Below are 240,424 nucleotides of genomic sequence, written 5' to 3'. Positions count from 1 at the left end.
GGTTGGATCTTTGGTTCCGTGGTTATAATCATATTTCTCATATTTGCCATCAGTGGTACCCTTCTTTTGGGGTATTGCAAAATTTGCTGACATCAGACATAATGACGGGAAAGCAAGTTACAGTGAAGAAAATAAGTATTTGAACACCCTGCTATTTTGCTATTTCTCCCACTTAGAAATCATGGAGGGGTCTGAAATTTTCATCGTAGGTGCATGTCCACTGTGAGAGAGATAAACTAAAAAGAAAAATCCAGAAATCACAATGCATGATTTTTTAACAATTTATTTGTGTGATACAGCTGCAAATAAGTATTTGAACACCTGAGTATCACCTAGAATTCTGACCCTGAAAGACCTGTTAGTCTGCCCATTAGAAGTCCACCTGCACTCCATGTATCATCCTGAATCAGATGCACCTGTTTGAGGTCGTTAGCTGCATAAAGACACCTGTCCACCCCATACAATCAGTAAGACTTTAACTTGTAACATGGCGAAGACCAAAGAGCTGTCCAAAGACACCAGAGACAAAATTGTACACCTCCACAAGGCTGGAAAGGGCTACGGAGCAATTACCAAGCAGCTTGGTGAAAAAAGGTCCACTGTTGGAGCTATCATTAGAAAATGGAAGAAGCTAAACATGACGGTCAATCTCAATCGGAGTGGAGCCCCATGCAAGATATCACCTCGTGGGGTCTCAATGATTCTAAGAAAGGTGAGGAATCAGCCCAGAACTACACGACAGGACTTGGTCAATGACCTGAAAAGAGCTGGGACCACCGTTTCCAAGGTTACTGTAGGTAATACACTAAGACGTCATGATGTGAAATCATGCATGGCACGAAAGGTTCCCCTGCTTAAACCAGCACATGTCAAGGCCCGTCTTAAGTTTGCATATGACCATTTGGATGATACAGAGGAGTCATGGGAGAAAGTTTTATGGTCAGATGAGACCAAAATAGAACTTTTTGGTCATAATTCCAATAAGCGTGTTTGGAGGAAGAAGAATGAAGAGTACAATCCGAAGAACACCATCCCTACTGTGAAGCATGGGGGTGGTAGCATCATGCTTTGGGGGTGTTTTTCTGCACATGGGACAGGACGAGTGCACTGCATTAAAGAGAGGATGACTGGGGCCGTGTATTGTGAGATTTTGGGGAACAACCTCCTTCCCTCTGTCAGAGCATTGAAGATGGGTCGTGGCTGGGTCTTCCAACACGACAACGACCCGAAGCACACAGCCAGGAAAACCAAGGAGTGGCTCCGTAAGAAGCATATCAAGGTTCTAGCATGGCCCAGCCAGTCTCCAGACCTGAACCCAATCGAAAATCTTTGGAGGGAGCTCAAACTCCGTGTTTCTCAGCGACAGCCCAGAAACCTGACTGATCTAGAGAAGATCTGTGTGGAGGAGTGGGCCAAGATCCCTCCTGCAGTGTGTGCAAACCTGGTGAAAAACTACAGGAAACGTTTGACCTCTGTAATAGCAAACAAAGGCTACTGTACCAAATATTAACATTCATTTTCTCAGGTGTTCAAATACTTATTAGCAGCTGTATCACACAAATAAATTGTTAAAAAAATCATGCATTGTGATTTCTGGATTTTTCTTTTTAGTTTATCTCTCTCACAGTGGACATGCACCTACGATGAAAATTTCAGACCCCTCCATGATTTCTAAGTGGGAGAAATAGCAAAATAGCAGGGTGTTCAAATACTTATTTTCTTCACTGTATCTTTTTCCAAAAATCCTGACTGAAGTGCAAAAAGTCCAACTTTAAAACGGTTTGACTTGAGAGGTTCAGTATTTCAGGCTATGTTGTGTTTGCGGCGCTATGCTAACACTGTACACAGAAACAGTCTGACGCCAGCTTGCTAATAAACAACCAAGATGTTCCCAAGTAAAAGGAACTGCATAGTTATGGAATGACTTAGTACGGCCAGAGTTGACTACATATTGGTTTCAAGCATATAATAAAATATTTCGGGGGTTTTTTGCTGGTTTGAATGAGCTTATTGTCAGCCAAGCCAACTGCATAGGATTTTTAAAACTTGAAATCATCATCATTTAATTGTACTTGGAGATATCTGCAACCTGACCTCACCAAAGACACCGACAGGAACATTAAGTGCGTATGTTGATGCTTTGCTTTTCTTAGCCGTAACTAGAGTGGTATTCTAAATCTGTCACAACCGTAAAACAGGAGAGACGGCGAAAGTGATGCCAAATCATTCGAGGAGATTCGTATTTAAACTTAAGGATGTCCACATACGATGTACAGATACGATTGGAACTTGAATTTCATTGGTTGTCTGCTTTAGCCACTGAAGCCACAGACCACATCAGAACAAAATGGATTCTGTTTATTTATGAAGGGAACGACAGGATTATGGCAAGGACTTCTGATCTGATTAGTCGAGGGTCTATCCAAATATCAATAATACCAAGTGGTGTTAGTATCGGATCAATACTAGCATGATGGGGTTGATGTTTTTCAGTGTACTTTTATGTTTACGTTTATACCAAAGGACTGAATAAGAGCCAACAATAGTTTTTGATACATTTCAGTAGAGCCCTCCTTTTTGTGGGGGTGACTTTCCGGGACCCGGACCCCCCCAAAATTATCACTTGATGGGTACAATGAGGGAAACAGGCTTTTTTTAAACTTATGTTTCAGATTGCGGTTCTCCATGCTCCATATCAGTATGGCTTCTTCTGCACAAAAAAACAAAACACCCCAATATTAAAACTTAGTTTTTCTTACTGGCACTCAATAATTAAATATCATAATTAAAATATTTCCCTACCTCCAATGAATGTTTTCTAGCTACGGGAGAGAAAAAAGTGAATGTTTTAGTATCATCCTTTTGAAATCCTCTTCTCTGAACAGTGTGTAACTAAAGTCTGGACATACAGTACAATGTACACATATAATACACATGCATTATACAGAAAGTTACATTTAATTTATAATAATAATTGAATTAACTTTTCACAAATATAATAAAATAAAAGTGTGATTTGCAATAAAAATATATTTAAATATAAACTTAGAATAAAAAAATCACCTTGGTAGAGGGAGCTCAGCATAAAATAGAGGATGACCAGCAGTGCGACCACAAAGATGCAAACAGTGAGAATAAACAACCAGCTGCTTGCTTCTGCGGGACAAAACAGACAACAGATGATGCGTCTCTGCTGCCACCGTGTGGTAGCCGAGTGAAGTGCACTGCAATCTGGGTCCTCACCTTCAACTATCAGAATGAAGCTCTTCTTAATGGGCATTCGGAGGGACCGATGGGAGACTGTGCATGTAAACTGTCTCCCCGAGTGTTGGAGCGAAGCCTGGAGGTAGAAGAAGCCCGACAGCGAGAAGGTCTTGTCCGTGTTGTGTTTATGGCTGGAGAGCAGAAGATTCTTGAGCACCTTGGGGAGAGGAGCGCCGACCCTCTGGTTGGACACTTCCGGATCCCGCTCGGACCACACAATGTGCACATCGAGAGGGTAGTAGTTCTCTGCCTCACAAATCACCTTCTTCTGCTCACCTTCTTGCAAAGTAAGAGTAGGACCAACATTGAGGGACACCAGGGGGGACGCTGGGAAGGCAGAGGAGACGTTTTAAAAGTTGAATCCTTCTCACGTGAGCAGTTGGATTCACATTTGTCAACCCGTTCGAACAGTCCCATTGAAAATGATGACAACCAAACCATTCAGTACATGGAGACATTTGACATGGAGACAACAAAAATACACATTCCTAAAATTCCCACTTTTCTCAATAGTCCACATTTTCCAAACACAAATTTCCTTGAGCTTAAGAATTCTTACTACTTCCTTATTTGTCAACCAATTCAAACCATTTCAACATGAAAGCTTTCAGCTCCTTCAGGACATCCGAACCGACAATATTCCACGTCTCCAAAATTCTCAGATTTCCAGAAATTCCCATTTTTCTGTCACACTAAATTCCTTTTGATCGTCAGAATTCCTATGACATCCCCGTTTCTCAAGAAATTCAATTTCCAATTCCCCTTTTGACCTGCAGAATTCCGAGTTACTCCGTCAACATTTTTCTACCAATCAAACCATTTCAGCATCTAAAGCTTCAGCTCATTCAGGCTATTCCAAACATTCCCCCCAAATCCCCATTTACCTTGAGAATTCTTACCAATTCAACATTTTCCAACTGATTCAGTCTGACAGTCAAAGCTTCATCTCGTTTAATGTATAGATTTTCATATCCCAAAATTAGCACTTTTCTTCCATAAATAATTCCCACTTTTCAATCACGCTAATTCCCTTTAAGTTTCTGAATTCTTACCCATCTTTCCGACTACTATAATCCAAACCTTCAGCTCATTCAGTGTATCTATTTTCCACATCCCCCAAATTCAATTTTCCCGAAATTCCCAGTCTTCACGCTTTTCTGTCACACTAATTTCCATTGAATTTGAGAATTATTTAACAATTCTCAACCGATTCCGACCATTCCAACTTCAAAAAGTTCAGCTCATTCAGGGTATCTAGTTTATGCATCGTCAAAATTCCCAGAATTACCAAAATTCCCACTTTTCGGTCACACTAATTCCCTTTGAGTTTCAGAATTCTTACCCATCTTTCCTACTACTATAATCCAAACATTCAGCTCATTCAGTGTATCTATTTTCCACATCTCCCGAATTCAGTTTTCCCAAAATTCCCAGTTTTCTGTCACAGTAATTCCTGTTGAGACTACTTCCACATTTATCAACTGATTTGAACCTTTCCAACATTAAAATGTTCTATTTCCAATATTCCCCAAATATCATGTTTTCTTGGAATTCTCACTGAAATGAATTTCATTTTTCCACATTTCCAATTCAAACCATCCCAACATTAAAGCGACTTGTGTGTGTTGAATAAAACACAAATGGACTGTGAATTAAAAGACAATTCAGGCCATCTGAACCAGGAAGCAGATGGTCTTTGACTCTCACCTTGCATTTCTAGAACGATGCCTAGGCTGCTAAACAGCGGAAACACGGACACCGAGCACGTGTACGTCCCTCCGTGGAGCACTTTGGTGTAGGGCAGCGTGTACGAAAGGTCACCGCTGGCCAGATTTCTCAAGTCAACGCCCGTGCCCTTGGTCTTCCCAGAGTGGCTGGCGTAGACGAAGAGATCGTCGTGGTGCTGCTGGTGCCACCGCACCGTCACGTTTGGTCTCTTGTGATCCACAGCAAACTGGCAGTGGAGCTTTTTTTGAAACCCCAGACCGGATGTCACAGATGGAGTTCGGGTTTTCATGATCATTGCCGCTGTAACGACAAACGTGATAAGACTGAGAATTAACTGTGAAAGTACGTCCAACGTCTATCGAAGTACTCAGCTACCTCTTGCAAATAGCATCTCTCGGTCCTCGATAACAGGCCAGTTGCGAGTGGCCTCCTCCCCCGAAGGGGGGTGCTCAGTGGGGTATCTGAGGAATCCAGAGACAGTGAACAGGCCCTCTCTGTGTGTCAGTGTGAAGCTGAACCAACAGTTGTACTCATGGGACTTCTGGCCGGGCCATTTCACATCTGGGTCTGCGCTGGACCGATGAATCTCACAATCCATGTGATCCGCATCCACGTCCTCCAAGTAGCTCTGCAGGTCCAGTTTGGACTCTTGAACACAGAAGAAAACAACACATCGGTCTGTATTCCCTACTGAAAAATACCAATTTCATCCCCCTAGTTGCAACCTGACTCTTTGTGTCGATTAGTGAGTCACAACCCGACTCTTTGTGTCGATTAGTGAGTTGCAACCCGACTCTTTGTGTCGATTCGTGCACTTTTATTCACTCAAGTTCTTACGAGGGCTGCACGGCGGTGGAGTGGTTACGTAGGCCTCACAGCTACGAGACCAGGGTTCGATTCCACCCTCGGCCATCTCTGTGTGGAGTTTGCATGTTCTCCACGTGCCTGTGTGGGTTTTCTCCGGGTACTACGGTTTCCTCCCACATTCCAAAAACATGCTAGGTTAATTGGCGACTATAATACCATAGGTATGAATTTGAGTGTGAATGGTTGTGTGAATGGTTGCCACCAGTCCAGGGTGTACCCCGCCTCTCGCTCGAAGACAGCTGGGATTGGCTTCCAGTAATCCCCGCGACCCTCGTGAGGATAAGCGGTAGAAAATGAATGAATGAAGTTCTTACGAGTCGCTCACTGAAGTGACTCGGGTACTCAATTCAGTCTCCCACATGTAAATCTATCTCGATTCTCAGTTGTGACACGAACACCCTTGAATCAGTGACACTCCAGTCACAGTCTTTGTCGAACACCTGCGAGTCAGTGACTCTCGATTCTTTGTTGCGCAACCCACAGCTTGTACAGAAAGGTGTCCTTTTTATTTCGGAAGCAAAGCCAGGGGTGAGTAAATGAACGACTTAATAGAGACAATTACTCGTGTGTCCTGATTCAGTACAAAACGACTCATTCACGGCTCACACATCTCTCGTGTACATTCCAATGGGCTTACCAGTGATCAGAAAAGTTATAGCATCAGGATTAATGGGGGTGTCATCTTTGCGACCGAATTGCAGCATGGCAGCTCTGTCCCGGTGCTGAACGTCACGTGCACCTTCGTTATTGATGAGCACACGATGGTCACTGAACTTACACGGCAGCCATGACAGGTGAGGACCACTACGCACGCCTGCAAAGATCAACAAAATGAAACTCAAGTCAAAATGCATCAAAAACATAATGTGGTTTAGAATAGAACACAAAAGAAATGTAAATAAGCAGATGTGGTCTATAGGTCTGAGATTTAGGAGTTTGGTGTAATTGTACCGTGTAGTCTCAATCGTGCATGATAATTTAGTTTACATGTTGCAGAATGAAAATCTTTTTTAGTCTGGAATTGTACTTACCCTCAGAAAGAAATATAAATAAAGTTAATACATTTAACATACACATGATTCTATACTGCTTAACTCCTCTCCGGCTTGCTTTTCGAGCACCGACGAGCTATTTGGTTTCACTTTCATTTTCAAATAAAAAAAACCGACGCACAGCAATATTGACAGTGCGACGTTTTGTGGTAGGTTTAAGTTATTTTGCAGTCTTGCTGCTTAGAATGAACAAGAGCACATTCTCCCACTTAACTTTTAACCACTAAAAACATTGTGAAAAAAGGAGGTTGTAAATTGAAGCGGTACTTCCTGCTTATGTAGTACTTAAACCAGCCTGAGGTGTCGCTGTGGACACATCACGGAAGTTGTGTGCCTCTCTTGTCTTGACTCTTTGACTCCGGAAAGCGTCTCTCTGGTGCACGTTGGAAATGTTGACGTTTCTGACCGCTCTTTCGGGTGGTTGAATATATATTTTTTGTTTGTTTAAGTAAAATATTAACTACAGTGCTCATGGATAAAGGTATGGTTACAATTTAATATTAAAAAAACACCGACCATCTAATTTAATGCAGTCCTGCTAACTGGATCAAAAATCTCACCTTTACAACTTTTATAATGTCTACTTTTGCTGTTATCATTTAACAAAGTATTAATTATATTTTAATGATTCACATTATATCGCTAATTTACTGTATGGCAAAGTGAGCACGGTCAACTTTCTACCAATATTTCCGGGAAGTTTTATTACTAGGTACTGCGTTTGTTTCCACGGCACCTACATAGTTCCAGAAAATGTTTTGTTTTGTGTACAACAGCAATCTAATATAGTAATCTAATGATATTGTCATTTACTGACTCCTAAACCAAAGAAAATCACGTAACATTAGAACCACACATGTGGGATTATTTGTTTGGGCACTTTGTTTGTGTATCTTTGGGTATCATGTCCCTACCAGCAGAACACATTTACAGCAACACACACAAGCGCGCATTTCAGCTGTCTTACATGAATGATGTACCCGTACTATGTCTGTTATTTTGGGTAATACAAGTGTCAACATGATTATAAGGGCGTTATTTAATGTCTACTGATTCACGAATTCCTGATTTTTCCTCCTTCCAGACGTGGCCATTCTTCAGGGAGCTTTCCTCCTGTCTGATAAGTTATGTCTGCCCTCCTCCTTGAGCTCTATTCAAAAGTCTGATTGGAATAAGGTGGGCAATCCCATCCCAGCTGCACTGAGAGAAATCTGCGGCAAGGAAGATGTTGCCTCCTGGAGGAAGAAAATCATTTGTGTTGTGTGGTTGAAGTTGTTGAGCCGGGAGAATGGAGAAGATGTAGAGGAGGCCTGGACAGAAAGCGCCTTCTTCGCTTTACAGAACGCCCTCCCTGAGATCAACCATGTCGTCCTCATGGAACTGGTTAAGTCCTTGTCAGCTGCAGACATATTTGTTGATTTTTTACTTCATCTCCCTCAACAACAGATCTGCTCAGAGCTGGAACGTTTGACAGAACATGTGAAGAGCAGCCCTAAGAGTGAGGATGATGTCCACTTCCTCCTTGATGTTTGGCGGGAACTTTGGAAAGGCGGAGCTAAGCAGTTGAGGGATAGTCAGGATAGTATGGAGTTGGTGTTTGCGAACCACGTGGCACATCTCACCTCCAAGTCTGCTAGTTGGGATCATCAGGCTGCCAAGAGGTTGAAATTGGACCCAGCGACATTGGAACCAAACACTGATGTCCTTGACATTCTCCTTCACACCCTCAAAGATATGAAAGAACTCGTATCTCAACCAGAGCTCTGCTTCCATGCACTTTCCAGTTGCCTCAATGCCCTTTACACATCTTTCTTCATTGAACATTCAGTGTTGCTTCCAACTGAAGATAAGATCATGTATCTCTCCAAAGCCGTGAGCATCAAAGAAAATAGGGACAAGCTGAGTTCAGAACTTATTCAGGAGGCTCAGCAAGAACTCAGAGCTTCTCATACCCCATCCCACCATCTGAGCAGGATGAGCTTTCACGAAGCCCTGAAGAACGTGACGGAACTCGCCCAGTTCTGGCAAAACCGCGGGTTGCTGAAAGTGTGCAGCAGCTCTACTCCCGCTTACGCAGAATTCAAATTACAGCAAAGTGTCCTCAGGATCCTGGCCGCTCTAGAAAAATCACACATGAGGGATGCCACAGCTGAACAAGAGGATGAGAAGAATCAACTCACAACTTTACTGGAGTCGTTGTCCTTCCCCGTTTTCGAAAGTACCTCTGAAATGAGCATGAGGGTTGCTGTTACCATCATCAGCCACCGCCTGGAGGACTATCAAAATGTTGCTTTGTTCTTCGCCGGTGAAAAAAGCTGGGTTGCCTGCGATGAGCCGTGGTTGGACTGCCTCGTAAAGAACCAAGAAGCCTTCCAGCAGTGCGACACACTGATCCAACTGTCCTCCACGCTCAGAAGTCAACTCCACACAGAGAACGTGAGCCACTGCAGAAGGCTGCTGAAAGTGGTCACAGCAGTGTTCACCACACTCTCCTTGGAGGACAAGAATGAAGCTTTGACTGCTATTCTGAGATTGTCCCCTCGGGGGTTCTTTGGATGCCCGGGTTCCTCCGCTTTGGCTGCCAGCTTTGAGCAGGAGCTCAATATGGCCTTCAACTGCATCATACAAGGAGGGGCCGGGGCACACACGGAAGGCAACTTGGGCACAGCGGTTTCTTTAGTAGCAAGGGTGGCCTTCCAGAACCCAGAGGCTACTTTAAGATCCTGCTGTCATTCTGCCATTTTCAATAAGGGCGCATTCTGTCTTATGAGTAAGATCCTGCAGCAGTTGCCTGGACTCAGAGGTGTCACGGAGAGCAAAGGAGAAGATGAACAAAGTGAAGAAAGGAGAAATCCTACCAAAGGCAGCAGTCTCCTCTGCAGATGTCTGCAGGAAACGATAATCAGCAGATCACTGGCAGACAGCGAAAAGGAACAGTTCCTCAAGTTTGTGACTCTGTTGATGATGCCAACAGAGACGGGTGGAGGTGAAAGAGGGAGTCTTCTGTCACCTCAGGAGCTGGTCAACACTTTCGTCCTGCCTAACCTGTCTCTCAACAGTGAGTGTTAAAATGTCTATTCTTCAAAAATCCAACAAATTATTTAAATCTGCAAAGAGTTTGACTACGGTTTTATCCACAAATGCCATTTTTGACCTCCAACTCCTTATCTTCAAAACACATTTTTCCTTTACATCTACTCTGCTCTCACAAACTCTTCATGATGGCAGCCGCTACCACGTACAAAATTCTCATTTTAATAAGCCGCTATACTGAGACACAACAAGAATGCATGCGTCCTAACTCCAAGTGTTAGCCATGTGTCCTTACGTTTCCCTCCAGGTGGCAACTCCATCGATGTTGAGCTGAGCCTGCAGCTCCTACACGCCGCTTTGTGTGTGGACGGCCAGGAAGTAGACTCCTCCTCAGCTCGCGGTGTGCTGGACTGTTCCCCATTTCCTCTGCTCTTCACCCTGGCCCAGCTCCATGACCAGGCCCTCAGGTTGATCACTCAAATCCGAGCATCATCGGTTCACTGAAATGCACCATCACAATGTAACAGAAAGGTTGTTTATCGGTTACTGGAGTAACTTAGTGGTCAGCTGCGACGCACTCCAGCTCACCTGTGACCCGAAGTGTTATAGAAATCTAAATAATTTAAAAAATACTACTATCACGTTAGTCATATCACTCCGGATTCACAATCAAATATCCTTGGACAGATGTTGGGAGCAACCACCCAAGGGCACTGTCCACCGTTGGTCCATGGACACCAAAGAGCTGCTTGTATCAGTGCTGGTCCGACTGGCACAGTTGGTGGGTACGGAGGTGGCAGCCGCCCCCAGTCGCTGGTCCAGGGCTCTGTTCTGGCTCCATGACAAGATGAAGGAACTTGACTGGACGGTTTACTTCCACCTGAAGCCTGTGTGGGGCGAACACTTCAAAAACGAAGTGCCCTCATCTCTGTTGACGGTGTGTGAGCTACCTGAGCAGGTGGGACAAACTGTAGTACTTAGTTAATAGTTAAAAATAGGCCAGATCATTGACAGTGCTTCAAGTATTGTTTTCTTTCCATCTTTAGGAATGGTTGGGTTTGGACCTGCCCCAGTATGGGTACGGTACAGGTCTTTTGGCGTGGATGGAGTGCTGCACTTTATCTGATGAGCTTCAGTCCATGATGTTGTCTTGTCTTTCTCTGGACCGAAGCCAGCCTGACCATGTTGGCATGTTCAGTAAGGGCCTCCTGGTGGCATTGAGCCAGACCTTTCCCTGGTGCTCCATACCCCAATGGAGCAGATTACTCCGAGCCATAAAGGAGCTGATGACCTTGGGGTACCTCTATGTCCCCTTTTCCCTGGAGTACGTGGACTTCTTGCCCCTCTTGGACCTGAGGAGGTTTTCCTATGAGCTCTGTCTGTCTGTTCTCCTGCTGCGGGTCCTGCAGCTGCTCTGTGGATCCAGTTGTTCTCATTGGCTGTTAGGAGACGGTTGGGCCCACGTTGCCAGATTGTATGCTCACGCTGTGAGGGAAATGGTGGACTCACTAAGAGCCAAGGTGCCCCTGCCTCCATCTAGGCCTTTGGGGTCCGTCTTACAGAAAGCATGTGGAGCAACACAGGGAGGCTCTGATTCGAGACAAGACTCTTTGAAAGCCACACAAACAGAGGAAACTGTTCCGTGTCAGGAGGTCCTCTTTGTGCTCACTCAGCTCTTCTGCCATGTTCAACACATTCAGGTAATCAACCTCTTCTATTCCAAGCCACAGGTATGCTAAAGTGTCTTTCTCTGACTTTAGATTGACTTATAGCGTTCATTCTGTCGTAAGGTGATGATGCCAAGTGGCCAGAGCGAGCCTCTCTTCCTGGCCAGCCTGGAGATCCTGAGTCACTACGAGGCCATCGTCTGCGCTTTCCCACAGAGTAGCAGCGCGCTGGAGAACGACAATACCAAGCACTTATTCCGCACCATCACAGATAACCTGGAGAACCAGGAGATGAAGTCTCTTCTGCAGCAGAAGATCGCTCAGCTCGCGGCATCCACCGCCTGATAACGTCCCTCGCCATTTTTCTCCTTGTGTATTTCACGAATGGAAAGTTCACTTTAGCACTTCTGCATATGCGGTTTGCAGTTCTAGCTCATACAGTCCATTGTGCTGTAGGATCGGGGGGTGAATTAAAGGCAAGTCTTTCACACCAGATGTGTTTTTGGATGTGTGAAGCTGAGCTGGCTGGTAAAAACAAAGACCGATGAGTGCTGCTTGTGAAATGTAGCAATAGAGAATTCCTAAATTTATCACAAAAATGGCGAGTCAAATTGTCTTTTCACAATAAAATCACTGAATGATTTCACTGAATGCATTCTTTCCAAAAGTAATGATTTCAGCTTGATACAACAGTGTATTGAAATAAATGACCGATAAATATTACAATAATTTGAATATATAGATTTATTAACTTTAAAATTACTAAATTTGTAACACATGAAATATATATACTGTATATTTTTGGTGATGCATTAATGAAGTGTTTCCCCCTGGAGTATATGTATATTAATTATGTTATTAAGTTAAGCTAAAACACACATTCCCCAACACTCTATAGCAGGGGTTCCCAAACTTTACCAACTCAGGGCCCACTTAAAAATCTAAAAAATGTCCGCGACCCACCTTTGTCCTCAGTACATAGACGAAATGTGTTCTCATAGCACTTAACTTATTATTATAAAGATTCAGGATTGAAATGAAAGTAGGGGGATGAAGGAAGCCCAAACTTTAAATCTGTGGTGTACACACAAGACAAAATTAATTCTCATACTTTTCATAACTGCATTCAACACTGGCATGATGACCAGAGAGCTACGTTCCAATCATAAACTGTATAAGGTTCCTAAAATATTGTGACAGGTCAATAACACTCAATTGGTTATTACTTAGGCCTATAAATATTTTACAATACAAATAATTTTAAAAATATTAGCAAAAATTAATCATATTTGTTTTCTCTGGGTACTCCGGTTTCCTCCCACATTCCAAAAACATGCTAGGTTAATTGGCCACTCCAAATTGTCCATAGGTATGAATGTGAGTGTGAATGGTTGGTTGTCTATATGTGCCCTGTGATTGGCTGGCCACCAGTCCAGGGTGTACCCCGCCGCTCGCCCATAGACAGCTGGGATAGGCTCCAGCATCCCTCGTGAGGAAAAAGCGGTAGAAAATGAATGAATGAATGAATCATATTTGTAATGACCTCTCATGGCCCACCACTTTGGGAATAACTGCTCCATAGTGTTTCCAATAGCTATGCATTTGCCAAAATGACTCCCAAATGTTTAAAAGCTTCAACAACATGTACACACATCATGCATGCTTCCATTTTTATTTACACTATTGATGATGCAAACAATTCTTACAAATATATCATGTTAGAAATAGCTGTCTAAAAACAGCGCTTTTATTGGAGGGATTTTTAGATGAGTTATTACATAGAGAGGCTGGACTAAACCCATTCATAACGCTTTTTAATGATTTGTTTTCAACCAGTGTCCTCCTCTGTTGACTCCCATTAAGTCCGCTTTGGTCAAAGGACGACGGATGGTGCGATCTGACACATCAAGCTACTTGGAGAAAGTCTTCCAACCTTTACCTTTAACATGATTGTCTATCATTTTCTTTCTAATCTCCTGAGTGTGCTACACACCGTGTCACCAAACAGCACAGTGATTACCTTGTAGGCCATGAAACACTTATATGCTAGGACTACGTTAAAAAGCCATAGCAATTCAGTATGTGGAATCAAACTACGGATTGGACTGAGTAAGGACCTCAAACAATGCACAACGATGAGCCAATTCAAGAAACAATACAAGCAGTTGATGTTTGCTAAATACAAGGATGAAGAGTCTTGAACCAGTCATGATGTGCTATATATATCACTATATTGACACTTACTATGGTACACATTAGGTCATTGTATGGGCATATCACCTTGTACTTCGGTACGGGACAATTTTTTTATTTTTTTTTTTAGATAAAAAAAAAAAACAACTATATTAGGAAAGCAGGAAGTGAACAAATATAACAGTTACTGATTGTAAAAGTACCAGATGGAGGGGTAGGATTTAATAAGCTTTGCTTCTTCCTACTCCTTTTGGACATGTAGAACTGGGAACTGATTATGTGATGCATTCAATTGTAATCTGATGCATGTTCAACTGAAATAAAACCATTACCATAATTCTCTTCAAGCAATGTCTGACTTTCTTTGGTTACATTTCATATAATTTGTATTTATTATTACTTTTGCCAGAGTCAAGTTATGTCTCTGACCATTGGAGGGTACCAACAATTCTGTCCAAGTGTGTAAGGCTCAAATGTGTGCTGTGTGGGGATAAATGTGTAATGTCGGTGGGTATTAAAAAGACAAGAAATGGCCCTGGTATTAAAGGTACGTAATAAAGCTAAAATGACGAGCAATGGTGCATTGATTCACAGTGAGTGCTGTGTTGTTATTTTTCTCATCCACTGTGTAATGATGAATTACATGGCAGGGTGAGAGCCTTTTGCATACTAACTGTCATCTTGACCATAAGTTCCTGTGTGTGTTTAGGCCTGGTGCGTTGACTGTTAACTGCTACCTCGAAGCAATCAAGAAAACGCTAAGCTTCAGGAAATCATGCACCAAAGTCTCTTTTGAGACTGCGTTGTGTGTCCAATAAGGCTATGTTAAAAAAAACTGTTGAGTTACTGCACTTTCCCATGTCTTCCGTACAATCGCACGGCTTTCTTTAACAGTAGGAAGAACCAGTAGATCTGCGGCGCCAGGAAGAGCAGGTTCCCAGCATTGCAGTGCCAAGGTAGATGAAAAGGTACCTTGTGCAGCGGAATGCCGAACTTTCGCCCGTACATCCAATACATGAAGGGGAAGACCAGGATCCGACACATGAGGAACGTGAGGAGGACGAAGATGCCGTTGACCCGGTGCAGCCTGGTGTTGTCGAGGCCCAGCTGGAGATGAGACACCATTTTAACAACGACAAATTCTATTCTCAGTCGCACACAAAGAAACAGGAGAAATATCAAGTTACACGGCTGTCACATTTTTGGAATACTTAAATAAAAATCGTTTATCCTACTTCCTACTTCCTGTGGTGCCGGTTAATACCTGGCAAAGATGCATGCCGAGCTCTTATGAAATGCACATCTGCCACCTTGTTGTCGTTTTTATGGCTTAAAACTGCACTAAACATGATCTTTTCTATAGAAAAAACCCTTAAAAGACAAATAAGTCAAAGACAATAAGTTAATATGTATATATAGAGACTAACAGTTCTGGACTCCTGTTTCTATATACTATATACTTTTCCTAGCTAAGTAAAACAGTTGCATAAATGTACAGTAGGCCTTTTTCGGTTTCAGCCTACAAACCAGTTGGTCCTGAACTGTTGAAGCCAGGTAGTAAGTCATTAGGACCAGCATGACAAGTTTTAGTTCGGTTGTAGCAGTTTTTTGTTCTGTACCTGGATGAGGATCTTTGCAAGAGACACAAATGGTGTGCTGAATTCTGCGGTGAAAAAGCAGCCAAGGAAGAAATCACCCAGTCCTCTCCTGAAGAACTGAAGAACATACCGCATATATGACTACAACTTGTAGTAATAATATATAAAAAAAAAAAAAAGATGGACACCCTCAATTCTTACCATAGCAATGGGGAAGCACACAAGAATCAGCACCAGGTGATGGAGGACGATCAACCAATCCTTGGAGAGGAAAGCCTTCGCTGTCAGCAGTGAGTGGCTGCTGTACAGGCTGCTGTAACCTTTGACCCTCTGAATGTGGAAGTGGCTCAGGTACATGGCGTAGATGTCCGTGGCCATGTAGGGAACAGCAAACAACATGAACTCATCCACCAGCCAGTGCCTGTATGTAATGAAAAGAATTGCTTCAATAAGTTAGTTATAGTTTTCAAATATTGTATACATGAACACAATAATATTGCTTCATGTGTGGGTATGTCAGACTCATGCGTGCTCGACAAAGACTCAGATTCACCAACTCACTACTTCTATTCAACAGAGACTCAGGTTTCACTGACTCACGTATAATGGACAAAGATCAGAGTTTTACTGACTCACGGGTGCCTGACAAAGACTCGAGTTTTACTTTTTATTCAAAGACTCAGCTTCTGCACGTTGACTGAATTGAGTACCCGATTCACTCCAGTGAGTCATTCTGGACTTTGGAAGTTCCATTGTGTCAAAAAGATATATTCATTCATTCATTCATTCATTCATTTTCTACCGCTTATCCTCACGAGGGTCGTATGTGAATATTATATATTTATAAGCATGAGAGTGTATATAGAGAAAGATGACCTGTCAGTCATGATATTGTTGCATGATGACACTGTTATGATTCCAGTTACAGTCGACAGTGAACCGTGGATGGCAGAAACAAGCCTGAAAACAGCAAAAAACAGAAAAAAACAAAAACACAGCAGTATTATTTAAAAAAAACGTAATATACAACTTTATTTGTTGGTGCATTTTCTTCATATTAGCATATGAACATGGCTAGCTTAAAAACATTTACATGGAGACATTTTTGAGTAGAAATACTATATATTGTATAATAATTGTGCCGAACGAACCCGCACATGTCAGAAGTGACCTTACAAAAAGCATTTGAATGACTTACGTGATTAAAATGTCACCATGCCGGAGAAAACTTAAATTGACATCTGTTTCAATGAAGTTCGTCTGACCGACCTTTCACCGACGGTCACGACATCGGCGTCGCTCCAGTGCGTGAAAGTTGACTTGAGTATTTTCCTGAGGCCGTAGAAGAGTCCAGGAAACACCACAGCGCCACAAGCAAATGAAGTAAACATGTCGGTAGTTTGTTTGAAAAACGACAAAAATAAACTACTTCCTAGCGTCCGAGGGTTTCCTTCTTCTTCTTTTGCGGTTGGTTTGAAATGCGCATTGCTGCCACCTAGTGAAAAATCTGAGTATTGATTACAAAAGCAGGGCACTACTGTTCTTAATGTACGGCTTGATTAATACAAATAAAGTTAATTACAAATAAAGAGATGTATTTCCAAAACATACATTTGGTAATGTTGTTTATCAATATCATTAGATGCTTTATAGCAGGGGTGTTCAAATTGCAGCCTGGGCGCCATTCTTGGCACATAACAAATTTTTAGTGTCTCTTTGGCATATCATAAAAATAAAAATGTTGTATTATATTGTATTTCATTTCTATGATTTGAGCTGCTTAACAGATAAAACGCACACCCAATAAATCCAAGCAACACATTTTTTGTGGCCTTTTATTCACATATATTCATAGATACCGAATCATGTTCGACTGCCTCTGTTAAAAAGTGACTCGTTACAACATCCTTTAAGCATAAATATCTCTTTTCTTCCTTGAAACTCGGTACAGAAGTCAAACGAAAACAGTTACGGGTCAGCTTCAGCACCATTGTATAGTACATTCTCTATATTGCATCAGGATATAAAAATATACAGATCATGGGTTTTTTTTATGTGTGTGTCTTCTTTAAAACATTCTTTCCTTGTTGTTCCATGGCATGAAAGGAGAGGAAGACCTCATAATGGGTGATGCGGACTGTTATGGATATTAAGAAATATGAATAGATGAAAACTGTCAATCATTCACAGCACTTTTTAAACATCAGTAGCAGCCACATGTGAGAAGGAGTAGCTCCTTGTTTACAGACACGGGCTGTGTCTCAATTGACGTCAGTACCCAGATGGTGAGCGTGCAGTCCTCAATCCTGCTGAAGGGGAGGGGGCTAACTCGAGTGGTCGCAATTCACAATCAAAAGGAGAGAAGACGCATCATCATTTCCAACAGCAGTGGATTTGAGACAGTGAAAATGAGAGCGTACGCAGTGTGCGTATTGTACTGACGGAAATATTCCATTTGAGACACAGCTGGAGTGTTACGGTGCAGTGGATGCAGGTCTTGTAACCACAACCAAGTTAAAAACATCACACACAAGCGCATTTATCTGATCATGACGATGCGCTAACCACAAATTTAAAAAAAAAAAAAAAACACTGGAAAGCAGAAATGACACAAAAAAATGTTTTGAGGCAACCAAGAAAAAGTGAAGGCGCAGTCAGGAGTTGGGCTTGTGGTGCATAGACTTAGGGGATGCGGGTGGGACTTGTGGGTTCCTCAGGTGAATGGGATTATTGCCCTGTGTCCAGCTAACACACACACACACAAACACACGCGCACACGCACACCTCTACCCTGGATGAGAAAGACAGACAACACAGAAGAAAGCAGGGCTGGTGATCAAAGTTCTTGTGTGCCCTTCTCTCATGTCCACCGCTGACATCCTCCATCCTGGCGCAGGAGCCTTGGTGCGTGCATTGTAACGCTCCTTCCACCATCCATCAAGGGTGGCGCTGCAGTACCTGTTGTCCCCCTCCCGCCCCCCAGGCTTCACATGCGGGAGGAAGGGTTCAGCTCGTAGAACAAGACGTAGCCGTCGCTGCTGCGTACTTGGCTGGAGGACATTGGCGTTACTCTAGAAAGAGCGTTAGAGCATTTATTTTGGTGGGCAGACCATGTGAGACAAACTATAGTGAAGCGTACAGGCTAATCAAAAAATCTGTACATTTTCAGGGACATCAATGCTGAATCATGATAAAAATCAATCAAATCTCTTTTTTATTTTTCTCTTTTGCCATTAAAATTATAATATATTATAATATATATATATAGACACACATTTTATGGTTTTCATTTTAATGGCAAAAGAGAAAAAAAATACAATGAGATTTTTTTTAAACAAAAAAAAATATATTTTTTATATATAAAAAATATATAAAATATATATAATATATATAAAAGAAAAAAATATATATATATACATTTTGTTTTTGTTTACAGAAAATAAGTCATTTTGGTAAAAAGCCCCTTCTTAAATGCAATTCAATAATTAAAACATAAAAATAATAAAAACAATTATTTTGCCTGGAAATACACCTGTTGCTTATATCAAAATGGCCTATTTTTGGAGAAAAATCCATTTAAAAATATGTTTTTAATTGTTTTTATGAGCTATAGTAGTAGTACAATAGTTTTGGGAAAACAATTTTGTGAAAAAAATGTACCAAAATGGTCAATTTAATAGAAAATTTAAAGATTTCATAGAAGTTTTTAGGAAAAATTATAAAATTTTCATGAAAAAAGTCATACATTTTGCATAATAGATGTAAAATGTACAGCATACTTGTACCACACGTCTCCAAGATGTCATGAAATAGGAACACAATGTCCACACCCAAAGCTAAAGTACGCCAAACGGGAAAATATCTGAGTGTCAAGTTTCCACAAAAGATGTGTGGGATTATTGTACATCTTGAATATCAAAGACCCCTTTATCATTTCATTTAATTGCCAACCTTGATTGAATGATGGGCATTGGACACAAAGACAAGCGTTAGGGTACCTGGAGTCATTGAAGGTGTACCACTCCCCGGATGTGGGGTTGCGGCAGTAGGCTGTGTAATGACCCCCCATGGTGGTGCCTGAGTGGTTGGACACTGCATACAGGTTGTAAACTGCATTGCCTGAAACACGACAGACATTAAGACATCAGACATTAAGGCAGGAATGGTCAACATGGCGGTATAGGACGGCGTATTTACAGCAAACTTACTGCTGTTTTCGGAGGCAAACTCCTGCAAGTCTAGATCCTTCATAGGGAAATTCACAAAGGTGGACAATTTGCTGGTTCTTCTCGCTTCTGAAAAGCGTTTGAGGTCTATACAGGAGGGAGGAGTCAAGGAGCAGCTTTATTATATAGTATGTTCTTGATTATTAATATGTTATTGACATTTCTTTCAATCAAATGGGAACAACAATGCAAAATATTGGATAATTGTACAATATGAAGATGACATCAATGCAAAATATCGCATAAATGTGCAATTAGAAGACGACGGCAATGCCAAACGATGAATGGGAGAACTTTGACTATGTTTAAGTAGGTGCTTGTACTATCCTAACAGCTGTATGTATGCCTTGCTCAGCCATACCGGCTAATTTCAATGTGCTAAGTGCTACGCTAGGTGGTAAAAGTCAGCATTTGACGGTCGACACCCCCTCAAGCAAAAAGGATACGCAGGACTAAGATCTTGGGGAACTTCTGTATTGTGAACTTCTTGGTGCATCTTCTCCTTGCTTTGCACTTGTAGCACGTCTGTAGAGAAAAGAAAACAACACCGCTTGGTACTGGAGTACACGCCACGTATGCTCGTACTTCAAAATGTACTGAGACGTACTGGCTTCTCATCTCCGTCAAGAACATCTTCTTTGGTGAAGAGCCGCATGCAGTCCATAAGGCTCACCTCACCATAGCCCTTCTGAGCACAAACAACGATGCATCCACATTAGCACGAAGCGGGAGTCGACATAACCAAAAAGCGATAACAATAGGAGACATTAAACGGGTGCTTTTTGTGAGTTGCTGTGGTAGAATCCACAGTGGCTTATCACCGTATGTGTGGTGTCCATGTACCTTGGCAATAGGCAAAGACAGATCCCAGAAAGGGTCGAAGACAGTCGAGCAGAAACCACAGTGGCTGCAGGTCAGCGAGCTCTTCAGCTGCCCAACAAACAAGTCTGAAAGGCAAGGTTTTTTTTTTTTTAGCAACTCAGCTCCAACGGCAGGCCGGATCAAACCAAACATTAAAATTCTACTCACCAACGATTTTGCTGTCTTCCCTCTCCAGATATTTATTCCACATCCTCTTCCCTTTCTCCTCGTCCCTGATCACAGACAATATAGTACGCTATGAACACGTCTGCCAAGTGCAACAGTTCAAATCACTTGAACGCAACACAGTGTAAATCACTTGAGTTCCCGTTTTAATGTCATGTAGAAGTGACGACTCTGTAGACCGCTCAATGGACTGCAGTGTGTTTAGCCTCACATGCATAAAAAGCATTCGTCAAACTTTTTCCTGATCTAAAGACACACAACTTTTCGCAGTGAAGGCTTTCCCTCATTGCTGTGCCGTTCGCAATTGGACAGCGTAGATGTGTTTGGACGACAGCAGAGGGATTTCGGAAGTTGTAGAGATTAACATGGCCCTCCAACAAGCAGTTAGATAACGTAGTCATACCCAAAAAAGAACTGGGACAACTGGGAGTTGACACGGGAGGAGAATCGGACACACGTAGCTTGAAGTTTGGTACAAACATAAACAAAAACCGAGTTTGTTGTCAGTTCTTCGTCAAGTATAGAAGTGTTGCTTTTGTCCAGCGTTCCTTGAAAGCATCATCGCTGCTGTGAGATGCCATAACGTTCTTTTATATAACTTCTAAAACATAACTCTTCCATCTGTTCAGGGATTATCTTACATTACCAACATCAAGCTAGCAGAAGTGTTTGGGTTGGGAGGACGATTGAGCACCCCCCCCCCCACACACACACACAGAGTCAACATAAATACGTACGATAGGTGATCAAAGTCTTCCACAGTGCCTCTTGGCCTGACTGTGACTCTGTTGACCTCGTTGTGCAGGCCATCCAGGAGAAAGCGCAGAAACTCTTGAGCATCCTGCTGGCTGGAGGATACAGACAACACTACGTCAGACATCGTTTCACTCGGGTATGTGCGGGTACAGTGGACCTAACATACTTAACAGTAGCCATTGCTTATGGAGAATAGGTGAACCTGCAGGAGTTTGGTGAAATCCTTTTCCTCCATTTGCACAAATTAATTCATTCATTTTCTACCGTTTATCCTCACAAGAGTCGCAGGGGTGCTGGAGCCTATCCCAGCTGTCTTCGGGCGAGAGGCGGGGTACACCCTGGACTGGTCGCCAGCCAATCACAGGGCCATTTGCAGAAATATTTATTTTTATGTTTCCATCAATACATCTATCTTCTGTACCGCTTATCGTCTTTAGGGTCGTGGGGGTATGCTGGAGCCTATCCCAGCTGACTTTGGGCGAGAGGCGGGGTACGGTACACCCTGGACTGGTTGCCAGCCAATCGCAAGACATTGACACCCATGGAAAATTTAGTCGCCATTTAACCAGGGGGTACCGTACTTTCAGTATTAGAGCAGTATCGAGGTTCCACCCATTAATTTATTCATTCATTCATTAATTTTCCACTGTATCAGGCAAAACATCATAAAAGGTTAAAGACTGCTTACTTGTATCCTACGAATCTCGGAGCGTATCTCTGGATCTGAGTTTTGAATTCGGACGGACTGACTGCTTCGCTGCTGGTCGACGACCACATGGTTTGTATCAGCTTGGCAAATTCTAGCAACAAAGATAGAGACATAACAATTACTCTGCTGTCAAACAGGCATTATATTTTGCAGAAAGAGCACCGTATTTTCCCAACTAGTCGTCACTTTGATCAGTCGAAAGATGTGAAACAAAATTCCACTAAAAATTAAAACCATTAAAGCCACAAAAGAAGAAGACGAAGGCAGCATAAGTGATAGATATATTTTGATACATAAGTTGCAGGACCAGACAAAGTAAGTGTGACTTATACTTTGGAAAATACGGTACAAATCTTGAGATGCAAATCCCAAGGTTAAGAGGAAAAAGAGTGGGACATGCTCGCCACTCTTCCTGCTCTGACGTCTCTCACCTTCCATGAGGGCTGTGTTGGTGCGGCTGTTGTTGTTAAGGTCTCTTCGGTGCGAGTTGTGCAGGCAGTAGTCTCGTAGGCTGTGTGTGTTGCTGAGACATTGCAGGATGCTGTTCATGAAACACTGCAAAAACACAACAAACTGTTAAACATGGCATGTCATTCCTTTTTGATGAAGACTTCTCATGCACTGGAACCATTAACCTCCACAAGAGGTTGTTTTCACTACTGCTGAATATAATTTAAAGGGCAACAACGCTATATTTGGATGTTAATAATATTAATAGTAATAATCAATAGGGGCTGCACGACGGTCAAGTGGTTAGCGTGCAGACCTCACAGCTAGGAGACCCAAGTACAATCCCACCCTCGGCCATCTCTGTTTGCATGTTCTCCCGTGCATGCGTATTTTCTCTCCGGGTACTCCGGTTTCTGCCCACATTCCAAAAACATGCTAGGTTAATTGGCGACTGCAAATTGTCCATAGGTATGAATGTGAGTATGAATGGTTGTTTGTCTATATGTGCCCTGTGATTGGCTGGCGACCAGTCCAGGGTGTACCCCGCCTCTCACCCGAAGACAGCTGGGATAGGCTCCAGCATCCCCTACGACCCTCTTGAGGATAAGTGGTAGAAAATGAAGGTCCGGGGATCCATGCAATGCAGTATGCTGCTGAGCTAACTAGTTAGCCTCCAATTTATTTACTCTAAACTTAAGAAAAGGTGTCTGTGGGGAATAAAGAAGCCAAAAAAAGTACCACTTCCACACAGAGCTGTGTCATGTGAGACATGACTGGGTTCCATGCAGTGTACAAAATGTCCGTACTGTTACATCCATATTTATATATATACTGCATGGTTGCTTTCATTCATTATTAATGTTATTTACCATCTGTTGCTCGTTTTCATACTGCATTTTTATTTTTACAAAGATAAGTGTGAAGATTGAAGACAATGTGTGAAGACAATTTGATTGTTCCTACTCCAAACATATGTTCCCTTTATGTTCAGCATCTTCAAAATAAAAGTAATGCGATCCAAATATAACTGTGACCTCAGTTCTACATGCAAAAAACCGCCCATGACTGTGGCTCCATTGTATCCAACTAGTGAATCCCCCTTCGTCAACACTACAAGTTCACAACATACACACTGACAGCAACACACATGCAGCATTTATTTTAGGAATTCTCCCAATGCCAGGTGCTTGGTACTAGAGTCTCCACTTCAACAGATGTCAGATGTCTCGCAATAAGTTGCTATGCCAAACGCTAACTGCAATTCTTCTCCAAATTTACATTAAATTTACATTTTTCATGGGACAATTACCAAACGTGCCTGCAGGCCACACAGCTAGGAGGCCCAAGTTCGATTCCACCCTCTGTGTGGAGTTTGCATGTTCTCCCTGTGAATGCATGGGTTTTCTCCGGGTACTCCGGTTTCCTCCCACATTCCAAAAACATGCTAGGTTAATTGGCGACTCCAAATTGTCCATAGGTATGAATGTGAGTGTGAATGGTTGTTTGTGTATATGTGCCCTGTGATTGGCTGGCGACCAGTCCGGGGTCTACCCCGCCTCTCGGCCAAAGACAGCTGGGATAGGCTCCAGCACCCCCGCGACCCTCGTGAGGATAAGTAGTAGAAAATGAATTTTTTTTTTAAATATACCAAAAGTTGTGTGAGAGCCGTACTCACCGTGTTTCCGAGGTTTTTCAGTCCCACCAGACCCTGTGCACTCTTTGAGTTCTGAAAGGAAAATACACAGCATTAGATCAAGCACAATAACTTAACATGATGTTACAATTACATTATACAGTATCACATGATACATCATCATAAAATCATAACGTCATGGCCAGAAGTGATCAATATTGTCCAGCATTTTATTACTGATATCGATATCAACCGATACCCATTTGCTCTTCACTCGTCAGGCCACATGTGGGTAATGAATGAACGCTTCATTTGTTACACTTGTTTTACTTTTATGCCACTGGATGTATTTCACAAATGTAAACCACATCAAATACTCACTAGTAGTTTAATACTAAGCTGCATGCATCTTGTTTTTGCCAAAACTTGAGTCAGCCAAGTACTTCACCGGTCAAAAGGCTGACGCCAAGACTACATCAAACGGATGTTGTGTTGTTATGAGCACAACACTGACATTCATTCTTTCTTTCTTGTGATTTCCAGATGAAATGAACGATAAAGACTCGCCTGACCCTCATGAGCTCATCTTTTTGGCTGTCCTGCTCACTGGACATGCTTGAGTAGAAGTCGTAGGAGAGTAGAACCAAGCGGAACATTGAGGTATTGTACAAACCATACATCAATAATCTTTTGGCCAGGGGTAAATGAGTTTTTGGTAAATGGTAGAAAAGGAACTATTGCCAAGAGCAAAGAGGAAGAAGACAGTGCGGAATTTTAAACGGTTTTTAAATGCATGCTACTCATGTCTTAATACTGCATCCAAGCATCCCAACAAAGATGTTGTTCTCATTGTTCATGGTAAAATTGTTTTCACTAATAAGATTTAAACCGCCTGTCAATTCACGCGTCACGATGCGACGGCAAACAAAATGTAATTACACTTCAACATCCTTTTCCTAAGTACCCTGTCAAAAAGGATTTAAAGATGAATGCCAAAGCTGAACATGACTATTACGACAGCTAATTCCGTTATGCAAATACCGCAGTGATTGTCATACATGAGCAGTTTAATTCGAAGCAGTAATGGGAATTATATGTTATGTGTGTGTGTGTGTGTGTGTGTGTGGGGGGGGGGGTCATATAAAGTCATATAAAGGCATGTTATCGGGGGTGGTGAGCAGTGTTTTTAGGAACAGGAGCACAGTTGAGCTCGACAACACAATTCATAATCCAGGGTTTTTCATATAAATCCATTGAAAATTATGTCAACAAAAGCGGTGGAGCATGTATGTCCATTTGAATGAATTGACCGACACTTCTGTCCACATAAACGGGTTAGCGGTTTCCACTGGAAGAATAACTTAAATAATCTGTAATAATGAATGGCTTGGTGATATATTGACAATACAACTGACAGTTTTCCTGATCTCTGCCCTGTTGCAAGCCTTAGAGTATACTTCTTGTCAACAGCAGTGGAATGCTTTTGGTCCATCTGGTAGCCCTGACCACCAACTACTGATTGGCTGGTGAACCAGCATGAGGCAGAGCAACAGAACAGTCTGTTCTGACCTGCCTCTCAGCTTGGCAGAACATCATAAACAATATCTCCCTCTCACTCCCTCTGAGGCTGCTTATGCCGCTACTGTTAACGTACCCACTCCCGTGTGAGTGGAGTACTTGCTGTCACTGAATGTGTTTGTGTGCAAGAGAGAGAGCATGCTGGCAAGAACACGTCACACAGAAAGTGTCATTTTATTTTTGCCCTCCACACACACACACACACACACACACAAGGAAGAAATCAGTCATCGGAGTTTGTTGTGCCAGCGTGCAGTGATGGGGACTTGGAGCTCTACTTACTCGCCAACACACAAACAAGTACTGTCGTGGAAATAAATCCTCGATCCCTACTCAAGTCCAGAATTTTTAATGGGAGGTCCCGAAGAAAACATTAAATAGTGGTGACCTAAGTGAAATAAGTAACTGAGCAGCAACTACCAATAATTCAGACCCCACAGGCCAATCATGAGGTACACAAATGATTCCTGTCCTCTTAAGAAAGAATTCCTCAGGCTTGTGTTATCACAAAAACAAACAGTCTCTTCCATTCAAACATCCCAATCCCGAGTGGCAAGACCAAAGAGGGGTCAGAGTGTAGACTAGCACAATGCTTTGTTAGTATTAGGGGTGCACAATCGTTTTCGGATCAATAATTATCAGGCGGATGGGGGGGGAATCATAACCGATAAATCAGATTACATTCAAAAAGAGCTCCAATGCTGTCAACGCTTAAACGTCTGCAAACATTCCGCAACGAAGGGGATAAAAACATTGAGGTTCAACACCTCAAACCATATCAGCCACCGGAAAGGCCAGCATTACTACGGCGCCCAGGGCTTGTTTCTATCGCGCATAGACTACTCGATATCTAAGCTGAAATTGTATCATAGGAATAATGATGATCCCTTGGAGCCACTGTTTGGATTTATGAACCGACACCATTTTTTCACGTTTCGTTAATAGTGGAGATACGTATAATATTCGGTTAATACATTCATTCATTCATTTTCTACCGCTTTTCCTCACGAGGGTCGCGGGGGGTGCTGGAGCCTATGCCAGCTGTCTTCGGGTGAGAGGCGAGGTACACCCTGGACTGGTCGCCAGCCAATCACAGGGCACATATAGACAAACAACCATTCACACTCACATTCATACCTATGGACAATTTGGAGTGGTCAATTAACCTAGCATGTTTTTGGAATGTGGGAGGAAACCGGAGTACCCGGAGAAAACCCATGCATGCACGGGAGAACATGCAAACTCCACACAGAGATGGCAGAGGGTGGGAATTGAACCCTGGTCTCCTAGCTGTGAGGTCTATGCGCTAACCACTCATCGGTTAATACATTTTTAACCAAATATTATGCATCCCTAGTTGATATACTCTCACTGTGTTTAAAATCTTCCATGAAATTTCTAGAGGGTCTTGACAAAGTCAGCACAGCATCAAATAATAATCTCCCCCCATTGCACTGCGAGATCCTCTTACTGAGAAGAATGGCTGCCTTTCTGAGAAACAAATACCAGCCTCTTGATCCTCAGAGCTGGCCCCTGGGTTGCATTCAAAGACTGAGAAAGCGTTCTTTCCTTACTTGCTCAAGAATTCAATACTGTTTGGTGTACTCGACTTAGTGTGAGCATGAAGAAATGCACTGGCTTCTTATGTAACACCACTGCTCCTATTCTCCTCATGTGTATTTTACTTTTACAAGGTAAAAAGGTAACAGTCTGTGTTCACATTGCTCTGCAGCCTGAATGCATTTGTGACATACACTGTGTGCAATGCAGGGTACACATAGTAATGTAAAAAAAAAAACTGCAGTGTTCTAGTTGGCTGACTCATGTTGTATTCTCACTGATTGGACAAGTTTTGTCAGATATGCAGACCATTGCGCCTGGTATGCCGCAAGCTTGTTGCACATGGTCAGAGATAAACATACACGCCCTTATGTGGGTGCATGCACATGTCCCAGATTGACAAGCTCAAACACACACACACACACACACACATCAGAGGGAGAACAGAGCACGTTCCCTTGCCACGCTGGTTGTGGACAAGGGGAGGGAGGAGTGGAGGACGTGGAGGCATATGACAGGTCGAGGGAGGTGGGGGTAGCAGGTGGACAACAAAACATCAAGCGTGTCAACCAAGCTGAATGCGCTGGCCAGCACCAGAGTCCACTCTAATATGATTTTCACGTTACATAACAAGCTGACGCATGGCATTCTCCACGCCGTCACTCTGTAACAAGATTTGTCCCGTTTGATGACAAACACAGCTTAAAATTAGACATTTAACCGACACTTTGCTAACATTCACACTTTTAAGATGAAGCAGTCTTTTTTGTCCTTCAGGGTACAACTGCTAATTATGGGACATAACCAATTAAGTTTTATTTATATTCAATACTTGAAAAGTGGCACGGTTACATGGTCTGTTAATAGTACGCCGTGCCTAATACTGCTGCAGAACAAACCACTTAAGTCAGCCGAGCTTTTGTCTATGTGACCCACGCATCAAGTTCCGATCTGCCGCGCTCATTGCTGACATTGTCATACACGATTGATGGCTTTTCTTGACATAACAGTTGAGACTTTGAAACAAACAGGTTGCGTTTATGTCAACATGTGTTGTAGTATTATCAGCTTCATCATTATCGCTAAGCAGCATGACACGCGTGACAGCAATATAACTACTGTCCAGTCACACACCGTTAGAACGTGCACTCAGTGACTTTCCTGTTCAGTGCAAAGTACACTTCAAAAAAATAAAAATATGGCAGTACAGTATTAACCTGGAGGCTACCCCTGCAACTAACAAAATGCACCCCTTCCATGTTTTTTTGGATTGTTAGCCATCGGAAAAAACTTGAATGTCATAGCCGCTGTACTGATGGGTCCTTCTCAAACAAAACGACTCTTTGAGGTGGAGGATGGGACCCGGTTCTCTAACGTAAACGAGCAGCCACTTTTTCTTCAAGTATCAACACTGACCAAGCTGTGAAGGTAAGGAAAATGAGCAGCAGGAAACAAAAGCTGATGTACTTTCTGTTTCTGAATGCCAATCCTGGACATTTACAAATAGAATCAAATTGGACCTTCATGTGTAATTGAGATGGGTCTATGTTGTGTTTGTTTTTCTTGGAATCTGGAAGCATATGTACATCTGATAGAATTTTATTTTCACATTAGAAATGTATTTTAGGCTGCACAGTGGACAAGTGGTTAGCGCGCAGATCTCACAGCTAGGAAAGCTGATTTCAATCCCACCCTCGGCCATCTCTGTGTGGAGTTTGCATGTTCTCCCCGGGTACTCCGGGTTCCTCCCACATTCCAAAAACATGCTAGGTTAATTGGCGATTCCAAATTGTCCATAGGTATGAATGTGAGTGTGAATGGTTGTTTGTCTATATGTGCCCTGTGATTGGCTGGCCACCAGTCCAGGGTGTACCCCGCCTCTCGTCCGAAGACAGCTGGGATAGGCTCCAGCACCCACCGCGACCCTCGTAAGGATAAGCGGTAGAAAATGAACACATGAATGAAAGGTATTTTACATGTATCATAGAGTCAACTGTTTTTAGGGAGCCAAGCCAAAAGAAACGGCTCCGTTAAAGGAGCCAAAATTCCCATCACTATGTCGTTGACATCCATCATTACAACACTGGAGGAGCAGCTCTGTTAGATAAGAGTATAAAGTACAAATATGCACAAATGAGGAAAATAAAGTCTGTATTATCGCCCATTCTCCTTATGTCTCCGGCAAAAGTCACAAGTAAATGTGCGAGCAATGGCTTAAGTGAGACAGTCCGAGGGGTATTAATTCATAATTTCATGTCATTTTTTGTGTAAAATGTGTACTAGACGTACACATTTGACAGTGGTAAAAAACGTGTATATTTGCAGTACACATGAAGGAATCCTTGTCTGTATTTTTGCTCCTGTGCTGAGCAGGATAGTAGAGCAATTGTAGTGTTGCCTATGCTGAGGATTAAGCGTGGTTACATAAGCAGTGACCTGCTTGTATGGGCCTACTGGCAAAGTGGTGTACATCAGCTTAAGAGAGAGGCTTAATAATGACTCACTTTGAAATCAACCATACACCATTTTTCAGCAAATACAGAACATCGCCCGTAATGTAGTACATTTGGAATTTTTTAAATCAAAGCCGATGCCTTTTTGTGGAAATCCCCCACAAAACAAAAAAACGATAAGTTTTTGACATCGCATATAAGCCGGATTTCACCTTGAATATCAGTTCTTTACAAAACGCATAGCCGTACGTTAACCGAAGGACGTCTATAACGACGACGTCTTACCTTGGCTTGGTTGATGAGGAGCCCCACGAATGTTGACACCAGCACCGAGCCGGACATGCTGCCTTTTCTCCGCATCTCTTGCTTAAGAAAAGGGAACGTGGCCGCTGCCGGCGGTGGTTCCTCCGGCACAGTGACCGTGTATGACTGTCGCATGCTCGGCATGTCGAGGGAAGGATGAAGCCGACTAACACAAGCCAGTGTTGCGGGTCTACGACGTGCTCCTGTTGGCTACCGTGCCGTCTTCTGGTCGCTGTGTCGCCACACGGCTCTTCATTCATTAAAACATGGACCCCCGGCTTAAATAGCACTTACAGTGTGATTTCAACCAAGAGAGTATTTAACGAAGCTCTAGAATACACAAAATAATCCGCTACGACGCCCATTAATACTTCTCCCATTCAGTTTGACAGCTCGCTCGGTCCACCCCTTTAACATCCAGTGGAAGCGTTTAATAGTGTGTGGGCGGGCCGATACAGAAGTCCATACCAAGGATTGAATCGGCATCGGACCGATACACACGTGATACACTCGATATTTTTCAATTCGTGTCTATTTTCACAAAATCTGTTTTTGTTGTGTTGTGTCAGATATTTTATTGTTAGATTGTTAGTGAATAACTGACAAATATAAATATAAATATAAATATAAATATAAATATAAATATAAATATAAATATAAATATAAATATAAATATAAATATAAATATAAATATAAATATAAATATAAATATAAATATAAATATAAATATAAATATAAATATAAATAATGAATATATCAGTGAATAACTGGTAGTGTCAAAAAGCCCAAGGATATGAATAAGAGCCACTAGCCACTATTGTGTACTGTTGACTTGAAGCTATCTTACGTAATAAAAACCAATTGTTTGATTTGCTGATATTGTTACATTGGCTTAGATTGTTGTAGTTATTTACAGTATTGTTCGCAAATGTATTTTTTAATAAGTTCTCATCCATGTTTATTTTCACAAATATCAGTGCTTTTGTTTTGTTGTTCATATTGTTACTTTGTTGAAATTGTTGTATAAACAATACCGCATTTGGGAATAATTCCTAAGACATAATAATTCCTCGGTCTCTGGTGGCAAAAAGCCCAATTAAAAAAAACAAACTTGTATTTACTGGGTATCAGATCAATATAGACGAGCTGTGGGAGAAACAATTAACTTATAAATATATTTATCACAAAATATACGTGAACTTAACTCAAAGACCTAAAACTGTTTCTGTGTACTCAAAAGGCCTAGTTCTCTCAAATATTGTTCACAAATCTGTTACTTTCTCCTTTGCCGAGATAATACTAATTGAACAAAACAGAAGTGTGGGGTGGCCTTCTGTTGTGGCCAGCCAAAGACACACCTATGAAATAATCATGCTGTCTAAATAGCATCTTGATATGCCACACCGTCAAGGTGGAAGAAGAACTGTATATAACAGCTGAACGTTTATACATAAAATCACAATATCAAATACTCCATGATATTAGGGGGAAAAAAATAATCGGTATCAATATCAAATAATACTGTCCCAGTATTTACTTGGTGTCAAATAGATATCAATATTTGCAGTATCACCCACACCTAGTAAGTAAGGCCTGCCCGTCAACAGACGTCAGAGCCCGCCCCCTGAGCAAACTGTTTACGTCAGAGACCAGCCCCCTCCTACCAGAAGGACCCTTCAGGCTGCAAGGTACCATGATTCACCATGATTTTGTCATCGTGTGGTCATGTTATGTCTCATTGGTACAAGAGTACAACGTGAAAGTAAACAGGCAATGAAACATGACACCATGTTGGGAATAGAGCTGTCCATCAATCAAAGGGGGAGAAGGAAACATGAGTCAACCCTGCCCTAAAGTGGCCAACTGATGTGAGGATGCACATTGTGGCTTTGATTGGCCAACACAGGCCTGACTTCCCCCACTGGATGATCACAGATGTTGTATTCAGCTTTAATATTCACTTAATATATATAGACTCCCTTAAGGGAACTTAGATCTCATTTCTAAATCACAAAAACAAAAAATATAAGATTATTTTTGAGAAAACACCACTTATAATCAACATTCCTACACTGAGTTTAATTGCTGACACCAGCTCATTTAGGAGAGTCGAAGGGAATGTGTGGGAGACTCCCAAGACAGAATGAAGTGCTCCATGTAATGTTCAATAACTGAATGATGTCTTCAGAACAAACTGTGCAAGTTAACTTATCATGCACAGCAATGTTTATCCGACTCAATTTAACAGCATGAATGCTCCATGCATCTATTTTCTCTTTTGTGTTCAAGGGTTGGTGTTGGAGCTGATGTCAGGCGAAAGGCAGACCCTGGACTGGAATAAGTAACATAATTATACCCGCCAGCCCCTAATACCTAATCTTATATAACTAAACTAAGACATGGCACAAGACTGTGGGTTTTCAACCAGGTATAAGCCGTCGGATGAAGATGGTTTATGAAGTAGTGCAGTCTAAAAATATTCATTCACGTCTAGACCATTCATTCATTCATTTTCTACCGCTTTTCCTTATAAGGATCGCGGGGGTGCTGGAGCCTATCCCAGCTGTCTTCTAGTGAGAAGTGGACTGGTCGCCAGCCAATCACAGGGCACATATAGACAAACAACCATTCACACTTACATTCATACCTATGGACAATTTGGAATGTGGGAGGAACCGGAGTACCCGGAGAAAACCCATGCATGCACGGGGAGAACATGCAAACTCCACACAGAGATGGCCGAGGGTGGAATTGAACCCTAGTCTCCTAGCTGTGAGGTCTGCGCACTAACCACTCGACCGCAATGCAGGGTACAGCTTGACCAGGTATGTCCAAACATTTTCCAATAGGGGGCACATACAGAAAAAATTAATAATGCAGGAGCGCATGGGATAAATCTCATGGGATTGGAACTCTGCATAGTCACAGGAAAATCCTCTGTAATTCGCAAGCAATAGCCAACAACTAGCTTGACAACACAGTACAAATTAACTAGCACTGAAGTAGCACTAACCTAAGAACTGACAATAGTCCTCATAGATGATCACGGTAAAAGTTCTACCCAAAGTTCTCAACACAATCTCCCCAAAATAGTGTAAATATGCCACAAAACAACCTTTGATGTCAAACACTCGTCCTGCACACATCTGGCAATCTTCAACAAATCTTCAGCATATCTCATACAACTTCAGTTCCGTAAACATCTCAAACAGGAGTGCCTTTTTTTTTACCAAGAGGCCGCAGTGGTCACTTTAATAGTCTGTCATTTTGTTGACTAAAAAATATGCTAAAACCAATTCAATGCATATCAAGAAATGCAGTGCCAGGACTATTCAACTCAATTGTTAGAGAGAACAAGCTAACTTTACTATCTACCGTCATGCAATATATTCCCACCAGTCAAAGATCTTCTATAGGACAGGAGTGGTGTGCTGTTTTTAAGACGTTCCTGCAAAAACGCTTGTCAAAGATCCTCTACAAGTATGGACTATTCTGTTGTTTTTACCGGACAACTGCAAAAACGCTAGTCCAAGATCCTCTATGGAATCGCTGTTTTTAAAACGACATTATTATGACAACAAGAGCGGTCTCCTGTTTTTTAGGAACTTCTGCAAAAACACCATAGATACTCTATGTGACAGAAGCGTTCATTTTTTAAGTACCTTTTGTAAATAATGCAAAAGGTTAAAGATCCTCAAGAGAGCACTGTTTTGAAGGACCTAATACAAACACGGTAGTCCACCAGAATTGGGTCACCTGTGGTTTCCACTTTAGAGGAAGCTCAGGTATCACTAACATGACCTTATTTGCCCTACTCTACTCTTGTAGAGTAAGACCTGCATGTTACTTGAGGTTTGCATGATGTTATTATTCACATGGAAAAACTTTGCTCAGGTGCCTTCACATTTATCTAAACAACAGCGCCCTCACTTGTTCAAAATGGGAAGCTGCAAAGCTTTGTGGAACATATGGCAGCATCTTCTCTTAATACATCCTCAAATCAGTGCACCATTCCAAGACCAATGTGCTCTTACCGTGGAGTCCCTAGTGGGGGACATGGGCATGCCACTAGTGCTTGGCTCCCACGTTGAAGAACTGTATGACCTGCTGCTGCTGCTCAAGGCCTCCTTGGTGGAGCTCCATGACAGGGCCTCCTGAGTTGTGCTCCGTGACAGGCCTGAGGAATTGGCGCCATGGGAGGTAGGCGCGTCACTGGCCCGACTGCGGTAGCTCCTCGAGGCGCCGGAGGAGGAAGAAGGGCTGGATGAGGATGAGGCGTCATTGAGGCCCAGAGAAGCCAAGTCCCTGCTTAAGTCACTCTGGGATGCTGATTTTCGTCGATTGAGCGACATTCTGGAGGCCACCGGTGAGGAGGAGAGGTAGCTGGACTGGGCTGAGGGGGACGAATAGGAGCTGTATGCAGTGTAGGTTGACCCCCCGCTAAGTCCAGAACCCGCATAGCTCTTGACAGGGGTTCGACTGAGGCTTTCACTGCGGCGGTTGCTGCTGCTGCTGCTGTTGCTACTCCCGAGGATGTCAGTCCGTGGGATGACCCGGCCGCGGTCTGGGGTGCTGTAGTTTCGACTCAGGTAGCTGGAAGAGGCGTAACCTGAGGAGGAGGTAGGGGACTTGTAAGAGGACAACCTGTTCCGCTCGCCGTAGGAGCTAAGGCTGGGGGTTATGGGGCTGTAGGAGCTGTAGTGGCTGGTGTAGGACGGGCCAGCGTAGCGCTTGGCGGCGGAGGACACGTGGGACATGCTGGCAGTGCTGCTGGGTTCTCAGCCGCAGGGGAAGACGGCCTGTGGAAGACTGCATTGACTGCAGCCCAGACACAAAGTAGTGTTAGAGTTCAAATCTACACAAAAAGTGTACACACAAGTCATACATATCTCCATAGCAACGCTAAAAAACATGCACTTACACACATGGCTGTCAGTGTTCAACAAAAAAAAGTCATTTCCAAAGTGGTGCCAAACCAACACGTCACACGTTATATGGACAAGGAGCCTTTGGCGTCACTGCTGCGTCAGTTTGCAAGGTGTACAGTGACCCGCCCCCACCCCGACCCCCCCTTAAACTCCCGCAGAAGCACCCTGCGTCTCTATGAAACCACATAAAAACCGCAGTCGCTTTGTGGCTTTTTCTTTAAGAGCTGCAGTGTCTACAGTGTCGCCTTTTAACTTTCCATTTATTTCATTGAATTGAACTAATCTGCATCGAGCTCAAACCTCGTCATTCCAGAATGCGATGGGGTGGTGGATGCATTTGCCAATGCGGCCGTGACGTCAGCGATGCACGTGATTTCCTAGTCCGTGCAGATTAAAACTGTGCCGACTTTAGCAGCCAGCGTCGCGTCGGCTGACGAACTAAGGGCAAACACATGATAAAGACGACGTTAAAAGCATCATGTACGTTTTTGGACTTGATACCAAAATCAATAAGGTCACATTTGTTCTACATTGACCGCTGTGGGTTATCGTTTAACGTCTACATCGGTGTACTGTATCTTCTATTTCCCATACTCAACGACTTCCGGTTGGGCGGATCGATTAGGATATCAACAGAATTGATACCACGGGTAGTAGAACTATCGGAATGTTTTCAGTTCTCTTATTTATTTTCACAAATATCTGTTTTTAGTTGTGTTGATCATGTTGTTACAATGTTAATATTGTTATTTATTTTTGCTGAAATACACAATTATTGCACATTATAGTATTATTTAGGTTCATATTACCAATCATAACACAGATAGTTTTTTACTTTTTAACGTTTTCACAATCATTGATTTAATTTTGCATTTTTTCTTTGAATGTATTGTTAATATTATTACAAATTGTATTATAATAAAAATTGTGATATCATACTATCCCTTTTATTTCAATTGGTTGAGCAAAATAAAGTCAACATTGCTAAATATGTTCCAAGTGCTCCCCCGGTAATTTAGCATTTTACCTTTGAATGTATTGTTTATATAATTACAAATTGTATTATAATAAAAAAATATTGTGATATCATACTGTCCCTTTTATTTCAATTGGTTGACCAAAATAAAGTCAACATTGCAAAATATATTCCAAGTGCTCCCCCGGTAATTTATAATTTTATCTTTGAATGTATTGTTTATATAATTAGAAATTGTATTATAATAAATTATTATTGTGATATCATACTACCCCTTTTATTTCAATTGGTAGAGTGAAATAAAGTCAACATTGCAAAATATGTTCCAAGTGCTCCCCTGGTGGCCATTTATGGCAACGGCTTCGAACATCAGCAGTTAGCCGGTTAGGTTGGCTTGCTAGCAGGTGTCAGCGCTTGTGACTGGTTTATTTCAAGGGATCTGTACCCCTCGCCTGTCCGACTTCAAGTTGAAGGTGTCAGCAAGCTGTTCTGATGTTGTGTTCAGGTGTAGTCAGGAAAAAAACGATCAAAACTCGTAGCCACAGCAGATCTCTTGCAGTGTATCTCCTGTCCGGTCAACAACAACAAAATATGCATAGCAAATCTGAAAACTATTGATCCCATCAATGTATCTGTTTACCAGGAGAGTTCATACAGTTGCGTTTAGATGATGTCAGCACTGTGTCACTGACCAACAACTGAATAAATAAAAGTGTCAGGTGTTGCAGATCTGTGTGGAAATTCGGTGCGGGAGGTTCCTTGTCTGTATCAGCGTGTCTTATGTTTTTTACCAGACAGTATACTTTCTTGCTCTCTTGTCAGTCGGCCTTCTCTGAGCGAACCTTATCGTAGTTCCCTTCCTGCTCCACTCTATCTCTGCCCTCATTCTCTCTGATCAAATCAATAATTTAAAAACTGACTAGGCAGGCAGGCGGCATTCAAAACACACAAATGCAGGTCAAGCCGCAGGTAAACCCTTAGCGTTCCGAGGGCCTGCTGCAACTTATTCTGCTGAGATTGAACTGATATACAGCACATTAATTAAAATTACAGCTGGAGGCTACTTAAAAACAAACTTTAGACTAGTTGTACTGTAAACTTTAATGACATGTCACCTTCAAAGCCACAGAGTATTCCAACTGCAGGTAAAAGTCAGGTTGAAAAATCAAGTCTAGTATTATTACTATTATGATATCAGTGTATTCCAACTGCAGGTAAAAGCCAGACAAGAAGGTAGAAGTTGGGGTTAAGAATTCAGCTTGTTATCTTTGATAAGAGTATTTTAGGTATGACTTTTGGCCGTTTAAAAAAAAAAATCCCATAGTGCTAAGGGGTTAATTACATGCAGTAAATTCATGATGAAAATCCACACAGTAGCCAATATGGAAGTCGGTGAGCTGTGCTCGGTTTGTGGCTTACAAGTGACTATATATACTTTGAAATGTGAGCAGATAGGATATTGCTGATGTCTGTGAAGGCCACCCTGACGCCCGCTTTCAGCACATCAGCTGCAAAACTGCTTCATATCAAACTCGGCTCGACGACTTGACAACTTGATCTCAGCCCACCCTACACTTGAATAAAACACTGCACAGTGGCTGTTCTGGCTTGAATGACTCCTGGGCGGATCGACGCTGTGGCGCCACCCGCCCCACCCCCAATTTGGAGTAACTTTTCATTACAAATAAGCTCGGACAGCACATCGTAAACCAGACAAATTTACCGTATTTTCTGGACTATAAGTCGCTCTGGAGTCTCACAAGGCCAAAAATGCATAATTAGGTAGAAAAAAACATACATAACTCGCACTGGAGTAAAAGTTGCATTTTTTGCAGTTAATTTATTTTACAAACTACTTGACCAAAACAGACATTACGTCATCTTGGAAGGCAAGTTCTAACATTAATAAAAGAATAGAGAACAGGCTGAATAGGTGTAAGATATGCTAACACAATGCTTATTCAGCTACACAAAAAATAAACATGAACAGAAAAGGTGTCCAGTGTTTATGTAACATAAACATTTTTTTCATTTATAAGTCGCTCTGGAGTATAAGTCGCAGGAACAGCCAACCTATGAAAAAAAGTGTGACTTATCGTCCGGAAAATACGGTATATGCTGGCCAACATTTGCAAGCACAGTTGCACAGTTCGCCACATAGCTGAGGAAATATCTGGCAATCGGTGTCAGTCCCACAACTTAAAACAATCCACAGAACCCACAGTACAACCCACAGAAGCCAGCGTGGGTTTAGGGTACACACTGTATATGGACGGCTGTATTGGACAGGTGAGTGTGATTGACGGTTTCAAAACTGAGCTGCAACAAATGTGTGATGCCATTACCTGCCGTAGCAGTTCCCATAGACTGTGAAGCTTTTGCTGTCCCACAGAGTCCCTGTGCTTTGCGACACTGATCCCACCTGAGGAAACATAAGGATACATTACATGTTGTACCAGGCAACGCATGCCAAAGCAGTGAGTGGGCAACAGAGCCGGCATTTAGAAGACTGCAAAGAACCGATGCTCTTAACAGTTTCACTTTAAAGCAGGAAATTTGGATGACTGCTTTGGTTTCATTTTACGACCCAATTACAAATCATATACTTTCATAATCCACTGCAAATTTATGTATTAGATATTAGGGGTGGGTGCTACTGCAGATTATCCAATACCAAGTAAACCAATATTGGTACTTTAAACTGATTTTTTTGTTGATTTTTTTTAAATTTGAGTTAAAAATGTTTTTATCATAAACTTGTTGAACAATTCAATGCTATAAATACAAAATTACAATATTCCCTTGCATTACATCAAGCATTGAAGCAAAATACTGTATAGTCAATAGTCCAAAATAACAAACAAATGGGCTCTCATTCAAATATTTTGGCTTTTTGTCCCCATAGAGCCCTTCTGTGTCTCGATAAAAATATAGAATATTTAAACTACACCAAAAAAAGTGAAAATAAATAAAGAAGAGAACAAAAATATTCATCTTGTCACATTGATCTCCATTCGATACTGATACCACCCTGGGTATCGATACAGTATTGTTATTATATGTTAGTTGCGATGAGCTAACCATTAATAAAAATAGAATACGATTATCTATTATAACTTCCCATGGTAAGCACACACAAAAAAACACAAGAAGAATAGTTTAGTTGCTTTATCAGGCGCTCACCGTCGTTGTTTTGAACGGTCCGGCCAATGGACAGACAGACTGCTTGGGAGGCTGTGGCGTGTGAGAGGATAGTCTGAGCACAGCCGTTCAGAATGCCATAGATCAAGTTACAGAGCTGGTAAATATAGCAGAAACCTATGACCTCCGTGGGTCACTCAAGACCCACAGGCGCTCCACCTTGCTTTTAAAGGACCGCCGTTCCAGCTTTTTGTAAGTCCAAAGTGGGCTACCAGACAAAGGAAGTTGACTTTGGATGGGATCTTTGTTGGCTCCGGGAAATAATGCCAGTGGCATAGCTGCTCTATTTGTATTTGAATTCACATTGCTAAGTAACATGCAGCGACATACACTATTTCACCTCATAAAATATAAATTTGTGTGCATTTTATTCAGCACATGCCGGGTGCACAGATTTTAATTATGATGTGCAACATCCATGTACTTACAACAGTGTTTCCCCGACCATTACATGAGGGCCCTCCCCACCAACAGCAACTGTGCAGGAGCGATTGCAATACAGTTGGCTTCACTGTGTGCATGTTAGTGTTGCTTTTGGCCCCATGCCTGCACCCCCCCCCAAACACAGAGGAGTTGCATTAAAATTAGTGCACGTGCATGTTTCTATTGGTTAGGAGTTATCTTTATTATTAGAGGTGGCTGATGCTGCATATTCTGGTATTGATTAGCTACCCAATAAATACAAGGACAGTGTTGCTATTAAAAATATTGCCACTCATACTGTTTTTTTTTGTCTATAATTTCGTTGATCATAATTATAATCAGGACTCCAAATTGTCCATAGATATGAATGTGAGTGTGAATGGTTGTTTGTCTATATGTGCCCTGTGATTGGCTGGCGACCAGTCCAGGGTGTACCCCGCCTCTCGCCCAAAGACAGCTGGGATAGGCTCCAGCACCCCCTGCGACCCTCGTGAGGAAAAGCGGTAGAAAATATATAACAATAACCATATAACAATATTGATATTGAACAATATCAACATTGTACAAAATATGAACTCGACAACAAAAAAAATACAATAAACTTATAAATATTGATCTCATCACACTATAAATACCATTGATATTTGGATCGATCCACCCACTCCAAACCATTGTGTGGAGAGAATTTCAGTAGCAATACACTACAGTTTGAGTCAATTTTTTTGTAATATGAATAGGGCTGCAATTGTTTGTACACCTAGGAGTTTGATTCAAATATTCAACATAAGCAAAATGTACAAAATGAGTCAATCCATTCATATTTCTTCAGTAGCACACATACTACTGTATATAAAAAGCCGTTGGAAGCCGAAAGAGCCGAGTCCTCTCTTGGAGTCGAGCCAAAAGAGCTGACTCTCACAAACGAGCCGAACATCCCATCACTAGCTGCTCACTCAGAACCAGTCCGACCCAGCTAATAACACAAGGAACATCTGACTGTAGGGGGCGGGGATGGTAGTCCAAAGAGTGCTTCACCACTAAAGGCAACATACACGTTGAATAATGGAACGTTTACAAAATCATTATAGTGTAATTATATGTATTAAATTTAAACGGTCTTACGGGAAGCTACACTTGCTATTATGATTAGCTAGCGTATAGTAAAAGTAAGCGATATCTAATAGTGTACGCTAATACCAATACCAATAGTTCCGCCATTGTACTACTTTTACACTCTTTCTACCATTGAAACAGTTTCCCTGTTTTGTTTCAAGCAAACCCCCCAAAGAGAACACAAATGCCAATGTTTCCATGGTTTTGAGGACTGGCTCGAACGCCTCCTTTTCGTGTGACGGTGACCGTATTCACTCACCCAGCAGCGGATCCGAGCACACAACGAAACGCCTCCAAAAGTAGTTTACTTCTACTGTTGTCTTCGTCCTTACATAAGTTGAGGTGTCCGCCGGTGTTTGACATAAACCCACCGTCAACCAACACTGGAATCCCGTCGTTTCTTCAATGCAGTAGTAGTTTCAGCAACCAAGTAACGGTGCGTTCTCTTTAACCGTGACGTCAATCCGTCAGCAGTACTCCACGTTGATTGGTCAACACTTTGCTATGACGTCACGACGTCCCACCTCCTGGTTCGTCGCCATGACAATGAACGTAAACTTCACATCTTTTTCACGTAACCAAAATGCTGCATTCCAAGAAAGATGGCGACTGCTCATCTGAAATCATTTATTGCCCCAGTCCAACTATTATAGCTTTATTTCTTAGAGAAAAGGGACCGTTTACACACAGACAGTGAGCCCATGACCTTTTTAGTTAGCCGTTGTTTAACTTTCACTGGAAAAAAAAAAACAGTCCGGGTCTGTCCGATCAACACAGGTTCCGGCCGGCTCGGAAACACTCGGGCAACATCGGCAACACAGTCGTCAGTCAATATAAAAGCATTACACGAAAAATTACACGACAGCACTACAGTAAGAGTTGGATATTTATGGTTTTGTGGAAATCACAATTTACTTCATGTTCCCCAGATAAGTAAATTAAGCACATGGATGAGTTACAACACTCATTTTGGTCACATAATTAAAACTAAAATAGTTTTTAATTGGCGACTCTAAATAGTCCGTAGGTATGAATGTGAGCGTAAATGATTGTCTATATGTGCCCTGCTAATGTGCCTGGCGACCAGTCCGGGGTGTACCCAGTCAGCTGGCGTAGGCTCCAGCACACTCCCACAAGCATACTGAGGATCAGGGGTATAGAAATTGGATGGATGGTAATAAAGATTTATTTTACACCTAAGTCACTTGAAATTTCTCATTCCTCCAACAACTGATTGTAGGAGAAATCCAATAATAAACATTAAAAAACCATGTTTTTTTTTTTTAAAAACCCATAAACAATACCGTTTAGTCAGTAATGCTCAGCAGATACAATGACAACCTTCCACACAAACAAAGGCTAAATAAGCAATAGTTGCCGCATGTTTCAACATTCAAAATACCCAAACGTCGACTCACTCAGCAAACAGTGCTATGTCGTCACACTTTGGATTCACATCTGCTGATATTCAAGTATAGTGGTGACGTTAAACGCAAGATAAATATATTTTTAAATAGAGTAAACTGTCGCAGTAAAGATGGGGTAACACTGCTAAAATGTTTTTGGTTGTGTCCACAATGATTCATACTGTATATGAACAAACTCAAACGCTACAGCCTTACCAAGTAGGAGGCCTCAATGCAGCATGGCAGCATGTACTGGTACAGTAGAATCCGTTTACTGCCTTGCTTTTATTTGAAAGCTTCCGTTGCACTAAACAGGAAGTCAGTATGTGCACGTTTCCATGCTGTGTAACTGGACGATATGTTCCTGTTGTGGTTTCACGCTGCTACATATACACAATACTACAGCGCATGTCGACCTACATGGACCTGTTTTTCATAGACACAACCCCTTTAGCTGTCGTATTTTATGTCGACACAAGCAGTCGACCATGTATGTCAACTTAAGCGGGCACTTACATGAATGGTGTTGATGAAAGCGTGTTCTACTGTATAGCCATTCCACTGCACAGCAACATAATCTCTTCCTGTTAGTTGCTTGCTACAGGAAAATACGTTCAACCTGTGGTGTCCTAAGTACGGACCGGGGGCCACTTTCGGCACACATTCTTAGTTTTCTTCTTATAGACCAAAATGAGCATGACTGCTGGTGATTGTGTTTTTAAAAGTCCACCCAGGAGTGGATAGATTTTTTTTTAAAACACCCTAGTAGAAAAACTATCTGTATCCTTGTTCCAGTTGACATATTCTATAAGAGCCCAATTAAAGGCTCAGTAAGTCTTTAAGTCTTTGAGACAAAGTTGGAAACGTGGTCACAGTCACAGTCCAGCCACCTATGTAGATTTTAAAGTATAATACTAAGCTAAACATTGAAATATTTGGTTGATAAATGCTTGAGTGTGTTTACATATTTGCATATTCACTGATTTTTCACTGAGTAATAAGATCTGAAGACTTTTCCACACCAAAAAAATCCAAATGCAACACTTTTGTTTGTGCCCATCTTTCATGAGCTGAACTCAAATATCGAAAGCTTTTATGTAACCAAAAAGGCCTCTCTCTCTCACAGATGCTGTTCACAAATGTGTCTGTCAGTACTGGTATTAGTATTAATATTAGTATTATAGTCCATCGTCTTCACAGGTGTGGCATATCAGGATGCTGATTAGACACCATGTAGACTGGCTGCAATAAAAGGTCACTCCAAAATGTGCAGTTTTAATATATTGTGGGGGTCATGAAACCAGTCAGTATGCTCACTAACACAGATTTTGACAGATTTGTGATCAATATTTGAGAGAAATAGACCTTTTGTGTACATAGACATTTTTTAAAGATCTTTTAGAGTTGAGTTAATGAAAAATGTGAGCAAAAACAAAAGTGCTGAGTTCATATTCTTGTCGAGTATAGCTTATCAACCTACACTGTGGACAATTCCTAGACGTCAGTATACAGAGCATATGTCATATCTCCAATATCCACGTACGTCTCACTCACTGATCATTATGGCTCTAAAAAGGCTTTTTTGCTTTAAAGGAAAACACTAAACAGCAAAATGGATTCAGAAGATGTTTATCTAAGTCCACCTTTTCCTTGCAGAAATGCTGTTGTTCTTAACATGTGCTCCACTCAGCAGCACGGCGTCTCGATGGATCAAGGTCGCTTTTGTCACAACTGGCTGAGCGAAAGTGGTTACGGCCGGTCACGGTGCATTCATGCAGAGATAAAGGTGCAGTGACTGTGCGGCATCTGAAGATGCGAGGTTCCTGCAAGTTGTCTAGCTCCATCCGTCAGAGGATAAAAGCGTAAATAAATACAGGCTTAATTCTATCCAGAGTGGCTGAATTTGTAGTCGGAGCCTCCCTGCAGCCCACTGTGCGGTCAGTACGTCATCTTTCTCTTGTATCGCTCTTCATTTTAACATGTACGCTCTGGAGCTATGAGATATACACTTTGTAGTATTTGTCCAGTCAGTTAACCAATCAACAAGTCATTGCATCATTACAGAATATGGTCATCTGGAACGCCACGGTTCATTTAGTCTTGGGAACAACAAGTATCTCATCACCGTCTTGGATGCTGTACGAGTGAAGAGCTCGTGTGTTGTACTTCAGCTCTTCTGGACCAAAAGCGCTGTTCTTGTCGATGTAATACAACCTCATGCTGTTCGTCGACAGCTGGACCACTGATGTCAGCTGCTTCTTCAGCTCAGCCACTGTCTGGTCCAAACGGATGCATAGCTGGAGATGAAAATACACAAAAATTCAGCATTTTCAACATTTCAACATTAAACTGGATTTGTGATGAAAAAAAACACACTTTTTTCAGTGTGTTTGATCGTGTGACTGATAGTCGGTCCAACTCATTCATAAACATATTAAATGCTTGTTTGGTTATTTGGTGACACCTGCTGGCTGCAATAATTAATTCAGTTAAACTTATGTCACACTGAATGATACAGAGCATATTGGACTGTGTGAGTCACCAAAAACTTTCTCATACATTCCTGTCATGGAGACTGTGTCTGTAAGTAATGTGCAACTATAATGATATGATGCCTGTGTGGATTGAGACATGTTTTAGACAGCAGTGTTGTTTAATTAGGACGCTAATTATGTCTGGCTTGGAGAGAGTAGCTGCTGTGTCAGACACTGACTCAGGGTTTCCCTTCGGATCTTTGAAGTTTGTGGCGGCGGGCTGCATGGGAGGGTGGACTGCCGCAGTTCTGTTGTGCCCCGTTTACGTCTGCAATTTTTATTTATCTTGTACTTTGTACATATTTGTCTTTTTACTTCACTAATGTTTTCCGTCCATCGTTTAGATTTCACACTTGTTCGCCGGTCCTTGAACGCACCATAGTTGAATGGAAAAGTTCCACTACAGAAGAACCAGTTAACATAAGTGAATGTACATTTGTACAATGTACATAATGGTAAAATCGTTCTTCTTCGTCCTTCCTACCAGAAGAAGACCATCTTCATATGTCATTCATTTGTCGGGTGGGTGCAGAGTTGGGTGGTGAAGCCAACCTGAGCCTTGAAGGTTTGTGTGCAATAGCGGCAAAAATGTGCAGCATCAGCTTGCGGTGGTAGATTTTGATGGCACGAGATTTGCGTGATGTGCGCTTTAACTTCACAATTTTGATACGCTGTGCTTCTTGGCTACGGCTCCTTTTCTGATTGCTCCTTGCCATGCTTGTCAATCCTGGGAAGGAGTCTCCCAGGAGTTGTGGTCAATACCGATTTTGGGGTGTCCTTGAAACTTTTCTGGCCACCTTGGGAGTGTGCTTCGGTCTGCAATTCTCCATATGCAATACTATTTGGAAGGCGCTCATCTGGCATCCATGCCCTGCCCATCGTAATGGAGACTGACAATCATGGTAAAAACACTGGACAAGCCAGTCTCTTCAAGGATCACTGACTTTAAGCTTTCTCACGTCCCTTTGATATACGGTCCAGTTCTTGCATGAATACAGTAACGTTGTGAGGACCATGGCTCTGTCGACACTCAACTAGTTGTTGAGAGGCTGATCCTTTTACGTTCCAACACTGATGATCAAATGCAGATCTGGCTTTGGCAATCCTGGTATCGACGTCATCATAGTTTAGATTTGATGTTCATGTCAAATGTATCGTTGTCACTGACTGTATGGAGCTGTTCGGTAAACATTAATGGAGAGGGAAATAAGATTCAAGGTGAAAGTGACGGACCTGTTCCACCTTTTCCTCGCAATGAACCTCCACTTCAGCATGGCAGCGTGGCCGGAGATCGATTTCGGCCAGTGGTTCCAGCTTTCCATACTTGTTTACCAAACAATGGTATCTTGAAAACAACAAAAAAGAGATTTCCGAGCTTAGTAAACACCCCAAACCGATTAAAAAAATAATAAAAATCAACGTTTCTTGGTGTTGTTGTTGTTAATGGGACATAATACTGTTTGATAAGGCGCAGTTCTATACCACTGTCAGTGTGGTTATTACAGTAATAGCACAGTTATTCATTTCTACCACATGGTGCCTATACATTACTGCCAATGTGATGTAGCTAAAATAGGTAACTGAAATATTGGTTCCCTGTATGATATTACTCAGTTCTACACAGGTGACTGGGTATTGTTGTGAGTAGTATAGTCACATGTGGTCAGTCAGCATCATGAAAAACTAATAACGATGACAAAACGATGCATGAAAAGCGCATGCAAATACAGTTTAGCCACAGTAAAAGTAGGGGAAATGTGCGTTGTGTTAGAATGAAGCTTTGGGGTCAGCAGGGGAGGACACATACCTGTGAGGCAGCTCCTCTTCAGGACAGTGCAAGTAGTAACGGATAAAAAATCTCTCTGAGTCCTCTCTCTCACTTTCGGTTATAACGCTGCCGTTCAACAGCGATATAGAGGGAAGCCTGGGAGCAAACATGATGGAACTATCAGACGGCTTATGTGACATGATGTGAATAGCAAGTGCATCCGCGTATTGACTGGTTCCAGGCGCCGCTCAGTGTAAGGAGACACCAAAAGTACCTCTGCATTCTGTTTCCAACAAGACTCACTGCGCTATCATCAGGCTGCGACGCTCCACGTTGCTGTACTTCTGGAGTAAAGGGATGCCTTGTAATCGCACCTCCTCCAGCTTAGGGAAGAAGTTCAGCTTCTCGATGTCTTCCCATCGGTTCAGACCTGGTGAGACATGTGAGGAAAATAAATGACGAGGGTGCAGCTCTTTGTACTGTGCTTACTAATGTAAATTCACACTCAAGTCAAGTACTAAATGCAGAGTTTATTGCTGGTGATTTCATGCATCGGGGAACACACAGAGTTGATATTAGATCTCTGTTACTTCGACCAGCTTCTGTTGGATATCACTCAAGTCCTGTCCCCACTCAAGAGAGGAAAACATTCACACAATTTATCATCTTAAATAAACCCAACATACATTTTTCACACCGAGAGGAAACTACGATGGTCATACAAAAATCCCATCATGTCACCAGCAGTGGGTTCATCCTACAATGACTCGGATTTAAGCACACAGAGCAACTGACCTGAGTTGTGGAGATTGATGCTGCGAAGGTTGGGGAAGAGTCGTTGCAGGATGTCCTTGCCGTCTTGTATGGAATGTAAATTGTTGTTGGCCATGACCAGAGTGTCCAGTCCGGGGAACATGGATCCAAACTTACGGACTTCGACCCAGTCCTGTAGGCTGTTGTCTGTGATGTGAAGCAGGCGGAGACTGGGGCAAGCCACACTGGAGGCACTTACACCACTGTACTCATTAAGGCACAGGAACAATTCTTCTAGCCTGCAAGACAACACTGATGACTGCATTTGGAGGTATGCAGCTGTGACCATTTCTTCCTGGAACCCAACAGACATCCTTGATATTCATATTTCATAAGGTGAGTGTTTCTCTTACTCAGGTATCTCACGGGTTAGCAGCATCACTGTGTCCCAGGACACTTGGGTGTTGTTTAGGACGAGGCGTCGCACCCGAGAAAAGGCTTCCGCACACTGTTGCTCAAGGGTCATCCCTGCTAGCGGGTTGGAGCTCAGATTTAGGAAATCCAGATTGGGGATGTTTGACACGATTTTACTGATCTGAAAAGACATTATGTTGATTGAGTCTTCACTGGATTGTGTACGATTGTTACCAGGAACCCAGACGATAACCTGACGTGATGGGTAAGTCAGGGGGCGTGTGCTATGATTTACAAACACAATAAGACGACAACATGCAACATAATTTCTTACTCATATTTCTAGTAATATTGAAAGTGAATAAATCAACAAACCCAGAGACAGCACCTCATGCCAGTCCTGCAGCTTGTTATGGGACAGGTCCAGCTCCATGACATGGGAACAGAAGGCAGCGATTTCACTCTGGTCTCCTGCCCTGCTAATTCCACAACCATTCAACACCAGCACACTGGGCAAGTTCAGACGGTCTGTTAAGGGAAATATTATTTTAGGCTCAACATAAACAGTACACAAATGTACATCCAGTATTAATACAGTGGAACCGGTTCATGTTGACGTCTTGGTGGACAGGGTGACTGACGTCAACATCTTGTGGTGTTTTATGATGTTGGAGGCTCATCTCACCAATTTCTGCCTAACTGTTTCAAGATTTCTGGAGCAAATCCCCGCTCTCTGCGGGGGTTACGCTCTAGGGCAGGGGTCTCAAACGCGCGGCCCGTGAGGCCCCTGCCTTGATATGAAAGTTTAATGTTAGTGCGGCCCGCGTAAGTTTGATATGGATGCTGTATGGCATCATGTACCCCGAAAAAATTATTACGTTTGATTAATGTTCATGTTAAAGGTTAAATAACTGTTAATAGTTATCCTCCCTATCCATGTGGAAGTGGTAGGTTTTTGGCTATTTAAGTTTAAAGGAAATAACTTGAAGGCTACCGTTTAGGTCGCTAGCTCTCTAGTTTGAGAGTTAGCATGTGTTTCAAGACCCTGCAGTTGTGCAATATGTTGTAAATAAAAAGAGTATAAATGTGACTATAGTCGTGTTTTGTCATGTCTACCGGGCTCTAATAATGCTTTGTTAATTTTAATCTGAAAAAAATAATTTGTTTACCCAACAAACTATATGTGGTTTCTTAAGTTTTTATTATTTGCCGTTTTATTATTATTATTGTATTTATTTATTGATTACTGATTGATTGATTTTCTTTATTCTTGATTTGTTTATTTATTTTTCATTTTATTTTGATGCGGCCCAGTCTTGCCCAGACCATAGCTCCAGTGGCCCCCAAGTAAATTGAGTTTGAGACCCCTGTTCTAGGGCCACCAGCGTGTGGCGAAAATCCGTAAGTGACTGAGACTAACTCAAATGTCTATTTGCGACACATGGCTGACTCCTCCCATTCTAAATCCTCCTGGTCGCATTACATAAATCTACCGATTGGATATTTAGCTCACCTTTCATAGGAGAACCTTGGGGACAGGCAGTTGGGACCACCACCACTCCCATGCCAGGCCCTCGCCGGTACGGGAAGTTCTCAGGGCTGTATTTTTCACTGATCACCTCCACAAAGGTGCGACCATGCGTGCACTCTGGTGACTCCATTGCTCTGTCCTTCGGGACCGGAGAGTCTCCCCCTGTTTTGGACAAGAAAAAAAAGGCTACACATAATGTACATTACACGCATTAAAATGGACTCCCTGAACCAAACTGAAACTAATGCACTACAAATACTTGAATCTAAGCAAGAAGGTAAAATATTTATATTTATTCTACCTATTTAATCTACATTAGCAGATTATTTTGCTGAAGTTTGCTGAAGTTTACAGTGCATGAAGTATTCACTAAATTTTTAGCTTCATGGCAAAAGTTGTGAATACTATACATTTTTATTTTTAATGTATTTGCAAGCATAAAAAACATTTTTATGATAGTAAGCGGCGTGGCTTTTGAATTGTGAGGAGAAAAATCGATTGGAATTAGGTTATTAGTCATAACAAGGGGGTGGGTTTTCACCAATACGCCACCGTTCAAAACCACTTTGGGTTAACTGAAGACTAAATTGCCTATATGTGATCATGAATAGTAGCATGTTTCACTTTTATAGTATTTATTCATTCATTCATTCATTTTCTACCGCTTATTATTTATTATTTTATAGTATTCACAATTATAGTGCCCTTGCAGTGCATTTCTTTATGCAAAGCTTGGCAGCATTCATTTTTTTCAGCATTTTCAGCATTAATGGCAGCACAATGATTGACTGGTAATCATTCCAGGTTGTGGTCAGATCCTTCTTCCTCTGTGACCCTGTACTGGGTAAGTGGTTTTGAAAATGAATGATGGCTTTTTATACTCATAGGCAAGGACGAGCTTGAAGCAGGAATGGCTCATTAGTAAATAACTGCTGTCACCTCTGACCTGTTCAAACCCGCCTTAGTTACCAAACACTAAAGTTACTGATGTACTTGCAATCAGTCATTAGACGGAAATACGGCATATGTATTCCAAGTTACGAATTACATTTTCATTCATTCATTCATTTTCTACCGCTATTTTTCTCACGAGGGTCGCGGGGGTGATGGAGCTTCAGGCGAGATTCGGTGTACACCCTGGACTGGTGGCCAGCCAATCACAGGGCACATATAGACAAACAACCATTCACACTCACATTCATACCTATAGACAATTTGGAGTCGCCAATTAACCTAGCATGTTTTTTGGAATGTGGGAGGAAACCGGAGTACCTGGAGAAAACCCACGCATGCACAGGGAGAACATGCAAACTCCACACAGAGATGGCCGAGGGTGGAATTGAACCCTAGTCTCCTAACTGTGAGGTCTGCGTGCTAACCACTAATCCGCCGTGCAGCCCTAATTACATTTTAAGATGCTAAAATAACATCAAGGAGAGACAAAAAAGAGGCTTGATCTAATTTGTATCAACAAACCATAATGCCATTCCAATTAAATATGATTAAACTGTCAAAACAAAATGTAGATAATTATTTACAAAACAACTCACTGTGAGGATGGCACACTGGAACAGTGGCAAACCGTCAAGAAATTGACAAGTGTGAGTGGTGTGGCTCTTATTCTGCTGAGTGCGAACAAGCCTGCCATTGAATCTGCTGCAGAAAGCCATACATTATGTAGCGGTGCATCAGATATAAAAAAAATGAAAGGATCTTGTTACAAAATCTTATTTGATGAAATGGGCTGCTGGTAAACTGCGCTGATGTCTGAAAGCAATTTGCTTCTTCTCAGCCAATATGAAGCTGCAATGTTATTGTTGTAATTTTCCACAACAAAAGCTATTTTTACACACAGCAGGCATTGCCACTTTGTGCAGTAAGAGAGCATGCGTCTAAATTATTACTGACTCCTTCTGGAATCTTTGACAGAATAATGTCACAGCTCAATGCCATAGAGGATCTTACCTGAAGGAAATGTTTCCTTGCTTTGACGTCTTCCACTGCTCTCCGTCTGGTACTGCTATCCGTCTGGTACTGCTATTGCCAAAGAATGAGAATATCTTATTTATTCTACTTTTTATTGAAATGTGCTCAGTTTATGTCCAAGTATCAGTTCTATAATGAAATGAAATATGCAGGGGTTCGGTGTACGATTCAGTCTGAATTAACATTAGGGAAAGAAGATATAATAATAATAATAGTAAAGATTCGCTTTGCTTGCAGGCCCATAATTACAGTGGAATCATTTACATCGGCTTATTTAGGTTGACATAACATAGGCAGTGAAATACTGAAATGATACCTAAATACTATCTATAGCCAAACACACAAACTCCAAAGGAAGAACGTCCAAAAATGATTAAAAAAAACAGGACCTGACCTATAAATGTAGTTAGATTTTTGCATTCTCGTGTTAAACCATACCAAAGTTTCAGATCATGAGGTCTGCACATTTGAAGGTGAGCCCTAAAAGAAGTTTGGGTTGGCTCAAAACACTCGATTTCAGAGGGCGTGGCAAAACTGTTCCTTTGTGATGTCACAGAGGAGCGGGCATCCTTATGAGCATGTGGCTGTAGGCGCGATACACTCTCTGTGTGTCTCTCTCAAGCTCCACTTCTGTGTTTACGTAGCTAGAAATGACTTGTAAAAAAGTTTCTTTGGATGTAAGGCAAAGCCACATTTGTTTAGAGTCCCTTACGATGCCGAGTGGTTGAAGTTCCTGATTCCCTACCAGCAAAGGTTATTGTGTGTAACTGCTCTTTAGAAGTCCACAACTCAATACAAAGGGTAAAAAAATGAGCATAATAGGTCCCCTTTATGTTTTGGAATGTAACCCATATTTTCCGGACAAATGTGTCCTCTAATCGCAAAAACTTTATTTTATGCGTGATGTCCCAAATTTTACCAGATTTGAACTCTGCAGATGTCAGGCCGATAATTATTGGTACCGATAATGATCAGACATCCCTACTTATTATTGCTTACCATATTGGATTCAAGGAGTGGAACAGTGACTAGACGGGTGTCATCATGTCTTGAGGGTTCGATTGTAAAAGTATTAACAAGGTTAACAAAATTACTATTATTATTGACTTAATAAATGGGTCACCATTTCATGGTTGAATGTGGTCTATTATTAGTAAAATATAAATGCATATTCAAGCCAATTAAACATTCATGGCTTAAATGAAGCATTTGCGAGGATAAAAATGGATAAATGAACAAAAAGACAAATACAAAACATTAAAAAGATGTGATATAAAGTGTAAATACAGTGTATGTGACTAATGAATCGAATTGACGGTAGCTGAATGCTAGCAGCAGGTTAGCAGTGTAGAGTGGGGCTGACAGCAGCTCCTGTGTGAATGTTTAATTAACTCTTAACAGTGGCTTGAAAGGAGTGTTCTAAATTGGTCTCTAGGTGTCAGTAATGTTACATTGATCAAAAAATCAATTTATTGATGGCAAAGAAGACTTAACATGCCATATCGTATGCTAACCGGGAAATGTAAACCAAATGTGTCCATACATTTTCGACATAAACTATAGTTGTATTAATTTAACATTTATAAAGATGAGGTATCTTTTAAATAAACTACAAGTGATAGATATTTGAACAAGCTGAAGAAATGTAAGAATATAAAACATCATAGTGTAATGTCATGTGACGTCATAAAGGGAATTTTCACGAGGCTTTGTTATGATGCCAAACACCCATTAAAAAACGTCGGATTTCACACATCTTCGCTTCTCTGTCAAAAGTAATATACCTTCCCCGGTCAACCACAGTGACTCGCAATTCCAAACCAGCAACCATTACATCGGCACAGATTTTATGGCTATTTATGGATTTACGGCATTCCCCTTTTAATAAGTAATGCGACTGGCTGCTGCCCTATTTGACGAGAAGCAATGGCGGCAACAATGTAGAAAGCAAGAGGAAAAGTTGTTATTTCAGGGATGGTAAGCCAAACCGTCGCATTTAAACAAAGCCGAAATTATATTTAACTCTCTTCACATCTTAATTTCTATCAACGGCGAATTTTACCAGTACAAGCAATCAATACGTCGTGTATGTCGCTGAATTGACTCATATTCGAATGAAGTCCGCTTTTTAACAGACACTCTTCTGTAGCATAGCAGCACCTTGTACAATCACAGTTACCCACATCGATGGAGCTATATAAGTTATACATGTAAATAACATTGCGTACATATTGGTAAAAGGGGAGTAGGAAAGGATGACAAGAATTTGTATTGACCCCCAGCAGCTTCTCGTTGGAGAGCAGAGACAGAAGACGTATGGCAACGATAGAAGCTAATGTTGCAGCTAATAATATCATTCTTGTCTCAAATGGTGAGGTAAATCCGGCTCATCCTGACATACCTTTAACGGCCACTTTCAATGTCTCTTGATGAAAGCAGAGCAGCTGTCATTTTCAGCCGTAGCATCCCGGAAGTGACGCATTTGTTTTCGCGTGCTCGAAGACAAGGAGTCTGAATTGAAATTTTATTTTTTTTTTAAACTATGAATTTGAATGGAGATTAGTAATCATGTCATGTATTGCAGGTAACAAAAAATGATGCCAACCGCCCATCTGACTCATGCTCATATTTTAATTAGACATAACAATTGTAAATGTTATGTATTCGTATTAGTTATTTTTCAACTTATTTTCACAGCTGATGCATCATAATGCTATCCAAATGCTAAGGGACAGGAATACAAATGAAAGCAGTTGGAAGAAGCAGAACTTATCCTTGTATATTACGGATTTTTACATGTTGACACAATATTTTGTTTTCATGGTTAAAAAAAAAAAAAAAAGGGTGACTGACATAAGCCACTCAAGTATACTGCTACGCTTAGGATAATCAAAAACCATGAAAAAAAAGTGACTTGGTCCAGAAAACATGACATACATTTAAGTGTGATTATGAGTAACAAATTAAAGCAAAATAAGAGTCAAGCAAACATGAAAATAATACATAGAGGGACTTTATAACTGCTTTATTTCATTTTCAGAGTATTTCACAGTAGTCATTTTAAAAGACTTTTGCACAAAATGTCAACTGCGTCACACAAAACAGACATGGAGTTATACCAAGTGTATCAAAACAAAAAGTTATTTTAATACAGAATCCGCAATGAAGTCAAGACTGGCCATTCTTCAAGCTTCTGCAGAAAAGAAAAAGCATGTTAAACACCGTATTGTTTTATATAAAAAAAAATGCAGAAACAAATCATACCTGCCAAACAAGAGTAATTGTAGGTTGCCTCAGCCTGGTCACCTAAGGAACAAAAAGGGATAAAAGTGGTTGGGAAAAGTAAACCAGCCAACAACATTTTTTTTTAGCAGTGTGAACAGTATTCTGTAAAAAGATTGGACGAGATTTACTTGGCTCGTAGTAGTCGTAGATCTTGACAACGGCTGGTTTCAGGCCCAGCACAGGGATTTCTTGTACCAGATCCAAGCTATGGTTAATAGCTATGTCCTTTGGTAGCTATTTCACAGAGGAAAAAAAATAAAATCTCAAAAGCGGCAAGAACTATCTGGAGCTCATGTACCATGACTCGTTCCTTACCTCCTCCAAGTACATGACTACTTGATCTTTCTTCTCGTCAACTCGATCAACCAGCAGGGCCCCTTTCAGCTACAAGGAGATGATGGCGGTGTCATTGAGGTAACGACTCATCTCTATTCTCCCATGCCAACGACTCACCTTCCTCAAAGACTCCGGCTCGGGTTTAAAACCAGACAGCAGATTGATTTCCAGGATGACCATGTTTGTACTACCCTCCTTGCCGCTGTATCTATACGAAAACCACAGAAAAAACTATTCCTATTCGTTTTCTTTTGACTTGTCTCAGCACACGTCAATGCGTACTGTACACCAGGGTGTCCAAACTTAAAGATAATTTGGAAAAAAAATCTACAGATTTTTGCTTTAAATTGTTCAGCCGTGACGGTAAGGATTTCTTACAAAGATTTTAGCTTCAGAGTGAGTTTAGGTCTGCTCGTCTGCATTGTGCAGTTTGCTTCTGTCCGCACACCAACGCTGAGAGTTGTGACATCGGTGGGTGTCGGGATGTTGTACAGCAGAGAAAGCTGGAAGACAAGTTTGCCATGAGGATTAATACAATTGTATAAACTAGTCCATTATAGTGACCTGATTAAGTAGCAAGCACTTGTATAATTATTAAATTAGTATGAAGTGATCTGATCCAGAAGTTATTATATTCTCTATATGAGTGTTTCCACAATCATACCACAAACATCCAAGTGTAGCAATAAGAATTCTAGTGTTGACCGACCTGCACAGCAGCGCACGCCGATCCCTTCACCTCCACATTGTACTTCCCTTCGACATCCTTCAGCACCACCTCTTGGTAGTGCAGTTTGTTATTCTGGTTGACATTAAACGTCAACGGACCGCTGGGAGACGTGACCATCACTGTGCTTGCACCGCCTTTACTGAACACCAGAGTGGAGTAAAGGGAGAGCGCCTGAAGGGCCACTACTGTGTCCTGCAAGAGAAACATGCAGTTCCGATGCTTTAATACACAGAGTGTATCATACTTTCCTCAAAAATCGCAATTCAGCATTCATTCTAGGGGTATTCCATCATAACTGGGCCATTCAGGTTGTCTTAGACGTTTCGTTTCATTGTGAGTTCATGCGCAAAGACTATGTGGGACACACCAGCTCTTGTACAAAATGAGGCAAAATCCTGATAACAGGTAAACTGTACGTGTAGCACACTGTTGGGCGGTCCTTGAACACACTACAGTTGTGCCGAGACACAAAATTATGTTTTGCTGTGGAAGTGCTAGCCTCGAAATGTACTAGTTGATATACTGTAGGATGGTAAGTTGTTACTGGAATTACAACAGGCAGGAGGGGCTGACGACCAGGCTCAAGGTTAACTCAAGGTGACTATTCCATATTCCATGGATGCTTTTACACTATCATTCATTTGTGGGAGTACTATAATAAGCGAGAAGCACATTTAGGGTTGATTGTCCTGCAAGTGAACAATGGCAAATAAGGGGACGGTTTTGGAGCAGAGCTGTGGTGGGGGGCAAGCCATGTGTGAACACTAGCGTCATAGATGCCTGCACCATATTAGTACATGTACCTGAGTAGAAGCAAAGCCTCCATTGTAGTTCTGCTGCCTTGTCAGCCATCTGACAATACCAGCGGCGTAACCGAGGTCTTCAGCGGAAGGAGTGCCACCAAGTTTGGCCAGCAGCACGTAGGAGCTGATCTCCACAGACAGAGAGGCTGAGGTCTCTGATGATTTTTGAGACCAGTGAGTCAAACCACCTAAAAAAAAAAAAAAAAAAAAAAAAAAAAAAAAATTCACAGCACATATTCAATCCATGATTAAATCGAATGTGCACACAGTATGCTAGCCTTTCATATGCTGCGTTATCCAATGTCCGGGAACATAGTCCCCACAAAATGTCTTGTATGCAGTTTAACAAATTTAATCCGTGCTGAAAAAAGTAATGTTTCTTCTTAATAGGCAAGTATGCAGAGATAACTCACCTTGTTGTATTTTAACATTGTCCAAGTGCTGCAGAAGCATAGCACGTGTCTCCTGGTCGTTAGCCAAGGTAAAGACATAGGCCATCAGGGCTGTCGTGTAAATGTTGTTGAGCTCATCGGTGGTCTCCCTGAGGCAGGCCAGGCTCTTGCTCACCACGGGATCCTACAAAAATAAGATATAATAACGTCCATGTGTAAAAATGCATTATGACCATTTTGGACAAGATACGGTGGAACCCATTCATGTTGCTCTCGGACGGACCGAGTGTTGGGTAAATTGCTTGTTAAAAAAAAAAGGAATTTGTTCCTCACCAAAAGCACCGTATTTTCCCGGACACTTTTTTCATAGGTTGCTGTTCCTGCGACTTATGAATGAAAAAATGCTTACATAAACAATGGACACCTTTTCTGTTTATTTTTTGTATAGCTGAATAAGCATTGTGTTGGCATACCTTACACCAATTCAGCTTGTTCTCTATTCTTTTATTGTTAGAACTTGCCTTCCAAGAGTACGTAAAGTAGTTCGTAAAATAAATTACCCGCAAAAAGTGCGACTTATGTATGTTTTCTACCTAATTATGCATTTTTGGCCTTGTGCGACTTATACTCCAGAAAATATGGTAATTAGTTAGCAGCGGGGCTGCACAGCAATCGGTGGTTAGCGCGCAGACCTCACAGCTAGGACACCCGAGTTCAATCCCACCCTCGACCATCTCTGTGTGGAGTTTGCATGTGTGGGTTTTCTCCGGGGATTCCTGTTTCCTCCCACATTCCAAGTTAATTGGCGACTCCAAATTGTCCATAGGTATGAATGTGAATGGTTGTTTGTCTATATGTACCCTGTGATTGGCTGGCCACCAGTCCAGGGTGTACCCCGCCTCTTGTCCGAAGACAGCTGGGATAGACTCCAGCACCCCCGCGAGGATAAGCAGTAGAAAATGAATAGTCAGCAGCGAAAATGTTACCTTTTGAAAAACCAATGGCTGCAATTGTGAGGTGCAATTCCCTACCAAAACGCTAGAGGGAAGTGTTTTCCTGAGCAAAAAACATTTATGGAAAATGTAACATGCAACAATTAGTAGCATTTTCTAGTCCACTTGATCTGTGGCGTACCCCCATTTTCCTTGAAACATACTGCTCGCGGTTCTTATGTGGTTATTTGCCGTGAAATATAAAGTGATGTGACTGGTGAAAGAATGATGTGTTCTTCTCACATTTGCAGAGTTATTCATCTCCAAAAAGGCAGCAGTGATGTAAGCGGTGAGAGTTACTTCATCCGAAACGCCGCCCTGTCGAGGGGAAGCATCAGCGTTACTCCTTGCATTCATCACAGCCGACCCCCCAGACTGACACCAGATTACCTTCATTCTGTTCTGAAAAAGTCTTCCCGACTGTTGGAAACAACCGTTGTCTTTTTGTTGTTCTTTCAGCCAGTTCTTGGAATGCTCCACAGTTGCAGGGTCGATGTAAACAAAAGACATTGCTTTGGCAAAGACTCTTGCCACAAAAGCAGTCAACCTAAGAAAAATATAGCAATTGTATTGTCAATGGCATGAAACGGCAACAGACATACTAGCTACTGTGCAATCTTAGAGCATTCAAAAACTCAGTCACTTCCCGTTCAGTGCAAAGTAAGCCTCAAAGAGAGCATAGTAGCATTTCAACTTCTCCATTTCTTTCCCCATTTTTGCGGTATTGTATCAATTTAATCAATTACACCCCGTGTAAAGTGAACATAATTCCTAGTTGGTGCAAGTATGCATTACCATGCAAGTCCATCATTCCTTTTCTTACCAAGTGTTCTCTTTTCCAGTTCCAAAGGTGCTGTATCCACCACTGCCATGTTTGTAGTTCAGCTGTCTCTGGTAGCCTGTTCAATATTATAATATGCAGTTAAGCAAGTTAGATACTTCTCTTGAAGTATTAAGAATTCTTAAAAACAAGCATGCATTAGATTTGTCAAAGTAATATTTTAGAACTACCAATGGTTTAAATAAATACTGTGCTGCTTGAGGAAACTGTAGCTCTTTTTTGCAGGAGCCAATCACGGGCCATCAGTGGACTCACAAGCATTACAAACATTGGCAATCACACCATCATAATTCAGTCACCTACAAACAATAAAAAGGTATTCTGAGAAATAAACCTGTACCAATATTTCAAAATGAAAAAAAACCATAACGCACTGCATCGGAGCAATACATTCATTGGGGTGCTGCAATGTCAGCCTCCCTCTGGCTGACAGATGGCATTGCAGCACCGTCCATTTTCTTTGCCGCTTGTCCTAATGAAAAGTTCATTCATTTTCTACCACTTATCCTCACGAGGGTCGAGGGGGTGCTATCCCAGCTGTCTTCGGGCGAGAGGCAGTGTACACCCTGGACTGGTGGCCAGCCAATCACAGGGCACATATAGACAAACAACCATTCCCACACACATTCATACCTATGGACAATTTGGAGTCGCCAATTAACCTAGCATGTGGCATTTTTGGAATGTGGGAGGAAACCGGAGAAAACATGCAAACTCCACACAGATGGGATTGACAGCTGCGAGGTCTGCACGCTAACCACTTGACCGCTGTGCAGCTATAGGAAAAGTTTTCCATTTTTAACTTGTATTGGTACATGTTTGTATATTAGGTATACCTTTTCCAATTTGTTATCAAGTTCGTCCCGAGTTTTTACACCCCACGATTGGCTCCTGTCAAATACAGAGCTGCCTGGTCCTCACCGACTTGTGAGTATCACAATTGCATTTTAGGATTTGGACACGTGCATCTTTTTACTTTGACTACTGCACAGTTTGTGGACAAAGGAGGTTTTATCGACTCACCACCGGTCAGGAACTTTAGAGTCTTTTCCTCGATGGCTGGCGTCAGCTGCTGTGTCTGTTTAAGATACTGGAGGATGTAAACATTTGGAGCCAAGAGCGCCATGTTTTGTTCTCCGCATCCATACGGCATCCTCAGCAGCCCATCGAGGTTGTTCAAGGCCCGGCCCAAGATGTCACCTGCAGAATGTCAAGACTCAAGTTACTTTAGCATACCTTTGAAATATTTTAACATTGATGTTTGCGCTACACAAATGTGAGAATAAATTTATGACATGGCACTTCAGTCTTTCCCCATAGGTTTACTGATCTGTGGCAGCCCACCACAGATCCATTTGGACCGCCACAAAGATTTGCCGCTTTAGTTTGCTCATCATGACTGTAGGTTGTGGCTTCAATGTAAATACCGCCATTTTTTTAAAGTGGCTTTTTGTGGTCTTAAATGGACAACTTCAGACCAACTATGTATTGCTTAACATGTTGCAAAATGCGACTAGGCCAATTCCATTGTCATTCCATTCCCTGATTGAAATACTTTTGATAAACCAAAATAAATGGAAGTTTTGTTTACCCAGAACAGATAATAAACCACGCTCCGATCCTTTAATCACATCCTTGGGGAGTTCAATCTCTGCTTCCTCGCTCAAACTCTGTCCTGTTGATCATTCAGTGAGAGAGACAAACTTTAGATGATGGAATAATTTTCTTTAACCCAATATTTTGAATCAATCCTGACCTTTGGGGCACAGCAGCCAGTTGTAGGTCTTGGTCATCTCAGATCCCTCTGCCTAATAACACATAGCAACCAATTGATGTTAAATATTTTATCATCCTGCACTTAATAAAAACGGGTACTGACCTTCACAATGAGCGATCGTGTGACAACATCAATACGACCTCTTTCTGGCACGTTAACCACCTCGTTGTCACAAGAGGCATGGGATGGCACAGCCTCAGCAGTCACGGTCACGTTGACAGTCCCTGACAAGAATTGTCAGTTGTGTTCGAGGAATACACTCTCCAAAACCCTTCATCATGTTTTCTGGTGTCCATAGTGATGCTCACCTAAGGTTGACGGGGCCATCTTCCATTTGACAGTCTTGCGCTCGTTTCCGCATAAGCAGGAATTGTACATATCACCAGAAAGGGCGGTGAGGGTGTAATCCTTGGAGGGAGCTGGAGTCACACTGACCTATTCAGGTCGACAGATGAATCAAAAGTCAAACACTAGTTGACGTTGAAATTGGTCTAATGTGGTTGTATGGCAATACAGTGAAAATGATAAAAGGTGTTTTAATATATGGAGATTGTATATGAATATGTGAGGGCAATAATTGATGTGACCTGCGGTGAAAACTAGTTTGATGCCCTTTTAAATTGTTAATAGGTTGGACCTTAAAAGTACCGGTATCATCATAATCATCGATATCGGTACTGGCCCTGTATAGTACGAATACCAAAAGCTGAGCTTGGTCATTACCATAATGCATTTGGAGAGGAAGTTGAAGACTGTCGCCTTCAGCTCAAAATGTTCCCCACGTTTGATGGAGTAGGGAAGCGTGAGTTCGAGGAAGAAAGGCTGGAAGACAGTTAACTTTTGACGGGGAGCCAAGCCAAAACCCTCAGAGGACAGGCAGAACGCTTCGGTCTCCCATGTGGTGATGGTGTCTGGGGCCGTTACGGCCACATCCTGCACGCCAGAGTTCCTGAGACAGCAAAGAGACACATTATGTAGTGTGGAGATGAAACACTTTTTGGTGATAATTTTGGACTTTTTCCCATTTTAGATAGGAGTGATGCAAGTAAAACAACTTTGTAAAAAACGATCCAGGTATGTCCAAATATTGTACCCGTCATATTTAAATAGGGGTACAACTGTCAGCAATCCCTCATAGCAATTGGCACAGCATGCAAAACTGCATTTTCCATCTTTATGAGCCAAATTCTGTATAAAGTCAGCAATAAGATGCATAAATATACATGTGAATGCATCCTAAAGATCAATAATCAGAAACAAAATGACTTCATCACTTGTGGAAAAGACTCACCCAACTTCCACAAGGCTCCACAACATCGTCTCTGGGAAGAAACTGCGGATCGTCTGAATTGGGGGTTCATTAGAGGGTCCTCGTCCCATAGGACTAGCCGCTGCAACCATGTCTGGAGCGCTCTCATACCTCAGAGCAATACCTGGATAATAGCCTCCTTTTCAGTAAATAAAAAAAAAACACATTGGATGCTGGAAAAATATCCATCTACCCTCTCTAAAAACAATGAGAGTTCACCATAGGGGCTGTGATGGTATTCTCTTCCGAGGTACTTCAGGCAGGAGGGCACTCGAATGAACAAATTGGTTGCCATCTTCAGGCCGTTATTCTAAAAAGGAACAAAATACAGAAAATAAAGTAAAATGCTCAACAGTAGGTGGAAGGAAACCTGTATTAGAATTACCTGGAAAACTGTATAAGGATCATCTAGGTTCCTCCTGGGGAATGGTGAAATGGATCTTCTAGGCCGGACATATAAGCATTCCACTGCATCTTCAACGTTGTATGGAATATAGGATGATTTTGTGACGGGCAGCAAGGTAAATATCTGGGGAGGAAAGGATCCAACATATGTAAATAAAATCTGACTTTGCATGCAAAATAATTCTTTATAAATGCATATTTACCCAATGTTTGTTAGAAAAGTATCCTTACCCAAGTATCATATCCTCTACAATAGAGTAGAAATAAGATCTCTGGGAAGAACTACATTTGAAACACTTATATGCTAGGACTACGTTAAAAAGCCATAGCATTTCAGTATGTGGAATCAAACTACTATGGAATGGATTGAGTAAGGAACTCAAACAATGCACAACGATGAGCCAATTCAAGAAACAATACAAGCAGTTGATGTTTGCTAAATACAAGGATGAAGAGTCTTGAACCAGTCATGATGTGCTATATACATACACACATATCTCACTATGGTACCCATTATGTCATTGTATGGTCATATCACCTTGTACTTCGGTACGTGACAAAAATAAAAAAAAAATATTAGGAAAGCAGGAAGTGAACAAATGTAACAGTTACTAATTGTAAAAGTACTAGATGGAGGGGTAGGATTTAATAAGCTTTGCTTCTTCCTACTCCTTTTGGACATGTGGAACTGTGAACTGATTTATGTGATGCATTCAATTGTAATTCGATGAGTGTTCAAATGAAATAAAACCATTACCTTATCTGCATTTAAGGTCTTTCCAGGCTCTTTGATGAGGACGCTCTGGTCGACAGCACTGACCCCACAGAGCGAGTGTGGCTTAGCAGTCACTTGCAATTTGGTTTCTTCTCCCGGGACAGCGGACGATGGACAAAAGTCCACCGAGACCTGGCTCACGGAAAAGACCATGTATGTACTTCAGAAGTATACTGAGAGCCGAGGACGTGGATATGAATGAACAAACTAACTTTATTCGTGAAGCATTTCTCAGTGGTGAAGTCCTCACTGTGGGCAATCACAGTTGCACTGGGTAGCACAGCATACGCAACAATCTGGAGAGCCGGTGCCATCGCCGGGGAAACGTGCAACTGGAAAGTCATCTCACCCTCGGTTACTAAAAGAGCAAAATGGATGAACAATTATAGGAGTCCCTGAAATCACTTAATGCCGGGTATTGCCCACCTGAACCATCTTCGACTTTAATCTGCTTGGCTCCTTGGAAGACGATGGCACCTCTGGATAAGACCTACACGGAAAGGATGTCAGTCATTTCTAACAAATAGCGCCAGATCACAGCAGGAGTATCCGAGGTCCAGGTATGGACGCACCAATCTCAAGTATCAGATTGTTCACTCACCAGATAAATAATTTCTGCGATACCCAGAGACTCTCCAGCTATGGTATATTGGATGGTGAGAGTCGTATCGGCGTCACAAGGAATTGAGTCGACCATCTTCTTTACCGTCAGGGAGCTGACAGTCTTCGTATGAGGAGTAGGTTCTTGATACAGGGACACTGTGTGGTCTCCATTTTCATAGTGAGGGGCTCTATAAGCATAATCCAGGTTTGTTGAGGCGCTAACCTAAAATTAGGATAAAAGCAGAAAGCGCACGCAATCAATGGCAATGCAACACTCCTGTACCGGGGCTCGAACACAGGACCTTATGGTTTGAAAGCCTGCTAAAGTGCTTTTACTTACATAGAGCCGAATATCACCCTTGATGTCGCTGGTGTCAAACGAGAACGTCGCAATACCGTCACTGTCTGTCGTGAGATTCTTGAGAAGACGTGCCATCCAGTTTTGGCCCTCGAGCAGGTGGACGTCCATGTTAGCAATGGGAGTATTGTTGTAGTGGACCGCTTTCACCTGTTGGAGGCGTAAAGGTCTCCGTTTATTTCATGGTTAGATCTGCTGCATCATCATTTTGCTTTACACTCACTTTTCCTTGCACGGTTGTTCCTTCCTCATAAATCTTATCGGTTTCCACGAATGACAGCTTTCCGATTACATAGGAAATTGGCGTTCTTGACAAACTGATCCGTGTAATATCTGTAGATGTTATAGAACTCTTCAGTCACCTCGCAATAATGGTTTAATTTCATTTGAACATGCATCACATAATCAGTTCCCAGTTCCACATGTCCAAAAGGAGAAGGAAGATGCAAAGCTTATTAAATCCTACCCCTCCATCTGCTACTTTTACAATCAGTAACTGTTACATTTGTTCACTTCCTGCTTTCCTAATAGTTTGTTTTTATTTTTTGTCACGTACCGAAGTACAAGGTGATATGACCATACAATGACATAATGGGTACCATAGTAAGTGTCAATATAGTGATATATGTAGCACATCATGACTGGTTCAAGACTCTTCATCCTTGTATTTAGCAAACATCAACTGCTTGTATCGTTTCTTGAATTGGCTGATCGTTATGCATTGTTCCTTACTCAATCCATTCCATAGTTTGATTCCACATACTGAAATGCTATGGCTTTTTAACGTAGTTCTAGCATGTGTCAAGTGTTTCAAATGTAGTTCTTCCCTGAGATCATATTTCTCCTCTCGTGTAGAGAAGTATTGGATGACATTTTTAGGTAATTGGTTATTTTTAGCCTTATGCATTATTTTAGCTGTTTGAAGATTAACTATATCAGCAAGTTGACGTATTTGAGATTTTAGAAATAAGGAGTTAGTATGTTCTCTGTAGGCGGCGTTATGAATTATCCTTACCGACCTTTTTTGCAGTACATTGAGAGTGAAGATTGCTTTTATAGTTATTACCCCATATTTCCAAACAATAAGATATGGTAGAACCAGAGAGCAATGAAGAGTGTGGAGTGATTTGATTGAGAACAAATTTTGCTTTGTTCAATATTGAAATATTTCTGGCCACCTTATGTTGTATATATTTGTAATATGAGGTTTCCAGCTCATATTTTTATCTATTGTGATCTCCAGAAATTTATTTTCCTTCAATAATAATGAAGAGTTCAAGGGCCGGACGGACTAGATAAATACTCGCCTGTCCCAGTTTCTTTCACCTCAGCTTGGACTTCCAGGGCATCTTGGACTGCCTTTTGGTCAATTTTTGTGAAAGTTGACAACTTCACAGTAAATCTGGCACAGCCGGTCTTGTCAGTCTAGGGAGTATAACCACCATTTCAGATGAAAAACCCTTACAAATCTTATCTCCTTCCATAATTTAAACTATATATCAATCATTTAAGGATAGGACATTGAAAATGAAAAGTAAAAAAAAAAGTTACTGCAAGTATATTTACATTGAAACGTGCCAACTCCGTACCTGCTTTTTGTCCTCATAGCATGGCGGCTCAAGTTCAGGGGGTGCATCCCGTCCATCGACACTCGAATAAATGTAGGAATGGAATGGTCGACACACCTTAAATGCGACCCTGCCTGGCACAGGTTGACCATATGTGTACCTATTGATTTTAAACAAAGCAGAGGCAGTCATACACCAAAAGCAATATACGTAAATAAGACTTGTATTGCAGTACATAAGGTCAGCGCTACTGCTGTTATTGGGATCTGCATTGGAAAAGCTAATGTCGAGCATCTCTAGTTTAGAGAGTAAAAATGGGTATTTAGGGGCGTGTCCATTTCAATTTTTGCAATTCGTGTGGGGGATCTACTGTACACGCAAACACTTCAAAAGTTTGTTGTACTTACTGTGCACACACGTCAAAGATAAGGTCCTCCTCCACAATGGTCGCTTTAGCCGGGCCTTCTATCGTGACATCAAATTTTGGCAGAACTGGAACCAAATCATAGTTAGAATGTATTCATTCCAAAGATATCCAAACGTGAGACGGGAAAAGATGCATTACCATATTTCTCCACTTTAAAGTTATGGTATATTTTCATTTCGTCCGCTGACACGATGACTTGGTAGGATCCTTCCTGTGCCTCAGAGTTCAAGGAGTGAGACAGCTGCAAGATTTTACCTTGCGACGTTTGGTTCAACCACTGTCCAATGCGGTTTCCGTGAGAATCCTTGTTAAAAAGATAGATTTACCACATGTCAGCAGAAAGACGATGAAAAGGCACCGGAAGTCCAATCCACTTCAAGGTTTGTGATTCCAATAATCAGATGTTGTGCAATATCATTTGTACTATTTAAACATAAAATCTTACCTCAATTAGAATGGTTTGGTACTGCAACAAAAGACAAACATTAGTTTAGGTTTGTTTCTCATAAATAAAAACAAAGCACAAACATGGCTTCTTTGAGTGTTAATGGAGGATCGTCTAATTCTTTGTAGCTTTTTATTTCAAACAGATGAAAAACAAATAATGCGTCAAGTGCATAGTCAAAATCTGGAATGGTATTAATCTGGCAATAAATTTGCCAGTAATTGATCTTAACAGGGGTTAGCCTCACAGCTAGGAGACCCGAGTTCAATTCCGCCCTCGGCCATCTCTGTGTGGAGTTTGCATGTTCTCCCCGTGCATGCGTGGGTTTTCTCCGGGTACTCCGGTTTCCTCCCACATTCCAAAAACATGCTAGGTTAATTGGTGACTCCAAATTGTCCATAGGTATGAATGGTTGTTTGTCTATATGTGCCCTGTGATTGGCTGCCCACCAGTCCAGGGTGTACCCCGCCTCTCGCCCGAAGGCAGCTGGGATAGGCTCCAGCAAGTGGGAGAAAATGGATTGATCTTAGCAGAAGAACGCATTCCATTTGTGTATTACGTCAAGTTTCAGTTTTATATACACACACACACATCGCTTCTCAGTGGGGTATGCGCCAGAACCACCAGCTAATTTGGGAAACTGATGTCTAGCTCTACTTTTGAAACGTTCTGATTTTGGGTCAACATTTGCAATAAAAGTGACTGTTACCATTATTCAACATTCTATTCAATTGCCATTGTTCCCAGGGTACCTTCAAGAACCGCAGTCAAAATTGAGGGCACATTATGACCAACTTGGGGGTGAATAAGGTTCTCAGGACAAAATTTTATTTTCTATTTTCGGAAAAAAAAACAATAAATTTTGATCAATACCATTGCATCGCAAGCCACCCTTTGGACTATTGACACCGTCTGGGGGGGGGGCACCGAATCACAAGGTCAGTTCAACCAGCGCATCATTACATAACCCCTTTTTATGTATCCCTCCCACCCCCAGTTAATATGTAGCTGGACTACATGGACATTAAAATGGTTTGGAAGACTCTGAAATGTAATGCCAATGTTTGTAACCTTTTTTTGTTAAAAAAAAAAACAACCCAAAAACTGGTGCCTCACTCACCTCCTGAGAGGCAGGTCTGAACTTGGAGTCCATCGATACAACTCTGAATTGCACTGAGGAGAAAAGATGACATGTTCAGTTATTTGTGATGACCTCATTAACAGGACCTTAATGCTATACAATTTTACTATAATATGCAAAATTATATATCAGTGAGATACATCGTGACCATGCAGTTCCACATCTTTAACATACTAGCGTTTTGAGCTATCCAAGTCCCATGCATTTATTAAGGCAGGTAAGTCGACATGGTTACTGCTGCATAAATCTAAAATGATTATTAGGGACAAAATGGATGATCGTTACCCGTTTGTCCGGGGAGGTAGATGGGTTTATCAGTTTGGACGAAAGTCATCGGTTTGTAGACTTTGATCAAGACTTTCCTGACCTCTCTCGAGTAGAACTTTACACCCTGTACCTCCACGGCCAGTTCCTGTACCTCCTCATCGCCGTTTGGAAGCGGAACCTGGGTAGATAATGGCATATATTTATGGTATGTCACAGCACTGCAGGTTTTTTCTCCAGCAGGAGATTTAATTGATGACCTTCACTCAGGAGGTGTTGATTAAAATCACCTGGAAAGAAAACCTGCTGTGTCTCAGCCCTCCATGGCACAAGTTCGATACCGCTTGGGTCTATAAATACGATATAGTAAAGTATACAAAGTGGAACTGACCTTAAAGCTGACACACTTGTGGAAGTGTTCGCTGGATGCCTCACGGAAAAGAGTTTGGTTGACCTTTCCAGAGTTCAAAGACACCGTCATGGTCAGGATCTCGGTGGGTTGCAGCAGACTCACACAGAAGCTGGTATCAGCTCCAGCTTCCAGAGTGGCGGGGATTCCAACCAGGTAGTGTCTACATCACAGAAACACAATCAAGACAAAAGGAAGATAATTGCAATATTTGGAAACTTTGGGTTCAACTTACGGTCCGGCTTGTGTCCGACCGACACACATCCAGGTGAAGAGGACAAACAATGTCCATGTCTGCGTCCACCATTGACTCCTGACGGCAGCCATGATTGACCTGGAAGATGTTTCATCCCAGCTGGGGTTAAATAGCCAGCGATAATAAGCCCCTCCCCTACCTGTCATAAATTACATCCTCCCTCCACACCCACACAGACCCACAGTGGACCACCCTCTTTGACAAAAGGTCCTAGGAATGACAGTAAGATTACATCGACCTGTTTGCTTGCATAATTAGGACCAGTTTAGTAAAAAAAACAACAACACTACATGCAGCTTTATCTCGCAGCTGATTACTCATTTTTGAGCATGTGAGTGTGTCCATGACCTCAAAAAAACATATCATGTGTTAAGGGAGCTGATATTCTAAAAGATAAAACGACAAGAACAGAACGACAAGTGCAAACAAAGAAACAGTCAAGCTCTAATGCATGCGTCACACTAGCAGTAGTGATACAAATATTGGTTGTATCCTTTCCAAGTGTAGTGTCAGCATCCGATCGATACTAGCGTTTCTCGTCTATGTTTATTTCACAACACCTGTTGTATTTATAGTGTTGCTCATCAGTGGTTGTCATCGTTTTCTGTCATGCCCACCTGAAGTGATACCTGGAATATTTATTTACTCATCTGTACAAATGATTATACTGCTGGCAAGCAGGAATAAAGACACTGACAGACCTTGAATACATTTTATAAGAAAGCGCCTTTTTCAAAAAGTGTGTTGTTTCATGGTGGAATAGGGACTATTATTAACAAATCAAACAAATATGCATATTTAAGCATGTTTAAAGTATTTCAGTTTTTGGTTGTCCCTTTTTAATTGATTCCAGACCTCACCAATATCTGTGAAGTAGGATTCAGTATTAATACATTTAATATTTTTGTACTTAAAAACCTGTTTACGATTTTCTGAATATGTATTTTTTTAATAAAATAACACCCCGTAGTCACCTTTATCTTCAAATTATTCTTTGTTTTCTCCACATTGCCACAGCTACATAGCATGCTAGCGAGCTAACTCGTTAATTTATTTAGGCTAAACTTAAGAAAGGGCTTCAAACGGGGATGAGAAGGAAAGGGAAGAAGGCAAAAACTTACCACTTCCACACGGAATAGGAGGACTTATTTTCACGCTATCATATTGGCTATGCCATGGCTGACTATAATAATAATAATAATAAAAAAAATTTGTATAGCCCTTTTCAGAGTACTCAAAGACACTTTACAGTAGAGAAAAATAAATAAAAATAGAGTTGAGTAAAAACAGAGTAAAAAATGCATTAAAATACAATATCCAAACACTATGTGAAGTGTTACGGTAATGTGATGGAATGTCATGTCTCATGTCGTGTCACACCTAGTGGCGAGCGTACTCCATATAACTGTATATTCATCGATCCATCAGTTTTCAATGCCGCTTATCGTCACTCGAGTCGCGGGTATGCTGAAGCCCAGCCCAGCCGACTGCGGTTGTAAACAGGTTTTCTGACAACAAAAATATTTTATTTATAAATGATGAATCCTACGTCGGTCAAGTCTGGAACCAATTAATCGCGATAAACTATTCGGGACCCAGATCTAGATATGCTATGCTTTGGTGGTTCCAAAAATATTGACTCACCACCCACTTGGAGTCCAAATCTTCCAGAATCTGCACCTATTCCGGCTGTATTTCCTTGGAGTTCCAAAACGCTCTGTTTTAATCGATTCCACCTGTGGCCTCCGGGCATGCCCACTCCATTGTGATTGGTCTCAGTCAGTTTGTACAGCAAACAGCTTGTACAGCTTATATCCGGGCACGCCCATATAAGGAAGTCGCTGTGACGGCACACTTCCAAATGAGCAAACCTCATTATCTGAGGAGAGAATACAACATTCTAACTACCTTTATCGGTCAGAAAAGTGGAAAAAAGCATCATAGATCCTCGTTAAGAATACAGAACTTTGAGCTTGCATCAGACAGATTTCCCATTGGTGCAAATGGGCTCTCCCTCTGGAATCAAATGAGCCTCAGGGGTCGTGCTAAGCTTATACAAAGCCCCTTAAAGCCTTGAAAAGCTGGATTTTCCAGTTTTAAGTGAACAAAATGTCACACCAAGAAACCACCAACGTGAGGACTATACTATACCCTAACATATTCATTCATTTTCTACTGCTTTTTCCTCACAAGGGTTGCGAGGGGTGCTGGAGCCTATCCCAGCTGGGGTACACCCTGGACTGGTCGCCAGCCAATCACAGGGCACATATAGACAAACAACCATTCACACTCACATTCATACCTATGGACAATTTGGAGTCGCCAATTAACCTAGCATGTTTTTGGAATGTGGGAGGAAACCGGAGTACCCGGAGAAAACCCACGCATTCACGGGGAGAACATGCAAACTCCACACAGAGATGGCCGAGGGTGGAATTGGACCCTGGTCTCCTAGCTGTGAGGTCTGCGCGCTAACCACTAGACCGCCGTGCAGCCCTACATAACATATATTTTATTCTATTTACATTTTTATGAATATAAAATAAAAAAATGCTGAATTCCTTCTATGTAGACAAAAGGCATACAGTATATCTTTCAAATATTGTTCCCAAATCTGACTAAGTCTGTGTTAGTGAGCTCCCATCATTCATCCACCCTCCAGTGCAATGCAATAGTGCAATGTTGCCCTTTACTCTGTGTGGGATGTTGGAGTTTGCTGTGCAAATAGCTTGACCAATGTCTGGAAAAGCAAAGCAACAAATAAACTTTGTGAACTGATAAAGTTGTCAAACACAGATGATACAGTTCAACGCCGGGTTAAAGGTTTAAATAAATATGGAATATCATTACATATACATTTGCCGAGATATTTTGGAATATTTATGGATTCACGTCAAGATCATTCATGCCATTGACTCGCTGTGGCGACCCCTGACAGTACCAAAGTGAAATATAAAATACTATAGGAAAAAACAAAGCAACAGGCCTCAAGGGGGTCTCTTTTCTATTATGTAATAACTGATTACATCCAAGGCCCATATAAACCTTGCTGTAGTCCACGATCTCGGCTCGAGGTTCAAAAACTAGATCTGCGGTCATAATTGTGTTATTCATTCGATGTTACTGCAGACCTGCCAACATACAATGTACATGCAATTTGACTTTTGGATACCCTTGGTTGCTACACAGCTCTCCATTTTGTTGCATTTACCAGATTCCAGTTTCGAGTTCAGTCTATATAGTACAGATAAATAAATAGATATGAGTTTCTTAATAGTATTACAAACCAGTGTATACCATGTATATATATATGATATAACCTGGAGAAGGTGAAGTGCTTGGTATTGACCGTCCAAATGTTTTTGCTTGACCTTTCAAGAACTTGTGCTTCTTGCAAACAGTCAGATAAAATGGAATCAGGGATCACGCTGACCCATGGAGCCTTTCCTTCTTTATTATCTGCACACCAAGCACACGCACACACAGTATGTAAGATAGCATGTGACGTAAACTACACCTGCCAAGTCATGTGCTTCTCCATCACAAGCGCAAATGCGTTGTTGCCACTGTCCCGTCACAATACCAATATAAAGTTATTTATGGCTTAGCCTTTGTGTAAACAGCTTGAATTATTTGGAGCTAACTGCAAACAATAATGCATCAGTCACTGACAGTGATTTTTTTTTTTTTTTGTCTGCTTGTTTCGGGTGGGGGCGGCACGGCGGTCTAGTGGTTAGCGTGCAGACCTCACAGCTAGGAGACCAGGGTTCAATTCCACCCTCGGGCATCTCTGTGTGGAGTTTGCATGTTCTCCCCGTGCAAGCGTGGGTTTTCTCCGGGTTCTCCGGTTTCCTCCCACATTCCAAAAACATGCTAGGTTAATTGGTGACTCCAAATTGTCCATAGGTATGAATGTGAGTGTGAATGGTTGTTTGTCTATATGTGCCCTATGATTGGCTGGCGACCAGTCGAGGGTGTACCCCGCCTCTCGCCCGAAGACAGTTGGGATAGGCTCCAGCACCCCCGCGACCCTCGTGAGGAAAAAAGCGGTAGAAAATGAATGAATGAATGTTTCGGGTGGTTTGGCTGTTGATGTAAAGTCAGCTTGTAATACTCAACGCGGTGCTTTTGAGAACAGTATTGTTATGTTTATTGCCGTGTTTGCATGAATCACACGGCTCGTATACAGTGATAGTCATAGTGTTGGCTTCACGTGAGCTTGTCAGGAGGGGAAAGTCGTTCACGAATGAAGAATACATGACAAAAAAAGGTCATAAAAATAGAGAACTGTCAGCGGGGAGAGAGGCAGGGCATTTGGCTGGTTAGACCTGAAGAACCCGTCGGTACCCCAGAGGTCTTTGGTGATGCTGGACTATATGAGGAAAAATGTGACCTCTTGTGCAAGACCAGTACTTCTCAAATGGTGGTACGTGCTCCCCTGGGGGGGTGGGGGTGGGTGGGGGGGGGGGGGTGGAGAACTGTCAGCGGGGAGAGAGGCAGGGAGTACTTTCTTTTTTTTGTTTAACTTAGGACACCATTGAGGGGTTGATCTAATGTTGTGAGACCCGTTTTATATAATCTTAAATTGGAGGAGTTTGCAGAAAAAATAATCGATAACCACTTCACAAGACAAACTACCACCTGTCGGAATGTGGATCTTCTTGTAGTGTTTGGTGTAAAGACGGAAAAATAATCTCAGTTGACCAGTCAGACCCGACAGACCGCACCTCTCTGCATTCGTTATCTGACCTCTTTGCAAAGATCATATAAGAATTCTTAGACTTAGATCAATTCTTTCCACAACAGGCTGCAGCCATTCCACAACTTATAGTCAATCAGTACAGTACCAATAAAAGTAATATATCTTGCATCGTCAGGTACATTTCCGGTCATAAAAATATCAGAGCATTTATTCTGCGTGTAAACACAAAATAATTCAGAAAATAGACAATTGACAAAGACAGTCAAGGACAGAACCAATAGAATGTCTACAAACATCACCAGTAGGTAACTGATGACATTAATTCAGTGCAAGCACATTTAATTGTCTGTAATGAGTCAAGTGATTTTGACAATATCAGGTACAATTTTAAAAATATTATAACTTAAAATAGCATATTGTGACGTATTCGAATCCGTGAAGAACAGGTAGGTCTTTATTAGATAGGAGCCAATTATGATTTACCAGGGAACTCACAGCAGGCTTGTCAACCGATGGGGAATTGCAAGAGGTCATTACTCAATATAACAGTCTGACTCAGGGTGTCATCCAAAAAAAGAACACTAAAATCATCACACAGGAACTTAATAGGAAAAAGGCAGATTAGTAATATACAACACAAGCACCAATACGAGTTAAAATAAAAAAAAAAAAACATTCAAACTCAAAGCAGCTAATTCAGTTGCAATGACACAATGACCGCCTGTTTCCACCGGAGGGGGCCCCAGCTCCCTCAATGGCCATTTCCAGCCATTGGGAAGCAATGCATGATGGGAAGTTAAAAGTAACGTTAAAATAGTTTTTGTTCTGCACTCCGATTGATGCTTGACTTGTATATTTCTTATCTACCGTTTTAAGTCAATCAATCAATCGCACAGCTGTATAAGACACAGGGTTCACTGTTCAAGAAAAAGTACCATCTTAAATACCAGAATTTATGGTAATCTCATACCATAAATTCTGGTATTTAAGTACCATCTTATGGTATTTAAGATGGTACTTTTTAAGTACCATCTTAAATACCAGAAAAAAGTACCATCTTAAATACCAGAATTTATGGTAATCTCATACCATAAATTCTGGTATTTAAGTACCATCTTATGGTATTTAAGATGGTACTTTTTAAGTACCATCTTAAATACCAGAAAAAAGTACCATCTTAAATACCAGAATTTATGGTATTCTCATACCATAAATTCTGGTATTTAAGATGGTACTTTTTTCTTGTACGATGGTTCAAGAAAAAATACCAGAAGATGGTACTTAAGATGGTACTTAAAAAGTACCATCTTAAGTACTTTTTAAGTACCATCTTATGGTATTTAAGATGGTATTTTTTAAGTACCATCTTCTGGTACAGTACCATCTTAAAATTTATGGTAATCTCATACCATAAATTCTGGTATTTAAGATGGTACTTTTTAAGTACCATCTTAAGTACCATCTTCTGGTATTTAAGATGGTACTTTTCAAAGTACCATCTTAAATACCAGAATTTATGGTATCAGATTACCATAAATTCTGGTATTTAAAATGGTACTTTTTTCTTGAACCATGGTACAAGAAAAAAGTACCATCTTAAATCTTTAAGAAGGTACTTTTTTCTTGAACCGTGAACTTACTCACTTTAATTATCTTACCTATACGCTACAATATCTGCTCTTCAACCCAGCTTCACCTTGTGGGAAAATCTTTTTACAACCTCCATCTTTGTCAAATGTATAATCTTTGGTTGGAGGAAGAATGCTTCCAAACACACTTTGTGTCAGATCGTGTAGTTTGAGTAAAAGTCCTGTCTTCAGCACAATTAATTATCCTGGCCTCGCTGTCGGTAGTAGCAGGACATCTGGGGGCCCAAAGCAGAATTTGGCCTGTAGGCCCATGACTTGTTAACAAGATGATGTCAGCGTTTGGGGCCCCTTAGTGGCCACAAAATCCCAAGATCCACGTCAGGATTTAATGATCTAAAATGCAGTTTGCAAAGCTCTCCTCTACTGTAGTAAAACAGATGCAGTTTGTATTCATTTCAAATGGTGGTGCTGGTGTACCATGTGTTGTGCTGCACGTACACTGTCCAAGATGGCAGGCAGACAGTAGACAGTATCAGTACATCAGCATGTTGACACCATAATGGTGTAAAAATGTAAAATAATGTAGTGGTGATTGACAGAGGAATATTTTATTTTGAAGAGGATGCTGGGGCATTTCTTGTGTTAAAAATGAATAAATATGAAGACAAGTAATTCAATTGAATATGAAATAATTATTGGAGCACGGCGGTTGAGTGGTTAGCACACAGACCTCACAGCTAGGAGACCCGAGTTCAATCCCACATTCGGTTATCTCTGTGTGGAGTTTGCATGTTCTCCCCGTGCATGCGTGGTTTTTTTCTGGGGACTCCGGTTTCCTCCCACATTCCAAAAACATTCATTCATTTTCTACCGCTTTTCCTCACGAGGGTCGCGTGGGTGCTGAGCCTATCCCAGCTGTCTTCATGCTAGGTTAATAGGCAACTCCAAATTGTCCATAGGTATGAATGTGAGTGTGAATGGTTGTTTGTCTATATGTGCCTTGTGATTGGCTGTCCACCAGTCCAGAGTATACCCCACATCTCGCCTGAAGACAGCTGGGATAGGCTCCAGCATGCCCGCAACCCTTGTGAGGTTAAGCGGTCGAAAATGAATGAATAATTGTTGGAAAAATGCTGCACGGCGGATGAGTGGTTGACGCGCAGGCCACAAAGTGAATTTGTCTTGTGACTAATTTTTTTTTCCTGCACAGCTAATCGGGCTCGTTAAGTGATTATAAAGTCAAATCAGTAAAAATGACTGAAAGTTCATGAAATAAATACATCAGTTATTAAGTACATAGTTTGGTATACTTGGGTAGTACAACTACAGTAGTAGGCCTCCAGTGATGAGGGGTGAACATCCTGGTTGTCTCGTCTATTCTGTCTGATGCCGCATTGCTTTTGGCTGTGAGACCTATGCAGGGGAATCAATCGCATTTAAATGTGGTCTCTGGGTTGTTGCGGTCCTTTCTGCAGGCCCTTTTTTTTATTTTCTGCCGCTGAATTCTTCAGCTTCTCTTCCCCTGACTCGTGGAGTCGGTTCAGGGAGCTTGTCAACCTTGTGCGGTCAGCAGCAAGGTCATCCCAGCGATCTGTCTTACATGTCTCGCTTGCAGACATCCTTGTCGCGCAACTGTGGACGGCCTTTGGTTGACCTCCCAGATGCCAACTCGAGAATGTGTCGAGAATGTCTTTAGGAATTCCATCATTCTCCAGACATGGTTAGCTTGGGACAAGACCTCGCCGTTGGTCACTATGTTTTGCCAGGAGATGCCCAGGATACAACACATTTTGGGGGGAGGAGTTCACCCTCCAAAAACGTTTTATCATTTGACATACATGCTGTAACCATGCAGTCACAGGTATGAATATACCATAATATGTATTTTGCCCAGGTTGGTTAGCACGCAGACCTCACAGCGAGGAGACCAGGGTTCAATTCCACCCTCTGCCACCTCTATGTGGAGTTTGAATGTTCTCCCCGTGCATGCGTGGGTTTTCTCCGGGTACTCCGGTTTCCTCCCACATTCCAAAAACATGCTAGGTTAATTGGCGACTCCAAATTGTCCATAGGTATGAATGTGAGTGTGAATGGGTGTTTGTCTATATGTGCCCTGTGATTGGCTGGCCACCAGTCCAGGGTGTACTGGTCCGCCTCTCGCCTGAAGACAGCTGAGATAGGCTCCAGCACCCCCCGCGGCCCTTGTGAGGAAAAAGCAGTAGAAAATGAGTGTCCGGGGATCCATGCAATGCAGTATGCTTCTGAGCTAACTAGTTAGCCTCCAATTTATTGACTCTAAACTTGAGAAAGGGTGTCAGTGGGGTAGAAAATGAATGAATGAATGTATTTGCCCTATTTTGATCATTATAAACATTTTCAACGACTAATCATGCCGGAATTTGTGAGAGTTGTCGCCGATGACTACTTTTGGACAAGGATCCAGAACCTTATCTGAATATACAGAGAATGAACTTCCAAGGATTGCGGATGATGAGCCACATTCCAAAGTGCAGGTTTCCTTTCATGTCTAAGGAGAGGTTGTTAGCAATGGTGGAGCTAATATACTTTTCAATATACTTTTACAATTTCAAGCTCGTATTCTCTCCCATATTGTTTGGTTGTCTTCAGACTGATAGTTCGTCCAAAATCCTTGCAGGCCTGAGAGAAGCAGGCCATCAGTGCCTGCAGCTCCTGCTGGGTGTCGGGTCGTTACTGCTGCATCGTCGACAAACAGCATGTCTCTGATGAGGGCCTTACCAACCTTTGTCTTGGCTCTGACTGATAGATAGAGTCCCTCAGATGCTGTGCCAAAGGCATGCTCCAAGAGCATAGCAAAGCAGATTCAGAAGCTGCCACGGATGTCGATGGGCTTGGAATAATTGACATTAATCTGCACTGTTCCATTCATGTTCATGTGGAAGGATTTGATCATGATCTGCAGTTTTAGTAGGCAGCCGATCTGTGGTCTGGTTATTATTAATATGGGGGCGCATTCATACACAGAAGGAACATGCAGTCTGCTGCTCTACTGCCCTCATTCCATTGCTGGTTCTCTTGTACATGGGTTCCTGAGGATTGGGAGAAACTGGGTCAACACTCGGCAGGCCGAGATAGCGCAGGCATTAGGCTGACTTTAAAAACTCCATACAACAGCAAAGTCAAGCAAACTTTACTCAGATCATAATCGTGTCAATGCAATCACACACCACACACACACAATTGCCTGGGGCCCTGAGATTTACAGGGGCCCCTAAATGTCTCATAAAAGCTGGCTGTTGTTGTTTTGGCACAGTATGGAGACAACTGATGCGGAGTTACCGCAGTGCACAGAGAGGAGGTGATTGTATCAGGAGACGGCCAGTGCCGTGCTGCACTGACGTTAGTCTCTCTACAGCCGGGCTAGCGCCCTATCTCACAGACGATAAACACAGTTACCGTCTTTACACAGCAACCTTTATACCGTCTTTTTCGCTGTTCACTCCTGCTATGCAGCCTCTCCTCCTCCGTATCTCCGCGGGGATCTCAGATTGCTCGACGTAGCGAAGGCGTGCTCAATGCTAACAGCTGCTTCTGAGTGTAAACAAAGGAGAAAGAGGCAAGCTACGAATGTAAGATGAACAGCCATGGGTGCACACTTGCTTAAGGGGCCGTTATGACAACAAAAACAATAAGAAAGTCAGGAATAAAGCACTATTAAACAATAAAAACACCACAGAAGATGCCCTAACTAACTTTTAACCCTTCCGAGTTTTACCAGGAAACTACTTTATTTTGTCCCCCTTATGCCAGTACCCTCCAGTTTTTATAGTATTCTGTATTTTTTGCGTAATTAAAAAAAAACCTCTCTCGTTTACACAGGAATGTGTATGTTGTATGTTTGTGGAATTTTTCTTTCATTTTTTCTAATGCAGATGTATACAGTAGTCCCTTGTTTATCACAGTTAATTGGTTCCGAACCCTACCATGATAAGTACATTTCTGCAAACTATGATTTCTTATTTACAAATCTAGAAAGCATAGAAAAAAAGCATTGAAAACCTGTTTATGACGGTTTATAACATTATTGGAGCCCTCCAGGCATGAACTAACACCCCTACAGTCACTTTTGCATTCATATTACTCAATGTAGCAGACATTCATTCATTCATTTTCTACCGCTTTTCCTCACAAGGGTCGCAGGGGGTGCTGGAGCCTATCCCAGCTGTCTTCGGGCGAGAGGCAGGGTACACCCTGGACTGGTGGCCAGCCAATCACAGGGCACATATAGACAAACAACCATTCACACTCACATTCATACCTAAGGACAATTTGGAATTGCCAATTAACCTAGCATGTTTTTAGAATGTGGGAGGAAACCGGAGTACCCGGAGAAAACCCACGCATGCAAACCCTGGTTTGGTCCCATATAACGAATAACAGAAAATAAGATTAGGTATGGCCGCATGGTGGAGTTGTTAGCATGTTGGCCACACAGTCATTAGATTGGGATAATCTGGGAGTGAATCACCACTTGGGCATCTTTGTATGAAGTTTGCTCCCGGTACTCCGATTTCCTCCCACATGCTCGGTTAATTGGTGACTCCAAATTGTCCATAGGTATGAATGTGAGTGTGAATGGTTGTTTGTCTATATGTGCCCTGTGATTGGCTGGCCACCAGTCCAGGGTGCAGTAACCTAGTCAGGGATGCCGCCATGAGGGAAGCAGGAAGTGAGCGTTCATTACCGTGTGGGCATGACAATTAAGAGTTTTCCGTGCCACCACAATTTGAAGGCGTATACTTTGTTGCCCCTCACTCTCTCTGCTGCCTCGCTCTCTCCCTCCCGCTCTGTTATTTTCATTTCCTCCAGCGCTGTGTGAAGAGTTGTGTGCTATGACAGAGCAAGAGGAGGCGCAATTTTCCTCCTGTAAAACATGGAAAAGAGGAAAGTAAGAAAGACATCATGATGACAAGGATCAGGACTAATCAAAACCACGAGAAAGACTCACAAAGGTGTCGTCTCTGCTGTGCTGTCCAGGTCAGTACTCCGGAAAAAAAAACAACAAACACTAATTTAATTTCAATTTCATGTTAAGAGCCACATTTTGCCTTTGTAACTCATACTGGGCTGGATCTGGCTGTGTGAAAGTACACTGGGAAACCTCACTCCCTGATGCTTTAAGAGCTGCGCTTAACAAAAGTTGACAGCTCAGGCTTTTAGCTTGTGGTACAGGGTGCTAATGAATAATCATGTCTATTCTCAGTCAGCATCCAGCAGTTTTGAATATGTACGTTGTCTTAGGTGACGTATGATGACCAATTTGGATTTTTGGTTCAAATCAACCTTTTTATGGAATTGTCCTACAGGAAAGATGTAGGCGATCACTTTTGTGATTTCAACACAGGGTTAAACACGTTTGGTTGGAGTGTGGATTATCGTTTTTACTTGCCACTATTATATACTATTACCTGCTGTGTTAATTGTGTATTCATTTTCATAATGCAGTTCCATTTTGCGGCACCTCAGTCTTAATCCCACCTCTCTTAAACCCATTAATATTATTTGATTTAGGGATCACAGATTTACAGTTATCCACTGATGATATAAATGTTTGTGTGACGTAAGTGGAGGTCGACGAGGGATTTTATGAGTTCAATGGTGCGTTTTTCATTCATTCATTTTCTACCGCTTATCCTCACGAGGGTCACGGGAGGTGCTGGAGCCTATCCCAGCTGTCTTCGAGCGAGAGGCAGGGTACACTCTGGACTGGTTGCCAGCCAATCAGAGGGCACATATAGACAAACAACCATTCACACTCACATTCATACCTATGGGCAATTTGGAGTCGCCAATTAACCTAGCATGTTTTTGGAATGTGGGAGTACCTGGAGAAAACCCACGTATGCACGGGGAGAACATGCAAACGCCACACAGCGATGGCCGAGGTTGGGATTGAACTCGGGTCTCCTAGCTGTGAGGTCTGCGCGCTAACCACTCGACCCCCGTACAGCCCTTCATGAGTTCAATGGTGCTTTTTATTATTGAGAATTTTATAATGACCAGTCAGACGGTGTGTTCAGCTGCCCCAGTATTCCTTGCCGCTGACAACGAGATGAAAGCATTGGTCCCCAAAAGGACTCATGGACTAAAATGAAACATATATTTATGATTCAGCATTCATATCCCTGCTTTTTGGTCAATATTTTGTTCAGTTTTTTTGTTATTATTTGCTTGAAAACCCTTCCATTTATGCTTTTTTTTTTTTTTTTACTGAAAATATGATTTTTTTTTTCAGAACCAGGGAAGTTTGATACGACCAACCTCATTGCGCATTTGAGCAGCATCACAAACAAATGGCATGAGGATTTTTCGCAAGACCACAACATCCCTTCACTAACAAGTTCACTAACAAAAAGCGATGGCGTTGGCAGAAAACAGCAAAAACACTTTAGAGGCAAAAGGTCACAAATGGTTGAAGAGTGCAGATGAGCGAGCTGGAAGGCAGGGAAGCGACTGGGCTAAACTTGCATGAGACGCTTAACTTGTATAGTCTAAAAGGTGCCAGGCAAAGGTTGCAAACACATGAGCAACAAGTAGTACACGAGGCAGAGGAACAAAATCCATTCCAGTGTTGGAATGAGTGCGCTAACCACTCGACCACCGTGCAGCCATGACACGCATTACCATAGTAAATTGCGGGATAATGCAGAGGTAACTTCACATCTTGGCGTACCCGGTACAGAGGTGCCCCTGGCGTGCCATCCCCGATTCCTGACAAGTACTGGAACAGCAATCGAATCCTCTCCCGCATTCGGTGCAAATTTTAAAACCTTTTCATTCTGGTTCTGCTTGATTTGTGCTTCGTGTGACGGGGGCTTTAAATTCCACGAAATTACAAGTTACAAGTACCGAGGAAACACCGTGTCCCGTGTTTATGTAAATATTACATTTGGTGTCGGTTACCTTGTATTTTTTTTGGGGTCCTACCACGGAGCGCCAGTTTGAGACTCAGCCGGCAGCCATGTTTTGTGAAAAGGTGGTGAACCCGTTACCTCGCCCCCACCCTGCCACTCTGAATGTCTGTGGATGTTCCCTTACCAGGCTCACGGACGTATGAAATAAGCGGTCTGCATTCAGCGTGAGCAGCTTGGAATAGAGTTATCAAGTCTCGTTTCATGATCTGCCTCTGACCTTCCTTTTAGATTTCCTTCCTTTTCTTGCCTCCCTCTGTGGCCATGACGGGTCATCATCATCATGACTTCTTACAACCGTGGTACATTATCCTCAGTGTGTCTGCTGGCCTGGAGCTCATTCTATAGACTTTTAGTTCCCACGCTGCTGTTTTGGATCCTCAGTTCCAGCCTGTTCAACATGGCACACATTCAAAACCTCAAGGGGCTTTTATTCCTCTGGCAGAATCCAATTTTTTCCTGTCTGTCTGCTTTCTGCAGAGTTTAATGAGCGCAGAAACATAAAAGAAAGCTCATGGTTTGCTGTAGGCTTTTTTGTTTTTAAACCAGAGGCAAACGTGATTGAGATGTGAGAGACAGAAGCAATGACTCTGGCATAGCAACTTCAGCGTTTTTAGATGCGGGGAGGATTTTTGTGGCAACATATGGAGATAAAATCTGATCCAAAGTATTATGATGATGACACTGATGGCTGTATCTGTGTCACCTAATGATCTGTGCTTTAGTTGAATGACTGCTATGGATCGTTCTCTTATATACCAATTTTCCTTCGGGAAGGTATCTATAAGCCCATTACGTAAAATCGTCACCCACTTCATAAATGTGACAGGCATCTGAAGTTACACTTTCATCTTTATTATTCTGAACTGTGTGTATAATGAACTGTCCTACTGTGTTCGGTGTGCGTTGCGTCGATTGAGCTATTTATGACTTCTTTGACGTTTTCTTGAGCCTCAACCACCATTTCCCGGGGATAATGATGTGCGTGAATGAGTAAAGGTGAGCTTTTAGTCCCATTGTGGGAGCTGTGCAGTTGTTTGTGCACAAATTTCGCTAAATGAGGCTCCTTTGTTCATTGGTGCTAATATTAGCATTCAAACTAACTGTATGACCAACTATTGTTCTAATAAACGTCATATTCACTTAATTTCCTTGTTGATTTCTGTATGTAATGTGCCTTTGGCTCATCATTACGTTTATGTAATATGAGTTATGTTACTTTACTTATCATTTATTTGTGTATTTTGTATTGTATGTATGTTGTTATTCATTGGTGCTAATATTAGCATTCAAGCTAACCATATGACCAACTATTATTCCAATAAACGTCATATTTACTTAATTTCCTTGTTGATTTCTGTATGTAATGTGCCTTTGGCTCATCATTATGTTTATGTAATATGAGTTATGTTACTTTACTTATCATTTATTTGTGTATTTGTATTGTATGTATGTTGTTATTCATTGGTGCTAATATTAGCATTCAAGCTAACTGTATGACCAACTATTGTTCTAATAAGCGTCATATTTACTTAGTTTCCTTGTTGATTTCTGTATGTAATGTGCCTTTGGCTCATCATTATGTTTATGTAATATGAGTTATGTTACTTTACTTATCATTTATTTGTGTATTTGTATTGTATGTATGTTGTTGTTCATTGGTGCCAATATTAGGACTATATTATATAGGAATATTAGGAATATTAGGATCCATCCCTAGCAAATATTTGTTCCTTGTTAAAGTGTTCCTGTTTGATCGCTGTTGTCTTTTGAAGCGATTCACCGATATGGGCCAATACCAATCAATGGCTGATTGATCGGAGCATCCCTGGTTTCTGTCCACAGTCATAAATAAACCCAGTCTAGGTTATGTCGACAACCACTTGTGTCAACATGAGTCAGCCACAGCTTAAACGGTTTCCCATTTATTCAGATGTCTTCTCATCATTTTAACTGTTACATAATAACATCAAGAAGAATTAGCTTTCTGATCCATAGTGTGCGTTAATCTGACATTTCAAAAAATGTAAACAATCAGATTAACAACCAAAAGTTTCAACCGATTTAATGCACTGGCTTCTTTTGGTTTTGGTGCATGTAAACGTACTGACTAATTGATGAACTATCATCGAGTTGACCCTCTCGATGAGTGTTTGGACACGAAGTATCCCCCAAAAACTCGAAAGATAATGAATCCATTTAAAATTTGCCAGTTTTGCCTCAACTGACTCCCATTTCTTGTCTAGCACTCTTTGCTCCCAGTTTCATTTTCTGACCCATTCATATGATAATGGGGGTCAGGAGATGAGGGGGTTCTCACGTTCAATGTGAAACTTGGCTCTTTGTTTGGCCGCGGCTCAAGCTACTGCAGCAGAGAGGCAAGAGGTGAAATTGGATTCAGCCGAAATCCCCTGTGAGTCTAGTCTTAGTCTGGACTGTGCGCGTTGGGACTGGCCAGCCCTTAATGGAGACTCGACATCAAGGGCCATCTGCACTTTTAAATTAACAATGGATTTGTACGTGTACAGTAGGAAGAATCTGCTGTGATGCTATGATTGGTCAGCTTTGAGTAAATTATTTCTTGTGTATATAATTATTAAATTTGGTCTTAAGACTAACTGTACTGGAAGAAACTGATACTGAAGGTATAATTTGACGAGGTAGTTGTGGCTTTTATGAATAATTCTGGGAGTTAATGCAGTTAATTGTTAAAGCACCGTGAACTATACCACCAACATACACAACATTAGACAGGTACTGCGCTAGGTTGCAGTGCACCATGCTGCAACACCCAGTTTCTTGGGCTGCTCTTGATATGAGTATTCCATTTCTTGTCTCTTTTCACAAAGTAAACTCTACATTTCTGGGTAAGTGGGATGGTTGCGTCCGGTATAAAAACAAATAAAAACAATGCCTCCATAGCAGAATGTGTCTTAAACGTTGATACCCAACATTTCTGTGCCTACAAGCATGTTGACTGAGTTAAGATGAGCTCGATTTTAGTCTCATGGGATCACATCACCTTCTCCCAAACCTCCCGTCTAGTTCAGACGGATCTATACACGAGTCTTCTTCTTGAGCAAGGCACTGCAGGATCTCAATCCATTACAGCAAAGTGCTTTTCTTGCTGACTGTGCTTCCAACTCCCTTGAGATCATTAATGAATTCCCTTATCATTTTGGGTGAATCACTCTCCTTTCTCATAATCATCCTTACCCCACCAGTTGAATCTCGCATATGATCAGTTTCTCTAGTATTTCAATTTGGGGGGAACTAGTGGGGGCATGACAGAAAATAGTGGAGAAGCATTGGTTTAGCATGTTGGCTAAACAGGATATCGGGAAGACCTGGGTTCAGATCTCCATTTGGATATCTCTGGCTGAAGTTTGCATGTTCTACCTGTGTGTATGTGTGTGTGTGTGTGTGTGTGTGTGTGGTTGTACGTCAGGATGTTTCCTATGAAAACAAGAGCTGTTGAAATATGTGACAGGTCCAGAGCAGGAACATGACATGGCCGATGAAAAGACACATTAGTGAGTGCTGGCTTTTATCCAAAGATAACTGACAATGTTTATGTAGTGGTGTGGCGTGTGAAAGGTACACATGAGCAGGAATGTACATATAGTACATATGTATATCTGCGTATGTGTATGTATACCTGCAACCGAGCTCAAGTCTTACAGTCAGCAAAATTATTTCAGAAGAAATATATCGAGGATCACAGTTTTTTGGTCATTTTTTTTGGTTATTTCGGTGAACCTTCCCATTAGTGATTCCACAACAACTCAAACAACAATTCAAAGAACTGCAAGCCTCACTTGCCTCAGTTAAGGTTCCAAGTTCCAAGACCAAAAAACTACTACTGAACATAAAGAACATTAAGGGCTCTAATTTCGTACACTAGGCGCACCTGAACTTGTGCCTTGCCTATGCCGTGCCAACGGGGTGTGGCCAGCACAATTTGCAAATTTCGCACTGTAGCGCAGTCTCTTGCGCAGCTCCGTACACCCATGCCTCCATCCCTCCCACCGGCGCAAGTAGCAAAGAGGGACGAGAGAAGGCAAAATTGTCACTGCACCAAACTGAAAATGTGGACTCCTCCCCACGCCCATCTTGGCGCAGTCCAGTCTACCAAATCGACTGCACACAGTAAACACTGAATAAAAGAACTACATACAAAAGCTATCAAAAACATCCATATTCAAGTATAATCCCCAATAAACTCAAATGGTGATTCTAACACAGATGTCCCTGAATGTGTGGCCAACATGCTAACCATGACATTCATGTTTTTGTTTTAGAAAAATACAAACTTTCCTCATCATTTCGCCAGTTTAAGCACATATACTCCCATATGTTAATAGAGACGTGGATTTCTTGGGTGGGGTCTCTGTAGTCCCTGTGACTGTGTGGCTGGCTGCAGACTGCTCCCACTGTCAGTGCTGTAGTTTCTTTGTCGAACCAGCAGATGGGGAAAGGAATTGTCTTCATGGGATGAACTGATGGATTTGCAGCCACATGATGGCTGGCTCACTTGTGTGTGTCGGTTTATTGCATTAGATTCATGTAAAGCCTGTTGGTGGGAATAAAAATAAGATTAAAATATCCATAATTTTCCTTTATGTTTCCAGAACATTTACCTTATTTTATAATACAGATGTTGACAGGTATGTTTTTTGTTGTTTATTTATTGTTTGAGTCGACAAAAAACACTACTCTCATTTCCTGCAAATACTAAAATAATGTAAAATTTTCAATTGAATACGTTATATCTAACACTTATTTCATATACCTCACTGCGAGTACGAGATATGATTCAAAATGTGTCCTTCAGTTCCTCACAGTGTCTCATACTCCTTTTGATGTGCTGATTAAAAACATTGAAAAGTGAGATTTGACCTTTCAAAATTCATCCATGAACTTATTCATTGAAGCTGAAAATTCTTTCTCACTGCAGGCTGATGAAGTATGAAGTCAGCCACGGAGGCGATACACGGGAGTACAGTACATTGAGCGTGTCTTTGTACTTAGTCGGGCAAGGGTCTCCAAAGTACTCGTGCAGTCATCCCTCCTCACTTTGCACCCCTTTCTATCGTGTTTTACCAAAAATATATATACAGCATGAATAAATCATGCAGTTTTGATGTTGAATATGGCCTATTATTATAAAAAAAATGTATATTTAAGCATATATTTTTACATGTTTTCTTACGATGCCTACAATATTGGGTAACATAAGTGTAAAGGTGACTATGGGGGTGTTATTTCATGTCAAGAGGGTTCTAATAAAAGGTATTTAAAAGGTTTTCTATGCTCTAACTTCAAAAATATTGGATTTATAAGTAAGGAGTTGTACTTTCGGAAAGTCACTTAATGCATCGTGTCTGGAACAATTCACCGCAATATTAAATGAGTTTCAAAAATTGAATTGAAATGCCATTAATTAGATAAAATCGTACTTGCACTTGGTTAGCACGCAGACCTCACAGCTAAGAGACCCGCGTTCAATTCCACCCGTTCATGCGTGGGTTTTCTCCGGGTACTCCGGTTTCCTCCCACATTCCAAAAACATGCTAGGTTAATTGCCGACTACAAATTGTCCATAGGTATGAATGTGAGTGTGAATGGTTGTCATGTATCTTGTACAGCGTCTACAGGAAATGATTTCCTTCCCGGTCCGTCGTCCCCCTCGCACCCCCCCAAATCCTCCCTCCCCGGCCCCCACCGCCTTCCACTCAGCTACGCAGTGTAAACGCAGTGTTCCAGAGGAATGTTGGACTCCCTGACCTCCACTGCAGTTCACTCGGTTCAGCCTGGCCGGGCTGTGCTCCAGCATCAGCAGTAAGCAAGCAGCACCCCCCCCCCCCCCCCCCCCAAAAAAAAAACCCACCCCCGCCCCTCTCCTCTGTGTTTCCCCTTCCAGAGCCCCTTCACTCCACTCTCCCTCTTCTTCCTCTTTGCACCACCTGCTCATTTTGCCTTGGCTCCTCTTCCTCCTTGTTACTATAACCTCACTATAATCCCTCTCTGCCCACAACCTCTTTTTACTCCATTTTGTCCGATCCAGCATCCCCAAATTTACCTCATTATTTATTTCCTGTTATAGTTCCACATGCTTTTAGTTTTGGCAGCCACAGTTAGTGTTCATCTACTGTCTGATTTCAATCGCTGATGATGAGCAACACATGAAAATATGGACAATAAATAGCTGCAAAAGGACAAATCTTGCATTTATGTCCTGGTTTAATGCAATATACTGCTGATGGGGATGTCTTACAACTTCATGTCCAAAACCTGAACTGTCCCTTTAAGAACACAGATGGACTCACACAGTGTATTAATAACATGACAAGAAAAGTGTCATATTGTACAATGACTGGAATATGTACTAAGCAAACCAAAGCAAAATTTTGGCATAAATTTGGTTTACTAACCGGGGTGGATGCTAACCAAGGTTGTATTGAATATGTTCTGGTTTTATCCCAAAGCCTTCTGAGCAGAGTAGTATGCATCGACTGATTTGGGACAATTTTGTCTGTGTTAGCTCCTACGATAACAACGGTGCTAAATGGAGGTTTTCGGAAGGTCATTCATAGCCGATCTAGGTGGATCCCAGTACGTGCTAGCAGTTTTTAGCAAAGGGAAAGACACCAGTGTTTCTGTCTCATATAAGTGGATGTGGTTGGTAGATTGTGTCGCAAGCGAATATTGGCCATCGAAGAAAGAAGGGGAGTCACTTGAATTGCAAATGTTGATCCGATATTAAATGGACACCATCTACGTCTTGCTAGCAAGAAGGTTTGGAGGTCATTTTTACGTGCATATCAGTTCCTTCCCATTTTCCTCTATTTGCTGTTTGCCCCAAAGGTATCTCTTTGGTAAATAAATGAAATTGTACTATTACTACTACCAGTGGCGTCACTAGGCCTATTTTATATTAAAATATTTTTTTATTGATTTTTTTTTTACAAAAAAAATCTCTGACAAATTTCATATAATAGGGCAAAAGCAGGCTAATAAGCAAGCCAATAAGCAGGCTAATACTAGCCTACTACTACTAGTAGTCGTAGTAATAATCAGAAGAATAATGACGATAATAGGGTAATTAATAGTATAATAATGATTAATATATAATTGATCGCTGTCCACTGGTTTTGCAGTGTAAATTGTGTGTACTTGTGTACATTTAATGGTGGCCTAAAACAATTGAGTATCAAAAGTGGGAAAGTTATATCCCGGTTCTATTTGTTTTTTGGATTTTTTTGAATGTCTACTACATTCATTCATATCCTGTGCATCTCCAAGGGGGCTAAGGGGCCCCCTGTCCTCAGAACCTAGTGACGCCCCGGACTACTACTACTACTACTACGACTGTATTATATAGCCCGTGTCCAAGAACTCATTCTCTGAGTTTGTACTTTGACTTTGCACCCCTTTCTATCATGTTTTACCAAAAATATATATACAGCATGAATTGACGGCCATGACTACTACTACTACTACTACTACTACTGTATTATATAGCCTGTGTCCAAGAACTCATACTCTGAGTTTGTAAACAATATCATACTATCCAAATATAGCAATATCGACAACGTAACAATATGAACAACACAATGAATGCCATTGTGTGTATTAGCTTACAGGCCATCTCTAGCCCCCACTCCCCCCACTATCTATGCTCCCTCAGCCCCAGCACTCCAGCCAGAGTGTTTTTGCAATTCCTAGAAACAGGATATAGCTGTAGGCTGTTCTACGCCTGAGCTGCGAGGTGACGTTCCGAGGGCTACAAGTGCATATGGCTGATGGCTGGGTTCATTACAAAAGGTGTCAAGATGACCGCAGCAGACATGTTTTCTGCTCCGAGTCTGCCGTGCTTAAAGTGAGCCTCAGTTCACCGAGTTTAATTGCTGCAGGAGACAGATTATAAATAAATGCAGCCGGTCGTTGCGGCTTGTGCATTGCTTCAATGTTTGGGATGAGTTGTATAGCGAGGCAGCAGGTCAGCAGCTCATATCAGTGAGTGAGAATCAACCAAGTCATTCCGATACATGAACACCTATGGGATCTTTAAGAGGGGAAAGCAGCTGCATTGTTTATGTGTTTCGACGAGAGATGGCTCAATACCACGTTTTCATGTCTGCAAAAACACATTTTTTTTTTCCTTTCTTGTTACAGTAATAGCATGTATGTTCTATGCTTAATATACATAGACATTAAAATGCAGATCCTTTAACATGCTCAAGGATGCTGAAGCCACCTGGCAGTCATGTGTGAAAATCTGGCAGACGTTACAATACCATCTTTATCCTCAATCATGGATAAATGGATACATGGATACATAGACATTAAAATGCAGATCCTTTAACATGCTCAAGGATGCTTGAAGCCACCTGGCAATCATGTGTGAAAATCTGATTCTGGGACATGACAATACCAGCCCACATCTTGTTTTTACCATTCATAGACGCAGTTCCTTTAACATGCTCAAGGATGCAGCAATACATTTCTTTTCCCCTCAAGGAAGAAAACAAATTGCCCATAAATGACTGAAATTGAGTAATACTGCTGCTACTTTTGATTTAAACTTCAATGCACACAGCCTTTAACCTCATTTTCACTTGGTCACCGGCACTGATGCGACGCCACTGATTTCATTTCTGATCTGAGTCAAATTCAAGGTAGTAATAGCGATACCAATCCAAAACGTACACTTTGTGAAAATACACCTAATGTGTCTGGTCAGTTTTTAAAAATAGTGTATTCACATTTACATCTAGGGTGTCGCTAATGGAACACTTTGTACTTAACGCTGCCAGTACAAAGTGTGTCCACTATGTACTTCATAACCATCACACATAACGATATCAATGCCAGGATCCAGTCGGGATCGCCATAGTGAGTTTATCAGGAATCAATAATCCACATCGTCAACAGCATGTATTAATACACCACCAGGGTATACAAATATTAGCATGTCTACCTAAGAACGTAGTACACGCACCTTTAAGGCCCTTACAAACATAACATAAATGTAGTGACTTTAAGGAGTAGTGTTTATTTATTAGAATATTTCATCCTACTCAGCCAGCTGTCAGTCTGTTCCTCCTTTCAAGGGTAATAATGGAGGTTGCGCTGAAGAGGCTCTTGCATGGTTGATCTTTCAATACATCTGTGGATTGAATGACTGTTGAGTTGACCCACCTTTCTTCTCAGTGCTGTTTGACTATAGAAACTCTGCATACTTAACCATAAGGTTTTTAATAAATGTTTTCATCAAATTTGTGGTGTTGAAATGATTTGACTTTTTTCTTCTGTGTTGAGTTTGAGCATTGAACCATCCCTGGTCATAGCATATATTGATGCTTGTTGGTATTGTCGTTATCTCTGATATCTAATTGGTAAGGTTGAATTTGCTAAAGTGCAAAGAAAACCCAAATTTTCTGAAAATGTTGCCTTCATTTTCGTACACTGTTGGGGTTATCGTACAATAATGCATGTGACAAAATTTCTGTACTGTATCATTCTGTGGAATCAAGTGCCAAATAAAACACCCAAATGACTCGCTGTTCGTGCATTGCAGTTACATTAAATAAAGACGGGCTTGTGTGCCCTCATCGGCCTTTACAGATGTTTGCGCTCCACGGTTTATGAAAAACTACCATTCAGGACATTCCGGTCCACTTCGCGTTTTCCTGGGGAATCTTATACCTTGCTCTTTTTTTCCTGGTGCCCTACTGTTTCAATCAATTCCATATTATTCCTCTATTCTACTTCGGCCCAATGTCCGTAAAATAACACAATCACGCCACAGTTTTACAAAGTGAATCATGTTAGGTTTTCAGTATATTTACAATATTATTGTGTCTGTTTGTAGTGGTGCTGTATGTGTAATATATCTTTTATGTTGGGTTCTTGTTAACTCATCAAGTGTATTTATATTTAAATTGAATTACAAATTTAAATGTAATTATATAATTTGAATTATATACTATTTATATAAATGTAAATACAATTTTTATTGGGCTGTACGGCGTTCTAGTGGTTAGCGTGCAGACCGCAGCCCTGTGATTGGCCGGCGACCAGTCCAGGGTGTACCCCGCCTCTCGCCCCAAGACAGCTGGGATAGGCTCCAGCACCCCCCGCGACCCTCGTGAGGAAAAAGCGGTAAAAAATGAATGAATGAAATTATATAATATTTATATAAATGTAAATAAAATTTTAATTGGGGTGCATGGCGTTCTAGTGGTTAGCGCGCACACAGCAGCCCTGTGATTGGCCAGCGACCAGTCCAGGGTGTACCCTGTCTCTCGCCACAAGACAGCTGGGATAGGCTCCAGCACCTCCGCGATCCACGTGAGCATAAGTGGTAGAAAATGAATGAAAATTTAAATTTAATAGTACATTTTTTTCATGATATTAATCTAATATAGTGTGTGTTTTCATATCAAAATGTATGTGTAGCCTAATACCTAACACACAGCAGCAGTGGGAAGTAAGGGTGCCCTAATGAAATCCATATTTTTGCTCATTTTCTAAATTGGATATTATATGTGGAGCGTTACTGACCTCAGGCAAACTAAAGAGAGTCAGTCGAATGAGAGCAGGGAAAATATGGCGTACAGAGAAGAAAGGAGACTGCGAGAGAGAAGCAGATTGCTGAAAATATCGCCTGTTAAATTATTCAGCTGGGCTGGAGTCTGGCGGTGGATGGATGCTAACAAGCTAGCATGGAAAGAAAGCATGGAGAGTGCTTCCACACTTGCTGATTGCCTCGGGAGATGAAGAAACATAATTGCCGGCAGGTCTGGGAACTATGGTGGCCGAAAAAAACAGCAAATTTCTTGGCTTTAGCGTTTCTTAAGCCATGCCGCTGTGATTGTTCCTTGCCAGATTGTTGCCATGCTACGTTTGCTGCTGCCATTTTTGCTACTAGACCTTGTGTATTTGTATTACTTTCTGTCTACATTTCCTGCAAGTAGATGAGCCCTCTAGTATTTCGTTATTTACAACTTTGTGCTTCGGTTTGTACAGGGGTGGGCAAACTACGGTTCGGGGGCCACATGCGGTCCACCAAGCCTTTGAATCCAGCCCGCCAGTTGCTTTCTAAGTGTTTTAACTTTTAACATACAAACTGGCAACATGACCTGCAAGTCGGATGTCTTATTTAGTAAAAAAACAACAAAACTGTAAAGTTAAATTACATAGTTTGATGTGGTCTGATGTTTAAAGTGCTACTGAAAAAAAGGGACATGAGAACATATAGCTGATGGTATAACACTTTTACAGATAAAATTAGACTAATAATTCCAGGAAAATTAGAAGCATAAAATAGTGTCAAAATATTTGTCTACCCCTGGGTTTGTACTTTTAGCTTCCTGGTGACCTTCTGTCATCTGCGTTTTCTGTTGTCCTTTGTTTTTCCTCCTCCATTAGTGCCTTTTGTTACTATTAAAATACCTTTTTTAATATTTTTGCCTTTGTCTCTGCTCTTGGGTCCTCAACACTCGACTACAAATCTCTCAATACGTTTTTTGACATTAATTTGAAAAGATGGCAAGTGTTGATGCTTGATTTTCTCAAGAATTGATGTCATCAAAATGTACGTATGTGCTGCCAAGAATTTTGTACAGTGGAAGCCATTTTTTGTCAACGTGGAATGGCTGACTCATGTTGACATAAGCGGTTGTCGACATAGCTGAAACAGACACTCGTCATTGCTGGTTTATTTACTTGTGATTTGTGCCAGAGATATAAGGAGAATGTGCGATAATAATGTACAGTATATTGACATCACTATTTGAAGAATTGGACAAAACAATTTCCAGGAAATATTATTATAAAACACCATTGGGACCCCGATTGTGGGAGAAAATGCAGAGCAGAATGTTCTTCATGTACATAGTATGTCATATCTGGCAAAAGAAAACACTATCTGGTTGAAATACTTCCACCAGCTTCATAAGAGAACACTGAGGTGATTTAAGGACAAACCTGCCTACTCTGGATGCTATTCGATAACAGAGACAGAGAACTGAGGCAACATTTGGGCAAAAACTTTGTAATGAAAATGGATGCTGAAGTTGTACTAAACGGTATTCTCCACAGGCTTCATTTGTGAACTGTTTCAATATTTCCCTCTGTATGGTTCATTTTTTTTCACCCCGTTTTTCTTTTTGGACCACATGCATCATACATGACATCTAAGACTATTCATAGACTCTCTCTCACACACACACACACACACACACACACACACACACACTCCAGAGTGTAGGGCTCTGGGGAAATGAGGAAGCGATGTGCCTTCACCAAGCAAGGTCTGTCTGGTGCCATGGCAACCGGTGCAGATTACCCCACTCTCTCTGTCAGACAGAGGAAGAGGGAGATGGACACACACACACACACACACACTCTCACAACAAAATGCATACACAAAAATATGAACGGACGTCTGTGTGCAGGTTTAGAGGTCACACCTTGAGCTTATGCACAAAATGTGTAACACATTTTTTTTTTGGCAAGGATCTAAAATTGTACAAGCAAAAAGCAATGAATGTAGAGGTGAGGATGGCGGTGGGAAGGAAAAGGTGAGCGGGCGGGGGGGTTGGTATTGCCATGAAAATGAGAACACCTAAAGAGGCCTGAGATACACGCTTTAGTCCAGATAAAGATACACCAAATATTTCAGTGTGTGAGACGGGGAGCTTGAGGTGCATGCTTGTTTTGCAAACACAGTCAATCAAGCTAAAAGATACCACACAGGTTAAAAAATAATGAAATACAATAATAATGGAACATAATAAATTGGAAAATTGGCCAGCATTTAGCCAGTATTGAGTGAATGGAGCCTTAAAACGCAGACTACTCAAAATAAAGGCCTCCAGCCCGCTATAGGAGGAGATACTGTATTATGCATTATGAAGGCAGTTGGATTGGCACATTTTAAAAAGTGCGGAGGACGCTGAAAATATATTATTTTTTAACACTAGTCTCTGTAATATTAGCAAAACAATTGAATCATGTAGCATCATTTATATCCACTCCATGTTTTTCTTTATCTTCCTGTTTATTTAAACACACATGCATTACAAAGCCGTGTTGATGTTCAGAGTGTCCCTGAATGCATCTGAAATAATAAGATAATTGTACTGCTGTTGATGTGTTCAGGTCTGAATGATGTTGTAAAAAAAGCTCCAAAGTCCAAAGTCAGCTGGGATAGGCTCCAGCACCCCCACGCCCCTAATAAGGAGGATATGCGGTATAGAAAATTGCTATTTTTTGTTATGTTTTACATTATATTTGGCTCAATCCGCCTTCTAATTAGAATGAATGTGGAGTAGTTATATGGATATGGATAAATATTGGTTTTATATCTACAGTACATCTCCTGATTGGCTCCTGCCAAAAAAATAGCTATCATTATCTCACTGACTCGTAAGCGGCACATTATTTCACAATTAGTAGTAGTTCTGAACTAAAGGAGATGTCACAAGATTTTAAGAAAAGGTTATACATGGGTTATACACCAGGATTTCCGGTAGTCCAAGAAATACACTAATACAATTTACAATAGCTGTGTGCGACGGTAAAACTGTTTTTGCTGTTTGATGGCTTTGTTTGCACTGTTTATTGCTCTGGTTTTTAACAAATTAAATGACTGTAAATATTCCTTTTTATTTATGCACAGAAGCTGCAAGGACAAAAGTGGAGAGAGTGTAACTGGAGACCAGGATGTAAAGTGTAAGTGCACAAACTTTATGTGAATGCAGCATTTTTACTTTGCAGCATTGTATGTGTTTCATTGTGTTTGTGCGTTTTGATTTTTTGACTTTTCCCCTTGTTGGCCACTGTAGTAAATAATAAAAAATAATAAATAAATTTGAAATAATAAATGCTACATTAAATATTTTGTATTACTATTTAATTGCAATAATTATAATGACCATTAAATGATACATGTAATTCTAAAGTTTTATAAAGCTATAATCCCAACATTCTAAAGACATTTACGACACACAGAAACAGACATAAGCCTTTTGTTACTTCAGCACTGACGCATTATTGGTCTTCTATTTCGATTTGAAAATGATAAAAAAAAAATGCTTGAACTCCACTTAAAAGTCAGTCATACCATGACCTTACGCCGTCTTACATTTCTATGAAGCCTGTAACTCTTTCTGTGCGTACATTGTACAAAAAAAGAAAATGCTGCTTTTTGAAGATTCAATAAGGGTGAAATGGATGGAAGTGAATAAAATGAATTTTATTCATTCAACTTATTGATTAAACATAAGGTCGACGAGGACTTCAGATGTGAAAATCAGGATTACAAAGTCTTTTAAAACATGTTTTTTCACACCTTTGCCGTCTTTGTTAAAATGATAGTGTTTTTCTTACCCTGCTCAAGGTGATGCTATGTTTATTTGCCATGCTCGTAGTCTGCCTCTGCAGAGGGAAGGAGGGGCGTGTCAGGACAGAATGCAGCTGCGTTAGTGTGTGTGTGTTTTGTGTGTGTGTGTGTGTGCTGATTCCGGGTCATGCCATCCCCATGCTCTACCTCATGGAGGGCTGCCAATGCTGATGGCTGCTGCTGTGTGTCTGGCACCCCCACCCCTTCCACTGCAGGGAATTGATTAAGTGGAAGCTCGACCTCACCTGCAGTTGCCAGCCAATACCGATACACCAGATGCGGCATTCAGCCAATACCAAACCAGGAAGATTTTGGCGAGGCTGGAGACAAACCAGCAAACCGGCAGCCTTTTTTTTTTTTCGGCAGAGTAAAATAGATGAGGGGGGTGGTCAAGAAATGTGGCGAAAACGAGGGCGAGACTGAAGGGTAATGAAGCACACGGATGAAGTGTGAGGGACAATACCTGCAAGAAAGGAAGATGTTGAAAAGAGAGAAAGATGGGAAGAAAGACGCTCAAGGGGGAAAAACTGTTTCAGGGACAAGCACACAAGGAATGATTCCGCTTAACACACACACACACACACACAACAAATATTCTCAGGTGGTGTATTTTTGGCACATCATAGCCTACATATGAGGAAAATGGCAATGATCTCTTTGACTTGCTGCTGGGATGTTTACAATTCTAATTGCTCTTTGGCAATTTTGACACAAAAGCACACAAATTTAACATATAATATACTCTATATATTTCATGTTTGCATCTTCATCCATTCATCTGTTTTCTATGCCGCTAGGCCTTCAATGAGTCTATACCAGCTGACTTTGGCCAAAAGGCAGGGTAAATGCTTGGCTGGTCGCAGGCCAATGTTTGCATCTCACTTGATTAAAATACGTATATTAGTATATATAGTCGTACGGTGCAGTGATTCCAAACGACTGTACCAGATCATCAGGTGCTCAAATTTAACTGAATTGGTCAAAAAATGAACACAGACGGTCTTATGTTTATGGAACTCCGAGTTGAGTCATTTTGTAGTTATGTTTGCGTTCCCATAAATGAATTAATCTTAATTTTGGCTGGTAAAAACAAGACGTCACGACCATGATTGAAAATAAAGATGGTATTGTAACGTTGCCGGATTTTCACACATAACTGCCAGGTGGCTTCAGCATCCTTGAGCATGTTAAAGGATCTGCTTCTATTAATGGTAAAAACAAGACATGGGCTGTGACAACCATGATTGAGGATAAAGATGGTATTGTAACGTCTGCCAGATTTTGACACAAAACTGCCAGGTGGCTTCAGCATCCTTGAGCATGTTAAAGGATCTGCCTCTATGAATGGTAAAAACAAGACGCGGGCTGTCAAGACCATGATTGAGGATGAAGATGGTATTGTAACGTCTGCCAGATTTTGACACAAAACTGCCAGGTGGCTTCAGCATCCTTGAGCATGTTAAAGGATCTGCCTCTATGAATGGTAAAAACAAGACGCGGGCTGTCAAGACCATGATTGAGGATGAAGATGGTATTGTAACATCTGCCAGATTTTCACACATAACTGCCAGGCGGCTTCAGCATCCTTGAGCAAGTTAAAGGATCTGCTTCTATGAATGGTAAAAACAAGACATTGGCTGTCACAACATGATTGAGGATAAAGATGGTATTGTAACGTATGCCAGATTTTCACACAACATAACTGCCAGGCGGCTTCAGCATCCTTGAGCATGTTAAAGGATCTGCTTCTATTAATGGTAAAAACAAGACATTGGCTGTCGCAACCATGATTGAGGATAAAGATGGTATTGTAACGTATGCCAGATTTTCACACAACATAACTGCCAGGCGGCTTCAGCATCCTTGAGCATGTTAAAGGATCTGCTTCTATTAATGGTAAAAACAAGACATTGGCTGTCGCAACCATGATTGAGGATAAAGATGGTATTGTAATGTATGCCAGATTTTCACACATAACTGCCAGGCGGATTCAGCATCCTTGAGCATGTTAAAGGATCTGCCTCTATGAATGGTAAAAACAAGACATTGGCTGTCACGACCATGATTGAGGATAAAGATGGTATTGTAATGTCTGCCAGATTTTTTCACACATAACTGTCAGGCGGCTTCAGCATCCTTGAGCATGTTAAAGGATGTGCTTCTATTAATGGTAAAAACCAGACATGGGCTGTCACGATCATGATTGAGGATAAAGATGGCATTGTAACGTCTGCCAGATTTTCACACATAACTGCCAGGTGGCTTCAGCATCTTTGAGCATGTTAAAGGATCTGCTTCTATTAAAGGTAAAAACAAGACATGGGCTGTCATGACCGTGATTGAAAATAAAGATGGTATTGTAACGTTGCCAGATTTTCACTGCCAAGTGGCTTCAACATCCTTGAACATGTTAAAGGATCTGGATCTTTTGAGATGAAAAGACTGCTAGTGTGTTGGGAAATTATTTTTAATGACATTTTATGATGTTTTATTACTTTACTAGGCAGAAAATGTAAATATTTTATGGCAGATTGTAGCTTGGGGTCATATAAAGATGGACCAGCACCAACAAGGAGTGTAAAAAGAATAATAATATTGGTTAATAACATGTTACACTAGAAAGTGAAAGTAAACATGTTGAAGAAATGTGTGAAAATTACCTTCATATTATACAGTTATCACTGAGAATGAGACTTTGGGTTCTAACTTTTTGGAACTAAATTACAGTTTCACCTATCTGCTATCTTGCTACTGCAACTGCATTTTAGCAATTAAGGGATTGCAGTACACATATTTTATACACAATATCTCTATTTCCAGGGGCTCGTTAGTAAGTATCAACTTTCTCTGTGATGACTGTCCCCAAACCTAACAGGAATAATGTTTATAATTTTCTTCAGCTGCGGTTGTGCATCCCGTGCTATCCTCCAGTTTGACAGCTTGAAGTGTCTCAATTAGACACAAAATTTCTGCCGACAGACTGTCTCACTTGAACATGAAAGCCTGGGCTTAAGGAAGTCATCACAGACTTCACCAGGGGAAAGACTCGCACACACTTGCACATGCATGCAAATCCTAAAAATAGATAGAGGCAGCTCTCCTACAAACGCTGGTAAATGCCCCTACCCCCGGTTTCATTTGCATATCTTTAATGGGTTTTTCGTAAGGGGCTGGTGGTGTGGTTGGTTCTTTTCGTAGCAAAGGAACACTGAAAATAATTATTGTGGTAATTAGAGGTTTTGGAAATGTGTCAATTCCGTTACAATCTCTATCTGGTTTGTCCCAGTGAAGAAAGGATTTGAGTCTCTTGATGGTAAGACAGCGGGGAGCAGCTTTGTCTGAACTGACGAGCCAACAGACCACTGGCATCATCCAACTTGATATTTAAAATCTTCTGAGATGTCAGCACAAAGCTAAGGTGATGACACAAGTACACAATAGAAGAGATCATGTTTGGTGCAGTTTTAAGTCCTAAAAAAGGCCACAAGGTGGCAGAAATGCATTTTACAAGAGCTCGGCATGCGTCTTGCCCGTATAAAAACACGCTCCACAGTAAACAGGAAGTGAAAATGCATTGAGTTACGAATGTTACGTATTGAAGGCACATTCACAATCGTGTGCACACACACTGTCTAACTGTAAATAGTTCACAGTGTTATATTTGGAAATAAATTGTTATTTTCATGTAAAACAACCATTTTTGTGCGTTCTTTATGTTGTGGCATAGTAGTTTGGATATTTTGGCTTAATATATACAGCTGAATTTGTGTTAAAGTGAAACTGTTTCTCTGATATTTTGCTAAAACTTACCTATGTTCTACTGCTGATTATTAAAGAACAGAAAAAGGTAGAAACAAACTTTTTTTTCCTGATGGAAGATGTGTCTAATCATTCTTTTGATAGGAATCATGTTTATATAGCTCTTGAACACAATAGTCCAAGTGCCTCGAAAAATCTATTAAAATCATCAAAATGTACAAAACCCGATCTACCACTGTGTCTTGCGATTGGCTGATTAGAGGTTGCTGAAAGTCCTCCCCGCTTATCCCAAACCTCCTGACAGTCCACCGAGACCCCCCCTGTGGGGAGCACCCTGCTATTTGAGAAACAGTGGTTTAAGAGTTTCAACTACACGCTCAATTTTGAGCCTGTAAACAAAGAAAGAAAGGCAGGCTCCCTCATTAGTGCAATAGTTGGTTAAAAACTGCAACACCAAGAGTCAGATTGAGATGAACTGTAACCGTTTGTGAAATGGATACAATTATTAATGCAATTGCATTTAAATATGTTTGTCATCAAACATGAAAATAATTACCAGAGCAGGTCTATATATGACCTGTGTGCAGTCCATACGGGTTCAGATCCTACATAGTGACAATTTTTTTTTTTTTTTTCTACATTTACTAACTACTAAGGTACTTATAAAATTGCACTTCTGGTTGGATGCTAACTGCATTTTGTTGCCCTGTACAAGTGACATGAGCAATAACAATAAAGTTGAATCTAATCTAATCTAATCTAATCTAATCTAATGTAAATGTGACAATGAGTGTGAATGGTTGTTTGACTTCATGTGTGCCCTGTGATTGACAGGCGACCGGCTCAACGTGTTGCCCGCCTATCGCTCAAAGCCAGCTGGCATAGGCTCCAGCTCCCCAGTGACCCGAACAGGCTAAGCGGTAGATGCACAGATATTTATTGGTCTGTATTCAAAAAGGTTATCAGATTTTATTTTAAACCTACTCTAATGAATTTATTTATGTTTCCTATGGGAGAAGACTTTAAACAACACATACATATTTAATCTTATTGTGCTGTGAAGATGGGAAGGATATTTCTCCGCTACCCACTGAGAAAAAAGTATGAGCTGCATGTATTCAAATCTTCTGCAACAAAACCCAGTGTCTAAAACCTTCCTGTTTATTATGCTCTGCTGAATCAATACACACATTTGACTCCCATGATGGAAGGATATACACCCAAGCTCACCTGCAGGTGATTAGAATTTTACAACAAAGTATCAGAGTTTGTGCTAGAAAAAGATAGGTTGCATTTACTTATAAATAAAACTTATAAATAAACGGGACTACCTTATGTGTTGCAGTGGTTGTGAGAGAACGGTATCAGAAGTCTGTCAGCCGATTAACCGGGTGGCCTCAGGATGTTAAACTCAAGGACGTCTTGTTCCCTCTCCCTGGTTTGACTGCACCCAGCAGGTTGAAAAAGTGCATACCGTACCACAAAGGCTGAAACAAGGTTATAACGATCAGTCAGAGAGATGGAATGTATTCATTAATGTTCGTCTGGGGGGTTTCTTCAGTGAGTATTCAGTGTCCTTCTTTGTTTCATACAGTACATAAGCATCAAGGCACCCCTGAGGCTGTAATTCTTACTGAGCATATCCGGTTCGGTTAAAAAACAACATATTTTAAACACAGTTGATACAAATCGATACAGTGAACAAATAATGTACAAATCATTCGATTCTGTCGACACGGATCTGACATTCTAAATAGGGCTGTCAAGCTACGAAATATTTTAAGCAGATTCAACTCAGTTTTAAATTAATCATGATTAATCACAATGGCAGCTATGTCTGAAATGTTAACTGTAATACAGTAACTGAAGTAATTAGGCCGGTAAAATTCCACTGCGATCGGTCCGCAACTATGATTATATCTTCTTATATTTCCCATTCGCTTTAGTTAGGGCTGCACGGTGGACGAGTGGTTAGCGCGCAGGCCACAGAGCTCAGAGACCCGAGTTCAATTCCACCCTCTGCCATCTCTGTGTGGAGTTTGTATGTTCTTCACCTGCATGTGTGGGTTTTCTCCGGATACTCCTATTTCGGAAGACAGGGTTGGATGGAGGAGATTGATTTGCTGTGGCATCCCCTAAAGGGAAAAGCCGAAAGATACATTTTCTTTAGCTTTTTAGCTTTTTTTAGTTGGTTCCAGACCCAATTGTGATAAGTGAATTTCCGCGAAGTAGGATTCAATATTAATAAACACAATATTTTCATAGTTAGACCACAGAAAACCAGTTAATGACTTTCTAAATATGATTTCTACCATTATTAGAGACCATGTGATAATACCCCTACAGTCAACTCAATCTGTTTTTCTATGGCTCTAAATTGTCCATAGGTATGAATATGAGTGTGAATGGTTGTTTGTCTATATGTGCCCTGTGATTGGCTGGCCACCAGTCCAGGGTGTACCCCGCCTCTCGCCCGAACACAGCTAGGATAGGCTCCAGCACCCCCGCGACCCTTGTGAGGATATGCGGTAGAAAATGAATGAATGAATTTAATTTGTCACCAGTCCGCCAAGGCCCAGCACAGACTCCAGATCCAGACCGAGGTCCACCATTTGGTGATGGCTGGTGTAAATGAAAGCATGACGTAATGTTACTGACACCTAGCGGCCAGTGTAGAATACCGCTCTCCAACAGGCTCATGATGCTCTTCAATCGCTTTATTAACAGTACTAGAGTAAAAACTCATATGCCGATTTTGTCCAACTCTCAATTTCCAGTACCAATATGTGTAACATTACATAACTCCTGTTGTGGAATACAGGGAAAAAAATCAGGAAAAAATCTGATACCGATATCAACTGACATTGCATTTTTATGCTGGTATCGGGACGATAATTATCGGCACTGATTATTACACTGGGGAACAATATTTTTTCAACTTTCTGTTGCATTGGATTTTTTAACTGATTCTGAATGATTTTTAGGTGCTGATTTCAAATCTGAAATTAGTTTTTCTCCATAAGCTCTAGTTTTCATGCAATTTGAGATAGTCTAAATATATGAACTTACGTAATCCAAATCTATGCATTTTGAGATTATATACATAGATTCCATTCCTGTTCCAGTTTTCAAAGGTTTGCCTTCATTAAACGATAAAGACATTGGACATGATACGAACGAGGAAGACAGTTGTGACAATGAATTGCCAGAAACTGAGTGGGAACAATCCGAGGAATGTTCTTCAGAGACTGAATCTCCCCCAGTCCCCAAGCCTCTTCACCAAACTGAACTGAATGACTTAGTTCGGGATTTAGGTCTTTCAAAGAAAGCAGCTGAGCTTTTGGCATCAAGATTACAAGGCAAAAATCTTGTTGATCACACTGTTAAAGTGTCATATTACAGAAAGCGCGACCAGCTTTTTGTGACCTTCTTTTCTGAAGACAGACAGTTTGTTTACTGCCATGATATCCCAGGTCTTCTCAAAGAACTGGGTGTTCCTCACTATGATCCAACTGAATGGCGGCTCCTTATAGACAGTTCTAAACGCAGTCTCAAGTGTGTTCTTTTGCATAATGGCAATGTTTACGGGGCAGTGCCTGTAGGTCATTCAGTTCATCTGCGGGAAGACTATGATGACATCAGAATGGTCATGGAATTCTTAAAATATCGTGAGCACAACTGGATCATTTGTGTAGACTTGAAAATGGTAAACTTCCTTCTTGGTCAACAGAAAGGTTTCACCAAGTTTCCATGTTTCCTCTGCATGTGGGACAGTCGAGCACGAGACAGACACTGGGTCCAGAAGGACTGGCCTGTTCGTGAAACCCTTGAAGCAGGCATGCCAAATATCACACATGACCCAATTGTTGACAGAGATAGGATCATCTTTCCTCCTCTGCACATCAAACTAGGTTTGATGAAACAATTTGTCAAGGCACTGGATACCGAAGGTGAATGTTTCCAACACATGATCAGGGTTGTCGTTCGAGAAGATCAAAGCAGGTGTGTTTGATGGCCCACAGATTCGAACCCTCATTCGTGATGATCAGTTTGTTGCCAAGATGACCGCCTTGGAGAGGGCAGCATGGTTATCCTTTGTGGCAGTCGCTTAGAACTTCCTTGGAAACAACAAGGCAGAGAACTACAATGAACTTGTGAACAGAATGCTCCTCGCTTTTCGTGCTCTCAGGTGCAACATGAGCATCAAGCTTCATTTCTTGAACAGCCACCTTGACCAGTTCCCTGAAAACCTGGGGGCTGTGAGTGACGAACAAGGAGAGCGGTTCCACCAAGACCTAAAGATCATGGAAGAACGCTACCAAGGTCGCTGGGACAAAAGTATGATGGCCGACTACTGCTGGAGTATTAAACGAGATTGCCCAGATGAAGTGTTAAAGTTACAAACGCAAATTCCTGCCTGACTAAAATACTGTACTGACAGAAAGTGATAAGCGTTATTAGCTGTGATTGACTCTTATCTGAAGAACGTTGTAAATTATGCTTATCTCACGTTGCGATAAAGACTGTTTTCTGAGAAACGCTTCCAGAAAAACATATGGCACTTCTAACAATGGTGTACTTTAATCTAAAATCACATTTTAATGTTCTGTTTCTTTTGCCTTGTTAAATATACTGATTTGTGGCTGATATTGCAATATCCTATAATAATGCTCGATTTTTTTCTATTTTTAATAAAAATTAAAGATTGCATAAAATCTGTAGCTTGCAGAAAAAAACTAACTTCAGATTTGAACTCAGCACACTTAAATTGACTAAAAACAAGTCTTACTTTAAATGCAACATTTTGAGTGTTCCCCAGTGTTATCGGACATCTCTAAAAATTCTGATATTGTTCATAGGAGTATCAGGGATCTTGGTTTGTCTTACACTACAGTCGGTTTTATTAGTGTCTACCAGTCTGGGTGTAAATGCTTTGATTAAATAGATTGTAAGTAATGCTTGCTTGCTTTGCCATTTATTTTCCACTTTTCAGCCCATCTGACTGCAGTAATCACCTGTGACCCTCTGTTTCTGTACAAGCGTCTTCCAAGCTATACAAGCCCCCGACCATGGAAGAACGCGAGGCACGATGCCAGCCAGCCAGGGCGCCAGTCGGGTTGAACAGCAGTAGCATTAAAGACATGTTATCCACCCGAGTGGATCTGCCTGGCTTAGAGCCCTGATCCCCCCCCCGTGTGGGCCCCTCCACTCAATGCTGTCCCTCTACTCCATTAGACCCTTCTTGCTTTATCAGCGTAGCACTCAGACATCCAGTGTGCTGCTTTATGTCTCTTAAAATACGCACACAACTAAATGAGTTGGGTGCTTGAAATAACTACTTTGTCATCTCCAGCCAAGCTACCCTGTCAATCAGCTCTTTAAAGGGACGGGGACTGTAAAAAAAAAAAGGAGAAACACAACTGAGGTGTACTTATTTCATTGAATAATACGACACACTAGTCCCTTAGATGATTCAAATGGCACGATATGCTTTGTTTTAGACCGTAAATAGCGACGTTACATAAGGGACTTGGGGTCAGATTGGATAAAAATAGAATTCCTGTTTGGATTCAGAATCTACATCAGTGGTGTCCTGCTTCTGTTGTGTCTTGACAGGAATTGCATTGATTCATGGATTCACTTTTCGACTTGATTCTATTTTTATAATAATATCGCCCTTTGTGCAGATGCTACGGGAACTGAGAAGGACAGGAGTTCCTCTGAGTCTTTGTGGATTTAGAAAAGGTATCGAACAGGGCACCAAGAAATGAACTGTCTCTCACACCCTGAGACCCATGGACGATGACATTGACACATGACATTGTGATCTGATCTGTGAGAGAAAACAGCCGGTTGAATGAAACCTGGAAAGGTGAAGGAATGAGCTACAGAGGACAGGGAAGTGGAGGAGTTCAAGTACTCGGGGTCAATCGTTCAGAGCAATGAAGAGTGTGGAAAAGAAGTGACGAAGGACGAGTGGAGTGGGTGGAGAAGAGTGCCAGGAGTCCTTGGTGTCAAAAGAGTATCAGCACAAGTGAAGGAAAAGATTTACAGGACCTTGGTGTATGGCGTGGAGACCACAACTCTGACCAACAGACGGGAGGCCGAGCGGAAGATGCTTGGATTTTTTTTGGGGGGGAGTGACAAGAATGGACAGGATTACAAAAGAGGAGACCAGAGGAACAGTCCTCATTAGACGTCTGGGAGACAAGGTCAGACGGGCCAGACTGAAATGTTTTGGCAACGTGAGAAGGAGGGATTGTGATGATATTGGTGTAGGGATGCTGGAAATGGGGCTGACCAGTCAGACATTTCTAATTGGTGAGAGAGGGCATGCAGGTGTTAGGACTGACCGAGGGAGACGCAAAGGACAGGGCAAGATGGGGTAGCCACCAGTAGAAGAAGACTTTTTCTTGTATTTGTATGGGTATTAGTATGTCCACATGGTGCAGTACGTAGGTTACTTTGTGTTGTGTTGTTTGGATTGCTTTTGTCTACAAGCTACAGATTGCATCCGACTATGTTGGTCATTCAAGCACCACAAATCATGTTGTATGCTACAGTTTTTAATGTTTCAATAGCCACGTTTACATGAGGAGTTTTTCCCTTTCCGAATGGAATCTTTCCGAAAACAATGGTATACATGGAAAGGAATACTCCTATCTCTTGTCTACATGGGCCGCTATAATCAACCAGAATAGTCAATGGGGCATGTACAGTAAAACGTAAACATCAACATCACATGAGTTTTTCTTTCACTTGTTGGAATAACTCCGTATTACCAATTTTTCGTTCGTCTAGTCTTGAAATGAGTTTGAATCAAAAACAAACTTTCCGCAGCAGTCCAGTGCCGATTGCTCGCCTCCATTTTTAAAACTAAAGAACGTCTGGAGCTCCGTGTTACGTCATATCTGAGCATGCGCTGAAAGAACTTAAACAGGAAAAGATCAAATTCAATCTTGCTAATATTTTATAATTAAACTCGGGACATGTTTTATATAGATATATATTTTGTGAATGGCGTATAGAAGGGTTTAGATTCTGTTCCACAGATGGCGGGAATGCACACAAAAGCTGCTTGCCAACCGCCAATAAACAACAGAAGAAGAAAAACACCACGAAGAAGAACGCACCCTGACAACTTTCGGGTACAAGATACCTCAATCGGATTGGGCAAAGGAATATTCCACCCCTGTGAATCGTATTTTCTGGACTATAAGTCGCTCCAGAGTATAAGTCGCACAAGGCCAAAAATGCATAATTAGGTAGAAAAAAAACATACATAAGTCACACTGGAGTATAAGTCGCATTTTTGCGGGTAATTTATTTTCCAAACTACTTGACCAAAACAGGCATTACGTCATCTTGGAAGGCAAGTTCTAACAATAAAAGAATAGAGAACAGGCTGAATAGGTGTAAGCTATGCTAACACAATGCTTATTCAGCTACACAAAAAATAAACATGAACAGAAAAGGTGTCTAGTGTTTATTTGACATAAGCAGTTTTTTCATTTATAAGTCGCAGGAACAGCCAACCTATGGGAAAAAAAGTGCGACTGGTTCAAAGGTTCAATTCTTTCCGTTTCAGGAAATAAACCAAATGCAATTGGAATATTTGGGTCCATGTATATGTGGCTAATGTTTCGAAAATGGAATTTGGTGGAAATGGTAGGCCTGGTACCTCATTTGTTTGATGCACTATGTATCATCTGACCAATATTATTGGCTGATATTGGCATCCAAATTCTAGATCAGGGGTCGGCAACCTTTACTATGAAAAGAGCTATTTTACCCCCTAGCCCACTAAAGAGAAATACCCTGGAGCCGCAAAACATACGTTTAAAACAACGTTGGAGGGAATTTGGGGCTATCAAAGTAGTTCAGATAACAAAAGACGAGTTAGAGTACTCTTGCTAGTAAACTAGCAGTAAACTACTGTAAACTTACCTGATGCTCTGCCGCAAACAAGTTCCCATGCAGCTGTTTTTTTTTTAATTATTTTAATTTTCCTTCATGTTTCTGCCAGAAATCAGTCAGGATGCATTCATGGTCACACACAAAATTTGATTTTTTTTTTTTAAACTCATTACAAAGACGTGTATTTTCCCCACTCGGGTGTTAAAAAATATTCAAGCATTGCAAAGGGAGCCACAACAAAAAGGCTGAAGAGCCACATGCGGCTCTGGAGCCACAGGTTGCTGACCCCTGTTCTAGATGAATCATATTGTTGTCAGTTTTACACCTGCTAAAGACGCTCCAAGACGCTGCTTATGCGAGGGGCGAGTAGGACATCTTCCTTCAACGGTTCTAATCTGATATCACACCTCAGGAGGAATCCCTCAAAGTTGCACAAAATGTTTTAGCACTTGTTTTTATTACGTATTACATTTTGCTGTATTTGTCTGTCCATCCATCAATTTCCTATGCCTCTTATCGTGGGTATGCCGGACATTACCTATGGACAATTTGGAGTCGCCAATTAACCTTTGTACCCAAAGAAAAACCCACACAGAGATGGAGAATCGAACCCAGGTCTTCACGATTTCCTGAAGTGCTAACCGCTTCTCCACGGTGCAGTGGTATTTGACCGATTTTTTGAAGCAGTGGCCACCCCACTGGCTATCTAGACATTTCAGGTATCAACTAATTACCACCCCAAATAGTCTAACCTTGGCTACCCCAATGAACAGAAGCATAAGCATTAGCATATTAATATTAGTATTTTTATCACAGCTTATTTCTGATTCGAATGTGTTCATCCTCTCTCAGTCAGCTCATCAGCAGTCAGCTGCTGCCGCTCCAAATAAGCCCCTCCCATTACCAATCAGCCTGTGATGAATCATTCATTCATTTGCGTTTTGTGTGAAAATGTACAAATGTATACTTGAAATGAATACAAAATATCATTGTTAGGGCGTGTCTTTCATGTCAGACCGACATGCAGAACGCGGCGGGAAAAAGCTTGCTGCTTCCCGGCAGGGTCAGATGAGGACACGCACACAGAATGGGGGAGAGGGTGGCAAGGAGGGAGGAAGGGCTCATGAGGAGGAGGAGGAGGAGGGAGTGCGAGAGGAAGAAAAGAGAATGGCAAACAAAAGTCCTGGCATATGGGTAGTATTCAAATAATACTATATATCATTCTAAATTTACAATTAATTTATAATTTTACATGCATCATATAGTACATTCTGGATAAACAATTTTAATCCTCCATTTAAGAATCACATTTATTACCTTCAGAATTCATTCAAATGCTTGGATGCATTCGTTATGCATGGGCCTTCATAGAATTGGGGATGAATACAATTATTAATATACTATACTATTATTATTAAACCCACTTAACCCTTTTTCTTTTACATCATCACTAATAGGCCTCAGTAACTTTTCTACTCGTTACATAACTTCCACATCCTGTAAATCTGCCGCTTGGCCGCTACAATGTGACGTCATCTGGAGCAGTTCATAATCTGTTTACCTAATAACACAGCATCACAAATATAATATAAAATATATTAAACTCACCAGAGATACTGATACTTAATTATTGAAGGGCAAAATCTATCCTTCTTTTCAGATTGCTGCAGGCAATTTGTCAAACAAAGGACGTAAAAATTCTGATGTTCCTGTGGGCCTGCTAGCTGGCCGTGTGAGGTGAATTTGAAACGTGATTGAGAATATCTATTCATACAAGCGTACTCAAGAGTCAAATTGTATGATGACTACTATAAATGTGTACAAGTTGGCAGGTCTGCACTAATATTGAAAGTACTCCATGCCTCTCATGGTTTTTTGGAGTCACCGCCTCAAAGTCCAGCTGAATATAAATCCTCAGTCAATAAGTTTTACCTGAGTGGGTTTTAGTCGAAGCTTAGGGGCATAGTTCAAGAAACCAGCGTACCGCAGGCTATCGCAGATACCACATTTACCTGCGATGGAAAATGGGCTACTTAGGCCTCATTCCGAAGAGCCAAACATCTACAGCAGGGGTCTCAAACACGCGGCCCGCGGGCCAAATGTGGCCCGCAGGACACTAGTTTGAGGCCCCCGCCTTGATATGAAAGTTTGATGTTAGTGCGGCCTGCGCAAGTTTGATATGGATGCTGTATGGTATCATGTACCCAGAAAAAAATATTAAGTTTGATTAATGTTCATGTTAAAGGTTAAATAACTGTTAATAGTTATCCTCCCTATCCGTGTTGAAGTGGTAAGTTTTTGGCTATTGAAGTTTAAAGGAAATAACTTGAAGGCTACCGTTTAGGTCGCTAGCTCTCTAGTTTGCGAGTTAGCATGTGTCTCAAGACCCTGCAGTTGCGCAATATGTTGTAAATAAAAAAAAGTATAAATTTGACTATAGTTGTGTTTTGTCATGTCTACAGGGCTCTAATAATGCTTTGTTAATTTTAATCTGAAAAAAATAATTTGTCTACCCACCAACTATATGTGGTTTCTTAATTTTTAATTATTTGCCGTTTTATTATTATTATTAGATTTATTTATTACTGATTGATTGATTTTCTTTATTCTTGATTTGTTTATTTATTTTTCATCTTAGTTTGTGCAGAAAAATAAAAATGAAGATATTTGAGAACAGTGGAATGTTTTATCAGAGCTTTTATTGTAGAAAATCGGAACCAAAGCACTGAAAAAGTTTGTATAATTTTCTGTTTTTAATAAATGCATTTATTTATTTTTTTTGGAAAACCTGATGCGGCCCAACCTTGCCCAGACCCTAGCTCCAGTGGCCCCCTGGTAAATTGAGTTTGAGACCCCTGATCTACAGTAATTGGGTGGGAACAAAGATCCCAATTGTCCGTTCTTGGGTACTGAGTAGCTGCTGTGTAACAGACAGCCGCTCAGGGCGTTTGTGGGTCTCCGTATTAGATGTCTCAGTGGTTTATTATTTATGATATAAGATTTGGCCAATCTACATGCTTTTTCATAGACCTTTGTCGCCATATTGGTTTTCAATGGCGCTTTATGTCATCTTACTCATCAAGGTACCCAATGTCTCGCCATCTAGCGCCTCGCTTCAAGTACTTTGTAGTCAAGTACGCTGTTTTCCACCATGCTTGGAATAGTCTCTATACATATCCTAAAAGGAATTTACGTAAGTTTAAGTCTTGGAATGAGTCTACTAAAGGTAACAAGGAGGTCAATAAAATGAAAGCCACCGTTGCATACTGTGTTGTTTCCGGCTCCAGTACCCATCCGGATGGCCTGCAGCTAGAAACTCCATCCCGGGACAACAGAACGATTCTGAAAGCCTTTTACAGCCTTTATGAAGAAAGCATTTCCAGACAAGATACTGTTGGGCCAAGTCGACAGATGCTGATAAGCCGATTTTACAGATGATCTTTTCTTTTCAAGAGGTTAGTTTGACAACAAATTAGTGACCGTGCAATACTTGGATAACCGTGCAGGAGGAGAATTTTAAGGAGATTACTGTCCCATTGAAGATCAGGGACACAATACGTTGATTCTGTATTGTCCTCATTGGCTCTTAGGGCTTAGTTGATCATCTCATTAAATTAACACAATGCTTGCGTTCAAACATCAAAACTTTCAGTCACAGTCATAGAAAGAAGCTATTCTGTTTGTGTAAGATTATTCACTGATTTTGCCTTAAATACGGTGGATGAGTGGTTAGCGCGTAGGCCACACAGGTAGGAGACCTGGGTTCGATTCATCTCTGGACTTTGCATGTTCTCCCCGTGCATGCGTGGGTTTTCTCCGGGTATTCCGGTTTCCTCCCACATTCCAAAAATGTATTAGGTTCATTGGCGACGCCAAATTGTCGAGCGGAATGAATGTGACTGGCTACCAGTCCAGGGTGTACCACGCCTCTCGCCCAAAGACAGCTGGTATAAGCTCCAGCATAAACTCGAGTAAATGTTGAAAAGGAACAAAAATCAGAAAGTGTGTTTGTGTACAGAAAAAGTGATGCTGCATTTTTGGAAAACATCAATAAAAAGTTCAATGTCTACGTTTTGTCTTTTAGCCGCAATTAAAATACAATATATTTAAAAACATGGCTTCCACACAGATGTTTGGCCTTCGATGTGGAATAAATTATTTCCCCAATGAATAATACAAAATAATTGAATCTGTGGGCAGCATCACAGTCAGGAGATCTTTTCAACGCCCTTGGAACATTTTGAGATGGAGTTAAGCAGTTCTCAGAGGTCTCCAGTTTCCTCCTACATCCCCAAACCTTGCATGTTTGGTTAAGTGAAGACGAAACAGTCCGTAGGTGTGAATGATTACGAAGGTGGCTAAGATTTTGGTGGATGATTTGTCCAGGTGTGTTGCTAGGTTCTCCGGTTCGGAGATCACTGGACTTCAGATGGTTAAATGTTCAGACAAGTGTTTTTTTTTATGTGTTAACATCAGTACTTGTATTTGTACTTGTAGTTTCTTATTCTTATTATTCCCCGTGGTGTTCGAAACGAACGGTCGCAGGCTGCACTCTGGACTGCATCTGTTAAAAACAATAAAAAGCCCCCTTGTTTTGTTCTATATCTATTTTGATACTGGAATTAATTTTAATAAAAATATCTATTTAGGTGTGATTAATTCTATCAATTAATTACAGATTAATTGGAGATTTGATTTGGAGCTATACGCAGCAAATAGGGGCTGCACGGCAGTCATGTGGTTGGCGTGCAGACCTCACAGCTAGGAGACCCGGGTTCAATTCCACCCTCGGCCATTTCTGTGTGGAGTTGGCATGTTCTCCCCGTGCATGCGTGGGTTTTCTCCGGGTACTCCGGTTTCCTCCCACATTCCAAAAACATGCTAGGTTAATTGACGACTCCAAATTGTCCATAGCTATGAATGTGAGTGTGAATGGTTGTTTGTCTATATGTGCCCTGTGATTGGCTGGCCACCAGTGCAGGATGTACCCTGCCTCTCGCCCAAAGACAGCTGGGATAGGCTCCAGCACCCCCCGTGACCCTCATGAGGATAAACGGTAGAAAATGAACGAAAATGAACAAACACAGCAAATACAAGCCCCGCCCACCGTCTGGGTGCACCCTGTGTTGGCTCATGGCACCTTGGCAGCATGTAGCCAATAATATTATGTTGCAAAACATTTATAATACACCATGACTTTCCTGTACAATGTCATTGAAGTACATTTGTTGCGAATCAGACAATAGGTGATTGTCACTGATGTCCTTCCATAGAGGAAAAGCCTAGCAGGTCTGATTAAAAGCACAATATTTAAATGCTAAAGGCAGCAATGGCTGAATGGAGAAGAAGAAAAGGGAAATTACAGCGACTGAGAAAGAATGAAGCAGACAAATGAAACTGCATGACGGAGCGCTGCAGGCAGACGATGGAGGGAGGGAAAGGTAAGCAATAGAGTGAAGGCCGACTCCGTCTTAGGAAAGTTTGGGGGTGAAGGTGCATTGTGGAAGAGCAAAGGGGGTGTTAGGTGTGGATTAATGCCAGTGATTGGAGGAGGTCTGCCGCAGCCGTGCGTGATCAGAATAACAGTGGACGTAGTAGACATGGAATGGGGTGGGTGGGGGGGGGTATAAACACAATAATACAGCTCTGAATAATAACCCAAACATTTCAAACCCACAGAATCCAGTCAGGGTTGAAACACCCGAGTTAATTGACGGTGCAGGTAAACTATGTACACAGTACCGGGGAGCTGTTTTTATTAAAAATATCCACTCTAAAAAAAAATCAATCAGCCCTCAAAAGTCTCCAAGGTAAAACAATAATACAACCAATACTACTTATAGTCGTGTGGGGTGTACAATTAAGACCAGACTTTTCAAATACCGTCAAAAGAAATAAATTCAAGGTTAGCAATGTACGAGAAAATATTTGGAGAGACTCTTATGTTATGATTTTATCACCACTTTGCACTGAGGCGGTGTGTGTGCGAACAGATAAAGGCGGTGATTCAGTTGTGGGAGAACAATGGAGAATGTCACAACTTAAAAAAAAAACCAAAACAACCTTGGGCCTTTCAGGGAACAATCTCAACTTCTTAAAAAAGTATCATCTAGTAAGAGTTGATTCAATTGTTTTTCACAAAGTAGAAATGTAGGACGAAGCAATGTCGCCGTCAGTGATGTACATATACTGTATATATACTGCATATATACGTATGTACACACAGTATATATACTGTATCAGGAATGACAAAATAATACTATAATAATTACTCCCCTTTATTACATAAAACTGTAAACAAAATAAGTAAACAAAAGCAAAAACTACTACTGGCTCTCATTCAAATCCTCAAACCACTTGTAAAACCACTCAAACCACTTGTTTGTAAAAATATATTATACATCTACATATACATATATATGTATATATTGTAATATGGTAATGGAAATGTTTTTATTTCATTTGACCATGTATCAGATTACAACTGAGTGCATCACATAATCAGTTCACAGTTCCACATGTCCAAAAGGAGTAGGAAGAAGCAAAGCTTATTAAATCCTACCCCTCCATCTGGTACTTTTACAATCAGTAACTGTTACATTTGTTCACTTCCTGCTTTCCTAATATAGTTTAAGGGATTTTTTAATTGTTTTTAATTTTTAAATTTTTTGTCCCGTACCAAAGTACGAGGTGATATGACCATCCAATGACATAATGGGTACCATAGTAAGTGTCAATATAGTGATATATATAGCACATCATGACTGGTTCAAGACTCTTCATCCTTGTATTTAGCAAACATCAACTGCTTGTATTGTTTCTTGAATTCGCTAATCGTTGTGCAATGTTTGAGGTTCTTACTCAATCCAATCCATTGTATGTCAAAAATAGCCCCTCAACAGAGGAAACCAATGTGTTCCATCAATTTCATCTAAATGCTTTGCATCATGTCAAGCCAAGTCTCTCTGTGATGACGGCAGATGGAGCCAAAATAAGCGTCCCTTCATCACAGAGAGTCTGCTGCTCTTCAATATAACGATCAATAACTTGATTGACCTGAACGCATCAACAGCGGTGCAATTTCAACCCCAATGTATGTATCTCCAACTCACAAACACATCTCTAGTCCGTTCCTCCCATTGTCTCCTCAAACTCCTCATTGTCACCAGACACAGCAAGGTGCATTCACTGACACTTCAAATCACGGTAAAGTCTTTGTGATGCGTGTATCACCCCGTTCAATTGAAATACTATTGGGAACCTGATATGTATTTATCTGTACAAAGCACTGAAAAGCAAATTTTGCGAGTACAGTCGCCCCGCCTCTACCCTGCCCCCCCCCCCCCCCCCCCCCTCCAGGGGGACCCGCCCCACTATTTGCGAAGTGTTCTTATGGGTTAAACCGTCTCTGTGTTTAATATCATACATCCTAATGTAACAGAGGTGATTGCTGTTCCTTATTGGAAACAATTTGTTGTGTTATTTCCAATCAGACAGCTTTTCGCCGTGACATATGGACGATTTGTGCCTTGCCAGGGCAAATCAGAGCTGCCAGGGCTTTGAATACCTTCTTCTTTTCTATTCAAGTGCTGGAGCTAAGTTAAAAAAAATGGTGTTTGTTTTTGGTGCAGGGAAGCACTCCAAGAAATGTGTGTGTGAGTGTGTGTGTGTGTGTGTGTGTGTGTGTGTCAATGCCGGTCAGCCTGCTTCAGGCGGCGTAGGACGCTGTAGAAGAAGAGGAAACAAGTCCAAGTGCTGAATGTGTCAGGGTGGTGGAGTGTTTTGGGAGGAGAAAGGCTGAGTGAGTCGTAGCTATACCTGAACTGGACTGTCCCTCTTGCATTTAGGAGGGTGTGGAGGGGAGGAAAACGGAGTGTTAGCAGAGGGGAGGAGGAAGGAGACCAATGGAAGGAGGCTTTGGGGTGACGGGAGGACGGCTGCATGGCTGCTTTTTCCTTTCGCCGAATTTCCACACTCCCATTTCTCTTTTTTTATTTTTTTTTTGAGTGAGTGAGATTGCAAAAGAAGCAAGGACACTTTCAGAGTGAGACAGAGCGAAAAATCAAGACAAAGGCTAGGATTTAGGCTATTTAACAAACAGATATTGTAGAAATAGGAGCTTTAAACCTACAGCCAATTCCATTTGCTACTGAAAAAGTCTTTTTTTTTTTTTTTTTTTAAATATTCCCTTCTCCCAGTTGTCCCTTTTTTTCCTCACTCTTGCCCAGCCTCAACCGGAGCACATTTGTCGTTTAAAAAAAAAATTGTCTGTTTTAGCCTGGTATTTTTGAGCCGAGCTACAGTGGATAGGAGTGCACTTAGGCCCTGAGAAAAGGAAGCAAACAGAGAGACAACACGGGTAAGTCACCACGCGACCGACACGCTACAAGCGCTACAAGCTTTCCTTTTCCTTTTCTACTTCATTGTTTATAATGGAGCTTTATCCACATGACACTTCCTCACTGCTACCAACTTCACCAGTGGTCGGGGGGGGGGGGGGGGTCCAAAGCCCTTACTTGCGGCCCTCTACTGTTTTTTTTTTTAACGTGTTGTAAAAATAAAATAAAACCATCAATTAAAGGATTGAGGGGCTATTTCACTTACTTTTCACTTTCCTTTTCTTTGACGTGCATCGAAAGTTAAGTCCTGTGTGCCATGCACACATTACCGTACAGTACAGTATTCATCATTTGTAGGAGTTGTAATATCGTAAAACGAGGGCTGCCTGTATTTGGTGTTGTGAAGAGGCTGTATTGTTGTGTAAGAAGCTGGCAAACTGTATTATTATTATTATTAATATTATTATTATCATAATTTTTTTCTGGTTACTTTCTTTTTTTAAGTTTGTAGAATGTGACAAAGGCAATAAAAACTGCCCGTTGGACGCGTGTGCACCAATGCAATATATATTTCACTATTTCTATCTTATTATTTATTACAATAATATTTATTTACTATTGTATATTAACACTATTATATTAGCAAAAGGGCAAATAATATAAAAGTGACATTCTTCCACGATTACACTTCTTTCAGTGGTTGCTGTGATACGGATTCAATCATTTCGGCTTCTTCCTGCTCCTGTCCAAGTGCAAACATGAGATGTGCCCCGATATAACTACAAACTGAAAGCATTACCACACGTTTGGACCCCCCCAAATCTCTCTTTGCCACACACATGTTTGCTGTATCTTGGTGTGCAGGTTGCACCACTGGGTTTGGACACTGATCAACACCAAGCGAAGCAGGTGCGAGCCTCCTAGAACTACTATAGTCTACTTTGAAAACCTCCTTGTGCACACACACACACACACATGCACAGCTGTGGAGCAGTGGGCCGGCAGGACGGTGTGTACCCTGCTGAACTCTTTGTTTGAGGCAATCTCAAGGTGTCTTTCAGCTCGCTGGCAAAGACCCACTGACATACTTTAAGCAACTTGGCAACAGCTTCAAAGTCAAACGTCTCATTTAAATTCAGGCAGAGGGAGGAGAAGGAGAAAGAACACTTCGGTCAGGGTCTCAAAGCTGAAATTGGACCGTGCACGCTAGGAATCTTACAACCGCTGAAGGGTCGTGAATGTCCAAATTTTGTGTATAAAAATGAAAGGATACATTTTGTACATTAACCAAGCCAGCGTAGCTCAAATGTGCTCAACTGTGTGAACAAAATATTTTAGTTTAGCAAAGAAAATTAGTAGTCAAGTCACTTTTATTATTCAGTTTTCCACAAAAATCATATATCATCATTATTATCTCTAAAATATATTTATGTTAATATTTTGGGCATTTGGAATGGATGAATTGGATTTAGATTATTTCCTGTGGAAACAATTCTAGTGGTTTCCATGCGTTTCGGTTTTTGATTCACCGTATTTGTATTTTTCATACGAACTGATTCCCCACATGGTACACATTTCAAGTGAACGACAGAACGTGTACATTCGACGTACACCCCCACAAGCCCAAAAAGGTGAGACATCCGGGGTGGAAGCAGAGCTCTAGGAGGAAGAAAACATATATCGGTATATCGATGATTTATGTAAACGGACAAATGTCGGATCTAGAACCGGTTAACTGACAATTTCTCATATTTCTACTGGAGAATTTAATTTATTGGTGAATTACCTGGCAACAGATTGCAGTTTTTGTTCCACACTGTACCCAAAATGAACCCAACTGTGACCTGAACTACGAGATACGTACTGAACCGTGATGATACTGTACATACTGTAATATACTGATACTTAAAATCCAATTTATGTTACAATGAACTTGTATGACATAAATCATGAATCCTGCAGGTAATGTCTTCATTAGACGTTCTAAACTTCCTAAACCACCACTCCTTCTCCCACCGCTTTCGCTGTATGGCTTCCAGTGCTCGCAGCCCCAAACCCGTAGATCCGAACTTGTGTTAACTGACACCACAAGCTTGTATCTACAGGTCTGCGTCTGTGCAGCTCCAACAACCTGAGCAGCACCAGCCAAATAGCCGCTAATGCACCACATCGGCATCAAAAACCCCTCTCCTGATTTAGAACCCAACATTTATCAGGAAATAAATAAATAGAATCAGCTTTGTTTGGAATTTTTCCTCGCATCACTTAGTGACTTAATGACTTCAAATACTAATAAGAATTTTGAAATGGAATAAAAGCATGGAAATAAATCATCTACCACCGTCATTTATCAAGTTTTTTTTCTCAGCCCTCAAATGATGGACAGGTTTGCTTGCTGCCAGGTTGAGGTAGTGGGTTGTATAGTTGAAAATTACACCCTGGGAGATAACTGTACAACCTCCTAGCTTTCCCTGAGGTACGCACAACACCCTGTATGGCTCCACTATTTCATTTGTGCTGCAAAACGCTTTTCTTTACTATTGTTATTTCTATAATTAGGGATTAATACGATTAAATGTATTTTACAGATACGCAATTTAATGTTGCTGGTCAATAGTACGGTAATAGTAGCATATTTATAGTATGTTATGGTAGTCCTACCCTTTCTCCACATCTAGCACTGCTAATTCACACCATACATGTTGACACAAACAATATATTTTTTGCTTGCATTGTGGCATTTATGATGATGTTCAGTTCCTGGGTGAAAAGAAAATGCAAGGAAAAGGAAGAAATCTATTTGAACAAGAAAAAATAACCGGTAAACATCTAACGCTCTCAATAAATGTCCAATATCTAAATATTGTAACAAACCATTTACAATAAAGGAAGCATCATAATTAGAATTATAACCAAACAATGTGCTACCAATACATTTGTTTGACATCTCCCACAGATAATACACTTTTTCGGTTAAAATGTCATCAAATTATAGAAGCAATGAAGACTGAAAGTCTGACAGCCACTTTGTGTTTGTTTGGTCTTTAGAGGAGCAGAAGACTGACCTCTGTTGGTCAATGCGGTGAAGGCAACGTCTCAGCCTGAGAATCTGATTGCGGCTGTGAAAGACTTTTAAAATTTAATTCCTGCAATCGAATGCAAAAATTGGGTGTCTTTAATGATGGCGTGAAATTGTAGGTGTTATTGTAGCGGAAACCGTGATGTCTAACTAAATTCTCACTCTTTATCTTTTATTGCAGAGGTGGCAAAAGTGTAGCATATTGTAAAATTACAATGTATTTGTTATTAAGGAGACATATTATTACATATTACACATATTTAATTTAGTTTTTAATAACAAGAAACATTTTCATTAAAAAAAAAACATGACCGATGGTCAACGAAAATGTGACAGATACGTCCATCCATCTTCAACGCTGCTTATCTTCACTCAGGTATGCTGGAGCCTATCCCAGCTGACTTTGGGCGAGAGGCGAGGTACACCCTGCACCGGTTGCCAGCCAATCGCAGGCCACATATAGTCAAGGGCTGCACGGTACAAAGTGGTTAATTTGCAGACCTCACAGCTAGGAGACCCAAGTTCGATTCCACCCTCAGTCATCTCTTTGTGGAATTACCAAGGCCTCCCCGTGCGTGCGTGGGTGTTCTCCAGGGACTCCGGTTTCCTCCCACATTCCAAAAACGTGCTAGGTTAATTGTTGACTCCAAATTGTCCATAGGTATGAATGTGAGTGTGAATGGTTGTTTGTCTATATGTGCCCTGTGATTGGCTGGCAACCAGTCCAGGGCGTACCCCGCCTCTTGCCCGAAGACAGTTGGGATTGGCTCCAGCACTCCCGCGACCCTCAAGAGGATAAGCAGTAGAAAATGAATGAATGAATAAAAATCAAATAAAATAATATTTGTACCGATACAACGTGGAAAGTTGCACATTTCTATGTTGCACAAACATCTGTAATAAAAGGATTGTAAAGTCTGGACGAACACAATCAGTGTAATTCTAAACTGGGCTCATTCACGCATGAATGGAACATATTAGATGAGAAGTATGTAAGGAATACGCCCCCCTCAAATAATAATAATAATAACTTTCATTGCAAATTACATATTTACAATCCAAAAAGCCAAACCTATAACATCCCAGTCATGTGTTTCAAGGCGGATATTTCTCAGGTCTGTCGCCCCAGTAGCGTGGCTAACTTGCCTCTCCTTGATCAGTGGTTATCAACTGGTGGTTTGTGACCCATCAGTGGCACACGGATTTCTTTTCACTGGGTTGTGTCCTGGACTCTGGACTCCACGTCTGTGTTACTTGCTACGCCACCACAGAGTGCGTCCAATGTTTGGCCAGGTTTAAGCGGGGGGGGGTGAGTGTGAACTACGTGCCGTCTGTCTGTCCGACGACACACGGCTTGGAGAAGAGCGCGCTGCAAAGAGACGAGCGTCTCTTACGTGCTGAGTTTATCAGAAAGACTTATTTTTTATATACAGTACATTTTCTTAATTGTACTCTTGAGTTGAATGAAAGGGTGGGTCCCTCAGCCTGAAAAGCTTAAAGAGTGGTTGTTTGAAGACTGTTTGCATTTACGCATACAATACGCATGGACAAACTTTGTGAATTTCTGTCATCTGTCTGTCATGCTTTTTTTTTATTTTACCCTTGTTTTTGATCCTGCAGTGTTTATGTGATTGCAGCATTTCTAATGGGCAGCATTTCCCCACTGCATGTTTTTTTTTTTTATGGTGTTAGTTCATTTCTGTGTTTGGAACGTTTGTACGTTCCTCCTGTTGCTTCAATTTTTCTGCATGCAGCCCTCAGTGTTTTTTGGGTGAGGAACCATATTTGGACACCTATAAACATTGCAATAAAACAGAAAAGACGTGCTTCCTTATAAGGTATTAGAAGTGCATGATCTTGCCCGATATGACTGGAGTGTTATTTTGTTTCATTTTGGCATATTGGACCTAAAATGCCCCACAAACCGAAAATCTCAGAATTTTTTTTCGAACGTTTAATGACCTTTTCTTCGATGTTAGTGTGGAAATTTTTTTTAAAAGTATAATTAAAAACACTTTAAAAAATGTAAGAACAATAGATGTAGTCAAATAGTTATTATATTAATTATTGCCTTCAAAGCCAGGTGACGCCCATTACAAATAAATTTTATGTCCACCTTAAGAAAATGTTTTTCAGAAACTCATAATAATTCATAAATATATGAACTCATTTGCTAGCAAAGATGTTTTCATACATTTCTGTCAAACTGACCGCTCAATTCCAAAACGTTTTTTTTTGTACAAGAGGCACAAAGAGGTGATGATGCAACTCTACAATAGAAGAGAGCATGTTTGATGCAGTTTTTAAGCTGAAAAAATGACCACAAGGTGGCAGAAATGCATTTTCTAAGAAATCGGTTTGCATATCTTCCATTGAAATACAGGCTGCACAGCCACCAGGAAGTGAAAAGGCATCTTGCCGTATTGCACGAAAGACACGTAAACATGTGGACACTTCAAACATTGTAAATGGTGTTACATTTGGAAATGTTGGAATGGAATGTTATTTTCATGTTAAACAACCATTTTTGGGGTTGTTTATGTTGTGGTGTCAATATCCACGTATACATGGACCCAAATATTCCAATTGCATTCGGTTTATTTGCTCAAACGGAAAAAATGTAACCTTTGTATACACCTCATTCCGAAAGAGTGCCAATCCGAATGAATGTATAATCAGATTCACTGGGGCGGAATATTCCTTTCCCCAATCCGATTGAGGTATCTTGTACCCACTGAAACGGAGAGTTGTCAGGGTGCGTTCTTCTTCGTGGTGTTTTTCTTCTTCTGTTGTTTATTGGCGGTTGGCAAGCAGCTTTCAGTCGGCAAGCAGTCGGTGTCATGTGATGTTGATGCTTACGTTTTACTGGGCATGCCCCATTGACTATTCTGGTTGATTATAGCGCCGCATGTAGACAAGAGATTGGAATATTCCTTTCCATGGATACCATTGTTTTCGGAAAAGTCATTCGGAAAGAGAAAAACTCCTCATGTAAACGTGGCTATTCAAACATTTTGGCTAAATATTTATGGTTAAATCTGCGTTGACGGTTATGCTTGAAATTGATTGAAATTTTCACAAAAGCCTTTTAATTTTTGTTTGTTGAGCACTGATATTTTACTGAAACTTACCTTTGTTCGACTGCTGATTACTAAAGAATGGACAAAGGTAGAAACTAACTTTTCTCTCATGAAAGATGAGAGTCCAATCTTGCTTTTGGTATATACCATGTCTATGTAGCCCCAGAACACAATATTCTCTGCGTCTGGAAAAATCAGTCAATATCATGAAAAATGATACGGCTTTTGAACAATGGCTGGGATTGAATGCGTTAATAAGTCATGGTTGAATACACCCTATTATTATTCAAATGTTTTCGCTTATTTTTGCCTAAATAAAGTATTTAAGCATATAAATGGCAAAATGACCGAAAATACAAACACAGCAATATTCATTTATTGAGGTTAATTGGTTCCAGACCTGACCGCTCAAAAATTTATTTTGAGTCAATATTAATAAATTGAATATTTTCATACTCAAGAGCATAGAAAACAAGTGAGACTCTCCAATTTAGTTATTCCAAACAAAGAAAGTGTTTTAAAGACAGCAGGGAAATGGAAAAATGAGACAAAAACTTACCACTTCCACACAAAATGAGAGAAGGTTTTTTTCATGGATGTCGGCTGTCTCTGTTGGTTCAACAGGCAATGCACCTGCAGTGTAAAGATAATGTAATCATTACTGGTACCCAGTGACAACAATACTACATAAGTAGTACACAGTAAGGATCGACCGATACATCGGCCGGCCGATATATCGGGCGTTATTTGCGCGTCACACTGCGGAAGAGCAGTCATCACATCAATGCTAGATAAACTACGACAGAAATGTTTTGCACATGGTTGAATATTTATTCCTTTTAATGCTGATAATGCTGTTTAAATGTGTGTTTAAACAAGCTGAATCCTACTGTGTTCAGTGTTTTACATTTCAATAAATATTTGTTATCATGGTCATTTCTTCATGTAAATTGAGGGATCAAAAGCAGTATCGGCCACAAATATCGGCCCAAGCAAAATCGGCCATCGGCTAAGGGTGATGGAAAAAAATCGGCATCGGCCCCAAAAAACCATATCGGTCGATCCCTAGTACACAGTAGCCTGCCTTTCAATATTTTAGAGAATAAGACGCCTTCCTTAAAAAGAGTTTGGATGCAGAGTACATTGTTTGATGGCGTTCTGGCAGGACTTCCAGGTATCAAGTATCAGTATCAGTCTGATACCACTGAATTGTACAATATTTCATTCAATTTCATGCCTGATATGAATACTTTTTTTCAGCCAATCCGGGGCAGTGATCGGCTTGATATCGCAATTTGCCTTATCGCTCACCCTTATGTTATTTACCTTATATATCTGAGAACAATGAAGACGGTTTTACAACCGTTTGTGCTTTTGTACAACACAGTCATGCACAAACGCGAATGTGCACGCACGTGTGTGCAGGCCTGTGTGAGTGTCTGCTTGCTGCAGGCGCTCGCCATCAAAGCAGGCTAATATTAGCGCCTCGACTGAGACACACTGTATTTGGACACAAAGCTGGTGATAAACACGGGGAGCTGTACTTTTTGTGTGTCAGCAGCAGCCGGGGAGATTTTAAAAAGGTTATGTCAGTGATTTTTAACACAAGAGTGTCTGGGGGGAGGGGGGGTGTCACGCTGCATTGAGACAGAAGCCAATATTGGGACACTAGTCTAGCACACTTGGAGATAAGCTGGGGATGCAGACACACCCAGCCAATCTACAAAGAAAGACGAGAAGAAGAAGAAGAATACGCTGGTCTATGCTGACTTTCTTCTCTCTTTGCCTGTCGCTGATTTGAGCCTACAGTTGGTTGGATGTCGCCACTCTCCCTTTCTGCTCCATCTGTCCCTCCCCCCATCATCTCTCCTCTTTCTCTCCTTCCTCTCTTCATTTCTCCCTTTCTCTCCGCACCAAAGCCTGGGGGAGCCAGTGGAGATTATACGCAGCCTCTATAAGCCATGTAGCAATGTTCCTGTGGCCTGCTCGTCTGTCGGCCTCCCTTTCTGTCTCTGGGGGGGATTGATACTGGCCTACAGGAGAGCACAAAGAAAGGGAGAAGGCGAGAAATTAGAAGAAAAGCGAAAGTCCACCCCTTGGCTTTCCCCTCTCTCATCTTATATGGAGGAAGGAGTGGGCCTCTTGCTGTAAGTGATTACAGCTGTGGGGCAAATTAATGGATGATGTTTCTCCTGCCTTGCTCACTGCCCCCCCCCCCTTGCCTAGCAATACGGGGGACAAAAATGCCTTTAAACCCAAACATTTGCATACAAAGTGCGAAAAGTGTGTCAATATTTTGTGTCTATTTTTACTATATCTATATACATACATATATGTCGGTGTATAAAAAACACTCATCACAGTGTGTGTGTGTGTCTGTTTTGACCCCCCCCCCCCCTTGTCACCATGCTGCTGAGTGAGTGAGGCTCCACGCTGGTATGCTTCACTGGCACCGCGCACCCTCATGCCGCTGCTTGATACTCGCTCATTTAGCCTCTCCTTTTCCTCCATCTAATGCATGCGTATCACTTTCACCTATTTTCCTGGAAGAGGCATTGCTTTGCTCTCTCTCTCTCTCTCTCTCTCTCTCTCTCTCCCCATGTGTGTGCGTGTGTGTAAAGAGAGCGATGAGAGAGAGAGAGAGCGAGCGAGCATACACATGATTCATTCCAGCTCAGTCTAGTAGCACCCATCTTATGCCTCTCATTCTTCTTCTGCTTTGGTTTATGACGCCTGACCCGGAAGAGAAGATGGTGCTAATTTTTGGTGAATTGTTTATTCAAAGAAAAACATCTGTTGATGACACCTCGAATCTTCTTGCTGTGCCGCTGTAACTTTAAATCCGAGCTCCCTTTTGCCCGTTTTTCTCCTGAGCAGGCAAGAGACCAAGAGCAGGAGGAAGGTGAGTGAATGCTAGTGGAATATTCCTCTGTGCTTTTTTTGGCGATGCCTCACAAGCTCTGGAGAAGGAGTTCTGATAAAGCGTGCATGGATGGAGATGTGACAGGCGGTCTGTTATATGTTGGAGGTCGCACACTTTTTTTAAACGGTTGCGGGATTTTTCCGGCCCAGCAAGGACTTGATGTCGTCCGATTCAGATTCCATGGAATTAGCAGAAGGATCTCGGCCATGCTGTACCACGGGCTCGGTACCTGAAGTGCAGTATTGTTCAGATGAGGAGGGGGAGGGGATGAAAGGGGGGGTGGGGGGGTCGTGCACGCTGGGCAATGTTGTGTCTGGCACTTGCTATATGCTCACAATGTATACAGAGAGCATGAATGTTGAACATGTATTCATATGGAGAAGCCAATCGGGCGTAACGGACGAGCCTGCATGCGAGAATCTGTACGGTGTCCTCGTTTGACTCAAAACGCAGTTGGAAATGGCAACCGTAGAGCGGGAGGAGAGCGGCGGTGTTGCATATTGTCCATGCAGAGATGTGTCTCTCTCTGTCCCTGAGACCCTAACTTGTGACGTTGTGCGTTCATGTCCACGGGTTAGGCTCTCAGGAGCTGAGAGGGGTTCACGACCGGCGCCATCACCTGCACCTCGCTGGCTCTCCCTTTAACAATCCATCATGGATGGCCAGTGGCGGTCTCCTCGGGATGCAAACGTCACCTGGATGTTTTTGCTCGTATCAGCTTGCTGCACCTTGCGCCATCGGGATTTGGGGTGGGGGTCATGTGACAACCAAATAAGGTCCAAATGGGCTGGAGAGGTTAAATGAGGGGTCTACTAGTAAGATTCTGAGATCAACTAAGCCTCAATAAGTCCATCTGATCAGCCTTTGATTCAATTGTCATCACAAAAGCCTTTATATTAAATTATGCATATGAAATTATTAGGATCAATACTCATAATAATCCAGTAAAACCCTCTTTAGTCGTATTCCTATTGCAGTAATCCCTCCTCACAAATTTCATGGTCTATCACAGTCTTTCCAAAACATATTACTTACTAAATTATAATGTTTCATGGTTGAATGCGGCCTATTATTTGTTTATTATGTATTTTTTTAAAGATATTTTGGGCTTAAACTAAGCATTTCCAAGCATAAATGATCTAAAATATAAATATAAGGCATTCAGAAGACGCATTCACTGTGATGACATGCAGTCTTCTACACTGCTCACTAGGTGTCAGTAATGTTACTGTGATGTTCAGTGAGACACACAAGCACCAGGACCTGATCGCCGGATCAAGTCTGGTATATACAGTATATATTATATTAAGTAACGACTCAACGGCTTCACTGTGTGCATTGGCTCCACACCTACATGCTTCATAGAATGGCTTGAGAGGTTTGGGGAACAGAGTGAGACCTCTCGTCAGTCATACATTCGCTTAGTGTCTGTGGGTGGTGGAGGCGAAGGGGCTGGCCGCAAGCATACACAGAGCAAAACAGTGGTCCCCCGTGAAGAGCAATGAAATGTAGTTGAAAAAAAGATGACGACAAAGCCAAATGTCACAGCGGCCATGTAGGAACACTAATAATGAGCGAGGCGGGCTCGTTAACACGAACCAGCCAGTACGCCGATTATGTTCCTAAGAGGTGGCAACATAAAAAAAAATAAAAATTGCCCCCCTAAACATATCCCCTAGACTCAGACCCTATCTGGGGAACAGAAATACACACCAACATTCAACACCAAATATCATCAAATACAGTTGAAAAGGCAGCATTTCAAGAAATGCTGCAAATGTTAGATAGTATGAATTGCCTGTGAGAAATACATGTCACAGATGGCAATTACATAACTTTATAGCGTGAAAGATTACATATTAACAGAAATATTGCATTACTATGATGTATGATTATCATCATATACATATCATCATAACAGTTTATTTTGTCTCAGAAAATGTAGACAATAATAACATTTAGCATCAATTTGTCATTGTACTTTTCTAAAAATTCGTGTTAAAATCATGCCTCCTTCACTATTTCCATGGACCCAATCTCATCTCATGGGTGTCTCGTGACACACCTTCCTATAAATTCTACTTTGCGGATATTCACTTATCACAGCCGGGGTGATAAATGAGGGATTACTGTAGTACAAAAAAAGTCCCTGCTTAAGTCAATAACAACATAAAAATATGAAAATATAAGAAAAATAGGTGTAGATATGTTAACATGTTTTGTGGTATTGTTACAACAACAACATACACACAGCGATTTCCTATTCAGTGCAAAGTAGCCTTCAAAATAAAAGAATGACAGTCTTAACCTGGATTCTACCACAGCAACAAACACAAAAGCTTTGTTGACACAGTAGTCAAAACATACTACGGAATTAGGGCAGCAGCTCTGTTACATAAGAGTAGGAAATATAACATGAAAACAGAAGAGCACAAATGGAGGAAAACTATGTCAGCGTTTTATTTTATGATCACGGATGCTCCTTACGTCTCTAATAAAAGTCACACGTAAATGTTCAAGCAATGCCTCGCTTCTCTGATGTCGATAACTTATGTTGAGTAGGGGCTTCACGGTTTCCGCTATAAGCAGTGTCAACGTTTGCGATTCTGTTACATAAGAAAACACAACAGATTTTGTTAGTAGCCATCATTACCAAGGAGCTAGCCTAACTTGGCTAGCTTGTCAGATGTAATAAGTGGTGGAGATGGCGTGGTACTGCTGCATGGTCGTTGCTTCTCGCCACTTGTTCCTGCCGCAGGGCGGTGTGTGTTTTTGTGTGTGTGTGTGTGCGTGTGTTCACCTTCACGAATTGAGAGCAGCACAAAGTAATGTCGAGAGCGTGACCACGACAGCTCTGCACATTTTGTGTTTGACCTCAGCGAACCTTCTGCAATCTTAAAGATTACATTCAAAGCCAGGGGGTGTAAAAAAAACAACAAACCCAAAAAACTGCAAAATGGGGATACGATTCCCATACAGGTTATTATCACATACTACAGTATTAATTGGCCCTGTACCCTAGAAACCGCCCATGAATGATACGGGAAAAGGCCGAAATGATACTGTGTCAAAGCCCAGGGCAGTGATACTGATAAAATATAGAGTTTAACCATGTCCAGTATCAGCCCCCGTAGCTGTCCACTCAGAGCGCGCTGCTCTGGTATCGTGCCTGTGAAACAACCAATCAGAGAACAACGCACGAGTGCTTAGTGCCTAGTGCTTCTCCAGTCACCAAAAAACCCAAACTAGATTAATGGAACTTTAATTGTCAGACATTGATAAGATAAGACTGTTGATAAAATATTATTGTTGAAATATTTTTGCAATTGTTGTGTTTACACTGTTTAGATATAATACATGTAATAAACTGAACATTTTCTGGAAACAAAATGGTCTTTTGATTAAATAGTATGTGATAATAAGCTCATGATTAAATAGTATGTGATACCGCGTGCTAGTATCAACCCTCCACCTTCGGTCTCCGGCTGATACTGACTCTTGGGGGCATGATACCTGGGGCCTGATACCAGACAAACCATGTGATAAATTATAAATACCATATATGCTCAGTTGTGGAAAATATTAACATCCTAGCTTGGTGATATAAAGTCAGTTGGAAAACTGCTTCTCGTACTGAACGCAGTGATTTGGAGAAACACAGTTCTACATACATACTGGCTTATTAGGTGTGATTTTGGATGATAACTGCGACAGTGTGCAAAAACATAAGCTAAGAAACAATGTGGTCTTGCTGTTTCATGTCTTCTGCATACAATGCAAGTGATTTAGGTATCATCTCGTAGGAACGGAACTCATATGTAGACTGAGGACCTCCAGACAGGAGATCTGTGACACATACATAATGTACCGATGTGGCCGGATGCTGATGACTGATTTGATCCCGCTTCCTCTCTGAGCTGTTGGATTTTACAAATATGGATTCAAACTTCAAACCCCCATTGTGCTGCTAATCTCCGGATTTGGCAATTCTCTTATGTAATTTTATGGTAAGCCCTGTCTCTCCTTTTTCCCACCACCACCGCCATCCCTCTGCATCCAAATCATTTTTCATATGTTCAGCTCGGTGAAGAAATAACTAACCTGAAGCGACTTAGGGTTTTGTCGATAAGCTTGAAGGGATTTCGGTCTTGCTTCTCCATTGTTCTGCTCCGTCACACACAATGTCTGTACACTGTTTCCCCATGGCAGAGTCAGGCAGACAGACCCAAGTCGTCGCAGCTTATACCCGCCACAATAAGCTTCTTTATCAGCGTTATCCTTGATTGAATTTTTTACAAAAGGGATATGAGGGCAGGGTTTCCCCTAGGATATATATATTTTTTTAAAGCTGTGGTGGTGGGCTGCAATGGAGATGGGCTGCCGCCACTCTGTTGTACTGCTGCTCACTAGTGCGAACGTTGGTGACCCCTGGGTGATATGACGTGAAACGGCAATGGTAAAATTTTGCCAAAAAATCATATTTGACTTACTTTTTATAAATCATCAAATGAAAACCTAGAGGATTAGGTGTCGTTTTTGAAAAGAATGTGGATTGCGCTCCAGGCAGTTCAACGAATCCAACCACTATCCGCCTTATGGGCGCCACACACGGGTGGCAATGGCCAGTTGAAGGAGGCGGCTGCACCGGTTATTTTATGACCACCATAAATGAAGCTCGGAAATACTTTAGAGCTGTCAGTGTACAGCTTGCATCACAAGTGTCTTCTCTATTAGAGAGCAATTTGCATGGTTTTTGCATCGCATCCTACATAAATAACGCTTGAATCTGCTGAGCGGTCTGTGCACTTTCAATGTTTAATTGTGGATAATGATTTCCTTTTTGATTTTAGCACTCAAGGCTCATAGCGAAGCATAATGGGTCCATTTTGAACACGCACTCAAAAAAGCAAATATGGTTCCTTTCCCTGCAAATGGCTGCATGCATAATTAAACATGTCCTACAGTGTAGCTTAGGGTTGGATTATTAATGTCATTATAAAAATTAGCAACTGATTACCATATTTTCCGGACAATAAGTCAAAAGTCACACTTTTTTTCATAGGTTGGCTGTTCCTGCCACTTATACTCCAGAGCGACTTATAAATGAAACAACTGTTTATGGTTATTTTTGGTGTAGCTGAATAACCATTGTGTTAGCATATCTTACACCTATTCAGCCTGTTCTCTATTCTTTTATTGTTAGAACTTGCCTTCCAAGATGATGTAATGTCGGTTTTGGTCAAGTAGTTTGTAAAATAAATTACCCAAAAAAATGCGACTTATACTCCAGTGTGACTTATGTATGTTTTTTTCTACCTGATTATGCATTTTTTACCTTGTGCGACTTATACTCCAGAGCGACTTAAAGTCCAGAAAATACGGTATATAAAAAAGACATATTTAATACAGTCAACATTACCATTGACAGCCACGAGAGGGTGTTCTAGGATAGTGATATCCATAGATTCAGTGATGTGGAATTAGATCGGGAGCTTGGTGAACTTACTACTGGTAACTTGTTTGTTGGACTCGCTGGATTCTTATCTTATTTTAGCCTATTTAACTTCCCAGTTACTATCTGTTCTTTATGCTATTGTATAGCTGAATAACTGTTCATGCGTTACGTTAACATACCTAAGTTTACCATAGTAAATTTATTGTATTATTGTATTAAACCACAGTGTACAGGTAAATCTGCATTCTTATCCTCTTTGCCTCAAATCCCAAATTCCAGCCGCCTTCCCGACCACGCCTCTTCTGTAGTGACAGCTCAGGGGTCAAAGGTCTACTCCAGCCCACCAACCTTCCCCCCGCCACAGCTTAGAGCGGCGTGGAGACACACCCCTCTGAAGTGGATACATGTTAATGGTTATCAGTAACCACTTTGTATATAATTGCATGAATATGGGACAATCTGGTGACCGTGAGGTAGGTCTCTAGCATCCCGAGCGCAACAAATCTTCCCAGAGCGAGCCGGGCGATCAGTTCACTGGGTCCACTATTTGATGTCTATTATTAGTAACGCTCAATGATTTCATTTTTTTTTTCTTAGTAGTTATTTATGTCATCTTCGCTTCTATTTTTATACCTTTTAAAAATCCTGAAGCTCTATTAAGATTCCGTCTTTGGCAAAATTGTGTTTGGTTTAGTTCCCAAAACTTCAAAATAACTGACATACTGACATGATACAGTACTGAATACGTTTTGAGGCTGTCCCTATACTTATATATATATAATATCATGCTTTTTGTTGTACTGCAATCTACCCCTCAGTATGATGGCACAGATTATTGGCTTGTTCTTTTCATTTATTTATACATTTACACTGCAGACAAGAGAAAATGCCACATGATCTGACTGACTACATGACAAAGTCCAAATTTGATCACAAAAAGCTCAGTAAAAGGTATATAAGGTGCGATAGAGAATATTCTGACAAATCCATTTTTTGACTACTTTTCATACTCTTTCCGTGCCTCTTTTCCATCCATCGCCTGCTCGCTCTGTCAGTAAATCCATGTCGAGATTTGGCTCACACACACGCACACACACACAGATCTCAGCAGCCAAATGTAGGCCAAAAGCCATCCCAGGACAGGACAGAATATAAACTATTTCATCATTATTAGTGTATAGCATCTGCGATTGTTTTTTTTTGTGGCTTTTTTAACACATAAATCCATATTTACTTTTACATTATTATGTACTGTATTGGGTAACGCATGTGTAAAAGTGACTATACATAATAATAATCATAATCATACTTTGAAGTGTGTTGTTATTCAAATGTAAAACAGTGCAGGTTACCAAATTGTGTAGTCCCCAGCATTATTCCATTGGATATGATTTGTTGGTAGTAGGGAAAGATGTTAATGTATGAGCCATGTTTTTTTTCCATGACAAAATATGTAATGTGTAATAAACATGGCACTTCATCTATAACTTGTATTCCTTATTGCAGTATTTGTCTCAGGGTGCCGAGGCGATCTGGTTCTTCCGCTGCCAAATCTGGTTCTTGAGACATGGAAAGGCGGATGTCTCCCGGACGCCTCCCTGGTGAGGTGTTCCGGGCAGGACCAGCCGGGAGGAGGCAGACCGAGGATACGCTGGAGGCATTATGTCTCACAGCTGGCCTGGGAACGCCTTGGTGTCCTCCCGGTAGAACTGGAAGGGGTGGCTGGGGACAAAACAAAAGTGTCTGGGCTTCCCTGCTGAGGCTGAAGCCCCCCGCGACACGATGGAAGGATGGATGTGTCATTTTGCACAAGGAGTGTTTTACTTCTGCAATGCATTCCGTTACATTCCGCATTTGTGTCTTTTCTATCTCGGGTCTCAACCCTCCGACAGCCCATGACAATTTGTGACAGTTTGTCTGTATTTTTTTTACTTTTTATGAAATTATCATTAAAACGTCTTGTCTTGTGCGTTGGGTGTCTCGTGTCATTGAAGGACAAGCAGCAAAGAAAATGGATGGCGCTGCAATGCTGCCTCTGTCCACCCATGGGAGCCAGAGGAGCCCAGAGGGAGGCTGACGTCATTGCAACAATGAATGGGCTGCTCGCACGCAATGCATTATGGGAAAACTTTAAGAAATGTTTTTAAATTTGATTTTAAACTCATGTTTGCATATTTTTCAAGTGTAGCTTTTGTGTGTTAAGTTACTGTGTGATGAGCTTAGTGTTCATAGTAAGATGACATCGTAAGTCAGACTGTTTGTTATCCTGTTTATATATATATATTTATCCTGTATTTTCTGGACTATAAGTCGTACCGGAGCACAAGTCGCACAAGGCCAAAAATGCATAATTAGGCAGAAAAAACGCACTGGAGTATAAGTCGCATTTTTTTGTGGGTAATTTATTTTATAGACTACTTGACCACAACAGACATCACGTCCTCTTGGAAGGCAAGTTCTAACAATAAAAGAATAGAGAACAGGCTGAATAGGTGCAAGATATGCTAACACAATGCTTATTCAGCTACACAAAAAATCGTCACCAAACCACAAGCGGCACAGTATTTGTAGTACTTCTGAAGTAAAGAAGACGTCACAAGAGTACAATATAACTTTAGTAACTACACAACATTAACTTTCATTGCCTTGTTCATGCTAATTTGTCAAGATTACAAATCTACTTTACAGCAAACAAAAAAAAATATTATTATTTTGTACATATAACAGGGGTCTAAAACAGGCAGCTGGTCAGCGACTGTTAGCTCACTACCTGATTTTGAGCAGCTCACCAAAGTGTCAAAAACTGTATTGGAACCTCGATTAGCATCAAGTTGGCAACGCTAACACAGTGTACTTTATTAATAAGAGCGCAGAGTAGGATTAATATCGCAACAGCACATAGTGTCGTGTAAAAATAACCTGTCTCACAAAGGTCTAACCCCAGCTCACGTTCCCCATTAGTGAGAACAATTCTGCTTCACAACATGGAACATGTAAGGGAACCCTGGCAACATTTTTATGTAAATTTTCGATGTAATTTGAAAAATTTTAATTGAGATGTATACAAACAAAGATTCTTTTATGAAACGACTGCACTGTTTGAGTGAAGATCTGCTTTGTAAATAAAGTACAATATAAATGTTGCCAGTCGTATAAAGAAAACACAAACAGCACACATCTCCTGTTCTTTTTTGTGATGAATGCTGGAGACCCCTGATCTTTCACAACTCTATGTAGTTTGGTAGCTATTATAAACAATCTCTTTTTTCAATAAGAGTTGCATTTCAGGGGTCTTCTGAGTTCATTCTGCTGAATTATCAAGGATAAGCCCTTCAAGGTCAGTGGAGTTTCTAAAAAATGTCAAACCAAGTTTCTAACTTTTATATTGACCTTTCATTTGCCTCGACAGCTCTTTTTCTGGTAACTTCTACGCTGGCAAAGCTGGGGAAACATCTGCTGATCAAGCATTTCAGACAGAAACTGAACGTCATTACAACGTGGGAAACCACTAATTGCTAGCCCTCAAACTGTCCCTGGAGGAATAAAAATGCTGTTTGGAGTCTTTAGGCTTTTTAGTTATTTTATGACCTGAGTTCATCCATCACGTTAATTCCCCTAAAGCACCCTTACTCGGGTAGCAGTGATTGAGTTAGATTTAACTGATTTTCGAATGGGCCCAAGTGGAATCCGTTTAAGGCATAAAACACAAGCAGACATAACCATTACTTGCACATTTAGTTGTAACTTTTACCAGAGACGTGATGAGAATAAACAATAATAAAGGAATTTTAGATGGGTTTTTGATGTAAATGGGTATTATGTGACAATATGGACACAGGATCGAATATAGGCCTGTCACAATAATCGATAAACAAAAAAACATGTCTATAATTGTGAAACTCTGGATAAATTGGCATGTATGTACTGGTTTCTCTGTGCCACACAGGCTGGATGACAAGAGGGTTCACTCTGCATCTGTCTGCGCACATCGGTTCTGTAGTGGAATGCACGGCCAGGTAAGCCGGCGTATGCTAAACTTGAGTACCATCTAGTGGTTCGAATGTGAATGACACCTCCCATAACTACAGTGAATAGAAAAAATGGTTGAAGAAAAATGTTGCGAAATGCCATACCAGCAAAATCTGTTATTGTGACAAGCCTAATTGGACCGATGATAATATTGGAGAACTTCTGGTCTTTTTACCATATTTTATTGAAGGAATGATAAATAACAGTGCAGCATTATGTGTATAAATATATATATATGAGCAATGAGGAGCAATGAGGAGCATTCAAGAACACCGTGTCATTTAAGCTACATTTTTAGACATTTAAGAGTGAATTTTCTGGTATTTCCCAGCATCCTTAAATGCAACAAATTGTACTTCCGCATTAAGAGTTACAGAAGAAGATCTACTGATTGTTTTTATTTGCATTTCTGTTTCAGACCAAAGGTTACCAACCTGTTTGAAACCGGAAGTCGCTAGTAGGGTACCGATTAATGTGAAGGGCTCCCAGTTTGACACATACTTCTGTAATAGGCAATTTGCTCACTCTACCTTGAACTATATGTTATTATTAACAATTAATGGCATGCATCTACCCTACTGCAGTGCTTAGAAAGCTACCAGTTAGCAACATAAACACAAATGCACAACATACCATCTCAGCTATCAGCAGCACGCTAAGAACATTGAAATAGCATGCTAAACGTATAATGAATTAACTTAGCTTAACTTAGCTTAGGACAATATCACGGTGCAAACAGCGTCTAGCATTGAACCTGTGATAAATATTCAGGTTACTCACGTTTATTGACGTTCACTGTTGGTTCAACATCAACAACAGGTTCCATGTTACGACAACTCTCAACCATGCACGGCTGCCCTGGTGCATTCAGGTGCCCGGCCAGCGTCGTAATTGGGGGATACATTTAATCACATTATCAAAGCAACAAAAGACAATGGCCACTACTAACACAGTCTTTTGTACAAGTATTTTTTTATATATATTGTAATTTCCAATATACAGTTTAATGTCCACTATATTAAATAAGAATAGCAACCAAACTAATTACATGCAGCTGGCAGTTAAATGGCGTTCTTTGAGATATTTTTAGAACAAGCTGGTGGGCGACTCATGTGGTCCTTAGAGGCGACCTGGTGACCCAGGGCACCGTGTTGGTGACTCCTGATTGTAAAATACTAACTACTGGATAACAGCTACTTGTTGCCGTAGAAACCATACATAATTTATTTGTATGGATTTTACTCATCTCTTTCTCTGTAAAAAAATAAGTGAAATAAACGACACCCACACCTCATAACGCTTGTCTCCTACTTGTGATCTTCTTTTCCTCTTCTCCTGACACTATTTTCATTTCTTCTTTCCCGGGTCTCGTCTTACAAGCTCAGCTTCTTCCAAGCTTAATCTCTTGCTTGCTGAGCTGCTGAGTTCAGCACAGGCTGAAGGTACGGGGTCACTATGAGTTTATGCTTTTATTTACATTGCTGTATGAGCACAGAGATTGGTCAAATGTGCCCAAGTGTTTTAATTCAGTTGGCCATGCGTCTCTACCAAGTACTTGTTGTTAAGTTTTGGTGACAACTTTAAGAGTTCTCTCTAAACGCACATAACATATCATCAAAGCTGGGATTAAACCTTTTTTTTTTTCTTCTTCTTGGTCTTTTTTTTTCCCACGGTGGAGCAGCTTTGGCAGCTTAAAGAACAGGAGAAGGGAGTTTTGAACTGATGTATAGCCGACTTCAAAGATGGCTTAATCTCTCGGTACACATGCTATACGCAGCCTATTTATGATGAGAAGCCATCTTTCTTCCACAACACTCCCTTTTGCTACGCTATGCCAGCTCCGGGTTTTATGATTATCCCAACGTCTAGACAGCTGAGACAGTTCCGGAGCCCTGGGAGGGGAAGACCAATATTTGCAGCCACTGTGTCCCTGTTCCATATCTGTGGTGGTTATATTTGACAAGTCTGGGACTCTAATCTATCTCTTCTCTCTCTTTCTTGCTCTAGACGATGGATTAATCATACTTCAATTAATCTGACATTGGCATTGTACACAGAGCTGTCGTTTAAAAGTAGTTTAGTTTTGTTTATCACGGTTAATCAGTTTTAGACCCTGATAAGTACATTTCCAACAGTAGCTTATGTTGGGGGATGATTGAACCAGTTGCGATTATGCAAAAATGCAATAAAAGCCTATTGTACCGGCGATCAAGTCTGGTGCTTGTACAGTGGTGTGAAAAAGTATTTGCCACCTTACCGAAACAAAATGTTTTATTATTAAGGAACAAAACAAATCCAAACCTATATGGTTCTTTGTGAAAAGGTGTTGTGATTTGTGTTCAGTTGTGTTATCACTGACTAATCCATTTAAATTTAAATTTAGGAGGCAAACACTTTTTGACACCAATGTACATCTAGAGCCCTCTAGACATGAAATAGCACCCCTATAGTCTCCTTTACACTCATTCAATCAGTCATTTTCTACCGCTTATCCATACGAGGGTCGTGGAGGATGCTGAAGCCTATCCCAGCTCTCTTTGGGCGAGAGGCGGGGTGCACCCTGGACGGATCGCCAGCCAATCACAGGGCACATATAGACAAACAACCATTCACACTCACATTCATACCTATGGACAATTTGGAGTCGCCAATTAACCTAGCATGTTTTTGGAATGTGGGAGGAAGCCGGACTCCCCGGAGAAAACCCACGCATGCACGGGGAGAACATGCAAACTCCACACAGAGATGGCCGAGGGTGAGATTGAACTCGGGTCTCCTAGCTGTGAGGTCTGCGGGCGAACCACTAGACCGCCGTGCAGCGCTTAAGTGTAACAAACGTACAAAATATAAGAAAATCAGGAAGGAGGCAAACACTTTTTCACACTAATGTATGTACATCTAGAGCCCTGTATACATGAAATAGCACCCCTTTACACTCATATTAACCAATATAGTAGACATAAGAAAAAAAAGATGCTGTGTTACTGGCATATTGACAGGGGGACGGACTTACGGTACCATTAGGCAAACACAGGCAATATCCAGGGACCCCCAAGCATCATAAACGTTTTGTCTGTGACTCCTCCCCTTTTCATGCAACGGAGTATTCCATGTTAACATGTAGGTAACATGTAGGTAAGTAACATCGAGTGTCAGCCGAGTATATTACATGACCAAGACCAAGAAGAAGAAAAAAAAGGTTTAATCCCATCATAAAGTATATTATATGTCCCATTTCAGTCACATTTATTGCAAATGTTGATCCAAAGGAGAACATCAGGAAGGTTGGGGCGGAGGAGCGTGTCAAAAAAAAGGCATCTGTTATGGGTGTATCAATTGTGATGTACAGAAGCAGCATTTGCAGTGCTTCACTTGATTGCCTCATTCATTTGAAAAGGCGTCTCTGTGGAAGCCGTGCGTGTGTGCTGGAGGGGAAGGAAGCCCTTATAGAAGAAGAGGGGGGGGGGGGGGGGGGCTAGCAATGGAGGGAACCAGTGAAGTGTGAAGACCGCATCTTTTTCCCACTGTCTTTCAGCACTCTAAGAAGGCTATTATGTCTGTGGCAGAACCGGCAGACATTTGCTCACTCCCTCTCCCCAGTTTCTTAATATAGGAAGTTGGTTCCCACAGGCTGAATAATACGGTGGCCAAGCGGGGCAGCATTGTCCCAGTGGAGGATTTGGTCAACCTGAAATGACATAGACTTTGGAGGAACTGCAGGAGACATGGGCACCCTATAGAAGGAACTCAAATCGACTATTATGGCCTCAACGAGACCAAAGTCTACAAAATTAACCAAGACTTACATTACACAGAGAAAGTAATTGCTTGAAAGCAGGGTTTGAGTTACATGAGAGCCAATGGGAGCCAATGGGAGCTCCACTAAGCTCCAATGAACATAATAATAGCATCCATTGGGGTGGATCAGCATCCATTATACTACATATATAAAATTCTGTACTATTTTTTTTATCCTTTTTCTCCCACATTTCTCAAACCAATCCAATGTCAAAATGTCCAGCTCTATCCAGACTTTCTTTTTTTAAATTCCCACAGTTACTGTAATTACATATTTGCATTCATTCATTCATTCAGTTTCTACCGCTTACCCTCACAAGGTTCGCGGCGGGTGCTGGAGCCTATCCCAGCTGTCTTTTGGGCGGGAGACAGGGTACACCCTGGACTGGTGGCCAGCCAATCACAGGGCACATATAGACAAACAACCATTCACACTCACATTCATACCTATGGACAATTTGGAGTCGCCAATTAACCTAGCATGTTTTTGGAATGTGGGAGGAAACAAGAGTACCCACATATGCACGGGGAGAACATGCAAACTCCACACAGAGATTTTCCATTGCTGCAACATTCTCTATGGTGACATGGCACAGGAAAGGTTTGTTTCCCAACCCGATGGTTGCTGGTTCGATCGTTGATCACACTGTAAGGTCAGTTTCAACATTCATTCTCCGTTTTTACATCCCAGCATTTCACATTCTGCCGCTTTTTGTTTGCTAATTCCTCTCATATTTCTTAACTGCTTCAAAACATGAAAATATTCAGCTAATTCCTGACTTGTAGGCGATCAGGACTTTTAAAAAAAATTCCCCATGTTCCATAAGTCAATTTGACATTTTCCCATGAATGATGCCTAGCTGAAACATTCAGCGCAACTGTGAAGTGTGGTGTAGGCTCAGGTTGGAGAGTGGTCATTTCCCATTTCCACGCTTATGGTTGCTGGTTCGATCCTCAATCGGTGAACATGATTCAATACATTTCTTGGATATATTTCAACATTCTAAATTTCACTTCAGCTTCAGAAATATTGAAAAAAAATTGACTTGAGGAGCTGCATCGCCAAGTCACCAGTTCCACTTTCCATGCCGTAGGGTTAGGCGGCTCCATCCAAATATTCATAATAGCAAAGATTATCAGTATTGTCTGGATCCTGGGATGCATTCATATTTGAACATTGTTGTGCTTCCGTTGTCAAGCGTCAGAGGTATTAATCTATGCAGGATTTGCTATTTCTTTGGCTTTTGCTAGAACTAATAAAAAAAAACCCCACCCAAATAAATACTGATGCCGATTCTTTTTACTTTTCTGATTGTGTTTTAGTCTGTTGTGGTACTTTACGGTACTTTCAAAGCTGCCGAGGCTCCATAATAATAGTAATAATAGTAATAATAATAATAATAATGATAATAATACTTTTGTTTCTTTCCTTGTGTTGCTGCTCGCACTAAAAGGTTAATAAAGAGTAGTTCTAAAAATGTTAAATTGTTGTTCTGGAGCATAGACTTACTCAAACAAAATACAGGTCTCTCTTTCTAGTGGATGGCCAGTCTTCCTCTCCAGAGGGAGGCCGGCTCTCCTGCAGTTCTGCAGCTGCTTCCTCTGCGCTTCTCAAGGGGTTTGCTAAAACCCTTTTATAAGTCCGAGGGAGGGCCTCATTGAAGCTGTCAGAAGAAACACTGCCCAGCCATACAATCAAAGGCTTCTACAGTATGAATGAACTGCATTAGAAATTCCACCCTCTCGCCTTGTTCGCTATCGTTTGTGCTTGCTGGCGAATGTCAAAATCTCAAACACCGGTGGTCAAAGGCCAGATCTGATTTTAGATTTTAGATCAGTCTCTCTTGTCTTAACAAAAACCTTTTCACCAAAGGAAAAGTTTTGTTTATGAATGAGGGAAGGATGGATCAAAATGTCAAGTTGGCTCACGGCACTTCGTGGTCGTGGGAGATGCTGGAGCCTATCCCAGCTGTCTTTGGGCGAGAGGCAGGGTACACCCTGGACTAATCGCCACGCCAGCCAATCACAGGGCACATTTCGACAAACAACCATTCACACTCAAATTCATACCTATGGACAATTTGGAGTCGCCAATTAACCTAGCATGTTTTTGGAATGTGGGAGGAAATCGGAGTACCGGGAGAAAACCCACACATGCACGGGAAGAACATGCAGAGATGGCCGAGGATGGGATTGAACTCCGGTCTCCTAGCTGTGAGGCCTGCGCGCTAACCACTAGAACACCGTGCAGCCCACTCACAGCACTTCAACGTATTTTTAAATGTAAAATGTGTAGGTACTCATCACTGATAAATGATAAGGAAAGATAATCGATAGAGCAAATGGATTCGGAGTGACAGTTGTTCCTTGAGTCTGGTTGTCCAGATTCATGCTACAAATTCACGTGGACCTGAATGCACCGTATTTGTGAAATAAATGGATAATATCAATCTGATACTAATACTACCCCTGTTTTTGATATTATTGATATATGGATCCCTAGTATTGGGGGCTATATTTACGGCAAAGAGAGCTGTGTGGATAAAATAGGAGAAGAAGACAAAAGACAGAGACAAAGCCGGGAGTAGGGACAAAGTGAGCACAGTGTTTGTTTTGTCAGGCAACCTTGGCACAAAACCTAGCTGGTGTGTAAGTGTATCCTGTCAATGTCCGTCTCCTCAATGCTGTCTTTGTCCTCCCCGTGCACACAGTGACACCGAGAATGCACACACAGCACACACCTGGGGGACTCGTTTTTAAAAAAATAACGATCAGGGATTCAGAAATTAACCTCCTGAAACCATGGTTCCATGTGTGAAAGATGGCTTATTACTTTGTGTATTTATTTCTTGCCTTTATTTTGTCATACTTCCTGTTTTGTTCTGTCTTAGTTTCTACTGCCTTTACTATCCCGTTTACAAGCACCTACTGCTAATTATAATAGGAATAATGATAATAATAGGGTGGTTAGCGCGCAGACCTCACAGCTAGGAGACCAGGGTTCAATTCCACCCTCGGCCATCTCTGTGTGGAGTTTGCATGTTCTCCCCGTGCATGCGTGGGTTTTCTCCGGGTACTCCGGTTTCCTCCCACATTCCAAAAACATGCTAGGTTAATTGGCGACTCCAAATTGTCCATAGGTATGAATGTGAGTATGAATGGTTGTTTGTCTATATGTGCCCTGTGATTGGCTGGCCACCAGTCCAGGGTGTACCCCGCCTCTCGCCCGAAGACAGCTGGGATAGGCTCCAGCACCCCCGCAACCCTTGTGAGGAAAAAGCGGTAGAAAATGAATGAATGAATAATAATAATAGGAATTATTTCCCACACTGGTATGCAGAAATGTGTCAACCATATTTCATCACCAAAATTTCATTTTTGTACTCACAAATGAATTAAAATGGATTGAAAATTATGTGTGTGTTTAGCAGCTACAGTCTCCAAGCTAGGCATCATTAGTGTTTCCATTAACAAACGCCTGTAGTTGCACATTACTTACAGACACAGAAATGTATTAGAACTATTCGGCAGGAAAAGCCAAATTATATATATATATATATATATATATATATATATATATATATATATATATATATATATATATAAAGTGTCATTGATCATCTGGAATCCCGCAGCAGACGATGCCACTCAACTGGGGAATACAAACAGAGTAGGGGGGAAACATGAGTGGCTTTTTACCTTTAGTAACCGGATCTGCACAGAGTGCATAAGAAGGGCAAGATCAAGTGTGAAAGGAGCATTGTCCGTGTCCTGCAGGAAAAAGCACATGAGAGCAGCCATCAGGTATGTAGGCCAGCAGTCCCAGTCAATGATATTTACCACTTTAGTGTACAGAAAACTGCATTTATGCATTGAAAACCTAATCGTACCAACACCAAAATCCTCTCTCTCATAAGAAATCATGTCAATCCAATGAATCCGTTCCTGACACCCAAAAATATATTTCATAGACAATAATAAATCATTTCACTTGCAAAAAACAATGGCCAAAATCTGTAAACGCTGAAAGAAATAAATCATATTTAATGTTTAACACCACTTTTACGGTACTGTGTACAGTGCTGAGAAGCCGTCTCTTCATGGGGCGCTCTTCTCCAGCAGATATCTGCAACTGTGTCGGGTGGATGGCAGGTTAAGGATTCATTGGTGCCATTCCATCATCAATTTTAAAAAATTGTTTTCAGCATTTCCCCGTGGCATCTGCTTTACGGTGTGTGAAAATCGTCAAAAATAGTGTAGAAATATTATGAAATGTTGTTGATTCAGTCGTGCTGTTTGGTTCTAACTCTATAACTACTAGAACTAATAATAACTATACTTCAACTAGACTGTACCACAACACTTATGCAAGTGCTGCAAGGCATCTACTGCCACCTTGTGGCTATTGTCAAAAATGGAGGAACACAGACAATTTGGGCACCTGGCCTCAAATAATAATAGCATTAATAATCATGATTCTAATAATAATATTATTGATAAAAATATTTATTTTAATAATAATTTTAACAATTTAACAGGCATGGTTATTCTCCATAGACCTTAGGAGTATTTTTGTAGTATACTGCACTTATACAAACACAATAATGAACTTGAAAACTACTATATAAAATAAATATGTACATTTGTATCCATCAAGTTCTCCCATATTATGATTTACACCATAAATGTTAGTACTACATTTACTTCATATATTTTTATTGTTAATGTTAGCATGTTAACAGTGCTAACATTAGCATGCCAACACCTAGCATGATAGTGTTAATTGTTCATTTGAGTGTCTACCCATTAAAACAGCTCCAAATGCTACTACGCTAATGTTAACAAACTAGTGTTTGAATGTGTCTGTCCATGAAAATAGCTAAATATGTTTGTATGCTAACACCTAGCATCATAGCACAATGTAGCGGGAAGGCTAAATGTCCTGAATGAGGTTAGAACTTTGACTTTGGAACAGTCTGATTTGGTCGAGAAATGTAGAAGTAGCTACAACTCTTTATATCAATTGTCAAAATCAAAATCATTTTGAAAAAGAAAAAAACAAATGTGTGAATTTTTGCATGTAATTGTGCTCCAATTGACTACTAATGAGCTACGGGAGCTTTCCAGCGACCACAAAGTAGCAGCTGTGCAGTGTGTCAAACAGGAAATATAAAACCAAAGTAAAAGCATTTAACAGGAAATGATGTAAAAAATTAAGAAAATCATACAACGGCATCACAGTTAAAGAATCATGTGTTAATAACAATAACGGCAGTCAAGTGGAAATTTAAATCAACTTTATTTCAGCATAAGTGGCTTTGAAAACACCCCACACTGTTTGTTAAACATCTTTTTTTTCTTCTTGCAACCTCTGAGACAAGCAAACGAGACGTCAAAGATGTAGTATCCGTGCCAAACAACATTTTAAAGCCAACCTTTTGACAAAGGAAAAAGCTGGGCACAGACGGCCAAATAAAGAATAATTACACTTTGTACACAAGTAAAAAAAAAAAGCCCTGAAGGAGACAGAAAGGAGCAGTGATTTGACCAAACTGAACAAATGCCCTAGGAAGTAAGAGTGAATGTACTGTATGTGCGCATGCGTCGTTATTGTGTCCTATCAAATGTGACATGAACGCCTGATTTATGTCAAAAAGGCATTATGTGGTGACAGTTTGTACAAATTACAAAACCATTGCCAGATAAATCAAAATTAAGGCAGAGACAACACAAAAAGTGAGGAAATAAAGACCAAGCCTCAGCAAAGACCCTGACGGGTACGGTGCTTACCAACCGTTCGTATTCACACACAGTGATGCCGTAATGCGCTTAAAAAAACACACACAAGTATAAAATACATTCATGAAGATGCCTTAACAAATACAACCTGTCCTTACGAAGCAGAAGACCCACAGAGGTGACATTTAGGATGTTTCATTTTCAACGACATCATTCAGGTGGGGGGACTCAGACATGTGACACATTTATGGAACACGTGACGATGATCTTATATACATCCGGCCGGAGAAAGCTGGGTTGACACTTGACCACTTGACCTATTTGTAGTTTCAAGTCATGCAAAAACACTGACCTATATATTTTTTTTTTAAATGAAAAAATGCATGTCGGGTGAGCTAAGTGAAAATAAACAATTTTGGCACAACTCATTTATTTTCCGTAAAATCCTTTAAAATGGAGGAATGCTTAGGAATTTTAAAAAAAAATAGTAGAAACATGTAAAAATGTGTAAATGTATATTAAAATGGCTCAAAATTAGTGTCCATTTCCAATATATCTTCATGACAAAATTGATATTTTTCCAGTTAATTTCTGTTTATTTTCACAAATATGAATTTAGTTCTTCATATTTTCACGTTTCTGGTATTGTTATATTTATTTCTGGCTTACAAACTTAGCGAATAAGTCCAAAAAGACAAAAGGATTTGAATGAGAGCCGCTGGTACGTTTTGATTTTGCATTACTGACACTATATTGTAATAAAAGAGAGGTGTGGCATTATTTTGTTGATATTGTTGCATTCTTGTTAAATTCTCCACAATTATACTGTAGAAATCATTTTTATTGTGACTGTAGTAATAATAAAATGACAAAATGTTTGAATAATCTTTAACAATATAAATATCTGCATTAGGAAAAAGTGACTGTGCACTTAATTGGTATCAAATCCATAATACCATAAGAGGGTTTGTATGATCCATGCCGAGTGAGAAAAATAGTATGAATCTAGAAATGCATGGTCATACATAATCACAATTCCCCCCACCTGTCCTGCAATTACCAAAAAAAGATGCATATTTATATGTGCTATGTGTTGGGAGTATAAAAATAACGGTGTTATTGCAGTCAAATGACGGCTAATCGAATTAATTACTATTTTAAATGTGACAATGCCGTTACTGTTACAGACAGTGAAATGTGGTGCGATATTATTCACTTTAATATATACAGCAACAATCTGGTAAATCACCATGGCTTGTGGTTAGTCACACTCAGGAAAACACTGCCTCCTAGTGTTTTGATAGAGACATCCATCTCTCGCTATTACAAAGCCAAATATTTAAAATATTTGAAGGCTGGTAAAAATGAAATCTAAAAACTTTGCATGACTGGGGGCTCTAAATTCCTGACTCGTTCTTCGTTCTAACAGCAGCTATAATCTACAGTATGTCTACCGCGTGTCCGCTGATCCGGTACCGTTTTTAAGTTTTACAGTCGCTGGACGGTGCGGTCTAAACTAAACCCATGAGGATGACGACGGCCATGCTGGTACCCACAATTCCCTGAGAACTCCAAAAAAAACACGGCTCCACTACGTTTACGTAAAATCAACATTCCACTTCCACGACACAAATGATAAATGTTTTGTAAGAATCAATGAACCGTATAAAATGGATTAGCAGCCACAGCAGATCACAACCTCTACATGGTTCTCTCTAATTGTTGGATCTTATTTTGTGGATTGCATGAAAATGTGTTTTTCTTTGCGTGTGTTCAGGTCTCTGGATGCTGATTTTGGTTTTAAGCAATGGACGGCGCAAAATGGGGTCTGGCGTTCTGCAACAAACACTCAAATCTTCACAGTATGCCTCAACAACCACCTCATCTTCCGAGTCCTTTTACGTCCCCATATACATATATTCTTTTTTTCATATAAAAAATAAGTTATTGCGCATCCAAAAAAGTGCATTGTATATTTGAAAAATATCTATCTCTCTTTACACGCTTCATCTTTCTTGCTAACGGGTTGACTTCCTGTCAACAGGGAGGAGGGAGGCCGAGCGGACAAGGAGGGGATATCTCGCTATGCCACAACCATGGGAACATCGTCCGAGAAGCCGCTGATCATGGGAGCATCTTCATCATCATCATCCACTGGTGAGACAAAAAGGAGCAATAAGAAACAAAAACATATGCACGAATGCTGCTTCATTGCCTAGCTAGTACATACTGTGGACCGTGTGGACATGGTGTGAGTGGGTACTGGAAGGATAAAGCCCTGATATATTCATTCATTCATTTTCTACCGCTTATCCCCACGAGGGTCGTGGGAATGCTGGAGCCTATCCCAGCTGTCTTCAGGCGAGAGGCGGGGTACACCCTGGACTGGTAGCCAGCCAATCACAGGGCACATATAGACAAACAACCATTCACACTCACATTCATACCTATGGACAATTTGGAGTCGCCAATTAACCTAGCATGTTTTTGGAATGTGGGAGGAAACCGGAGTACCCGGAGAAAATGTACGGGGAGGACATGCAAACTCCACACAAAGATGGCCGAGGGTGGGATTGAACTCGGGTCTCCCGATATATTCCCGCTTAAGAATTTTCCCGGCTCGCAAGCTTTCTCACCTAGTTCGTCGCCAGAGGAGAAAATTGCAGAGCCCAGGCGTGAGTTATAGTGGGAGTTTGCAAAGGCTGTAAAATTGTTCTGTAGTCGCCGGTGTCTGAAGTAGAGCGCCACCAAGCCGCCGCATAGTCCCAGCAGCAGCAGGAAAAGGACAGGAACTACGATGGCTGCCATGTCCTGTGAATGGCTTTCAGTGGCGGAGGCCTCACTCGCGCCTAGAAACATGGAGGAACATCATTCGGTTTAAATTGACACACAAAAAATGACTTAAAATTTGCTTTGAAGGGTGAGAGACTACATTTGATCAATATTTGAGTGGTTGTAAATTAATTTAACATGTTTTTTTGAGACAGACATGATGAAGCTCAGGATAATTGGAATGACTCAGCCTTATTCTACCTGTTCTAAGCTGGTTATACAGCAGCAGTGCAGGCTCGCCACAGAGTTGGCCGCTCAGCAGGCAACGGGCCTGAACAGAGAAGGTGTAGTTGTGTCCTTTCTGCAGGCTGCTGATGCGGAAGTAGGTATCGGTCGTGTTCCCCAGGCAGGTTGTCTTGTTGGTCACGCCGTCATGAACATGCACCTCATACCCCTGCAAACAAACCGACAAGATGACATGTGAGATTTGCAGACAATTTGTTTTTCGCCATTTGTGGACAATGGCTCTCACTGTGGTTTGCTGGAGTCCCACTTCATTGAGTAATATTTACATTTGTTTGATGATCTGAAACATTTAAGTGTGACAATCATGCAAATGTACTATGTATACTGTATATAAACTGTATATACTGTATATTGTACTGTATGCATGTATAGATATATTTTTTTATTTATCAGGCATATAATGTCTCCTATAATAGCACCGATCAACTGAAGAAACTTCCTCTGAGCAAAGCTTATTTCTCACCCTGCTTTCATTAAACGTCTTCTCTTGGACAGCCAGACTCTTCCAGAACAGATATATGTGGTCTTTCTCGTTCAATATCTTCAAAGCCTCAGGAGCTGGAAGAGGAACTGCAACAAAAAAACAAAACATATCTACATAAAAGTGATCACATGGTAATAAGGGGCTGAAATAACCTCAATGAGATGTTAATGGAAAAAAATTGTTTGTGAAATGCATGAAAATGTATTTTTCTTTGGAAAACAAAGACATTTGCAAGTGATCCCAAACTTTTGAGCGGTCGTGTATGAGCAATAAAACATTGGATATCAAGAGTATGTTAACTCCTCCTTGTTATCTTCTCTAACGACCTCCTCAACATATTTCGAAATCAAACTACACATTTTTAAGGTTTAAAAACAGGAATTTGGAAATGCCCATTGGGCCAGATGAAGATGCTTGGTGGGCCTGATATGGCCTGCGGGCCGCAGTTCGCCAAACCCCTCCTCTCAATGCATAATTGCCTTTTATATTAGATATTTGCGTCCTAGCATCGGCCCCGATCATTGCCATGTTGCAACATCCACCCCGCTGTTTGGCTAAGTTAGCACAAGCTTCGACTGTCAATCCGGCCTCAAAGCGTACATTCCCAAACATTTGTATGCAAGTGTGATGTGTACCTGTGCTCAGAACGAAGCTGATTTCCTTGCTCATGTTACGTAGACGCACTGAGATGCTGTAGCGTCCTCCGGGCTCCAGGCCTTTCAGCTGGTACTCCACTGTGTTGTTCTGGGTGGTCACCTTGTAGTCCCTCTCCACTTTGCGGACCATATCCCGCACATGAATTGCATAAGTCTAAAGGGAGAAGAGTGGAGAGACAGTTTGGACAGTTCACGGACAGTTTTGTTTGCCAGCATACGGCCAAATTCATTTATTGATGCATCGGACAACAATGCAAAACCCTCCCTTACGCTTGTATTGTATTCTATGAATCCCCTATGCCCATCTCTTCTATCAGTACACACACACACATTTGCAAATGTTGCAAATTGCCATTATAAAATGTTTTGTGTCTGTTGTTCCATTGAATTTTACTAATATTAATTATAATTATGCACTAAAATACATATGTATTTCTGCTAAGAAACACACTATGATTATTTGCTGAAGTCTATAGGCCGCTTGTCTCCAAGACAAGTCCTCCACATGGCTTATCATTTGATTCAAGGACCCTTGGGTGTCTGGGCATGTGAGTCTGCCCCTCATTTCTGTCCCTCAAGGGAAGAGAAGATCAACCATCAACCCTCACCCCTCCACATTTCCTATATTAATTAACATTTAAGCATTAATAGTCAGATATTTTTCAAATCAAAAATATACTGTAAACTAGACACTGTTGTCACATTTCCTGTCTGTGCACCAATCACAATCATGACTACAAAAAGACTCCTAGAGTTATACCAGTGGTGCGTTTGGTGTATCATAAGGTGGTTGCCATTTGAGTGTGGCCTCCGTCTTGTCTACTTGCACACGGTGGAGGTTCCTGGGTGGCATCCTTTCATTGGGAATCATTTTGACCACCACATGCTCTGATGGCGGACCCAAGAAGGGGGAGACAGTCCGCACCTGAAGACCAAATGCAAAGATTCCATTTCAATGCTTCAGGATCCTTTTTCTCATTTTAGGAATTCTCAGTCTCGCAGGGAACAAAGAAATAAAACACCCAGGGTGCGAAGCTGATTTGTGCAAAACTCACCAAAATAAGATACTGCTCATCATTTTTCACGGTGATTGTCAGGTTGCTGGAAGTGGTATGGACCTGACTAGGACTGTGGTACAAATCGAGGAAGGATGTTGCATAAAACACACCAAACACCTACAAATAAGAATACAGCACACCGCCAATACATATTTAATCACTGAGTGAGAAAAGGTCACATTTAATGGATGGTTATATTGGATGAGTGGATACAGTGGATACAGTTCTTATACCAGTGTTCAGTTTGCTTCAATATATGAAACCACGCCAAAAGAATACAATGAAGCTCGAAGAATATCACCAAACATATCATATTTTCCAGCGTGTATAACGCTTTTTTTCATAGTGATAGGTGGTTGTTAATTATTATATATCGTACCTGCTTAGATGAGCCACTGGCGATGGTCCAGCTGCAGTCCACAGCCGTTTGGTTGAGGGCCCGGGCTTTGAGAAGAGGCTTATCTGGCTGGACACCAGCAGTCTGGTGATGAGACAAGGCTGTGGGACTGTCACCGACACTGGTGTGAGCCCACACAGCCACCTCATACATTGTGCCTGCAGTCAGGTTGCTCACTGGAATTGGACAAAAATGTTGCACGGTAAAATGCCAAGTTATTTCCGCTGAAGGCGATTACAATTCTATCCATGTAAAAACACATGAAGTACTTCTGAGGATCTTCTCCTTGACCGTGTAGTTTTTGCTCTCCTTCATGTGAGTGTCAAACTGCCAGGACAGGATTACGATGTACTGTTTCACCTGAACAACATACCTCATGTTAGTTTTTGCTGGGGACAAAAAAAACTTTTTTTTATAAAAAAATCACCCACCTCATATTGGGAATTGAAGCTGAATGAAAGGCTCATGGACTCTCCGGTGATGCTGTCCGTGATCACAGATGGAGGAGGCAGAGCTGCAGCAAAGAGTAAACAACAAAACTAAGGACACACACACTGCAATATGTCTACTACAGCAGTAGGGGGCAGTGTAGAATATTGTCTATGTGCGTATGCGGAGTGCAAAGAATCTCACCTTTTATAGGTGTAATGGATTTAACCTCACTCCAGTTCCCCATACCTCGACTGGTCACTGCTGCCACCTGAGAAAAAAAAATATCACAGCATTGTGACATCTACTATGTACAATACGAACGTGAACATGATTTCATGCAGGTGGTCCTTGGTCTACGGAAAGCTGCTTTATCATAAAAGTGGGAGACAACTAAAATGAATTCTTTGTGTATTAATAATGCATAAGAGTGCGTTTACAAAAAATGAAATGTTGTAATACTGAACATCTTGACACAAGGACCACCTGTATTTGTGGGCTGTGCAATGATGTCTTTGTGTGTCTGCCATACCCTAAACTTGTACTGCCTCTCCGGCTGCAACTCCTTCACCTCCGTGTCGGTCGTGATACTTCTCTGTGACGTCCATTCAACGGCCGTTTGTTCGCCGTACTCAGTCTGACAAGAAATGAAGAAAAACAACAACATTTTTAATTCAACCTGCATGGCATTCCTTTTGGTAACAATTGAGTTTTTCCTATACTGTCATCCCTCATTTATTGTGGTTAATTGGTTGATAAGAGAATTTCCACAAAGTAGAATTCCTTACTTATAAATACAGTAGAATATTTTCAGACGTATGTCTAATTATGTCTAACAACTTAAAGCAGAGAAACTCTCTAAATGCGGTTTTTAACATTATTAGAGCCCTGTAGACATTAACTAACACCCCTATAGTAACCTTAACACTCATATTACCCAACATAGTAGACATAAGAGTAAATAAGCAATTTAAGACAAAACTAAGATGCATACTTGTGTGTGTTGTCTTTTGCTCCATTTCCCCTATTTTTGTTTTTCAAAATTTAGACTTTATTTTAGAGCCACAAAGCAATAAAAATACAGAAAAACTGACAAATAGCCTCTGGCCCACACTTTGCGTCAGGGTTGAGTGTTTGATGTGACATCATTTCTTTGACCAACCACAACTCTCGTCGACTACTCAGCTTGGTAGCTTCCTGTCGCCAGCGAACAATGGTAATTAAAGAGAGAAAGGGAGCGTTATTGCAGCTGCAACGTTCCGAAATGGTAGAGGAAGAGGTTCGCGGAGGTCGATTTCACAACCCACACTTCCCCCTCACTCTCTCCCATAGAGCCTTTCCATCAATATCTATCAATCTATCCCAGTGAAATAAAGGTAAATAAACTCACAATATACTCTCTGATCAGGCCGTTTCCTTTGTCAGGGGGACTCCAGGAAAGATCCACCGTGCCGTCTTTACTGTTATCACAGGACAGCTGCAGGTTTCTGGGAGGTCCGGGCACTGAAGGACACATGCACATACTGTTGGATACAGCAGATGCCAGCCATGTTTCTTCAAGTGTATCTTACAGTGAAATTATCTGTTCCCAATGAACAAGGGAATGACCATTTTGGATTTACACCAGATAACAAACCAGTATGAAAATCCTATTTATGGACAAATGCAATAACAACCAAATTGGAAAATACAGTGGAACACAACAAAAAAAAGGTGCATATGAAATATTAGTGAAATTAAAGTACTATTCAGTCATCATAGGAATACGTCAGTCGTATCGGACTCACATCCCTCTGGCGTCCTGACTGTGATGATCTCGTTGGTGTTGTGCAGCTTGCTCAGACAAAATGTGAGCACTTTCACTTGGTAGGTGGTGTCTGGTCTCAGGGTTGTCAGTTTGTAGCTGGTCTTGTTACTGTGAGTGTCCAAGATGGTCCACTGCTGGGTGCCTACGAGTCTACAGACACACAAACACAAACACACACACAGTGGGGAAGAGAAGTATTTAATTCCCTGCTAATTTTGTAAGTTACAAAAGATATAAACAGTTTTTTTTATGGTCGGTGTATTGTAACAGCAAGACAGAATGTAAACAAATGAAGATGGCATTCCGTCCCCTCATCCCTCATCCACTGCCCGTTCCTGATTTTTTTTTTGTTGCATGTTCGTCATATGACATGATATTTAAAAGGGACCATTGTTTTCAGCATTTGTGGATAATGGCTCTTACTGTGGTTAGCTGGAGTCCCAAAGCTTTAGAAATGGCTTTAAAACCTTATCCACACTGATAGAGCTTAATTAATTTCAGTTATGTTTTTTCCACCCTCCGTTTGTCATTTTGTGACTAATATTTACAATTGTTGGATGAACTGAAATATTAAGTATGAAAAACAAAGGGATGGGTTATTTGAGCGTCGTATCATAATAGGGTGTGATCTAATGGTTGAGCGCGGTGTAGGCTCACCTGTAGTTGATGGAGTAATAGCAAGAGTTCACGGGAAGATTCTTAGGATGAGACCATGTTAGAGTAATGGCACCTGAGAAGTCTGGAGTCCAATGAAGGTTCTGGACTTTATAGGCCATGGTGTCACCTGGGAAGGAAGACTGATTATATGAGATTATAGCGACATTTGCAACTGCATGAGATAAAGATTTGGGTCAAATCTTGAACTGTTTGGCAAAAAAGTCTTAAAAATACGTACTATAGTGTTACATGTTAATGCAACATTTAATTCTTTCAACACGACGTTGTGAACGTACGAGTGCAGTTGTCCTCGTCGCTGTGGTCGGAGCAATCCAAAAAGCCATCACACCGGTCTTCCGCCAGCACGCAGGCTTCTCCGTCAGCACAGAGGGTTCCATTCTCACAAAACAGCGGCTTGAGGGTGGCTGTAAAAAAACGGCAGTTTTTGTGGTTGCATTATATACGCACATTGGCAGTATTAGCTATTCTAAAGCATGATAATTTTATTTATTTACAGTGATTAATAGTAATAGTTTTGGTGAAATGTGTGATCTAAATATCACAGTTGAACATAATGTTAGGGTTGAAGAAGCAGATCTATGCCCAGTCCATGAAAGAGAGTGCTGCCGACCAGTCCAGGGTGTAAATACAGCTAGGATAGGCTCCAGGATACCCGCGACCCCAGTGAGTATTAGGGTAAAATCCAGAATCTAAGAATGAAGCTACATGATTTTGTGTAACTTTGTGTAGCTTTGTGTATGTTGGTTGAATCAGCACTCAATCAGAGAGACTCACGGCACTGGTATTCGTCAGAGCCATCCTGACAGTGGATCTGGCCATCGCAACGTTGCCAGCCAGGGATGCAGCGTGGCGGACGGCGACACAAAAACTGACCCAAAGTGCAACGACCAGTGGCGGAGGGGGCCTTGGTGGAAACTGGAGCCTGCGTCACATTAACTGCTAAAAAAAAAAAAAAAACATATTGCAATGTATGAATACTGCAGACAACCAGATTGATGTTTGTACCTGTGGGACATCCCAGCTCATCACTGCCATCAGGACAGTCCGCATAGCCATCACACACCCAAGTGTTGATGATGCAAGCACCACTGCCACAGTGGAAACGGTTGGCGGCACATGTTGAAGGAGCAGGGGCCAGCGTGTGAGATTCTCCACCTGCAAGATGAAGTGTGTTTGTATTTAATTGAGCAAACTAGTCCGTTTGCCCTGTAATGTATCCTTCCGTGGAATCAAGAGCCCAAACAAAGCAGCCTACACGTTGCTGTCTCAATGTCCGTGCATGTTTTAAATTGACTGCGATTGAAAAATAACCTGCCACGGGGCCAAAGAAAGTTACTCGTGGCAGCATTTTCATTTTAAAACATCTGAATCCGATCTTGCCAGGATGTACGGAAAATCCGCATCAACAACAAATCCTGTCCATTACCGTATTTTCCGGACTATAAGTCGCACTTTTTTCATAGGTTGGCTGTTCCTGCGACTTATAAATGAAAAACTGTTTATGTTACATAAACACTGGACACATTTACTGTTCATGTTTATATTTTGTGTAGCTGAATAATCATTGTGTTAGCATATCTTACACCTATTCAGCCTGTTCTCTATTCTTTTATTGTTAGAACTTGCCTTCCAAGAGGACGTAATGTCTGTTTTGGTCAAGTTTGTAAAGTAAATTACACGTAAAAAATGCAACTTATCCTCCAGTGTGACTTATGTATGTTTTTTTTTCTACCTAATTATGCATTTTTGGCATTGTGTGACTTGTACTCCGGAGCGACTTATAGTCCAAAAAATACGGTAATTATTTACCATCACTGTGCATTGTTCTCTGTACAATGTAATTTTGTTTATATGTTAAAATACACAATAAAATCATGTATTTGAAAGTGTTTGATCCCTGAGCAAATGTGACATAGTACTCTGAAATACACTTGCTGGCAAACACAGAGGTCAGATATTTCTTGTACTAGCACAATATCGCCTTCAAGCCCTAATTACAGGTGGCTGAGTCTGCATTAATTTAGCACCAAAACGAAGTAAACCAAGTTTAAGTACCCTGCTGAGTATTAAGTGTACCAAAATACAGCGTAGGAGAATGAATAGTGCTTTTACCTGTACACAGGGACTCATCAGACCAATCTCCACAGTCATTCTCTCCATCACACTTCCACCACGTCGGGATGCAGCGTCCATTTTTACACTCAAACTGGAAATATCTTGAGCAGCCAGGGACCTCCGTAGGAGCAGCTGCAACACATATGGCCAAAGAGTTGGCCAAAGTTCTGCAAAACAGCTACCATCTGTTACTGGATCTCCATTTGCTTTACAGTCTTCCTCACCACAGTTGGCTTCATCGGAGTAGTCACCACAGTCGTCCATTCCGTCACATTTCCACTCCAGGCTCACACAAATGCCATTGGCACATTGGAAGGTGTATGTGTCACAAACTTTGCCAAACTCTGATGGAGTCGCTAGAAAAGGGAATTTTCAAACAATGAACATGTTGCTACACATGAGATATGCTTGTTATGTTACTATGGTACACATAATGTCATTGTATGGTCATATCACCTCGTACTTCGGTACGGGACAAAAAATAAAAAAATTAAAATTCAAAAAATGAAAAAAATTCAACTGTATTATGGAAAGCAGGAAGTGAACAAATGTTGAAAACATTTACTTTTGACATTTACCAGATGGAAGGGCAGGATTTAATAGGATAGGATTTAGGATAGGAATAGGATTAATAAGCTTTGTTTCTTCCTACTCCTTTTGGACATGTGGAACTGTGAACTGATTATGTGATGCACTCAATTGTAATCTGATGCATGTTCAAATTAAATAAAACCATTACCATTACCATGTAAAATACTGTAAGTATTGAAATATAAGGCAAAAATACTCAAATGACACCTTGCCATATCTTTTTATGACTTAGGTTTTATTATGCGTTGCCTCGACTTTGGCTTAATTGTCATTTCCATAATTGCTCTTATTACTTTATGATTGAATAGCAAAAGTGTGGAAATAATGAATGCTACTTAGCGACAGCACACCTATTAATGAATTATGTGTAATTATCATTATTGCCGTGTTGAATTGCAAATTATGTATTTATTATTTATTTTATAATTGTTTTGTTAATTGTACAGTGCTGTAAAAGCGGCGACTTGTTTATTTCATTTTATTTCAACTATGTTCACATTTTTCGCATTAATTAATGCATGCACATTGTGTGTTTTGATGGAAAAACCCCAAAGAAACCACGGCTCTAACAAATCTACACCACCATACCAAAATGTGCAAAGTCTTTGGAACTTCAAAACCATACAAGATCAAGCCTGGTTTAGTTTTAACATTTTGCTCCTTTTGTTTTCATACGGCCATATGTAACAGGCGGATGTTTCTTACCGCATCTGGCATATTCCGCATCCTCATCAGACCCGTCCTCACAATGTTTAACACCGTCACAAACCAGGGACTGAAACAGACACTGGGCTCGGTTCTTGCAGACAAACTCCATGTAGCGGGTACATAATGGATCTATGAAGGACAATTCCACGTTACATAATAATAAACTTGAAGACTTAAGTGAAGCACAGTAAGTCTGCTCACCACAGTTGTCCTCATCAGCACCGTCTGGACACTCCCGAATGCCGTTACAGTGCGCGGTGACAGGCAGGCATGTGTCATTGGCGCAGAGGAAGCCTTTGCAACGAGTTCCCTCTAAAAAAAAATTGAATCTAATGTCATTTGAAATGTTTTTAGCATTCATAAACATTTGTATGTTAGATTTTAAAACTGATACTTAAGTAAGTAATGTGCATATGGTGCGTTCAAGTGCTTCCAGTGTTACCACAGTAATGAGGGTCTTCATCAGAGTTGTCCTGGCAGTCATTGTCACCGTCGCACGTCCAGCGCTGTGGTATGCAGTGCCCTGTGTGGCACTGGAAACTACTGGATTCACATGTATGCTGGCCCACTAGAAAGAAACACCATTGGGAGATATTTGGAATATGACAACACAACTTTACAGTATATGGAGAGGCCTGATTTGGCAAGACTAATCATATCCTCCTTCTCTTGAAAATCACTAACCTGTGCAGTTCGTCTCATCTGACCAGTCTTTACAGTCATTGTCGCCGTCACAGCGCCAGGCCTCACGGATGCAGACACCCCGTGCACATGTGAATTCCCCAGCACCGCACTGGTGAGACTCTGGGGACATAAAACAGAGCTGTCAGTCCACTGCACTGCAGTCCACTCTATTTTTTTTAACTAAACAAGCCACTCAGATCTTGAATATATTCCAATAACTATTATTGTTAATGGAATATCTTATTCAAACATTCAATATTTCTCAATGTGGTCCTAATCCTCCTTCATAGTGTTTTAATTTGAATTGATGCATAGAATATTCTCATGCAGTTTGACACTTAATACCCTTGTATGCTTCACTGCTCTCCACTTTGATGAATTTCACCTGCCTCGGTTTCAAAATCATTCTGTACAGTACAGGCATGACTGAAAATAATTGAGCACCGCTGATATAAACTAAACATGTACGAGTATGAAAGACATACCACATTGCGCTTCATCACTGTTGTCGCCGCAGTCGTCTTCGTGGTCACACATAAAGGCCAAGGGAATGCAGGACCCAGAGGAGACGCAACGAAACTGGTTGGTCGGGTCACAAGTTGTCGTGGCTGAAAACATAGAGTATATACGATGTAAGTATATAGAATTAAAAAAATCTGATCTACACATGAATAACAAATATTAAATGCAAAAATGTACACCGTCACAGTCAAAACAAGACCAACTCCTTACTTGCAAGTTGCAAGTTGCATCATGTTTTGTTTGAGGGTCAGACTTTTGGAAGGCCAAAGCAAATGCTAATGCTAGCCTGCCTCATCATTCTATTATCAAATCGGATGGATGTTTGGGGTGACTGGAAAGGAAATGTAAATTGAGATCAATGCACTTACGACACTCCTGTTCATCACTCATGTCTCCGCAGTCGTTGTCGCTGTCACACTTCCAAATATTACTGATGCAGCGGCCATTTTTGCAGCGGTACTGGTTTGCAGAACAGCTAAGTTCTGATTGGGGAGAAGAATCACATGCTAGCGATAACTAACAAAGCGGACATAAGATTCCTAATTCCTAGTCTGCATCAGGTCTCACCGGTTTTAACACAGGTGGTGTTTTGAAGCTGATATCCAGTGGGACACTGGCATTGCAGTTGTCCTTGGGATGTGGTCGTAGTTGGGGTTCCTTCCGGGCAAATGCAGGTGTGCCTATGGCCAGGCTGAGGCAGACACAACAGGCTGCAGGGTTGGTCAGCACAGGCATTATGACCTGGTTCAAGACACATGGTGGATTTGGATTTTGTAAAAATCTTTCTTTCTTCAATTGCCACGTTTCACAAGGGACACAGGACTGCTGAACAAAATCTGAAATCTCAGTGCTTAATGAAAAAAACATGATCAAGCATGAAGCATAAAGACATACCCATGTAAAAACTGAATCCATTGTTTTTAATGATAATAATAATGGCTGCACGGCGGTCTCGTGGTTAATGCACAGACCTCACAGCGAGGAGCCCTGAATTCAATCCCACCCATCTCTGTGTGGAGTTTGCATGTTCTACCCGTGCATGCGTGGGTTTTCTCTGGGTACTCCGGTTTCCTCACACATTCCAAAAACATGCTAGGTTAATTGGCGACTCCAAATTGTCCATAGGTATGAATGTGAGTGTGAATGGTTGTTTGTCTATATGTGCCCTGTGATTGGCTGGCCACCAGTCCAGGGTGTACCCCGCCTCTCGCCCAAAGACAGCTGGGATAGGCTCCAGCACCCCCGCGACCCTCGTGAGGAAAAGCGGTAGAAAATGAATGAATGAATAATGACTGCACGGTGGTCTAGTGGTGAGTGCACAGACCTCACAGCTAGGAGACCCGAGTTCAATCCCACCCATCTCTGTGTGGAGTTTGCATGTTCTCCCCGTCCATGCGTGGGTTTTCTCCGGGTACTCCGGTTTCCTCCCACATTCCAAAAACATGCTAGGTTAACTGGCGACTCCAAATTGTCCATAGGTATGAATGTGAGTGTGAATGGTTGTTTGTCTATATGTGCCCTGTGATTGGCTGGTGTACCCTGCCTCTCGCCCGAAGACAGCTGGGATAGGCTACAGCACCCCCCGCAAACCCCCTCGTCAGGATAAGCGGTAGAATGAATGAATAATAATAATAATAATGAAATGGAATAATTGACTATACATAATTATCACTGCTACCATTTCAATGTGGTTTCTCACCTCTGGTCTTGCCATTATAAAAAATCTTGAGGTCCATAACCCCGGTCAGTCTGCCAATAATTAGCTCATTACTCTGAGCACCAGTTTTCGAAGCTTTAAAAATCCCCATTCTGGACCAGTCGTCCCAATATAAGTCATTCTGAAAACAAAAGTAAATATGTTTTTATAATTTAGTCGTATATTTAGTAAAAATTCATTATTCTGTTTGGAAATGTGCTCACCTTGAAGATGGCAATGGCGTAAGGATGGGGCAAGCCCTCAATTAGAATGCTCCGCTGCCCCCCATTGAAGTCAGCCCTTTCGATGCGGTCACTGAAGGCCTCAGTCCAGTACAGCCAGTGATCATCAGCTGTGATCCCATTGGGCCAGCGCACCCCTTCTGACGCAATGGAGGAAACATTGGTTCCATCCATGTTGCTTCGGTAGATTCCTGCTGCTGTGTCTCCCCAGTCGGTCCAAAACATTAGACTAAGGGATGAAAAGGTATCACGGTATGTGTTTTACAATCATTAAAAGCCCAGTACTGTCAATTCTAGGGGTGGCTCGATACTACTTTTTCATGCGTATATGTGTGTTTGTTTGTGTAAGGAAGGTACCCGTCTTCAGGCAGCAGAACAAGAGCTCGTGGATGTTCCAGGATGGAGGCGTTCAGAAGGGTGTGACGCCAGTCCCCTTCGGGATTGGCAACCTTCAACATACATAACCGACAATTAAACCTTAATAAGTTCGATTTCACAACATAATTATCTTTTTACTGGTGTAAAAATAAAAAACTGTATAAAAACCCCCTATACTCACTAAAGTGATAAAAACACTGAAACTACATACTCTAACTTTACTATACTACGATAACAAAACAATATAATGTCCAAATTGTGGCTTATTGTCTGCAATTTATGGTATAAGCAGTAAATGCGTACCTCAATTTTCTGTGACCCAGCATCAACCCAGTAAAGCAATCTGCTGATGGGGTCAAATGCCAAGGCCTCCACCTCAGTCAGGTCATCCTTTACAATAATCTCCTGACCTGTGCTGCCATTCAGACAAAGACGCTGCAACGGAAGATACACATTTTCAAAGCTCACACATTTGCAAGACTGACACTTCTTTCACAGTTCAGAAACGTGATCGCTGGAACTCCTCTCATCCAGTGATGCAGGTGTCCCAGAGCAATTATTTGCTCACCTGTATGGTATCCAGCAAGATGTCAGCCCAGTAGATACAGTTCCTGTCATAGTCAAAATCCAGAGCCACAGCCTCCTTCAGACCGAGCAGCGGGAGGGCCTGGTCAGCGCCAGTGGCCAGCTCGTAGCGATGGATGGAGTTCCTCAGAGCATACAACATGAACTCATTACTCTCTGGAAGAACAGGAAGCACATATTTGACATTTCAACATACGCTTCATGGACAAACAAGTAATACATGTTCCACTGTTCCGGAAGTCATTATCACGTGTTAAATGGAAGATGCAAGTCACCTCCAACAGGACAAGGTAGCATCTCTCCATCCAGTCTGGCTTCCACATCTCCTCCACTGCAACTGTCACCTGGTACTTTTCTGTATCTGGAGCAGGAAATAGAACAGTTGATTTCATTAGTCTGACACTAGGTGGTGCTCTCGTCAAAGTAATGAAACTCCATCTATACTACAGGCTACAGATTTAATGGTCGGGTAGATTTTTATGTATCCTGACTTGATGAGCAAATCTCCCCCTGGAGAATGCCCCGGGCAATTCCTACTGGGCCCAGAACCACTACTGGTTAGAGCACTAACATTGACATACATCAATTCCTGATTGCAGTTGCACACTGTAAAGCTTAAAAACATAGCAGCTCACCCTTTGCTGCGGCGGTAAGTGGTGCCAGCAGGACATGGTACAGGAGGAGCGTAAAGGTCACCGGAGAACTCAGGATCAGGCAAACACACTTGAAGAGAAAAGTCTTCACTCAGCTTGAAGCCATAGTCACTGCAAGGAGAAAAAGGAGGAGCAGTGAACCACAGGTTAGCTTTTGGACACTTTTTTACCTGACTCTGATTTGAAACTGATTTGTTATTAGTTAGCAATTAGTGATGACAGCTTCAGATGCAACAACAAACTTGCAGAGTGGGCAATTTTTCCAAGCAATATCCATGGGCAAGTTATTGGTGGCATTTTGGATGCACCAAAATATCGTGATCATACATCAATCCATCAAAACCAATGTTGCAAAATTGCAATATTTGAGGAATACAAGATACAGACAGGTTTTCAGAACCTGCACCTTTTATTGTGGCCAACTAATGTCAAATCAGCATCTTGATATGGTGGACGAGTTATGAAATCCAAATGATTGCATTTGTGATATTATCAAATGTGGACTTAACAAATGTGTACTTAACATAAGAATGGCTAAAATGCTAACAGCAATAAATAGCAATAAAAACCGAAAGTGCTGTAGTGATTTTATATTATGCAACATAGGTATATACTATGTCATATGAGAAAAATTGAGAACATGCTAATATGGTAACAGTTAGCATGATAGCAAGATAACACTAAATACTGAAAGTGCTGAGGCAGACATACTGTATAACAAATTGACATCATGCCATATGGGTATATGTTATTTCAAAAGGAAAATAATGGCTAAAATGCGAGCACCTAGCAAGATAGCACTAAATACCAAAACACTGAGGCATATCTAAAGTGAATTTACATCATGCTATATAGTTATATCCCATTTAACATGAGAATGGCTAAGATGCTATCATGCTAACAGTTAGCATACTAGCACCTAGCAAGATAACACTAAATACTGCAAGTGCTAAGACAGACCTATAGTTAATTTACATCATGCCATATAGGTATGTGCCATTTCAAATGAGAATAAAGGCTAAATGTAAAATGAGGAGAATGGCTGAAATGCTGTCAATCTAACAGTTAGCATACTCGCACCTAGCAAGATAACACTAATCTATAGTGAATTTACATGCCATATAAGAGAATGGCTAACATGCTACCATGCTAACAGTTAGCATGGTTCACAAAATTCAGTATTTTCCTTATAATTCTGAACCTTTTTGTCTCTCTCTGCCATAAACACAATAAATGAGGTGCACAATTAATGTATTTATGCATTTCAATGTCTCTGAATTATCCGAGTGTTTTGTGTATGCGGGGACTCTAACCATTCAAAGTCCTGGCGGGAGCAGGAGCAGTTAGACAAGGTGACGGGCCGGTCAAAGTCCTCGCCATTGAAACAGGTGGCGTGTGGCGTCCGTCTCTTAAACGTTATCTCTCTGCCCAGCAGACACTCGTTACCATGTTCATCTGATGGCGACCAGTGCTTATAGTCCGCCTCAGAACAAGGAACACCTGAAGGAACACAAATATGGTATTGTAGCTTCAACCAAAAACCGAGTCAAGTGACATAGAGTAAGTACAGTATTGTAATGATTCTATAACCCAACAATATGGACACTTCTTATAAATGAACCTACCCAGAACATCGGCGGTGTTGACCTGCAGGATGAGCCAGCTGTGCTTCTGGTGGGCGTAGGACCCAAAGATGGTGAAGATGGTGCTTTTCTCGCCAGGCTCGGTCAGCAACTGGTAAATGTACACCTCTCTGTCTGAGAACTGAAAGTCGGTCCATGTCTCGCCCTCGTTGGTGCTAAACCTGCAAGGACATTGTGATACTTCCAGAGTCACCCTATCTGTGAAAAATCACTTCATTCTCAACACGATTTTTAGTGAGGCAGCAGCCAAGATTTCAGACTTGCAAAACCTTGCATATAGGTACACCCGCATGCGCCCGTCGTCCTTCACTACATCGCGGTACGAACATTGCTCCCTAATGCTATGGCTGTTTTATGATTGACTATGGCCAATTGCCAATCCATTTTCTAAGCCACTTATCTTCACAAGGGTCGCCGGGGTATGCTGGACCGTATCCCAGCTGACTAAGGGATGCACCCCGCAGGAGGCGGTTGCCAGCCAATCGCAGGTCACATAGGGATGAAATGCATTAATGGGAAGAAATTAAAATAGCTGTTGTTTTTATTTTAAAGTCGTATTGATACTTGTATTGTATATTTCTTAGCTATCTTGAGTGTTAAGTTGCTGTGTGATGATTTTAGGTTTTTTTTTTGTAAGATGACAGAGCTACCATTTCCTCAATGACTCGCAAGCGGCACACTACACAATTAGTAGTAGTTCTGAAGTAAATGAGACGTAGCCATAAAAAAAGTAATGGCTTATACACCGGAAATTACAGTAATTAATTTGTGAAAAACCACAGGGATTACTGTATTGAATCCTAATTCGAAATTCACTAGTCAGCCTAGTCAGCAACCAATTAACCATGATGACGTGAGATGACTGTACAGCAGATCGATGCATCATCGAGATTCAGCCTTCACGCCTTAACAAATTTGCAGATTTTTGGTTGCATTTCATTGCTATAATGTGCCACAGGCCACTGGACACCCTTGTTGATATAGCTCTTCGTCAGGGATCAGCCCATGATGCAATGTCAACAGCAACCACAACTGTCAAGCTACGTTCACACCGACGCCGAATCGATGGCGAATTAAATTGGCGAGCAAAGCGTAACAAAGCTTAATGAAAGCGTAAAGACCGTAATACAGCGTAAGAAAGGTTTGAGCAATTCGGGACATTCGGCAAGAGCGCCAAAAATTTTTAAACTGTTTAAAAATTTGAGGCGATCTGTCACGAATTGCGTAAAGCGGGGAGAACGTATTAAAGCTTATCAAAGCGTCACAAAGCTTATCAAAGTTTTGCTCAAAGCGTAGGAAAGCTTAACAGAGCTTGGTTCAAAGGATCAATGGATCTGCTGCATCTTATATATTGTACGTATATATATTGTATCTATATATTCTATATATATATATTGTATATATATTGTAGCGTCGTTGCCGACGCTATGGAAATTACACAAGCTTTTTATTGCACAACAATAATACTGGCTACTGTTGGCCGTAACCACGCCGTTGCAACCACCGCTAGCAACACAACAGTACTTCCTCCACCAGACACGCCCCCACCCCCCGGTGCATTCACAGTCACCCGGAACAGTCGGACACCCAAGAGCACAACGTCAACATGAAAACGTCAGGGTCGCTACATTATGCTCTGGATCAGAGGCGGGATGCAGTCGGGATCTCGAAATTTTCCATTGCGTAACAGAGCTTAGGAGATCGTGAGATTTTTTGAAAAATGACGCCGAATTCGTCGCCGATTCAAAGCGCGAACATAGCATCATCGACTATTCAGTTCGGTAACTTACAACTGTCATTTTTATTGCCAATGTTGATCCGAAAATCAGAGAAGGCGGCGAAAGAAAATAATGTACTACAAGTCAGCCTATCAAAGGTTCGCTTAAATTGGACTTACTTGAGGTGTGTGGTGACTCCACCTTGAGCGATAGCCACGAGGATACCACCGTGGTCTCCCCATGTGTAGAAATGAGGGCCTGCAAGAGCCTAAAATAACAAGAACACCTCAATAAAAACATTCAGATTCTGTGGGAGTAGTTGTCTCTGTGTGTGTGTGTGTGTATTTTTCATCCGTGTCAGATTTGACTCACCTCCCTCCATCGGGCTCCAGCGCTACTCGACACGTATACATTGGCTTTCTTGGCCAAGTTCCTGCCAACAGAACCTACAACAAGAAGAGAACAAACATCAGCAACCCACAACACGCCTATCCTTAAAATTGCATCAAACAGATGAGCTAACATGAATATCAAATGGAATAAAATCCTGCACATGAGAAAAGCAGTGCTTCTCAAATACTGGGGCGGGCCCCCCTCGGGGGAAGCGATGAACTATCTCGGAGGCGTGAAGCAGGGAGGACTTTCAATATTAGTGCAGACGTGTCTGAATTTGTCGGACTCAGCATGCAATTTTAATAATCTTGTATGCTTCACTGCTGTCTATTTTCTTGCATTTTGATGTTTTAAGTTCAGTCTGTACAGTAAAGATAAATAAATCGCTTTCTCAATGGTGCTTCAGTATGGGGGGGGGGTATATTTCTGTCCCCAAGTGGGGGTATTATTGTGAAGCACTGCCCTACAACACACTTATTTTGGCACCAAAATTGCATTATTTGCAATGTAATAATTGTCTCTTTAACAGAGACACTTACTCAGTTTCAGAGCAGTGCTTTGGCACTGGTTTGTGTAAGAACGAACACATATTAGTAATAATAATAATAATAATAAATAATAATAACACATTTTATTTGTATAGCGCTTTTCAGAGTACTCAAAGCCGCTTTACAGCAGAGAACAAGAAATAAAAATAGAGTTGAGTAAAACAGACTAAAAGATGCATTAAAATACAATATCCAAACATTCATTCAGAGCTAAAACATGGCCCCAAGCGGGGCGGGGTGCAGCAGTCAGGTATAAAAAGTTAGACATTAAAAATGTATTTAAACAGGTGGGTTTTGAGTTTTTTTTTTGAAGGTGGGAAGGTCAGGACAAGCACAGAGTGAATGAGGCAAAGAGTTCTGGGGGGTACGGGAAGCGATGGAGAAGGCTCTGTCTCCCCAGGTCACATACTAGACAGCCCTTTCACTTTTAAATGTTCGGTTTTCTGGATCAGGACATGGCGAAGTAAACAAACAATTTCATTGGCTCATTTTGAGTGACGTCACTACTACGTTTGCCGTCACATTATCCGTAATACCTGAAGTAATGACACCTGTAAACTACCGCTGTGACAATATATTATATTTCCAATTCACAGGTCCAGTAAGGGCCATCACTGGGTCCAGATAGAATAATAAAAGATGCAGAAATATGAAATTAAGAATGTAATGCCAAAAAAATGATGTCTGTTGGGGCCGTTAAGAATGATTCTTTGACAAACACAAACAACCCAAGCAGAAGCGGTTTAACTAGTCCGCCTGTGTCACTTTACACGGTTGTGCAGTGTGAGGTCGCCAAGGTGACACACCCTCCCATCCAGGGACACGGTGTTGTATTACAAGTTTTATTTATTTGGATATTTTTTTTAATCTAACTAACCCTGGAGGCCTTCTTAGAGCACACTGTCGGCAAACACTGATAAAGGGCTCAACGTATAATCGCTATTTAAAAAAATGTAACATCATCACCAATCAAGTCTGATCATGTTTAATTCGGATGAATGTTCACATAACAATACACACCACACTGTATCGTCACCAAAGTACTATTGTTGTATTTACCGGGATATTTACAAGGACATACTGGGGTGGTGAAATAAAGTTAAACAGTTCATTATTCGATCCTGGCATCTTTTTTGCAGTCACGACAGGCTCCCATAAATTATTCATACTGTGAAAAGGAAACTAGAGGAAGACTTATGTGTGCGTGACAAAAGAATACAGAGTTGTAAAAATACATCATCATCATGTGAAAGTGTGACGTCCTATGAAATGGACAGCCTGTCTCTCCTTCGTTTGCAACGCCCCTTTCTGTGTGCAAGACAACCATATTTTGTATTGTATTGTCCATTTATTACCGTATTCGATCGTCATAGGAACGGAACTCTTACATAATCTGAGGACCTCCATTATTTTATCCTCCGACGCCAATATAATGATGGCGGTTGTGATAGCGCGCAAGAAGGTGGTTCTGTGTATGTTTATTTGGGATGTTTTGTATGTAAACATGCCATTGCAGAGAGTGTTTGCACAGACGGCCTGGAACCATTTATGTGTTTGACCTCTGGAGTGCCTGCTGGGCGATGAAGCAGTAATTAGCCCATCTGTTTGAGAGCGATAACGAAGCGAATGGTGCCGGCAACTGCCACTCTCTCTCCTGCACTCCCTCTCTTTTCCCCCCATCATCAGCATTATCTAGAAGGAATTTAATTAGAGGGAAGGTCTGGATGAAGGGGACACCGGAGAGCATTCATTGGAGACTGCAGTTAAATTCTACTTCACTCTGATGGACAGACGGTCTGACAAAATATTGAATGATTCTATGCGGCTTGTCCTCATTAGAGTGTCCAATTAACCTATGTGGGACGAAATCGGGGTACCTGGAGAAAATCCAGCCACGCACCCCGATCTCCTTACTGTGTGGCCAACATGCTAACCACCTGGCACCACCGTGCGGGCCCTCGCTGATGTCATAAAAAGAGAAAAGAGTTCCGAACACCTTGAAGTGTACAGCCCCATTTCCTGTTTCTGCTAATACAGGAAGTGAATATTTACTATGAGAGGCCGCTTGACTTGCTGGGTTGCGTTGTAGGTTTCCTGCATGTTATGTTTGATATCACAGAAGGGGGAAGTCGTTGAAGAGTAAAAAAAAAATGGAACGGAAGTCAACTTTTCTTTTCCTTTCTTTGACTGAGAGGTTTATTAAAAATTGTCTTTTTGGCTTGTGTTTAGTTATTTTGCACTATTTATTTTGGTTTATTTATTTTATTGTATGTAATAAAAAAAGAAAAATTGCATTACATTGATGTAGTTGTTAAATTGCTCACACAGTTTGCGATATACATGTGTGCCTAAATTCGCTATAGCTATTATTATTATCGACAAATTAAAAGAAAACTCACAAAATGATTCAAGGATCTTGAAAAAAATTAAAGTGAAAAATACCGGTATCAATATCAGCAATACTGGCCATGTAGGTACTTGGTATCGAATCGATACCAGAATGTACAGTATCGCCCACCTCTACAAAGAGGATGTGGCCAAAGCTACTGCTCTACGAATATTCTAGTAGGATAACGGCAACTTTAAGAAACTGCATCAACAAGAAAAACAAGTTCACAAGTTGGGAAGAAAGTGGTTGGGAATCACTGATTTATGCAATAAAAAGCAATGTACCTGTGGCCATGATGAGTCCCGGTGCAGACTCTTTGGACAAAATGGGTGTCCTCCTCAGCTGGATGTTTAACAGTTGGCTCCAGCGCTGGGCCAGATGGAGAGAGCAACCTTTGCTGAGCTGAATAGGAAAGCAAGATCGGAGAATGAGATGACAGTTCAACAGACCCCATTCAACATCGCTATTTTGCTGACCAGGTCAATAATGCTAAAGTTTGTTATTGAAATATTGTAGATATGTATCGTAATAATTCCACCCTCGGCCATCTCTGTGTGGAGTTTGCATGTTCTCTCCGTGCATGCGTGGATTTTCTCCAGGTACTCCGGTTTCCTCCCACATTCCAAAAACATGCTAGGTTAATTGGCGACTCCAAATTGTCCATAGGTATGAATGTGAGTGTGAATGGTTGTTTGTCTATATGTGCCCTGTGATTGGCTAGTGACCAGTCAAGGGTCCTGCCCGAAGACAGCTGGGATAGGCTCCAGCACCCCCGTGACCCTTGTGAGGATAAGCGGTAGAAAATGAATGAATGAATGAATAAAAAATCAGGTTTATGTGCACCAACTGTTTATCTTCCAAAATAGGCCATATATAATTGAACAAAAATTCCCGATTGAGTGGTTCATTTACCTGGTGTGTCCCAAGACTTTTGACACGAGTAGCAATGCATGATGCAGTGCAATCCAAACAATAATGTGGCCAGGAAAAGGTTTGTACCTGGCAGTCCACAGTTCCTCCCAGGCTGTCGGCCGTGGGTGGCTGAAGCAACTCCCACGTCCCTCCCTTGTCGAAAGTGATGACCGACCGCATGTTGTCCTCAGTGAAGGACCCGTTGATAAGCGTGGCGATGAAGACTCCTCTGAGTCCCTCCACACGGTGCAGGTCAGCAAATGGCTCATTAGCAAAGTATCTGAAACAAATCCATTGATGCAGTACAGTGGAATCAACAAAACTTAGCAGGTTGTGTTAGTGTGTGTAGTGTGTACATACCTGATGAGTGTGTTACTTCCAGAGCCTTCCGGACTGTAATATAGAACATTCTCCAATGACAGTGAAAAGGAGAGACCTTGTGTGTCTGAGATGTACAGGTGTGTGACATTGTTTACATGGTTCACACACACAAACACTTGGTCCTCAGAGGCATCAGCGATGTAGTACTCCTGTTTGCAGAAGGAAGACAAAAAAAAAATTATCCAAATGACACTTATGTCACAAAAGGGGGAAGTGAGAACGCTGTTTTAAATACAAGTGGTCCTTGGGTTTTGTGGTTGCAAATTTAAAATGCAAGTTTAGTCTGTAAACACTTGACTCGCTCGAGAAGCAGTTATAGTAGGAGCAGCAAATTAATACGTGCTGCTCGCTGCAAGGATGCAGTATATGCCTCGCAGCTACACACAGTGCATGACATTGCTTATTGATTACATTTGTAACCGTGGAAGTGAAAATGAACATCATAGAAGAGATATATTCAACTCAACTGTCTGGACCATCATGAAGGATAAAGACTGTATCCTTGAGCAAGTGAAAGCATCTGCTCCTATGACAGCGACAGTGATAACTAAGCAGCGTAGTTGTCTCCACAGCCACGGGGGTATAAAAGTAAGGAACTGTTATTGTTTTATTAGTTTTATTTAATACAAGGATGAAGAGTCTTGAACCAGTCACGATGTGCTATATATATCACTATATTGACACTTACTATGGTACCCATTATGTCATTGGATGGTCATATCACCTCGTACTTTGGTACGTGACAAAATAAAAATAAAAAAAAATAAAAACTATATTAGGAAAGCAGGAAGTGAACAAATGTAACAGTTACTGATTGTAAAAGTTCCAGATGGAAGCTTTGCTTCTTCCTACTCCTTTTGGACATGTGGAACTGTGAACTGATTATGTGATGCATTCAATTGTAATCTGATGCATGTTCAAATGAAATAAAACCATTACCATTAATTCTGTGTGTAGGTGTGAGTGACTTAGGTATTATTTAGGTCCGATTTATGCCAAAACTCAAGGTACACCGCAGTCTTGGAATGGAACTTGTTGGCAACATGAGGACCACCTGTATTATTAGAACTGGATTGAAGCAGCAGTTACTCTCATTTATAGGAAACGACTCACTGTGATTGGATGGCGGGTCCTAAATTGGGCAGCTTTCATGGGTTGGCGGTTGTAAGAAACCCAGAGCTGAACAGACGAAGGTTCGTGGCTGCCAAGCAGTTTCTGAAAAAAAAAAAAGAGTGGAGCTGTAACTATAAGAGAAGGGATGGTTCTTATCAGGAGCCTAATTACGTCTGCTAAGCCAGCTATCTTGCCTGTGTGTACTAAAGGAGACTTAACCTTGAAAGCCTATTCCTTTTGGTATTACATTTATCTTCAGAATGTAAGAGTGTAACCCAATCGGCCCGGGGATCAAACCACGGTCCACAAACGCTAAACACCCAAGCTGTCAGCTTGTCGTCAACAACTTTACAGGAGTCTCCGCAGTTTCAGGGGCACATGAATAAGACCATCACCTTAAAAAAACAACAACATTGGGATGTTCACTAAACTTCCATGGTGGAACTACTAAAAAAAAGATTTGCACATTTGTAGCAAAGCTTTATTGTCATTGTAGTCAAGACATTAAAAGTCTATAAAATAGCCTATGAAAATACAAACAGGTTCAAAATCCTTTCATCTCTTTCCGAGGCCACAAGTTCAGGTGCACGCAATGGCTAATTTCAATTTTGGTTGTGCCAAAAACCGCTTAGGTCAACATCACTCTGAGGAGCGTCAACATAAACAAGCTCCACTGTCGTACATTGTATACTGTACATTGTATATTGTATAGTTTTTCTATTTTTACGAAAATCTATTCATTAATAAATCAATAAAATAAATACAATAAATCAATGGAAGGCATTTCTAATCCCATTTCCATCTTACATGTTTTATTTACTCTTATTGTGTCTACTATATTGGGTATTATGTAAGGGTGTGGAAAATAATCGATATTAATCGATACATTGATGCACATGCGTGCGATGCTAGTGCATCAGCTCATTCACTGGGTATGGATGCAATTGACAGGTGAAATCGAGATTCATCGCGAAGCGTTTGTGGGTATCGGTAAAATTCGATGCAAGCGCTGTTTCATTGATCGCCCCATATGCTGTTCCCCAGGTGCCATGAATGCACCATCATTCATTCATTCATTCATTTTCTACCGCTTATCCTCACGGAGGTCGCGAGGGGTGCTGGAGCCTATCCCAGCTGTCTTCGGGTGAGAGGCGGGGTACACCCTGGACTGGTGGCCAGCCAATCACAGGGCACATATAGACAAACAACCATTCACACTCACATTCATAACTATGGACAATTTGGAGTCGCCAACTAACCTAGCATGTTTTTGGAATGTGGGAGGAAACCGGAGTACCCGGAGAAAACCCATGCATGCACGGGGAGAACATGCAAACTCCACACAGAGATGGCTGAGGGTGGAATTGAACCCTGGTCTTGCACCATCATTATTTCAAGTTTTGTATTCAATACGGACGGAAGCCGTGAAGCACATACAACTACTAGTAAAACAGCATGGACGTTCGCATGCAAGCAGCAGCGAGGAACTTTCTATATTTAACCCCCCCGCAATGTTTAAATGGTATGTTCGGAAACACTACGGATTCTCAAAGAATGACAGAAAGCTCGACAAAATGTCTGTCATTTGTCAAGAATGCCGCGTTAAGAAGCCGAACAACGGCAGCACTACAAACATGCAGACCCCTCCTTAAAAAGGGGACACCACAACACGGACAATCTACCGCCGCCTCCCCGTCTGGTTCCTTGACGGACACTGGGGAAAAACCAAGCAAATCAGGTCAGTCGATCTTATGCTGCTTGTTAAAAGCTGTATAAAGAGGGTCGTTTTCTATATCTATAAATCAGGAAATGTACTTATCACAGTCGGGTCTGGAACCAATTCATCATGATAAACAAGGGATTACTGTAGTTGATATGAACATATTGAATATGTATACAGCGGTCATCAAGGGGGAGTGGTTCCCATTGGCTCTTACATAACCCAAACCCGGGTGTCCACGCATGTAAATATTATAGAAAAAAATCCACAACATAACACCTTATAATAATAATGCACACAATATCCTAGTATGATTCACCATCTAATATTTACTATCACACCGGACAAATCATTCACAGTAGCCCTCTCTTTCCACTCAACTGTTAAAATGCTACATCAACAGCATGCTGTGAGCCCACACTCGACTGACAGTAAATCTGTCCATGAAAAACAAAGAGAGGAGAAGCGAGCCAAATTATATTCACCATCTGTTCCACGATCTGTCCGTTTGCCGCCTCACTCTGCCTTCTAAAACAGAAACACCGACAACAAGACCGACAATGCACTTGTGCTGTCGCTGTTGCTCTTCAGATCTAACTGATTTAGCGTTGGAATTGGGGGTTCAATTCAATAGGGATGTTCCGATCAGGATTTTATGCTGCCAATACCGATCCCGATAATGATCCTGAGTGAAATTGGCCGATACCAATACCGTTATAAACCCTATGGCAGTTTCTGATTTATGGAGTCTTAACTAATGGTTAATACAAATCTGTAAGTAAGAGTCTTCTGCACACAGAATGTCAATGAACAACCACGGTTCACTACAAGTAAATCATTGTCGTTGCTGGCTTGTGAGAAACACGCAAGAAAAGATTTTCCAATCCAATACATTCAATGATTCATGTCTCATTACAAATTCAAGCGTCCCCTTCAGCGTTAAGCATTGAAGTTCCAACCTTTTTCATCTCTCTTACCTTTGTGGTGGTGGCAAACATGTACTTGTCCCTGAGCTGGAAGCTGTCAGCCTGCTCCATAATCACTTTGCGATTTTGTTCACTCTGGAAGAAGTCAGTACTGCTGAGTACGGTGAAGACACCCTGGGGCTCATGCCTCTGGACCAGTACGGTCACGGGGGAGTCGTAAGGCTCCACACCCCTAGAAAAAATTGTAAAAGGTAAAACTTAGTATAATAAACTTTCAATCAATCAATCAATCAATCAAACTTTATTTGTAGAGTACTTTTCATACATCGAATGTAGCACAAAGTGCTTTACATGTTTAAAAAGAGAAAGACAACAACAAGACACATATACACACACACTCGCACAGACACACATATACACACACACACACACACACAAGAAGTTTGTTTGCCTGAGTACAGAGGAACCAGTTCAGGAAGCGCTGCCATCTGTGCTGGGGGTTGCCCACGGCCCAGGCCATGATGCTGCAACTCAGGGGGCCACCACACAACAGGTAGGCAGGGGACCTGCAGCGCTGCAGTGGGGCACCGCCACAGAGCTCCCAGCCACCCCAGTCGGTAAGCCCCACGAGAGGAGACACCCTAGCCCCCAACTGAGGACAGCCCTCAGCGCAGAGAGCCCTCACTGAGGAAACACTGGATATATGGGATAATAATAAGAATATAGAAAGTATATATCGAAATAAACATAAAAATATAAAAATGAAATATGTAAGAACATTAATAAAAACTAAAATAAGCATGTGTAAAACTATAAAAAACATTTGGTTAAGATCCAAAATAAAAGGTATAGGGTATAAAATAATCATTAGATAAAAGTCAAGTTCAAAAGTTAAAAAAAGAGTATACTAGGAGCAAGAGTTAAAAGCTAAATTAAATAAATTAAACTTTCAAAAATGGCAATAAATTATATTAATTTTCATGAAGATACTATTGTCCACTGAGCAAGAAATAGCTCAATGCAAAACATGAGCCTCTATTAGTATATTCCAGCTTGGCCTTCCTATTCTTCTTGTGAATCAGGTTAGAATCTTGTGGTATAACTATTGTGTATATATTGTGTATATATATCTATATAACTATTTTATTTTCAGGAAATCTTCTATGAACAGTAAATAGTGCGACCTTCACTCCTACATTCTACAGGTTATGTCAATGATTGGCTGCACGGTGGGCGAGTGGTTAGCACGCAGACCTCACAGCTAGGAGACCAGGGTTCAATTCCACCCTCGGCCATCTCTGTGTGGAGTTTGCATGTTCTCCCCATGCATGCATGGGTTTTCTCCAGGTACTCCAGTTTCCTCCCACATTCCAAAAACATGCTAGGTTAATTGGCGACTCCAAATTGTCCATAGGTATGAATGTGAGTGTGAATGGTTGTTTGTCTATATGTGCCCTGTGATTGGCTGGCCACCAGTCCAGGGTGTATCCCGCCTCTGGCCCGAAGACAACTGGGATAGGCTCCAGCACCCATGTGACCCTCGTGAGGATAGCGGTAGAAAATGAATGAATGTCAATGATGTCCATAACCATTGTTTTACGGTCTTTCTTTACAGTTGTCATAATGTTTGTGTCATCAACTGCTGATGTTTTTCTTGGTCTACCTCTTTGAAATGTGTTACCGAGTACACCAGTGGTTTCTTACTTCCCTTTCAGGACATTCTAAATGGTTCTACTGACTACTGAAAACTGGTGCAATGGTTCTAATTCAGTTTCCATTTCCACAATTGCTGGTTTTCATCATGTTTTCACCTCTAAATGCAGTCTACAAAGGCAAAACCTGAAGATTTTACAAGGTGTCCAGTTTGAAGGTACGGTGATGATCACCCAAGAAATACTACTACTGTCAGTGAACTGTTGCATCATTGAACCATCATTAAGGCCCTACTTTCTAACCAATTTGTTAGGGTTAATGTTAGATCCAATCAAACACAATCCAGCATTATGGAAATGCTAACCTGATCACGGTCATTTGGTGAATGTATGTCACTATCTGAATGTATTGTACATTTTGGAAAACAATGCAGTGAAACTACAGAATTTGTATAAAGTAAGGCTGTTCCGAGGAATGAAGGGGCCGACTGTGGGTTATCGTCAGCCTTCCAAATCAGTGTGTTTTTTTCCTCTGAGGCTTGACAGCTTTAACAGAGAGTGCAGTGTCTCTGCAAGGCTGTGCCACTGTGGCCTTTCATCAAGGGTCCTCGTTCAGCTTATGGACACCACATTTGTACGACATGTCTTCCTTTGAAATGATTCAACTCAACACTTATTATAGGTTATCACATGGTTTGTCTGGTATCAGGCCAGGTATCATGCCCCCAAGTGTCTCGGTCTCGGGCTGATACTGGCACGAAATCTTATTATCACATACTATTTAATCATGAGCTTATTATCACGTACTATTTAATCAAAAGACCATTTTGTTTCCAGAAAATTTTCAGTTTATTACATGTATTATATCTAAACAGTGTAAACACAATAATTGCACAAATATTTCAACAATAATATTTTATCAACAGTCTTATCTTATCAATGTCTGACAATTAAAGTTCCATTAATCAATTTGGGGTTTTTTTGGTGACTGGAGAAGCACTAGGAATATTTATAGTTACAGTGTCATTTGTCACATGCGCGGAGTTTAGAAAGTTAAGCCCAGGAGCCCACTTCATGACCTGGGCTCGTGCGCTGTTCTCTGATTGGCTGTTTCACGGGCACGATACCAGAGCAGCGCGCTCTGAGTGGACAGCTACGGGGGCTGATACTGGACATGGTTAAACTCTATATTTTATCAGTATCACTGCCCTGGGCTTTGACACAGTATCATTTCGGCCTTTTCCCGCATCATTCATGGGTGGTTTCTAGGGTACAGGGTCAATTAATACTGTAGTATGTGATAAATACTCTTATTTCCTCATGTCCTTCTCAGAGGAACCTAGAAATATGACATTTCTTTACAGACCAATACTTACTACTCTCAGACTCTTCCAACAGCAGAACCCATTTAGGTCAACAAGGCTACAATTGGCTGACTCACATCACCATAAGCGGTTGTCGGCAGAAATGAAAATAGCCAGTGCAAGCCTGTTTACTTGCAATTTGGCTAGAGACATAAGCAGAATGGGGAATAATAGAAGGTTTACTGTTTTTTTTCAAGTAGTGATACACATTTAACATCCCAGCATTGCGTCCGCCTTGGCAATGACTCCAACTGCAGCATTTGTGTCATTGTCTTAACTTGACTGGTGAAGGATTTTGTACACCTTTCTTGTACACTCGGGGGATTTTGTAAAAGATTAGGATTTGAACACGCGCCAACATTGGTTTGGTTGGTTTAAACACTATCCAACAGAGGCTCCGGATGTTGGTGCCTTAAGATAGATAAAGTGGCACTCCTTTGCGAAAGCCTGAACAAACAGGATTAAATTCAATTGGATGGAGCCCGTGTGGGGGCCGGGGGTGCTGAGATGGATGTTAGATCAATCCTTGTGTGTGTGGTGTTTGTCTACTGAAAATGTGTCTCACTGTGGTGGTGTAACATTAACAGATGATAACGCTTAGAAACAACCAATTAGAATCCCTAGCCCTACTACGGGGTTTCTAAAGGTGGGATACAATGAGCTTACTACCACCGGTACTAGGTTCGACTGCAGCACCACAGCAAAACTGTAGAGATGAAACCACTAACAATTATTTTCAGCACATTTAAAAGGAACGTGAATGTTCATTTATCCCTTTCAGTCCTGCATGCAATAATTTCTTATGGGAAAATTATATTTTTAAGTATGTTTCAATTCAATTCTGACTTTCTGGAACGGATTAATAACGTTAACCATTCATTCATTCATTCATTCATTTTCTACCGCTTTTCCTCACAAGGGGTGCTGGAGCCTACGCCCTCTTCGGGCGAGAGGCGGGGTACAGCCAATCACAGGGCACATATAGACAAACAACCATTCACACTCACATTCATACCTATGGACAATTTGGAGTCGCCAATTAACCTAGCATGTTTTTGGAATGTGGGAGGAAACCGGAGTACCCGGAGAAAACCCACGCATGCACGGGGAGAACATGCAAACTCCACACAGAGATGACCGAGGGTAAATCAAATTTATTTCGCTCTAATTCACTGTTTTGACTCTACTCAGTGCATTGTGTACTGGTCACGAGTTCAGACGTTATCTTACCAAAAGTAGGTCTTCACATGCTCCTGGATCAACAACCAAGTCTCACCAAAGTCGTCCGACTTCCATAGCTACAGATACAAGGGTGTAAAGAAGTGGGAGGGGGAAGGGTGGAGGAGAAGAAGTAGAAGAAGAAGAAGGTGGGGGATGGTGCACTTAAAAATGTAGGTCATGCTCATTGCTTCATTTTGTCTTTTGCACGCTGCAAACTGTTTAGTCGATACTCTGCATAAATTCAACAGAAAAGGTATTTTCCATACGAGCGTACATAGTAGCATTGACATTCATGTTCACCTAATTAAAAAGCAAGCAATGAAAGCAGTAATATCAAAAGGAAAGAGAAACACAATTGAATTCAAGAAATAAATTGCAGTAAAATACAAAAATGTCATTGGTAAATATTTATTTTTTATTATTATTATTTATCCGTTGTACTCATCATTTATATGTATTTATATGCATTTCCAATTGTTTTCTGCATATAAAACTATAATTGGAAAATTAGAAAGGTGTTTGTGTTTTTTTCTTGTGTGAAAAATGTATTTGGTTTGAGTATGTTTCAGTTTAAGTTTGATCTTCTGAAACAGATGAATGACACTAACTGATATTCCACCGTACTTCTAATCTGATATGTTTCGTTTGTCATGCTGCATTCATGCATGACATGTGGAATGAGCCAAAATGACACAGTCATTTCCCTGAATGTATTAGTTCAGGGTTTCATACTTATCGGTGCTCCTTAGTGAAGTGTATACGATATATGTTCCTTTATATATGTTTTCTGGAAAAGATATAATCTGTAGATACGGTGACATAACAGAGCTTGGGTCACATCTTTTGGGTACATTAGTTGTAGGGGCCTGTGCTGGCCTGGGTGTTTTATAGGTTATGTTGTCTGGTTCGGTTGTGGTTGAGGTGATCCAGGTGATGGATCATTTTCTTGACTGATATCCTGCTGTGGCTTTAGTAGGTCATCCCAAGAATCAGCAGTGAAAAGTATTTTATCACCATGTCATCTCCAGACAAGATGATCGCCGGTTTCTACAGTGCATGATACATGGACTGTTCTTGCCGCTTATCCATCCGAGAGTCACACACTCGCTGAACAATTGAAGGTGCCGGTGGTACAATGGTGGAGCGCCGCCAAAATACAAAACAGCCCAACATCCACCGTGTCCTTGTCCAGTGCCGTGACATCAATTGAAGTTACCAGAGCAGTAATCACTTCCATGAAGTTGAAGTCGGCATTTACTGGGTGTGTGTGTTGGAAAATTGAAGCCTTGAGAAACCATCCGTATTTTTGTGTTGTTCTAACTTTGTGTACTGATGTCACTCGGGTGAGCTTACAACAAAAACCCAGCGCTGCATTCGGCGGACTGCCAGTTACGGAATACCACTATGTGGGCCAAAGATAGTGGTAAAAGGTGAATTATTTGTGCCAAAAAGATATTGGTGGAATTGCTTCCTAGCAAACAATAAAGATAAGCCTCATGCATAATCTCTGTGTAACCACTTTCATCTTTATACTCCGGAAGACATGATGTGTGAGCATACATTGCAATGATAATTTTGGTCTTTACTTCCTTGAATGCTGTCTCACATTCTTCCATAGCTTCATTTTGTTAAGCTGTGAACATGGCAAAAAAAATTCACTAAATCCAGGAAAGATGGGGAGTGATGGCAAGGGACCCCCCGAAGTTTGATGCTGCTTTTGGAGTCTATAGCTGTCAATTACATGGCTTAAATATTGATATATTCATATTAAATATTAATGATGGCTGGAAAAACTCAGTTGTCTTTCCTGACTTTGAAAGCATGTTCCTGCACCCATTTCAGTATAAAACGGAAAATCCTAAAATATGGCTCCTTATCTGGTCCGGCCATGAGCAGGCCATCCAAGTCATACTGGACCCTTGGAATTCCATGGGTTCATTGCTCTCTGGGGTCATCCCGAAAGGGAGTCTTCTTTACCTTATTGTATCACGATGCAGTTCTTGGGACTCTGGAAAAACTTGTATCTGGAGGCCATCAATGAGGGCTAATGAAAAATGTTCTCCAGTCAAAGAAGGGTTCCCAGTCACCTTAAAATCCGTAAATCCAAAATCGATCCTTGATGACCCATCCTGGAACAACTGGTGTTGCCCACTAACCTGTTCTCATGAGTTGGCAATATTCCATTCTTCACTTCACCATCAACGCTTCCTGGCAGTTCAATTTCAGCCTTTTGAGCCAGTTGCAGCCTAGCAGAGCTGTAGATCTTCAATGGTAGAGTCTCTGTATGGTTGTTGTGCTCCGCTACTACTTTAACAGCTCCTCATGCGTGGGCCAGCTCACCGGTGTAGGATCCAATTTCAACTTTGTCTTTTGGAGAGTTGGGTTGAGAAACGTTGGGTTGGGAAATGTTGGGTTCGGAACAGGACATGTTGGAGGGAACCAACTGTGTCCATTCGACTACTTGATTCTCCAGTAGAGTCATCTCTCGTCACAAACAAAACATGTACTGTATCTCCTTCAGAGTCACACTATCTACAGGAATGTTCGGTTTCATTTCATATAGTGAAGTGAAAAACACTTCTGTGTCACAGTGCATGACTTAGCACTTTTGTTTTCACAGACAAGTTCAAGAAGACCTTTCTTGACAGGCTTTTACCAGGTTTCAGCTTGGTCTTTGGCTCAAGGGACAATTTATGGCTGGCAGTAAACTGAGAAGCAGGTTGAATGGTTTGACTTCCATTACACTCCAATGAGTTGGCACTAAGGCATCTGCTTTGATGTTCTTAGAATGAACAAAGTATTCCATGTATGAACTCCATCAGGCTGTGTTTTCCTCAAAGGCAGCAACATTTCCCACCAGTGGTGCCATTGTTTGACACCAGCAGCAATTAGTCAGGTCTTTATGCTTATTTATTAAAAAAATCATGAGACCTGTTTTCCTTGTCGTTCATTCTTTTATCTTTTCTTTACTGCCTACTTCACTCTGCTTTCCTCTGGGAATATTCTGCTCCGGTTTTGTCCGTTGTTTTAGTGTCCCTTTAACACCGCAGACAGCCGTCACCGTTGCCCAGCAGTGTCCACGCACAAGGAAAACAAACCTCACCAAATCCAAAGACTTCTTCAAAAAAACAAAAAAACAATCACAGCACAGTGCTTGAACGCTTAGCCAGCTTTGCTGCATTTTCACTTATGTTGCAAGAGACCACGGACAGTTTCTCTTACACAGCCACACTACAAATCATTCATGATAGCGTATAGAACCCATCCATACCATGTCTTACTTTAATGTTATTAATCATGTTTTCTAAGTGGTGTGCCATTTCTGTCTGTAGATGTTCACTTGTTTACTATTCAACTGAGCTCTGTATCAGCTATCGCTCAGCTACTCATGTTTGTGTAGCTGAGTCGTCGTAAATCTAAGGGAAACAGGATGTAATTTACTGTAAGAAATCACATGTTGAAGTAATCAATACACCACAGAAGGTGCTTAAAGCTGACTGCGCCGTTCTCACAGCTTTTACCTGTTTGTTTGGGTGAGAGCTGTCGTAGCCGAGGACCAGGTTGGGTGATGTGCTGTGAAGCAATAAGTCTGTCGGTTTGAATGGGAGGGAGAAACCTTGTACGCTTTTGCAGAAGTCGAGGGTGTTCCACAGGTAATTGTTGATGGAGTCTGTAAAGATGTACTGCAAAAGAATGAAAACAGACAGTTTAGCAAAAAAAAAAGGATGCAATGTCAAAATAGCATAGCCTGGTGGTCAGTCAGTCCATTCCAGACTCAGAGCATTCCGACACTTCTATGCAGCAGCGTGGATGGATATGCATTTCCATGTAGTTATTTACCAAAGGTATTGTTTCACTGCTTGTTGAGTTAAGAGCGACAAAGCCTGAAGTAGCTTAAGTTTTAACTGCGGTGCGTGTACGTGGGTAGCTGTGTCAATGACGAATTGACCCGTTCTGCAGACTAGGCTTGTTAGCATTCCGCCAACGAGGTTGTACTTACCCTCTTGTTGTCTGCAGGACTGTGGTAAAACTGAGAGATGCTCTGAGCGCTGCCATCCTTTGCCTTGGCCTCAGACAGCTGGAATTTCCCTGAGACAAGCGTGAAGGTGGAGCCATAGTCATAAGACACATAAACCTGGATGGAAGGTGGACAAAAGCATCTTATTAGTTGTATTAACTACAGGGGGACACTACAGGGGTGGGAAAGTGATGTTTCTCAAGACCCATGATTAAGTGGGCTTTATAAAAGTGGAACCTGCTTATGTCGACGCAGCAGACCTGTCATCCTTGAAGATATTTTATGAGTAGTACAGCTTCTAAAATTATCAGGGTTCCAGACAGCGACTAAATGGTCGCATTTGCAACTAAAATATGAGACAATAGCCACGTTTACATGACGACATACATTTTCTCTTTCCGGAATTTCGAATCTTTCCGAATGCCATTTCCGAAAACAATGGTATACATAGAAAGGAATATTCCAATCTCTTGTCTACATGCGCCGCTATAATCAAACAGAATAGTCAATGACGTAAAACGTAAACATCAACATCATGTGATACCAGCTTCCCCGAGTTTTTCTTCCACTTGTTAGAATAACTCCGTATTGCCAGTTTTTCCCTTCGTCCAGTCTTGAAATTAGTTTGGATCAAAAAACAACTTTCCGCAGCAGTCCAGTGCCGATTGCTTGCCTCCATTTTTAAAACTGAAGAGCGTCTGGAGCTGCATGTAACGTCATATCTGAGCATGTGCTGAAAGAACTTAAACAGGAAAAGATCAAATTCAATCCTACTAATATTTTATAATTCAACTCGGGACATGTTTTATATAGATATATATAAAAAACTGGACTTGTGAATAAAGTATAGAAGTGTTTAGATTCTGTTCCACAGATGGCGGTAATGCACACAAAAGCTGCTTGCCAACCGCCAATAAACAACAGAAGAAGAAAAACACCACAAAGAAGAACACACTCTGACAACTTTCCGATTGAGCGGGTACAAGATACCTCAATCGGATTGGGGAAAGGAATATTCCACCCCTGTGAATCCGATTATATATTCATTCGGATTGGAATGGGGTGTATACAAACGTTCAATTATTTCTGTTTCAGCAAATAAACCAAATGCAATTGGAATATTTGGGTCCATGTATATGTGGCTATTGTGAGTGAATTGTCATCTGTTTTCCAGCATGATGAGCCTTTTTAAAGGTCATGCTACAGCATCTCAATAGGATTCAGGACAGGACTTTGACTATGCTACTCCGAAACCTTCATTTTGTTTTTCTTCAGCCATTCAGAGGTGGACTTGCTGGTGTGTTTTGGATCATTGTCCTGCTATAGAACCCGAGTTTCAGCTTGAGGTTCGATGGCCAGAATTTGATCTTTGGGATTACTTGATAGACAGTAGAATCCATGGTTCCATTTATCCATGTCGTGAAGCAGCAGCCGCAGACCGTCACACTACCACCACCGCATTTTACTGTTGGTATGATGTTCTTTTTCTGAAATGTGGCGTGACTTTTACCTGATGTAATGGGGCACACACCTTCCAAAAATGTTCAACTGTCGTCTCGTTAGACCTCGTCTCGTTAGTATTTTCCCAAAGGTTTAAATTTGTTTAATGATCTGATACAAGTCTGACAAAAATGAAAAAAAAAACAGGAAGGCGGCAAGCTCACCTTTTAGAAATTGGCCGATATTCAAGGCTGCAATATCAGTAAAGTGAAAAGGTTGTACCGGGACACCCCTAGAAACCCCTACAAGTGTAAAGTTAATTGTAGGGGTGTTATTTCATGGAGGGCTCTAATAATGTTAAAAGTAGAATTTGAAAGGCCGTTAACATTTTATAAGCTCCATGTAAGAAAATATTCTATTTGTAAACAACTTAATTCGCACTTGTCAGGGTTGGGTCTGGAACCAATTAACCAGGATAAATAAGAAATTACTGCACTGTAAAATATCAAGCACCTCCCTGATTTACACTTTGGCTTGTACATTTGATTTCAGAGAGTTATGATTTTGATATTTATGGGAAAGTGGTTATTGAAAGCATAAAGCATTTCCCGAATAAACCCTTCAACTTCCAAGGTTTCAACCAATTCTTCAAAGCTGGTTAACCAAACAGCAACAAGTGGAGAAGGCAGAACACAAAGAAAGCCAAGTGTTCTTCAATCTCCGCTTGAACGCGTCATCTTTTGTGCGTGAACTGGTTAGTGCTGCAGATGAAAGGGTTAAAGTGTAGCGCAGTCATGACAATATCGGGGGAGGAAAGCTGGTATACAAGCTTGAACGCATATTTTGCACGAATGATCAACTGACAAACGAGGGAGAGGAATGACAGTCCATGACTCACAGCAGAGATGTTTTATCTAGTTCTGCCAGACAACAAAAGCACGTTGATGGTGTTTGATTCCCATGAATGCTTATGTCTTACCGAACTGGTTATGGGTCCGGGAGCTCCAGCGCTGTCTCGGGCCAATGCCACAATCACATTGCTCTTTTCTCCAGCCCAGTGGACGACCATCTGGTTATGGGAATCATTCAGGCTGACCTGTCAAAGCAAATGGTGAAATCAGAATGAGCATCAGTGACTTGAATCTGTCTTAATAAATACACAAATGAATAGAATTCCATGAAGGGCTGCACAAAAGCATTTGAGGAAAAAAAAAGCCACACACACATGCATCAAAAACAAACACTTCCATTGTATTCAAAGATTCACGCTGTCAATGTCATTGGCATAACAACCAAATACACAAATATGGAGGAATCATGTGTTGGCTTCACTGCCCTGATTTGACCCACTGAATGAAGCTGCAGGTTGTGCAGGGGCGTCAAACAGCATCATCTACAGGGAGGTATTTCAGGGGGCATTTCTCGTCTGTGGGGTACCGACTGGCTTTTTCAACATGACAATGCTGCAGTTCACAAAGCCGTCCTGACAAATGACTTTTTCCAGAAGAATAATTTGCAATTTGCGAAAGAAGCTTACAAAAATGGACATCAGTTCCAAACAGTGGATGCGCCCTGTGAGGAAACCCGGAGCACCATTCCCACTCACCTCCCGGGAACACAGGCATCAAGCATGGCTAAACTATTTTTTGAGGTGATAACCAAGAATGGCACAGTCCCTTTTTGGTAAATTCTGTTTCTATTTAAAGAGTAAAATGTATGGAAAAATGACAAAAAACACACACACAAAAAGGTATGACCATAGTGAATCATGGCCAAATCCTGCAATCATGTGCCTTTACAAAACATTATTCATGTGTTTTGTAACACAAGACAACCAGACATGACCCACTTTCCAGTAGGCGTTCAAAGAGACAAGAGTAGGACGAGACAAGGCACACAAACAGGTTCTTGCTACTCTATTTGAAATGATATTCCCAGACTTGCACAAAATGAATTCTCCATTATGATAAATGCAGTATAACTTTTTACAGGTGACATTAATTTGACCTTCTCTAAAAAAAAAAAAAAGCCCTAAATATGAATCACGCATTTATTAAGCACATTTACAGTATAAAATAAAAATAACAATAATGAATGGTGGGCTGCATGGCGGTCGAGTGGTTGGCGCGCACCCCTCACAGCTAGGAGACCCAAGTTCAATACCACCCTCGGCCATCTCTGTGTGGAGTTTGCATGTTCTCCCCGTGCATGCGTGGCTTTTCTCCCGGTACTCCGGTTTCCTCCCACATTCCAAAAACATGCTCGGTTAATTGGCGACTCCAAATTGTCCATAGGTATGAATGCAAGTGTGCCATATCTCAGACTGGCCAAAAAAAATTTCCAAGTGATCCCAAACTTATATGTTTCTCTTTTAGGCAGGATCTCACCAAACATTTAGATTTAAGTCATGTGCTCGAACACCTCATGTGGTATGAGAGCTGGTCTTTTAAGTGGTGACTAACTCCTGCGTTTTCTGAGCGGCACGAACCTGGCAGAACCTGGCACGTGGAAGTAAATTTATGATTTCACAAATAACGTGTCTTCTCCGGGGGTCCTTGAATACGGCATGGGTGATGCAGATTGAGAGTTATATGTATGACTTTGTCCAACGCTGCACAGACGTGACGTGTGTTTTCTATACTTCCTTTCACCTGGTCCTTGCTAACAAACGTTAACACTGTATGTAAATGCACAGAGGTGAGTTTTAACAATGCTGGCTCTGTGTTGCTATGCAGTTCTGCGCCTGTGAAGAGTTGGAGAACCACTGATCTCCAGCTTTTACTTGAGGTGTAACTGTTGAGAATTGAACTTTGACCCTGATACCGGGCAAATTTAACACCAAATACCAACATGTTGAGGGCTGTTTTTCTATTTTTCTACTTCTAATATTCAATCATTACACCCTGGTACACTCTGGACTGGTCGCCAGCCAATCACAGGGCACATATAGACAAACAACCATTCACACTCACATTCACACCTATGGACAATTTGGAGTGGCCAATTAACCTAGCATGTTTTTGCAATGTGGGAGGAAACCGGAGTACCCGGAGAAACATGCAAACTCCACACAGAGATGGCTGAGGGTGGAATCGAACCCTGGTCTCCTAGCTGTGAGGTCTAACCACTCGACCGCCGTGCCACCTACTTCTAATATTGATATCTGAAATCGGTCCGATACCAGCATATATTGATATTGGATTATATTGGCCTGCATTTAAAATCTGTAATGATGGCACTCAAAATAAGTCATAAACCAGCACTATTCGTACCGATTTCACATTAAAATCAGACAATACTTGAGGCTGCAATATTAGTATCGTATATCGGAAGTGAAAAAGTTGGATCAGTATACTCTATCTTTCCCTTATTGCAAACTAAAGCACCTAAGGCAATATTCCTTCAAATTTGGAGTCAAATCATTCCAATGATATCACTCACAAACACATTCTAATGGGACAGATTCGAACAGTAGATGGCAGCATAACGTTGGCATTCTTGGCATATACAGTTGCCCCTCGCCGCAGCGTGGTTCAAGTTTCATGGCTTCATTCCAACACAGTTTACTTTAAATGTTGTTGTTTCATAGTTGACTATGACCAATTCTCAGTAAAAAAATATATATATGTATGTTTAGCCAAAATGTATTTATGGCCTAAATTAAGCATTCACAGTTGTGGTATGTAGTATTGTACACTTGTCACTAGGTGTCAGCAATCAATGTTACGTTAATGAGACGACAATAGCCACTGCAGGAAGTACAGGTAGTAAAAACACAACAAGGAACTAATACTAATTCTATATTGGGTAATACGAGTGTAAAGGTGACTATAGGGGTGTTACTTTATGTCTAGAGGGCTCTAATAGTGTTAAAACCTGTATTTATAAGTTTGTAAACAGGTTTTATATGCTGTAACTCCGAACATATTCCATTTATAAATAAGGAATACGAAAAATTCCCTTATGATGTTGGGCTCTGGAACAAATGAACCGCAATGACGCTAACAGGCTAGGAACATTACACGTTTATGTCTGTGTTGCCATATGCTTCTCCTAACCCTCTGGGAAACACTGTCATGGCTGTGACTGAAACTTTTAACTATTTTTTTTTTTACATTTTCCAGCATTTAGTGTCCCTGAGCCTGAATACATGCAAGTGGTGCTTGTTAGAAACTCGAATTATATATATATATATATATATATATATAAAAAATAGTCATACTATAAGAAATACTATGTGTATTTACAGAGGATTAAGAATGAACACGGACCAGTACAGTTAAATACAGTGTAGACAATCCTGTTAACACAATCTCTCCCAGTGAAATCAGTAGCTTATCACCACAAGCGGATGAATTCCCTCCCCGTGCAAACATAAAGCTTGTTGGAACACAGCATGAGATAACAGCAGGATCATCAAATCACATTAAAACCCCAAATGTTTTCTCGTTTTTATTTAAAAGCAATCTCTTTATGCATTCCATTTGGTATATTTCACAGCCTTTTGGCACATCAGCATCGCAGCAGTGGCTCGGAGGAGGGCTCCGAGTCTGGTACTACCAAGGAGAGGAACAATTCACTTGGGTATTCTAGCCTGCAGTCCCCTCCAACCCTCCCTTCCCTTCAGCTCAAAGCTCTTCATTATTTAACGAGAGCAAAAGGAAGGGTGGCAACATGCCAGTGGGCCCAGTGGCAGCACGGGGGAGCCTGAAGCAATGACATCAGCTCTGAAGGACTGGCAAGCAACACGTGCTGGATGGTGTTTTTGCTAATGTAACGCTCCCCGGATTGGCTGACTGACGTCACCGAAATTATTAAGTCATGACCTGTATTAAGACATTCAGAGCAGACGTAAAGAAGTCAAAGAAAGGTAAAGCAAAAAGTACTGTTACACCTACATTAACACCTAAGTCACTCACACTGTACACAGAACCCATGAAGGACATATATAAATCGGTATCGGGTTCCGACACCGGCGTAATTCACTGAAATTTACGATATCGCTTCTGGACATTTACGATCGATGAGCCGCATCTGTGCTTTAATGCTGTCAGCAAGCGTAGCTAGAAGAATATCAGCAAACACAGCTGTGGCAACACATGCACTGCAGCCGTCCATGCAAACAAGCGCACAAACGCCTGATGCGTTCACGGCCACACAAAACAGTCAGAAATCACAAACTCTTACCAAAACACAAATCTTCCAGGTCTCTACAATATAATTCTTTCCTGCAAGGAGGAGTTCATTACAGCCTTGACAATCATGATAACATAGCGACCCGGATGCTAAGAGTTCTGTGTTGTCCTATTATCTGTCAAGTCGTAAGTGTGTCAGGCTGAACGTTTGTCTCTTTACGGTGCTGCATGTGCATTTTCGTAGTATGGTTGCATATTAAATTTAGCTCGGTAGTATCAGTATAAACAGATCAGTACATCCCTTGTAATAAAATACACATACTAAAGGACATGTTTCATATATTCTTACAGTAAACCTCGGATATATCGGATTCAATTGTTCCCACTGGTTTTGTCCGATATAAGCGAAATCCGTTATATGCGTATACCGGAAAATGTCCGTTTTACGCATATATCGGATTCATATCCGGTATATGCGTAAACCGGACTTTATCCGTTATAAAAAGGCACTTCCTTGACTATGTTTCCAATGTACCTGGACTGGGCAATGAAAAGAGACGTAAGGTAATGAGAATGTAACTTTATTGGACTCTGAGCATAACAAATTGTTAATTAAGCTAGGCCCTGTTACGCCCGTCAGGCCTACGTTATTTCCAATAGTGAGGTTAAGATCTCATTCACTGCTGTGCTAGTATTATTGACGTCACTCACTTTTATATTTGTCCTAAATCTGGAGCCAGGAGAAAGACAATAGCCAGTGACATCAACAAGATTAGCATAACGATGTGGCCATCCAATATATGCGAGGGAAATTTAATGGAAATGCATTGGAGCGGGACTGGAGATTTTGTCCGAAATAGGCGAAATCCGTTATAAAAAATCCGATATATGCAATGAATTTTTATTGGAAATGCATTACAGAAAAATTGGTTCTTTTTTATCTGTCCGTTGTGAGCGAATTTCCGATATATCCGAGTCCGATATATCCGAGGTTTACTGTATTACATAAACTGTACCTTTAGTCTCACTTGATGGGAGACATATACTGTTCTTCCTGTCAATCACTTTTAATGTGCGCTGTGTGGGAAACAGGTACTAAACCAAAGGTTCCGTAGCAAGAAAAGCAATTCAACTCCAAGTTTTTATCCACAAATATAAAATATAACAAAAATCTTAAGTCTCTACCCATTTTACAGTGCACCGCATACTTTCAACGTGATCCACGGTAGACAGGTTGCAAGACCTGTTCTGTCACAGTTCGTCTTCCTGAACTTAAAATCATGCGGAACTGGTCCAAGTTCAGTTTAATTTTAGACACTAATGCACACCTTAACCTTCATAGCCTAAGTACTCGCCATGAGAGTACAATGGAACCCGTTTAAGTCCATGCCCCTCCGTTGAGCTGGCTCGCATCAACATAAGCGGTTGTCGACATGACCAAAAGAATAAATAGGCATTGCGTAGCTACAGGAAGTCACCGTGTGACCGTTTTAATGCTGGGAAACAAACCGCAAATTAGTTTCTGTTGCTGATAATAAGGAAGTTGGCAAAAGTACAACCCTTTGATAAAAATTGACCCATTTTTTATAAAAATTTTTCCCTTTTGTAACAAAGCGCTGCTGATTTTTTACAGTCCAAAACAGTAAATTTTAGGATTACAATAAAGATATGCTCTTATATACAAATACATGTTACATGTACTGTTTAAAAATCCTTGTCAGGGGTAGAAGTTTTACTTCAGTTCTCATACAATAGTGAGTGTGATAAACTGTTAAATGTGATCTCTTGGTAAGTTGCTTGTTTGTTCAGCCATCTTGGAACCGACACCCAACACCAAATATTGCAACAGTTAGTATACACAATACTACAGCATACTGTAAGGCACATTCATTTGGCAAAGTCATATGAGAATGTTACACAAACTTGTTCGGAGTCCACAGAATTGAGTGCCCAAACAAAGAAAACCATATATGCATATCGTTTTACATTTCAAGTACCCCCTGGAGTGCCTTCAAGTACCCACATTTTAGAGCCAGTGGTTAAATATAATTAATTTTGCACCTTAATGTCATTGGATCATCTTCATTCTAAGACATGATCTCAGCATCTCCAGGTGACTCTTGTCATTGCAGCAATGTCATACAAAACAGCACTAAATGATCTACTTGTTTACCAGGGACTTGACATGCATTGGGCATGGTGACGTCACAAAATCACCAGGTGAACCTACAATGGCACGGAACGTGTTCGGTTCTGATCACCGAGTGTGTCGTTTTTGAGGGTTTAAACGGGGTACTTTGCGTCATTCAGTACTACTTCTGCATTTAGTGCAAGAAATGGTGTATGACATTCCAAAAAAATAAAAACAACCGTGGGTTTTGCGTGATTTCTTCAAGAGAACATTGCCAACTAACTACCTTTAAAGGTCACGCTCGAGGGTTCGCATTTTGATATTAAAAAATAGACTGGGATGCATCGCCGTACCTGCCCGTACACCTTCGGCATGGTAGATTCACTGCTGCTCCGGCGGCTTCGATGTAGCGGTGGGGAGCCGTGGTCCGACCCGCCTTCAGCAGCACCAAGAGCGGCCAGTCGCAGCGCCGGAGCCGCGTTGCCCCCTCGATCCGCGTCTGCTAAATTCATATTTGCGTCTATCGTAAAATATCCTTTGTGTTGGGGTGGAACGTCGCGCTCTGCATGGTGAAGATGAAGCGTCGACGATTTTATTCCTCCGAGCAAGAATAGAATAAGGTACAAGGAACACCGCAGAGGATAAAGCATCCTGTCTGCTTGTGGCAACGCCATGTTTGTGTATGTTTAGCTTTTGGTAGGGGAGGCGGAACGAGCCAAATATCGACAGTACCGATACCAATGGTAGTATCATCGAATCATTGCTAGGATGATGAGATCGATATCTTTCACATTGTATGTTTTATTAGTTTCAGTGTGAAAAACACATAATTTATACAAAGGAACATCACGTGATTACATTTTTCATTTGTCTGAAAAAGAGTAGCAGGAAGTAAGACCCTGACAAGACCTGACTAGAGCTGTTCTATCTAGTCAGACTAGACCTACTCCACCTTAGTTTCAATAATAAATTTATCTAACTATTCTTTTATTTTACCGTATTCTGTCCTTCTTTTCCGTTGTAATATTTTCCCTCTATTTTTGGTAACTCGGCACCAGGGGTAGCACAGCTTCCGGTCCACTCGGCAACACTCAGGAAACATCGGTGCAGTCGACACTGTAACAGGTGAAGTCTGGCCTTCAAAATAAAAGACACACACCTGTAAAATAACATGGTTGCGCCACAACAGGGTCGCAGAAATGCTTGTGGAAGATCATAATTTACCTCACCTTACCTTATTTTATGTCCCCTTTTTTTGTAATGTAATGTTGACTGGTCTGGCTTTAGCTAGCTTTAGACTCGTTTTTTTCTGTAATGAGCTAGTTATTTTCCGTGGAACATTGAAGGCAACATGAAACGCGCCACACTCAATGTTGATTAAAAAAACTCTAGGTTTGGTAGATATAACCCAATTTCACCTTGTCCTCGTCCTTTCTTGAGAAAACGGCTCGATTTGTAAGCAAGTAAGAACGAAAAACTGTCCTAGTTCGAATCCAGCAACATATTGATCAGTATAACATCATCCTATGTGTTACCTTTAGCTTAAATTTAGCATTGTGTATGTGTTTGCTGACCCGCCATTGACAACAGGATGTATAATAGTCCAAATAATAAGTAATTATCTTGCATTAATTTCATATTCAACCATGTAATAGTAGTGGTGTACAAATCATGATGTATTATGACACTAATTGGTTTGTCTAAAGCTAAGACATGAATGCTTAGCATATGCATTATATTGGTTTTATTGTCTTTAACTTCTTTTTAGCCCTGCTAAAAATCATAATACAGTTTTCAAGTTTTATACGACTACAAAACACAAAGTGCCTCGTCTTTCCAGCCTGTTTGTAACCCCTCCTTCCCGCTTCTGCTTAGCTTAATTGTGCGGCTAATGAGCTATTTGTTCATGAATGACCCATCACTTATTGGGAAGAGGAAGTCTCAGTAGCAACAACACAATGCTTAGTTATCACTGTCCATTTCATAGAAGAATATTTCACGACGGTTGCATTACAGACCCAGTTATTCAAAATGCTTGACCTTTTTACTGAACCGGGACTCGCGGGTATTCGCCTCTGTTCACTCGTTCACTTACCCTGCTGCTACAAACTAAATTAAAATGGAAACCAGGTAACATGGCATTAATTGTGGAACTGTTGTGTAAATGTATCAACACTGTGGAAAAAGCAACAGGCCTCACATCAACTCTGCTTTACACTTCCTGTTCCTGTATCGCTAAATCGAGCCAAGTAAGCCGAAAAGAACCCGGGTACTCTCGACTTCCGAGACTCACTCGCCAACGCCGACAAGTGAATCATGAACCTGATGTAGGCTCAAACGTATCACTAAAACTAGCCAACCATCTCAGTGATGTGTTTGCTTAAGCTCTGTCCACTCGGGAAATACTTTGTGATTCCGTATTCCGCATTTTGGACATCCCTGATGAAAATTAATAAATGCACTGAAGTTACTGTCATCACTTGCTAGTCTACTTACAAATGTGGTTTGACTAACTGTCTGTCACATCAAAAAGCCAATGTTCTATGTGTGTTCTTCTTAATTTACAGTAACATTGTACAACAATGCAGCGTGCGCCACCAAAGGAAATGAAAAACAATCCAGGCCCCAAGCAGACGACATCCCTGGAGGTAGGAGGAGATGCTTGGGTGGATGATTGATGGATGGATTGAAGCGTTGTTTAAAAATAAGTCTTTGTTCCTGTTTCAATTAGATGGAAACGTGGGCAAACCAAGCCAAATCTCCACCAAAAAAGAAGAAACATTGTCAAAAAACATCAACCACGTTTGATTCATTGGAGACTACCACTGCACGTAAGTAAGTCTATACAAAAGTGGTGTTTGTCCTGATGATACTGAGACATAATAAATGGAATACTGCAATGTTACATTCAATATTATTTTCTTATGAGCTATTGAAACAAATAGTACTAGTCACCAACAAAATGACAACACAATGCAAAAACATAACATCCTTGTTGTAGATAATAAGGAGGGTGGCTTTTAATTAGCGTTTCGTTCAGCCCCCCGTTTAGTCGGTAGCCTCACCTGGTGTCTCATTTGGGTTGAACCTTGATTATTTTCAGTCATATGCAGTATGCAGACACAATGCAGAAATTTAAGTCTGATTGTCTCGGATAGAATGATGATTGACACTTTTATCAACTGGTCAGCAGTGGTTTTTGTTGTCGTAGGTTCAAGCGGAGAGATCAGCATGCTTTTTTCAAATTTTGCAGATATGTTAAGGTAAGTCACATTTAAACTACTACTTTTTGAATAAAGGCCACATTTACTTTGAATTGCTGTATGGAAAAATAGAGATGTCTAAAGTTGTATTTGTATGCAGAGATTTGTTTACATGGTTTTTACGTGTGGTCTGAGTGTCCTAATACTTTTGTCCAAATACATTATAAGTATAAGAAACAATACAAGCAGTTGATGTTTGCTCAATACAAGGATGAAGAGTCTTGAACCAGTCATGATGTGCTATATATATCACTATATTGACACTTACTATGGTACCCATTATATCATTGGATGGTCATATCACCTCGTACTTTGGTACGTGACAACAACAAAAAAATATAGAAATAAAATAAAATTAAAGAAAAAACTGAAACTATATTCGGAAAGCAGGAAGTGAACAAATGTACCAGTTACTAATTGTAAAAGTAAACTGTATTATGGAAAGCAGGAAGTGAACAAATGTAACAGTTACTGATTGTCAAAGTACCAGATGGAGGGATTTAATAAGCTTTGCTTCTTCCTACTCCTTTTGGACATGTGGAACTGTGCATCTGATGCATGTTCAAATGAAATTAAACCATTACCATTACCATTACCATTACCAAGTACGCTATGCGCTGCTCAACAAAATCCAAAGACCGGAGGACAGTATGTGTAAGAAAAAGGGGTGTTTTGCTGCAGTTTGCCGATCAACTCAGACTGGAAGCAATTGGAGCTGAATGGTGCATAGGTACGTTGGCTGCTCCCAAAAGAAAACGCATAAGTGTGGGCATCACCCAACTCAGGGAGAGACACTGCCTGCAGTTGATGACGCGCTGGCGCTGCTAGAGGGAGCCAAAGTCATCTCCAAATTAGATGCAACGTCAGTGTTTAGGCAGGTTGCTCTGCATGAAGAAACACAACCTCCAGGACCCCCCTGCGACCCTCGTTCGGAAAAGCAGTAGAAAATGAATGAATGAATATTATTAATATATCCAGCTAGCATTTTAGCCGTACTCAAACGAACCAAGAAACACTTGTTTTCCATAATGTTATTGATGACTTTTTAATCCAACATCACAGTCACTTTTTATGAATGATTCCAGCGAGAGAGCAGCAGTGGATACATCTCAAAGGATGGATCTGGAGAACCTTTTGAAAGAAGCTCAAAGCATCGAAGCCTTCCTAAAAGATAAGAAGAGTCACCTGAAGCAGACATTGGAGCGGATTTCTGATCAACTGTCAGATTAATTTCATTGCATGGACTTTATTCTTGTTTCTTATTTTAATGAGAAATATTCTCAGTGTTGTCTTTTGTTAAAGTGTGAGCAGGATCTTAATGGAGTCCTGCAGGACACGTAATTATAATACAGCTGAACTATTTCTTGGTTTTGGTTGCATTTATTTATTTCATTTGTTGGCTAGCTCATGTTGAAGATTATTCCATTATTTAAACCCCCTTGTTTATATTTGAATTTGCACATGCAATATTGAACAATATAAACTTGTAAATGTTGATTACAAGATATCACCACAAGGCTGAGACAATTGAAATTTGAATACATGTACGTACATAATGATAACCTACTTCTGTTGTGTTTTTTGCTCATATTGTTACATTGTTGCTATTGCTGTCTGTATATCTATATAAAAAGTCTGGACGAAAGTCTAAGGCTTTTGTCAGGCACCGTATCTTCTTGGATACAGGAGGGCTTTTGAGAAAGAGAGAGAGAATAGTATATTTTGCTTTTATTTACATATTTTGCACTATTGACTTATTTTTCTCAAATAATCAAAGTAACAACAATGAATAATTGTATTATTTTGTTGCTATTGTTACTTATTGCTACTTTAGATGTTCACAATAAGTTTGTTTTCTTTGCTTTAAATATATTTTTTATTATTAATAATGAACAAATTAAAGACAGAACCACAATCATCGCCACCCTGGTACCAGTATCGGTATCGTTAAAACCGGCCCTGCATTGACATGGCATTGCATCGATACCAAAATGTACAGTATCGCCAACCCCAGAAGGAAGTCTCAACCAGCACGTGTGCGCCCTCTTGTGGCCGACAGTACAAAGCACTACTTTTACTGTAGAGATAAAAATGTAAATACATTTCAAAAAGTAAATGTGTAACAACAAAAGTACAAACGACGGCACCACAACGCAAACCCTTTCGTGTAATGATAATCGACACGCGTGGCTTTATTTTCTTGCATATAATTATAAATAATAAATATAAATCGGATGAATGAAAAGTCTCGACTTCCGTGTAAGTCAAAGCCGGGAAGCACTTCCTCCGTCAACTTTCTCCACTTCGTCAACTTTCTCACTTTCAGATTAGACGGAAGCAAGGTAACTCCAAACTATCTCTAGTTTGTGTGCGTGCTTTGTCATCAAACATAATTATTTCAAATGTTGTATTTCTGCGGTGTAGAAATCCGTGGTGAAAGAGGCGCCAAGACCAGCGGTTGCCAAGAATGGTATGCTAATTCTTCATCTTCAATGTGGCAGACATTATTACACTTTCATTACACACCTGAGACTTCACCTGTGGAGTTATGGGCTTGCAAAACGCCCTTAAGTGTGTAACAATGGATTTATGAGTTTAATTTGAGGTTTCACGCATGTTTCATGCTTGATACTTAATACCTGGGATTAGTCATGACCGGACGTTTTAGCACCTTCGTATATGAATTGACGTGAAGCCCATGTTGACATTTGGCATTTTCTGAAATATGCAGTGTTGCTATGCTAAAATACGGCCTGTATCTCAGCTGTGCGTTACAGGGGACAAAGTGTATAAATATGATACAGTAACCTCATGAGGATAAGCGGTAGAAAATGAGTGAATGAATGTGCAATGACTCAGCTTACAGAAGCAATTATATAGTCATCCAGGATGTGAGACGGTTATATAATATTCATACCTTTACTGTCCAATTGCAGGGGTTTTCCGCACTTTTGTTGATGTATTCCCAAGTACTTTTCAACAGAGACAAAGAAAACTTCTGAACCACTTAAAATCTTAATCCAAGTCAATCAATTGGATTCATGCAACACCATTCATTCATTCATTTTCTACCGCTTATCCTCACGAGGGTCGTAGGGGTGCTGGAGCCTTTCCCAGCTGTCTTCAGGCGAGAGGCGGGGTACACCCTGGACTGGTGGCCAGCCAATCACAGGGCACATATAGACAAACAACCATTCAAACTCACATTCATACCTATGGACAATTTGGAGTCGCCAATTAACCTAGCATGTTTTTGGAATGTGGGAGGAAACCGGAGTCGCCGGAGAAAACCCACACATGCACGGGGAGAACATCAAACTCCACACAGACATTGCCGAGGATGGAATTGAACTCGGGTTTCCTATCTGTGAGGCCTGCATGCTAACCACTTGTCTCATGCAACACCAATTAACAACATAAGTCATGCCAAGTCACTTTACACATACGTAGAACAGGTCTCAAACCACGTCCCTCGTATATCAATGACTCAGCTTACAGAAGCAATTATATAGTCATCCAGGATGTGAGACGGTTATATAATATTCATACCTTTACTGTCCAATTGCAGGGGTTTTCCGCACTTTTGTTGATGTATTGCCAAGTACTTTTCAACAGAGACAAAGAAAACTTCTGAACCACTTAAAATCTTAATCCAAGTCAATCAATTGGATTCATGCAACACCATTCATTCATTCATTTTCTACCGCTTATCCTCACGAGGGTCACGGGGGTGCTGGAGCCTATCCCAGCTGTCTTTGGTCGAGAGGCAGGGTACACCCTGGACTGCCAACAACCATTCACACTCACATTCATACCTATGGACAATTTGGAGTGGCCAATTAACCTAGCATGTTTTTGGAATGTGGGAGGAAACTGGAGAAAACCCACACATGCACGGGGAGAACATCAAACTCCACACAGAGATGGCCGAGGGTAGAATTGAACCTTGGTCTCCTAGCTGTGAGGTCTGCGTGCTAACCACTCGACCGCCATGCAGCCGAGCTGAATTCAAAGATGAAAAACTTCTGTGTACACAAAAATAATATGATACACAAATCAGTCTCAATCTGTGTTAGAGAGAGTGAGTGACAATAAAAAAAAAACAACAGCACTCTTGCTAAACATATAAAAAAATTTTCCCAACAGTTCAGCATGATGGATAACACTGGCTGCAGCTGTGTTGAGTTCCTTGATGTTAATGAAGGAGTCTTCTACTTCCAAGGTGCTTACCCTTTTCCTCATTCCTCTTCAGGTGTATGGGAAATACCAAAGGAATACCATAGGAATACCAAACTTTTTGTCTTTTCTTCATGCTACACCCCAATCTTAACACACATCAGATATGCCTTTATTAGTTCCACAAGGGGAAAATCCAGTATTATTGGTTAATAAACTGCATAAAACACGTATTTTAATCATCATAAATACATTGCATATATTATGGTTGCATATATTATGCATGTTTATTTCTTCACGCCCTGCAAACAAAAGCCACAGCAAATTATAGTGTAGAAATCAATTAGTAAACAGAGCTACATATCCAGAAGTCCTCGGGAGCGCTGAGGGGTGTGACCAATCACAGCGTACCTAAAACAAAACATCACAAAATGAGGACCGCCTGTAATTGTAATACAAGTAAGCATGCAAAATAATTGTACCTAGATTACACTTAATGCCAACTATCTCACAAAAATGATTAACTATTTTTATTATTTGATCAGATAGTGTTTAGATTGCATATGAACTTGTATTGTGAAATGAAATATCTGAAATCCTGTCCTCTTGTTTTTGACTTTTTCCAGTTGGCTCCACTGAAACGGGTAAGGAAATACGTACATTAAGAGATGAATTATTTTCATCATTTTCTCAGCTATGAAAATGTTGCACTTTTTTACTGGTATTACCAATATAACATTTCCCTCTGTCAGATGGGCTCATGAAAGAGGACTCCTTCAGAAGGTCTTTCCAATGCTTAACCCATTTAATCCGAAATAAGGACAACAAGTATTTGCTTTTAAGTGATGACAGCCAGTTTGAAGCCATGAACCTAACTATTCAGCAGCAACGCCAACCCGGTAAGATGTGTCTGCCATGTAGTACAACTTCCTTAAAACCTTGTTAAATTGGGAATTCTGACAACAGTTGGGAAAAATACAATTTCATTGTTTTGGTTTGGAACCATTAAACTGTGGCATATTGCATAATGGCGCCAACAGACGCCAGAATTGAGACGATTTTGGGACAATTTTTTTCACACACACCAACACACACATGTGCCAAGAAATCACTTTTTTTTAGCCGTCATGCTAACAAATGTGCATTTTTTGCGCATAAGTACTGCTTAGTTATTACTGTCACTTTCATAGGAGCAGATCCTTTAACATGGTCAGGGATAACATTTTCATTGTTATCAATGGATACACAGTCCAGAGAATACGGTATATGAAACACACACACACTATTTTATGCTTATAATGTTTTCCTGGAATTTATTTGTCTAATTGTATCTGTAAAAGTGTTATACTATCAGCTGTATGTTCTCATGTCCCTTTTTTCAGGAGCACTTTAAACATCACACCACATCAAACTATGTCATTTCATTTTACAGTTTTTTTACTAAATAAGACATCCGACTTGCAAGTCATGTTGCCAGTTTGTATGTTAAAAGTTGAAATGTTTAGAAAGCAACTGGCGGGCCGGATTCAAACGCTGGTGAGCCGCATGTATTTTGCCCACCACTGTTGTAGATGAATATGACCAATCATAATACGCATAAAAGTACACTGTAAAAGGAAGATTTAGCTTTTCTCTAACACGCCTTTTGACTCATTTGTTTTTAGATTGCAAGTTCAACATTCAGTTTTACAACGAATCGGGCCAAAAGGCCAGGAAGGGCTGTGCTGTCATGCTCTATGCCAATAAAAACGGTCATAAAGTTGTGGTTTGCTGCAGTGACAAGCGTGAAATTTACCCTCAAACAATGGTGAGTGTTGAAAAAAGACTTTGATGCATCAATTGAGGTATTCAGTCTTACTCTGGTGTTTTTGTTTTTTTTTTGTCAGGATCCTCCAGAGAATATTGAACCAACTCAACACAAGGCGCTGTTCTACATGACCAAACTCCCCCAATCTAACAAATACATGTTAGAGTCCTCCTGGCACAAGTGTCATTTCTTGGGTTTCGAGCCTGACAAGACTAATCCTTATCAGGCCAACTTGGTCTTGCATCATCAAGTTGATGAAGTGGATGAATGCTGTGAGATTATGTTGTTGTAAGTATCCATCCATCTTCTACGCCGCTTATCCTCATTAGGAGCCTATCCTTTTGCCACAATAAATGGATGGATGATTTGATGGTTTTATCGAAATAAGCTATATATGTATTTATAAAATATACAGTGGAACCTCTTTAAGACATTTGGTCAGTCAGTTTTCAACTATTTTCTGTCATGCCCCCCCCACCATCGACATATTTTTGACTGTCCTTCCTGCCTGTCACCCCCCCTTCTGTATACAAATAGAATATTTGTCTGTTTATTAAATAAATAAATGGCACAAAGAAGTATTTGTAACAAAAATTAGCCACTTCATCCAACAGAAATCTTTGAATCTCAAATTTTATGTCCACATCGAATGTGTATGTTAACATTGAGTCATTTTTTTTAGTAATATTAAGAACATAATGGACTAGGATGTGATGGGTTGTCGACATAAATAGGTTCCACTGTATTACCTAACATTGCCCACAGCAGGGGTCTCCAACTTTTTTTTTCGTCATTTACAAAATTAAAAGATTTGAGCTACTCATTTATGGAGCTTTTTTTTTTACTCATTTTTTCCACAAAATAGGATTCCTTAAAATTGATGTAGAAATGAAAAAAGACCCCTCTAAAGGAACTTTACACTTGTATTAGCCAATATAATAGACACAGAAACAGAAAATAAGTAATTTAAGCTTGCGTGTGTTGCTGTACATGTGCCGCTGAGTAGGGTAGAACAGGAAGCGAGGGCAGGGGTGCAGAGACCAAGTCCCCTAGAGGTATAATACCCAAATTAAACAGTTTAAGGAGGTAGAAGTGCTCATCCGCAGACCAAATCCGTTAATAAGTGATTTTTTTTTTTTTTTTACTCTTTGGCGAACCACTGGTTGGAGACCCCTGGTGTAAAGCTGTGTTTCCCAACCATTATTAAGCTGAAGCACATAAATAGGTGCATACCCAAACTCATCATGTTCCTTCTGCCATCTTGTGGAAGAGCTTGTAATTGTTCTGCCTGTAATCATAAGTCACTGGCATAGGTAAAGATACATTTATAGTTTAAATACAAATTTTGAGACCAATGAAGTGAAACTGGATATTTCCTGCAGCACTCATGCCACAACACAATGGTTGGGAGTCATTGATTGAGAAATTTATTGTGAAATCCGGTGGAATTGTGTTTGTGACAAATGCTAGGAAACGTACTGGTGTTGGTCTTTATGATGAATTCATGTAAAGATATCTTTTGTATGTGGCACCTCTGCAAACCTCATGGAGTGAGGATAGCGGCGATAAGAACAAGGCTCCACACAGACGGCCAGTGGTGAAAATAAAAAGTTTACTTTCCAAAGCTTTGATATTGTTTGCCGACTTAGTGATTGGGTGAAACAGAGAAAAAAAATCTTGTGATTTGTTGGCAGAAGGCAATATTCAACTTTTGCCGCACTGGGCACATTAACATCATGTCCGGTGTTTCCCTAGTTACATTTTGGGGTGCGCGTGGCTCGGGTTGATAATCGACACACATGCATCTGCATGTCGTTGCAGTCGATTCTGCACGGTTACAAATACTGCGAGTCCACAAAGTCAAAATAAAGACGTGCAATTTAATCAATACAATCACTTCTCCCTGGGTCCCCCCCATGTATAATGGTAGGGGGAAACACTGACATTAAATTGTTCCTTGGATGGATTAGGAAGCAGAAAGTATGTACAAATTATAGTACACTGGAAATACATTTGGAAAATCGTTCATAAATAGAACCCTAATGACGGAAATCATAAATTCGATGTCAGGCAGGACCACTGTGATGTACGTTTTGTTGAAAATATGTCAGGATAGTCATATGACATGGTACGTAATATAGACCTAGACAGTGACGGTTAAGAAGATAGCCATGCAGGTGAGCGAATTGGCTGAACCATAAAATACACAATGTCAAAAGTATATCTTCATTAGATTGATATTAAATACGTTTGGGTCATTCTGCCAGAGCTTCCCAGTCCACAAACACTTTCATTTGCTCCAAAGCAAGGCGATGGCTTTGCAGATGCCCACGTCATTGTAGTTGAAGTAACAAAGGCCAGCAAAAGTGACCGTGGACAGGAGGAAGAGACCCGCATGGGCGACCTTGACTTTGGCGTCTCCGTGGACATAATCTGTCAACACCTGCCCCAGACCCCTACAAGACAAAAGTGTGTGAAAAGGTGAAACTTGACATGACAAACTATTTGCCAACTTCACGATTCCGTGACACTTAAATGTCTCAGATCATTAAACTAATTTAAATATTAGTCAATGACAACACAACTGAACTCAAAATAAAGTTTTTAAACAACACAAAAAATGGTGTACTGTATGACTGACATAAGGGCTCACTCCGTTCATGCCATTATTCTATGGAAGATTCACGTCAAAGTGCTGAAACCAATGTACAGCCCGTTTGGAGGAGGGAGACGAAAACAGACATGCATTTTCATTTATTGTCTGATGAATAAATTCATTTTTTATTGTTCTTCTGCCCTGAACGAGAAATCTTGTCACGTTTAAATCTCACAAGATGTTGTGACAACCCTAGTATTTTATTTCAGCACATTTCATCATGCCATTGGACCCCACACAATGTAACGCATTTTAAACTGTACAATGTGTAGGTACAGTAGTTACTTTCCTGGACCAATAAGGAAATTGAAAACCGCAAGTAATTGCTGCGTCCATAAACATTTTTGATACTCTGCTCGGCTCACCAAATGTCCTATTGGAGCAGTTACTTAGAATGTTTCGGTACATATCATAAAAAACACATCAAAACAGCACTCAAGTCTTGCCACCTCAACCATCCATGTTGACAAGCTTCACTGCGTTCAAAAATCCTTCATGCTTTTTAATCCAATCAGGCACAAACTCGGTGCAATAAACTTCCCAGTGGTCCAATGTTAACAGTTCACTGCACCGCTGCCGCCACTATACGGCATTAAGCTAATTTGCTGACCGGTGCCGGTCAAAAGTGGACAAATCCAGTCTTTTGAAAGACACCCACCTGGCCTGGAAGTCCTAGTTTGGGACGACTTATCACTACTCATGACTGGGATTTGTGGCCTGCGCCTGTCAGGTTGTCTAGTTCACGCTCTAAGCGACGGACCGGACATTGTTCTGACGCCAAGCTGAACCCCCGCCTTCATGGGTCTGCGAGCAGACGAAGGAGCTAAGACATCTGCTGACAGCAGTGGAGGGGGTTTACTAGGTTTTTCTTTCGTTTGTAGAATACTTAGTAGGGTGCTGGCATCTCATTTCATTCGTGGAGATTTCAAACAAACATGAAACACTGTAGCTACCCAAACAACTGCTATGGCACTATTACAGTTTGTCAGAATGCTGTGTATTAAAACATGTGATAGTATCGTCTCATTCGGACCTACTGTAGCACTCTAAGCATCATGGCAACTAGGGGTGTCAGAAAATATCGTTTCGGCGATATATCGCGATACTTCGTTCCACGATGTATCAATATTAAAAAGTATGATCAATATTTTTAGTCATTTATCATAGACTGTATATGGTATTTATTCAAGTGCAGACACGGCAAAGGTTCAGTTCTGATTTAAATGTAAACCTCCGATCGTTAGGTGGCAGCACTTAAGTAGTCAATTAGGCAAGGACGTTGAACGAGATTCACGAGTGAAACGTCCTCACACATAAACACAATTCAACATGGCAGAATGCCAACACATAACAGCGGCCACTGCGGCGTACAAGGCAGAAGTGTGGACACATTTTGGATTTCTACACAAAGTAGGGTTTGCAGAAATTGACAAAACCCATGCCGTTTGTAAAATGTGTCGTGCCCAAATAAAGTATTCGGGAAACACAAAAAATCTGCGAGTGTACTTAGCGAGACACCATGAGGACCTGCCGCTAGCAAGCAATGCAAAGGTACTTTTGTATACTACAAAAGTAGTACTGTGATATTGCAGGTATTTTGTTTTTCAAATTGATATCACTATTTTGTTTAATGGTTATTTCAAGCATCCTAAAAGGACTTTTTACTGATGTTAGTTACTTTGTTCCACAAAAATACTGTTCTGATGGTGGATAAGTCTGGGGCTGTATACAGGGACTTTCACAGCTAATAGAATGTGAACATTTGAGCAGGATCTTGAGACATAATTTAATTTATTTGTTTTTTTGTAAATTCAAAGCTGGATGTTAAAGCTTTATTTATCCAAATGCTACACTTTAAGTTTTTACAGAGGAAAGTTTGTGATACAGCATAACATACTGTTCCAATCGAATAAAAATGTGTTTAGTAAGTGCATATTGCTGGTGTAATTCAGTTTTTCCAGGAAATAATCTTTAACTACAAGAAAAACAAAAAAAATATCGCCTTGTTAACATATATCGTATCGCCAGATTCTTGCCAATACACACCCTAATGGCAACTGTAGTTATTTTAGCCTAAACAAAGATATAATGCAATCTGCTGTCTAACCACACAACAACACACTGTAAATGATTAGTATCAGCTACAACTGCTATGATTATTTTCACAATTTTTGTTTTTTATTTTTCATTTCGTGTGGAGTGACTTAAAATGTGGTATGCCCATTCCTAACATAAACACTGAAAACACCGTCTTGGTCTCTAAACCGGCCAAAGTTTTCTAAAAAAGTGACTGATGTGCTGATTTATGCTACCTCTTATCAACATTTCCTTGGACTTTGTATATCTACCGTGAGCTAGGTGTGCATGCAATGGAGAAACATCACAACAGAGACAACACAGGAATGTGATGCAGGATGAGATAACCATATGCAAATGAATGAATCAACTTCCTATAATACTCTGCATTATTGTACCATTCCATGATCACTGGTTGGCAGCGCAAATACAATTAATACGATCCCCACCCCCATGGTATTGCCCTTTGATTGCACAGTTAGTTGTTACATCTTACCAGTGTCCATGTAGGGTGAGTGCAGCAGCCAGAGAATAATCTATCGCAGGGCCAGGATGAAAATACGCCACAGGCCCCATGGCCAGCAGCAGGATGCTCAGCACTCGCTCAGCTGTCCAGTGCCGAGAGGCGGCTTGAGAGCCAGAACTCGCTGTAAAATACAGGAAACAATTGTTATATAGTAAAAGGATCAATACCCTCAGTTCTTCATCAGGAAGTGGTGACATGGATGCTACTATTACCTGTTATGACAGATTAAAATGTTCATCTTATAAGGTTCAGTGCAAAAACTAGGAGTGACAGAAGATCTAACAAGATTAAAATGTGACAAAAATTTGTTCAGACAAAAAAATGCCTTGTGGGGAGGGCTGGGCGATATCAATATATATATCTCAATATATATGCCAATATTTTTTCAAGCAAGTGCGATTAGACAAAGTCAAATATGCAGGTGATTTTTCATTAAAATGTAAAAAATAGATGCTAAAATAAAAGTTCATTCTTTTTTTAAATAAATATAGAAAAAGTCAAATATAATCAATCTTCTTCATAACTAACCTCTAGCTATGCTCAAGGCCTCAGCTAATACCAAAAGAACGACATAAAATAGTGGCTCCTGCATATGTTCCAAGAGGGATGCCGTCAGATTTAGCGATAAAGTCACCAAGTTGGCAACACTGGAAATTGTTGCTTCCTTCATGTTCCTCCTGACTGTATCTAGCTTGTCGGGTAAACTTCTGCATGGATTTGTTGGCTGTGAGGTGGAGCGAGGGTGACATGCCAATGGAGTTTGGGATGGATCACATTAAAGATTAAGATTAAGATATGCCTTTATTCGTCCCTCAGTGGGGAAATTTGTAAAGGTCATTCTTGTAGCATTTACACAGGTATCACCCACCAAAATACCCTGAACAATATGAGCATGTATTGTAACACTGACCATTCAGGGTCTGGGATGCATGAATCCTTGCAGTGAGCAGGTAAGTCTGCTCCTGTTGTTTTTGTGATGCAACCAACGGCCTTGCCAGGAAGGTACTGCGATAGAAGAGAGCTAATGGAGAAAAAAAAATTGTGGTTACCATTATTTACAGGTAAAACATACGGAACAAGTATTAAAAGTGGGTGCCACAGTGTTGACACAACTACTCTCAAACTACATTTTAAATAGTTTGTGTCCTTCCCCTATTTACAAACAAGGCCAGTTTACAATTGGCATCATAGTTACAAAAATAAACATTAAAATTTGATTTACCGAACTGTATTAGTCCCATGGACCTGTAATAATAACAACTGTTAAATTGTGGTGGAAAGACCAGAATGTGTCTTATTTTCCGGAAATGTTCCCTTACTTTCAATTGTAAATGCTGCAGAGCTGACATTTTCCCCCACTATGCGGCCATATTATCATGCTATATCATTAATTAGCTGCAACGACAAATGACCTATTCGCGGGATAATTCATATTGTAACAAACAGGCTCGCTAAACTAAATTAATTAACTTGAAAACAGCGTCATTATTCTCCTCTACGTAAGGCGTCTACGGTACAAAGGAAACATTCAACTCGCCCGCCTTCATTTTATTGCTTCACAAAACATCTGCTTGACTAGCGAGAATATTCACAAAATAATTAATGGTTGAAAAAGCCTCGTATTCTTACGTGGAACTCCTTTTCGACAAACAGAAGTTAGCCTGCAGAGCGCCGCCATGATGATCAGCCGACCAAGGTCACCACAACTCAGCTTACCCGGAAGTACTTGTTGCGTCTTCCTGGAGAAAAGATGGTGTATGTTGTATAAGATAGATACTAGTAAATGTCACGATAGCTGACTGTCAAGAATGACATTTGAAAGATGGCACTTAATATGTATAATAAACATATCTATATATTGAGAAAAAGTCCATGTAGTGCAGTGCAGTTTATCGCTTGCTGTTCTTAAAAATATTTTTCTCAGACAACGGAAAGTTGACTCGCTTATTTAGTGTCGAGCCATCTTGACACATGAAACATCTTTGATTGCGTCACGTCCTACACCATCCGGAAAGTAAACTGATTTACAAGTCATGATGGCCTCCTGCTCTTCGTTCTAAGATGTACAGTTTAGCATTTGTAGATTAGCACTTCTCCACGCGCAGCAGCACGCCCAGGTTCGCGGTGTTACGGAAGGTCATCAGACTCAGACTCGGTATCTCAACGGTAGAAAGAATTCCAGTCTAAAGATCCGTTTAAGAAACGCAATGGATAATTTTGATAATCTCAGTGCGTCGGAGAAGGCGGAAGCGACCGAGCTCCAGCGACTGATCGCTGTAGAACAACAAAAGGCTCAATTCCAGGCTCAGGTTTGTATCCCAACGTGGCCCCAATCTGGCTATATGCTGTACATGAACTGCTCTGTGGGATCAGACGGCAGTTAAGGGCTTTATAGTGAAAAACGCCTATGTAATGTAAACTCGGTGGAAAGCTTGTTGTCATCGTAGGCAATACATTACAACAGCAGCTGGATTAGATAAGTGTACAAGTTATCATATTAAAACACCGGAATAAAAATAAAAACATGCACAAATTGATCAAAACTAACCAGTCACAAGTAAATGTAAAAAATTGGCTCAGTAATTGGCACCTTGTGGTTGTGTTATGCTATCGTGATCTTTGATGTTTTGCTGTTTTGTTTTAGGTACACACCTTCACAGATGTCTGCTGGGACAAGTGCATGGACAGTCCCGGATCCAAGTTGGACTACCGGACGGAAATGTGCATTGTGAACTGCGTGGAGCGATTCATCGACACCACCTTGACCATCACCAACCGCTTCAGTCAGATGGTGCAGAAAGGCACTCATTAATGATGGACCACACCATCTTTTATTGGACTTTATTCGGATAAGAGTGTTGCGTCCCTGCCGTGTGTGTTGGCTGGGGATGTGAAGACAACGTTACTGTTGTGTGTGTATTTTCATGCGGCAGATTTGTGTATGGATTGACAGGTTTATAACTTGTCAGGAAAGTGGATGAAAGTAAACATTTGAAGAGAAAAAAAACCTTGTCAGAGTGTTTAATAATTAATGCAAGGTATTCTCAAGCCTGGAGTGCCTAACATTTAGCAAAAAGCAGTTGGAAAGTTTTGACAGCATGACTTATTATGGGGTGTCCAGACTAAATTAAAGGATGCATGAAGACTTTGTACATTAAATATGTTAAAAGCCATCCAATGTGGGCCAATACCTTGAACATCACATGTATGTGATTTCATGTTTTCATGTATGTTATACGTATGTTACAGGACACCTGACATGCACAGTAATGCTTTTCCCAATGTTGCGTGATTTCCCACTTTTAATTGTATCCTAAAGCTACAGAATGTGCCGTATCAATAAATAAATACATAATATAACAAACTTAATCCATACGGTTGGATGATTTTGGGGATTAAATGGTGAGGTTATTGATATTTTTTGCAGCTCTAAGAGCAGATTTCATGGACGTCTCTATCCAACCGTGAGGTGAGGCTGTGTGTTCCCCTGCAAAGTGGACACGTCCCTCACTCTCAAAGAGTTGTTTGGCATAGAGACCCTGATAGGGTGTGAACATGGCAAAAGCCCCCAGGCTGTAGGGATCTAATCCCCAGTGTTTCACCAGCCCCCCTGTGAACAGAGGCCTGATGTGGTCTCCGTGGATCTTCACCAAGTCCTCCAGCATGACCGCCATCAGCTTATCGTCGCTTATACCGTGGAAGAGCATGGCTTCATCAGAGCAGACGTAAGACGCCAGCAGGGCACCGGCGTCCGTTCCGGGGAAACTGTGACTGGGGTAATAAATGAAGCGAGAAGGCATGTCTGTGATGGTCTTGCCTCCCGTGATGCCTTCTTTCTCCCAAAAGCGCACACTGAAGCTGAGTATGACTTTGGTGGCGCTGATGTAGTGAACCGACCGTAGGGCTTCAATCTTGTTCTTGGAAAGCGAAGGCTGGAAGTCAATGAAGAGGGCAGCCTTGGCTGTGGCTGTGACCAGTACGTAGTCCACCGTCAGGCTGGTCAGCGATCCGAGATTATTCTGGTCCTGGTATGTGACAGTCACATTGCTGCCTCCTGTTTGGTTGATGATTTTCACTTTGGAGTTGAGAAGAGTGGTGGCATTTAACGTCCTGTAGAACGCCGTGGTGACTTTGTCAAAGCCACCTGTTACTTCGTAGTACCTGGAAATCATTCGGAGAAAAGATAGAGGGGCAAAATAAAGTAGTTCCCCATCAAAAACTAACAAATGTGTCAAAGTACACAACATGCCAACCCCCAACAATATGAATAAAATGATCTTTTCTTACTCGATGCTGTCACTGATGTCCATCTGCATGTACAGAATCTCAATAAGGGACACGTAGAACAAACTGCTTTCATTCAGGATGTCGCCAAGCATCCGTATGGCGCCTCTGCTCAAATTGCCCTCTTTTACTAAGTATTCCTGTTGGAAAACAACATGGATAAAAACGCTCAGAATTTCATTCAGTCAGGCTTAAACTTTGCTGAAGTGAATAATTCTTACTATGAGTGTGTAGGAATCATATTTGTCGAGCATGGCACTGCAGCTAATTTCCTGAAGGTCATTCCTTACCTGTGCAAAGACACAAAAAAAGATAAATAAAGCGACTTGGAAGCAAAGAACACATGTAGAAATGATGTGTAATTTGCGTTATCTAATTTAGTTTAATTTGAGTTGGCTGAACAAGAAAAAAACTACTAACAACTAACACAAACATACAAACATATTACGACGTACAAACAGACTTTTTTTGACTTAGGGCTAAACATATTCATTGGTTAGGAATTCTGCCAACAATTTCATTGAGTCAGTCCAATGACTGATGAATTATTTTGTGTATGAGAGATGTGAAATTAGGGCAGGCTCGTTCTTTCAGTCATGACCCAAAGCTCATGACTATAGCGGAGGGTGAGAACGTAGATTGTGATCTTTGCCTTCTGGCTCAGTTCTCCTTTAAACACAACGACCCTCTCCGGTCAACCTTTTTGAAAAAGGGGACCACCACCCGGTCTACCAATCCATGGGTCCTGTTCCCTCCTAAATCCTAAATTAAGTTTTCCATATCTGGAAAATCCTAGATTTAAGGTTTTTATATGTAAAAGTAAGCAGGAGCAATTGTTCCTAGAATATGAAATACTGTATTAATTTGAAATGAAAATGACTGAATACTTAGTATAGTAGGCATCAGTGGGCATCATTAGGCCTATTTTAGGGGGGCTTCAAATTTGATATTTTTATATAATAGGTCAAAGCAGGCTAATAAGCAAGCCAATGAGTAAGCTAATACGAGCCTACTACTACTGCTAATACTAGTAGTAGTAGTAGTAATAATCAGAAGAAGAATAATGATGATAGTAATAATAATAGGCTAATTAATGATATAATAATGATTTGATGAATTGATCACTGTCCACTGGACAGAATGGTTGCATTGATATTTTTGTATTGATTAAAAAAAAAAATATATTAATTTTTTTTACAAAACAAATATCAGACAAATTTCATATAATAGGGCAAAAGCAGACTAATAAGCAACCCAATGAGTAAACTAATACGAGCCTACTACTACTACTAGTAATAATGAGAAGAAGAATAAGGATGATAGTAATAATAATAGGCTAATTAATGATATAATAATCATTATTATATAATTGATCACTGTCCACTGGACAGAATGGTTGCAGAGCTTGAGCTGTGTAGATTGTGTGTACTTGTGTAAATTTAATGGTGGCCTAAAACAATTGAGTATCTCTACTAAATCGGTCCAAACGTACATTCAACATGCCCCCACTCCTTCTCAGCCTCACCAGTTTGGTCCAATGGCATGATGAGCATTCCAATTCGAAGCTGGTTTTGACTGGGTGGAAGGGGTGTGGATCAAACCACCAACTGTCCTAATACTAGTGTTAAGTAATTGTATCCTGAAACCAGTTGACAGATCTCGTAATCAGCCTAAAGCCACCTGAAATACAAACATGGGCTTGCCAAATGGAAGATAAACAGACTGATCGGTCTATGCGGCTTTTACTTGATAATATAATTCTAGATTAAAATTTCTATATCTATAAATAAATGGTAATGGTAATGGTTTGATTTCATTTGAACATATATATCAGATTACAATTGAATGCATCACATAATCAGTTCACAGTTCCACATGTCCAAAAGGAGTAGGAAGAAGCAAAGCTTCTACCCCTCCATCTGGTACTTTGACAATCAGTAACTGTTACATTTGTTCACTTCCTGCCTTTTTAATATAATTTAATTTATTTTTTATTCATTTTATTAATTTGTATTTTATTTATTTATTATTTTTTGTATTTTTATTTTTTGTCACATACCGAAGTATGAGGCGATATGACCATCCAATGACATAATGGGTACCATAGTAAGTGTCAATATAGTGATATATATAGCACATCATGACTGGTTGAAGACTCTTCATCCTTGTATTTAGCAAACATCAACTGCTTGTATTGTTTCTTGAATTGGCTCATCGTTGTGCATTGTTTGAGTTCCTTACTCAATCCATTCTATAGTTTGATTCCACATACTGAAATGCTATGGCTTTTTAACGTAGTCCTAGCATATAAGTGTTTCAAATGTAGTTCTTCCCTGAGATCATATTTCTCCTCTCTTGTAGAGAAGTATTGGATGACATTTTTAGGTAATTGGTTATTTTTAGCCTTATGCATTATTTTTGCTGTTTGAAGATGAACTATATCAGCAAGTTTAAGTATTTGTGATTTTAGAAATAAGGAGTTAGTATGTTCTCTGTAGGCGGCATTATGAATTATCCTTACTGACCTTTTTTGCAGTACATTTAGCCAGTGAAGATTGCTTTTATACTTATTACCCCATATTTCCACATAATAAGTAAGATATGGTAGAACCAGAGAGCAATAAAGAGTGTGGAGTGATTTCTGATTGAGAACAAATTTTGCTTTGTTCAATATTGAAATATTTCTGGCCACCTTATTTTGTATACTTGTAATATGAGGTTTCCAGCCTCAGGACCCTAAACAGGACCTTTAAGCTGAAAATGCTAATTTTCAGAATAAAATACTTCATGAAAATGAAATAACAATAGTGCAAAATAAAATTAATCTTATAAGTAGGCCAAAAAATCTTTCCAAAAAAAGTCTACATGTTCCACGACTATCTATGTTAACTCATGCCATTAAAAATCACAATTTGACGACACAAAAATACCTCATTCTAAAGAGAATCATACTATAAAGTTAAAGATGAAATAGCCCTAATGATCCAACATGTCTAGAAATATGACTTTAAATCTTGCCATTAAGCGGCAACTCGTTTGCAGTGTGCCACATTTGACAGCGATGCTCAGAGATCGGAACAGCCTGCAAAGGATAAGCCGCAAAGACAGCCGTGAGGGACAGGTACAAACCTTCCACAGAGTCTCAGTGAAGAGCTGGGCCACTTCCTTCCTCCTCTCGCTTTCGTGCAATGTGTAGTTCATCAAATCGGGGTTCTTTTTCACCTCACGGGTTTTGTGCAGTAGTCCATTCACCAAAATGTATGTGTTCAAGTCTTCTTGGATAAAACGGTTAAGGGGAATTTGTAATTTGGAGACAAAGGACATCAGAATCCTGTGGACATATAACATGCTATACTGCAAAAACACTGACTGGAATGGAAAAATATTTAACAGTACTGCAAACGTTGTTTCTGCATGTGCACAAAAATCGTTTTATTTGGACAAACCCTTCATCACGACGACTGAGGTTGCACTGGACATTATACTGTATATTAATAGGGATAATTATTATCAGCATAAAAATGGTTGATATCGGATGGTTTAGTAAAGTTTAATTTAGTTTACATTATACAGGATATGTACTTTTATAATCAATAACTAATCATCTGTCCATTGGTCTTGGAGCTCAATTTAAAGGGCATGCATAGCACAGTGACGAAATATTTAGCATGTTGAATACACTCACAGCTGGCAACAACAGAAAGGTAAAAAAAAAGAACGAGAAAAGCGACGCACTCACGAGTGAAAGCTGGGGATCCGCATGGCGCCCAGCTCCGCATACCAGCCTTCTTTCGTATTCCTGAAAGTCTCCACGCGTCCTCCGATGCGGTGGCTGGCCTCTATGATGGTCACCTTGGTTGCATCAGGTCACAATATCAGTCATGTGACATTTCCCCTGAACTAAATTTCCACTAACCTTGTGTCCGGCGTCCTCCAAAACCTTGGCTGCAGTTAAACCGGCGATGCCCCCGCCAATAATTGCGACATGTTTCGGCATGTTTGTGGCAGGAAGACCATTGTTGGCAATATCGAGAAGCTCACTGTAATCTGTGTCTTGGAGACAGTCATTCAGGGGGTCTTGGGTGAGTCCACTCACTGCAAACACGACGACTCCCACTAGGATCAACGAAACTGATAGAGGCAAACAAAACATAAACAATATACCATATTTTATCAAACAAACTTTTGATTATTAAGGAAGAAAACATCCAAAGCTACATGGCTCTGTGTGAAAAAGTGATGGTCCCCTAAAGCTATAATAACTGGTTGGGCCACACTTAGAAGCATCAACTGTAATCAAGCCTTTGTGATAACTTGCAATGAGTCTCTGACAGGAATTTTGGGCCACTCATCTTTGCATAATTCTTCTAATTCTGCCACAATGGAGGGTTTCCGACTGTGGCATGCTACATATATAATTTTAAATAATTGTATTGCACGTGTGTTTTGACTTTAGCGACACCCTGTATAATATCCATACGTCAAACGTCAAATGAAAAAACAAAATCCATCCGGAATAGGTGCAGAATTACAGCTACAGTATAGAGGTACATACAGAACTTGCACAGCGACATGTGAGTGATCATCCTTCCGGAGAAACTCCACAGAGAGGATCGTTGTCTCTCAGTGTTGACACCGTCCGAGGAAAATGACTAAATGAAGACGAGATTATGACGGGATTAGCGCACGCTCTCAAAGTTCAACGCTTCTTCTTGAAATATAGAAAAAAAATACATCTCCAGTGACAAAGGCTTCTACTCACCTTTAACAAAGGTGATGTCTCATCACTGGTCTCCAGCCTATTCATGACTGAGGAGCGCAAGAGCTAGACTGTCCGAGCTAAAACCTGGAAAAGCCGTTTGGTATGTATGCATTTGCACACCACTTCATTTAATGTGGGACTGAGTGGCTCCACAGGTCTACAATGAGGATTTTCCCACACCAGATTAAAAGTCAACCACACTGAACAAATAAGATTAGTGAGGTTACACTTATCCGCACAGCCCATTTCCTCCATCTGATCATTTCAGTACTTCTAACTGCCGATATGGTATGACTCGATATGCTGGAGAGTCAATGTCTCAAACATGTAAAGCACACGTTGTTTTGCTTATATTCTAATTAGCTTCCCGTTTGAAGAAATCGAACGTACCCTTGCAAGCTTACAGAGCCACAGCATGCCATATACAATACAAAATGTAACAAAATAAATTTCCCTTACTTTGCATGAAGATGGAAGACATCACAAAGAGAGAACTTGACTTGCTGGACTCCCAAGAGGCACCTGCTTACGGAAGCACAGGTGAACATGGCAGGTTATTCAACAGTCCTGCAATATAAGGTGGATCCGGTGCTGATCACAGCATTTTTTCAGGTCAAAGGCAGGCTGTACTTTACAATTTTACAATTTAGCAGAAAAATGCAGACCCCATATGCCGGTAGACATATACTTTGTTAATGTGTAATGTGCATGCTCCGCGTCAAGTGCAAAATGAAGAGCAAAACCCAGAACCACTTGGCAGACGTGCGACCCACTCTGCTTTGAATCCACATCTACTGACAAATATTTCAATAAAACTGTTTATTAATTGTGTGGAAGCCCCACAGTGTGTTTGTGTATCTGGGTGGAGTTTGAATGTGCGTGGTGTTCCTCCCACATTCCAAAAACATGAATGTGAGTGTGAATGGTTGTTTGTCTATATGTGACCTGTGATTGGCTGGCCACCAGTCCAGGATGTTCCCCGCCTCTCGCCCAAAAGTCAGCTGGAATAGACTCCAGCATACCCCCGCCACCCTATAGTGGTAATCAAGTGTAATACAAAATGGATGGATGGATGTTCCAGAAATCCAAAAATATGAGCAAAATAATTAGATGCCCCCATCCCCATACACCTTTATTATTATTATTTATTGTTATTTTATTTTTTATTTAATAACATTTTTATTCATTTATATATATTTGTTTTATTTTTATCATTTATTTTTCTTTATTTGCTCATTACCTCCTTATCCTTTTAGTACTATACATATAATACTCATCCTTGTAATTATTTAACTGTCACTTTTGTAACTTATTCACTTATTGGTATATGTATTTCTGTTCAATGAATCCCTGTTTGTTAACATGCTGATTTGCTACCTCATATTCACAAGTGCTGATCTTTATGTAAAAAGAAAACCAAATAAAAAGTTGTGTACAAAAAAAATTATGAGCAAAAATAAATGTTTACACAGGATGAATACAGTTTTATATCACCACAATAAACAAAGTTCACGTGCAGTGTTGAGACAAGTGTTCAAAAAGAATGTTGGTGAAAATATTCCACAAAAACCGAGTCAATAATATTACCTACTAGTTGATGCAATGACCCTGAGCTACAACGCTGTAGTAAATTAATGAAGAAAGAGAAGTCAACTGTGGATTGTTTTAATTTGATTCCAACTGCAGAACTGTTTATTCAACTCTATTTTATTTGAACCCTGTTTCTCCTGTTTTGTAGAGCTAGGAAGGAAGGTGTTTTTGGTTACTATTTTCTGGACTCTGTCTGGGTTGGGTTTGCTGTTGCGGTATCTTTCTTGTGCACCCACTTCCATATCTCATCAGGTCTCTATTATCCTGGTGTTTGCCACACTCAGACGCCGGACTGTCTTCCATTCTTCCATAATCTTTCTACTTGCCTTGCGTTGCTATTTTGCTCTTTGTATTGCTGCCACTTGCTTGTTTGGCTGGCATCCGTTGCATAAGGTGATCGTTATGTCATTTCCAGCAAGACAAGATATTTTGCCTCTGAATTTGCCTAAATTAATGTCCAATCAGGTTTTAGAATAAACAACAAATGTGTGGATGACCTTTCTGGATGGAAGACTAAATCCTGAATGCGATGACGTCAGCCACTCTTTGCCTATGACTAAGTCTTTTCACACTGAGAAACGCTTTCATTGTATATGTCGAATATAATAGATTGTTCATGTTAAAAATCCAATATATTTGGTATTTGGCAATAAACCATGAGTATGATTCATTCATGAATGAACAATGTGTATGACTTGGAAGGACTCAAAAATGGGAGGTCTATGATTTCGGACTGGACTTGACTAGCATGAGGACTAGCCGTCCTCCTCATAGACCAGGGGTCTCAAACACGCGGCCCGCGGGCCAAATGTGGCCCGCAGGACACTAGTTTGAGGCCCCCGCCTTGATATGAAAGTTTAATGTTAGTGCGGCCCGCGCAAGTTTGATATGGATGCTGTATGGTATCATGTACCCAGAAAAAAGTATTACGTTTGATTAATGTTCATGTTAAAGGTTAAATAACTGTTAATAGTTATCCTGCCTATCCGTGTGGAAGTGGTAAGTTTTTGGCTATTTAAGTTTAAAGGAAATAACTTGAAGGCTATCCTTTAGGTCGCTAGCTCTCTAGTTTGCGAGTTAGCATGTGTCTCAAGACCCTGCAGTTGCGCAATATGTTGTAAATAAAAAAGAGTATAAATGTGACTATAGTCTTGTTTTGTCATGTCTACAGGGCTCTAATAATGCTTTGTTAATTTTAATCTGAAAAAAATAATTTGTCTACCCACCAACTATATGTGGTTTCTTAAGTTTTAATTATCTGCTGTTTTACTATTATTATTATTATTATATTTATTTATTACTGATTGATTGATTTTCTTTATTCTTGATTTGTTTATTTATTTTTCATCTTATTTTGGGAAGAAAAATAAAAATTAAGAAATTTGAGAACAGTGGAATGTTTTATCATAGCTTTTACGGTAGAAAATCGGAACCAAAGCAATGAAAAAGTTTGTATATTTTTCTGTTTTTAATAAATGCGTTATTTATTTTTATTTGGAAAACCGGATGCGGCCAGCCTTGCCCAGACCCTAGCTCCAGGGGCCCCAGGTAAATTGAGTTTGAGACCCCTGTCACAGATCTTACAATTACACCATTAATTACTTAATTCGCCCAGTGGCAGGATCAATGCTGCGGCCACAGGTTATTTATTTTTATTTTAATACATTTTAATCATTTTAACTTTAATTAATTTTAATTATTTTTTAGTTTTACTATACATTGCCAAAAAAGATTACTTAAAAAAAGCCAAAAAATGTTTCTGCAGTGCACAAATCCTTCAAATACAACACTTTCTAGCCCCCCTTTTCACCACTTTTGCACACAAACTGTAACTTTCTCCCATTACTGAAAGGAGTTTACGTATTTCACCAGCTGAAGCACACAATTACACAAATACACAATTAAATCTCTCAATCAAGAAAACAAACCAACAGTATAGCCTAGCCACAGTGTAATGTTAGCTTATTTAATGATATAGTATATTCCAAAAGTGATACTATAGCACAATACCTTTAAGTCTGCCCCCTTTCTCCTCTTCTTTCTAAATTGTGCACCAGCTGGCTTTGACTTTGTCTTTTTCATGTTTTGTTGACACAAATGAACAGCATTATTAGCATCTCCTGTCGTCACCCGGCTAACAGTCAAGACTAAATTAACTCATATCAACCCACAATTCCATCCGTTTTCTATGCCGCTCATTTTTTTATTTTTTTGTGGACACTTTTTGTTAATCTTTTTTGCTACCTGCCTTATTTACATAAGACCTGCTCCTTTTGTTCATGAAACATTTTCACTTTATTTCTGTCTGCCTTGAGGTCTAAACACACGGATGCGCTGCCTTTGTGACAACATAAACTTCATCAATGTAAATAAATGCAAAATGGAACATCATGAAACACAACCATAAAAGTGCAAATGTAAATAAGAACCTCCATCATACAGTGTCACATGATTCCTATCAACATCCTGAATACATAAACTGTTGGCAACTGGCCTGCATAACATACCAATTTTATGACATTTTATAACTAATGATAATAATAATAATTAATAATAATCACTCATCAGTGCGCTGACGACATATTTGACTGTAAGATAATTGCATTTTGATGAACTGTACTTCTCAGAATGAACGCACTTAACACACTCAGAAAGGTTCAGTGTAACCATACAAGTGGCGAATTGAGACACAGTTTTATAAACAGGAAACAGGAAGTAGCGAGGAGTTAAAAAAAGGCAGAATAACACTAACAGACAAAAATTTAGCCCTTCAGCATCCATACTAACATAAATCGTATGGATGAAGGTACAAATAAACACAATTCACAACAATAGCCATTTTTGTACGAGGTCACGAGGGGTGTGTCGTCTAGCTAATGACGTCACACTACAGGAAGTAAACATTCGACCACAGATATCTTGTCGATTGGACATTTTTATCATTTTACTAAGGTAAGAGTCAACCTTTAATGTTATTCTGTTTAATATAGAACCACATTATTATTTCATTTTTGTACATCGACTGTGTCATAGTTTGGTCTCGCTGCGGAGACGACGGTGGGGTGAAAACCCACAACATTTATGTAAGACAAATTGAGTGAATATTATGACGTGTATGATATGAATAGTGCAATGTAACATTCATAAATTATCTTGTTGGTTGGAAATGTTATTTGGTTTGTTGCCACCGCTAGTTGCCGACGTTGAAAAGGGGGATTGGAGAAATTTTGGTCATTAATCACATCGAAGCAAAGTAGCGGTTAGCTCAGACATTAAATTATTTTGCCGTTAGAGGCATTTGGAGCTCTAAAAATATATTACGATGAACTGGAACAGGTTGAAAACGAGCTCATTAAAGCAGGGGTGTTCAAAGTGCGGGCCGGAGCACTTCCATACGTCTTTTTAGTCTTTTTCAGTGTCCCTCCGCATATTGGAAAAGCGAAATGACTCAATATTCATTCATTCATACATATTCTACTGTTTATCCTCACGAGGGTCGCGAGGGTGCTGGAGCCTATCCCAGCTGTCTTCGGGCGACAGGCGGGATACACCATGGACTGGTCGCCAGCCAATCACAGGGCACATATAGACAAACAACCATTCACACTCACATTCATACCTATGGACTATTTGGAGTCGCCAATTAACCTAGCATGTTTTTGGAATGTGGGAAGAAACCGGAGTACCCGGAGAAAACCCACGCATGCACGGGGAGAACACGCAAACCCCACACAGAGATGGCCGACGGTGGAATCGAAGTCAGGTCTCCCAGCTGTGAGGCCTGCGCGCTAACCACTCATCCGCCGTGCAGCCATGACTCAACATGTTATTAGTTATCATAATATTTTGCTTTAATAATGTAAAAGGCAAAAAAAAAATCATTAAAATTATTCAGATTTAGGTCGTTTCAGATTGATGATGCAGCCTTAATTTTAAATTGGTATACCGCGATACTGGAGTATTTACTTGGTATCAGAATGATACCAAAGCTAGCGGTATCGTACACCACTATTTGCTAGTTTCAGTACAAATCCAATCTATATTGATATCAACAATATGGTTGGTTTTGATATCGTGCTCCAAAAAAATATCAATATATTGCCCAGCCCTACAGGTAACACATCGTCTTTTATTTTCTAGATCTGATGCTGATGCACACGTGAGCTCCACCTGCCATCTTGACAGTGTCAAGCCAAAGACTCTCCCAGCATGTCGGAGGTGCTGGGACAGAGGTTTTTGGTGGTCTTGGGTGTGCTGTTGGCTTGGCTGGTGCTTTTTCATCTGCTTGTTAATATCTGGCTGCTCTGCATGTTCACCAGTCTGCTGGTGGTGCTTGGGGGGTGGCTCGGCTCCCAGGCGGTCTTGGAATCTAACAGTGTGATTCACCTGGAGAGGTTCATCACATTTCAACAGGTAAATCACTGTGTACCTTTCACTTTAGTAGGTATTGCAGTTGTAGAATCCAAAGTCCAGTTGTGGCAGGTTAAAAAAAACAAAAACATTAAACATAGCATGCATCAGGACATCACAAAATATGATTAGGGCCACACTGAGCAGTGTTTCTGCAACCTGTTTGTGATGGTGGGTTGGCTAATACAATATATATAATTGACCCTGATGCATGTGCATGTAATTCTTATGGACATTGTAGTTGAGAGGAATAACATTGAAGGAGTGACAACTTTCACCTGTCGGTTCTTCGTGTTTTTTTTTTAATGTCACTAATAAGACTGAGTCATCTGTGAATTCCTTTTGCATTTTGAAGCTCTACTCCTTAAGGTCCAACAGTGCAAAATGTGAAATCCCCTGATTGCTACTTTTCAGATTCCTTCCTCTCTGGAGGATGAGCATGGCTTGGACCAGGAGATCCACAATACTGTGGGGAAAATCATCAGGGACTTTGTTATTTCCTGGTACTCGACTGTGTCTTCTGAGAGGGGTTTTGAAAAGGAGGTTCAAGAGGCCATGATATCCATGTTTATGGAGCTGAAGATGCGCGCAAAGCAGGTGGACAGAAAGGTAGCTATTCTTTGTGTTGTGAAAAATAAATATATGACTGTATATTGTAATCTACTAATTTAATTTCTACTAATTTCTACTACGCTACAGTATTCTGGGTATATAGAGATTGAGATTGTGTGATTGGCAAAAGGGCTCACTCCATTTATGCCATTGTTCCATGGAAGGCAGGAAGACAAAATTCATTAATTCATTTTCTACCGCATATCGTCACGAGGGTCGCGGGGGTGCTGTCTTCGGACGAGAGGCGGGGTACACCCTGGACTGGCCGCCAGCCAATCACCGGGCGGCAGGCAAAATGATCAAGTTAATTTCCATTTATTGGGTGATTGATATATTATATTTTATTATTATATTTATATTTTATTTATTATAAAAGTGGTAGAACTGCATTTTATAAGAGCACGGCCTGGACCTGTTCCAATGAAATACATGCTCTGCAGCAACCAGGAATAGAAAAGGCACCTGCCGTGTTGCGTGAAGGAGGCTACGCAATGAAGAGAAATTTTGCACACATGCATGCACACGCAAACACACACAGTTCAGTTGCAAATGTGAAAATTGTAAATAGTTCATGGTGTCATGGTTATATTTGTAGAAAAATCTATATATTTTGCTGAAACTTACCCATTATGTTCGAGAATGGGAAAAGGTAGAAAAATGTATTTTTCCGATGAAAGAGTCTTTCTTTTGTTACATGTCTATATAGTTCAGGAACACAATATTCCTTAAAAAAAAATCAGTCAAAATTATGAAAATATAGCCAGTAGCGAAAACTGTCTGGGATTGAATGAGTTCATTTATCACCAACAGTTTTCGGCCTTTTGTATCACTGCAGGGACTGACTCAGAGGATTTTGGAGCTGTTTGGTTGCCATCTGCAGGACTACCTCAGAGCCAAAGAGCTTGTTGTGCAGCAGCAGGGGTCTCCCAAAAGCAGCTATGAGAGCAAGAAATTGTGGCTGGCGTACTCTGGGATTACCACACCTCACTTTGTCATGAACGGACAGACAGCAGAAGTCAATTACACCCGAGCACTGGTGGACTTACTGCTGCATGTCTTAGTGCCCCGGCCTCACTTGGAAACACGCACTGGACAATTTGTTGTCGGAGAGCTCATCACCTGCAACGTCCTGCTCCCTCTTTTTGAGAAGTTGTCTGACCCTGACTGGTTAAATCTTTTCATGATAGAAATATTTGGCAAAACAAAGATGGATGGAGAAGAGGTCCTAAATTCATCTTCATCTTCACTCCCTGCAGAATTACAAACCACTCAGCAGCAAGCGACCACATTGCCGCTTCAAAACAATACTGATGTCCCTCCGCCAAAACCTCAAACAGAAACAGGAAATTCTGCAGATATGGCCATGTCTGAACTCGCTGTGTCGAATAAGGATGAGGTAGAAACTGCGGACTGTCAGGAGACTCAAACTGAAGATGACACAGCTCAGTTGTTCTCAAGAAATTTGAGGAGCAAATCAAACCCCTTTTACCAAGAAAATGATTCTGACTTGGACTCTCCGTTCGGTGACTATACGCAGAGTTCCATAGACTCGCTGGTCATGATTGGGCAAGAGGAGGGCTTGTATGACCAACAGAAAGAATATGGTACATCTGTTGATAGTAACAATAGTAATGACTTGGAGGACCTGTGTTCCATTCAGGAAAATGGCTCCTGCCCTCAAGGGGCCAATTTACAGACATTAGAGCATCCAAATGACTCACTGGAAAAGAACGCTGATAGCACTCCCATCAGCAACCTTCGGAACTTGGAATGCTATGGTAGCTTAGCGAGGGAGTTTCCTCTGGTTGTAGAACCAATCGGGAACACCAATGAAGGGACAGCCATGAGCCCGTTACAAGGGTCTTCACCCTTGCCTTCATTTAGTTTTGAGCCTCTAAGCAGCCCCGATGGACCGATTATTATCCAAAACCTTCGAATCACTGGCACCATCACAGCAAAGGAACACCGTGGCACCGGCTCACACCCTTACACTCTTTACACCATCAAGGTAAGAACGGCCATGTACAGTGAAACCAATTCATGTCGACCGACTCATCACGTTTTGGTCCACTGTGTTCTTATTACTACAAAGTAGTAAAAAGTACTACAGCGGCATTACATAGACTGCTTTTACATCAAATTTGAGACCCAAATTTTTGTATTCGATTTATAGTTTTTCTTATGTAAGGATGTAAATATACCATATTTTCTGGACTATAAGTCGCACAAGGCCAAAAATGCATAATTAGGTAGAAAAAAAACATACATAAGTCGCACTGGAGTATAAGTCGCATTTTTTGCGGGTAATTTATTTTACAAACTACTTGACCAAAACAGACACTACATCCTCTTGGAAGGCAAGTTCTAACAATAAAATAATAGAGAACAGGCTGAATAGGTGTAAGATATGCTAACACAATGCTTATTCAGCTACACAAAAATAAACATGAACAGAAAAGGTGTCCAGTGTTTATGTAACATTAACAGTTTTTTCATTTATAAGTCGCAGGAACAACCAACCTATGAAAAAAAGTGTGACTTATAGTCCGGAAAATATGGTAAATGCTTTGTATAAAGTTTTCTCGTTTTACTAATAATATAGAATATAGATATATAAATGTGTTGTAGTAACTAAATTACGAAATAGATTCATGATGCGACTGAGGTTTTTTTCAAAGCACCTGCTCTTTCAACAACATGAACCACCATAAGACAAATCACACTTCTGATTTTATCATTTATTTATTGCCATTTTTTCTTTGGTTGTGATGACTTTCAGTATGAGACGGCCATGACTTGTGAAAACCCAGTGCACTTCCAACCCTGCTCTGAAGATGGCAACACATTGCACATAGGTTTCGAAAGTTCTTCTTCCATTCAACCGGTGGCATATCACATGGTCAACAGGCGATACAGCGAATTTCTTAACCTACAAACACGAGTGGAAGAGAGAACAGACCTCAAGAAACTCATCAAAGGTAGGCTAAAGTGCTAAGACTTTGGGTTATTCCAGAAAATTCTACAAACTCAGACCCAAACGCTAAGCTCTGAGTTGACTTACTGGAAGCAGTTTTCAGTTCCAGAACCGCTGAGCTGAGTTACTTCAATCCTGAGTATGCTCACTCTGTCTTTGTCCATAAGGGTTTTTTAAATTGATCTGATCTTCATTGATCTGTTCCAGTCTGGATGCAACTATTTAGTAATCCACCATAGTGTGGATGCAATTTTTTTTCAACCCAGCAAAAAAGAAAAAAACATCTCAGGAACATCCCTGTGTAGACGGGGCCTTAGTCTGGCCGCTCAAGTTGGACCAATTTACCCTGGGAGACCGACTGTAGAATCTAGATTGCTCATTAAACTATATTAGTAATAAGTGTTTAGCATTTAAACCAACAGCCATGTCTTTTTTTTTTTTTTTACAAATTATGCTGTATTATGTTTTGAAGGTGTAAAAGGTCCGAAGAAAATCTTTCCAGACATGCCGTTTGGAAACATGGACAGTGACAAGATCGAGGCTCGGAAAGGAATGCTTGAGACCTATCTAAAGGTGCATAGTTCATTTACGTTTGATGAAATCACTAAAATACTCCACTCGATGTGTTTTAAATATGACATTTTGACATTTTTTCAGCATCTCTGTGCTATTCCCGAAATAGCCAACAGTGAACAGATGCAAGAGTTTTTGGCTCTGAATACGGATGCCCGGATTGCCTTTGTCAAGAAACCTTTTATTGTCTCACGCATCGACAAGGTTTGTTACTGGTCTTGTTTTCAAGCCTCATAAGTCAAACAAATATTTTTGATGATTGCTATATGTGACAATATCATCAATTGTATTTATATCCGAATACAGTGTAACCATTGGTTTTCATTAGCAAGTTAGTAGGATGTTAACAAACGTTTTGTGATAAAATATACATTACCAACCCAGTAGGACACACGCAGTGTACTATTAAAGGGGACCTGTTATGTGTTATGTTTTTCTTTTACTTTTCTGACCTATAAATGTTGTTATATTCTTGTGTTAAACCTACATACTTATGTAGTAACCGGAAGTCCTAGAGAGCACTTCGGAGTGTGACCAATCACAGTGGTGTGCAGCGTACCGAGAGAACGGCTGAGAGTGGAGTAAATTAAACAGACCGTTTAGGTTGGAAGCAGGAAGTCCATGGAAACACTGCGGAAAGAGGTGCAGAATCTGGAAGATCTGGAAAGCTTTCTGTGTGGATTATTGTGTGTAGCTGCTGTCAACAACTCAAAACAAAGTCCCAAAATGAGCATAATAGGTCCCCTTTAACACAACAAGATGTGCCATATTGTATGCTAACCAGAAAATGTACACAAACCGAGGCCAAATTGTTGCGTACATTTTTTACTTAAACAGCGAAACACACTAATGAATGCAACAAACTGTACTGTTTCCTGTATTTTTAATGAAAAACAAATATTTACCTCATTCATTGCATATTTTTGCAGATTGTCATGAATGCAATAGTGGACACACTGAAGACGGCTTTTCCTCATTCAGAGCCCCAGAGCCCAACTGAGGAAAATGAAGGCGAGGTGATCACTGACAAAAAGAGCAAGTATGTAAATGTCATTAATTCATTGAAATACCAGTTCATTGTTCAATGTAAAAAGAAATACTTCAGTCGGTCAGCGGGCGGATCCTAACACCTGATTGGTTACCTGGCCTACCAAGTCACAGGTTGATTCCCAATAATGGAATGATGCAGAGAAAGTGAAAATATTCTGATACACCGAATGGCACTATTTACCTTTACCTTACGTTTACCTATTAATAATGTATAGGAGTGTGTTGCCACCACAGTAACACAAAAAAACGCCTGTAAATATTGTTTGGAGTGTTTGGTCCACCTCCAGTGAATAAGCAAAAATGATTTTCTTCCTCACTTTCTCAAGGTCACGCTTGAAATTCTCCAGTAAAAGCGTCCCGTTTATGAATGGCTCCGAGATTAGACCACCTGTTTTGTTTAGCTTGGAACAAACTCACACAGTAAGTTGGTGAATTTTCACTGGTCATGCTTTTTTCTACATTTAGTTATACAATACCAATGTTAGGCTACTTTTAAATGTCTTGTCTGTCTTTGATTTCTATTTGCAGATGTTTAATGGGATGTCTTTGGCGGATCTGCAGTTTTTTATCTCGAAACAAGAAAAACTCACCATGACGTCCATGCCAAACTGTGGGGATAGAGATAGTCCATTGGTTACAGAAACGGGACATAGTCAACATAAATGCTCCACTGAAAGTCATGATCGTGGTAAGACAGGAGTCGGCTATATTTTACAAATATATTTTGGACTATAAATTGCTCTGGTGTATAACTCGTATCAGTCAAAAAATGCATCAGGAAGAGGAAAAAACTTATAACAAGTATTTTATTTGATACTAGTGCCAAATTGTTATTTTTGAAATGATACCAGTATTTAAACAGCCCCTGAAACGATACTTAATAAAAGGAAAACATACAAATTTTGTCCTCAAACTATTTGTTTTGTATTTTTACGGGATACCGTGACCTGCAAGTTGAACAGGGTAGAATTTTAAATACTTTAATGTAATGTAAATAAAATTATAACTTCAGTAACTAATACATGTAATGATGTGAAATAACATTTAAAACAAATTGCCGTGTTATCATAGAAAAGGTACAAAATATTTTGTAATGCATATTTTAATGTCATTTTTGACAAGTTGTCTGCATCCACACCCAACAGTTGAGAATTAAAACTGTTTTTGCTGGCAAAAGCTGCTGCATTATTGTCTGTCCACCAGAGGGCACTGTTAGTAAATGAATGAGATTGTGATATCAGCAGGTGCATACAGTGTTACTGCAAAGGCTCAATGACAACCATGTACTGTATTTCATGCAAAAATACTATATGAACATTTGACCTTCAAACGCCGCCCCCATTGCACAATAAGCCATTATTTCTTTATCTTACATTTAAATGTTTTAATTTATTGCAAACTATTGCACGCTCATAAATTTGAAGTTCAGTGGTTGTGCTACTGTAGTTTTAACTTGCATGACTTTATGTGTTTTCCATGAAGCCGAGACGGCGTTGGCTGATGTGGCGTTGAACATCCTGTGTCTACTCATGAGAGAGCAGTGGAGCTGGCTTTGCACGGAGAATATTCAAAGGACCATCAGGCTGCTCTTTGGGACCCTGATTAACAGGTGACACACATTCAGACAGCAGGGATCCTCAAACTGGAATCTGGGGACTCCTGGGGTCTGCGAGCCATTGATTAAGAGTCCACAATTGACATATTTTTTTGCAGTCAATTGTTATGTCAAAAGTTATGCCGTAAGTGTTACAATTAGCACCTCACAACACATACAATCTATCACATATGGTTAAAACACACAAAGCACCCGGTGTACTAAACCAAGGCTCAGTCTTGGACCAAGACTGATTTGGTCCAACTCTGGCTGGGCCAGACATTTCCATTTGTCAGTCATCATAAGGTATGATAAGTAATAACCATAACTGGAATGTAATGACAAAGCAAACAATTCTTTTATTTGCCTTTAAATCTGATTATATCTGAAAAATGTGTTCAAATACTTGCCTGTCATATTGCTTTTTAAAGCCAGTAATCCTGCTTGGAAAGTTTTCCTGTCAAAAAACTGACATCAGCTCTGTCTGTGGCTTCATCCACTGCACCATCAGCCTTTTTCAGCTTTTAATTCAAGCCAGCCAATGTCAGAGGTGTCTGACAATAGTATGTTTTTAAATGCCGATGTCAATGGTTTGAGTCTGTAAAGGGCCTTCCATGATAAAATGCATAGCGTAACAGGATGTTGCTGTTGCTCTTTGTTGAGCTATGACGATAGCACCATCGTGCTACAGCTCCGGTTGCAATCAAACTCTGCACTTTTGCTTCTCTCACATGAGATTCCTCAGAAAAGTACAATGAAAGCATTTGTCAGACGATTTGAGGTAGTGGTTACACCGGTATGGTTCGTTCGTAAGGTCGTTTGTGCTGCTAATTGGATAATTAACATTTTCACCATTCAACATGTCTGAAAAGGAATAAGTAGAACCTGAGTTCACGTCGTCCCACCCCCAGCAGTTATTAATGTGTTCCTTAAACAAGAAGAAAAGCCTCCAATACACTCCCAAGACAGTCTGCTACTCTCTACTCCTGCTCCAGTGCTGTGACCTCATGCTCCCTGGGGTGTCGGTACGGGAATATTGTTGCTTCATTTTGATACAGACTCTGCTATTTTAAGATGTTCCACTGGCCAACTATGAAAGGCCTCGTGCTTTTGTTTGGCCTTGTCTATATTAGGCAGCAGTCTGTCGGCATCGCAGTGACAACTCTGTGTGGCAGGTATCTGCTATCATTTGTCATTTCTTTGGACAGAGCATCTTCTCCCCTCTAGTTAAAAAGAAATAGAGATGTTTTTCTTACAGATATACCATATGTCGTGTAGAGAACGGGGTCGCTGATGGTTATCTTCACAATGGCAAAATATGATGAAATATTCATCAACCTTGTTGGACTATGGTCTGTGAAGGTTGCTTTGCATTTTTGACCAAACTGCCACTCCTAATGTAATGGTAATGGTTTAATTTCATTTGAACATACATCAGATTACAATTGAGTGCATCCCATAATCAGTTCAGACTTCCACATGGCCAAAAGGAGTAGGAAGAAGCAAAGATTATTAAATCCTACCCCTCCATCTGGTACTTTTACAATCAGTAACTGATACATTTGTTCACTTCCTGCCTTTCTGATAGAATTTTATTTTATTATTTTTTTAATGTCGTCTGAGCTGGGATAGGCTCCAGCACCCCCGCGACCCTCGTGAGGAAAAAGCGGTAGAAAATGAATGAATAATGTCGTCTGACGCTAAATGGCTCCCAACCGTTTCTACACTCCAGACCCCAACACTAGTCTGTGATTTTAAAAATGAAGGTACATTTTGAGGAAATTAACACTGAATTTGAAATTTTCCACCTCATGCATATGTCCAGTGTTGAATTGTAACCATGCACGGTGGAACTTATTTAAGTCAACCAACTCATCAAGTCCTGGCCCATTGAGTTCAGACCTGCCAAAATACGACATGCCTTGAAATATGCGGCGCTGTTGTCTGGGTACACATTTAACCAGTTTCTGTGTGTAGCGTGAGGTGCAACTCCCAAAAAGAATCCCCCTATTTTTGGTTATACCGACAACCGCTTATGTCGACATGAGCGAGCCAATCCGAGTCCATATCCTTTTGGGATATGTATTGGCTTCCTTTACTGTGCAGCATAATTCGCATATCCAAAGTCCAAATGGCGCAACAACTCCCCCCCCAGTCCTCTTCTGCACCTGTCACACAATGATTGATTGATTCTTTATTTTTACTTCCTAAAATAGGATATTAATGCTCACATAAACACAGCCCATGGCACCGTGAGTCCGTAATGACAGCTTAATGTTTGAGGTGAGGATGAGGGTAGGAACGGATGATTCAAAGCCTGTCAGCAGCTTTCTTAGGGAATGACCTCGGTCTTTTCATGTTTCTTGCACTCCCTCCGTTGCTTCACTGTCCAAGGATCTTTATCTGGCAGTTCGAGGCTGGTTGGCTTGAGTTTCAGCACTTCTTGCTGCATAATACATTATTTGGAAAGCATTTTTTTAGCATTTGGTTGAAACTTGAAATTGCAATAATTTGGCAATGTCTAGAGCCATGTCAAAAAATTAGATTATTGTGTAAAATTAATTTTCTTCCATAATATAATTCAAATTTTGAAATCAGAACTATTCAAAACCTTTTTTGTCTTAATTTAGATTTTTATGGCATACAGCTCAAGAAAACCCGAAAATATTCTGACAGTCTCAAAGTACTCTGTTTCCTAATTTGGGCTGGGGACCTGGGCTTTGGATAGAAAGAATTGTACTGTTGGGCACTGGTCTAAGGTCCTGTTCTCTGGCGAAAGCAAACATTGTTCCTTTTGGAAATCAAGTTCCTATGGTCTAGAGTAAGACTGGAGAGGCACAGGACAGAAGCCGCCTAAAGTCCAGTGTGAAGATACCTCAGTCTGTGATGTTTCGGGGTGCTGTGTCATCTGCTGGTGTTGGTACAATCAAGTGCCCAAATGTGATAAATATACAAATATGTCCCAATATGAGGTTAAAAGAAAATAAAACCACAAAAACAGTTTTCCCCATAAGGCATTGCATCTGAGCATCACATTTATTGGGCTCCTCCGGTGGACAGAAGCAACATGTTCATTAAATAAATTTACTACCAAAATAATAAAATATTTTATTAGCAAAATGTAAAAAGCGCATTATAGCGAAGGCTTATTATTTTTGTGTGTTTGCGCTGCAATAAATTTGATTTTTTAAAAAGCATTATTAACCTCAAAGATCCAAGCACCACATCACTACCCTGTCTTTGCCTTGTAGCCAATTGCAGACATACCAACATATTTGAAGAACGTGAGGAAAAACCTTTGTTTTCCTAATTTACCACATACAGGAAAATATTTATTCCCAGGTATCTGTTTTGAGATATTTGCAGTATTGATACAGTATCCATTTTTTTGGGGGGGAGGGGGGTCCACCCAGATGGGATTTTAGCAGCTGTAGTCCCTACAGTTTATTTTAGACAGCATTTTTTCCTGACAGATTTTTCTTTATCGTGTGCTAACACAACATCTGACCTCATGCTTTGTTATGTCAGAAGCAGATGATTATTCTTGACAGAAATGTGGTATATTAGCTGGTTTTCCTCTAATCCTAATCCTAATATTTTTACTGTAAAGCTGTGATATTATTTTTCATCTTGGGCCAGTGTCTTCATATCCTGGTCTCTGCACAAGGCATGGAGACACTTTTGGAAGCGCAGCTCTGCTGTCAGCCTGAATTCACATCCTGGCAGTGCTATGTGTGTGGTCAGAACAGTGACAGGCAATACGTGATCGATTTGGTATTGATGAGAAGAAGCGGGGAGAGAGTTGGTTAAAAAAAAAAAAAAGATGCTTGTTACATAATGGGACATGTGCTCTATCCGCATTGCTGCAGTGGAGGAGGTGTGACATCTCTGCACAGAATGTTCCTGGGACAAAAGCAGACTTCTCAAAACTGTCTGAGGGGTTTGTGTCGAACCAATTAAGGTCAATAGAAAAATACTCAAAATAACACGCCGAGCTGAGCTTCCCAATTGTGGTCACGTTGCTGAGGTGCTTTTTTTTAACTTACGGTACCTACTTTTTACCAATATGTAAACAGGTTATGGCCAATTTTGGTGATTGTTTATTAGGGTTGGGCGATACGGACCTTAGCATGTATCACAATATTTTTGGGATGTATCACGATATGATGATACAGTAAACCTCGGATATATATCGGACAAAACCAGTGGGAACAATTGAATCCGATATATCCGAGGTTTACTGTAATTAAATTCAGTGGAGTCGTGTATAAAAAAGCTACAAACTTTAGCCCATAGGATGAAATACACTTGTCTCAAATTGTAAAGCACATTTATTTATTGGTAACAAATATGACCTCGAAGCAGTATGGACAAACTTGCTTAAACCTGTTTAAATCGGCGGCCACAAAATATGGTCCGCCTGCGGTTTGAGACCCTTTGAGACTCTGTGCATTATTATTTAGTGTTGGTCCACATGTAAGATAATATGGCACCTAATTATCAACACTCTTAGGTTACTGAGAACAAGTAGGACATACTGAAACACCATTGGGATGTCTGCAAAATGATCTTGATGAGAGATAAACACTGTTGTAAGTCAGCAGCCGGATGAAGTAACGTGGAAACCCTTTTGGCCTCTTCACAACCCTGGCGTCTGTTTTCACCGCTCACCTGAGTCCTGGGACCTGAGATGTTCCTGGTTCATCCTCTGTCTCCAGAGGCATACTTGTGCGGTGACAATGTCGAAAAACACGCAGGTTTATTTTAGCTCGAATTGGAGCAGAGGTTTGACTCATCTGTTTTTACCATATATGGAAACAAAAATAAACATCCTTTGTGTTGGTCTCCCTAAAATAGTCCAATTTTAGGGAGAAAAACTTGACATTTTACAAAACAATAAAGGTTTTGGGAAAATGTGGTGATGTTACCTCTCAAAAAGTTGGGATGAACATTTAAGAAACAAAATAAACTACCGGGCAGGTAATAATAAAGCACTGATAGGTCAAAGGTAAATGTAATATTTAATACCAGGAATAACAAAACAATCGTACGGAACAAAACACAATCTCAAAAACATGGAAACAAAAATAAACATCCTTTGTGTTGGTTACAACCAGGTCTCGTGAATAGTCAAATTTTAGGGAGAAAAACTCAACATTTTACAAAACAATAAAGGTTTTGGGAAAATGTGGTGATGTTACCTCTCAAAAAGTTCGGATGAACATTTAAGAAACAAAAAAACTACCGGGCAGGGAATAATAAAGCACTGATAGGTCAAAGGTAAATGTAATATTTAATACCAGGAATAACAAAACAATCGTACGGAACAAAACACAATCTCAAAAACATGGAAACAAAAATAAACATCCTTTGTGTTGGTCTCGTGAATAGTCCAATTTTAGGGAGGTAAACTGACATCTTACAAAACAAAAAAGGTTTTTGGAAAATGTGGTGATGTTACCTCTCAAAAAGTTGGGATGAACATTTAAGAAACAAAAAAACTACCGGACAGGGAATAATAAAGCACTGATAGGTCAAAGGTAAATGTAATATTTAATACCAGGAATAACAAAACAATCGCACAGAACAAAAAACAATCTCAAAACCAGGAATAGTGACACAAAGTGCACAAAAACACAAAAAGGGGAACAAAAAGACTCACTAGAAAACAGCTACAGTGAGTATATCTGGCGATGAAAACTACACATGTCACATTAGGTTCATAAATCGAGACAGTGGGATTTTCCTCTTCATTTTCCCCTGCTTAAAAATATTTGACAGTAGAACTGGAAAACCACTGTGGTTTCGGTAGTAGCAATACCGCAGTACAGACTTAAGACTCGACCAGACCGCAACATCTACTATAGAATTACTTGGCATTGGTTTTATTTAATTGACTGAAAACTGTGTGTGGCTTTGCTTGGGCCAATAGGAAATGAATCATTACAGTGATTGTCATTAGACTGTAGTGGCGATGACAGCAGAAAGCTAATTGGATGAATGTTATTGTAAAAGCAGGGATCTGCTTGAGACGAGATATAGAAGTATCAGCGTCCTATGCACTGAATGAAGTAAGACTGTTTACACAAGCCTCTGTGTGCCATATGTGATATTCCAGGCCCGAGCTGGGATGTCTCGTGTCTAGGTTTTGACCTTCATTAAATCATAGCGACATGACGGTCGCAATAAAACCATGTGTCCGCATTTAAACGACACGTGAAAACAGAGCTAAGGTTTATGAATGCCAGACTGTGCTGAGGCTTGATTGGAGGTGCTGATGTGATGATCCTGAGCCGCCTAGACGGGGCTTTATGCGTCACTGGCAGCAGACATTACAACGGTGGGATCAAAACGGCTTTGCTTCACGAGTAGTGCTTAGAATGACCTGTCTGTCAACTGCAATGGCAGTGCATTAGCATCTCCAAGTATGATGCCGTGCAGTTTTTTACAGTATATCTACAGTATAAGAGTATTATCTCATTCAATACCAAAGACATATTAATACGTATTTTTATATTTTACAATGAATGAGTTAAGAGTAGTCAGTGTGCGGCTTGTATAGAGCAGCAGTAGTACCAAGTGAGTACCGATATAATTGTGTCTTGCCTACAGTCAAGCATGGCGGTGGTAGCATCATGGTCTGGGGCTACATGAGTGCTGCAGATACTTGGGAGCTATGGTCCGTAGAAAAAATGAATGCAACGTGTATTGAGACAACCTGTGCAGCTGCTTGCCAATGGAATATTCCACTCATAACAGTATGAAGGGATACAATTGTTGTGTACTTTCTGGTTCACAAGCAAGATAACTTTGCGTCTTTCCGGTGATGGTTCGAGTTCCCTCCATAATTTCATGTCCCCCAAATGGCTGTCATTGTTCACAGTCCGCAGATGAATGATCTCATTTCTGGGAATGTAAAGTGTTTTTTGGGATGTTCCTATGGTGGCTCTTCTTTCAAGCATCTGTGTGTGTGTGTGTATAAATACACATTTATCCTTCAAGGTCAGGTCCAGGGGTTTAAGGGCTCTGTGCAGGATCTTAGCTTAGATCTCAGAAGAAGGACAAAAAGTTAAGAAACCAAAAAGATACCACTTCCACACTGAATTGGAGGATAAGTTCTTTTTCACTCTATACCTGACGCCCAGTGACCAGAATGCTGCATATGAGTTGACTTTCAATATGTTTTGACCAGTCAACCATGAAACAGCGATCATGTATTATTTGTAATATGCTAACATATATTAACATGAAGCGAAAAGCCACAAGGGATTGCTGTGCTTCTTCCTAATGATTTATGGACATGCGACATTGTGCCTACATGATGGACGACCACGATGTCAACAAACCGCCGTAGGTTCAAACATCCCGTATTCTCTGGCAAACGTCTCAAGCAAATGTGCAAGTAATGGCTACGTTCCATTATGTCAACAAGGTGAGTCAGCCAATCCGAGGGCTGTCCACTTAAACGGGTTCCACTGTGGTATGAAAGCAAAGCAAATGACCAAAAACACTCTGGTTGGCACCGTGAAGTCTGAACGTTTGTAATACTTCATCCATTCCTAGTCGTTTACATTTTGTGTGTTTTACTGGTGTCATCCATTTGTATAACTTTTTTTCACAAACTACCAGCTGGGTATTATCTTCCGTTTTTAGCGTTTTCCAAGCGTGACCACCACTGTGCCTGAATGCCTTTTTTTAGCTTTTACTTGGTGCTTTAAATAACCTTCCTTCCTAGTCTGGGTGGCGACTGTCTGTGTTTCCACCCGCTCGGATGGTAAATGTGGGTGTGAAAGAGGTCAGGATAGAATGAAATAGTCAAGGTGCCCCCGCAGCCCCCAGACTATTGCATTTACTCATCACAAGACCTTAAATGTGACACTAATGCTGAAGTCTTTAGGGGAACCGTACTGTGATTGCAGCTGAAACCATGCCAAGTGAAGACCCCAAAGCCAAAATCCCTGTGGGAATGCAATTCATGGTCTTTTTCTTAAATGGATTACTTGGTCTGACAACATGATAATTCAGTGTTGGTCACGATCACAATGCATTGAACTCCCCAGCCACTTTGTTTTCCAATACTGATGGGAGGTCATCAGACTGTTATTGGGCGTTGACATGACATTACATGTGAAACGGATGCCTGTGTGTGTGGCTTTACATTGTGGAAACCTCACTCCATGACACCTTAAGAGCTGTGTTGGACAATGAGTTGACAGCCCGGGGCTTTTAGCTCATTGGCTGAAACGTCTTTATTTTCAAATAAGTCATATTATTGTCACAGATTAATCAATGAACAAAACCCCTGTTTTAAATCTCAACAGTTCTTGTCTATTTGCATATTCCAGATGGCTAGATGTGAGTGTGGCCAACCTGACATGTACCAGATCCTGGGTATATTACCTTCAGGCCATCCAGGAGTCTGTGTGGCCAGGAGGAGTTCTGCCCTCTACCTTTGAAACAGATCGAAGTCAGAGTCAGAAGGACGACACCAAGGAGGAAGCCTTGCATTGTTTGATGAGTCTTATACCAGGTACACAAGTAGGGTTGACAGTATGCTGCATGCTGCAATACTCCAGCACTTCAATAAGCTTTACAGTCCTAGCTTGCATCAAATAACGCATCAACAGAACCATTTGTGCTTTGCTCACTGTCTTCATTTCTGGATGTATATGAATCTGAGCAGGATAACCAATGTTTATGGAGTCCATGCTTTTGTGTCCCCCAGATTTAATCTCAGATTTGCTTGGCCCAGACAAGTACAAGATCAGCTGGCGGACTGTTCTTGACTCCTTCCAGGATGCCAACATTAACAGGTGAGCGTCACGTAAACGTCTTACGCAGCTCATGACTGTTACATATTGTATATTTGATCTAGCCACTCCCCAAAAGAGCTGCGACCGTGCCCCAGACGCTGCCGTGATAAGTCCATTTCTGCAAATCAAGTGGAATATTTTCATCGTTAGAGCTTAGAAAACCCTTTGGAATAATCCCGCCAACGGTGGTACCAATGTCATATATCGTATATAGTGTATATTGTATATAGTGTGTATATTTGTCTATGTATGTCAATCCTTCCAGCCACCCTCCATGCCCATTTAATTCCCATATCCTGTTTTTTAGACACCTGGTTTACTGCCTATGTGACATTTTATTGGAGTTCCTAGTCCCTGAATTACCGGAGCAGAGTTTTCAGAACAGTTTGCTGCAGAGCCCCTCCAAGAACCCAGAGAAGCTCCTGGCATGAGAACATGAGACGACAACCCAAACCAGTTTTTGGTTTTCGTGCCTGATGGGATTCTACTGGTGAGATTGAGCACCCTCAAATGTTACTCGGGACTGTTGCCAAGAGTTCAGACTAACCATTACACATGCATGTGGTATTGAATAATATGGTTTGGATCAATGAACCTCATGGGTATTCTGTCCTGACCTCTTGGAAATAAGTATTAGTATTTTGATCCTTTGCTGATTACAACAAAATTTGAACAGTCCAGATTTTTATGGTAGATTTATTTTAACTGAGAAACACAACTTCCCATCCAACCTATGAGCTATGAACCACTCATCCGCCGTGCAGCAGAAACACAACGTGTTTCACACAAATAATCCTGATAAATAAAGGTTATGTATCTGTGATCACACACATTAGCCCTGTCCCTTTAGCAAAGTACTCCTAATCTCAACTCATTATCTGCATAAAAGACACCTGTCACAGTAACAGTCACGTCCACCACCATGGGCAAGACCAAAGAGCTGGCAAAGGATCTCAGGAACAAGGTGGTAGACCTGCTCAAGACGGGAATGGGCTACAAGACCAAGAGATCACGACTGGAGTAATAATAATTTGGAGATCAATTACTTATATTTACTAAATTTAAGACAAATACATTTCTATTTTTTTTTTTACATACAAATGTATGTTTATCCTCTTTTTGCCTGTTAGTGATCCTGTGTGTGGTTTACCCATGATGTGCGGTGAGCTTCATGCCTGGTGACATGCTGACTCCTGTTTTTCATGTTAATACATGTTACAAAAGAATCTACAGTCACTTTGTTGAATATTTTTGCATTTTAAAAATGGAATGACCATTTCTTTGTCCTACGCCATACAAACCATGCTATTCCTTACATAAGCCAGTTTACATACTGTATATGAATGTAGATTCCCAATGTCTGGTATCTATATTTGGATTTAAATTTGAGTGGATGATATTCTTTAGTCATTGTTGCTTTTATTGCTTGGTGATGACTGTTCTATGTGTCGCTTTGCGTGTTTAGAAAAGCACTATGTAATCTCAAATCTAATATTACTATTTCTGTTGTCACAAGCAAAATATTCTCCCCACAGCACCTCGTGTACACTCTAAATATTGTACAAACATGGCAGAGCTTGGTCACGAAGCACGCTGAAAAGAGCCCCAGTGCCGGTAAAGACCCTCAGTAATAGTGCACGTTATGAGCCCCGATTCCACGAAGTCTATTTATGGAGTTAGTCAGCTTGGGGGATCCACTGGGAAAGACATTTTTCTCTCAGAGCTGCAAACAGTTATGGTTCCGAATGATGTCACTGCATATTGGTTCTCTGGAATGTGTGAGGAGCGTGGGGCTAGACATGTGGAAAGTGCCTTGAGATCATTGTTGTGAATTTGGCCATATAAAATAAATTTGACTTGACTCATGAAGAAAATTTACATCAAATTTGAGTTCTTCTAGATTGCCTGATCTGCCTTTCCGATTGTATTTGTTGGCATTATATGTTAATATTTAATATTCAATGTTGTTTTTTTGTTAACCTACATGCTGACCTTTTTTCATTATGTGCTGGAATATGTACTGTAAACCTGTATGTAGTGTACCATTACTGACACCTAGTGCCCGGTCTAGAATACTACATATCACAGCGTCTTAGTGTGACTTTTGAATGCCTTATAGTTGTATTTTGTTTCATTTAGCCATTTCTATGCATTTTATGTTCTTTTGGGCCAAACAATTGCTTAAATATGCAAATTTTCCAAGTAATAATAGGCCGTAGAATTAATTTCAAAAACCGTGACAGATTGAAGCTGTGAAATTTGAAGCGCAAAGTGGTGATGGACGACTATACTGTGTTGTACCCCTGACAAAATGAAGTCAAGTATGAATGAAAAGACTAAAGAGAGACTAAACACTAACAAAAACGCTGGTGCAATCATTCAGAAGGATGAAAAATGTACCTATTCAATGATATAGAAAGAGATCGGGAACTCGGTGAACTTGCTTAGTGGTATTTCAGACTTGCTGGCTTGTTGTGTTCATTCTGTTTAGCCAGCCTCTCGGCTATGTTCTTTATTGGGGGGGGTGTCATGAGGTTAAAACAGTTAAAACAGTATTTCTTGTTTAGTGAAAAGCAGAAGCAGAAGCAGAAGAAGAAATCAGACCGTGATCTGTGGCTGTGTTAAGATACAATGGAGTGGGGCCTCTGCCAGCCAGCGACAGTTATTTGGGTGATGTCATCCTCGTTAGCATTCCAGTCAGATGCAATGATGGTCACGGAGCCACCTGAAGCCAAGGCAGTTTTTTAATCTCTTAAGAAAGGATGAAAGGACAGCATTGTTTATGGGAGAGAGGCGGCGTTGTAGACCTCCTCCTCGGTTCGGAAATGGTTTCCTAAATTTGACATAGATGAACTTCTTCAATCCCGATTATTTATATTTCTGTCCTGGAAAATTGACTTCCTAACACTGGTGTCAATCTGGTACGATGGACATTTAGATCCATCTACCCAAGTTCATACAAGGTTAACAACTGTGGATACTTTGGTCTGTATCGTGTATGATATAACTCCCCAGACAGATCAGCTAAGTCATTAGCGCTAGTGTAGTAAATACTTTCAAAATCTTGTTTTTTCTTTCAATCAGTCTGCACAGGATGATTTATATGGAAACCACATGTTCTTCATCCTCAGTCGGTTACACAATCTCCTCTTTCAGCGCCCCTCCTGTGCACATGCTGTCTGACATGCTTTTGCTGTCTGGTTGTTTTCTGAAGGCATGCTCCACCTTCTGCTGTCAAACTCATGTTTTCCTGGCTTACGTAATAAGATGATGACACACACACACACACACACTGAAGCTCAGACGACACCCATGTTTGAACACATTGGCATTTACTTGAGACCCCTTCAAAAGTGCCACAAGTGTTTCCTGCAAACACTGAATAGAAATGAAGGGTGGATGCCAACCTCTTTTAGATGGTGAGCTTCTTCTTTTTAGTAGGTGGACACTGAATATGACTGGTCTTCTGTAGGCCTGCATGCAGGCCCTCAAAGACCGTGTGTCTTTTTTAACAGACTTTTAAAAAGCTGGCCAATACTCACAACAGAACGACAGGGCCCTCTAGTGGCTACAAGTGTCTGGAATGTTGCTGATCCCCCCAAATACATGAATAAGCTAATGTATAATGAACATAGTCTTGAATATATACATAAACAAATCTCTGCCAGTGCCAATTAAATCCACATCACGAAAAAAATACCAAGTTTATGAGTTTAAAACCTCCCATATAAACACTAGTATACTGTACAGTATACTAGTACAGCATCCATGTACAGGGTGCTCCAAAAGTGTGTACAAATAGGCAAAAATGCATATATTTCAACAATGATTTAAAAATTCTCCTTCTGCTGGAACTGCTCTGCTGCCCCCTGTCTGCTTTCTCTTGTAGTGCATTGCAGGTGTGAAGGGCCGCCTGCACACACCTGACAGCAATCTCAATCAGGCTCACCTTCTTCAGGTGAGCTGGAGACTGACTCCTTGCATTACGTCATATTGTGCATTCTTGTGTGTAGAACTTTCTGATTGCTTATTCTCCAAGTTAAGTTCTCCATTCTGGTGAGGACTTGTTTCTGTGTGGCTATTCCAGCAGCACATTGTCTTCTGTGGTATTCATTCACACAAATAAATATTCCCTTCTATGCAGTTACATTCATTAGAATATATTTGTACTAATATTTAATACTTTTCTAAAATAGTAGTACTTGGTAGTGTTTCAGTGCCTTCAGAGTTGATGAACGCTTCCACCTCCAGATGGCAATAAAAGCCCAAGTGTGTAGTCAGTGCTGCTCTCCGACCTCCAGAGGTTGTTCATGTTCCATGTTTCATTTTGCACCTCGCTGTAAACTTCATCTAATCCAATTATAGACACTACTGTAAAGTTGCTTTATATTCTTGATGATTTATGGATACTGTGACTACACAGTACAGTAGACACTTGGATTTCACAGGGGTTACATTCCAGGAAATACATCTTTTATATTTACATTCCGATAAAAATGTCGATTTTTGACATGTTGTTCCAGCCTGGGCTATGATGCCGGTTACTTGTGTTTTTTTTCACCATTTGCTGTTGGTAACTAATGTACAGTAATGCTTAAATGTTTGGGATCACTTGCAAATTTCTTTGTTTTCCAAAAAAAATACACATTTTCATGCATTTCACAAACATTTTTTTTCCATTTCACAAACAATTAAATTGAATCAGATGATTTTCAAAGAAGGAGCTACATTTTTGCATAGAGGCCTACTATCAACAACTGTCAGTCCTCTGCATCAATCTCCTGGTATGGCTGCTAATCCAAGTTCATCATTTTATAAGGCTAATAGATGATTAGAAAACCCATCTAAAAATCTAAACTAAAACTAAAATCTCTTACCATGCTGTTAACTACTCTCTTCAGAGAGCAGCACAAACTGGGTCTAACAAGGACAGAAAAACGCTGCACAACTGTGCAAGAAGACAAATATCTGAGAGTGTGTAGTTTAAGAAAAAGACGCCTCACAGGTCGTCACCTGGCAGCTGCACTAAATAGTAGCCATCAAACACCAGTGTCAGTATCAACAGTGAAGCGGTGACTTCAGGATGTTGGACTTCATGGCAGGACTGCCAAGAAAAAGCCATATCTCAGACTGGCACAAAACATTTCTAAGTGATCCCAAACTTTTGAGCGGTAGTGTATATGGGCGTCGTCCGTTTGTGTGACAGGAAGTCAGCTGAGCTGTAGCAGCAGTCACTGATTGGAATGGAAAATACAATACAAAATAGTGAGGCCTGCCGAGTCAAGTCATGAACATCGAAGAGAACATAGAACACTTCATCTAACGGTCTCCTGAGATAGCAGACAGGGAGACAGTGAAGCTCATTTGCTCTTGTTGCTTCACACACACACACACACACACACACACACACACACACACACACACACACGTATACCTCCGAGAGTGTTGTTGTGTTTTGAAAAGCCCTAACGGGTAATTGCCGTGGAAGGTTCAGAGAAAAGGTGAACAGGCCGTCAACTCCGAGTCATCCAAGGTCTGACCTGAGATAAGCTGTCAACATTTAAAACAACAATGTACTTTTATTCTGAAGGGGATTCTTAATTGCAAGAACGCTGTATGGTGCTATTTGAAACATGCTGTCATAGAAGAGCAACATTTTTTTAGTAGTCTACCGCCATTAAGACAGTATATGTGGCAGGCCTATCTCTTGTTGAGCCTGGGAAAGTTTTTATGCGTATTATTCTGTACATCTATT

The 240,424-nt window shown here is 40.9% G+C and overlaps 11 protein-coding genes across 31 annotated transcripts; 3 read left to right on the top strand and 8 right to left on the bottom strand.

Annotated features, from left to right (window-relative positions):
* Nucleotides 1-1,733: 1,733 nt before the first annotated feature.
* Nucleotides 1,734-7,217, bottom strand: LOC131134285 (tapasin-related protein-like). 3 transcript variants are annotated; one of them, XR_009131375.1, is made up of 9 exons: nt 6,891-7,217; nt 6,497-6,673; nt 5,368-5,640; nt 4,972-5,292; nt 3,541-3,591; nt 3,244-3,395; nt 3,064-3,156; nt 2,803-2,822; nt 1,734-2,710 (listed from the first exon to the last, which is right to left on the bottom strand). XR_009131375.1 is itself a non-coding variant. In XM_058079388.1 (8 exons), exons 1-8 carry the CDS (start codon nt 6,934-6,936, stop codon nt 2,696-2,698), a joined length of 1,251 nt encoding a protein of 416 aa, XP_057935371.1. In that variant the 5' UTR covers nt 6,937-7,215; the 3' UTR covers nt 1,734-2,695. The 3 variants fall into 3 exon arrangements, 2 of the variants coding, with proteins under 2 accessions (XP_057935371.1, XP_057935370.1); XM_058079388.1 differs by having other exon boundaries at nt 3,244-3,591; nt 6,933-7,215; XM_058079387.1 differs by having other exon boundaries at nt 3,244-3,591; nt 6,891-7,214.
* Nucleotides 6,429-14,122, top strand: gemin4 (gem (nuclear organelle) associated protein 4). 2 transcript variants are annotated; one of them, XM_058079383.1, is made up of 6 exons: nt 6,429-6,653; nt 7,996-9,969; nt 10,252-10,411; nt 10,632-10,902; nt 10,991-11,644; nt 11,735-14,122. In XM_058079383.1, the coding sequence occupies exons 1-6, from the start codon at nt 6,647-6,649 to the stop codon at nt 11,954-11,956; spliced, it is 3,288 nt and encodes a 1,095-aa protein (XP_057935366.1). In that variant the 5' UTR covers nt 6,429-6,646; the 3' UTR covers nt 11,957-14,122. The 2 variants fall into 2 exon arrangements, with proteins under 2 accessions (XP_057935366.1, XP_057935365.1); XM_058079382.1 differs by lacking the exon at nt 6,429-6,653 and adding an exon at nt 7,220-7,392 and having other exon boundaries at nt 11,735-14,121.
* LOC131134286 (TLC domain-containing protein 3A-like) lies at nt 13,276-16,859 on the bottom strand. Its single transcript, XM_058079389.1, has 5 exons — nt 16,672-16,859; nt 16,279-16,362; nt 15,604-15,823; nt 15,424-15,519; nt 13,276-14,911 (listed from the first exon to the last, which is right to left on the bottom strand). Exons 1-5 carry the CDS (start codon nt 16,791-16,793, stop codon nt 14,648-14,650), a joined length of 786 nt encoding a protein of 261 aa, XP_057935372.1. The 5' UTR covers nt 16,794-16,859; the 3' UTR covers nt 13,276-14,647.
* Nucleotides 16,860-17,224: 365 nt separating this feature from the next.
* Nucleotides 17,225-41,217, bottom strand: usp2a (ubiquitin specific peptidase 2a). Of its 5 annotated transcripts, XM_058079925.1 has the most exons (15): nt 41,018-41,205; nt 38,367-38,443; nt 35,346-35,483; nt 34,152-34,935; nt 24,266-24,316; nt 22,572-22,695; nt 22,120-22,231; nt 21,413-21,523; nt 20,658-20,722; nt 20,472-20,575; nt 20,236-20,316; nt 20,075-20,153; nt 19,611-19,715; nt 19,401-19,521; nt 17,225-18,473 (listed from the first exon to the last, which is right to left on the bottom strand). In XM_058079925.1, exons 4-15 carry the CDS (start codon nt 34,872-34,874, stop codon nt 18,389-18,391), a joined length of 1,761 nt encoding a protein of 586 aa, XP_057935908.1. In that variant the 5' UTR covers nt 34,875-34,935; nt 35,346-35,483; nt 38,367-38,443; nt 41,018-41,205; the 3' UTR covers nt 17,225-18,388. The 5 variants fall into 5 exon arrangements, with proteins under 5 accessions (XP_057935908.1, XP_057935909.1, XP_057935907.1 ...); XM_058079926.1 differs by lacking the exon at nt 35,346-35,483 and having other exon boundaries at nt 20,236-20,313; nt 41,018-41,217; XM_058079924.1 differs by lacking the exon at nt 35,346-35,483.
* A 156-nt stretch (nt 41,218-41,373) lies between these two features.
* LOC131134535 (tubulin-specific chaperone cofactor E-like protein) lies at nt 41,374-53,639 on the bottom strand. Of its 2 annotated transcripts, XM_058079930.1 has the most exons (10): nt 53,552-53,639; nt 51,130-51,201; nt 49,147-49,326; nt 48,022-48,161; nt 47,633-47,814; nt 47,262-47,518; nt 46,770-46,896; nt 46,506-46,622; nt 45,932-46,043; nt 41,374-44,461 (listed from the first exon to the last, which is right to left on the bottom strand). In XM_058079930.1, the coding sequence occupies exons 3-10, from the start codon at nt 49,292-49,294 to the stop codon at nt 44,255-44,257; spliced, it is 1,290 nt and encodes a 429-aa protein (XP_057935913.1). In that variant the 5' UTR covers nt 49,295-49,326; nt 51,130-51,201; nt 53,552-53,639; the 3' UTR covers nt 41,374-44,254. The 2 variants fall into 2 exon arrangements, with proteins under 2 accessions (XP_057935913.1, XP_057935914.1); XM_058079931.1 differs by lacking the exons at nt 51,130-51,201; nt 53,552-53,639 and having other exon boundaries at nt 48,009-48,161; nt 49,147-49,164.
* A 521-nt stretch (nt 53,640-54,160) lies between these two features.
* On the bottom strand, nt 54,161-122,703 carry LOC131134184 (alpha-2-macroglobulin-like). 3 transcript variants are annotated; one of them, XM_058079145.1, is made up of 37 exons: nt 122,654-122,703; nt 68,246-68,344; nt 67,993-68,173; nt 67,623-67,782; nt 67,317-67,369; nt 66,197-66,217; nt 65,890-66,055; nt 65,732-65,816; nt 65,346-65,484; nt 65,064-65,181; nt 63,980-64,089; nt 63,739-63,906; nt 63,397-63,621; nt 63,222-63,285; nt 63,008-63,153; nt 62,778-62,927; nt 62,001-62,144; nt 61,835-61,925; nt 61,598-61,754; nt 61,030-61,255; nt 60,615-60,741; nt 60,409-60,530; nt 60,286-60,337; nt 60,121-60,204; nt 59,553-59,729; nt 58,512-58,587; nt 58,079-58,235; nt 57,932-58,006; nt 56,718-56,880; nt 56,305-56,492; nt 55,481-55,693; nt 55,150-55,274; nt 54,889-54,979; nt 54,751-54,819; nt 54,564-54,669; nt 54,415-54,456; nt 54,161-54,343 (listed from the first exon to the last, which is right to left on the bottom strand). In XM_058079145.1, the coding sequence occupies exons 1-37, from the start codon at nt 122,686-122,688 to the stop codon at nt 54,336-54,338; spliced, it is 4,413 nt and encodes a 1,470-aa protein (XP_057935128.1). In that variant the 5' UTR covers nt 122,689-122,703; the 3' UTR covers nt 54,161-54,335. The 3 variants fall into 3 exon arrangements, with proteins under 3 accessions (XP_057935128.1, XP_057935129.1, XP_057935130.1); XM_058079146.1 differs by having other exon boundaries at nt 61,598-61,739; XM_058079147.1 differs by lacking the exon at nt 122,654-122,703 and adding an exon at nt 69,911-69,929.
* Nucleotides 122,704-143,579: 20,876 nt separating this feature from the next.
* sorl1 (sortilin-related receptor, L(DLR class) A repeats containing) lies at nt 143,580-190,193 on the bottom strand. Of its 3 annotated transcripts, none has more exons than XM_058079919.1 (48): nt 189,857-190,193; nt 183,217-183,333; nt 180,780-180,914; nt 180,301-180,462; nt 176,789-176,856; nt 172,594-172,774; nt 169,897-169,998; nt 168,763-168,932; nt 168,490-168,682; nt 167,775-167,892; nt 164,533-164,606; nt 164,340-164,428; nt 162,425-162,603; nt 162,113-162,299; nt 160,782-160,910; nt 160,422-160,507; nt 160,130-160,302; nt 159,865-159,996; nt 159,541-159,632; nt 159,166-159,412; nt 158,945-159,083; nt 157,813-157,986; nt 157,614-157,727; nt 157,209-157,331; nt 156,724-156,843; nt 156,482-156,607; nt 156,241-156,351; nt 156,037-156,168; nt 154,965-155,096; nt 154,738-154,872; nt 153,631-153,780; nt 153,400-153,564; nt 152,901-153,029; nt 152,605-152,731; nt 151,928-152,097; nt 151,531-151,643; nt 150,673-150,777; nt 150,345-150,411; nt 150,143-150,225; nt 149,981-150,071; nt 149,694-149,887; nt 149,312-149,431; nt 149,017-149,181; nt 148,236-148,410; nt 147,580-147,686; nt 147,072-147,264; nt 146,675-146,887; nt 143,580-146,192 (listed from the first exon to the last, which is right to left on the bottom strand). In XM_058079919.1, the coding sequence occupies exons 1-48, from the start codon at nt 190,175-190,177 to the stop codon at nt 146,122-146,124; spliced, it is 6,699 nt and encodes a 2,232-aa protein (XP_057935902.1). In that variant the 5' UTR covers nt 190,178-190,193; the 3' UTR covers nt 143,580-146,121. The 3 variants fall into 3 exon arrangements, with proteins under 3 accessions (XP_057935902.1, XP_057935903.1, XP_057935901.1); XM_058079920.1 differs by having other exon boundaries at nt 153,400-153,561; XM_058079918.1 differs by having other exon boundaries at nt 153,400-153,780.
* A 10,146-nt stretch (nt 190,194-200,339) lies between these two features.
* Nucleotides 200,340-205,777, bottom strand: sdhdb (succinate dehydrogenase complex, subunit D, integral membrane protein b). The gene is made up of 4 exons (XM_058079834.1): nt 205,637-205,777; nt 204,918-205,028; nt 203,978-204,128; nt 200,340-201,205 (listed from the first exon to the last, which is right to left on the bottom strand). The coding sequence occupies exons 1-4, from the start codon at nt 205,683-205,685 to the stop codon at nt 201,040-201,042; spliced, it is 477 nt and encodes a 158-aa protein (XP_057935817.1). The 5' UTR covers nt 205,686-205,777; the 3' UTR covers nt 200,340-201,039.
* Nucleotides 205,778-205,992: 215 nt separating this feature from the next.
* timm8b (translocase of inner mitochondrial membrane 8 homolog B (yeast)) lies at nt 205,993-207,376 on the top strand. Its single transcript, XM_058079835.1, has 2 exons — nt 205,993-206,316; nt 206,652-207,376. Exons 1-2 carry the CDS (start codon nt 206,215-206,217, stop codon nt 206,817-206,819), a joined length of 270 nt encoding a protein of 89 aa, XP_057935818.1. The 5' UTR covers nt 205,993-206,214; the 3' UTR covers nt 206,820-207,376.
* On the bottom strand, nt 206,778-217,510 carry il4i1 (interleukin 4 induced 1). 9 transcript variants are annotated; one of them, XM_058079827.1, is made up of 10 exons: nt 216,654-217,510; nt 213,513-213,578; nt 213,054-213,137; nt 212,847-212,943; nt 212,208-212,422; nt 212,031-212,143; nt 211,421-211,622; nt 208,513-208,581; nt 208,295-208,431; nt 206,778-208,168 (listed from the first exon to the last, which is right to left on the bottom strand). In XM_058079827.1, the coding sequence occupies exons 3-10, from the start codon at nt 213,096-213,098 to the stop codon at nt 207,403-207,405; spliced, it is 1,644 nt and encodes a 547-aa protein (XP_057935810.1). In that variant the 5' UTR covers nt 213,099-213,137; nt 213,513-213,578; nt 216,654-217,510; the 3' UTR covers nt 206,778-207,402. The 9 variants fall into 9 exon arrangements, with proteins under 9 accessions (XP_057935810.1, XP_057935811.1, XP_057935809.1 ...); XM_058079828.1 differs by having other exon boundaries at nt 213,513-213,575; XM_058079826.1 differs by having other exon boundaries at nt 213,054-213,578.
* Nucleotides 217,378-238,832, top strand: LOC131134483 (sorting nexin-19-like). Its single transcript, XM_058079823.1, has 14 exons — nt 217,378-217,595; nt 218,784-219,056; nt 219,468-219,662; nt 220,501-221,673; nt 222,445-222,643; nt 223,112-223,212; nt 223,297-223,416; nt 224,142-224,251; nt 224,589-224,682; nt 224,791-224,950; nt 225,745-225,871; nt 234,202-234,386; nt 234,582-234,669; nt 234,977-238,832. Exons 2-14 carry the CDS (start codon nt 218,853-218,855, stop codon nt 235,098-235,100), a joined length of 2,880 nt encoding a protein of 959 aa, XP_057935806.1. The 5' UTR covers nt 217,378-217,595; nt 218,784-218,852; the 3' UTR covers nt 235,101-238,832.
* Nucleotides 238,833-240,424: the final 1,592 nt, after the last annotated feature.

The sequence above is a fragment of the Doryrhamphus excisus genome, chromosome 8 (assembly GCF_030265055.1).
Source record: "Doryrhamphus excisus isolate RoL2022-K1 chromosome 8, RoL_Dexc_1.0, whole genome shotgun sequence".
In the NCBI taxonomy this organism is placed as follows: Eukaryota; Metazoa; Chordata; class Actinopteri; order Syngnathiformes; family Syngnathidae; genus Doryrhamphus; species Doryrhamphus excisus.
The sequence above is the reverse complement of the archived record's forward strand: the minus strand, read 5'-3'. Positions and strand labels throughout refer to the sequence as shown.

What these genes read in the sequence shown, in the direction of transcription:
- LOC131134285 (XM_058079387.1), bottom strand. Translation starts at nt 6,936, where the DNA reads ATGTGTATGTTAAATGTATTAACTTTATTTATATTTCTTTCTGAGG. An exon ending in TATAACTTTTCTGATCACTG is followed by an intron (nt 5,641 to 6,496) that starts GTAAGCCCATTG and finishes TCTGTGTTCAAG; the next exon opens with AGTCCAAACTGGACCTGCAG. An exon ending in CATCGTTCTAGAAATGCAAG is followed by an intron (nt 3,592 to 4,971) that starts GTGAGAGTCAAA and finishes CTGCCTTCCCAG; the next exon opens with CGTCCCCCCTGGTGTCCCTC.
- gemin4 (XM_058079382.1), top strand. An exon ending in GCCTAACCTGTCTCTCAACA is followed by an intron (nt 9,970 to 10,251) that starts GTGAGTGTTAAA and finishes GTTTCCCTCCAG; the next exon opens with GTGGCAACTCCATCGATGTT. An exon ending in TGTGTGAGCTACCTGAGCAG is followed by an intron (nt 10,903 to 10,990) that starts GTGGGACAAACT and finishes TTCCATCTTTAG; the next exon opens with GAATGGTTGGGTTTGGACCT.
- LOC131134286 (XM_058079389.1), bottom strand. Translation starts at nt 16,793, where the DNA reads ATGTTTACTTCATTTGCTTGTGGCGCTGTGGTGTTTCCTGGACTCTTC. An exon ending in GTCGTGACCGTCGGTGAAAG is followed by an intron (nt 16,363 to 16,671) that starts GTCGGTCAGACG and finishes TGCTGTTTTCAG; the next exon opens with GCTTGTTTCTGCCATCCACG. An exon ending in AACAATATCATGACTGACAG is followed by an intron (nt 15,824 to 16,278) that starts GTCATCTTTCTC and finishes CATTACATACAG; the next exon opens with GCACTGGCTGGTGGATGAGT.
- usp2a (XM_058079925.1), bottom strand. Translation starts at nt 34,874, where the DNA reads ATGTCCCACGTGTCCTCCGCCGCCAAGCGCTACGCTGGCCCGTCCTAC. An exon ending in GTTTGCCTCCGAAAACAGCA is followed by an intron (nt 19,522 to 19,610) that starts GTAAGTTTGCTG and finishes GTCGTGTTTCAG; the next exon opens with GCAATGCAGTTTACAACCTG. An exon ending in TACACCTTCAATGACTCCAG is followed by an intron (nt 18,474 to 19,400) that starts GTACCCTAACGC and finishes CGCTCTTTCTAG; the next exon opens with AGTAACGCCAATGTCCTCCA.
- LOC131134535 (XM_058079930.1), bottom strand. Translation starts at nt 49,294, where the DNA reads ATGGAGTCACCAGAGTGCACGCATGGTCGCACCTTTGTGGAGGTGATC. An exon ending in CTAACCCGTGAGATACCTGA is followed by an intron (nt 47,519 to 47,632) that starts GTAAGAGAAACA and finishes GTTGTCTTGCAG; the next exon opens with GCTAGAAGAATTGTTCCTGT. An exon ending in CGCAGCCTGATGATAGCGCA is followed by an intron (nt 46,623 to 46,769) that starts GTGAGTCTTGTT and finishes GTTTGCTCCCAG; the next exon opens with GCTTCCCTCTATATCGCTGT.
- LOC131134184 (XM_058079145.1), bottom strand. Translation starts at nt 122,688, where the DNA reads ATGAAAAAAACCTTCTCTCATTTTGTGTGGAAGTG. An exon ending in ACCAAACCATTCTAATTGAG is followed by an intron (nt 66,056 to 66,196) that starts GTAAGATTTTAT and finishes CTTTTTAACAAG; the next exon opens with GATTCTCACGGAAACCGCAT. An exon ending in ATCCTTATACAGTTTTCCAG is followed by an intron (nt 61,926 to 62,000) that starts GTAATTCTAATA and finishes GTTCCTTTTTAG; the next exon opens with AATAACGGCCTGAAGATGGC.
- sorl1 (XM_058079918.1), bottom strand. Translation starts at nt 190,177, where the DNA reads ATGGCGTTGCCACAAGCAGACAGGATGCTTTATCCTCTGCGGTGTTCC. An exon ending in GTCCTGCAGACAACAAGAGG is followed by an intron (nt 180,463 to 180,779) that starts GTAAGTACAACC and finishes ATTCTTTTGCAG; the next exon opens with TACATCTTTACAGACTCCAT. An exon ending in GGAAGTAACACACTCATCAG is followed by an intron (nt 168,683 to 168,762) that starts GTATGTACACAC and finishes GATTTGTTTCAG; the next exon opens with ATACTTTGCTAATGAGCCAT.
- sdhdb (XM_058079834.1), bottom strand. Translation starts at nt 205,685, where the DNA reads ATGGCGGCGCTCTGCAGGCTAACTTCTGTTTGTCGAAAAGGAGTTCCA. An exon ending in TGCATCCCAGACCCTGAATG is followed by an intron (nt 204,129 to 204,917) that starts GTCAGTGTTACA and finishes TGTATTTTACAG; the next exon opens with CGAGTTCTGGCTCTCAAGCC. An exon ending in CTCACCCTACATGGACACTG is followed by an intron (nt 201,206 to 203,977) that starts GTAAGATGTAAC and finishes TTTGTCTTGTAG; the next exon opens with GGGTCTGGGGCAGGTGTTGA.
- timm8b (XM_058079835.1), top strand. Translation starts at nt 206,215, where the DNA reads ATGGATAATTTTGATAATCTCAGTGCGTCGGAGAAGGCGGAAGCGACC. An exon ending in AGGCTCAATTCCAGGCTCAG is followed by an intron (nt 206,317 to 206,651) that starts GTTTGTATCCCA and finishes GTTTTGTTTTAG; the next exon opens with GTACACACCTTCACAGATGT.
- il4i1 (XM_058079826.1), bottom strand. Translation starts at nt 213,098, where the DNA reads ATGAATAGGCTGGAGACCAGTGATGAGACATCACCTTTGTTAAAG. An exon ending in CGGATCCCCAGCTTTCACTC is followed by an intron (nt 211,623 to 212,030) that starts GTGAGTGCGTCG and finishes ATATGTCCACAG; the next exon opens with GATTCTGATGTCCTTTGTCT. An exon ending in ATGATTCCTACACACTCATA is followed by an intron (nt 208,432 to 208,512) that starts GTAAGAATTATT and finishes GTTTTCCAACAG; the next exon opens with GAATACTTAGTAAAAGAGGG.
- LOC131134483 (XM_058079823.1), top strand. Translation starts at nt 218,853, where the DNA reads ATGTCGGAGGTGCTGGGACAGAGGTTTTTGGTGGTCTTGGGTGTGCTG. An exon ending in GCTTGGAACAAACTCACACA is followed by an intron (nt 224,683 to 224,790) that starts GTAAGTTGGTGA and finishes TTCTATTTGCAG; the next exon opens with ATGTTTAATGGGATGTCTTT. An exon ending in CACTGAAAGTCATGATCGTG is followed by an intron (nt 224,951 to 225,744) that starts GTAAGACAGGAG and finishes TTTTCCATGAAG; the next exon opens with CCGAGACGGCGTTGGCTGAT.